At 41.4% G+C, this 240,000-nt stretch overlaps 5 protein-coding genes across 8 annotated transcripts in view; 2 read left to right on the top strand and 3 right to left on the bottom strand.

Moving 5' to 3' along the window:
- Nucleotides 1–27,383: 27,383 nt before the first annotated feature.
- c1h4orf33 (chromosome 1 C4orf33 homolog) lies at nt 27,384–30,750 on the bottom strand. 3 transcript variants are annotated; one of them, XM_030059964.1, is made up of 7 exons: nt 30,520–30,750; nt 30,258–30,322; nt 29,552–29,736; nt 28,833–28,893; nt 28,580–28,631; nt 28,119–28,318; nt 27,384–27,567 (listed from the first exon to the last, which is right to left on the bottom strand). In XM_030059964.1, the coding sequence occupies exons 3-7, from the start codon at nt 29,730–29,732 to the stop codon at nt 27,471–27,473; spliced, it is 591 nt and encodes a 196-aa protein (XP_029915824.1). In that variant the 5' UTR covers nt 29,733–29,736; nt 30,258–30,322; nt 30,520–30,750; the 3' UTR covers nt 27,384–27,470. The 3 variants fall into 3 exon arrangements, with proteins under 3 accessions (XP_029915824.1, XP_029915805.1, XP_029915815.1); XM_030059945.1 differs by having other exon boundaries at nt 30,258–30,750; XM_030059955.1 differs by lacking the exon at nt 30,520–30,750 and having other exon boundaries at nt 29,552–29,745; nt 30,118–30,259.
- An 86-nt stretch (nt 30,751–30,836) lies between these two features.
- Nucleotides 30,837–48,669, top strand: sclt1 (sodium channel and clathrin linker 1). 2 transcript variants are annotated; one of them, XM_030059933.1, is made up of 22 exons: nt 30,837–30,919; nt 31,330–31,377; nt 31,499–31,566; nt 31,776–31,828; nt 32,743–32,815; nt 36,064–36,119; nt 36,595–36,730; nt 37,599–37,721; nt 38,078–38,143; nt 38,896–38,966; nt 39,218–39,308; nt 39,434–39,525; nt 40,241–40,418; nt 40,627–40,725; nt 42,257–42,328; nt 42,469–42,543; nt 42,695–42,837; nt 44,948–45,140; nt 45,777–45,973; nt 46,787–46,865; nt 47,907–48,002; nt 48,260–48,669. In XM_030059933.1, the coding sequence occupies exons 2-22, from the start codon at nt 31,344–31,346 to the stop codon at nt 48,320–48,322; spliced, it is 2,058 nt and encodes a 685-aa protein (XP_029915793.1). In that variant the 5' UTR covers nt 30,837–30,919; nt 31,330–31,343; the 3' UTR covers nt 48,323–48,669. The 2 variants fall into 2 exon arrangements, with proteins under 2 accessions (XP_029915793.1, XP_029915784.1); XM_030059924.1 differs by lacking the exon at nt 30,837–30,919 and adding an exon at nt 30,968–30,985.
- A 787-nt stretch (nt 48,670–49,456) lies between these two features.
- On the top strand, nt 49,457–151,213 carry dnah6 (dynein, axonemal, heavy chain 6). The gene is made up of 82 exons (XM_030056308.1): nt 49,457–49,526; nt 51,626–51,687; nt 51,858–52,049; nt 52,374–52,651; nt 53,480–53,744; nt 53,943–54,077; nt 54,528–54,633; nt 54,743–54,809; nt 54,935–55,115; nt 58,075–58,188; nt 58,330–58,440; nt 59,911–60,000; nt 60,109–60,229; nt 60,881–61,032; nt 62,126–62,278; nt 63,180–63,431; nt 63,776–63,904; nt 64,291–64,404; nt 64,558–64,701; nt 64,899–65,054; nt 65,718–65,768; nt 67,613–67,705; nt 67,965–68,084; nt 68,853–69,033; nt 69,188–69,284; nt 69,685–69,913; nt 70,600–70,764; nt 71,646–71,756; nt 71,989–72,114; nt 72,792–72,947; nt 73,132–73,293; nt 77,901–78,038; nt 79,091–79,258; nt 79,517–79,665; nt 83,010–83,117; nt 83,282–83,408; nt 84,309–84,521; nt 84,627–84,848; nt 85,955–86,077; nt 86,967–87,149; nt 87,729–87,872; nt 89,689–89,910; nt 90,459–90,606; nt 90,959–91,116; nt 94,883–95,014; nt 96,349–96,520; nt 97,580–97,726; nt 97,914–97,987; nt 98,112–98,266; nt 99,065–99,296; nt 99,493–99,645; nt 100,368–100,508; nt 106,778–107,020; nt 107,716–107,883; nt 108,077–108,312; nt 121,928–122,072; nt 122,372–122,488; nt 122,723–122,846; nt 123,085–123,281; nt 124,768–124,971; nt 126,601–126,726; nt 126,856–127,020; nt 127,946–128,013; nt 128,145–128,325; nt 128,585–128,764; nt 129,041–129,274; nt 131,009–131,144; nt 131,391–131,563; nt 132,078–132,268; nt 133,496–133,656; nt 135,273–135,361; nt 136,675–136,821; nt 137,843–137,981; nt 144,408–144,527; nt 145,126–145,247; nt 145,933–146,062; nt 146,292–146,419; nt 147,316–147,501; nt 148,568–148,640; nt 148,953–149,104; nt 150,281–150,503; nt 150,923–151,213. The coding sequence occupies exons 1-82, from the start codon at nt 49,457–49,459 to the stop codon at nt 151,024–151,026; spliced, it is 12,354 nt and encodes a 4,117-aa protein (XP_029912168.1). The 3' UTR covers nt 151,027–151,213.
- Nucleotides 151,214–155,730: 4,517 nt separating this feature from the next.
- Nucleotides 155,731–221,833, bottom strand: LOC115362791 (neuronal acetylcholine receptor subunit alpha-7-like). Its single transcript, XM_030056856.1, has 10 exons — nt 221,680–221,833; nt 208,248–208,387; nt 188,775–188,819; nt 182,967–183,076; nt 171,907–171,986; nt 171,451–171,618; nt 164,041–164,235; nt 163,386–163,472; nt 161,600–161,709; nt 155,731–159,409 (listed from the first exon to the last, which is right to left on the bottom strand). Exons 1-10 carry the CDS (start codon nt 221,747–221,749, stop codon nt 158,819–158,821), a joined length of 1,596 nt encoding a protein of 531 aa, XP_029912716.1. The 5' UTR covers nt 221,750–221,833; the 3' UTR covers nt 155,731–158,818.
- An 8,278-nt stretch (nt 221,834–230,111) lies between these two features.
- Nucleotides 230,112–240,000, bottom strand: part of chrnb3a (cholinergic receptor nicotinic beta 3 subunit a) — a 13,448-nt gene continuing 3,559 nt past the window's right edge. The window contains exons 2-8 of the mRNA XM_030056857.1: nt 237,252–237,403; nt 234,274–234,318; nt 233,273–233,382; nt 232,522–233,035; nt 231,864–232,054; nt 231,119–231,335; nt 230,112–230,830 (exon numbers count right to left, since the gene is read on the bottom strand). Coding sequence (XP_029912717.1) covers nt 230,696–230,830; nt 231,119–231,335; nt 231,864–232,054; nt 232,522–233,035; nt 233,273–233,382; nt 234,274–234,318; nt 237,252–237,403 — 1,364 coding nt within the window. The 3' untranslated portion in view covers nt 230,112–230,695. The remainder of the gene's footprint in view (nt 230,831–231,118; nt 231,336–231,863; nt 232,055–232,521; nt 233,036–233,272; nt 233,383–234,273; nt 234,319–237,251; nt 237,404–240,000) is intronic.

The raw sequence follows: 240,000 nt of genomic DNA, 5'->3' as shown, positions 1-240,000 counted from the left end.
TCACACATGATGCAGTGCATGCTGCCATACCAGCACTGAGTTAATTAAATACCAATAACAGACAACATGAATGACAAGACAACCTGTGCCCCTCTGGATGGCAAATCTTCTATCAAGAAGCTTCCAGCAGGATCAGTCATATTGAAGCATTGACATGTCCTTCTATTGGAACACAATGAGTTTAAATTATCAGCTAAATGCCAAATATTTTTTTGCTAATGTTACTTCCGGTGATGGTGGTATGTGTGTTGAGCCACAATACTCATCTGTGCTGTCTGAGCACTCTTGTGGAGTGTGTGAGGGCCAGATCTGTCAACACAACAAAATTGAGTGATACAGTTACTAAATGGATTCCCATGGACTGTCAGCCTATCAGCACTGTTGAAGACAAATGGGCCGAAACCTTCATATAAACCCTGTAGAGCAATGGTTGTTTCCAAAATACACTATAGAGCAGTGATAGGGTAAGCAAGCAAGTAATTTTATACATTCTAAATATGTGATTAATCATGTTTAATCCATGATAAACTTGTGATTAACACAATTTTAAAAAAATAATCACTTGACAGCCCCAGATAAAATCCATCTTGGTGCAACTCAAAACAACCAATCATCTCAAGGAAACATCACTACCTCAGGCAAATCATGTCGCATGCACATGCACATGCATTACTGCACATGGTTACTGTCTTATTACTGTCCAAAATGACTGTGCACACTTTCTTCCGCTCCTCCAAAAGACTCCCACTGCCATGCACTAGTGTGTATGACAATGGAAGCAACTTGGACGAGGTGCTGAATCTCAGGTGGGTGCAATTTTTTGACAAAAGTCTGCCTCCTCTGAAATGTTACCTACCCTAGCTTTAAAATCATAATCAATAATAATATGTTGACACATCTATCCAGACCTTAGTCCTATTTTTTTCACTATAGAAACTATCTTGAGTAAAAGCCACATAGGTTTTGCTCAGGATGGACAGTTCTTGTTGCATTTTTGGATAGTAATGAGGTTTCCTTCTGCAATACCCTGACTGATAGGACCTACCCCGATTTGATTCTACTTGAAAAGTATGATAGCAAGCACTGCAAGATTGATGGGATATGCTGTGGCCTGACAAGGGAGTGGATGGGGCTGAGACTGGCTTTCTATTGAGGTACACTTTCAGCACATCACCTCTCTCCTTTTTATCATTACAGTGCCATTGCTTGTTGGCAACAATCATGCCCCCATGCAGTGTTACTGCCTTCATCCAAAATGTTGGGGCTGTCCCAGTCTGACAGCCCACATGAATTCAGCCATTTTAACCTTCTCCTGAGTGATGATGGAGCGAAGGGCTCTCCCTGCCACCTGGATCACTGAACTTGCAAAGTGGAGGCACTGGCATGTGATACATAGTTCCCACATCTCATCAGAGGTAGTTGCCACTTGCTTTTGTATCTCAGCTTCAGAGACCAAGAAAGAGGCATTCAGGACCCACATTGTGGTCGCCTACTCAGATGACTCAGACGCATGCAGACGGTCAGCCTTGGAGGACAGCATGGGTCCAGATGTCACCTTTGACTGTTTCTGTTTGGGATGAGAAGCCATCAGCAGCTCAACAATGGGCATGAGGTTGAGTCCTTTCTCTCTCATTGTCCACACAGTAACTCACCAACAGTCCCTGAATGCGGGTGGTAGAGGAGAATGTCTTCTCCCCATAGCTTTGAATTCACTTGGGGCTCTTGGGAAAGCTGGTTAAAAGCTGCTTAGTTGCATGCCTCACTCAATGAATAATTTCTCCTCTACAATTTTTGGCAGCCTATTTACCCATGTTATCTTAGTTCATGCCATGCAAGCATCACTTCCATCAGCTTTCATTTTTCAGAGGTTGACAGACTTTTTACCACCAGCAGATTAGCATCTGCCATGGTAGGAAGACTGTGGATGAGCTGTGGCTATTGCTGGTATCTGGATATATCATATATTGCCACCAACATGTAAGTGTGTTTCTATAGAGTAGCTTCGTGTAGCTACTGTACTACTTGCTGTGGTAAGCATAACTTTGGTTAACAAGATAGGAAAAGACAATACAAAGCAGATTTGGTGACACTTCTGACATGCTACAAAAGTGGAGTTCATGTCCAGAATTGATGCTGAGCTTGTTACCTGCTAGGTAAAGTGAATTAAAATGATTGTTCTTCAGTTATCTGCATAATGAGTGGATAGAAAAAAAAAGTCTAACATGACTCCATGCATGCCTGTACAACAGTCACTTGACCTCTCACAAGTCACCACCTCACATTGGCTAGAGTTTATCCAGGAGATAGGACAAAATGACAGAGCAGTCTACAACTTTTGAGGGGTGGAAACATGCACATTAGTTTGAATTTGTTGTGCCAAAGGAGGAGAATGTGACAGTAAAGTGCACAGGCCAGAAGCAGTTATCCACTGCCGTGAACACAACGTCAAATGGGCTCCTTTTCACCGGCTTTGCTTGGTTTTGTGATATTACTTTATTAAAGAGCATATAAGAAATATCTTGTGTACGTCCTTCATATTAGGATGGGGATTTGTGCCAATATGTTGGCATTTGTGGAGTTAAATCCTGTATTGTTAACTGGCAATGCATCTCAGGCAATGTTGAAGCATAACACATAGTAATGTAACAAGTTGTGTAACAAATTTCTTTCCACAGGGAGTAGCAAAGTAAAGTAATGCATTGCTTTTATAAAAATAATTAATATTTTTCTCATAGAGCATGGCTCATAATTTTTCCATTTCCAGCCTGCTCTGTTCCATTGTCTCATGGTGTATATAGTTAATTTGCAGTGCTGGATTTCACACATGCCTGCACCCAACTCCTTGCCTACTACAACCTACCTAAAGGCATACAATGAGGAATGTTTTTTTAACCCTTTTGGAGAGATATGTACAATCTTCTGTCCCTTACGTCTCCTTGTGCTGAATGTGAGTTCTTGTTGTCCCAGCGCTTTTATATTTGACAAAAGGGCAAGCTTTGTTGATGGTGCTGTGTGGGCGGGACATTTACTCAAGTAGAGTGGTGACAATGTCAACAAACAACACACTGAGCGAATGTTGGATCCTGCCTCACGCTCTAAGAGGTGAGAAAAAAAACAGAAGAAACAAGGAATGCGGGGAGGTGTAAATGAGAATAATTCAAACAGTTGTCGGGTGTGGGGGAGAGAGTGAAAGACAACAGGACACAGAGAGGGAAAGTGATGACAGCTGGTATTCAGACTGGTGTCTCAAACCTGACAGCAAGTGTGAGTGTGTGCATGCAACCATGGATGTGGGTATATGTGGATACATATTTATAGATGTGTATGGGTACACCCACATTTAATTTGCACTGCCCTCTTACACCAAGATCAAGATTCAAGATTCAAGATGCTTTATTGTCAATTCTGCGGTTATGTGCCAGACATACAGAGAATTGAAAAATCATGGCTCCTTAAAGAGTCATTTGGGCCATGGCAAATGTTAAACCCATTTTAAGAGTGTCCTTTCTGCCTTATGAAACACTTTTCCCCCTGTGTGTGTGTGTGTGTGTGTGTGTGTGTGTGTGTTTGTTGATCACTAAACGGTATTAAAAACTCATAAACTCATAGAGTCAGTCCTGCCAGGCAAGATGACACAGTGCTGCAGTGTACTGTGGGAAATTAATAGCTACTATTGGTATAGTTGGGATTATTATCCTGCTGGACAGTAACTGCAGACACTAGCTTGGAATACCATTTTAACCTCTGGACATCCACTGGTTCAGTTCCTATGAAACCGAACAGATCACTGCACTAGACAGGAGGATACATGTGTTCAGCAGTCATAGGTCTAACCAGATAACTTCTTCTAAAACAACTCTAAAACAATTCCAAAATGTGTATTTCACATACACGATACACTGTGTAAATAGTTGCTGTAAGTTTCATTTCTCGGTTTGACAGAGCAAGGCTAATGACTCCCATAGACTTCAAGTCTTTATGCTGAACTAACACAAAATGCTACCAAAATAGGAATCAAACTACTGAACATACAGATGTGAAAATGGTATTGAACATCTTGTCTCAGTCTGGGGAAGTCAGAAAAAAGGGTATTTTTTCCAAAAGGTTGGAGTATTCCTTTAAAGGTGTGCTGTCCAAAACTGAGGGTTGATTGAAGTGAAGGCCACTGAAAGAAAATGTCAAATAAGGACATACTTTAGCAGTGAGTGGAGTGGATGATGAGAACTATGCAGAGGTAAATATCACATATATTTCACGCTTATTCCAAGGTTGTTGTCAGTTGAGTCTAAAGGGTCCTCACTTCAATACAGTGTTACATATTGCGACTTTAAAAACAAATCCCCATCCAACAGAGAAGCTGAACCACATCACGCCAGTGACAAGAGCAGACAGTTCAATTTGAGCTGCCAGACGGTGGTGTGAAATGTCAAGAAAGAACTTCTCTTTTAAACTGTTTTAAATTCTCCCCTGTTTTTGATGACTGCTTGTCTGATAATAAAATTAAATTCACAGCAATTTTTAAAAGGGAAAGTGGACACGCTGATAAATGGGCTCAATATTCTTTCATGCTTTAAATCACCAATGCGCATCACCACTTTTTAACATCCAGTTCCTCCGGTCATTTGCACCACAACCTTTGCATCAATACTGCTTTCACATTATAGGCGTGACTGTGACTCTGCTGAGCACTACTTGATTTCTTCCCCCACAATATCTTCCAATATCCTTTTATGCGCGTTAAATGGCCGTGTAATCAAATTGATTCAGTCCAATATCGTGTGACCTGGTCATAAGAGCTGTTATGGTCCTCGGCAGCCATTCGGGTCAGGCTCAAAGACCTGAAAAGAAAGACACTTAACCCAGGGATCCTCTCTGAACATTAGCAGCAAGGGCTGAGATGTCCTGACACAAGCTGTGCACATTCAGACCTGTTGTTAGAGGCAATTATCTTGCATTGGAGGAACAAGAGAATGACAAGAGGTCCTTGTGACTTTGACAGAGGGCGACGAAGAAATGGGCTGCCACAAAGAGAGATGGAGGCAGCAAGAGATTGTGAGAAAGACAAGGACTGAAGAGGTAAAGAGCACAGAGATGAGATAAGGTAGAGCAAAATTAAGGCAAAAGAAAGTCAAAGAGAATCTCAAATAAACAAAGAAAAGCACAGATGGTAGCTGTCTGAAAGATGAAGTTAAGAGAGAAGGAGAGAAAGAGAGACATAAAGTATTCTACTTGCTACTTACCGCTGTGTTGCACAAGATTAGAGAGGAGCAGGGAGTTGAAATGTCAGGTTTAGGGGAGAACGTGCTCAGATTGAGATTCAGACCCATCCTTTTAATCACTGAGTCATGCAACGCAACATGGAAGACTGCCCAGGTGTGTGCGTGTGTATGAGAGAGAGAGAGTGTGTGTGTGTGTCTGTCAGGGAAAAGAGAGAGGTATAATGGAACCCCACATCCGTCTCATCCCCACTCCAAATTTAAATGAGACATTTTCTCTTCTTGCCTTTTAGCGATGAGGCATATTAATAAGCTGGGGAAACATGTTGAAAGGTTACACAACTTTTTTTTTCCACACTGAGGGAAAATGCGTGTGTATTACGAAAAGAGCTAGGAGGCTTCGGGTGTGTGATGTGTGTGTGCATACGTGCGTGTTTGGAGATGAGGCAGAGGGGCACCAGGGATTAAAAGAGAGGTGTGTGTATTGAGAAGAGCAGGGTTGATCAAACATTAGTTAGAAGTCCATTTTACCGGCGACAGTTTGAGCAGACAGCTTCGCCTCTGAATATTTTGACACGCTCGAACCCACAAAACGACACTTTGCCGTTCCACTCCGGTCACATCCTCCCTTCTCTGTGTCTCCTCTGCCATTCTTGTTCCTACCTCTTCTCATTTTCGGTTACCCTACATTGTTTCACTCCTTTCCCCCCTCTCCCTCTCTTGCTCCGTCTCCTCTCTGTCTCCGTCCCTTCGGTGCACTCAGGCCTTATCAGAAGGTGACAGAGTGGTTTGAAGGTGCAGCTCTGCGACGTACCATGAGCCACTCATTCTGTTTTTTTTTTTATTGTTGTTGTTGTTTTTTTCAGAGCGCTTGTCATGCCTTAATCTCTTTTTATTCTCCCATTCCCTCATTTGCAGGTGGAAGCGGCAGCAGTGCAAAGCAGCGGCATTCTCTGATGTTGTTGCCTGTTTAAAAACAAATCTTGTTATCATCCTGCCTCAATGTAAGGGTGCCTTACTTGGCATTTTCTCACAGATGAGCTTGAGCTTCTATGAGGAGCGCGCTCTCCAAGGTGATTTACAGGATATGCTGTCAAGGTGTGCATGCGTGTGAGTGTATATTTTTGAGTGGATATGCACAATTGTAAGGTCAAAGTCCTAAAACTAAAAATGTGACAGACTTAATCAGTAAAAAATAAATAAATAAATAAATACTACTACTACTATTACCAATAATAATAATAATAACAACAACACTCATAATAATAATACAACTTAAAAATGTGACAGACTTAATCAGTTTAAAAAACAAATGAATGTTTGTGTGTGTGTATTTCTAATTATGATGTCTACCTGTGTGTGCACTTGTTATCCTATCCGTTATATTAACTAATTTTTATTCTAGTTCAAAATGACATGAGACTTCATAAGTTGCCAGCCAACCATGACAGGCCTTCTTTTCATGCTGGTGCAGATCAAGTGGTAATTATCCTGGACCCAGGCAGGTTTTTCTTCACTATGACTGCAGCTGTTTGTGTTAAATTTGACAGTGATGGGACAGGAAACAAGAATGTTTTTTTTTTTTTTTTTTTTTTGTTTGTTTGTTTGTTTGTTTGTTTGTTTTGTGTGTGTAAGAAAATTCAAATTTCCACAGTTTTCTAAGTTACTGCAGTCAGGAGTATTCTCAGGAGTTGTCAATTTATACAATCATGCGCACAGCTTCAATAGACTACTGCTTACTCACATTTTGGAAATACCGTGTGCATTTACATGTAGCTAAATATAAGCAACTGAATGAATCACAGCAGCCATCCTACACAGTAATGGAAATTAGATTTATTATATTACAGTTTTTGTCATAACTGCACATGCTGTTATTGTGTGAATCATTGTCTTCTACAACATAACATCAATACCCACAGAGCCTACACAAAACTGTGAATTCAATGAATTAGCTGCCTGTAGACATTATTGGGGTGCAGTGAGTGTGTTAATATTTGGGGTACAGTGTATTCTACATTGAACACTTGAAAAAGAACAAAAGTAGCTTCATGGATCTCATTAAGTCTCATATTATGAATTGACTTTGGAAACACAAGCCTATAGGCTGCAGGAAAATTCAAAAACAATTGTTATGTTTGCGCCTAAATTAAAACATACTTCACTTGGCAGTAAATAGTGTGTGCAATCTGGGGTTAAATGAGCTTTTTTTTCCTTTAGGAAATCAGCCGCAAGGAGCTATTTTAATAAATAGAAGAAACCCCTCCTTCATTTTTGCACTTTGTGGCTGACACAACGTAAAATACATATTCATCAGCTAGAGCTCGGTTGGCTATAAGCAGAGTAGCTGAATGTCAACCGAGAGGTCTCTGTTTGAAATCCGTAGGCCTATGCCCATGTGTTGTCTCACAAAATTACTGGCAAGCTGGAGATGGTCTTGTTTGACCATAAGTAATATCTTCAACAAATCATCTCTAATTTTTATTGACTCAATGAGGCAGGAAGTACATGGGGCAATTGTGACAGTGTAGGCTCAACTAGCCGAAACCGTGTTGCTGAGTTTATCAACTTAACAGCTGATGAACCCTAATCTATATTGAATCAATGTGGCAAATATGGACCATGTAGATTCAACTACTCTCTCTCTCTCTCTCTCTCTCTCTCTCTCTCTCGCTCTCTCTCTCTCTCTCTCCCTCTCTCTCTCTTCCTTTCTCACTCCTCATTATTTCAGCACATGCATATATGGGAGTGTGGATCAGGCTGCATATTTTTGTTCAAACCTGGACGTGATGGGAGAATAGTAACCGAGCCTGACCTGAAACCAACAGGCATTCTTTTTTGATTTTGCATATCTTCCATCACTAGGTTACGTTTTCCACCTGAAACAGCCTACATGTTGCCTTCAGCGTTGTCACGTCAACTCCAGCACTATACAGGAAGTTGCCCGGAACAGACAGTAGGTCAGTCGTTTTTCACTAAAATAACACGTCGCCGATGTGACCGAATACGTCAGGTCCCAACAGGTGCCAATGGGGTCCGACAGGCCCGGGCCGGGTATCCACACTCTAATGCACATGCACACACACAGACATACACAAACAAGAACAAAACAAGAAGACCTACACCTGCTTTCAGCTTGTATATGAAAGCTGCAATGGACTGAACTATAGATTAGTGTCTTCCTCAAGGACACTGGGGCAGCTTAAGCTGGGTCAGGTGGGTCTTGAACCTCATTTACCATTTTACTTGCAAGCAATTTAGCTAACCACTTGACCACGTGCCCTCCATGCATTTGCATTTATGCAGTAGCCTATAAAACTTAGCTAGTAGGTTTCCTGCCCAGCTCAGTAATAGCTTGTTTTGTTCCATCGTCAAAAACGGAGTTCAAATGGACAGTTATCACTGACATCTTGGGTTTGCCTGAAAGCTGCACCTCATTAGCCATTCTATCAGTTAAAGTCCACTGAATGGGATTTCAGAATGGGTACTGCACTGCTTGTTTACATCAAGATAGGTGCATTGCATTGGAATAGGCAGGAGTTTTTTCCAGACATACATGTAACACATAATTAGTCCATGGCTCAGCTGAACAACGTTACCATGTTAGCATAAACAAACAGATAATTCCAATGAGCATCTTATTTTTAGTCACCATTGGAAACCCAGCAGAGCAAGAACTCTCCACATGTCAACATCACGCAGTATGCAGTGTGATTGTGCCTTTGTATGTGTGTGGATTCTTGTGGCTAATGTGCATCCATATGTGTTTCCTGCATAAAGGCGTATCTCATGTCAGGCACTCACAAGGTATTCTCCAAGTTAGCAACAATTAATGGCAAATGGCTTGAAAAGTGAGAGGGTGTAACAGCAAAGGCAATGGAAATAGTTGTAATTATATGCCATCCGCTGGAGAGCAAAGTGGCATTAAGGAGCAAATGAATACTGCAGGAAAAGGCATCAGAGAGAGTCAGAGGACTCAGACCTGCTGAGTGAAATACACCCAAGACATTTCTGTGAAGTTTCTGAAGCATGCGCCTCCGCTGCCTATCCTCTCCAATTATTTAAAAACTTCCAAGACAGATTTTTAAATCATTCATTCAACATGGCATTGTGAATAATTTCCACATCCTAGGTGCTTTAAGGGAATATTGAATATAAACATAGTATACGATATATGACGTTGAAGAGACTTTGGGCTTTTTCACTGCGATCATTACTAATATTGATTTTCTCTGTCTCATATGTCTGTTTTTTGAAAAATCACATAGACATTCCTGACAGGCCCAAAACAGCATGTGCCTGTCCTTTTTGTCTACAAAGCCATAACTTTCTAATCTGAACTGTCAGTTTCAGATCCAGTTCCTTTGACACACACCCACATGTACACACACAGTCGCACTGGGTAGCCAGTTAACAGAGTTAGCAGTGGCACGGAGGTTTGGGGAGGATTTGGTGGGGTGCTGCGCAAAAGCTTTCATGTGATCCTCATGAGATAATATGACTGAGATTCAGCCGTTAAGCCACTGACAACAAAGACTGAGAGACAGAGACAGACTGAGTGGAGAGGGAAGTTAACTGTGTGTTGAGAGAAAGTGATGTGAACTTGTGGGTCTTGAGATAGAGAGACTGAAAGAGAGAGAAATGTTAACTGTCTCTGTGAAGAGAGAGAAACTGACATATGTGTGGAGAGAGAATTAGAGAGATGAAGTGTTTGTGTCAAGAGAGAGAGAGAGGAAGAGAAACTGACAGAGAAACTCAATGCAGAGAGAAGGGTTTAATCACAGTCCCAGCGGTTAACCACTAACATCATCATCATCATCTTTTTTTTTTGGCTTGCTCTGTGTCTTGTTCCCTCCATCCTGCTCTGCAGTTATCCCTGGACACAGACCGTTGATTCCAGGCAGAATCCCCTCCCTGCACTGCTCTCCATTAATGGAAAACTAAAGGTATTCCGGCTCTTTCGGCGTTCATCCGAGGCTGGTGCAACGACCCTCCAAATGGAGCCTGTTATTCCATTATCAGTGATGTGTGCATGCACGCCTATGTGCGCATGTTTGCCTGAGCATCTCTAGAAGAGCTTTACATTTGATAACAGAGCCATCAGGTGTCACAGTGTGAGGTTTCCATCGTCTGAATCACAAAGGATGAGTTAGTCACCGCAGGAGAGCTGATTGGAAAGGCGCGTGTCAGACAGCACCTCTTGTGACCTATGAGTCAGCCCTTCATACACAGACCCTCAGGCAGCCCCCTAAACACATTGAAATAAGCTTTAGAGATTACCACATTTGGAGCAATTTTTCATGCTGGCAACAGAGGAGGTAAAAATGAGCTTCATATATATAAACAAATTTAATTGGAAGGAGAGAATGGCATTTTTGAAAACAAAAAAAATCCCTTAACAACTGCAACAGAACTATGCATGAGGGACTGTGGTTTGATTAAAGATCATGCCCACATGTTTCAGGGGGTTTCCCAACAAAATCTCATTACTGGAAACAAACTATGAGTATAGGCTTGCACCTTAATCTCAAATACTATTTGGAGGGGAAAGCTTTCAGATGGAATTTGCCAACGTCAGAAATATTTATTTGGGGTGTTACTGTTGATTGTAAAGACATTGAGTACAGTGTTCTGGGAAGCAACAAAAACAACAACAGCAACCATCAGCAATGTCGAAACAGTTGAGAGAGAATGTGTGAAGAGATTATACACAGTATGACAGCTAATGTAAGCCAGGACAAATAGTATTTCAAGGCCAAATGGAGTTGTGTTTGCACAGCTCCTATAGGATTATGTGAAAACATGTCTTTGTAATTTTATGGCTTTAGGTGCATGCAGCAAATATACATGGAACTAAATGTATTTGCAAGTGATAGATAGATAGATAGATAGATAGATAGATAGATAGATAGATACATACATACATACATACAGACAGACAAACATACAGACATACAGACATACATACATACATACATACATATGGAAAGGTGGATGGATGGACAGATGAGTGATGACATGTGTAGGTGCTGTCTCATTTTAATCTTTCTAAAGTAGTTTCTCATCTAGCTTTTCCAATTAAAAAAAAAAAAAGTAAATACAATACATTGTTTTAAAAAAACAAGAGAGACACTTGAAAGAAATAATGTTTGGTTCATGCCAGGAAAATAAACTTCAGGACTTAACATTTCTGACTAAATTACCTCTGGATAAAAGAACTCATGGTGCAAAAGCAAAGCGAAAGCAAACCCGAGGTGTATCTTAAGCTCAAGAGGAGTTTTGTTTCTATTTGCCCGTTGTGTAAATGCTGCTTGATTTTTCAAATTTAATAATAATATGGAGTGCTTGGGGTGAAATGATAATTTAGCCCAAAACACACTGGATTACCTCTCCTTACAAGAGAGAAAGTTTATATAATATTCCCACTGCTGAGTACAGTGGAGTTTATGGCCTGAGAGAGAGAAACCGAGTTCCTCTGTGTTCCTCTTCTCTTCTCTCTTTTTCCCTTCCACAGCCAGAGTCTGTTCATCTGGAGGAAGATGAAAGGATGACTTTTGCTCATTGATATAAATAAATGGAGAGAGAGAGGGATGTGGTGAGGCCGTGTAGGAGGGGAGATATCCTTGGGGCAAAGAAAGGAGTAGGAGAGAGGGATGAGCCGACCACAGGGAGGAGAGGAGGTGGAGGGTGAGGGTGAGAGGGAAGAGGAGAGTGTAGAGCAGAGATATGGAAAGAGAGAAGAGAGAAGAAATGGAAAGAGAGTGAAAGCGAGACAGAGAGAAGCAGGGGAGTAAGAGACTACAGGGGAAGGAGGAGCAGAAGGAGAGAGGAGGAAGAAAGAGAAGTGCGATGGAAAGAATGCACAACATTGTCAGCGCTGCTTACAATATGAAAAATGAGATTTTCCACCGCCTGTGATTATAGCTGTCATCACGGGGTGCAAGCTTTCCAGTGTTTATACATGTGCATGTGTGTGTGTGTGTGATTTGGTCAAGCATGTGCATATGCATGTGTATGTGTGCAGATGTAGGAACCAAATGTGTCATTTTTAGCTGATATTGAGATCACATGGCATTTTCCTGCACATGTGCACACTTTGCTTCCTATCTGCCTGCCTTCATGCATGTATATGTTACATGCATACATATGCATGCATTAAATACATGCCTGCATGCATGTGTGTATGTTTGCTTGAGTTTTGCGTAATTATGTCTGTATTTTTGTGCCCATTTGACTGCCTACTTGTATGCATGTACAGTATGTGTGTTTGTGCAAGCGCAGGCATGTGTTTGTCCGTATGTGTGTTCCAGTGGGCAGATTCTTTATCCCCTCCACCTGTGCTTGGCAAAGTACATTTATATGAAGCACCAGTTAACCTTTCTTTCCTGTCTAAAGCCACTGCGACGTGACATTTTATTAACTGTGGCATGTGATATATTACCACACTTCCCACAGTAAGATTACATTAAACTGTTATCAGGCTCCTTCTCTGCTCCCTCTCTACCTTTACCCATTTCTCCCCTTATTCCTCTTCCCTCTCCACCTTATCTGCCTCCCTGTACAACCTCTCCCCTCCTTCTTCTGTGTCTTTTTCCTCTCCCTCTGTTCCCTCCTCCCTTGCTTCTTCTCTTTACTCTTCTTCAATACATGTCCCTCCTCCTTCTTCTCTCCCTGGCTGTATCCACCACAGTAATTACACCCAAAGTGGGGAAAAGGGACAGCAATGAGAGAGAGAGAGAGAGAGAGAGAGAGAGAGAGAGAGAGAGAGAGAGAGAGAGAGACTTTTAGACTTTTAGAGATACAGAGACATAGGGAGAGGAGACAGTGAAGAGAAACAGAGAACAGAAACGGTACAGAGTGGGATTGAGAGTGACAGAGGGGAAAAAGGCAGAGAAAGAAAAAAGAAAGCGTGGTAGAGGTATGGTAAAAAAGCTCTTTACCATGGGGGACTCCTTGCCAAGTAGGCAATCCTGTCTAGCTGCCAGCAATGGCAGTGTCGCCTTGCTCTCCAAGAAACATGGAGTTCTTTAATAATAGTTGCCTCCAACTTGGAAAGAGAAAGAGAGAAAGAGAGAGAGATGGAGGGGAGGTGTGGCAGAGAGGTGAGGGATTGGTGAGAGATGTGAGAGACATAATAATAGAGCAAAAGAGAAGAGGGAAAGGTGGGCAGAGAGAGTAAAATGGAAGGAGGCATAGAAAAGAAGTGAGATTCACATTATTACCTGAGATAATTTGCTTTTCAAGAGAAGACAGCATGATATGGAGTAGGGCCTATCAACAGGGGCATTGTGAGTGATTAGTGGACAGCATGTTTTTTAAGCATGTTAGGCAAAACGGCACCCACTATGTGATTGATAGATAGACAGATGGAAGGATTGATAAATAGATGATAGATGCTTTATAGAAGGATGGGTGAATGGATGGATTAATGCAAGATGAAAAGCTGAAGAATGGACAGAGGAACTGAAGGGTTTAAAAGAGGCGGGAAAAAGTCTCTCAATTCCCAGCTTCCCCTCCACAATCTTTGAATGCTCCTCTGCAGCCCATTAAAATTTGAATATGAAACAAAACCGGAAGTTGTTAACTTCCAAGCTCTTCAGACCAGAACTTATTCCAAACAGCCACAACACACTTTCTATGAAAATGTTTTCCCCTAAGAAACAAAACCAAGGCAGAAGATTGTGATGTTAGCTGTGCATGCCTAAGTAATTAGAAACACCCCTCACCATGATGATTTGGATGTAACACTGCTGCTGACAATACTAGTCAAACAAGACATTGTTAGACCTAGACGATGTATCTGTGGTGAAGGCAGACATTTTGCATGACATGGACATCTTCCAAAGTAAATGAAGCTGACACAACACAGGAACTAGCATTTCAATAAGTGGTTTCAGGTAGAGCTAATGTAACTGAAAAGTGGATTCAGATATGAGGAAGTGACACTTTCACCTCCAGAGACCAGGTGTATGCTTAACAACAAGTATGTGGCTGCTGCATTACATTCTGGCACTAGCGGCGCCAGGATTTTGTGAATGGGTGGGCCTACAGAAAAATGGGTGGGCCAATAAAAAAAAAGGACAAACACAGCACTGCACTGCCACCTGCATTACAGCAGCAGTGTCTGCACATGAGTGGCTATTGTGTCGCTGTCCTCACCTCTTATCTAAGGCACGACGCGCAGCAGAGTTGTAAAATCACTGTAACTCACGGCTTCAAAGGGCTTATTGCTTTTATAAAATGGTTACCCTACATATAGCCCATAAAATAAACACACAAGAAAATGCAACAATAAAATTGAGAACTAGCTATTCGTTCTTCTACCAAGCAAGATAGAGTGGACAGAACGGTTGCCAAGCAACACAGACGCTAAGATAGCTTTTTCATCTAGCGTCATCGTCATGTCACATCAGGCTATTTGGGCTCATTAATGTTGAATTGGATATTTCCATTAATAGTGCAATTGTTAAAATAGTGTTCAATTATGTTTGGACTCCTCTTTGCAGGAACGGTGGCGTGCGTTTCACGACAGGTGCATTTTTGCGCAGACGTATGCCTAACGTTGGATGTAACAATAACAATAATAATAAAAGTATACTGTTAATTTACCATACATCGGCGCTGTCACACTGTGTCCGCTTTGGGTGGAGATAAAAGGCAGGTGGATCAGGAGGCAGCAGGGAGAGGTAGGCAGTGTTGGGTGTAACGCATTACAAAGTAACGCGTTATTGTAATAATATTACTTTTTTCAGTAACTAGTACTGTAAGGCATTACTGGTCTGAAAATGGTAATATTATTACAGTTTTCTCAAGCTAGTTACTTGCATTACTTGCGTTACATTTGCCAGTCATACACATCATTCATCACACACAACGCACACAACACACAGAACAGAGGGGAGGGGGAGGAGGGCGTGAACGGAACAGTGATTGGTCTGGGTTTGGCACGAGATATCATTTACCAGCACCGATTGGTCGACACCCGGCAGCTGGCAGCAGAGCGGCACCCACAAAGCAAATGGGAAAAAATGGAAGCGTCAACAACACCAGAACATGCTACGGCAAGCACTTTTTCAGAAGAAGTTTCCCAGCAGCAGAAAGCTAGTTTCGACGGGTGGAAATTCAGTCATTATTTTGAATATGTTCAACGGAAAGAAAATAACTTGACGGTGAAATACACACTTTGCCCGGGGGGGAAGCTGCTCTCCACCGCTTGTAACTCTACCTCCAATTTAAAGAAGCACCTGGAGCGACAGTACGGACACATACAGGTCGTTGCAAAGCGATGAAGTGACTTGAACGAGCAGCCCCGCAAGCAGCAAAAACTTTCATTTGAACATAAGGTGCTACCACCAATACCATACCTATACCAGTATTGGCGTGGCCAGTCTGTTGTTGGCGTAATAAAGACTCTAAAGAACACTCCTCCTTTGTCTGTTTTCCCTCCATCTGATGCATCTCAGGCAATTATAGAGTAAATAAGAAAAAAATGTAACTAGTAATATAACTAGTAATATAACTAGTTACTTTCTCCAGGGAGTAATAAAGTAAAGTAAGGCATTACTATTTTTGAGAGTAATATGTAATATTTAATGTATTACTTTTTTGAGAAACTAGCCCCAACACTGGAGGTAGGTTATTTCTCCAGGGAGGCCATCGGACACAGTGGGTTACCCGGCTAGCATCTTTGTGTGTTTTTTTTTTTTTTTTTTTTTTTTTTGTGCATTCGTTGAAAGACAGGGTGACATATTTTGGGGCATTTTCGTCGTGGCGAATGCTGAGTCGGGCTTTAATTTGCGGTTGCCCTCATTCGCCTTGTGTCCCATATGAAGCTGCACGTCAAACCAGATTTTAGAGACAAGTCCCCAAGGTGTGTCTGAACTTCGTGCCTGAAAATGCTTCATCTTCTGGCAGGCTGCCTCGGTTATGGCTTGGTGGTGGGAAGCTTTGTCACATCCTTCTTGGCGGAGTTTCTTTATCACACCGCCGAAAACATTGTTGCTGGTGGTGAATTCAGCATCCTTTGAAAGACAGGCACCAAGCACCTCCTCCAACCACTCATCCAGGCTCAGGCCACCCAGCAAATCAAAATTCACTACAAAGTCTGAGGAGGAGGAGGAGGAGGAGTACTAGCGTTGCTATGGGAGTGGGGCCAGACGGCTAAGCTCACCAGTAAACAAGCACTCGCACTCGTAACATTTAAATCAAGTGGTGGAATGGCCGCAGGAGTTTCCTCCTGCTCAACACGGTGTCGTTTGGTGAAAAAGCCAAGTAAGCTGCTCTGTTTCGCCATAATAAACTCTGTCTCTCTTTTTCTTTCTTCCTGAGCCTGGGTGGGACCGAACTCATTCATTTCATTGGGTCACATGCTGATGACGCAGCCTGGGGGTGGGCACTCATGTATGATAGAAAGCTGCTGTTTGACTGAGAAGCTAGCTTCACATGAGCTCTGCTAAGGCTGGAAATAGGATGAACATTTTAATCCCGAAAATATATTCTTCTGATTGGGTGGGCCTGGCTCAAAATGGGTGGGGTATTATTTTTACTCTTACTCAAGTACTGGGGTCGAGTACTCTGTCCATCTCTGGCTGTCAGTTGATTTATGCAGATTTGTTGGGCTTGGTTGTCTTACCTGAGCTGGTAGGATGACAACGCACTGATTTGACTGTGGGACAGCAGAGGGCATGGTTGTCCTCTGAGCTCTACTGGATGGTCTGCATAAGTCAGATAATACTTAGGGTCCTATCTGAAGTCAGTGGCACAGTTTGTACTGTTATTTTAAGGACACATTATTTTAAGGACCAAGATATTAATGCGCGCCTACATAGATGGCTGCCAACGCACGTACTCTCTGCCTGCTTCACCTCAGGGAGCTTTGGTGCAATCCTGCTGTTAATGTGGATGATCTGCTCATGCGCTTTCACTTCATGCATGAGCAGATCCATTTCCTCTGCAGGGAAGCGTTTCTTCTTACCTGGAAAATTTGCCATTATAACAGCAATCCACCAAGGTGCATGTGCACCTGGCATTTAAAGGGAATGGGAGATGGCACTCTGATTGGTTTATTTCATGTTATGCCCAAAACACATCTATGACTAATTAAGACACTAAGTACAACCCTTTTGAACTGTGCACCTGGTGCATTGACCCCCTTTCCACCATTAAAATAGCTAAAGTGAACTTAGACACACCCTAAATGCACTTGTGCCACAGACTAAAATTGTGCCCTTAATGTGACACTTGCGAGGAAGACTGCAGGACTCACAGCTGCCGAAACATGTTAACATATGATATCCAACACATGTCATCTGTATGTAAGAACGCCTTAAATTTTTCCTTTAAGATGCATGAAGAGTCAGACCGATGAATACAATTCCATCCACATGAGAAGGAACAACAGAGAAGGGCATGGATAGCCATTAGATGTATAGCATAATTAATAGATTGCAATTCACTTGCCCAGCTTAACTGTGGGGAGGGGCCTACCTATCACACTAATTTGATAGACAGGTTTTGGATGGGATTTGGTCCACTGAGAGTCCGCTGTTCATCGGACCAGTCAGTCACTTTCATAGAGTCTGACACCAGACTGCTTTCCTCTAATTCAAACTTCACATCCAATCACTTTTCATTTCCTCATAAATCTGGTTAGATCCCGCCCCCCTCCCTGTATTCCTATTAGGTGATTGTGTTTTAATTTGGAGCTGCGAATGAGCTATTAACTGTCGCTGCCACGTTACCCGTGTAATGCCGAAAATGAGCACAGCAGCTGTGACAGTTTATCCTCATTCACTCACTCAGTCCCTCACATACCACACAGCCACATACACACGCACTTTCTCACAAAATGAACAGCACCTACTTTTGGAAATGAGATTAGCCAAGCAATAGTGATGCCGCCAAGCCACCCAAGCCCAGCCTTGCACATACACAGACAGGAACATGGGGAGACACCAGACAGCACAGACAAAAGTGAAGCTGGCTCCTTCTGTGTCTGCGCTATTAGGTCAAGAAGTTGGAGACATGAATGTGCCGACACCCTGATCACACATTCACAAGGTGGTTCAGGGAGAGAAGAAAGGGACATGGGAGGAAAAAACAAAAGAAAATGCAGACAGATGTTTTTTTCCTCTTCTTCTGAGAGGAGTCACAGAGCCCGAGTTAATTGCGGTTGCGGGAGATGTCAGAGCGTTATCAGTGTCTCTCTCTCTTTCTGCTTGCCATCAGTGTTGACTGGCAGCTAGATAGAACCCTATCAGCAAGATAAAAAGTGAAAAGAGGGCGCAAAAACAGAAAGAAGGGAAGAGGAAGAGAAGTGATGAAAGAGAAGAGAAATAAAAAGGAGGAGAGGAAAGAGCGAGAAAGAGACAGACAAAGATGGAGATAGAGAGAAGGACCTCGAAGGGGGGAAAAAAGAAATGATATTCAAATTTTCTCTCATCCATAGCACTGGAGAAGGGAGCGTTATCTGCCACACTTATCACCATACTGCTTCTGATCACCAGAGCATTTTGATTGGCTTGCAGCCAGCAAACACTGACACATCGACAATGATCAAAAAAACACTCTCCATCTCCCTCTTCTCTATCCCTTTAGTCCCCCTTTGCAGCCCTCCCTTCCTCTGCACATTCCCTTGGAACAAGTGCAAAGCAGCCCCAATTGTGATTTTTTTTAGCATCTCTCTTTCCTTCTCCCTGCTCCCTCCCTCTCTCTCTCTCTCTCTCTCTCTCTCTCTCTCTCTCTCTCTCTGTATTTTCCCTCTTTCTCTCACATTTTCCTCTTCATCATAGCTTTGTGTTGCTTCCATCCCTCATTCCCATTCATCCCTCCCTCTCATGTCCATCCTTTCCCCTTTTTAAACTCTCACTTTTTACTACCTCTTTGTCTACCCTCTCCCCCCTCTCGCTTCACTTTTCTTGTACCACTACAATCACATGCTGATCACATCTTTCTATCGAAGATGCCAACGCTCCAGGAGGTTCTACTTTAATGTGATGAAACTTGCTTGTAATCCTTTGAAAGCCGTAAAGCTCAGGCTGAATATTAACAATACACATTATTGACCTTCGTCTTACACACCTATTCACCAGTTCTTGACACTGAACTTAGTTGCAGTTCTTTATGTTCCTGCTGCAAGCTTAGAACTCAGACGAGCCCTACTAATGCTTGCACTTCATGACCCAAGACAGGGTTATTAACATACAGATGACACAGCGGAAATTATTTTAAGTGAAAAGGAAATCCTATATTGGCATGATAGTCATGATGCATCACCAGCTCTTAATCTGTTTTTTTTTTTTTTTTTTTTTTTTTTTTAATTATTATAATTATTTCTTTGCCATTTCAGTGGCCCAGGTTTCTCAAGCTTGTCTTATATCCGACCTGCCTACAACAGTAAATTCTTAAAAGATAGACGTTTCTTTAAATCTATGAAACAAAGCATTAACACACAATACATGATATAGAAATAGATCCAGCCCTTGTGATTTGTTCCAGCGGCATATTCTGCCATCAGTTTTCATCCCTTGTTCTTTTATGACGGCCTGTGCCTTTCCTATAAGTGACATTTTCAGTATGTGAGTCGAGAGCCTGTATGCGGTTCCACCAATCAGAAGTAATTTAGGCTATAATGTGAGAGTCAGCCCTGCCTCGGCTTGTCTACATCCCAGATGGGAGCACAGCAGTGAATTACGGGGCGATGACTGATTTTAAATAATTGATCTACATTATGAAACATAAAAGTAAAATCACATTTATTAAGGCTAGGTTTTTTAAATTACAACATGGGTATTAAGTCCCTTATTGGGGCTTTTATTGGCATTAGTGCATGTGTTATGAAGAAGAAGGGGTAAAATGGGGGAAAAAAATGGGGTAATGAGTAATCTAACATATGGTAGACTGAAATCCCCAATCTATGATCACCATAAAGACTGAAAGTCACACTCCAATGTATATACAAAACAAAAATGGAGACAGATGGCCACAGTATCTGATGAAGGGGTCAGGAGTGGATGCATAGGAGCTTTAAAAACTGGCATGAACATGCTGTTTATGCCACTTACTTTTAGCTAACTAGGGCTGTCGATCCCTGAGGTTACTTCATGTAGCATCAGCTAATGATATATTTCCCTCTAAGATTAAAAATTAATTGCAGTACAGTCTGGTTATGATAATAACAATATACAGATCACCATGGTAACCAGTGCTGCATGGCTAAAGTGCTCCAGAGCAGGATACAGTATGTTGAGGCTATTGGATCAAAACATGAAAAGCCCGCCTCCTCACCAAACAGTTCTCTAGGAAAAACAAGTGTTCACTGTTCTTACAAAAACAATCCATTGTAAAGGAAAGTGACAACTGGTAAAAGAATTGTGCTAAAAAGTGCTGAATTTACTGACACCAAGAAGTGCTGTATGCCGGCAGGGAGTGGTGTGTCGAGACAGGCAGAACTACTCTGCCTTCCATGATGATTTATTATATCTGAGATAAAATATTTATTGCATAAGATATAATGCATGTTTGTAGAATTCCTATAGCAGATAGCTCACAGGAGCTGACCACAGCTATTAATAGTACATGAAATTTAGTTTTACTGCTGCATATTTACTGTGCTGAACTTCTTTCATAGGATTCCTGAGAGTGATTAATGCAATAGGTTGCACTCATATTCCATCACCGAGTCCTGGGGAACAAGAGGCAACTTTGTGAACAGAAAATTTTCACAGCCTCAGTGTGACAACACAATATTGTATCCATGAGAAGAATGCACTCTGGCTGATTTACAGATTTACACTATCTGCAATTTACTTCCAGAAATCTGCTCTAGCCTTGGTAGGAGAAACAGTGTTATTTTTCACTTTTTGTATTGCTCATATTTATTCACTATAATAGTTTCTTCATCCTGAGACAAGGACACAGATGTTATCCATTTCTTTCTCATATCCATTTTACAGCCTACTTAATGTGTTGAAATTGTCGCCCCCAGAGCAAACATCAAACCAAAACAATTGTGTTGTTATAAATTATTCCTTAGCCACGAGAGATTTGCTTTCAACAGTGATCACTGATTGGGGCTTTAAGAGAAAATCCACCTGAAAACACTAAACACTGTTTATAACAAACAGCTATTATTAATGTAGCTCGCATTTCTGACCCCCTTTTGCTGTTTAGAGTTATTTTTTCCTATTCTGGCAGATAACTGGGCAAACATAGAGGATACAATATCATGCAGAGATATTTCCAAGTACAGCTACAACCGCGTTGGCCCGCAGAAATTTTATCTAAAAGGGATCTAAAACATTAACAGTAAATGACAGGTTTTGGTTTCAGTCCCTTAGAGTCAGGAAACATGGGCTTCTTTCTTCACCTACAATTTTGCATTGTCATTCAGTGATCATACAATGGAAAACATCATCATAAAATAAGAAAAAATACCAATTTCTCCACTGACGGTAGCCTCAGTGGACCCGAATAGAAAGCCATAGGTTTCATTTTGCATATCTGCTTTAGTGCACTAAATATTATGCCTTATATGCATATATGTAATAATATATAATATAATATAATATAATATAATATAGAGCTTTTTGTAACTTGACATTTGACCTACTATGCACACCACTGTTCTCTTTCCACTTTTACAGACAAAAAAAAAAAAAAAAAACACAACATTGATATTATTTTTTCCAATTACATATATACAGCAGAGAAACCACCTCTCTGGGGGATGTTCAGAGTCATTCGGTGAAGTGTAGAAACCACTAACTGAACGAGAAGTATCCAAGGCAGGTTGAGAGAAAATGGCTGCACCAAAAAAGTAAATTGCACCACTTGATCACTCCAAATAACTCCTAGAAAACACCGAACATCACAAATTGATGATATCTGGCAAAGTAAGAGTGTCTAAGATTGGATTTTCCCTGTAAGAGCTATACATTTTTTTTGTTACGTTTAACCAAGTTCTGACCACTTCAGCTTTTGAGCGCCAGCCAACACTCTCGGCCAGAGCTTACCTTTAAAGCCTTGTACGATATGGTAGATGTGTGGGTACATTTTGTGGCTTGAGGCTGAAACATTTCTTATCTCAATGCAGTGTTCAGCAAAAAAAAATATCACATATTAGCACAGATTACTTCCTTGCTTTCTAGCCTCGGAAGACAGTTGTTCAGGTTCACAAATCCTATATGTTAATTCAGCAGTTGAATGGTATTCCTCTCTAATGGAACAATTAGGGCAGCCTTAGTTGCAGGAGTCTCTTAGAAATGCACTCTGCTGTGTTGATCTGGCTAAATGATAATGGTAGAATTAACTGAGTCAATAGAGGTAACTGGATTGAGTTTTAAACTATTGATTTGTATCTTATCCTGGCTAATAAGAAGTTGTTAGAGGAAAAGGTGGCAGTGGTTATTCAGAGCTAAGCCACATATCAATATTATGATATTATGACAATACTATGATTTCTCCACATGGGATGCAGTGTGAAATGTTGTTCTTACATGGTCTTGATTCAAAACTGATTCATTCAGTGTTCATTTTCATTTTTGGTAATGTTATCTTATAGTGCATATATTCATAGTGAAATCTAATAACTAAAACATCAGTTTCAGTGTGTTTTTTTTATATCAGTAAACTGTAGCTACCATATAACCTCAACAAACTCCTCACCCTACATTCTGTATTCATCTGCACAGTCAAATATTCCTTTGAAAAAGCGAGGAGCAGGTGTCGAATTGACAGAATATGTTTGAAGGCATTTCAGTCTCCTATCTGGTCATAATGCAGCACAGGCAGCCATGACACATAAACCCAGATAAATATTGTGATTACCAGTTCTGCCTTTCACAGCTCACCCGTCTGCCGCTCCTGTGTCATATCCATCATGCCCACACAATCACATGCACACATGCACACACACACACACACACACACTCACACACACACACACACACACACACAAACAAATAAACACACACGTACATTTCTGACCTGTCATATCTGAATCCATCATGGCCTGTGTGATGCAGTCAAAGTGAGATTTAGTGGAGCACCCTGCCCGGGTGACTGCGCTGTGGGCGAGTCCATATTGAGTTGTCTGTTGAAATGGGCCAGATCGGGTTAGGCCAGTCTATCCATTCATCTACGCTAATGCCCTTTCGGCCCCCATCCATTTCATGAGCTGAAGGGAAGTGGTGAGAGGAGAGCAGAGAAACAAGGGCTTATTTCTAGACTCACAAAATTTGCACTCACGTTCAACAGGCATACAGAGAGAAATCGATTGTAGAAAAGGAAGAAATATTAATTAGAGTGGAGAAGACTTGGAGGAGAGGTGAGAAGAGGAGGGGTGAGAAGAGGAGGATACATGGGGAGGGGGGCCGCAGACAGGAGAGAAGGGATAAACTTGAGAGGGATGAAGGGGAACAAGAGAGAAAGGAAATTATTTAAAATGGGAGAAAAGAAGGGAAAGGGTACTGATGAGAATAGAGATATGGGCAAAGGAATAACAGTGGCTAGAAAGGAATGAGAATGATTTGGGGGAATGGGAAAAAATGCTGAGGAAACGGCAGGGTATGACACCTAAAGATGTAATTATTTTTGTGCTCATCTAATGGGTTAAACAATGTTTTAATTTTAACATTTGCCATGGTTTTAAATGAGGGAGCTTTTTCTGTGAGGGCACCACAGACCAAACAAGCCCTAATGGAATGAAAAGGCATGCCATGTACATAGCAGTAGCTGTATTAACAAGGCTCTGTAGTGATGAGTTAAAAAACACACATCACATCCAATAACAAGCGTTTCATCTATCCAGCTCAAAATGATGAAAAACAAACGAGTGGATGGATGAGAGACGAGGCAGGCAGGCAGGCAGGTGGGGATATAATGGAATCAATTAGGCAAACACTTGTGATTTATATTCTGTGTTTATAGCTGAGAAAACACAATTTACTTATTTTTCTCTCTTATCCAATATCATTTGTTTCTAATGTTTATTCAGTGATAACGTATGAATCCCATTCCTTCTTGTGACAAACCGTGCAGCTGTGTGTGTTTATATATTTCTGTGTACATGCATGTGTGTGTACATAAGTGAAAGTAACCATTTATTATTGACTAGGACTGGAAAATGTCAATGCATATATTAGCTGTAAATTATAGACATGAATCATTTGATTGACTTGGCCCTGATCACTCTATGTATTTGGATGGAGTAGATTAGAATATTTTCTGTATGTATGTGTATGGGAGTATCCCTCCATATTGTGAATTTTTGCAGGCATAAATAAAATGACTCAAATGCCTTTGCGTTTGCACGTCTGCACATGCATGCATTTGCAGATGTGGGAACGGACCTTTGCTTGCATAAATTTGCAAATGGTTGTCTTGACATTCTTCTCTAATGAAACCCCTCTGTTCCCCTCTCCTCATTTTTCTATTCCTCTCATTCACTCACTCTTGTTCACTGCAGTGTTGTTGAGAAGTGGAACTCGTCTGGCCCTCATTAATGTCCCTGGCATTCACTTGGCTCTGCATCTCTCTCTTTTTCTCTCCCCAGCCTCTTACAGCTTAATCCCACATTCTACCCATGGCATCCTCGTACACACACTAGCCGCTTCAACTGCAATTAGCACCTGTGTCATCACACCCACCCACACGCACGGGCACGCACACACAGGCAGACGCACACACCATTAGCTCCAGATTTATTTTGTGCCCGGCACCACTCTTCCATCTTCCCCTCACCCCCACAGCCCTCTCAGTAATGATGGACTTGTTGGACAATAATTAGACAGAGTTAATAAGCATTCAGTCAGGCCAGGGAAAGACTGGGATGCCATGTTCCCTTCCATTAAGTCTTTATTATAGGCCTATCCACTTCAACCTTAGTGGAACCAACACAGTACTGGTGATATATTATAGTATTTTATGACTGGTTTGGACTTGGCTGTTGCATAAAGGTAGAATGGGGAAAAGGTTGCCGAGAGTTTAGGTCTAAATGGCATTCTGATGATTAGGTAGGTCATGGTCCCACAAGAACATTGATCAAAGTTTATTTTTGTCTTTGTGATGTTGTACAGTGGCAGCCAGCCAGACTGGCGGACTGCACAGTGTTGATAAGTCACTCCATCCCTTTGTACAATCTGATACTGTTTTTGGCGTTACAAAGCCTATGAAGTGTCACAGTGTCTTATTAGCTTCAATATGAATCTTTCATTTGGGTCTCTAACACAGATCCCCTCAAACTAGGAAGTCATTACCGTTTCCACTTGGCCAATCTCTTGCCTTTTTCATGTTACAAGATCACTCCTTTATCCCCTTTTGTTCTATTTTTCATCACAACTTTATCCCCACTCATACCCTCAAACACTCTTTAAACTTTAAGAAATGAGACCCCACTTCTTTTGAAAAAGAAATAGGGCTGGATGATCACCAGAAAGTTTCTGACATGCAGAATCACCCCTTAAGCTGCTGCTGAATGTTTTAGGGCAGGCTGGTCTCTTTTCTAGGGGAGATAAGACTGCTCTTTTGTCTGCATTTCTGTCAGGGCTTTGGAGGTAGAGGACAGGGGAGAGAGCTACCTGTTCTGCTGTCTCCTCTCGTCTATGCACACTAATTAGAGAAAGCCGGTTCTAAATCTTAGTGGGGACCCTCATCCTTGGTTTGTGCGGGCTCACTGGTAATACATGGGTTGCGCGTGCATTCATGCGTATTCATGAAACTGTTTTTTGAGGCTCCTGCTAGTGTGCATATGTGACCAGAGACACATTTTTGGGTAGATCTTTGTATTAGTAAGACACATGCTCTTGGCATACAATGCACAAACTTTGTGTATGTGTGTTTGTCTTTGAGTGTGTGTGTATGTGTGCGCATGTGCATGTGAATGATGCGCAGTGTGGTGGCTAGGCACCGCAGGCAATGATAAGGAGGGGGCTTAAGCAGTGGGCTCTCTAGGCCTAATCACTGCACACATTTCAAAGGCGAGAGCGCCAATTAAAACTGATAGGGCTCAATATGGGCTTAGGGGCTGCCACAGTGAAAAGCAACGCGCCCAACATGAAAATCAATCGGCCCCCTGTCTCCCGGTCAGGAGCAGCCAGCGATCCAAGAAGAGCCTCTGATAAATATACAGGGTCTCCAAGGGGCTACAGCAAGGGCAAAGGGGAGAGACTCAAAGGGCCATAGAATGAAGACTGAGATTTGTGAGTCTCTAGTGATCATGTGTGTATGTGAGGGAGTGTTAGCGTGCATGTGTCTGTGTATGTTGAGGATCAGAGTCTGTGATCTTCTCAACTTCCTAAAGTAGGTGGAAAAGTTAGTGAGGGACTTTGATATACATATGAAAGGGGATAAACTGAAAAAAATGTGACTCCATCAGACATATTACATGCTGCTTTCAAGCCACTTTATTTAATCTTAGTTTCATGAGGAATGGACTGAAAACCATGATATACAATCAGTTGACTTGATGTGTTGTGTTGTGGCCCCAGATCAAAAATGGAACAGAAGCATAATCACAAAACAGATATTGGGAGGAAAGCAAACAAACATCTTGAGCAATTCAAGTGCTGTTTATCAAGTGGTTACACAGAGGTAACTGACAATGAACCTCACATAAAATCTGCAGCTAATATGTAAACATCATCGATTGAAAACACACATCAAGAAAAGCTTGACTGATAAAAGGAGTCACTCAGAAATAAAGGCACTGGAATGATGCCAAAGTTTCTAATTAAAGTACAACACTGAATCAAACGCGCTGGCACATATTTCTACAGGGCACATTCTCGCTTCAGAACTAAGTGTGTATGTGTTTGTGTGTCTGTGTGTGTCAGTCTCAAAAGCCAGTGGAAGGAATCACACAAATACAAATCTTTGGTTCATTTGACTGAGGTGAAGAGCACTGGAGATACAGGAGCTGAAACTCAAAGTCAGCACTCCCTCCAGCCATCCACACTAACCGCTGTAGGTCACACTCCACCAAGACAATTTAAAGTGACATCCAATACCTTGTGACGCACCGTGTGTGCCTGTGAGCGCATATGTGTGTGTGGATGTGTGTGACGTCTAATACGCTCTGACAAGCAGATAACATATTTCATGTCATGCCGTTTGACATCATTAACTAATAAAGATCGATTGCACTTTGTTCCCTGTCAATGACTTTGTTCGTGCTGTCGCCCTGACACTGTGTTCTAGTGTGAGTGTGTGAGTGTGTGTGTGTGTGTCTGTATGAGACTATTTTTTTTTTTGCATTGCTCAGCACTTTCCCTTCCAGAGATCAGACTCTGGCTGAACCCAGTCTTCTCCCATGATGCTTTGCAGGCGGAAGTCTTGGAAATATTCCAGGAGGTGGCTGAGAGAAAGAGAGAAAGGGAGTGTAAGCAATGACTTACCAAATATGAGCACATGCACGGACGCACACTCTGAATGTAAACCACATATACACCATGTGTAACTGTTTTACATACTTTGACTAGGGATTGAATGATTTATTTTTTGAGGCAAATACCGATATCTGATATCTTCTCACTCAATACTGACCAATACCAATATGCATTTTTGGACGACTCATAATACCGATGCAGATGCAAAACAGGGTTAGCTTTTCAGACGGGGCTGTCTTAAGATAATTAAAGATTTTTTTTTTTTTTTTTTTTTAGAAACAATAGACTGTGTTAGTTTTACAAATTTAAAGTAATCTGCTGATGCCACTAGAAGCCTTGGTTCAGCTCAGTTGATAAGTTGGAGTGCTGCTCTCAAGGTGAAATCACAAGCATGTATAAAAAATAATCCACAACTCCCAACAAAGAGGTCTACCACTAATGTTAGTTTTACACTCAACAGTACAAATAAAATTTTGAACCAATATCCATCCCTACACTGAGTTCTATTCAGCATACTCACAAGTTGGGCTTTTGGCCCTCTACTATTTCCTCTCTTGGGACGGGGTAGAGGGCCTCATATGTACGGCCCAGTCCTGAGCCATGGATGGCATAGGAGTTCATCTTGTTGACGTTGGGAGGGAAGTACTCCCAGGGGAGGAGAGCCTCGCCTTTCCATTTGCCAAACGTGATTGTGGCATTGAACGACAGGGGCAGTTGTTGCTGGAGACCAAGACCGAGAGAAAGGTAAGAAACAGTATTAAGTTGTATAGGAGTACAGTATCTTATTGTATTCTGGCACAACAGTTTAAATGCTTTTATTTACAAATTTGCTAATCCCAGACTGCTATGCCTGCAGGCCGCATGTAAGTTTGGTCTTTGCAAACACTTGATCACATCTGGCAGTGTAAAATTTGCCTAATATCTGTCAGGTTTGCTATTTGTCTCTCAGCTTATCATTATTTGCAGTGTGTGTTTGCCCACCTGGAATGCCTGACCTCTTCCCGAGAGCAATAATACCAAGTGTTGTCCGTGTCTGCAATGAAATATATATTTCTCATTGGTATATTCTGTCCATTTGCTTAACATTAAACAGAGGAACTGCATCGGATTTTAATAGACTTTGATAACAAACTGCCTATAAATGGTCAAAGACATGAACGATACAAAGGCGTAGTTCTTGTCTGGTTCATTGCTTCATAATATTAATTGCTTCTTTGTATAATACACTACGTACGGGCAAACCTCCACCTCCAGGTAGTTTTCAGTGGTACTATCCAGGAAGAAGGACTCCACCACTGAGGAAGGAAGAAATAGGGTCAAAAGTAAGAAATCAAAGATGAATCCTTCAACCATACATCAATTAAGGATGCAAATTTAATATAAGCTATTTAGACCAGCCCACCCAGTAACACAGAAGCATGCTCATTATCTTCCTTGGTTATGGAAGAGTTGATTTCCAGTCTAATAAGTAATATTAATGAGGGCTAATAGGTGGGGCCCATTAACCAGAAATACAACTCGAGGTCACTTAAATAGGATTGTTATTACTCAACTTCATTAAAGGATCTAATTGCTGTGTCACCATAATGATGATAATGAAATTACTATTATGGCCTCATAAACAGAGCGAGTCCCTAGTCTTCCCAGCCTACTCATAATCTTATATCAGTGTGTAGAGTGCCCTAAAATTGCATCATCCAGATGTTACTAAATCACAACTGGAAACACAAAGCCACACTGTGTAGTTAAAGCTACATTCTCATGCAATGTGTGAAACTCTTGTGACACGAGCAGTATTTTTGTCCTATGTTGAGCTATTTTGTGAGTGATTTTGAATATGGATGGGCTTGAATAATGCACATATTAACTGCATGCTGAGGATAAATACAGTTCTTAATATAAATATTTGTATATGTACAGTACCACACAGCATCTCTAAACCTCCCTACACACCTTCGTAATCCCAGAGTCCCGGGAAGGGCTGGCCAGGGGGTCCTGCAGGGGCTTTGGGATCATCGAAGAAGGGAGCAAACACTTCCATATGCAGGCCCCCAGCCCCAGGAGAGAACTTGATGGTGACAGGCTCATGCATCACGGGGTAGCTGTCCCAGGTGTGCTTGATCTCAAATTCCATCTGACTAAAAGGACTGAATGTAAAATGCAATCAGAATCAGAAATCACTTGAACTGCCACGAACATTGCATGCGCAGAAATTTGCCTTTGTAATGGTGCAGGAACTTACAGAGATTCACAGTACAGCAGAAAGCAGATGAATGCCATGCACTGAAGTCCACGGGCTATCCCCATATTGGCAAAAGCTCCAGAGAGTCACTACTGGCTAGAACTATGTCTACTGTGATCCGCCAGAGCCTGTCTGCACATACTTACCGCTCTGCTATTTAAGCACTTGATTATCAAATTAGGTCAATGTCAGCTCGATTTGGTTATATGGTAACTTATTAAGATATTAAGATGGACTTCCTGGAAAAAGAAGTTGCCAAAACTCATAGTGTACTTACATAGGCAAAGCAGAGGTGAAGGTATGGGTTCAGGCCAGGAATGAAAACCAAAAACAAACAAAAAAAGAAGTCAGAAAAAAACAAAAAGCCCGATCAACACATCTTCATCTTGCAAATAGTTACGTTTACGTTTGGCTCACGTTTGTCTTCCGGGTTGGATTTTCCACGAAAATAACACGTGAATGCATGGCTGTACAGCAGCTGACTGGAAAATGGAAGTAACGCTATGACACTTGCACACCAGCATATGAACACAACATCATTGATCGCAGAAGTAGAAAATGGTGTGGTTTCTTAGGGTTATAGCTAAACATGAATCGTTAAGTGGCAGAAATAACTATCCGGATATCACCATAAATATCCGCGATAAGTTATCCGATCAGCCGAATTCAACTAACTGACCTTTGGAGAAAAGGGTTGTAAAACAATTTTAATTTAACGTCAACTTAAATCCGCTTGTTAAGTTTACACGCACATTTCCATTAAAAAATAATAATAATAATAATAATAATAAATAAATAAAAATAAACAGACAGCAGCTTTTTATGACTTTATCAAATAGTTTGCCACGCAGCCCTGCAGATAATCTGTTCAAGGGCGCAGATGTGAACGGGAACAGCAGCTGTTTCTGTTTGGGTCCAACTCCAGCTAAACCATTCAAAACAGCTAGGTGAGGAGGGGGCGGATACTTTGGGCTTGTCTCGTTGCAGGGGGACAACTTTAGAGGCGCACAGCTTCATTGCCATTGGCTGTCGTTTGTTTGCTTCAAAACAGACGGCGGAGTCGAGCCCAGTAACAGAAGGTTTAAGTATTGCCCTTACTAGTCTGTCTTTAAATAAAAAAATACACATGTGAATGAAGCCACATGGTGCTTAAAATTAACCCCTTTTGAATAATTTACACGCTTATCGCCTCCAATTTCATTGTGCTGCACTTTGGCTGTGGATTTAATCTGAAGGTTTAATGGTAGCAGAGATTGCTAAACGTCGCTAATGCTAGTTAGCCTGCTAATGTTTCTGTTTGAATAACGTTACCTTGTAGATTATTGCTGGCTGACGGAACCTTGCAAACACCCAACTTTGTGACATATTTTGGTTTGTTTTGGTTTTGGTTTGGTTTTAGGTACTACGTCTGTGTTAGCCGGATATGTTTAGCTAGTTAATATCGGTTATTGTAACTTTAGCTTGCTAACGAAACTGTTGTTGGGTCCAGACTGTCAATGCAGGATGCAGTCAGAAGTCGAGTTTTTACGTGACCAAGGTAAGCAGAAACAACGACACTATCCTGATTCTTGTAACGTGAAGCAGCCACACAGCAGGGAAACGTGAGTGCTCCATTATATGTTTGTGTGTACGTATGTGACTTTGTGTGTGTGTTTCAGTTCAGAGGTTAAACTCTGCTCTCAGCCAGTATCAGGATGGCCAGCGGACTCAAGCCACATCAGCTCAGGTACAACACTTTTCAACATAACCTAAACATCTAGCCTATAGGCTTGCTCGATAACAGATGCCAGTTACGTTTCTATGCCAACTATCTTAGTTGCACTTTTCTAAGAAAACTGGTGGCTTTTGAGGTTGTTACTATGGTTAAAAAAGTGCAAGAAGAGTCTGGATGAAGCTGCTGGATGTTTCATGATGCATCTCATGTCTGTGTTTCAGGTTGAGGAGACAAGACATGCAGATTCTCCTGCCCACTGGATTTCAGATAGAAGGTCAGATATGCTATAGCTGCACTGGTGTTTTTGGTTGTTGGACACATGTAATCAGAATGTTAAACTCTTTTGTAAAACATAATTTCGACATGGCGCCATTCTTCAGTAACAGTCATTGCATAGTTGTTGTAAGTCAGAGATTAACTGAGAACAACTTTCTGAAGTTGTGAATTTTAGAGCGTTTTATGTTTCACAAGTTGGAAGATCAACCAGAAATTGTAACAAAATCAGACCATATCCCACCCATACTGTCTCAGACATATATATACATGTAATCAGTCTTTCAATAATATCATACTGTCTCCCAGTTTGGTCCCTCACCACAAAGGAAACCATTTAACCAATAGCAAGACTATACAAAAGAACTTATAAGATCCAAAAGGCAAGCTTCCCCCTTGGACCACTGTATTGCACTCTCACGTACTAACACCTTGAATTTTCACAACTGCACCAATAATCTTGCCATTAAATTTTACTTGAAGATCTAAAATAATAACTTACTGCTCTTCTTTCAAGACACAACACAAGACAGGGATGCATCATTAGATCAATTTGTCATGCACTTGTCCCAATACCTGCTTACAAAAGCAACTATGGTCAGAGATAATTTTTTCACACATATGCAAACATCTGGATTAAGATCCCATACTACATTAGATCAACAACCTCTATTACACACTTCCAACAGGCCTATAAATATTTCCTGGTGGAAGGACATACTTGTCACCACTGATCTCAGCTCTCTCTCTCACAAACACACACACACACACACACACGCTCTTTCACCACCTGTTTAATGTAGCCAGTTTAATGACGCACATCTTAACATCTATAATCTCAATTTTAAACTTTACCTGTGTAATAATAATGAAATGAAATGAAATCCGACTCCCTGCTTTGTTTCTGTGTTACAGTGTTATGGCTCCTTTGATAGCTGAGTATGATCGGCATATGGATGAAATGACTGAACAGCTGCACAGATACCAGGTGAAAACGTGATGAGAGACTTAAGACCCATTAACACACACACAGATTCCACTTGTAATATTAAACATACTGTCAAAAAAAGATTAAATGTCTGAGTTCTTCTCCTGAAATATCAATATACAATCCACAGTATTGCACCATTGATTTGCAAATCCTTTAGTCAGTTTGTGTATGAAGTCCGTAGTTCTTGCAAACTACTAGTTAGTTTCAAAGCAGTGATTTACTAAATCAGGTTGGAAGTCTGAAAGTAAAGGATTGTCTTAGCTATCAAAGCCTAGTAATGTCTAAATCAGTCACAAAGAAACCTCTTCAGCTGTGTACAGTCAAAAAAAAGAATACCTCAGAAGTCACTCCAGCATCACCAGCTGTAACAGAACAGTGGAAAAAACACACCTCTTCATTAAGGGTATTGCTTTGAATTAGTTTAGCCTGTATGTACTTTCACTGGAGTTACCTTACCTATTTAACTCTGAAACAAGGAATATGACAGCCTGAATAATTTGATATAATTTTGGCTTGTCTGATGAGCTGTAGCTTATCTAAAAATGTCTTTGTGGGAGAGCCTTTATATTTAGTGCTACTTAACCCTTAGATGCATGGCTCACCAAACCCTACACTCTTCCATGAGTGGGGTCAAAAATGACCCCAATTGAAATGAATGGGTTTACGCTGTAAACTTCAGAAATGTCTTTCATTTTGGTTAAAGATGATTTTTATTGTATTTTAGTCAACAAAAGAATTATTTCATGTTTGACATGTCCATTTATCACTTTTAATAAACATTTGATCAAAAAACATATTTTAAAAAGGTCAAAAAAGTAAACATGCAAAAATTATCCCTATTAGAAACAATGTGTTTAATGCAATATTTTTTCATTTTGGTTTTAAAATAACGATTCTTATTATATTTTGGTACATTTTGGTTATAATTACACAAGAATAATTTCATATTTTACATGTTCATTAATCACAGGGCTACTCAACCCATGGCCCGAGCTGCATGTACGGGCCACATGCAGCCCGTACGTCATTTTTATGCGGCCCGCCACTATCATAAAATAAAAATATTATGATTCTATCTAATCTTTTTGGGAATAAAGCCTCATTTTGTTGTAACCTGCTCATTTCATCATTAATCATTGCATGACAATCTTTTATTCAGTGAGGTTTGGCCTTAGATGGAAATGTAGCTGTTTTCTGTATGTTTCATTCATTTTTAGACTAGTCATGTAGCCTGTGACAAAATTATTGTTTAAACGTCCAAAACAGCACAGACATGTTAAGCTTGCGGCCTTTGGACACAGCTGAATTTTGCTGAGTGGCCCCTGAGCCATCTTAAGTTGAGTAGCCCTGATTTATCACCTTCTTTCATTTGATCAAAATATTGCTGTCAATGCAGCTATCAAAATGTCAACATTCATTGTTTGTCTGTCCGTCTGTCTGTCTGTCTATGCACGTCCACACTTATGTACGCACACGCGTGTCTTCTCTCTTCTCACTGTGAGCAGCTCTTACAAACTACTTGTTTGTGGCTTTGAGCACTGCACACAGGGTCACTGCATTTCCAACGCTGGCTTTGCAATCTTTGTTTCTTGGACACATCTTACACCTCTTTCTCTTCTGCTGGCCCTGTCTGCTTCTCTCCTGTGGCTGGATTGCAGCTTTTGTCATTCCACACCTTCCCGTTGCTTCAGTGATGTAGGTTGATAGGCGTGGGTTACCTTCCAGTCATCATATATATATTCTGAGGTATAAAAATGATGATAATACTTACATGTATGTTGCTATATAAAAATAGCCTTCAGGGTGGTGAGACTTCTGGCATTAGATGTGTGGATCAACACTAGATGTATACCTGACATTCACAGTTGATAAAAATCAAAGGTTCCTAGGGTTAACCCTGGAAATTCCATAGAAAATGCTTGGGGTCATTTTTGACCGCACGTATGGAAGAGTGGGGTTGATATAAAAAATGCAATTACTTAAAAAATATAACAGTTAGATACAAATCCAAATGGCCTTGTGTCAAAGACAACCTATTTGAGGAATACATGGAAGATTAAATGATAAAAATTTAAAATGACAAAGATATTGCAAAAAAAAAAACACCTCCGGGGTCATGTATGCATCTAAGGGTTAAGTGATCTGTGTGGATCAGGTAAAAGTCTGTAATGTTTGGCTTGGCCTGTTTAATAAGATCTTGTTTCACAATTTGTTATGATACTGTTTTATTATTGTTAGGGTAATAATAGTGTATGGCTGTGCCCTCTCATCTGCATCTCTATCTCTGAAGCAGTTTGACAGTATAAGCTAGAGTCTTAGGTTGTTTTACATATCTGTCAGTGGTAGAGCTGAGTGATTAGTGGAATGATTTGTGTTGATATGACATTGTTTGGCTGTGTAACTTATTTTGTTGGCCTTTGCTAAGGAACCCTGCTTCTTTTCAATTTATATTTGAGCTAATTTGTTACAATTGTGGTCTGAGATTTGATTACAAGTAGCATTAAAAAGGTATTAACAAAGACCAGCCCCAGGCGCACTCCCTGCATATAAAAATAAATTCTTCATTGGAAACACTCTTTATTGTTCTCTTTAGAGGTAATTTGTTTTAAAACCTACACATACACAGAACAAATTAAGAAAAAATACAACAACATGGTGCCTAGCCACAGGAGACACACAAAACAATCACAGATTTAAGGGTCTAATTAAAGTGTCATAGTTGAAGGGTTATTTCAGGAAGTGATGGCAAAGAGCACAAAGCCTCTTGTGAGGCATGCACTTTTCCAAAATAATATTCTGTATCTGTGGCTGGATGGGAATAAAGTGCAACATGGGGGTTGTGCGCTACAGTGAGTTGTTTGTGTGTGATGGCTGAATGAGAGCTGCAAGGTTAGGGAGAAGGTAGACTGACAATCTTGTGTCAGTAGGTTTTCCTGCTTTTTCATCTTTTGTCCATCACATACCTCATTAATTAAACCTTTTAAACCTTCATTAGATGATACTTGCATTAGAATCTGAAGATTTAAAACCAAAATATTAATGTACAATAGCACAGTGTTCAGGATTCACACTTTTGAGCTCTGTGTTGGTGCTTTTGGTCTCCTACGCATATGCAGAATTATTCTGTTGGGGATAGAGAAGATTCTTATTGATTAGAAGCCTATTGGAAAGTTTCAACTAATTTTACTCAGCCTGCAGATACATACAATAACCCTGAATCTCTGTTTTCTTGCATAAATCTACAGGTGCAGATGACAGATGTCAAAATGAAGTTGGAAAAGGTTGTCAAGGAGAATGAAAAGTATGAAAATTCTTGTGCTATTATAAGTGGAGAGTGGTTAGAGAACAAGACTGAGACCTCACTGCATATCTGTCACATTAATCATCAACTGAGCTTTTTTTTTTCTTTTAACTCATTAAAATAATGAATAATAGGATAGAATAATGAGTGACTGCGTGGGTGTTTTGGCATGCATCAGTAAAACTAAGGGTAACAGTGAGTTACTGTGCTTCACTAGTTACTAGTCATGCATTGTAGATATGTCATCACAGTGATCGTAGCTGGATAGATACAGCATAAAGCAGTTTGCTTAGTCTTGCCAGAGATCATGGCTCCCTGCTTTCACAGCTAAATAACTGTGCTAGTGCTGGAATTTATTCTTGGGTGACACTTTTTTTTTTAATTTTAAAAAAGCTATTTTAACATGTCACCCTTTAAAAGTTGAGCAAGAAACTCAACTCTTCTTTTTGCCACTCTTAACCCTGACCTTCCCCAGGTTGCATGCAGAGCTGAGGGAATCAGTGGAGAAGCAGCTGCAGGCTCTACCAGTGGCGTCAGGAGCAGAGGGCAGCACGCTGGAGGAAGACGATGTCATCAGAAGTCTTCAGGAACAGATCCAGCTGTCTAAACAGGTCTCAATACTCTGGGTTGGGTGGGTCACTGGGTAATTTGCAATATGATACTGCCAACGATATGTTACCCATGATAACGATGGTATCACAGTACCTGTGACTCTGTGATATGCAATATATTCTAAGATAATCAGCTGTAGTACATTGTGATATCTGTAGCTGAAGAAGAAAAAAAATCCCTGGAAAAGGCAAAATGGTTTTTCAACTAGAAAATGAATATTTTTCTGCAGAAAAATTGAGTGTGCTTGCTTCAGCTGGAAGAAGGAGATAGTTGAAATATTTTTGAGCAGAAGATGAGATGAAGAAATAGTTTAGTACTTCAGTAATAGTGCCTCAAGTTGCAATAAGGAGGAATAATAAGTAGTAACAGTAAGCAGGAATCAATCAAGTTTTTCAGTTTTTTTATATGCACACTAAATACAACATGTACATGACAGAACAGTTGCAATTAAAATACCTAAAGCCAGGGAACAAATGTACCTTATCGCAACTCAAATGCACATCTATGCGTATTAAGTTGAAAACTCAAATATCGATACTTGGCACAAATGTGATGATAACATCTCACAAGAGGAAGGATCCCAGTATAATGTAATTATTGATTTATTGTTCCATCCCTACTCAACATAGCTTTTCATGTGTGGTGTCTCTGTTCAATAGGTGTATAATTACATGGGTGCACAGCAGACAATACTACAACCACTACCACTGCTACTACTATTGTTATCACTGCGATGACTAATAATATTTGCTGCACTTTTCAAAACAACAGCAACAAAAAATGGTTATTTATTTCACATTGTGTTTGTGGTACAACTCCACATACATAGATGCATGTGTGTGTGTGTGTGTGTGTGTGTGTGTGTAGGAGCGGGAGCAAGCCATGGAGCTATGGCAGTCAACAGCCCAGGAGCTGGACCGCCTCCAGCAGTTCTACCAGAGGACCATTTCTGACGGGCAGATCCACGATGCTCAGCGACAGCAGCTCAAGGTTCTGCCCACAACAGCATGCAGAGTCTGCTTGCAGCGCACAAGGCCCTCTCAAGTGTTTCTACAGCCTGCAGACCAGTACAAAACACGCAGCCACAGTCACAACACATGCCCACATCAGTACATGAAAAGCCCACCCCCTCAAGTTTAAAGTTGGCATTGGTGTGCCTAGTGCTTGTACTGCAGGCTGCAGACGGACGTCTCTCAACACTCTGACACACAGCTGTGTCTTTTAGACCACTAGATGGAGCCATTAATAAGGAAATGAAATTCTTGAGTGGAGTTTTCAGGTAATAGTCCACATAAGCATGCAGTAATTACAAGCAGGGTTTTTTGCCCATTTTTTTTCCTTGACAGGATCAGCTTATTCAGTTCCAGCAGCACATCCACAAACTCCAAGTGGCGAATCAGAAGCTGGAATCAGTAAGTGATGGTCAATTAAAAGCTTGTCAAATTAGTGCCCTCTAATTAGCTATGGGATCGTAACACTGTGCACTTCTGAGAAATTAATCCTGATATGATAATTAATTTGGAATCTAAGTGAAACACAGCCTTTAAATCACTCTACCAGCCAGCCAGAACTGTCCTTGTTTTACAATAGTCTGTTGGCCTGCTGGGTAATCCATGAACTACCTTAGTCTCGTTCCAATTATACACTCAGTATTATGCACTGTTTTTTCCCAAACACACACACAAACACACTCCCACTCAGACACTCTCACTGCTTCAGACTAAATCTGTTTTGAGAGATAGTTACCTGACAGACAGAGGTTCAACTCTACTTGAAGAAAAAGGCTTGAAGCGTGTTGGACATGTATCCGTGCACATGCAAACAGATACATATGCACCTGCTGCCTACTTACACCACGATACAGTGTGTGAGGCAAGAGTAATACTATATCCTTCTGATGCATTTTTAATGAGTGGGCATGCCTTGGGCTTTCCTCTCTCGGACTTTTCATACAAGCAGCTTTTCTCAGTCCCTGTATGTGAGAACAATAGGCTTTATATCTGTGTGAGAGGCAGCAGCTCCTAAGGGTTTGTCTAAAAGGACAGAAAAAAAGTTTGACCAGACAAAACTTTTTGAGGAAAAGTTATTTTTGAGATAAAGTTACATGTGTATGTTATTAATCATGCCTAACCAATGGCACTCTTGTGTGTCTTGCCACATGCAGACTAACCAACAGTTCCTGAAGACAGTGACGGAGCAGAGCACAGAGATGGAAGAGCTACGCAGCCAGCTCAGGTAGCATGTCAATCCAAAATGGTAGCCACCAAAGGTCTTGTTTGGATGGCAAATTAAAAATGGTCACCACTAAAGTTTGTTGAAGTACTCAGCGCTCTAGATATTGTGATTATGTTTTTAGAACATAAGTGTTTGTGTTCTTAAGTTGCTTCTATTAACCAAACAAAGCTACTAGAGATCCCTGATGTAAAGAGGGAAGTTTTAATACTTCTATATGCATTAACAGCTGTCTTCTCTTTCTCCTGGTGCAGGCAGGCCAAGGCTGAGCTGAGGACAGCCACAGCCAAAGTGGAAGAGATGACCAAACTGATGCAAAATGTCCAGGACCAGATGCAGAGACGGGTGGGAAGAGAAATAAAATTGGTTTTGAATTCACCATGTGTTGAAGAAAATGGGATCTTGGGATGGTGAATCCAATGCAGATACTCGACCAGGACACTGTCTGAAAGCCATGTGTGTGTATGTAGGAAGAAGATGCAGCAGAGGCTCAGGGACGAGAGGAGGCAGCAGACAGGAGGCTCCAGCAACTTCAGGCAGCCTTGAGTCAGCTAGAGGCCAGGTAAACACACACATTACTACTTCTTCACCTCCAGTTCTCCTATCCTCTGAATTTCTATAAGTTTGTCACTGGTCATGGAATTTGTGCAGCGTCTTGAAATTTTGAATTTTGTTTTCCAGACAGGGAAAGTTAGTGAGTTGAATTTATTTTCTTAGGAAGTCATGGAGTATTAAGGAATTGTACAAATGGGTCACTTCACAGGACTATGGCAGAATTTATTTTTCATCTTGTTGTGTACATTTATTGCATTAGCTGGTGGTTTACGGCTGCTTTTCTTCAAAGCACGGCTAACTGTAGAGGAAACCAGACTGTGCACCCCTTTTAGGATAATCAACTCTTGAGCATGATCATTTTTGCTGCTCTGGTGTTTTCGTGTTACTGCCTCTTAGCACCTCAAGATAAATTCAACTTAACTTTTTTTGACAGGCACTGCACTCAGCAGTGCTACTTCACAACTGACCAGTCACAATAGAAGAAGTGGGACTTTTAGACTGGGTGACAACATCACTGTCAATGGCAGAAAAAATGGCGAGAGCCTCTGAGCTGAGTTCTGAACAACTCGCTGTGCTTTTCTAGTCATCAAAGATGGCTTGGGGATACGGGCTCTTAGTCACTCATCTTTTTCTTGCTTGTCTCTCATATCTTCCCCATCTCTGTGAAATAACTTTGTTTTTTCCCCTTGTCCCTTCCTCCCGCTCCATCCTTCCATCACCAGGCTAAAAGCTGCATCTCAGGAGGCGGAGGCGGTGCGCAGGGAGCAGACGGTGTGGGAGAGACAGGTGGGGGAGCTCCAGGGCCGCTGTGCCTCCCTAGAGGAAGAGAAGTATGAGGCTCAGGCCAAAGTTCGTGAGAACCTTCAGCTGGCTGAGGAAGCTACGTTACAGAAAGAGCAGGTAAGAGAAGATGCTTTGTCTCTCTCTTCCATTCTCTTCCCCTGTCTCCCTCTCCCCTCCTTTAGCTTTTTTTTTTTCCACTGATGAGGTCTTCTCCTCTGTCTCATGGGAGCTATCTCCTTCTGACAAGTCTTGACATCCCTTTCCCATAGTAAATCTTTACCCACTGAAGTTTATATGTGTGTGTTTGTGTGTACTTTCCCTTCAGGCCCTGTTAAGAGAGAAGCAGAAGTCAGAGGAGTTGGAGAAGACGAAGGAGGCCATAAAGCAGCTGATCCAGGGTGCAGCTGTCCGCACTAGGAAAGAGGTAGAGAATGCTGAATGGCCCTCTGGGCCAGAGCAGTTCTGCTGCCTGTGCAGAGCTTGATACAGCAGCTTGATACCATAACATGGTGCCAGTTCACAACTGTCAGAACAGATTTTATCTAGGGGTGTGTACAGGGGCGCCTGCAGGAATTTTGGGCCCCATGAAAAAAAAAAAAAAAAAAAAAAATATGTATATATATATATATATATATATATATATATATATATATATATATATATATATATATATTTACTCGATGATGGTTTAATAATTTTATATTAGTTTTTACGTATTTTTTGGGGCCCCTGTCAGGCAAGGGCCCTCGGAATTGTCCTAATTTTTCCCCCATATACGGCGCCCCTGGGTGTGTATCAAAATAAGATCAAGGAATTGCAGCTTATTCTGCAGATGCATTTGGTAGGGCAGAATGGTATGGTTAAAAAATCATATGATAATTATTTTGACATAATGTGATTGCAATAATATTTTTGATCTTAGTGGGAGTGATCATTTTCACATTATAATTTTGATTTTAACTGAAAAATATAGTAAAATGAGGATGATGTGATTTTTGCTGGACTCTGCGCCACACTGTTATCTTTTTTATGTCTGGAGAATATGATTTGTAAGCCATTTTTGTAGCTCCACAATACTTCATTTATAATGGTATACTGTCACATTTAACCCTTATCAAAAATTGTAGCTGCTGCGATTTGGATATTGCACTTATTCATATTGCATGTTTGATAAAATTTCAATTAATTGTGCAATCGTAGCACCGTAGGTTGCTCTGCACTAGAAGGTTGGCTAATTGACCAACACATATGTGTAAAATCTGTAATTTTATGGTACCAAACAAATTGCTGGGAACTGAATAATATAAATGTACTGTGGACTCTGTTGCAATAAACACTGAAAATAACAGAAGGCTTTACAATGATAATCAAAGCTCAAGCTACAACTGTACCAGTTTTCTTTCTTTTTTTCCATATGTTACACGTAGTAAGCTGCAAGAAATGCATTGCACTTCCCCTCTGCCTAACCTCAGGCAGAAACACAGTGATTAATGCTCTATTAATGGATCTTCTTCATCAAGCCCTTCAACCGTTTAATCCTGTTAATGAAGCCTAGTATACAACTGAGTGCGGAGCTGCTTGTCACCCTGACTTAGTCTGCTTCCAAGGAGTAACTGTGGCTATTTTTTACTATCTACAAAATACAGACCTTTCCTTGCCTTTGGTGGACCTCATGAATTTTTCCCATAGAGATGGAGGTTATGGTAAAGTGAACACAGCCACACGAGGTCATTTCTTTACCATAATCTCCTCCCTCCACCATAATCACTGATCTGAAAACACAGCAGTACTCTAATGATGTGTGTTTATCAGTTTCAATGTACTGACCAAAGTACTTATTTTTGTCTGATGTAAGTTAGTGTCTGCATAAGGGAAAAGAAAAATACAGAGTAATTCGCCTCTCCAGATCATAGTTTGCTCATTGGAACTTGTCTACCTGTTTGTGTGTTTGTCAGGTAGAGAGTGTGCGCAAGCAATGTAATGTTCAAATTCACCGCATGGCCGAGGAACTCTCTGCCTTGCAGTTGGTAAGACCCTTCTCCACTGAGGATATATTCCTCCCGGCATCACATTAAATTCCTTTTCATTCTCTACCTATCTGCTCATCTGTTTTTCATTTTGCCGAGATCCCTCTGTAAACCTCCCTGCTCTCCCTCCACCTCTCTAGGAATGTGCAGATAAGGAGTCTCAGATTCAGAGATCCCTGCGAGAGAGGAAAGCCGTGGAGGAGGAACTGGAGAAGGTAAAGCGATCCATAAAAATATGAGATGAAAAGTAGCCACGGAAGCTTACTCCGGAACATTTGTGCTGGTAATATTTGCCAATATGGTTTTGTGAATGAACCAAGGCAGCACTATTGATTGCTGGAAATGCCTCTTTGGCGATTGTTTCAGGTATACAAGGAGGGCAGGGCAGAGCCAGAGTTTAGCAAGATGGATGCTCTCCACCAGAGATGTCTAGATGCAGAAAGGATGAAAGACGACATGGGCATCACTCTGCAGAGCACCCAGAACAAACTTAAAAAGATGGAGCTGGAGTAAGTGGGACATCAGATGCTTCTTTTCCACTGACACGGTGCTGGTGCTCAGCTTAACCCACCTGATCAAAGGCCTGCTTTTCCATAAGCAACAACATTATGATTATGAATGTGGATGTTGCACTGCCCAACACACCTTTTGTGTCCCTTTTTGTAGTCCCTGTGTTCCATTCTTATGTTTTTTCCGCTTCAGTTTTTTTTCCTTGTGACAAGCTAGCTTTGTGGTTACTGCTGCTAACTGCTGTGAGCGACATTACCCTGCTTTCTGGGCCCTTGCTTCACTGGTTCCTTTGTTTCATTGTAGACCAGTAAGCTTTTGTGATGGGCCAGAATCGACCATGTAGCTGATTTCCCCAGCTGAGCACCAGTGTTTTTGCTGTGGTAAAGCTCAAAACGGTTTGCAGTTTGGCAACAGCTCTGGCACTGGTCCCAGTGGAACAAGCGGTGAGGGAGATCGAGTGGAATAATGCCACTCATAGGCATAGGTTTGCACTTTACCAGTCTAGTCTCAGTGTCTTCTGGGCAGGAAGCTAACTTTGTGTCCCGAAATTCACCAGTTACTTTACCATTTTACTAGCCACATACACTATATTACCAAAAGTATTCGCTCACCTGCCTTTACTCATACTATGAACTGAAGTGCCATCCCATTCCTAACCCATAGAGTTCAATATGATGTCGGTCCACCTTTTGCAGCTATTACAGCTTCAACTCTTCTGGGAAGACTGTCCACAAGGTTGAGGAGAGTGTTTATAGGAATTTTTGACCATTCTTCCAAAAGCGCATTGGTGAGGTCACACACTGATGTTGGTCAAGAAGGTCTGGCTCTCAGTCTCCGCTCTAATTCATCCCAAAGGTGTTCTATCGGGTTCAGGTCAGGACTCTGTGCAAGCCAGTCAAGTTCATCCACACCAGACTCTGTCATCCATGACTTTATGGACCTTGCTTTGTGCACTGGTGCACAGTCATGTTGGAAGAGGAAGGGGCCCGCTCCAAACTGTTCCCACAAGGTTGGGAGCATGGAATTGTCCAAAATGTTTTGGTATCCTGAAGCATTCAAAGTTCCTTTCACTGGAACTAAGGGGCCAAGCCCAGCTCCTGAAAAACAACCCCACACCATAATTCCTCCTCCACCAAATTTCACAGTCAGCACAATGCAGTCTGAAATGTACCGTTCTCCTGGCAACCTCCAAACCCAGACTCGTCCATCAGATTGCCAGATGGAAAAGCGTGATTCATCACTCCAGAGAACGCGTCTCCACTGCTCTAGAGGCCAGTGGCGGCGTGCTTTACACCATTGCATCCGACACTTTGCATTGCACTTGGTGATGTGTGGCTTGGCTGCAGCTGCTCGGCCATGGAAACCCATTCCATGAAGCTCTCTGCGTACTGTACTTGGGCTAATCTGAAGGTCACATGAAGTTTGTAGCTCTGTAGCAATTGACTGTGCAGAAAGTCAGCGACCTCTTTGCACTATGCGCTTCAGCATCCGCTGACCCCTCTCCGTCACTTTACGTGGCCTATCACTTCGTGGCTGAGTTGCTGTTGTTCCCAAACGCTTCCATTTTGTTATAATAGAGCTGACAGTTGACTGTGGAATATTTAGGAGCGAGGAAATTTCACGACTGGATTTGTTGCACAGGTGGCATCCTATGACAGTTCCACGCTGGAATTCACTGAGCTCCTGAGAGCGGCCCATTCTTTCACAAATGTCTTGTTTCACAGTCTGCATGCCTGAGTGCTTGATTTTATACACCTGTGGCCAGGCCAAGTGATTAGGACACCTGATTCTGATCATTTGAATGGGTGAGCGAATACTTTTGGTAATATAGTGTAGATTTTACTATGAAGCAGGGACAGGTAGCATACACAGACTTTCCAACCACAGCTTTAATGAGCACTGTTTGATTTGTGACTTTCTTTAACTTTGTGCATGCTTTCGAGCCTTTGCTTCATTCTAACTTCCATCTTTACACTGTCACAATGCCCGGGGGAGGTGCCCATGGGGCTCCATCTGCTGCCAGCAGTAATAGAGGGCATCAAAGTAATCTTTTTCATCCCCACTATCCCTCTCTCTTCTCCCTCTCTTCATCCATCCGTCCATCTCCAGCTACAGCGAGGAGCTGTCACGGTGCCAGGAGGAGGTGCGACGACTGCAGGGCTCGCTGGCTGCGGCCCGGGACGACTGTGTCAGTGTCAGTGAGGAGCGGCTCCAGCTGCAACAAGAAAACCTTCAGCTTCGCAGGGAAATGGATGAGCTGCGCAAGGCTAGCCTGCTGGCACAGAAGAAGGCCAAACAACAGGTAACACATAAGAAAGATAGGAAAGAGGCGAAATGAAGAAAGAAGGAAGAACGGGTATCCTCTGCAAGAACTGCCCGCTGGCAACGACTGAGTTGAAACAAGAGAGGGAAGATGGAGCACCACAGGGAAAAGGCATAAATTATAGAAGGTTAGAGTGTTGACCCACTAGCTGAACAAGTAGGTTGGAATGACGAGTGGAGAAAAGCAGTGAGAGGGAACATGGGAAGTCATGGATGGATAACTGTTGCAAGAAGGGGAAAAGATGGAAGGAGAAGGGGAAGAAAAAAGTTCAGATGAATGGATGTGACCACACATGTCCTTTAATTGAAAGTAGGGCTAAACAAATGTTTGAATGAGATTTGAACAGCTATGAAACTGTTGAAAATATTTAAACATGCTTAGAACAAAGGTGATGGGATGGGGCAAAAACTGTTATTTGAGACAAGTAAAGAGTAATGACAAAGCACACATTATAATTATTTCACCCAAGGGTGAGATATGTAGTCCATGTCAAGCTTTTTGATGCTTTGAATTTTTTAAACACTATCCACCTCTGGAATTGCCCGAACCGAAAATGAAATTCTTCCTATCCTGATGCACACATACTCCATCTGCCACTGTCCTCAAATACTCCAGGTGTCGCAGATGGAGCATGAGTACAGCGTGAAGGAGCAGGGGCTTGAGGCACGGGTACAGGAGCTGGAGGAGAACAGCCGAAGCTGTAGCGCAGACCTGACACGCCTCCTTACAGCACAGCAGAGGAGCACCAACCGCTGGAAGGAGGAGGCCAAGAACCGTACCCAGGCCTTTGAAACTAAAATCACCAGCCTCAAGTAAGAGTCTTGTTGAAGTAGATTTAGGTTAAAATATGACAAGAAAACTAAAAATAAAGAAATATATAATGGAAGAAGAATAGTGAAAGAAGTTGCCTTGGGATCAGAATGTTGCTCGTTCAAATCCCTGAACTGGCAAGGCCACTAATCTCCATGTGCGCTAAGGGAGCTTATATGTGGCCAACAGCAGAACCTTGTGGCTGTACTGGATAATACCCAGGTTTGCTTTTTGTAATTGCATGAATGTGAAACAGTTCTGGAAAGAGCAAGGCGTACTCAGCAGTACAAAAAGACAGCATCATGATAGCTAGTGTGAAAGAGAATACATCACTAGTTCAGGTTTCTTACATAAGCGGTAATGCACAACATTTTGGAATTGTGAACCACTTGAAAAACCAAACCTCCCATCATCAAGGTAGCCAACCACTCCACTTGCATGCAAGTGAGAGACAGAAAACTCAAGTAAGGCAAAGCCCAGGTTTGCTAAACACACAAGTGTCAAATATGAAGGAAAGCCCACCTTCTCATATTCCACTGACTGATTTTTTTTTATGTATCAAATATCAATTTCCCTCTCAAACACTCAGTCAGAGGCCAATAGCAGAGGCCAATAGATGGAGTAACATAACGATTTCAATAGTAGTAGAAACAGAAATTGACTCTCCACTTGGAGCTATCTTGCCCTCAGCACTAGTTGTACTACACAGAGTGGTATTGGGAATATTGGACATGTTGAAACACAACAAGTACATCTTTGTGAACTGTTGTCTTTGTGTGTGAGCAATAATTTAGCTCACCTTTTTTTCTTTTCAGAGCAGAGCTAAATCGACAGAAACAGCGTTCACAAGAATTGGAGGTTCAACTGGAAACTGATCATAGTACTATTGCTGAGGTTTGTGTAGCACACACACACACAGACAGACAGACATATGAACCTGCTACTTAAATCACTGTACCAGAGGGTTTATAATGTGACAGTGGCAGATTCTAAAGAAATACTGGTCTTGTAAGAGGAGTGTAAGATGTGGTGAGCTTTACTGTCTCTGCAGGGAATTTTGTCTAAGATATTAAAGCCCCAGCACAAAGGATATAACAATAATACATAAACACAGCTTCACACAACAGCATAAGATATACAAATCATACACACAGCATCATGGGTTTAAAACAATAGTCTGTGTTAACAGACACATTGCATTGATTAAAGATATGAGCTAAATACAATTAGTCAGTACAAATATATCTGGGGAGGGAAGCAAGAAATTGTGGTGTAATGAAAATATATTTTTTTTGTTGCTTAGATTTGGCTGGATGACAATAGTCATGTTACTAGGGAACAGTTGCCATCTAAGATTTTGTCTTCATCAGGCCAAAGATGTCTATATTATAGATGTTTAGCACATTGCTTTCGCAGGAAATAATGAAGGATAATTTTTTGTTCTTTGCCCTTGATGATGTGCATTTTCAGTTGTTTTCTCCACATGCAGTTATCAAGAAACAGTGTATGCTGTAGTTCTGTTGTTGGAGGAAAAATGGTGATAATTTGTCCACCTTATTGGCACCTATTGCACTCCTGACTGGCCAGGAAGGGACCCCCTCTCTGTGTTTGTCAAAATTTCTTCTCTTTTTTCCTATTATATTTGGGCTTTTGAGGGAGTTTTTTTCTTGCTTGCTATTGCGGTTCAAGTCAGGGAGAATTAGCCTGTTTTGTTTTTTGTAAACTGTTGGCCTGTAAATCCCTTTCAACTGGTAAATATCGTTTTGCGACTCTAAATAAATGTAAACTTTGCGTCAAAGAAGCCGTACTACCTGTTAATGTGAAACTCACTTCCAGTTTTTGCAAACGGAGTAATGGGTGATTTTAATGGCTCAACTCAAGTAACTAAGTGTAACTAGTGACTTTTCCTTTTTTTTGGTCTGTGTGCGCATGCAGTATGAGAGACAGCTAGCAGAGTACCAAGAGAAGACCAGCCGTCTCCAGAGACGACTGACTCAAGCAGAACAGAGGGCAACCACTGCTACACAACAGGTAACAGGTTTATAATGTGTGGGAAGCAGGGACTGCAGTACAACCGAACATAGAACCAAAATCTCTTAATTGACACAGGACAGAGATAGATCTACATGCAGTGCAAAACAAGCATGGGGCCACTTTCTGATGGTAGCCTGTCTATAACAAGGGATTTTTCTTCCTTACTAGATTTGAAAATGTTTTTATCATTGAGTAGTGATTGTACTCATTCATCATGTTGTTATTTTTTGTTGTGTTTTGTTCTGTTTTTACAGCTCAGTATGTTGACATCACAGCGAAGGAAAACAGCTCTGGTGGATCCAGAGTGTGTATCATAATGACCGTCCCCGTGCTAACCATAGGAAGAAAAATATGCAGCCAGCTGTTCAGAGCTCTTCGCTCACTTTGTTTACATGAGTTCTGTCTGTGATACACTGGGCAGCATTTAGAGTAAATCTTTAAGTAAACAGTCAGTGCCTAAGGTACTCCCTCAGTGCTACTGTAGCGATTACATGGCAATTTGTGCCAGTAAATGTGCTGGCATGTTGCCCAAAAGGTTGTCAGGTGCATCACAGCTGTTAGGATGAAATGAAAATGGTCTATTGTACTGTATGTAATAACGCTTTTTTATGATGAAAAATAATAATAATAATAAAAAATTAACACTGTGGTCCTCAGTGTCCTTGAGAAGTGAAAAATGTGTGATTGATATAACTATTGTAAAGAAAGCCACTGTTTTTTACTGTTTTAGGAAAAGGGAAATTTTAATATATTTCAGCATAATATATTATATTGATAGCTTTTTGTCTTCAGTGTGTGACTATTTCTCAAATGGGTAAGACTCGCAAGGCACAAAACCCTTCGGACCCACTAAACACCTTGGATGACAGCCTCTGACTGGATGAAGGCCTCTGACTGGGTGACACAAACCTAGCCACATGCTTTTGTCTGGCTGCGCTGTATGCTGGGAGAGGATTCTGTTGCCTAGTAACCGTAAACTCCAGTGGAACAGTTAAGCGACGTGTCTAAGTGTTGTCTTCGTGTTGAAGGACTGAACATTTGATACGGTATGTAAAAAAAATACTGCGAAGCCAGTACCTGTTTGTAAGCAATAGGCACGAAGTAACTTAAACAGATATTAGCATTTTAAAAAGTTGGAAAGACCTTTAAGGGCGTCACTGACGACCACTGACTGTGTGAGCCAAGATAGCAGTTGACGTTGGCTAATTTTTCAGATTAACGTTAACACGCGAGGCTGAGTTAGCTAACATTAGCTATCTAGCTAGACAACAGCTGTTTGACTTATTTTAAATGACCATTTATGTAAGCAACAAGAAGAGGTTAATTTATTGCACCCAGTGCTGTGCCAAAATCTGTGTTTCTGTATGCTCCCGCCTCCTTGCTTTGCCTACACTTAACGGCCAAAAGTTCAAAGCTCCGTAGAACCTGCGTCGAGCTGGTGTCGGTTGACCATGGCCTCTACACCTGAGAGAGGCTCCCTGCTTGGGCGGCGCAGACAAAGCATGACAGATGAGAGCAGAGGTGGGTACGGTTCAACTAGCGCTAACATGTACACTATACAGACAAAAGAATTGGGCCACCCCCACATTACACCTACAGGAGCTTTTATGACGTCCCATTCTAAATCCATAGGCATTATTATGGAGTTGGTCTCCACTATGAAGCTATAAGAGCTTCCACTCTTCTTGGAAGGCTTTCTACAAGACTTTGGAGTGTGTGGGAGTTTTTGCCCATTCATCCAGAAGAGCATTTGTGAGGTCAGACACTGATGTTGGACTAGTGGGCCTGGCTCACAGTCTCTGTTCTAGTTCATTCCAAAGGTGTTTGAATGGTGTTGAGGTCAGGGCTCTGTGCGGGCCAGTCAAGTTCTTCCACACCAAACTCAGCCAGCCATGCCTTTATGGAGCTTGCTTTGTGCACTGGGGCACAGTCATGCTGCAATAGAGAAGGGCCTTCCCCAAACTGTTCCCACAAAGTTGGAAGCACAGAATTGTCCGAAATGCCTCGGTAAACTGAGGCATAAAGAGTTCCCTTAACTGGAACTAAGGGGCCCAGACTAACCCCAGAAAGACCAACCCATAGCATTATACCTCCTCCACCAAACTTACCAGTTGGCACAGTGCAATCAGGCAGGGAACGTTCTCCACCACACCCAGACACATTCATCAAACCACCAGATAGAGAATCATGATTCGGCACTCCACAGAACACGTTTCCAGTGCTCCAGAGTCCAGTGGCGGTGTGCTTTACACTGCTCCATCTAATTCAGCATAATTCAGCCTTAATGCTTGCATGCAGCCGCTTGGCCATGGAAACCCATGCTATGAGGTCTCAGTGCACAGTTTCTGTGCTGATGTTAATGCCAGAGGAGGTTTGGAGCTCTGCAGTTATTGAGTCTGCAGAGCAACTTTTACGCACTATGCACCTCAGCACTCAGTGACCTCAGCAGCTCCTAATCAATTCTACTTTGAAATAAAACCATTACTGTTGTTTTTGGAATATCTAGGAGGGAAGAAATTTCACAAATTGACTTGTTTCAGTGGTGGTACTGTGATAATAATGTAATAGGTGGCATCCTATGTTTGGATGTTTGCTATTCAGATTTGTATTTACACTCAGATTCGCATCTGTATCTTCATGCTTAACTTTTTTTGTTTTGTGGAAAAAAATGTTTAGTAATTTGTATTACACAATGGAATAATTGCCCATCACATTCAATAGTTTTGCAAGAATGTATCTCATAATTTCAAACCAACTCCATTGTGGACATAGTCCATTTCATCTTCACCTGTTTTCAGTTTTTCTACCTTTTTTCATTAATATTCATTATGTAATTGTTAAACATTATTTTCAAATGCTTTGCTATTGTGAGTTACAGTCCTAAACCTAGTTGGATTTGTTAGTTGACATCTTCCATGAATACCTTGAACCTTTTTCATGATTTTTTCTCACTTAATAAAAACTTGCATAAAATAACCAACTTTAATGCTTTCAGCCTTTACTTTATTTAATTTGTGCCAACATTTTTAAATGAGTTTTTAGTAATTATCTGTTAACTCTAATGTTTGTAGATATGTGTTAAGGGAGACGTCCACAAACATAGCGTTTGTGGACACAGAGTTTTTTTTTTTATCTGGGGCTTCTAAGATACACTGTGGATGTGAATGTATCAGGGGATGTCAGAGTTGGTTTGGGAATTATGCAATTCACAATGGCCAAGCTATTGAAAATATTGGTTAGTTATTATGTAATGGAAATTCATGAGTTTTTTTTTTTTTTTTTTTGTTACAAAATGAGTTCTAAGATACACACTGGCAAAGCTGGTGAAGTTATTATTTTTTTTTTTTTAAATATATACGTAATAAATATTTGTGGAAAAAGTAAATTATGGAAACATTATGGGGGATGTAAACATACTTGTCAGAGTTGCGTTTATTCTTCTGAGTTACACAGTAGTGAAGCTATTGAGATTTGAAGTGCGAATATAACTTTTATAGCAAACATCCAATATTAAAACCAACTTTACCGTAGTCAACAAAACAATGCTGATTCACCATACTAATTTCCTGTTAACTGTTTTAACTATATGCATTATTATTGTACCTAACTTACTCTTCTAGAACAACTGGACAAGCTCCCCCAACTACAGTGCACCTCCTTGGTCCATATTAAAGACAAACAGGTCAGAAAACAACTAACACAAAGTGAGCCAGCATCAATTCAGTACTATGCCAACTCAGTCGTAGACAATTATGATTTGTTATGTTAACCTTGGATCAGATTTAATTCAAGCCTATAAGAAGGTGGATCCTTTCTATGCCAGATACCCTCACATCCCCTTACTTGATTTAGGCTGTGCTAAACAAGCCCCTCTCACGGAAGGAGCCCAGCCTCCTCCACTTGAAAGCCCGCGAGAGGATGTTTGTTCCTGGCTGGTACTCTCCCTCAACCTCCTCTAAGTGGACACAGCAGCAGTTACAGAGGCCCATGGACCGGTCATTCTCTGTCCGTCTACCAACACTGCAAGCCCATGTCAAAGCTAAGGTCAGTGGATAAACAAAGAGCAGGACAGGTTTCTCAAAGTGTTCATTTTTTTCTTCCATTTTAAATTTATAATATCAAAGGCAGTTATGAAGCCCAGCCCAAGACTGCATCCCTAATGTAACTGCACATGAACATTCAAACTTCCAGTCTCATTCACTTGTCAGTGTAAGTCAGTGCTGACAAAAGGTAGTAATGGTAATATTAAGGTCCCACGAAACCCAGGTCAAGACTTTAGCATCTCTTTAGGCAGAATGGTCATCATCCCTAATTTGTAATTGACAGGCTGTGGAAGAGAATTCTTTTGTCTTCCCACCCCTCCTCTAGGACCACGTGGCCCAGGACACGGTGTTAGTCCCACGTCCTTCCAAATTGCCACGCTTCCCCAAGAAGAGTGCGCGACCATCCTCCTTCATACACTCGTCCTCCTCTCCCTCGTGTGATAGGCCACTGTACTTCAGTTGTGTTGAGGAAGTGTGCACTGCCAACATCCGCAGCCCCCCTGACATCGTCTTGACCATCCGCAACAACCCCCACCTGGGTGTCCTCTACATGACCCCAGCCGTGCCGAAGTCTTCAGTCGAGTACAACCGCTATAACCTAATGTAAGCTTTATGAACTAAGAGGAAACATACTGTATTATACACCAGAGAAGGGCCAATCGGATAGCTAGTGAACAGCTGAGTCTTTGATTATTAGACTTGCTTTCTTTTTTTCTACATTTCTATTTTTAAATGGCATTGTTGACATCGACCTATGGTTTGATTACCAGAGTATGTCAGGAAATGTCAGTATAGATTTCACATTATGTTATTAGTCTTTTCCTGTCTGCTAATTGAAAAATGCCAATAAAGCCTCTATTTTGAAACTGCATGGCTGCAAGTGGCACTGCATGCTCTAGTCTTAATTTCTTCTTTGATACAATGCCAAAATTGCCTCGGTCCTGCCAGTTTTATAAAGCTTGTGGAAATCTGTCTTATGGTTCATCATGTATCTACATTATTTATCTACAATATTTACACACACAGAAATTGTAAAGTAGACCAAGGCTGCAGGTTCATTTTCAACAGGAGCACACTGGAAGAAATACTCCAGGAAGATGATGTATATTTCTCTTTGCCCTTTTTTAAAAATTAATTTAAAAAGAACCTGAATGGCATCTTGCTTCAAAATGCACTGTTAATTCTTTTTTATTATTAAAAGTTCTTGTTATACCTATCCATAGTACAGCCTGAGACTGAAAAGGCGCCTAATTGTTTGGACATCTCACTGACCAGTAGACCTTATAATATTTTATTATACTAGTAAGGCTTATCATTAGTGTTTCCAAGCATGGTATATATTTAGCTTTTGCTTTATTTGACCATTCTGGTTATTCTGTGTTTGCTTGTTTATCTGCCCATTTGGACTGGCATGTGTGTCTTTTCCACCAGGACAGTAATGTTCAGGAACATCAACAAGGACTACCTCTCGATCAGCCCCACTGGCGTGATTTCGGTGTGGGAGGGAGAGCAGGACTTTGTGAACCTTGAGCGCTGGGAGCAGGAGTATCACTACCACTGCAGGCTGCTCCGCATCCCCACCTTTGCCTTGTTCAAGAAGTGGAAAACTTTCCGTGTCTGGCGCGCCAACGTTTGCTTCAAGAAGATTCACAAGCACAGGGAGTTCCTGCAGAAGAATTTGTTTATTGTCACTGAGGTCTGTCGTGGATTAAGGTCTGGTTTTTACCACATAATCAGTATTCATAGTCTGGAGGTTGGTTTTCACTAAACCTAATTTATTGTCAATGAGAGAAGCAGTCTTTTAGTTTTAAAACTATGTTAATGAAAGATGTAAGAGTAGTGTGTAGTGTTACTTGTCATAAACCTTTGCTGTTTGTGTGTGTGTATCATGCAGTATCTACGACCTGCGCTGATAGATATCAGGGAAATGTGCATCCAGATCAGTGACTTGGGCCTGTGTCACATGCAGAAGGACCATACCTACAAGCTGCAGGAGTTCCAGGAGGCCCAGTACAAACAAGTAGATGAGGTATTATACAAATAAACGTGGAAGGGCAGAGACTTTGGAGCAAACTGTGTGTATGTGCATATGTCCTAAGAAGCTGATGTGTGTTTATTAGGCTCAGAACTATGGGCGATTGTGCCTTTTGTGCAGCTGCTTCCAGTCTGTGGAACATACTCGCTGACCATCTGAGGGTACCGCAGACTGTGGACTCTTAAAAAAGGCTTTAAAAAGGCTTAGAAAAGCATTTGCATAGATTGCCTATTTTAACGTCCTTTTGGTCTATTGTGTTGTTTTAGTATGGCTTTTGTAATTTCCACTGTTTCCACTTATTTTAGTTGTTTTTACTGTGACATTGCTTTTACTTTTTATTCTTTTATTGCAATTGTTGCACTTTAAGATCATTTATTTGATGTAAAGTGCATTATAAATTAAATGTATCATTATTATTATTAATATTATTATTATTATTGTCAGATGTCAGCTCACCTGGCAGAGTTTCAGAATCTAGTGAAGGATGTGGTGATGCGTGCGTGTGACACCACCATGCTGGAGGCTGGATACCCACTGGATGACAGTTCAGGTATGGACATACAATACTTGCTATATGAACATGTGCACACACATCATATAAATAATACCATATTAAAAGTTGGCATCAGTCAGTGAGGGGTTGTGTATGTGTGTTATAGAGAATCAAGAACTGATGACCATTATTCAGATGATCAACAAGAAAAAACAATGCATACGCCTCACCAGGTGTGTAATTCCATGTCTTTCTCCTTTTCTCTCTCCACTTGCTGTCCACCATATATCCATTTTTTTTTAAACTGAGCACATCATAATAACTCCTTCCAAACCTTCTCTGTCTCCTATCTAACCAGCTTTGTTCGTCTGGTTGACTACATGGTGGACAACACTATGCATGTCCTGATGGTGAACTCGGTGTCCAGGCTGTTGGCTGTACTACAGGAACAGGTAGACAGCACGCCCAATCATGCCATGATCCAAACCTGGGGTCAACCTGAGACTATTGATGCTCCTACCGCTGGAGAGAGAAAAAAGGTTGGGCATCCTTTCAGTTCGTAAACCAGTGCAGTGTCCACTCTAATATTTTTTCCACACTGGCCCACTTGGCCAATAGATCAGAGTTTTCCCAGCCCCTGGTATATTTTCAGTGGCCCGACAGCCAAAAAATGAAAGTAGCTCTTTTTCCCATAATTTTGGTGATTTATTCATAATACGTACATTAATAAAGCTCCCTTTAGATTTGATTGTTTTCCTTTAGTTATGGATATAGTGTTGATACACTATATTGCCAAAAGTATTCGCTCGGCTGCCTTCACACACATATGAACATGAGTGACATCCCATTCTTAAACCATAGGATTTAATATGATGTGGGCCCATCCTTTGCAGCTATAACAGCTTCAACTCTTCTAGGAAGGCTTTCCACAAGGTTTAGGAGTGTGTTTATGGGAATTTTTGACCATTCTTCCAGAAGTGCATTTGTGAGGTCAAACACTGATGTTGGACAAGAAGGCCTGGCTCACAGTCTCCGCTCTAATTCATCCCAAAGGTGTTCTCTCGGGTTGAGGTCAGGACTCTGTGCAGGCCAGTCAAGTTCTTCCACACCAAACTTGCTTATCCATGTCTTTATGGACCTTGCTTTGTGCACTGGTGCACAGTCGTGTTGGAACAGGAAGGGCCATCTCCAAACTGTTCCCACAAAGCTGGGAGCATTAAATTGTCCAAAATGTCTTGGTATGCTGAAGCATTAAGAGTTCCTTTCACTGGAACTAAGGGGCCGAGCCCAACGTCCGAAAAACAACCCCACACCATAATCCCCCCTCCACCAAACTTTACACTTGGCACAAATGCAGTCAGACAAGTACCGTTCTCTTGGCAACCACCAAACCCAGACTCGTCCATCAGATTGCCAGACGGAGAAGCGTGACTCGTCACTGCAGAGAACACGTGTCCACTGCTCTAGAGGCCAGTGGCGGCGTGCTTTACACCGCTGCATCCGATGCTTTGCATTGCGCTTGGTGATGTAAGGCTTGGATGCAGCTGCTCGGCCATGGAAACCCATTCCATGAAGCTCTCTACGCACTGCTCTTGAGCTAATCTGAAGATCACATGAAGTTTAAAGGTCTCAAGCTATTGACTGTGCAGAAAGTTGCCGTCCTCTGCGCACTATGCGTCTCAGCATCCGCTGACCCCGCTCTGTGATTTTATGTGGCCTACCACTCCGTGGCTGAGTTGCTGTCGTTCCCAATCGCTTCTACTTTGTTATAGTACCACTAACAGTTGATTGTGGAATATTTAGTAGCGAGGAAGTTTCACAACTGGACTTACTGCACAGGTGGCATCCTATTACATTACTATTACAGCACCATGCTGGAATTCACTGAGCTCCTGAGAGCGACCCATTCTTTCACAAATGTTTGTAGAAGTAGTCTGCATGCCTAGGTGCTTGATTTTATACACCTGTGGTCATGGAAGTGATTGGAACACCTGAATTCAATGATTTGGATAGATGAGCGAATACTTTTGGCAATATAGTGTATATTACACAGCTAAGCAAAATAAGACATTAGGCACATATTTGATCTCTAAATGAACAGTGCATAAATGTAGATTTCTCCATATTTTGTGTAAAGCCACAGAGTATGGAATATATAGGGAGAAGAGGACAGAAATGTGCAAAAAATACCACAGTTGCTGTAAAAATAGAAAGCTGCTCTTTGTTTTTGTATCTTTGTATTGTATGTTCTTTTGCTGACATTTTTTTGAGTACCAGCAAGTAGCAATGAGTATGATGGATGAATAATGAAACAAACATCTATCTTTTTATAAACTCACCGGCAGATGTTTTATTTCAGCTGGGGTGTGTCACTCCAATTTAACGTCAGCTCCGATTAATGTGGCTAAGCAGCAAAAGTAACCACAGTAAGCAGTCACATTAAGGCTGAACAGAGTTATATAATCACCTTTTCAGACTGTTATCAATTTACCTCTGAAATAAAGACGACAATTTTCACAGATGTGTTGATTTATTAAATGTTCATTTCAATGTACAGACGCAAACAAATTGACAAATTAATTAAATATTTGGCCCAGGAAACTCATAAAGACTGAACAAATTAATAATGATTAATAGGCTAATTAATAATTGATAACAAACAAGAACAGAGTTATAGCCGCACATCTCCGTGGAAAATCTTACAGGTACTGTCCGTGGTGCTGACTCCGCTGAGGCACTTTATTATAGAAATTAAAGCTCCATAAAATTCACGGAGGATCTTGTTTAGCTCTTCTTTACTTACAGCTGAGAAATCAGCTGTTTGTCCGGTGTTTTTCAGGTAGTCTTGTAGACATTTGACGGCCCAAGACGTTGACCGACTGTACTGGCTTCATTTCCTGACCTCTCCAGCTGATCCAGCTCTTCACTCATCACTCTCGCGTATCGCGGCTTTATCTGTTCTGTCTCGTCTTCCTCGTTCAGCCATTTATCCAAACTTAGGTCGCAAAATAAATCAAAATTGACAACAAAACGGTCCATTATGCTGCCGAACAAAGTTGACAGCGGCTTTTGATGCGGGTTTCAGTGAAATGTTTCATGTTGCCATAGAAACCACACAGACTCGAACAATAAGATGTAGGCGGAGTAATATTTTCAGTGATTGATTCAGTATTTTTTTATTTGCGCACGGCTAGCCGTGCTGTCATGCTCATTTGAGCACATTTTATAACGTCTCATTGATCAATCAGATTGCTCGGTCGGATCTACGTGTTGTATAATTTTAAAAAATCTCAAATACCCCCTGGAGTTCCTCCAAGTACCCCCAGGGGTACGCGTACCCCCATTTAAGAAACACTACACTAATCTACTGGCCCTGGGCCATTGATTACCAATGGAAATGTTCTATCCATCAGAAATTGAAGTTCTGAAACATGTACAAACTAGATTTCATCCTTGAATTGATGTTGACATTTGTTTGTCTCTCTGTCCCTTCATCAGTCTGTGGTTTCGGACAGCAGTTCAGAAAAGCCTCCTATCCTGCCCATGTTCACCTCTGAGCTGATACTGGACACAAATGCTTTAATCTACCAACCCTCTGAGGAGAACTTCCAGGTTTATGACCTTTCACCTCTGTCATGATGTCATGAGATGTTAAATTAAAGTACTTTTAGGAGTTATTCAGCATCCATCCATATTCCTAAATAGAGTGCTTGTGTGTGCATGTACATGTGTACATTTTGTTCAACCTGACAGGAAACTGTGGCAGAGATCCTGAAGAGGTTCCAGGAGACATTGCTGTCAGTTGATAAACTCCTGCCAGACCCCTCTTTTAATTCATTCACAGAAATCGTGCTCAACAGCGGGGTACTGAAACCTTCACCACTCAACATTGCATGCCTTTGCTTACACACTGTAACAAATTACTGTTTTTTTACGGTGGATTTACAACAGTATCCTACTGTATTTTACAATAATTGAAAAATACTGTTAAATAGTCATCCCTCACATGTAAATTAACAGTAAAATCGGTCAGTTAACAATAACAGTAGATAACTGTAATTTAACAGCATAAAACAGTATTTGTAATGAATTGCTGTAAATTGCAACAGTATCTTACTGTATTTTATAATTATTGTAAAATACTGTTAAATATTCATGCTTACATGTAAATTAACATTTAATGCTCTGTTAACAATAACAAACTGTAATTTAACAGCATAAAACAGTATTTTCTGTCAAGCAGTGGAGACAGGCGCTACTGTATGATCCCTTCTCAAGTCCAGTCACTATCTTTCAGCATCTTACTGATGATTGTGGGCTTATGTTTCTTTTCTTTTTTTGATGATAGCACTTCTTTATTGATCAAACTCCTCATTTTTGCGTGACAAGATGTAGCCTAGCCTAACTGGCTATTCCTGCACTTGACTTTCTGGAAAACGGTGTTAGAGTGAGTGTTCTTCTTTGTCAGTTCTGGTTCTTGGTTCTTGAAAACAGCGTCAGAGTGAGTAATCACACTGTTCACTCCGTGCTAAGCTGCTTCTCCGTGTCCTCCGCTAGGTTAACACACTGCCATATACTGTAAAATTACCATGTTTCATAGCTATCCGGTGGCGTGGTTCAGGAGGTAGAGCGGTCGTCCGGTAACTAGAGGGTTCCCGGTTCAATCCCCAGCTCCTCCAGAGTGTGTCGAAGAGTCCTTGAGCAAGATACTGACTCTGTCCTGATGGACAGTTAGGTGCCTTGCATGGCAGCCTCTGCCATCAGTGTGTGAATGGGAGAATATAAGGCAAAACAGTGTAAAGCGCTTTGAGTGGTAAGTAGCCTAGAAAAGCGCTATAGAAATAGAGTCCATTTACCATTTTACTGTCATGTAGCCTACTGTTGTCCAAAAAACGGAATTATACTGTTTGATAAATTACGGTAGATGCGCTGTAAAATTACCATAACCCTGTAATCCTACTGTCATGTGCTGTACTCCAAAAAACGGTATTATACTGTTAGATAAATTATGGTAGATGCGCTGTAAAATTACCATAACACTCACCGTTATCCTACAATCATATACTGTAATCCAAAATACGGTAATATACTGTTAAAATAAATAACAGTAGATTGATTGTAAAATAACAGTAAAATACTGGCGTCCCTGCTGCCAGTATTTTACTGTTATTTTACAGTGAAATTCCTTACAGTGCAGTAAAAGTCAAAGTTGCTCAAATGTTCTGAATGTGTGCCTCATTAATGTGCTAAAAATGTAATGTAAATGTACAGGTCCTTATGCTGAAGTTTATCTGGGATCTGAATGTGTGTGTGTGTGTGTGTGTTAACTTCCAGGTATTGGAAGAGATATGGAGTGATGGCCCATGTCTGGAATCCGTATTAGAAGATGATAAACACCTTCAGTGCATCATCCAGAACATCAAGGTCATTAGATGTGTATCATTTTGGCATTTTTTCACATAGGATTTTGCACTTGTCTGCCAACTCTACCTTGAGAATGTGTTGCCCTAACCTGTTGTTTTTCCCATTCAGGAGTCACTTCAGTTTGCCTTTGACTCAGCTAATGTGTACTCCCGCACTTTTGAGCGCTTCAGACTGTTCTACCAGGAAAATGAGTGTCTGGATCTAGATGCACTTCGACAACAAGATCATGGTGACAAAGTCATCGTCATCACTATCATTACCATAATTATCACCGTTGTAATATACCTCCCAATTAACAGTTATGATGAACTCAGAGAACAATCTTATTTATTCTGTTTTTTTCTTAAATCTTAGAATAAGTTATTTGTATTGGAGAAAAAAATGAGGCAGTGATGAAATCATAAACATGGCCAATGGAAATTTTGCTCACCAGTAACACCTCTGAGCAACTTCAAGCTCAAGTTCAAGTGAACAAATTATTTTAACACTTATCACATGGTTGTGTGAATATGCCATGATGCCAGAGGTGATATAGGACACTATTTTGTGTACACTATTTTGTGTGGAGAGGCAGAGATTAGGTCTGTGCATGGTTCTTGGTTGGCTGGCACTGGATTGTTTTTCCACTCAGTAACTATGTCAGTAGAAGAAAGAGACATAAATGAGTTTCGGAGAGCAAAGAAATTAAAAATTATGGCATTCTTGACTGGAGAAAACTTAGGATTAATGAAACACACAATATTAATACCGTGCGTTATATGGTTGTTAAATCATTGCTCTAATAAATGTGATATTTTGGTATTCAAGTGAAGACAATGAGAGTGTTTTCCATCTTTTAGTTTTCTGTAGACTGAATCATGCTTACTGCTTCCTCCTGCAGGTGTGGCCTTCTTCAGTGACAGACTCAAGAAATACCACAGTCAGCATAGAGAGGCCCTGGCTATCCAGCAGAAGAGACATCTTGGCCTACTGCTGATCAACACCACACAGCTCAGAGACAAACTCATATCTTCCCCCCTCCGCTGCCTGGAGGTCAGGATAGCACACACACACACACACACACACACATACACGCACAAATGCACACATGCACACATGCAACAACACAAGGCTCACATTGAGTTCAAACTTACAGCGATACGCGAATTTTCAGTTAGTAAACTTTTTAAAGGGCATTCAGCAAAAGCAAAATCAAATATATTTTGTCGCACATATTCTAAAACCTTTTTTGTTTTACAAGTTGGCTTACATTTATAGAAATTTTAGAGAGATCTAGAGTGTAAAATTGCCCACCATTTGATATCACCCAAGCTGGAGCACACTGAAGCCTTGCTGTGTTACTTAGAGCTCACTGAAAGAACATATATTTGGTTGACCACTGGTTAATTATGGGCTATAATTAAAAGACACATGTTTCACCAGGAAAATTCTCAGTCCAGCACACTAATGCTGTTTTCCAAAGCATACCACATGGTTTTTGATGTTTGAATGTGTTCTTCCTTGAGATAGGTAATCCATCACACTGAACATCCTGAGTTCAGTGTGTAGAAATGTATTTATGTCTTCTGGTGTGTCCACGTGCTTTTGGAAAGCTCCGACATCCAGGACTTCAAAGTCAGCTGCTAAACTGCATCACAATTGTGAGCTACTTCAGAAAGTTAAAAGTTAGAACACATGGGCTTGCATGGTCTGCATGTTGACAGGGGTTTGACTTCATCCCGTTTTGAAAAAGATGCAAGAGTTAGTCTGGCTAATTGTTAAGTAGAACATTTTTTTGTCGTGTAAATGCACCATTCTGCTCTGTGGCTCTTAGAATCCCACCGAGCAGAATGTACATCACCACCAGAAAATAGTCTGAGGAAAATATTCTACACATCAGTCACTGCTGTAATTCTTGAATAAAAACACTCAAACAACAAACAAACTAGAGGTAAATTAAGTAAATACTCAAACAAGTAGAAAAGCTTGGTATGCTTTGAAAAATGGTTGGTAACAATGTGTGTGTAGTGCTGTAAATGGACCAAAATGCCAAACAGAAAACACTTGTATGGTCCTCAAACAAGCTAGTGCATGTACAGTATGTAAAGTAGCAACCTAGTTCTCCCGGTCATGTTCTCCAAACCAGGTCATCAACGAAATGCTCCCCCTGCTGGCTAAGAGGCAGCTGGATGCTATCGTCGCTGAGGCTCAGGATGCCCAGTTTAAACTGGAGTACATCCCCTCCACCACCACAGAGTTTGTCAACTCCCTCACTTTCCTAGATGAAATACAGAAAAGGGTAAGACACACATTTTACATTAAAGTTTAGATCTTCTGGTATCAGTCACAATGAGTCATCATTATGGAGCTCACACTCTCATAAGGAGGCAAAAATACAAATCATGTGCCACAGAACTATATGTTGGACACCATATGTTTAATGTAATGACTTGGTTTGGTATTTGAAAAAAAAATTAGCCTAAACTTACATGTAAATATGTCAAATCCTGATGATGTTTCCCCTCGTACTTATTTGAACTTTATTTAACCAGGAAATACCTCACTGAGACTAAAAATGTCTTTCACTGGAGTGTCCTCATCAAGATAGGCAGCAGCACATATAGCCAGTTATAAAAGCACAATACATAGAATTCCAACAAGTAAACAGACACAGAATACATAGAACTGGCAACAGTAAACACAACTGGACAGGAAGAGTCATTTAAAAATGGCCAAAATCGTTAGACACTTTCAATTTTATAACTACAGAGTACCTAAAACATTTAAAAGAAATACTTTTCCGTTTTCATTAATGCGTTCACAAATGCTTGATGTCTTACCCTGGCCAGAATGTCCAAGAATAAGGCTTTAGGTTTGACATCTTGTTTTTTAAAGAAAAGTGTGAAAGTTTTAGCATGTAAAAACATTGATTTAATCAAATTTATTTTTATTTAAACATCAATCCCAATGATGGAGAACCCAGATTGCTGTGGACTACAACTACAAATGCCATATATTTCTGTGTTGTGGCATTTTTTTGCATTGTTATGAGATTTTGATCTCCATGGATCATCATGATCATTATTGTGTTTCCATAATCCCAGAGGATTTGGGTACTGTGTTTCAAAGCCTAATCTGTTGTGCTCTTCTTCTCTTCTCCCCCCTATTTTACTTTCTTCCTTTTTCCTCTCTCTAACCAGTCTAACGTGTTGGAAGAACAGCAGGAGACAATATGTCAAATGTACAAGCTGATCAACATGTACTCAGTGCCCACACCACCTGAGGACTTTGCACTTTTCTCCACCCTGCTACCTTTAGTCAATTCACTCCACAAATCCATTGACAAGGCAGAGAGGGAGAGGGACTCCAACATGAAAAAATTCTGCACCTGCCTGCAGAAAGATATTGAGGAGCTGAACCGTGAAGTTAAAAGGCTGAAGCAAAAGGCACAGGTACATAAGAGTTTACCTGTGGGATAGAGGGTATTATGGAGACTAATAATTCATTGGAAATTATTATTTTGATAGGTCTCAATAAATGTGACATAACCTTTATCATGGAACACATATAACACAATATTGGATCTGTAGAGACAGTGACAGTTTTAGCCTGCTATGGCAATAGACCCACATGGTCATCCAGGTACTTTCAGAGTACTGCTAACACACTTGCCTCATTGTGAGTCCATATCATGCCTGTTCATATATACATATTAACATAATGAACCCTGTCCCTTTGTGTGATTTCCCATGTGTCCCTACTAAATTTTGACTTGTCTGTGGATTTCTGTATGTAGGATCATCAAATTCTGGACATCAATGCAGACTCCTCCAAAGTGCGTATGCTGATGGGGGAGATTGAGATTTCCATAAATGAGCTGCAGAGCCAGGCTTCCACCTACAGTTCATACCAGAAGAACTTCAAGGTACTATAATGCTAGAATGCACAACTGTCATTCCCTTACTATTTATTCGGAAGTAGAGGCCCATCAGAGAAATAACACGGCTAACCCTGATAGAGAAATAAATAAAAAATGAAAAAGAGAAAAAAATGGCCCATATCCTCTCAAAGAATGAACAAGCACAGAGCCAATGTGTAGAAAAGTTTTTTCACCATTAGACAGTGTCCTAAATTGATTTAGTTCATACTTAACTTAATTGACAAGTAATTAAAACATAGATTTAACTCAACTAAGACTGTAACCAAAACTATAATGCTGAACCACTGATGTAAACAGTCATTGTCATAGCAACCAGGTTTTCACCTGCCAGCTGCAAACTCATTTTCCCCTCTGCCCTGTGCTCAATGGAGGTGGAGGAGACCAAGTTTGAGGCTTTGGAAGAACTGTGTGTGGAGATGCGGCTAAAACAACTGCTGTGGGATTCTCTAGAGGAGTGGGATTCTTTACATAATGGATGGATGCAGGTTAGATACACACATGCACTCAAACATGCACACAGACACTTTACTGAAGTGCATTGTGCAGGCATAAATACCTGTCAGAACATACATGTGCACAGCTCTCATCCTTTCTTGTAAGCTTGTCAGTGGTGTCTTTCTATGTTCTTCCAACCCCAGAGCACTTTTGAGTTGCTGGACCTTGACCAGCTTAATTCAGAGGTCAATAAATATGGCAAGTACATAAACCAGCTGGAGAAAGGCTTGCCGCGCAATAGTGTGGTGCCCTGCCTAAAGCAGAAGGTGGAGGACATGAGACAGAAGGTGAGCAGGACAAGGCACTATGTAGACAGTAATGTATATAGAACATGATAAATTACCAATTTAAGACCATCATTAATGTCTTGAGACAAAATGCCACATGTGGACTACAGATATGGAGAGGTGGTTTTACTTGTGGGTTCCAACAGTGGGAGGTTGGCTTGCAATTGCTGGAAATCACAATGGTATGTTTCCTCCAGCTGCCTGTGATCACTGACCTGCGTAACCCGTGTCTGAAATCCCAACACTGGGGGGTCCTGGAGGCTGTTGTGGGAGCCAGTCTGACCATGGAGGAACTCAGTCTGGCTGTGTTGGAGGAGCTCAACATTTTCTCCTATGGCCAGGAGATACAGGAGGTAATGCTTAAGCATGCATGTTTGTCTTACTGTTCTTATGTCTCACTGCCTAACCGCTTAACTGTTTATCTTATTACACATGCCTAACATTAAGCCTTAGCATAGCCTAATCTTAAACGCTGATGCCCTATTCAGAAGGGCATTGTGCTACAGGGGGAGGAGGGAAATGTAATATTTACAAAGCATATGTGCTATTTTTGTCCCATTCGCATTCGCTTTGTCAGTAATTTTTACAGACTGTGTGCACCTGTGTCAGTAAAAATTTGAACGTCTTTTACCTACTGTGAGATGCTCTGTAAAAATAGCCCCAAATAATACTAATCATGCAAATTCAAATCCTCATTAAATATTGCGTCACGTCTGTGGGAAAAAAATCTTTGTTCCCAATTTTATTCTTTGTTTTGGGGCTTTTGATAATGGAGGAGGCACCAGTGGTGGGCCGTCAGGGCCAGCAAGGCCTTCTCTGCTAGCCTAAACATCATCAGAAAGTAAATTTAATTTTAATACTTTGATACATTATCCTGTCCGAATAGGCCAAATGCATTACAAAGGTCCTGCCATAATTATTGCACACACACGCACATACACACACAAACCGAACATGCTAAACATCCTCAAATCTGTGTCAGGATAAACTGGCCTGACATGACCTTTGACTTCTAGGTGTCAGGACGGGCTTCAGGAGAGGCTTCTCTGGAGATCATCATCAAAAAGGTGAGAGGAATGGGACTTTTTTATATACTGTGTATGCCTGTATATGTATGAACTCTACCTACCTCTCTGTGTTGTTAATGATTTGCTTTTACTCATGTGATTTTTGTGCCTGCCTATGAATTGTGTTGGGTTGCAAGTCCATTAAGTAAGATTTTATTGTCTCTTAGCTCAAAGTGACCATCATACAGCTGTAGGGGTTTGACCAGCTTGCAGACCTTGCACCAGGATGAAACGATATAGGGGGCAGAGAAGGACAGCCACAATCTGATATCCATTCAAATTTATGAATTGCTTACAAGCTACGGTGCTACAGCTAACTTAGCTTAGGTTTTAGCAGCTTTTTGTGGCGAGTCAGCAGGGTCAAACCTAACCAGCATGTGATACACTAAAGTGCTCCATGGCCAGTTTATTTATAGAGAACATAATACTTTAGTTGAGGGGGCAGAGAGTAAAACTTAGGGAGCAAAGCCCCCCTCAAGACCGCATGGCACTGGGCCCTTGTGCTTGTTGATCAATAACAGCAACCAATTACTCACCAAGTTGCTGTGCTTTCTGGCTTTCAAAGGTAACTTTACAGTCCCTACTCTCTGTTTTGGAAATACGCCCTCTCTCCAGTAGAGGTCGATAAAATCCATAAATTATTATATGCCTCTTTAAGTTGAAGTAAGATTACTTGGAGTAGCACAAAGTGGCTTCAGCAAAATTGGTGAATAGCACCACTGTGACTTCAAATGAAAGGAGTGTAAGTGTTGGGATTGTCGAGAAAGAGAAAAATCACCCATACAATACAGGCCTTGCTTACTGTATTTGAAAGATGTTGTCCTGAACATGTAGGGCCCTATAAAATCCGTTTTATTTTTTCCCAAATTCCGTTTTTTCTGTTTTAATTTTTGAGAATTCTGTTTTTTACCTTTTACTCTTATTTTACTACCAAAAAAGAGTGTGTTTTTAATGTTAATGACTAAAATGCACACAAATGGAATAGAAATTACCTTAAATTAATTGAGGTAACAAATAAACAACAATTTATTTATTTATTTAACAATTACGTTGTTATGGCAATAAAAGGTGAAAATGATATGTTATTAATGATTGAACAATATGTTAAATTATTATTTGTTTTAAAAATGTAAATTACTTATCAAATAGACCTAACAATTCAGCTACCAGTGAATGAGCAGTAGTATGCATGTGATAACATAGATTGAAAAATAAGCCGAAATGATACCTCTTCTCTGAATAGACAAGCATAGCCAGTGTGCTGCTGTTAGCCAGTGAAAATAGAGCGGAGTGGCAACTCTTCACTTTGTTACACAATCCATGTCCATGCTGTAGCCTGGAAAGTTTCTTTGCCTTTTGGACTCGTACAGTGCCGGTGCAGTTGTTGTAATGTTTTTTTCTTGGTGGTGCAGGTGCAGGTGAAACAACTGGAGGGGTTGTGCCACCCAGATTTGCTTCCCACCATGTAATTTTCCCCAGATATATATTCATATTCCACACAAAAACAGCATTTCATTCAAATTATGTCAAATTTCGCGATATTCCTTGTTAAAAATAGATTCCGTTTTATTTGGCTAATTCCGCGATTCCGTCCGCAGTTCCGTGATCACGGAAATTATAGGGCCCTAAACATGGAATGAAAAAACAGAACAAAACAAAACAGTGTACAGGTATATTTTGTGTTGAGTGCTGTCTCTGAGGGAGTAGCACTGTTGTTATGAAACTACATCTTGTCTAAATGAGCAGTTGATATGTGTGTAATTGTGTCTCTTGGTCCTCTGTAATTTTGACTTTGACAAATTGTGTTTGATGTCTAACCTCTGACCTTTTCCTGAGCCATGCAGGTGGAAGACTCATGGAAGGCCACAGAGTTTACTGTGCTGCCTCACCGTGACTCTAAAGATGTCTTCATTCTGGGAGGCACCGATGACATCCAGGTAATAACACACACATACACACACACATACAGTGTGTTTTAACACACCAGTAATGTTTGAGTGTTGCTGTATTGGCATAGGACTGAAGATAAGGCCTTTAATTATCCAACACACTGTCTGTGTCTGTGTGTGTGTGTGTGTGTGTGTGTGTGTGTGTGTGTGTGTGTGTGTGCGTGTGTGTGCGTGTGTGTGCGTGTGTGTGCGTGTGTGTGTGTGTGTGCACATATCTGTGTGTGTCTGTGTTTTTCTGTGTGTGCAGGTGCTCCTGGATGACAGCATTATTAATGTGGCCACAGTAGCATCCTCTCGCTACGTAGGTCCCATCAAGCCCAGGGTGCAGAAGTTGCAGAAACAGCTGTCCCTCTTCAACCAGACACTGGTAAATAGAATAGAATAAAGTAGAAAAGAATTAGGGCTGGGCAATATATCAGTATTATATTATATCAATCAATATTATATTGGTATCGTGATATATGACTAGATATCGTGATATTGTGATATGGTATGAGTGCCATCTTATCTGGTTTAAAAGGCTGCATTACAGTAAAGGGAGGCAGTTTTCTGAACTCAGATGTCTGTTCTGATGTTCAGTTTTTGTCTCTACCTACTTGATTATCATATCTGCATTACTAATAATTGTTTAGCACATTGTGTAAATTTTGAGAAGCACCAGTAGTCATCCTTACAATACTGTCACAACATCGATATTAGGTGTTTGGTTGAAATATTGTGATATTTGATTTTGTTGATATCACCCAGTTCTAAATAGAACTATCTTAAATAAGGCTGGCCAGACATCTTTTTCAGCATCAGATTCAGACTTCATCACAACTGAAATAATTGAAAGACAAAATGAAACTGAAACCTGTTTAATTTGGAAATAACTTTATCTAACCTTTCAGGTCATTGTGTGTGTGATGTGAGTCAAATACAGATTTTCATTGTGGATTTGGTCTCAAATGTTGAACATTGGCTCTACCTAGTGGCTGCTCAAAATAACAGGCCACACTATTTTATATCTTTGTTTTTTATCTGCTGTATGACTCATTTGTTTGCATTCTCCTCTTCTCTCTCCATCATTTTCTTCCTCCTTTCCTCTTTTTTGTTTCCCTTCTTTGTTTCCCTTCTCCTTCACCTTGTTCTCCAGGAGGAATGGTTAACTTGCCAAAGGAACTGGCTATACCTAGAGAGTATCTTTGTGGCCCCAGACATCAAGAGGCAGCTGCCTACTGAGGCCAATATGTTCCTGAAGGTGGATAAGTCCTGGAAGGAGAACATGCGGAAGGTCAATAGGGAGCCCAGTGCTCTCAGAGCAGCCACACAGCCAGGTAAGAGACCATGCAACACACAAGTGTTCATAGACATGTGTGCACATGCATAAGAACATGTATATAAGCGGGCAGACAGACAAATATATGAGGTGAGTGGCAGATGGACACAAGTAGGTGCACGCAACCCTCTCTTCCACTTTTTGCTACACAGGGCTGTTGGAAATCTTTCAGAACAACAATGCTCTATTGGACCAGATCCAGAAGTGTCTGGAAGCTTACCTTGAGTCCAAGAGAACCATCTTCCCCAGGTATATACACATTCCCAAGTTTTGTTGCATTACACATTAGGAGATCATCATACTTAATTTTCTTCTCTATTCTATGGCTAATCATTGTTTCAGGCACAACAAACAAAATAACATTTTAGTTAGTTTTTAGTAAAGATGACCATTTTATTTTACTTGTGTCTGTCTCATTTTCATACATTTCCTCACAGTTTCATGAGCACCTGTTTTTTATAACTTGTATTCGCTTTGTTTAGCTGAGTACACAGTATTTTGTTCTCATTCCTTTCAATCTTCCTGTTTTTTTTTCTGTTTTCCATTATATTCTCTGCATTCTCCCCTGTCTTCACTAGATGATTAACACACCATTGATGTCATGTAGTGTAGAGAACTTTGACATTTGTCCCTCTCCTCTCCCTCCCAGGTTCTACTTCTTATCCAACGATGAGCTGCTTGAGATCTTGGCCCAAACAAGAAACCCACAGGCTGTGCAGCCACACCTCAGGAAATGTTTTGATGCCATAGTACGCCTAGAGTTTGCTCTGCTGCCCCCACCATCTTCCACAGATGTCGGATCTGTGCTGGATGCTGTAGAGGAGGACACAATCTACAGCAACAACATCCTGGCTATGGTCTCCCCTGAGGGAGAGAAGGTCTACTTTGATTTGTACTACACATCTTCAGTTTCTTTCTCTTTCTCTAACAAGCTAGCTAACCTTGTTCTTCTCCATACAAAGTTAAAAGTTAGAAAAGGGTCCCTGATTAATGTGGAAAAAGGTAGGGAGCTAATAAGACCCACACACCTTCCTGTTATTGGTCTCTTGAGTTGTCCATCAGAATTTGAACAGAAAAGAGCAAGTTGTTGATCGACCCAATGATTTGTAAAAGTCTCTTCAATAGCGTGACTGAATATTGCCTCTGAGAGCTCCATATTTCACCGACCACTCATTTTTTGCCTTCACACTTCACAAGCAGAAACAGAATCCAAAAAACTCTCTCTATCTGTTAAAAATGAGCTTTGTCAAGGCTGTCTTGTCACAGTCAAGCTGAGAGAAAGAGAGAGAGAGAGAGAGAGAGAGAGAGAGAGAGAGCTTGAGAAAGTTCCCCCTTCCCCAGTTCTCTCTCCCTCTCTCATCCTATAGTCAGTATTGAAAAATCTACACACCAGCCCCATTTTTGTGGTCAGGATGAGTAGTTTTGTTTTACCGTGATACAGCTTCCTTTCAAAATTAAACTCAGAAAATGAATGTTTAATGGATGTTCATTTTGTGTATCTGGAAATAAACACTAGACAACTTGCATATAAATATAATAAGAATACATAATGGTGTCCATGCAGGTGGGTTTCGTGAAAGGTGTGATTGCACAAGGAAATGTAGAAGATTGGCTTGGCAAGGTGGAGGAGTCCATGTTTTCTTCACTGCGACACCTTAGCAAGGCTGCCATTGCAGACTACCAGGTGAAATCCAGGGAGGAGTGGGTGGTGGCTGGACACCCTTCACAGGTACATATAGTCATACACACATGCACACACCTTGGCATCAAGTGCACCTTTAAAAACACCTAATCACACTGATATAGCACAGCTGACATATGAAAACAAGTTGCATCATTGCACTAATTTACTATTAATAGGCTGAAAATCAAACATTTACTGAGACTATTACCTATTACCTAGACTATTACCTGTAGTTTTGCTTGCAATGTTTTTATCATAACACACTGTAATCAGCTTTTTTGAAAGTCAGAATTCCCTGTTAACTGTTTCACTTTGAAAGCAATATCAGTTTCCCAGGAAATGAAAAGAGACATGCACCTTTGGATTTAACCAAGACATTTAGAAATGGTGATACAGGCTACAGACCGAAGACCTTTTTGCAATAGATCAACTGTTGCTCAGAACAAAGTGCATCCGAGTTATGCATGCACTTTAAGTGGTCAACAATGACCACAATATATCATGACACATGCGAATTTCACAGTTTCCAAACAGCTGCACTTACATGATTACAATAATGTGACTATTGTCAGTACTGTAAATAAGACAATAGTCTACCTAAGCCAGTTCCATTATTGCATAAACAAACATCCCATAACAATCCGATTTACCTGAGTATATATCAGTATTTATTTTGAAAATCCAAGGATAATTGTGAAATGAGATTTTTTTCCATCCTCATACAGCAACACGACTTTTGTGTGTGTGTGCGTGTGTGTGTGTTTGTATGTATGCATGTGCGTGTGTGCAACATACCTGTGTGTGTCTGTGTCTGTGTCTGTGTGTGTGTGTGTGTGTGTGTGTGTGTGTGTGTGTGTGTGTGTGTGTGTGTGTGTGTGTGTGCGTGTGTGTGTGTGTGTGTGTGTGTGTGTGTGTGTGTCCACCAGGTGGTGCTGACCATCTCCCAGATGATGTGGTGTCGGGACCTGGATAGCTGCCTGGAGGGAGACCATGACCACTTTGCTGCCCTGCAGGAATTTGAGCTCACCAACTTTGATGTAAGTTACAGTAATTACTGCACTGTCTATTTTCCAAGTTGTGTGTGAAGTGTGGGTGTTAAGCAGTATAATGCTCACAACCCCCCATTGCTAAAATCTAAAAACACTATGTTAAAAAGACATTGTATTATGATGCTTGGTTGAGCTTCAAGTTTGAGGAAACAAGCATACACCTTGTTTCTTGCCCAAGTACTATTTGTGTGTGCGTGTGTGTGGTTTTTGTGTCTTCCAGCGGTTGAATGCCCTAGCAGCATTGGTGCGAGGGCACCTCCCCACTTTGCACCGCAACATCATCACTGCCCTCATTACCATCGATGTCCATGCTAGAGATATTGTCACCGATCTTGTCCGTCAGAAGGTACCGTGGTTGGGCAACAAGCACATTACATTACAGTATGTCTGAACCACCAGAGCACAGCACTGTAGAGTTTATCATCTCTGTTCACTAATTCTCCCTGATTAAGTCAACACATAATGCACAAGGATAAATTATTTGGCTGGATGCATCACAATACTTTTCCCATATGATGTCTTTATAAAGAAAACGTTCCACTTTCATCAGCTGAAATTTGACGTTCAAAGTGAAAACTCAAATAGCAAAAACCCAGCTGTCATTCAGTTTCACATTCTTCTGATAACAGTTTCTTTCAAAAGAACAATGTTCTGCTGAACCAAGGGTATAGGAATTGTGTAATTGAGCCTAAAAATTAATTTGGATTGGCAGTAATGAAAGTTTCTGCAAACTAATGGACCATTTGCCTTTGAACAGCCTGTACTTGCAAAACCTTATGTCTCATAGCAGTACCAGAAGGTCAGGGATGATCTGTACAGCAGCTGCATTGATATATGTTGCTGCTGCAAACTCATGTAGATTACTCTTTATCTGCAACATTGTGCATCAAAGATACATATCTTTGGCCATTTTTGGCATATTATAATAAGTGTAGGTGCTGATTGGGGATTTGTAAGAGTTTGTCAGTTGATCAGAGAAGAATAGCTCACAACCCTCAGATAACTCAGCTTTGTCCTCTTCAGGTGGACTCCAGCTCTAACTTCGAGTGGCAGAGACAGCTGCGTTACTATTGGGACCTCGACTTGGATAACTGTGTGGCCACCATGGCTCTGTCCACATATATCTATGGATATGAGTACCTGGGAGCCTGCCCCAGGCTGGTCATCACACCACTTACGGTAACAAAACTTAACACAACACAAATACTCAAAAGGTCAGAGATGAACATAGGACACATACAGATAGACAGACACATGGCGTATTTGTATTTATATCTTACATATTCTCTCAGTTGTCTTCAGCGTGATCCTTTGTGCACCTCTACCCCCTGTCTTGTATATTTCTCCCTGTTTGTATATCCAGGACCGTTGTTACCTGTGTCTCATGGGGGCTCTCCAGTTGGACCTGGGTGGAGCCCCAGCCGGGCCAGCAGGGACAGGCAAGACAGAGACCACTAAGGACCTTGCCAAAGCGCTGGCTATCCAGTGTGTGGTGTTCAACTGCTCTGATGGACTTGACTACAAGGTCTGCCTGGGACAACTACTCCTCTTGCCTCCTATCTGATAATTAGGGTCCGGGCAGCCTATGCTGCCAGGACACTATTGTATTCCTACGTGTTCTTTCTTCTTCTTTCTTTCTTCTTCCGAGGAAATCATACTTGCCATGGATGAAAAATCACCAAGCTTTGCACAAAGGTCCAGTCCCATGCCAGATTACGTCTGCTACAAACTCAAGCCAATAGTCCTGATGGTGGCGCTATAGCAAGCCTCTAAAGTTCAAAACTTTGAAAATTCTTAACAAATCAACCATATGTGCTACAGCTTCACAACTTTCATCAAACTGTAGCCCCAATACTGAAGAAACTTTTGTGCACTCAAACTATGAAGTCCATCACTCTGTTTTTTTTTTTCCAAAAACTGTAAAACTTATTAAACCTAACTCCTCCCACAATTTTTGCTCAATTGACACAAAAATCGATACAGAGCATCTTCAGACTGTCCTACACAAAGGTTGTTTCTCAGATTTTTGATTTATCAAAAATTGAGCCTACTAAGCATCAAAATGTTTGACTGTAAATGGTACTGTAAACGTATACCTGCAAATTCTCACTAAATAAATCTTCAATGTTCATGAAAAAATGGACAAAATTCTAGAGTCATGGTAGATGATGTGTGGCGAATTTCAAATGTGTATCTCAAAAACTGAATTTTTCACAGCATTTTGAATTTTGCTCTCATGTGAACAATTGGAGTCAATGCAAAAATGGCATTTTTAAACATCAGTTTTTCACTTATGGAGCAAATCAATCATTGTTAAAAACAAATGATCAACATCTCCATGCTGTCTAGATGAAATATGTGTATTTTCAGATTTTTGTCTTAATAACAAAATTTTTGACAGCTGTTTAAAATCTGCCTTTCCATGCATGGCTGCCTGCTGTCCTGCAGGTCAGTGATTGGCTCAGTCAGTTTGTGAAGCTACATGTACATGGAGTTCAAGCCTCAGCTTGTGCAAGATTCCCACGTGTGAAAATTCACCAAACTTTGCACAAAGGTCCAGTCCCATGCCAGATCATCATTGTCAGATTTTTGTCTTCATGACTTATTTATTTAATTTACAGTGATTTGAAATCAGCCTTTCCATACATAGGCGGCTGCTGTCATGTGACTGGCTTAGTCAATTTGTGAAGCCTCACATGAATTGACACTTGCCAATTAGCTCAGTGAGATAGAGCGTTGTCCTTCATGCCAGAAACTGTGAGTTCAAGTCTCAGCTGATACAAAATGCACATAAGAATGGCACCTTTCTTTTCATCTTCCTATTCTCTTTTGTTGCTCAGAACTGCCTAAACTTGCCTGGCCCTGACCATTGCTGCGCAGCAGCTATAATGTTTATTGTATTTTAGTCTGCTGTGTTCATTTTGTCCCTATTGTTCCTCCATAGTCTTGTCAGCTTGTTTGTCCTCACACCTGCCCTGCATTGTCTCATTAGCCCCGCCCCCCGTGTTGCATGTCTTTGTTGTGTCTTGGCCAATCATCTGTCCCCTCCAGGCCTGTGTCCTGCCCTTTTCTTACCAGTTGTGTCAATCAGTTCAGTTTAAGTTCATATTCTTCTGCTTGTTGCTGAGAATTGCTTAAAACTGCCCGGACCCGACCCATCGCTGCACAGCAGCTATAATTGTGTGTTTGATCCTGCCTTATTTTTATCTTTCTTTCTTTCTTTCTTTCTTTCTTTCTTTCTTTCTTTCTTTCTTTTTTTTTCCTTAATGTCATTTAGCACTTTTTCTCCAGCTTTCCATAGAATTCCCCTGTCATTGTGCTTTTCTCTCATTGCATGTGGAAAGGATTAGGATTTGTCCAGTGCCTGACCCTCACTGTGCCCACCACATGATGCCACTAGATGGTAGTGTAGCAAAAGCAGTAAAACTATATGGCCTGTGCCAGTTAAAGCACTGATAACACATAACACTGATTCTTGGGAATTTGGATAAATCATGTCCCACTAAGAAAAATGCTATTTCTGTTGGAAATTTACAACATTTTAATGAATAAAAAGAATCAAGGGCATAATCAGGGGGTCCTTTGCACATTTGTAAGGATCTTTTATAGGTTTATTTTTAATTTGTATTAATTTAATGATTATATGTTGGCCCATGGCCTACAAAACCAGTTGTCCTCGGATAGGATATAATCATTTCAACTTGATTAAAACAACAAAAAGTAAAAATTTCATTGAATAATATATTTACTACATGAAAGAGTACATCATAATATGTATTAAAAACTACAAATAATGAGTTTTGAACAATATTTACTATTATTTTGTAGTTGCTCAAAATGTGTCCCACATATTCGTCACCACCATCAGATATTTATTTAAAAAATAATAATAAAAAAAACTACAAGGTCAATTACATTCCTGAGGAGCCCTTTTCAAACCTTAAGCTCTACTGCATGCTTCAAGACCACTCAGGCTCCTGTAAGTTTTCTATTTTCTCTTAGATCTCTTCATATTTTTGGACACTGCTACTGTCACAACCATAACATGTCAACACCGTCACTTTTGTATAAAAAATAATAGATTAGATTATGGCATAAATGTATACTTTTTAAGAAGAGGTCTGATGCAGGTGGCAACAGGGGGGAAACAAGATGGCTAATGTGAACAACTCATGCTTATCATGTGAAAGAGTAGGTTTTTGTCACCACTGTCAGACGTCACCACCGTCAGGTTTTCTGACGGTGATGACTGAAGTCTGAAAAATGCTTATAACAGTGCTCAGGATTCTTATTTTTTGTACCAAATAGTTAAATAAAGTTGTTAAGCAAGAAGCCATTGACTTGAGTGGTATAAATTTTGGAATTGTATGTTGTAATGAGGCCACTGTCACCACCGTCAGATTAGTGTCACCACCGTCAGAGTTTCTTTGGTGCTGTTGAATTATTGAAGTATTAGTCTCTTTTAATACAAAAATATGTTTTTCAAATAAAAAAAAAAAAAAACATTACAGTGACGGTGTTGACAAAAACAAAGTAGCCTAATAACTGGAAAAACGCCTATTTTATGAAAAAAATGCAAAAGTTGCACCGGTACATTGCTGAACAGCTAAGACCTTGGCCTATAATGATATACCTTCAGATTTTGTAATTTAACTCACTTTTTTTTTTCAAAATTAACTCCTGAATCAGTGATAAGAGATATACAGAGCCTTTATTGAGTCTTCCCTAAAATGTGTCTTTAGCTATTTCTGTTTGTTCTTATGACATCTTAGTGTCATTAAAGTAGCATCAGGTGTGTTGTCACTTTCATGTTATGTATTAATGTGAGAGCCAGTCCTAGCTCTCTGACTTGGTCCAAGGCAGTGGCATGCCAGTGAATCATAGTATACTGCTTGATGTTGAATGAAGCATCAATCCAGGGATAGAATTTCATCCGATCGTAGCTGAATTTCAAATTTAAAATCACTTTATAAAAAAATATAACATAATCACCAGAATTACATTTGCATCATTGTGTGGTGGGATTGAGACATTAGCTTCAAAGACACACACCTTTAGCCCCCTGAGACTATATCATTGTCAGTAATTAAGATTTTCTATGGCATCTTTAATCTTACAGATTACCTCTCTCTCTTTTTCTCTCTCTTTTTTGTTTCTCTCTCTTTCTCTCTCCATCTTTACTTATATCTGCCCCTGCTTCTGTTTCTCTGTCTCACTAGTATAGTGGACACATCTCCTCAGTTATACAGCTAATGCAGGCTGATGAGTTTGCTTCAGTCAATTTAAATCAATCATCAGTTTTGTTGTTTACATACAGCCCTTGCATACTCATACTTTTCAATTCCTTTCTTTTTAATTGTTTCTACTTTTGTCATTTCTTGAATACTCATTTACTCAAACTTCCAAACCCTTTTCTGTCTGGCTAGAATTTTTTGCAATTAATTGCAGAGGCTATCTTACTCACTTTGTACTTCTCAGACTCAGCCTTGAAGCTTTCTAACTCTCTCCCTCTTTCTTAATTCTTTCAACTATGTACTTGTTTTACAATAATTTTGTAAAACAATACATACTTCTTTATTACTCACTGAAAAGACAAACAGTTTTTTTTCTTGATTACTTCCACTTTCTTTTTTATTTGTTTATTTATTTTTTGTCTTTTTTATGCTCAGCTTAGAACTCTCCATATACTTTTTCAACAATTTGTACTCTTTTTTCCATTTCTACTTGTACATGCCCGTGAGCAATAATATCATGCAGTCAGCAATCACACACATTTTCTCCAGAAAATGCACTTTTCTAGTTAGACCGTGTTGTTTTCACAACTTGCTCTACCAATAATGTGTATATAAATCATTGAAACATGGTTCAGTACCTTACACCACAGCCATGTCCATGATTCACAACAATTTCTTGCCATTCTGCCTCATTCTGCTGTGTTGCTTACTCCTTCTGCTGGACGCTCTAAGCTAAAACCTACTGCAGCATGTCTAAAACACACACACATACACACATTGAATGTAGACCGAATTTTTTATTGATTGTTCTGAATTTTGAATCTTATTTTGGTACTTTACTGTTCCCGTTAGGAGTGATATATCATTTTCTTATATTTAACCAATTATACTCTTCCAGATGATGGGGCGCTTCTTTAGTGGTCTTGCCCAATCAGGAGCATGGTGTTGTTTTGACGAGTTCAACCGTATTGACATCGAGGTGTTGTCTGTCATTGCACAGCAGCTCATCACCATACGAAATGCTAAGGCTGCTAAGGTATACCTGCTCGCTCACCCGCACACACACACACACACACACACACACACACAAACACACTCTCAAACACACACGCACCCCAGTCTCCATAGTATTTTACACTTTTTATGCATGCTCTGTGTGTTTTGCCATGCACGCATTGTGGCTTTCAAAAGTCAAATTCAGGTCAGTCAGTCAGTGGTCAGGCTTGGCTCCTCTATATCAGTTTGATGAATGTCAGCTATCAAACTTCATCACAGCTGACTGAAAATAATTTCCTACAAAGCATAGCAATATTTTATTGATCAGTATCAAATTATTTAAAGGAATCAAACACTGTATTGTGACATATAAGGCTTATAGCGTTCCTGCATTTTTTCTCATATACTGTATATGATAACTATCTTAGTGGCAATTAGCTTGCATTGACTTACCCAATACATAATTTATGGTGACATACTGTATACATGGCCATCAATATTCATACTATGGCATTTTGTAACAAAGTACATTGCTCTGTAAGCAGTTATAGAGTGTATGTAATATGTATAGCCGACATGAAGGCAGTTTTACAGGTGTAGGTTTGTTTCTCACTAACAATTGATTGTTCTCAATAATAATTCTGCTCATAATGTTAAAAAGTGTGTCTTATCCTGGCATTGCAACAGTATCCCTAAAGCCTGAAGCACATGTTACTTTTTGCTATTCAAAACATATCTAGCTGAATGTTAAATTTAGTTTAGAATGCCAGCCGAAAAAAGTAAATGACCAATTGCAAGGCTAGCTGTAGCAACATGGTACAATGATATTGCTGATGTTAACTAGCAAGCAGTTAGACTAGCCTTACTGCATTCTCCATACAGTACAAGACAATTAGCTATGGAGCCAGAGCATAGATCACGTTCAAATAAAATGGCAATCATTCAGTTATAACTCGTCACAGTGTATGTACCATTGCACAGTATGTTGTCTGAATTTGCTTGCATAAATTACTTGCATTTCTGAGCTATCACACAGACACAAAAACACCATAATTTATCATTTAACAATTTACCCTCTGTAACCCCACATAGCTGTCAAGGTTTAGCTTTGAAGGCCGGGAGATCAAGCTGGTGATGACGTGTGCTGCTTTCATCACCATGAACCCGGGCTACGCTGGCAGGACTGAGCTACCCGACAATCTCAAGGCTCTCTTCAGACCCATAGCCATGATGGTGCCAAACTATGCGCTCATTGCTGAGGTAGCAAGCTTTCTGTGTGTGCCTTTTGTTTGTGCTTACTGATTTTCTCTGCATTTTGCTCTGTTGTCTTTCATCTTTGCTGTTCTCTCTCCTCTCTTCTCCTCGTTTCCTTTCCTCTTTGTCTATCCCCCATCGCCTCTCTCTCCCTCTCTCTGTCTCTCTCTCTCTCCTCTCTCTCCTTCTTTCTGTTCTGCTCCCTCCTCTCTCTCTCTCTCTCTCTCTCTCTCTCTCTCTTTCTCACTCTCTTCCTGCCTCCAGGTGATTCTGTACTCAGAGGGTTTTGAGTCCAGTAAGACCCTGGCTAGAAAGATGACCCAGATGTACAAGCTGTGCTCCGAGCAGCTCTCCCAGCAGGACCACTACGACTTTGGCATGAGGGCTGTCAAATCTGTGCTGGTCATGGCTGGGTCAGAGACACACCCATACTTCTAAACACACATATACACAGACACACACCAACATGTATACTCAGCACACACATTTACATGTGTACATAATAGAAATGTAACTACAGAGACAAGCAAACATTCACTCATTCAGAAATGTCCCTGCGAGACAATTCTGAGTTTGTCATGAGGACCATCGAGTATTCTTTGATTATAGATTGGATAATACACACACACACACACACACACACACACACACACACACACACACACACTCATCAATGTACAGAATATGTTATGAGAGGCTACTAAGGTTTAGTGGAAATTATGTAAAATAAGCAGGTCTCATATTTGTGTCCAACAGAGCAACAAGTTATCATTAATCGGTTAGGCAATCTGGCTGGTTGCGTAGTTCTCTTACACCCAGCAAATATTTTATTGATGGCGTTGTAAGAAGTGTACGGGAAGCTGCAGACTCTGTACCAGTTATGACTCAGACTAAGATTAGAGGGTAAGTGCTTCTGAATGTTGAAATGACCTCATTCTTTCTCGCCGTGACTACGGCAGATAAAAGGAAATGAGCACTTTTCTGAAGAGTGCCATCTGCGTGAAATTCCTTCACTGAGCCAAAGACACACTGTTCCCCACATGGCTCTCCATTGCTTAGATCACTTTTAGGTTAACTGAGAGTCAATGGGTCTCTTATTATTGTTATCTTGTTTTATTACTCATTTTCTCTTTTTTCATGACAGATTGATTGATTGATTGTCTGCTAGTGGACTGATAGGGCTGACATCCTTATTTTAGTATGTGTGTCATAGCTGCTGCTTTGACTCTTTACTTTCACAAAAACAACTGAATTCACCTGAAGCTGAACAGAAGCACACATGACAGTTGCTCTCTAGCAATCAGTTGGATAGATTTTCATTTTGGAGTAGAGGCGTAAGAACTATGTTTTATATTAAAGGTGTGAGTGAGTGAGAGTGCATCTGCATACATATATGTCTGATTTCCTTTAAACCCATATATTTCTATTTATGATACAATATGATAAATTACGCTTAATTGTCTTGTCTCAACTCTCAGCACTGCTGTTCCACAGGAAATGTACATTCAGCACAATTACATAGATGCATGTAGGAGTAACAGATTATCACAGATTCTTCAGATTTGTCTCACATCTCCACATTAGATCACCACATTCATGTTGTGTGCTTGTGTGTACAATCTGTGCATCCGTGTATGTGGTTTTATCCTCTTCGGTTCTGTCTGCTTCCTTCTATTATTCATGAATTTGTTAGAGAACAGCCACTGGGACATTATCATTAAACCTGATTAACTGGGCTTTTAAAAGGAGAGCGATATGGATAAGTAAGTGTGGACAGTGTTTGAAGAGATAAAAGAGAGAGACAGAGGAGGTAGACAAAAGACAAGAAAGTTTTGAGAATGGATAACTTTGGATGCAGCAAAGCACAATATCATAACTGTTCCTGCTCTTGACCATATGTAGCAAAAGTCATGCTTTAGACTATTGTTGTAGAATGGCTTAAGCTGTGAGACCAGTGTAATTGGCCTGTGATTCATTGTCTGTCTTTCCTAGATATTGCACCTCTGAGTCTCCTTGTTGCACACTAAACACACATTCATTATTTCTCACTCTAATGACGCTACTTTTTTTTCTTTTTTTGGTTTTGTTTTGTTTTTTTAATAGATAAGCAAGCTTACTGTGAAGAGTTGGCTGCACAATATTGAATTCTCAACTCACACCAACTGCTTATTATCCTGATTACAATTGTTTTTGTAATGAGTCTATTTTGCAGCAGTGTACATTCATTAGCCTACCAGCTACATTTATAGAGTCGCCTGAATACTCACATCGCCACTTTTGACCATTGCAAAAATACATGCAGCCAGGCTTCATATATATTTTTGGTTAAAATCTGCATTATACAAATGCTGTGCTGATTGTTATGGAAATGTACACACATAGATAGATAGATAGATAGATAGATAGATAGATAGACAGATAGATAGATAGATAGATAGATAGACTTTATTGATCCCAACCAGGGAAATTCTGGAAATGGATGGATAATGGATTTGGGGGCAGTTTCCCAGATAGGGATTAAGCCTAGGCATAGACTAAAATGCCCTTTGAAACTGGAATAACTAATTCACTGTATCATGGATTAAAATAGTCCAAGATTTATCTTATTCTAGACAAGGAAGCAGATCTAACTTCAATTTACTGCTGTTTGACTGAGGATAAACAATATTCTTTTTCTCTAATTCCACACAAATCTGGGCTTTTTTAGATCCAGAATAGGTTTCATGAGCATCATTAAGTTTTGAAATCAAAGTTGTACTTAACAACCGTTTTATATAAATAAATGTACATTTTGATACTTTGATAATACTATCGCCAATAGCTAGTGATGTGCAGATTGCAGTTACATCTGCACCGGGGATCAGGTGGGTAGGATCATAACAATTAACATTCTGATTAATAGCAGATTGGTGAAATAATACATCCTTAATGAAGAAAATATTAATTCGATTCTCTAAAAAATATCCATGTGGGTGTAGGTCTCTAAATTAGAGAAAATAATTTATGAGGATGGATCATTTTTGCATACACGTGGATTTGGATGACATCCGAGCCAATCTACGTATCACAGCTGCTGAAAATACCAGGTGCCACAATACTGATTGGGTGTGTTGTACAACAAGTGCCTCAAAGTTTCAACCCCTAGAAGACAGTGCAGCAGACGATTTAAACCTTAGAGTATGTGATTTAGTGTTGTGTTATTCATTAAAATTTAATCACGGGCTGCACAGACTAGAAGCATCTAATTTCAGTTAAAGATATATTGTGGAGTTAATTTTTAGGCTGTGATTAACTATTACAGTTTAAGGCTTAGCCCTGTTTTAATTTAATCTCTTAACAGGAAGCTGCCTCTTGAAGTATTACTTTTATTAGATTTAGGTTTTTCTTTGTCATTTTTCTGGCATTGAAGATGATGCAGTGATGACAGTGATAAAGAAGAAGTAGCTATCAGGCACAACTTAGCTAATAACAGTGATGAACAACATATATACTGACTCAAAATATCTCTGCAAAATTGTATGACTATTCAAGAAAAAAAAAAAAAAAGAAACCAGTATAATGTGAGAATATTTCCCAGCTCACACTGTAGGTTCTACATACTTCAGCATTGTAAGTAATAAAGCACATATGTTCTCTCTTAATAATATTAGTTTGGGATGCATCTTTGACTAATCAATGGACTACCTGCTTGAAACTGCTTGGTACATAACACTGTGTATGTAAATCCTAAGATATGTAGTGATGTCTTTGTACTCAGGTCACTAAAGAGAGAAAGTCCTCACCTCAGTGAGGATGTGGTCCTTATCAGAGCACTGAGGGACTCCAACCTGCCCAAGTTCCTCACGGACGATGCCATGCTGTTTGGGTAAGCCTGTCAGCCACTTCCCCCGCCCCCTCCCCACATCACTCACTCATGTAATCTTCTAAATGTAAACATAATGAAAAATCATATATCATTGCATTGTAAGACTAAAGGAGTGTGTTTTGTGGTGGGGTGTGGGTGTGTGTGGCATGCCTTTTCCCGTCCAGTGGCATCCTGTCAGACCTGTTCCCTGGTGTATGTATCCCAGAACATGATTATGGCGTGTTACATTCAACCATCATGGAGTCTCTTGTCAAGCGCAACCTACAGCCTCTGGCTAACATGACTAACAAGGTACAAGTGAGGAGGAAATCCTCCTTTATTTTGTTGAATTATATCCTCAATATTTATCTGCTTATATATGTAAATCATTTATAATGCTTTACTTTATCATTGACTCATTCCAGTATATTAACCTGTGCATTACACTATAGAGAAGTATTGCAAGCACTCTAACACATAGGATGCAGTAATTCACTTGAGATATGTTCACATTATTTATTTATTTATTGCCTAAGTGACTAATGTGGCATAATCACACCAATCATGGCACACAGGAGCAGTTTGGTAGTGAAAATCACAGTCGCTCAATATTGTAATCAAACAGACTTAGACTTTTAATTGTTGGGGGCAAGGTCTGATGACAAAAGGCGATGTCTTGTGTCTTGATGTCTTGTCAACCACGTCAATCAATATTGTACAGCTGGATACATGTTACATGGTGACCCTTAAGGACATGTATGCATGTGTTCCTTGGGTTTGACAATGATCAGTACTTTTTGGATTCATTACTTTATATGAACAAAGATTGGTCCCATCTTTGGGTTCATCATTACAAATGCATAATGCACAGTTGAGCTGTGTTCAAATCCACAGAATTTTATTTTAAAACTAGTGGTGATCCCAGTATTTATATAGATACCAAACATATCCTGCTGAATTACAAGACATCATTTTATGGGAAATTTAAAGGAAAATCAGAGTTCAATTGGTTAAGCTACTTTCTCTGTTCTATCTTTGTGTGTGCGTGTGTGTGTGTGTGTTTTCTGTGTTTGGGTACAGTAGTCACCTGTACAAATTTGGTTAGTTGGGTAAACCATATCCCATTATTGTAATTTGTAATTATCATATTTCTCTCAGTGTGCCTTCTTTTCACTCTTTTTCTCTCCTTCACCCTACCTTCTCTCCCACCAGGTGATCCAACTATATGAGACCATGATAGTGCGTCATGGTGTGATGCTGGTTGGGCCAACAGGTGGAGGAAAGACCACAGTCTACACCATCCTTGCAGACACTCTGGAAACACTCCACCGCACAGGATACGGGGCCAACAATCCCTTCTATCAGCCTGTCAAATCCTATGTCCTCAACCCAAAATCTGTCACAATGGGCGAGCTCTACGGAGAGGTATATGGATGGGTGGCTAGATGATTGTTGATGATGGCTGAGATGGAGTCTTGTTCTGTCTTTTTCTGTTTACTCACTCATACTTGCCTAATTTTCACCATTCAGGTGAACACACTGACCCTTGAATGGCGGGACGGTCTGATGGCACTGAGTGTACGTGCAGCAGTCAATGACACCAGTGATGACCACAAGTGGATCATCAGCGACGGGCCAGTGGATGCCCTGTGGATCGAGAACATGAACACCGTATTGGATGACAACAAGATGCTCTGTTTGGCCAACAGTGAAAGAATCAAACTCACCCCTTCCATACACATGGTGTTTGAGGTTAGCGACTCTAAAGGAATTCATGTTCTATAAGTGTGTAGTTGCATATGCATTAAAAAAAAAAAAAAAAATTGCCCTTAACAGTAAGTCTATGCCACCTAGTAAACTGAACTAGGAACATATGGTTAACTGGATCTTCAGGTGTGGGTATGGCACACAAAGGAATAATATGGCACTTTTCCATTAGCACCTACTCGGCTCTACTTGGCTCAACTCTACTCGATTCAACTCGGTTTCGGTGGTTTTCCATTACAACTGAGTACCACCTCATCGTGGGTGGAGTCGTCATAGCAAGGCAACGCACCGTCCAGCTCCCTCTGGATTCTTTGGTCCGCCACCAAGAACAAAAAAGTCTCCACCTCTTCATTTGACCACGGTACCGGTTTGCTTGCCATCGTCCAACTTTGCCAACTTCAGCGTTGATCAATGTGCACGGTCGCTGTTGACAGTTTTTTTTTAAATCGCGGGTTTTGTTTTCATGAAGGAGTCCCTCTCATATGTTGTCGCTCCCTGTCCAATCAGTGGCCTGCACTCTGTTTACATCACAGAGTGCAGGCCGAGGTTCCAGCTCGCTTGGAATCCCAGCCGAGTAGGTACTAAAATAGTACCTGTTACCAGGTACCACCACCTAATGGAAAACCTTACAAACCAAGTAGAGGCTAGTGGAAAAGCGCCAATAGATAGATTGCCTTACATATTTATATAATGTTACTCCATTTTCTCCTAGATACCCTAAGCTATTCTATATGATACAGTAATACCTGAGTTACAGTTACTGTCCATGATTGTGGGTATAATGATGATACAACACAGTCATACAGCATAAAATAGAATCAAAGTACCTGTTATCACAGTAAAGGAATTCGTCAAAGGTTTTATTGCTTTTATAAACAGCAACCTTAAAAGACAGCAAATTGGTTCCTTGGTAATCAATAGAGTTGGCAGAATAACATCTAAAGCAATATTAGCACAGTAGAAATGTGTCCAATTACACTGCATAGATGAAACTTACTGGTGTATAATCTCCTTGGTTACCTTGTAGCTCTAGAAGCAGTTAGGCTCATAGAGGAAATGTTCATCAAAGGTCTGTAACTGTGTGTTTTCAGGCCCAGGACTTGGCTGTGGCTTCTCCAGCCACAGTCAGTCGCTGTGGGATGGTCTACATTGACCCTGATGAGCTCAAGTGGATGCCATATGTTCAAACATGGCTTAGTGGCCTTGGAGCTAAGGTGATGCACATCCCTATAACAGTTATTTATTATACTATCATTAATATAATGATTAATATTATTGTTAATCAAGCTTTCCATGGTCACATTCTCAGCTGTGGGCGAAGAGTTAAGCATCAAACACACTATCATTTAGATCACTGACTCTTACTGTGTCATCTGTGGGTGTGGGTTTGCGTGCATTGACACATGAATTGTAATGTGCTTAGGGCAGTCAAAGCAGCAGAACATCAGTGTCAGCACAAACACTGATAACAACATATCACATCAAAGTTAATAGATCGGAACATTAGCCCTGAGCCTTTTAGGGTGACCTTACATCACTGAACTCTCATTCTCACTCAGTCTCTCTCTTCATATCCAAATGGCTGAGGCTCTCTTGTTTATCAAGTCCTTTATAGTTATTTTAATCTTTGATGTGTGTTCTTTGGGCTCAGTTGTCTCCAGTTGTCTGTTTCTGCTTCGTCCTGTTTTCTCCCCACCTTTCTCCTCCCACCAGTATTTTTTAACCACTCTATTGTGCTACTTTGGGCAGGTTTTCTTCCATGACTTTATTTTTGAAAGAAATTCTGCTTTGTCTGTGGGAGGTTTGGTTTCACCAGTTGCAAAAACTTTGTTTAGAGTTTTCAATTATTATTTTTTTTAGTTACTTCTTTTTAGCTATTTTGGCTTTCTCCCTTATTTTGGCTTTCTCCCTGCCTTCCGAGGACTCTTTCTTATAATTGCTGTAGCTTTCTTTCTGTGTCCTTTGTCCAGCACACTCTCAAGCCAATTGTTTGAGGTTGCTTCAAAAATTATGTATGTAAAGGTCTTTAGTACTATAACCTCCCATCCATTCAACATCCATCTTTCTGTGCTCCTCCCTTCACCCATCTCCCTCTCTCCCTAGCTTCCAGACCCAGTGCGTACATCCCTGCTGGAGCTGTTTGAGCAGTATGTAGAAAAGGGTCTGCAGTTTGTGGTGAAGCACTGTGCCCAGGCCATTGGCCAGGTGGACATCAGTAAAGTCACTACTCTCTGCTGCCTGCTGGAGGCACTACTGCTGGGCAAGGGAGGGCTAGACCTCAAAATGGTACTTAAAATAATAACTAGAACAATAACCATTGTCCATTTCTAAAGCTTTCTTGGTACTAAGTGACTAATGTGGCATAATCACACCAATCATGGCACACATGAGCAGTTTGATAGTGAAAATCACGGTCGCTCAATATTGTAATCAAACAGACTTTTAATTGTTGGGGGCAAGGTCTGATGACAAAAGGTGACGGCAGCAATGTCTTGTCAACCACGTCAATCAATATTGTACAACTGGATACATGTTACATGGTGACCCTTAAGGACATGTATGCATGTGTTCCTTGGGTTTGACAATGATCAGTACTTTTTGGATTCATTACTTCACATGAACAAAGATTGGTCCCATCATTGCAAATGCATAATGCACAGTTGAGCTGTGTTCAAATCCACAATTTTATTTTAAAACTAGTGGTGATCCCAGTATTTATATAGATACCAAACATATCCTGCTGAATTACAAGACATCATTTTATGGGAAATTTAAAGGAAAATCAGAGTTCAATTGGTCAAGCTACTTCCTCTGCTCTCTCTTTGTGTGTGCATGTGTGTGTGTGTGTGTGTGTGTGCTGATCAGGATTCCAAGCATCTTAACAGTGTGGTGTGTCAGACCTTTATATTTTGCTACCTGTGGGCGGTAGGGGGCAACCTGCCCAACAGGCACTGGGATGCCTTTGACAGCTTCGTCAGAGAGCAGTTTGAAGAGAACAGTGACATAAAGGTACGCACACACACACACACACACACACACACACACTCCTTCACACATACACAGATACTCCTGCACACAATACTTTGACAACACACAGACATAAAAGTATGAATATGCACATAAAAGAGGAAACTTATAGCCACAGCATATTTTGATAACTCATAGACATTCTTAAAGAGGACACTTCACAGTTGTTCCACAAGGCTCTAACTGAACCCATAACACACCTTCATGCTGTATGCTTTGGCCTCAACACACTTCTACAGCATTCACAGGCTTAAAATCTCAAGCATGTCCAGAGTCACTATGTTCAAAGACTTCTCTGCCACCCGAGGCACGTTTCATCCCTCATCCATATTACTGAGGGTCAAATCCATTTACCAAGGTGTTCACTGGTATTAGCATGAGGTATGTGAAGTGCGCTGAAGGTTAGCTTATATGTTACATCAAAGTGCCCTGGGCATTGGATACATCCAGAAATTGGAGAACTGTTAATATAAAGGAGAATTCTTTCAGTTTTTTTTTTTTTTTTTTTTTTTTTAATGAAATCATCGTATGAAATTAAGACATTATGAAAGGGCATCCATATTTTTCATTTTATTAATACACTCAGTGGGATTCAAGGAATATATTGGAAAGGTAAATCAGATAAAAAAGGTAAGCCTTGAGTCAAGGTTATAAAAGCCCATTGCATATTATTATCATAGCTTGCTAGCTTTAGAGAGATATGAATATAGACATGAAGAATGGAGAATATAATTTATTTTTTTGTGAAAAATGAAGCACAGACAAAGAAACAGGGGATGATGGAGACTAATAGTAATATTATAAGTCCTCCAACCTAATGGGAAACATTTAAGTTAATTATTAGGAGGTTTGTCTTGGTTGGCAGTTGTAGTGGTGTATGATAAAAAGAATATGTTAATTACACAGACCAGCACCAGACATGGCTCATATATCTGGAGGTGGAGTGGGGGAGTAAGTGAAAGGAAGAAAGGAAAGAATGAGACTTTAAAAAAAAACTGAAACCTGACAAAGTGGCATACATATTGAACACTGGATTAACGAACATGCATGCATGCCACATGCAAGCAAAAACATATTTGATTCTGATTCTGCAAATATGAAACTTCAGAGTGTTGTCTTTAACATTGAGTGTCACCTGTGAGCTTTGTACCCGTTCTGTAGATTATACAACATCCAACTCACCAAGGGTTTATTCTGTGTTTGTGTATTCTTCCAAATCTGTTTATCTGGCTGTGTGTAAGTAGCTAATGTTGTTCTTGTTGCTAGGTGTGTGTGCTAAGTGTGCATGTGTGTGAGTGTGTTTACTGCGAGAGGAAGCCAGTGCCAGCTCCCAGCTGTGAAGCTTGAGGGAATACGAACTGACGCACAAAACTCATCACACACACACACACACACACACACACACACACACACACGCACACACACATGCACACACAAACACACACACACACTGGTAATGGCAGGACTTGGAATCTAGGGAACAAATGTGGCATACACATACTTATTCATATGCCATAGGGAGAACAAAACACAGACTTCCAAAGCACCACTGTAATAGAAACTACTATCAACAACAGAAAGGCTTTGGCTCTTTAATACCAGTAATAATTTCCCAGGGATGAACTGTATCATAGCTAATGAAAAGTAGGCATGTGTGTATGCATTTATATACATTTATATCACTAAAGTTTGGCTTCAAATGTGTGTGCACATGTATGCATATGTGCTTTGGCATGTGTACATGTGTTCTTGGATGGTTGCATGCATATCGGTTTTTGTTTGTGTGTGTCTTGCACAGCTGCCAAGTCATGGCACATTGTGGAGCGTGTACATGAACTTCAGCAAGAAGCGTCTGGAGCCATGGGAGAAGATAATCCCTTCGTTTAAATACAACCAGGAGCTGCCCTTCTTTGAGATGCTGGTTCCCACCACTGACACTGTCCGCTATGGCTACCTAATGGAAAAACTGCTGTCTGTGCGACACTCTGTGCTCTTCACTGGCACCACTGGAGTAGGGAAGGTAGGGATTTATTTATACAGTATGTAAATACACATTTACATTTTCACTGATGACAGGGTGAGCTAGTGGTTAGATAGACTGACCTTTAGAGGGAGGACATAGGAATAAGCCTGGTTTTGGCTTGCAACTCCGCTTGTGTGCTGTTAGAGAGACACTGAATCCCCACCAGTTCAAGGGGCAGTTTTCTGACTGACCTGGACAGTAATAAATATCACCAAGTGTCATTATGAATATGATATACTGGCTGTTGGTATTACATTATGTAAAGTCATTTGAGACACGCTTCATGTAAAGGGCTATTTTATAATAATATTAAAAGACAGACTAAATAACACTAGTACCTACAAGTGTTTAGAAATGGGTACTGATCTGAGGGTGGTCCATGTAACTGTCATTTTCTGTTGTGCTAACCTAGTCTAGATCATGTGAACTGTATTACCGAAACACAGGAATTATTGTAGAATATTGGGGACGATGAACATTTTTGTAATGAACTTTTGTATATTGTAGAGTTTAAAAACTCATTAATTTTTTGTCTGCATTTGCAGTCAGTGGTCGCTCGAGGCTTGCTAAACAGTATCCAGGAGCAGGCAGGTTATGTCCCAGTCTACATCAACTTCTCTGCTCAGACCTCCTCAGCACGCACACAGGAAATGATCGAGTCCAAACTTGAGAAAAGGAGAAAAAACATTCTTGGTAGGAACGAAAGATTGGAATACACACTATGAATCAAAACCCCCATTGAGCCAATAGCTCATCTAGCTATTCATCTTTCTGTCCTTACATTTGTCTTCTTCTTCCTTCTTCCTTGCCCAGTATTGGCTTTGCCCCCATCTTCTTTCTCTGTCTCCGCCCATCCATTCACCCTCTTTTGGCAGTCTTGTTCCTCCTCTCTCCATCCATATTTTCATTTATTCCCCTTTTCAATCATTTACATATCCTCTCTTCATTATTGTCTCCATTCTCTTCTTCTTCATCTCCTCCATCCATACATTTATCTGTCCTTATTTATTTAATCTCCCTTTATTTTTTCTCCTTCTCCCTGTAGGTGCCCCCAGTGGCAAGAAGATTGTGATCTTTGTGGATGATCTGAACATGCCCAAGCTGGACAGCTATGGCTCTCAGCCCCCTATAGAGCTCCTACGGCAGTTCCAGGATTTTTCTGGCTTCTATGACAGAGACAAGTTCTTCTGGAAGGAGATACAGGTACACACACCCACGAAAAAGCATTTGATTAATGATGGTAAAGTTTCCTTCAGGCATTCAAACAGGGCTTCTTACATACATTCACATGACATAAAAATTAATAAAGAAAAACAGCAAAAAGTCACACCGTATGTCATCAACAGGGCTGCACCACTACAAGTGCACAAATAAAATGAGCAAATACACTGACAAAAATAAATACATGCAAGTGAAGCGTAAAGATTTGTACATGATATGTGGACACACACACACACTCACACACTCACACACACATCACACTCTGTATAAGCAGATCAGTGTTTGCTACATAGCATTGTAGCATGTGTTTTTAACTCTTATGCATCTGCAAAACGGCAAGTAAACAATCAGTATTCAGTCAGAGCAGTTGAGAAAGAGCATTCAAGGCTAGATTGTTTTCTATTAAGTATAAAGTGTAGGTTTAAGTCTTTAGTTCCTTTGTTTCAGCAGCTCACAGGCAGCATCAACTTTTAATTGGTTTTCCAGTTGGATGTTTAACAAAGCTGTCTGTTCATATAAGAAACCCATTTATCTTGTGTGGCTTGTATGTATTTGTGTGTGTTTGTGTGTGTTAATATTATATACTTGTGTACAATGCACCGGCTCAGTGGTCCCACCCATATGCTACTGAACCACACACACACTCCTTTAATGGTGAGCTCTTTGATGGCTGAACTGGCCTATCCTGGACCCACCAGCTCAATTGCAGGTGGGGCATGTATATGTGGTGGTGGTATTGGTGGCATCCATGGATGTATTTTTCCTGGCTTTCTTCTCCTGTCTTGTGCTTATCCTATTCATCACCAGCATATGAACCTTATCCCTACAGTGTTCGCCAAGTTTTACTGTAAGCAGCAACATCCTCTAGGTCCTCAGTTCTAATATTGCACTTCTTCAAAGTGTTCTTCATCTGATTCTTGTAGTGCTTCAATGGCCATCCAGCTGAGCTTCAGCCATGATGAAGCTGGCCATATAACACTCTGCAGGGTAACCGACATCCTTGTCACGTGCCCCAGCTGGTGCTAGGTAATCATAGCCTTAATACTCCTGCAGTTGGTCTTTGCAAGTATTTCAATGTGAGGCACATATTCACACCAGATAATTCCCAGGATGTGCTGGAGGCAGCTTAGGAGAAAGTGCTTCGCTGTTGGTCTGAGCTCACAGTAAAGACTTCAGTTACCCAGGCTTCACAGCTATAGAAGAAGATGGTGACACAGACCATCTCGTATACACCAATGTGCAGTCTTTCTTGTTCTGAAAGTCTCTGTTCTAAAATTTTCCAAAGGCAGCTTATACCCGCTTAATGTGGCTCTGGATGTTTTTGTCAATGCCACTATCTTCAGAGAGAATGCTCCCCAGATATTTGATAATGGCACTACCAACAGCTGTTCATCACCAGCAGTGAAGGGAGGTAAAGTGGTTGGGATGCTGCTACTCCATTGGTAGACCACTTCTGTCTAGAGGTTTTCACAGTCAGCCCCATCCTGCTGTATGCTCACACCATCACAGCAAGAACAGTCTGAAGATCCTCTGCAGTGTGGGCCACAAGAACACAGTTGCCTGCATACTGCAGCTCCAGGATCTGCTCTCTACAGGAAAGAGGTTGCTATTTAGTCTGAAGACCACTGCCACACTGCTGCTATCTTCTGTCCCCTAGTGGAAAAGCTTGGTGACACACAGGAGGAAGATGTTAAAGAGTACTCACTAGCAGACACCCCTGCCTCACCCCTGTGCAAACAAGGAAGGGCTTGGATTCTTGTCCTCCTATGGTCACCTGAGCAGTCCCATTGTGGAACTGGCAGATGACGTTAACAAATTTGTTGGGACAGCCAAACCTGATAACCCTGGGACATTTCATAAGAGCTCTCTTTGCAGAATGTTGAATATTTTGGAGAGGTTGACAAAGGCCATAAATAGGTGCTGATGTTGCTCCTGGCATTTTTCCTGGAGCTGCCTTGCTGTGAAGATGACATCATGCTCCTGTTCTTTCTAAATCTGCACTGCAATTTGCAGCAGCAATGACTTGGTGATATTGCTGATGGGTATCTGAAGCTTCACCTTAACCAGGACATTGCCAACAACAGAGATGAGTGATATACTATATGGACAAAGGTATTGGGCCATCTACACATTACACCTACAGGAGCTTTTATGAGATCACATTTTAAATTCATTGGCATTAATATATATAACCCTTGAACTATCTAGAAGGGAAGGAACTCCACAAACTGACTTGTTGCAATGGTGGCATTCTATTACGGTACTATTACAAGGATACAAGGATACAAGGGTTAGGGTTAGGGTTTATTTGTCATTATACAACAGGTTGAATAATGAAATTAAAGTGTGGTTCCCTCTTGATTGATTAATTGATTGATTGTGTAGAAAATAGAATTCTTAAGCCTGGAGGAGTTCAGATGGTGCATTTAGTAGTCTCACAGCCTGTGGGAAGAAGCTGCTCTGTAGTCTGGTGGTATGGCAGCGAATACTTCTGTATCTTTTGCCTGACGGCAGCAGGGTGAACAGGCTGTGGCTGGGGTGGGTGTTGTCTTTTAGGATCCTTTTGGCTCTGCGCAGGCACCTCACCTCCCCAATATCACTGATGCTTGGTAGATGGGTGCCAATGATGTTTTGGGCAGTTTAAATCACTCGTTGCAGAGTCTTCCTGTCCTGGGCCGTGCACATCCCATGCCAGTTTGTGATGTTTCCAGTCAGGATGCTTTCAATTCAATTCATTACAGTACCACGCTTGAATTCAGTGAGCGTTTTAGAATGACACATTCTTCCACAAATGTTTTTAATGGCAGATTGCATGGCTAGGTGCTTGATTTTATACACGTGTGGCAATGGGACTGAATGAAGTGCCTGAATTCAATGACTAAGAGGTGTGTCCCAGTATTTTTGTCCAAATAGTGTATGCCTGTGCTATTGCCACAGATGGCCTTGTCACCCTTGAATTTGTAAATTACAGCAGTGTTTGCATTTCTCTACTGCTACATAATGTTCTTATCAGTCCAAGCCTCATTTATGTTCTGATGTTCTGAGAGTGCGCATGCATATTTGCCTTCCTCCTTCAGTAGCTCAGCAGGGATATTGTCAGCTCCAGGGGACTTGTTCTTCAGGGAACAGACAGGTCGACACTTGCATAAAGTTTGACTTGATGATGGTGAATTGTGTGTGTGTGTGTGTGTGTGTGTGTGTGTGTGTTTGTGTGTGTGTGTGTGTGTGTGTGTGTGTGTGTGTTTGTGACATAGAGTGACATGGAGTTGAACACAATGATGGTGAATTGTGTGTGTGTGTGTGTGTGTGTGACATGGAGTTGTTAGAGTTATACTGAGAGACAACATGATTAATCATGGCTCAGTACATGCTGCAACATACTTCCAGAACACAAACAGACAAGGTCACACACATACAAATGCGCACATGGAGTCATCAGTGTTTGGGTACTAAGTAGAGAAGAAAAGGGACAATATACTAGGGAGGACTGGATGTAATTTTTGATTTCAAATCAAATCAAAGCAACCAATGTATTATTTTATTTATTTATTTATTCATTTATTTTCTAATTTAGTAGTTTTACATTTAAATTAATGTACTAGATAAAGCTTAGATCAAGGTGCAGTCAGTGCAGCAGAAGATCGCAGGAGGTGTTCAAAAGGGTGTCTGTGGAGAGACAAATTTCTCCTTATTATCTTCCTAATTCTTTCCTCTGTACCTACTTTCTACTGTACCTCCCTCTGTCCAGGACATGATCATTGCAGCAGCCTGTGCTCCTCCAGGAGGTGGGCGTAACCCAGTGACCCCTCGATTCATCCGCCACTTCAGCATGCTGTGTCTGCCCACGCCCTCCGAGCACAGTCTCAAACAGATCTTCAAAGTCAGGAGGCACACTCTCTCACACACACAGTACCACAGTTATTACCCTTAATGAATCCCAACATTTGATTTTACAGCTACGAACCTAGCATATAATCTCTCAGAGAGAGGATATGCCAAAAACCAGGATTAACACATACATGCAAGCAATCGTTGACCTTTGACAAATCCATAAAAAACATTGTAATGTGGCACTCAAAAAAGCATACTCAAAAAAATAGGATAAGCCTTACCGTAATTGTATTTGTGGCCAAACTTAAGGCTAATGCATTACAGCACACAAACCTTCAGAAGCTGTATGATGTTTTTTGAAGTGATTGAGTTTTTTGGAGTGCAGCCATTCCCATCCCTTCCATTGTGTGTTTTGAAACCAGTTTATAGTTTCTCAGAAGAAAATAATGCAAGGAGAAGGGACTTTTATACTCATGTTTCTCTTTTTTCATATAATTTCGACTACCACAACTTCAACACTTTGATGCACACCTCCACCATCACAACTTCATACACAGTTTTGAATTCAGGATAGAGCATCTCTGCTAACACAACCTCAAAAAGTGTCATACAGTCTAAGCCTTGGTATTCATCCTGAATAACAAGTGAAAACAATCTTTGAAGGGTTTTTTTTTTTTTTTTGGGATAAATACTAGTCTCTTGTGTTTACCCCCCCAAAATGCTGCTCAAACTCTTGAGACTTCTACTACCTGCACCTGTACCTGCACAGCAGCATACACATGCCTGCACACATAAGCATACATACTCACACATACTTTCTGTACTGTATTTGGGATCTCCTGATCAACTTTTTTGTTCCAGTCATTTAGTATGTAGTATGTGCCAATAACACGTCCTGATCTCATTGCCCTCTTTCTCTCTATTTTACATACAGTATAATATAGCTAATAACTAATTTTCATTCCCACTCAAGCGGAATAGCTGCAAAAAATGTTCAGACTGGAATAATACAGAGATTTGTTATATTGCGTTCTGTTGTAAAAGGCTTTGTTGTTGTCAGCTCTAGAAATGCTTGTGTTGCACATATATTGCACATAGCTCCTTTCAGTTTGCAATGTGAAATAATTGCTCACAGCCAACAGTTGAACAGCAAGCTTCTTTCCTCACTTACTGCTACTGCTAAGTAGTGAATTGACTGAATTTGATTGCAGCTGATCCTGATCACAGAAAAATGAATGGGACATCTCTAGCTTCAATTTGTCTTTCTCTCTGTGTCTCTTCCCCTTCCCCTCTCCTCATATTTCCACATCAGCACTATTTAATCTCTCTCTCTCTCTCTCTCCTGTCTGTCTCTGTCTCTGTTCTTTCCATCCCTGTCTCCAGGCCATTCTGACTGGTTTCCTCAGTGAGTTTTCCCAGGAAGTGAAGCACTCTGCAGGGAAGATCGTGGATGCAGCTGTGGAAATTTACCACCGCATGAGCGTTGATCTGTTGCCCACTCCAGCCAAATCGCACTACGTCTTCAATCTCCGTGACCTCTCCAAGTGTGTCCAGGGTGAGACACTCTTACAGACTCACCCAGGCATGCGGTCTCTCTCTTTCTCCCTGAACAGCACAGACTAAGCTTTGGCTTTTCTGAGAGACACCAACAGAGACAGAGAGTCTCTGAATCCTTGAACCTCCATAGTTTGGTGCACAGCAATGTTTTATTTGTCAGAGTTTATCTCTTTAAGCCGCATTACCAACATGTGCAAGCTGTATCTCAGCTGCTAGTTTCCAAATTCTAAGTACCATCACCACTTTTTCACTCTTCCCCTCTCCTTCTCCACCCCTCTACCCACCAGGCATCTTCACAATGGGGGGGGGCCTGAGCTGAAGTGACCACTACGACTCCTTCACACACACTACATGTTCACCATCGTCAGAGTGCATTACCCAAACACACAGTGACCTTTAGCAATACATAGTGTTGGTGAAGGGGAATAAAACAACACTCCCTCTTCCCATCTTCTGGTATTGTTCAGCTCACATGATCCCTCCTTAAGCAAACTTTATCTCCATTCTACTTCCCTTCTCATGTATTCATAACCATTCTCTTTATGTGGCTCTAATCTAGGCGATTTGCATTGGGGACAGTGTAAGGAGTTAGCACTGAATAATGCATTCAAAATAAACACAAACTAGAAAAGCAGTTTTCTGAAGGTGAACACCAAAAACATTTCGCATTTTTGAAAACATAGATGGGAAAATACATTCATACCCCCATTCCCGCTCATTACCATACACACTTCCCCTGTAATATAATTTCTGGCACTGGGGCATTTATTGTTTTTGTCATTTTATGTATGTTGTTCTTATGTATGTTGTGCCACATAATTCTTGCTGTCACTGACATGATGTTCAACTAAAGTCTTTACTTAACATCTTGCTTGTGTTGTTGCTCCTTTCTGTTTTTTTTTTTGTTTGTTTTTTTGTTTTTTTGCTTTGATAACAATATTTCTGCACCTTGTTTTAGTTTTATATCCCTACTCATTTTTTTAACTTAGCAAAACTAACCCATCCATCTATCCATACATCCTCCCCCTCTCCATGTGCCCTCCCACTTATTGTTCAGGCATACTACAGTGTGAGCCACGCACAGTGAGGGACCAAACCCAGATCTTCCGTCTCTTCTGCCATGAGTGTCAGCGAGTGTTCCATGACCGACTCATCAACAATGACGATAAGACCTATTTCAACACCATGCTCTCTGAAATGGCCAGTAAGAATTGCAGTGGCTAGTGGCTCACTCAGCTAAATGCACTATTTGTTTAGTCATAGCATGTGCATGTGTTTGAATCTTGTTACTTGCTATGCTGTTAAGTTATTCTTTTCCCAACATCCCATATATCCTATCTTTACCTGTTTGAAAATGTCCCTCTCTTTGACCCTCTGGCTCTCTCTCACAGGCAAATATTTTGGCTTCAATTTGGAACCCACATACTTTGTGACTAAGCCTATTATATTTGGAGATTTCATCAAGGTCAGGTCCCATCTCCCCATCACAAATCTAGAGAAGAATGGAGAAATCTGATCTCTCCTGTTACACAGCAGTATCTCAGTCTCTCTCTTCATTCTTTCCTTCCTCCATCTTATTATCAATACAGGTAGGGGCAGAGAAAGCAGATCGTGTTTATGAGGATCTGACAGACATGGAGAAGATCAAGGCAGTTCTCCAGGATTACCTGGATGATTACAACATGACCTTCTCCAAGGAGACCAAGCTGGTCTTTTTCCAGGATGCCATAGAGCATGTCTCCAGGTGCTTACACCTGCAAATACACACTTACATCATTACATTGCCAGATTGTTGGTGGTGTGATGTCTCAGTCAGTGATAAATGACTTTTAGGCCTAGGTGGTTCAAACTGCAACGGTAGGCAATTTTGAATGTTAAAAGTGGCACTGGTGACAAACTTTCAATATCACAATAACATCTAAAATGTTTTTTTTTTTTTTTTTTTTTTAAACTGCAAGATTTGAAACATTAAAGCTGTGGCTTCTTTAATATTTTAATTTTGCCTCCCAGTGCAATTGCAATTTAGTGCTTATTAAAAAAGGACACACATGTCCCCAGTGATGTGGAAGTGTCTCTAAAATGTGTTTGTGAACGTGAGTGTGATATATTTAATTTTGTTGTGTTTTGCCCATCTGTTGTCAGCTTTTGTTGTGGTATCAAACTGTCTCACTCCATAGTCACAAAATAAAAAAGAAGAATGATAATTGGAAGAATGAGAACTATAACAGCTTCTGTTATATCAAACACTGGGTCTACTACTGAGACACACATTAGATTGAATATTACTCAGCATTCTACACAAATCCTAGAGTGCTGTTTTGGTTTAGACCTGCATTACTCTATGCTTCTCTGTTGAATGCCAAAATTAGTGCAAGGATGTATTGTCTCTCAAGTTCACACAAATTACAAACTGATAGATCCTCTGTAAAATAGGCATGTCAATAACAGTTAAGGAAATTTTAACCATTCTTGGCTACATATTCTTGGGACATGTTGATCTCTCCTTCCAGTGACTTTGATATCTGCCTATCTCATCCTTTAGGATTGTCCGTATGATCCGTCAGGAAAAAGGCAATGCCCTGCTGGTGGGGGTGGGAGGTACAGGCAAGCAGTCGCTCACACGGCTAGCAGCCCACATTTGTGGCTACCGCTGCTTCCAGATCGAGCTGAACCGGGGCTACAACTATGACAGTTTCCATGAAGACCTGAGGAGGCTCTACAAGATGGCCGGTGTGGAGGGGAAAGATATGGTGTTCCTCTTCACCGATACTCAGGTACAGAGGCAGGGTGATGCTGTGAGAGGAAATTCTTTGTGTTCAGTGGCAGGCCGGAGATTGAATTAAATTCAGTGTTACTCAAGTGAGAGCAAGCAACACAAGCTCTTGGGAGTTCTTTTTATTTATTTATTTATTTATTTATTATATTTTGACAGTAGTAAGCCTTTCTGTGATGCTTCCCACCTGCATGTAGATTGTGGTGGAGGAGTTTTTGGAGGATATCAACAATATGCTGAACTCTGGTGAGGTGCCAAACCTTTTTGAGAAGGATGAACTGGAGCAGGTACTGGCTGCCACCCGGCCCAAAGCCAAAGAGGCTGGCATCAACGAGGGTAACAGGGATGAGGTATGCACCGACACACACATGCACAACATGCCATCTGTCTTTCACTATCTTTCAATAAGTAAATGTGCACATATAGTACAAAAAACAAATGAACAAAACATATGAATGCACTTAAATTGTCCATGTAGAAGATCAAAGCAAATGACTGAGTTGTAAAGTTTCCAAATTTCTCAAAAGTTCCAAAGAATCTGACAAGAATAATTACAGTAGTAGTGCATAATGAACCTCAACCCTAGCACACAGAAACAAAAGGCCTACTCACACCCTCACTATGTAAACAAAAGTTGTTATGTAAACAGAATTTTACACATGGGAGCACACAAACATTATGGCCATTTCCCAATACCCAAATGGTACAGTAGCTCTGTCTAAATGTGTTACATAACATTTCAGAAACAAAACATGTGCACAAACAAAATGCACATACTCACACACATACACACAGTGAGAGAGAGAGAGGGAGAGAGAGAGAGAGAGAGGGAGAGAACAGTCCGCGAAAGGCCAAAACAGCCATAGACTGGGGCAAAAGCAGTCAATTAAAGTCAATGCCCCAAGCCAGCTGTAGGAAAGGATCAGCCTCTGATGTTAACTGCCTGCTGAGACCAAACCTCCACTAGCTCTAAAACAGCAAGTGAATCCCTGCTCTTGTCAAATTTTGCAGCGCTGTAAACCAAATTACAGTGTTTGTGTGTGTATGTGTTTGTGCATGTATATGCCTGCAGGTGTTCCAGTTCTTCATCTCTCGTGTGCGAGAGAAGCTTCACATTGTGCTGTGTATGAGTCCCGTGGGCGATGCCTTCAGGTCCCGCTGTCGCATGTTCCCCTCACTGGTCAACTGCTGCACCATTGATTGGTTTGTACAGGTCAGCTGAGACAGCTTTCCGTGTGTGTGTGTGTGTGTGTGTGTGTGTGTGGCTGTCTGTCTGTCTGTGTAGATACCTGGGCATGTATGTGTGCTTGTTTCTTTCTGTTAAATGCATTTGTTATTCTAGTAAAATATTTATATACTATTAATCAGTCTGCCTTACAGCTGTGAAATTATGATGTAATTATTATATAATTATCATTCATAACTAGTCATGGCATATAAACAGTCATAATTGGTACACCAAAGCACACACTATTATTATTAGAACAGATGCATTGTAGCTGTACATAGAATAAAACTTTTAAAATCTATGCATGAGGAAAAACACAAGAAATGCTTAATCAAATGCCACAAGACACAAGTTCTTATTTACTGTACAAACATAAATTAGAAGTTTATTAGCAAGTAGGAATATGATCTAGAAGTAAACAATACGATTTCACTTTTCTTTCTTCCCAGTTGATCAGCTGACCTTCTTCAATCCCTTAAGCGATATTACAGACATTTTTTGTGGTATCAGCTTCATTCAAAGCTTCTGTTAAACTACACAGTCCTCAATTACACGAGTGTCTCTCTCCCTGCAATCAGCTTTGCAGTCACAGAAAAAGTACATTCAAAGCTTACCTTGTCGCTGAAAGTCTGCAATTTCACCACATTTTTGAGCTGAAGCTCAGAGATAAAGTAATCCAAGAAATCCAACAGGAGCCTTGTGAGAGTAAAATTTGTCCGTCATTTCTGTCAAAAACACACATTATATCTTTACCTTAAGTTTCAAGTCATCTGCCATGGGGAATTGTGGCTTTGAGTATTTAAAGACAGAATTTGCACTCTCGACATGGTCTAATAGTCAGAAAATTGTTTAGTGCAGCTTTGTTGAAAAACACTAAATCACATATTGAAAACTATAGGCTCAGTGTTACAGCCCCCCAATTAGCCCATTCGGTGCTTAGTGTGGCTGCACCCGCAGAGGCTTAATTAGTTGTGGGGACAATTGGTCCCTTGGTAACATCTGCACAGCAATCCGGGAGTCAGTGTTTCCCAATGTGAGACACAAAACGAATGCTATGAAAGAGAACTTTAGGTTACTTGCGTAACCCCGGTTGCGTAACCCCGGAGTAGTATGAGTGAGTGTCTCACCAGACCACCCTCCTTGCTCATTCGTAGCGAGGAAGAGGTGATTGTTTTTTTTTTTTTAATGACCAACAGCGCAGTGGCAAGCCCTCTTATAGGGGGAGGGTCTCTGTCCCTCCTGACACTGACGCGTTTAGTCCCAGCCAATCCTGGCTGGCAGAGTGCTATAGGAGCCTTTGATGAGGTCACGCCAAGGGTGTTCCCAATGTGAGACACGAAACGAATGCTATGAAAGAGAACGTCTGCTGCACTGCCCTCTGTGGACTACTACTGGCCACACCCAAGCACTGACTTGGCAGCAGGTATTTTTTTTAGCAGCTCTCAATGGCAAAGTACCTGCAGCTACATTATTGATTAGGTGTGGCCAGAAGTACAACATGCCGTAAAGGTTTATACCCCTAGAGGGTGTCATACCAGAGATTTTCTGCTAGTATTGACTCTTTAAGGAGCAGTGACACATGATGTCACCATCCATAGAGTACAGCAGATGGTGACATCACCTGCCATTAAAGACCAGACATCCGGGGACCATGCTGGAAATAAGAGTTTTCTCATTTGCATGTTATGCCCTGAATTTTTGTTGGGGTTTAATTCCTCTCAGGGTGGGAATTACACAATTTTAGGGGCAAGGCCATTTTGCCTTTGGTGTTGTAGCTTTTTTAAGGGCATTAAGGCCACATGCCGGGGAACCAAGGCCATTGAGAAAATGTGTGGACTTTTAACCTATGAATAAACATCATGACTTCATACAATTAAATAAAAAAACATCACACAAAATACAATGCGACTATACAACTATTACCAACAAAATGTATAATCAAAATGTATTCATACTGTGGGCATTTCCCTCTCAAAATATAAAAGTTTTTGCTAGTATTGTCTCCGTTTCAGCGTAAATACATGAGATCTGACGTTAACTAGTCTTTGTCAGCCAGCCAACTTGGGCTTATCATGTTTTCTAGACATCGTGATTTCCCAAAACTGAATAAATACCGCACATAGCAACACAAAACTGCTTTGCTAGTTCAATCATGTTGTAACCAGAATATCCGCTGGAAAAAGTATTTTTTTCATGGACTGATAGTTATACTCCTGCCGACTTCTCAGTCATTTTTAATCTAATAGGTGCTGTGACAGCGACTCAGCAGCACAGCTGATTTTTATCTAAACCCACTTATATTAACAGTTATATTTAAATACAGGCTACTGCTTTCCAGTGTCGGTGCCAGAACAAAGATCTATCTTTTCATAAACTCAGCGGCATATGTTTTATTTCAGCTGGGGGAGTGTCACTCCAATTTAATGTCAGCTCTGATTAATGTGGCTAAGCAGCAAAAGTAACAAAAGCAAGTAGTAACGTTAAGGCTGAACTGAGTTATATAATATAATCACCTTTTCAGGCTACTGTCAATTTACCTCTGAAATAAACACGACAGTTTTCACAGATGTGTTGATTTATTAAATGTTCATTTCATTGTACAGATGCAAACAAATTCATGAATTAATTAAATCAATGGCCTAGGCTACTCATAAAGACTAAACAAATGAATAACGCTTAATAGGCAAATTAATAACTGCTAACATTAACACATTAATAACAAGAACAAAGTTACAGCCTGCACATCTCCGTAGAAAATCTTCCAGGTACTGTAAGAGGTGCTGAATCTGCCTCAGCAGGTGCTGTCCGTGGTGCTGAATCTGCTTCAGCAGGTACTGTCTGTGGAAAATCCTACAGGTACTGTCCGTGGTGCTGAATCTGATTCGGCAGGTACTGTCCGTGGAAAATCCCACAGGTACTGTCCGTGGTGCTGAATCTGCTTCAGCAGGTACTGTCTGTCGAAAATCCTACAGGTACTGTCCGTGGTGCTGAATCTGCTGAGGCATTTCATTCTCTTTGTTATAGAAATTAAAGCTCCATAAAATTCACGGAAGATCTTGTTTAGCCCTTCTTTATTTACAGCTGAGAAATCAGCTGTTTGCCTGGTGTTTTTCAGGTAGTAACCACACAGACCCAGGCAATAAGATATAGGCGGAGTAATATTTTCAGTGATGAGGTATTTTTCATATGAGCACAGCTAGCCGTGCTGTCATGCTCATTTGAGCACATTCTAGACGTCTGATTGACCAATGAGATTGCTTGTTCGGATCTATGTGTTGTATAATGGTTGTGCACGCATGCAAAACATTGCTTTGCTTCAAAGTCACCAACATGAGCGGAAATTCAGTTAATTTTGGGTCGGGATTCGCTTTTTTTCCCTCAGGATTTTCTTGCATCCATGATAACCTTGAGAGATTGACTGCTTTGGGCACACCAGCCAAATTGGCCGTGAGGGGTACAATTATTTTCAGGGCACTACGGCCAGAGAGAGGGGCAAGGACGGCCACGGCCATGCCCGTCCTTGCCCCTCTACTCTAAAAAATAATCAAGTTAAAATAAATATTTTTGAATTATTAGATACTGTGCAATAAAGAACAGACATAATTTGTCAGAAATTGGCTTTACAACACTATGATGAAGTTAGATAATACTCAGGAATGGAGGAGAAAAGTGTCTCATCCTTGAATAAGGATTGTTTGGCTCTTGTCACACATTTGAAACTTTTAAAAACAACTTCTGAGAGGGAAACAATAAAGATTCAGGTGAAGAATTACAAAAGGTAATGTCAGTTTTTGCGGTTTTGGGCAGTTCTGGCATTTAAGCATTTATGAAACCTTGCCTTGTCAGCTCTGATAGATAGCAGTGCCAGGAATCACCCAGCTGTGTGTTTGCACTTATCAGTCTGCTTGTCTTGAACCAGTCAGTTCAGATGGTTGCAGATAAATTGAGGTTGCGTTGTTTTTCTTTTATTCCTCACAACCTTCCTTTCTTGGCGTCCTTCTATAATCTGTCTACTTAAACACCATTGAGCACATTCTGTCAGCTGCAAACATAATTTTTTCTCCTCACTGACATCTTTTTCTACTCCCATAATATGTTCTTATTAATCACATTTACATACACATAAAAAAAATGTGGTTATAATATGTTTAGAGCAAAAATGTAAGTAAGTCCATGTAAAAAATGTACTTTGGTTATTGTAGTTATGCACTTAAATTAACTCAGAATAATAAGTTACATATTGAGTATTTTGTTTTTAATTGCATGAACAAACACCAGTTAGGATGTGTATATAGATTAGTGAAGAAAAGACAAGTCCTCACTGAGATGCTCCTGCGACCAACCAACACCTCAATGCAAATATCGGCTGTGCACGTGGAGTCCTGTTCAGTATATATAGATTAGGTCATGTCTTGAACTGTCACGTTGTGGCTCTGCCCAACTCATTGTGTTATACATGGGTAGACGGGAACTGTAGTCTATACTGAAAAACCCCCTCCATTCAAAAGTGTTTTTTCTTTTTTGGTTTCATATTCTTGGAAGCTTGACTTTGACTTTACATATTAGTATTGGTAGAAAATCTGCCACTGCATTGCCGATCTCACTTTCCTCCACTGGAGGGGAAAGGCTTGGCCTTACCTCCCTGAATTCTGGTTCTGCACATGAACGAGCTCAATGCAGGGTTTCCCCCAGTGCTTTATAGGCCTGGCGGGCCGCCAGGCTTTTCTTGCCCCCCCGCCAGGCTAAGCTTCACTTGTTCATTTATTTTAAATAGTTTTTTTATGCACCAGAAACAGTGATACCAAAGATGGTATATAGAGCTTTTAACCGCATCTGGTGATACGGTTGAAAGCGCAATGGCGACATCTTATGGTCGATATGTGAACACTTTCTTTTTCCGAAGTCGGATGAGCACTGGAGGAGACGATGAGCCCGCTCGTTCACCCCCAGGCCGAGGGGAGTGCATCCCCGGCGAGCCGACCGAGCCGTGGCTCGATGAGGCAGAGCCAGTGCGAGTTAGCACGGATGTTAGCACGTCGTCAGGGCAGAAATACCAGGATAACGCCCACCAAGTTGCGCCGCTACACGGAATATGGCGGGATTTTACATAAGTTGAATGAAATGTCGTTTTTGAGTGGAATATGAACGTATGTCTGGCAAAGGCACAGAAAATTTCCAGCTACCGCGGCGCACTGACATAGATTGTGTAACAAAGTGAGGAGTCGCCACTCTGCTCTATTTTCACTGGCTAACGGCAGTACACTGGCTTAGCTTGTCTATTCAGAGAAGAGGTATCATTCTGTCTTATTTTTTAATCTATGTTATCTGTGTTTGATAAGTAATTTACATTTTTAAAATAATATTAATAATTTAACATGTTGTTAAATTATTGGAGTCAAATGTGCAGAAACATCTGCACATTTGTGCGCACCAAATGGGTTGACTCTAATTCTACACAGCTTTCAAAGTTAGCTGAGCAGTTTCCACTCTCATTATCAGGACAACAGGAACCTGTACAGTGACTTTAGGGATGCATTGGGAGCAGCAGTTCACACTGCTCCATTCTGAAGTTTGTCTCCACTCTGCATCACTGAACTCCCTAAGGCTCACCCATTTCCACCAATTCTCACTCCATATCCTCATCCACATCCACTGTCTTGCCATAGGTGCATTAGTTGCATGAGTTATGCCTTTCTTTCCATCAGGTTTCCCAAAAGAAGCAACTGAGGGATTATGTTTTGTAATTTCAATAGGGATAGGGGAATGGCTGCGGCAAACAACATGACGCAGTAGTGCAGAATAATTGCTGTAACTGTGGCAAAACTTTGGGGTGGGACAGAAAATTAGATAATTTTGGAAAAAAATAAATCCAGTCATGCGAACATTTATGCAAGAAGATAAAACACTAAATTGGACTACTATATCACAATATTCACAGTAGTTGCATTATTGCATGTGACTGGACCCATTGTTTTTCCTTGTCTTCTTTCATCCACCATTCTCTTTACCTCTGTCACTTTCAGGTATTGTGCCAGTTAACGCTAACTATCTGTTTTGTTCGTTTGTTTTGCTCTTTGTGTGTTCTGAAGTGAGATGTTGCCCCTTTGTGTTTTATTTATTCTATTTTTTAAATGTATTTTAGCCCATATTAATTCATAATTTCTCTCATTTCTTCCAAAGTTGTTCTCTATATATTTCTTTTAGTCAAATACTTTTTTAAAAAACTTAAAGACTTATAAACGTTTTTCCTCCAGTGGCCATGTGAAGCCCTCCTCTCAGTCTCTCAGACATTTTTCATGGATGTGGACTTCGGCAGTGAGGAGCTCAAGCAGAGCTTCTCGGCTATGTGCGTGGACATACACATCAGCGTCACTGATATGGCTGAGCGCTTCTACTCGGAGCTGAGGCGCCGCTACTACACCACACCCACCTCCTACCTGGAACTCATCAACCTCTACCTTGCCATGCTAGGAGAAAAGAGACAGCAGCTAGTGGTTGTAAGGCTAACCATCCAAACTCATGATTATTATACTAGTGATGAGTTATCAATATTAGTGATTAACAATTAGCAATTAGCAAAAAGTGATCAATCTGTACCGGACATTGCTGGGAGAGAGGAGACAGGAGTTAGTGGTTCACACTGGTGGCTACATAGTAGTGATCTCTTATCAATAATACATTTTTGGTTTTATGAGTCACTTATCTTTATGTTACTTGTTACATTAGTTTTCCGTTATACCTCCAGAATTACCAATTAATTTGTCTCAGGATATTTTTTTTTCTTTCTCTCTTGCATGATTCTGTATAAATGATCTGGATAACTCAACAGGAACAGTTAGAGTCAGGAGTTTTAGTACCTAAATTATCAGATATGTGAAGGTTTTATTAATAATGAAACTGAGATAGCTGAGAGCAACTACTGGCTTCAAGGCTAAACATAAATACTAGAAATCGGTTACTAATTGTAATGAACAAGCTCTGTCTGTCTGGGTTAGAACAGATAACAAAAACCTGAATCAGGGTCAAATGTTGGCACTTGTCATTAATTATCAATACAGATAGTAGCCTCATGTCAACACAAGTGATCAACCTCTCCCTGGATGTAATTACAGTATGTGTGGATTTAAATACAGCTTTGTGGATTGTGTAAATTTGTACATGTCTGCAATACATAATGTGTTTGTGTGTGTAGGCCAGAGACCGTGTGAAGAACGGACTTACCAAGCTGTTGGAGACCAATGTTCTGGTTGATAAGATGAAAGCAGACCTGTCTGCTCTGGAACCAGTCCTCAAACAGAAGTCTATTGACGTCAGCGCCCTCATGGAAAAACTAGCAGTAGATCAGGAGAACGCTGACCAGGTTTGTGTTTGTGTGTGTGTGTGTGTGTGTGTGTGTGTGTGTGTGTGTGTGTGTGTGTGTGTGGTTATATGTAATTATGTAATATTAGTAAAGAACTGGCATCTTTAGGTCTTTAGGTGCCACAATTTCCTTCAAGGGTCCCATCTTGTACAAGGTAGTGAAGAAGGTCATTTCAACATGTTCTTTACCTTAGGTGCGCATTGTGGTGAAAGAAGATGAGGCTTTGGCCAAGGTGAAAGCAGAGGACACCCAAGCCATGGCAGATGATGCCCAGAAAGACCTGGACGAGGCTCTGCCAGCCCTGGACAGCGCCAACGAGGCCCTCAACGCCCTGGACAAGGCTGATATCTCTGAGATAAGAGTGTTCACCAAACCCCCAGACCTGGTCATGACTGTCATGGAGGCTGTCTGCATCTTGCTCAACTCCAAGTCAGTGTGATTCTAATATACTGTATGTCAAAATTTAATCAAAATCATTTTCATTATCATCACCATCATGCATTTCGCGGTGCAGTTGTGCCAAGTTTGGGAGATTATGGTGTATTTTTTTTTATCTAACTTGTGATCTGAGACTCAACATGTAAATCAGATCAGTTCATAAATCCAGATAGTGTATCATTTTCTTTTCTCAAATTCAAGTTTATTTAGAAGCCTCAATCACTATTTCCAGTCTCAAAGGGCTTAGAGAAAACAAAATGTCAGCCCCTGAGCTGAATCATCATGGTGGGCAAGATAAAACAACCAAAAAAAACAATCCAAAAGGTGAAAAAATGGATGAAATCTTGGGATGGATTACAGAGAGAGGGAATCCCCTTCCCAGCTGGCCGGGGGTGTAATGGGTGCCAAGTGGGCAATTATAAGCTCAAATCAAATCCTGCCAGTTACATCAAAACAAATCTAATTGATTTGAAACAAATTAAGGTAGATATGACAAACAAAAAAGAACAAACATCAAACAATCCGACAAAACACAAATGAAAGATCAAGCAGCAGGAGTGCAGCAGATGGCCTTTGCGCCGGCCGACGACACAGGAGCAGCACACAGATGATGATCAGTCACAGCAGCGACAGCCACGATGAGACAGGAGAGGGACACACGGAAGAAGGGATGAACCCATCTCACAGTGTCCAAGATGGAAGATTATAAGTCCACCGTATAGAACTCTATACGGTGGACTATGGAGCACACAGATGATAATAACTGTGACACAAACATCTGATTTGATTTCACAAGTTGCAAACTATGGTAGTGACCTTATCCACACTGCTGTTAGCTCATCATTATTAAGAGGTTGCATTGAGTTACATCATGATGCGTTCAAACTGTAGTAGTTTTGTGTGTGTAGTTTTTGGAGAGAAACTTGAATAAATACATAGATGTTTAAGGAGAAATTTATTTTTATTTTCACAGAAATATAAAATAGATATTAGAAGGGGACTTATGACCTGTTTAATTTCCTAAAATTAATGCTAACCAATATCTTATAATACATGAATGGCACCTTATGCATTAAATAGGTTTTATACCACCACCCACCACCCCAAAAAAAGAAAGAAAAAAAGAGGTATTAATTAAACCGTGGCTCAGACATTGAGGTCTGAACTGAATCATAAATTTGCAGAATCGTTACACCCCTAGTAAATGTAGATGTCATCTCACGGCATGCCTCCAGCTGTGTAGTCCTATGTGTTGCATTGAAATGCACTGCATTGTGTTGCTTCAAATTTTTGTGATATTTGTGTTGAGTTGGGTTGTATTACATTTCCTTTAAATCATTCCATGTGTCAAACCCATGCTGCAGCAGAGAATTGAGCTGAGACCACATTGCATTTATAACACCATCATCTTAGTCCAGTCATTTTATGACTCAAGGTCAAACAAATTGCAACAGAAGCAAACTCAACTGATTTTGTATCCTCAGTATGTCCTGAGTGAGGGAAAAAAAGCCCCGAAGAATCCCACTGGGGGAAAGTTTCGAAAAAGCCCAAAATATATCCCATTCAAATGCCTATTACCTTTTTTTCTCATGTGAATAGGGTAAAAATTTTAACCTTTAGGTATCACCATGAAAATTGCTGAGTTGATTACTTACATATAGACAAATAAAAAATGTATTGCAAGTTTTTTGAAATTGTTTACTGACATGAGCAAATGATGCATATTTGAATCATGTACACACAAATTTGCATAAATGCTACAACAGATATAAACCTTGGGTATAGCCAGGTGAAAATCTTGTAATCAATCCTGTTGACATATAGCAGTCAAATACTAAACATTAAGGTATGAATGGAACCCATTTAGGCTAGTGATTATCATTGTAGAGATGAGGTTTGGAGTTGGGTCCTTGAGGCTGTTTCTGGGAGATAAGTCTCTAGTGTCTCTAGACTCTAGTGGTGCAGCCACAGTACAGCATTAGCATTGTTCGACCAAGTGCTACCCACAGCAAAATGACTGTTTGATCAAAAAAGCTATATTGTGGCGCTCCCTGATCTCAGCAGCAGTCACCTCCTGAAGAAAGGAGCATGTCATAACTTCTCCACTAAGGTGGTAGCAATCTTGAAAAATGTCAGCCATTTTGAAATTTCTAAATGGTTACTTGTCAAGTGACTCATGGAGACAGCTCATCCCAATTTTCATGCTAGTATCATAAGAAGACCACTTTATATCAGCAATTTTCATGGTGATACCTAAAGGTTAAAATTTTTACCCTATTCACATGATAAAAAAAGTTAATAGGCGTTTGAATGGGCTATATTTTGGTCTTTTTTGAAACTTTCCCCCAGTGGGATTCTTCGGGGCTTTTTTCCCCTCACTCAGGACATACTGAGGATACAAAATCAGTTGAGTTTGCTTCTGTTGCAATTTGTTTGACGTTGACCCCTTATTTGGCTTAAAATTACTGGACTATCTATGAATCCTTACAGTTGTTATTTTTATTTACCTATGATAGATGATCATCTCTCAATATTGAGTCATTGGGCTCTAGTTTCCCGGCACAGCGCACGGTGGCGCAGTGAGGCGAACCCCGCGCAGAGCTAGTTTCGACCAGCGCAACCCGAGGGGCGCACAGTTTGCTAGTTTCGCAGAACGAGGTGTGCCGAGATGGGAGTGGCGGTGCAGCAAGGGGAGGTGTCGACAGATTCAGCTTGGCGCAGTGACAGTTTCGTGCCAAAAGGCTTCGCCGAGGTGCACCCAAAGCTCGCCATCTGAAACCACATCTACTTTCAGAGCAAGGCGGAGCGGAGCAGTGGAAGTTTGGCTGACTGGCGCACATCACCAAAACCCCACAATCAGCACAAACGGTGCCAATCTCCTTTGATCTGACATCAGTTGTGACGGGACAGTTGATATGGAGATATACACTACTCACAAAAAGTTAGGGATATTCGGCTTTCGGGTGTGTGACGGAGCGGCTCCGTCACTGACTGTGGGCAGTGCGCGCACGCATACGCACACACATACGCACACACACACTCCCATTCATAGCCGTGCTCACTTTCCCCATCTTCCCCGATGATAAGTAATTAAAATATCCGATAGCCATCCCCCTTTCCTTCTCCGTTTCTGTAGCGCGGCCAAGGGTGCACACTTGGTAGTTCTACCTTTGTTTAAGCATACATTCACACCGTCAAGTATCACTTACCATGTGGAAGTGTGTTGCATATTCATCCGGCTGTCTCCCGCTGTCTGAGTTTGGTTGGCCAAACAGAGGCGTAACCTACTGCTCCGTTAAATAGTCTGTTGTCCCGCGGTTTCATGATCATGTGACCTGCGTTATTATGTTTTCCGTTTGTAAAATTAGTTTTGTTGTGAATAATTGGTGATGGTTAAAGGGGGAACACTTATGAAAATACACAATATTTTTGTGCTATTTATATTTGGAGTTTTGGAAGCTATACATGTGTTTGTGGTTAAAAATATGCTGATTATGGGTTTTTTATGTGTATACCGAGCCTAGTGGGAGGGGCAACTGGTTTAAAGGGGGCTGCTTTGGCCCTGGATGAGTCAGTCTTGTCTTGGTTACAGAGAAGGTAACATCTGGTCAGCCTTCCAGACTGTGTGCTGGAATTTGTGTCTTTGGGAAAAAGTCATTGAGTTATTGAAGAACTCTTTTTGTGTCATTTCTGAATTTTGTAAGAAATATTTTTTTCCCCTTCTGCTTGTTTTTTTTTTTCCACCTTTTTTGTAAATATCACTGTTTGCACCTTGGGAGGCCAGCAAATAAACCACACCAACCAGATATTTTTCGACTATGCCTGTGTTTTCCCATTTTTTGTGAAGAAGTTGAAGTAGAACCCCGCGACATATGGTGTCAGAAGTGGGATGGCTAGTCGAAAGAAAATAACCCGCCTTCCAACGAGGCGCACAGGACTTCGTTCTCAGCGGCATGGGCAGTATGAGGGAACCGCGACCACCAGTGCGGACCAGGCCTGTGAGACAGTGCCTCCATCGTCATCATCAGAGGAGTATGAAGGGGAGGACATGCCCGGAGTGGCCCCAGCGGCTCCAGCACCAACAGCTACAGCCCCGGCATCGACAGGTGGGTCCGGGGGAGAGCTACTGACATTGATGAGAGACTTTTTGGCAGGACAGCAAAGGAGGGAGGAGGGACTGTTGGCAGAGCTCCGAGGTCTGAGGGCCTCTCTTCCACGGACTGACCAGCTGCCCCAGCCACATCAAATTAGGGTCCAAGCGCTACCTGTCCCAAATATGCCAGTTGCTGCTGCCACCCCAAGCACTGTAACAGCAAGTAGCCCCCGACTTGAACTGCCAACACCAGCACCTCAGCGTGTGCGACAGGAAACTCCATCAGAGGCACACATGGTCCAGATTCCAGATGCTAGCAGCAGGCCTGACCAGTCAAGGCCGGAGTGGAGGCCCTACGCTGAGCCGAAAATTCCACAATATCAGATGGGGGAGGACATTGAGAATTATCTGTTACGGTTTGAACGCATTGCTAAGACATGGAGGTGGCCAGAGAGTGAATGGGCATGTCGACTCGTTCCACTGCTGTCTGGGAAAGCCTTGGAGGCCTACACCGCAATGGATGAAGAGAGCGCTCACAGCTATCCAGACCTGAAGGAAGCCCTACTGGCCAAGTTCGACATCTCTCCCGAGACGTATCGGCAGCAGTTCCGATCCACCACTATACCACCTGGCGAGAGCCCCATAGAGACCTACCACCGCCAGAGATGGGGACTCGAGTTTGCGACTCGGACTACAGGCCCGGACTGTACATCGGGAGAACCGGGAGAACCGGGCGACTCGCGACTCGCTTGTGTGTGCCTGACTGTGGAGGAGAGGAGAGGAGGTGGAAGCAGTGGCGGTTCTGCGTATGTTGCCGCCCAAGGCGAAATTACTGGCTTGCGCCCTTCATGTTACTACTCCATGTTACTACTCGGCAAGAACAAAGTAAAAACAGCAGCGCACTGACATAGATTGTGTAACAAAACGAAGAGTTCCCACTCCGCGCTATTTTCACTGGCTAACAGCAGCACACTGGCTTAGCTTGTCTATTCAGAGAAGAGGTATCACTTCGGCTTATTTTTCAATCTATGTTATCACAGGCATACTAATGCTCATTCATTGGTAGCTGAATTGTTACGTCTGTTTGATAAGTAATTTACATTTTTAAAATAATAATAATAATAATTTAACATATTGTTAAATTAAAAAAAAGCCAACATGATCCAGGTCAAAAACTAATAAAAAAGACTATTGACTAAAACTAGACTAAAATACTTTGGATTTTCTTCGACTACAACTAGACTAAAATGCCAAGCCTTTTCGTCGGCTAAAATGTGACTAAACAAAAAAGAATACAAGTTGACTAAATATGACTAAAACTAATAAGGGCATTTGACCCACCAACAATTTGCTTGTCACAATTGTTTATATTGAGTGGCGTTGACATGACGTAAAAAATGGTTGGGTAGCCTAATGGTAATCATATACGTTCCGCTGCCACCATCTACTTGCGTTAAACTAAAACCACCAAGGAGTCATTTTTTACCCCCCTGATGTTTTTAAATAGGTATGTGTAACTCAGTTAAAGCAAAACCCCTTATTTCTTTCAGTTCATGGCTTTTCGTAAAATGTGTTCATTAATCTTCTAGTGAATTTTGAGGTCTGTGGGATAAAAACAAAAACAAATATCATCATTTAGCCTATACCTCAAACCGCCGAGGAGTCATTTTTACCCCTAATAGAAACTGCTGTTTAGTGCCGTGCTCAACGTTCGCGCCGCTGTCCGGTTGCTTAGCAACGGCTTGCCTATAATACGCTAGCTGTCATATCGTGAACAAAAGGGTTTTTTTGTTTGTTTGTTTTCTTCACATTGCATTGCAATAGCCTGTGTAAAGTGGTCATATAACAAACAACTACTCAGTACTGATACTGTATGCTAAAAGATAAAGGAGCGATGATAATACAGTAAACACTTTGAATTTATTAGATATAGCTGTGCATTATTCTTAGCAGACCGGACGGCAGCAAATGAAGGCTCATTCGAACCAGAAGAGACATGGGACTTTTATTTTTTAAAGACTTGAGACTTGACTTGGACTCGTGATCAAAGACTTGAGACTTGACCAAGTCTCACCCCACAAAGACTTGAGACTTGACTTGGACTCGTGACCAAAGACTTGACTTGGACTTGCAAAAAAGGACTTGTGAACATCTCTGACCACCGCCTTAAGGGCCTCTATCGACGTTGGATCCGACCAGAGCAGCACACCAAAGAGGAGGTCGGTGAGGCTTTCATTCTGGAACAGCTACTCCGCGTACTTCCCATGGAGGCGAGGACCTGGGTGAAGGAGCATGAGCCAACAGAGGGACTCGGCGCCGCTAAGCTGGCTGTCCAGTATCTCAACGCTCGCAAAGGAGGACCAGCTACGCGTTCCAACAGTGCAGCAAACCGACCGGGACTTCAGCCACCTCAGCCCCGGCCTGCAAGAAGAGACAATAACCAGGAGCTTCCAGGTACCTCCAGCACTGTCCCAAACCAACGAGCATCCGGTAAGGACCTTGTTTGTTATTATTGCCAGCAGCCAGGCCACAAAGCTTCTGTGTGTCCCATACGCAAAGCTAAGGTCACAGGCGCTTGCTATGCACCCCGGCCTGAGGTGGGCCCTACTGGTGATAGGGAAGTACGAGTTCAGCGCTATAAAACTGTGACCATCAACGGCCAGGAGGTTACCGCTCTGTTGGACACTGGTAGCTTCATGTCTCTAGTCAAGCAAAGCCTGGTGCCAGTAGGCAGTGTGGACTACAGCAGGCAGGCAGACATTTTGTGTGTTCATGGGGATAAGCATCCCTATCCTAAAGCTGACTTAACTGTTACCATTGATGAGCAGCAGTACCTGTTAACTGTTGGGGTGGTGGAAAACTTACCTGTAGATGCCATTCTGGGCTGGGACTTATCTGTACTCATGGACTTGCTGCAGGAAAAAGAACTGCCAGTGGGAACTGACTCTGGGGAAAATGGGGAAGTGAATGTTTCTTGTCCTGTGATTACACGAGCCCAGGCACAAGCCGGTGTCCAACCACTCCCAGACCTTGACAGTAGTCTGTGTGAGGGTGGCACCAAAGGGCCAAAAAAATCGCGTCGCCAGCGCCGCTTTGAGAAGCAGCTAAGGCTAACAGAACCTGAAAGTGTGTTGTCCAACAAAATGTGGGAAGTGCCTGAGAATATTTCTGTGCTACAGAGGGGAGATGAAACTTTGAAACCTTTGTTTGCTAAGGTGGTGGAGGAGAAAGAGGGGAATTGTGTGGGAAAGGAAAGATTTATTGTTGATAAAGATGTGCTGTATGCAGTTGATGAAACCCACAGACGCCTTGTAATCCCTGCAAACTGTAGAACACTCATCATGCACCTAGCACACACACTCCCCTGGGCTGGACACCTCGGCCGCCACAAAACCTATCTGCGCCTCAGTTCACGTTTTTACTGGCCCTCTATGTACACCGACGTTCAGAGATATTGCACCACATGCCCCACATGTCAGAAAACATGCACTGCCTGCAGGTCTGACCGCGCATTCTTGCAGCCACTCCCAGTCATCTCCACTCCATTTCGCAGGGTTGCTATGGACATTGTGGGCCCACTGGTGAAAAGCAGTGGTGGTCACCAGTACATCTTAGTTGTGTGTGACTATGCCACCCGTTTCCCAGAGGCTTTTCCCCTACGCACTGTTACTGCACCCGCAGTTCTACGTGTTTTGGTGCAACTGTTTTCCAGAGTGGGAATACCAGATGAAATCCTGACGGACCAGGGAACCAACTTCACGTCAAGGTTGATGCAGCTCTTCCACAAACAACTGGGCATCTCGGCAATCAAGACCACGCCATACCACCCACAGACTGATGGCCTTGTGGAGAGGTTCAACCAGACGCTGAAGAAGATGCTGCAGAAGTTTGTGGATGACACTGGCAAGGACTGGGACCGCTGGTTGCCATTCCTGCTCTTTGCCTACCGAGAAGTTCCCCAGGCCTCAACAGGTTTCTCCCCTTTCGAGCTGCTGTATGGCTGGGATGTTCAGGGACCATTGGATCTGCTCCGGAAGGGCTGGGAGGCTCCGTCTACCAATCCAAGCGATAGGGGGGTGGTGCAATTTGTGCTTGAGATGAGGGATCGGCTGGCAGCTACGTCATTACCCGCAAGATGGGCCCAGTCACCTACGAGGTCTTCCACCCAGAGAAGAAAAAAACAAAACAAACTTACCATGTGAACCTCCTGAAAGGGTGGAAAGACCGACCGACCCAGGTTCCAGGACAAGCACTGCTGGTGAGGGAGGTAGACAGTGAAGAGGAAGTGGAGATGGGACCAGAACCCATAAGAAGGCCTGCTACTCCTGTGCTCGCATATCTTGCACCAAAGCAAGCTGCCCAGCTCCTCCAGGTCTTCCAGGAGGCTTCCTCCCTCTTTGCAGCCAGCCCAGGGAAAACCACTCTTGTTGAGCATGTCATCCGTCTAAAGGATGGCCAACCCATCCGCCAGCGTCCCTATCGTGTCCCACAACAGCTGGTGGGAAAACTGCAGCAGGAGGTGGAGGAGATGCTCAAACTTGGAGTGATTGAGCCATCCACCTCGGAGTGGTGCAGTCCAGTGGTCATCGTCTTCAAGAAGGATGGTTCTCTCCGAATCTGCATTGATTTCAGAAAACTCAACTCGATCTCTGAGTTTGATGCCTACCCCATGCCAAGGATTGATGACCTGCTGGAGAAGATTGGAGCTGCCCGATTCATCACCACCCTTGATCTGTGTAAGGGATACTGGCAGGTGCCACTGGAGGAGTCCAGCCGTCCATACACGGCATTCCGCACACCAGCTGGTCTTTTCCAGTTTACTGTGATGCCATTTGGACTGCATGGAGCACCCGCCACCTTCCAGAGACTGATGGACAGAGTCCTCCAGGGCTGTGGCCACTGCAGCTCGGCTTACCTTGATGATGTTGTGATCTTCAGCCACACCTGGGAGGAGCATGTCCAACACCTCTCGCTAATCCTGGGAAGGATTCAGAAGGCTGGATTGACCCTCAACCCTGCCAAGTGTGAGTGGGCACGGCAGGAAGCACGGTACCTGGGTTACCAACTGGGACGAGGAGAGGTGCGACCGCAAGTGGATAAGGTTGAAGCTATCCAGAACTGCCCTCGACCTCGCACCAAAAAGGAGGTGCGGTCCTTTCTGGGATTGGCTGGTTGGTATCGACGGTTCGTGCCCCAGTTTGCTACCATAGCAAACCCACTCACAGCTCTGACCAGCAAGGACCAGAGGAACCCGGTGACCTGGACGGATGACTGTGAAACAGCTTTCAACACCCTGAAGGCCCATCTGTGTTCTTTGCCTGTCCTCAGGAGTCCAGACTTCAACAGAAGATTTCTGGTGCAGGTGGACGCCTCAGCAGTCGGCCTTGGAGCTGTCCTGGCCCAAGGTGACCCTGGAGAGGAGCGCCCAATCTTGTTCCTGAGCCGCAAGTTGAAGCCCCGTGAGACCAGGTATTCCACTGTGGAAAAGGAGGGCCTGGCCATCAAGTGGGCCCTGGAGAGCCTGCAATATTACTTGCTAGGACGGGAGTTTGATCTGGAGACGGACCACCGAGCTCTCACCTGGATCAACTCCATGAAGGACCACAACAGCCGCCTTACCCGATGGTACCTCTCACTCCAGCCCTTCAGGTTTACCATCCGACACCGATCAGGCAAAGTGAATGTGGTGGCAGATTACCTCTCCAGGTTGCCGCACATCGTCAACCTTCAGGAGGAGGGGGATGATGTGACGGAGCGGCTCCGTCACTGACTGTGGGCAGTGCGCGCACGCATACGCACACACATACGCACACACACACTCCCATTCATAGCCGTGCTCACTTTCCCCATCTTCCCCGATGATAAGTAATTAAAATATCCGATAGCCATCCCCCTTTCCTTCTCCGTTTCTGTAGCGCGGCCAAGGGTGCACACTTGGTAGTTCTACCTTTGTTTAAGCATACATTCACACCGTCAAGTATCACTTACCATGTGGAAGTGTGTTGCGTATTCATCCGGCTGTCTCCCGCTGTCTGAGTTTGGTTGGCCAAACAGAGGCGTAACCTACTGCTCCGTTAAATAGTCTGTTGTCCCGCGGTTTCATGATCATGTGACCTGCGTTATTATGTTTTCCGTTTGTAAAATTAGTTTTGTTGTGAATAATTGGTGATGGTTAAAGGGGGAACACTTATGAAAATACACAATATTTTTGTGCTATTTATATTTGGAGTTTTGGAAGCTATACATGTGTTTGTGGTTAAAAATATGCTGATTATGGGTTTTTTATGTGTATACCGAGCCTAGTGGGAGGGGCAACTGGTTTAAAGGGGGCTGCTTTGGCCCTGGATGAGTCAGTCTTGTCTTGGTTACAGAGAAGGTAACATCTGGTCAGCCTTCCAGACTGTGTGCTGGAATTTGTGTCTTTGGGAAAAAGTCATTGAGTTATTGAAGAACTCTTTTTGTGTCATTTCTGAATTTTGTAAGAAATATTTTTTTCCCCTTCTGCTTGTTTTTTTTTTTTCACCTTTTTTGTAAATATCACTGTTTGCACCTTGGGAGGCCAGCAAATAAACCACACCAACCAGATATTTTTTGACTATGCCTGTGTTTTCCCATTTTTTGTGAAGAAGTTGAAGTAGAACCCCGCGACAGGGTGAAATTTCAGGATGAACCTAAAATGCATTATAACCTTTACAGGTGAACTTAATGTGACCTTCTGTAAACTTTTGAATGAACATGTCCAACTGTTCAATGTTTCAGTACTTTTTGCACAAGTTGCTGTTCTCTAACAAGGAGTTTAACGGCAAAATTGACATCAGGTGTTTGATGCTCCAGCTCATCGAGGTCGTATCATTAGGGGAATGGCTGCTGGAGACTGGGGTACCTCAAATGGAGTGGCCTTCTCCAGACCTGCATCCCATAGAAAACCTATGGGATCAGCTGAGTCACCATGTAGAGGCTCGGAGCTCTGTACCCCAGAACCTCAATGTCCTGAGGGCCGCCCTTCAAGAAGAGTGGGATGCCATGCCTCAGCAGACAATAACTTGACTTGTGAACAGCATGAGATGTCGTTGTCAAGCTGTAATTGATGCTCAAGGGCACATGACAAGTTATTGACACTGACATTTTTTGTTGTGGTATATCCACTACTGTTGTTGGCTTTTGTTTCAAGAAATTGTTTGAGATGAGGAAATCACCAGTGTATGCTTCTACTTAAATGCCCTATTTTCATGATATAATATCACTGTATATTTTATATTTTCCATAAATTTCACCCAAAAGCCAAATATCCCTAACTTTTTGTGAGTAGTGTATGTATGTGCTGATTGTGATAGTAGCATTGAATAGTGTTTTTTGTCGGTATTTATTGCATTGTTAATCTGCCTGACATTCCGGAAGCCTACCTGTGAGGTATAGGTGACATGTCCGCACTGCGCGCTGGTCTCTGCTCCGCGCCGGTCTCCTTGGCTCCACTCTGCCTGCGGCAGTAGACCTCCATGTCAATTGTGTAAACTTTCATTACGCCTTCGTGCAGCGCATTTTAAAGGCGAGGACAGGGGCTCATTTGATTGGTTTAAAGTGAATCGGCTGTGTCAAACCCACTCCACGCCTTCTCTCCTCCCATGCGCCGGTAGGAGGAACGGCGGAGTACTTCCGCCACCACGCACGGCGTGCCAAACTTGCAAAATCCACCTGTCCACACCCTGTTGGTGAAGCACAGCTGCGCTGCGTCCCCGCCTCGCCAGGTCTGCAAAACTAGAGCCCATTGTGTCAATCAGGCTGAGGTTGCCAAAATGATCTCAAAAAGAACGCCAAAATAGCCTTGTTTGTGAGTAGTGCTAGTGCTAAAATATGTTTTGAAAAAGCATTGCAAATGTGTGTTATATTGTTCACTCAGGCAGTCAGTCACAGCAGAAGACATAAATCCCTTATGCTTGATGTCTGCTACCTAGGTTCATAATCCCATGTGTTAGCAATCAGAGCATTGTGACAGTACAAACTGTGACAGACAGAGGGAGCCTCAGGGGTCTCCTTTATGACAGGCCATAGATACTAGCTTTAGTCAGCACACTATGACTCTGCTACATGTATGCACACACACATACACAATTCCTCTCCATCGCTCTCCTCTCTTGTCATGCCTCTCTCCTGTCTCTCAGACAAACACATAGAGTATTTGACTCTAGGCGGTTGGCACAGTCTGTCAAATGGGATAAATCCCCACTCAGGCTGTATTCCAATGCAGTCATGTCACTGCCAAATCATCCTGACCTCAAACTATTTATGAGCTTACTTATTAGATCATCTACAACTTTAAATGCACCAAATGCTGAAAAACACTGCGTGAGTGGGACTGCTTCAATTTAAAAGCAAATAACACACATGCACTGCACACACACACATACACACAAGTTTCGAGACACATAAGTTGATTAGGGAGTCCTGCAAGTTGTGATACTTTATTGATGCCGATAGGGAAATTCTCTTTTTTGTAGCTTAAAAACTTTGCATCAGGATAGATGAAGGTAATTTACACCGAGACTCTCTGTTTAAAAACAGCCGTTGTTGAAAGGTTTCTGGTTCAACCACCAGTACTGGCAGTGCCTATATTACTATGACGAGCAATAATGATGGATTACGTATTTCCACTGCCCTCCACCCAGTGAGTGCTGGTGTAGGCTCCAGCAAAGCGGTTCGCATAAACAGTGAGCATAAGCGATTCGGAAGATGAATGAATGAATATATTTATGTAGTGCTTTATCTTGATACTCAAAGCGCTTCCCAGTGAAGGGGGAAACCTAACCACCACCAATTTGTAGAACGAGCCTGGATGACATCCATTTTGCGCCAGAACACTCACCACACATCAGCTTGAGATGAAGAGAGAGAGAATCATTGAGCCATTTACACTAGGGAATGATTAGGTTGCCAGATGGAGAGAGCCAGGTTTGGAATTTTGCCAGGACACCGGACAACCCCCTACTTTTTACATAAGCGCTACGGAATCTTTGATGACCACAGGACGTCAAATTAACATTGCATCCAAAGCACGGCATCTTCAACAGCACAGACTCTCCTCCAGCACAGTTTCCCCATTACTGCACTGGGGCATTGGGATTTATTAAGATCAGAGGGAAAACTGCCCTCTCTGGTCCTAATAATTAAGTTGCTAACTTAATTTTCCCAGTTGCTGCCCTTACAGCAGCCACTTAATTTTCCCAGGAGCTCTTCCAACTAAGTTGTAGCCAAGCCCACACCTGCTTAGCTTCATTCAGCAGAGCCAGGGTACATGTTGGTATGACTACTGGCTACTACCAGCACAACCCTAAGCACAGAAACTTAAGATATATATAAGTGTAACTGCCTACAAGGACTGGCACTGAAAATCAGCTAATGTCACAAAACATTTTTGACACATTTTATTTATCCTTGTACAAATCAAACCATGTTAACCATTTTTCTCAATATTTTCCCCCCTGCAACCCCTTCCCCTGTCTCCTTTCATCCCTCTAGACCAGACTGGCCCAGTGCCAAGCAGTTACTGGGAGATTCCTATTTTCTTAAACGTCTCACAGATTATGACAAGGACAATATCAAGCCTCAGATCCTACAGAAGCTGCAGAAATATGTCAACAACCCTGATTTCGTACCTGAGAAGGTCTGTTTGGGTTTCATTTCAAACTTGCAGATATTTATTAGGATTAGAGGCTTAGAGTAAACAGATTCTGTTTAGAATCCAAACACTTAAGGAAGTTCTGAAAAATGTCCTCTATTCTGTAGTTGGGATAGGAGCAACAAATAAGCTGTTTTTGATGTTTGGATTGTGATGTCATGACCTTGTATCACCTTAATCTCACCATGAAGTCATGTAGCCGTAACAAGTGGAATGTTATCCCTAGTTACCCGTTTAACTTCCTTATTTAAGTCATCTTCTCGTTCTGCTGCTGGCTGTTTTAGGTGGAGAAGGTATCTAAGGCTTGCAGATCTATGTGTATGTGGGTCAGAGCCATGAATCTCTACTCCAAAGTTCTTAAAGAGGTTGGCCCAAAGAGAGAGAAACTGGCCATGGCACAGGTCAGTCATGCATAATGTTGTATATAGATCCATGCATACTCCAACAAAAAGTGCAGTTCCATTCCATAATTACTCCACTCTTTTACTTATGCATACCACATCCTACAAATGTCCGTAAACCTTATCCATTGTGAATTTTCTCATTACTGTGTGAAGTCTTCTAATATCAAATGAAAAATAAATTAATAGTCAGGCAGGTCCACTCATCTTCTCCATGTGTTCCAACTGGTGCAGGCAGAGCTGGATGTGACCATGGCAACCTTGAGGGAGAAGCAGCAACAGCTTCAGGAAGTGGAGAATCAGATCAAGGTCCTCCAGGACCAGTTTGATAGTAGTGTGAAAGAGAAGGAGGGTCTAGGTGAGTCTAGGTGACCTTTGATATGTAGTGGTTATAGACTGTGGCTGGGCCTTAAACTGTCCAACTAAATGACATGTATAATTATGCAAAGTGATTAAAGATAACACAGATTTCTCCAGCAATTCCTCTCTTTTGTCTAAATACACAAGGAGGTTTTGCAATCCACTGGAGTGAAGAAAAGTTCAGCCAACACTTACTTTGCTAATATCATCTTTCCCTATCCCCACCCCTACAAAAGCTAACACCATGGCTCTGACAGAGGCACGGCTGGCCAGGGCAGGGAAGCTAACCTCAGCTCTAGGTGATGAACAGGTACGCTGGGAGGAGAGTGTCATGCTGTTTGAGCAGGAGATCAACAATGTTGTGGGGAATGTTTTCATCGCAGCTGCCTGTGTGGCTTACTATGGAGCGTTCACCTCTCACTACAGACAACTGGTAAGTGAAATGTGCTACATGTTATCAAGCTGGTAGGCAAAGGGCCAGTGTTGTTTGTCATGTAGACATCTAGTAGGCCAAGTATGAACCTACTTCAGAGACTTCACCCCTTTGTTCTTAGTTTGCAGTATAATTGTATGTGTTTAACCTTCCTTGATATATTCAGGGATGATAGCATTCCAGCGCCATGCCGGATCTCCAGCGTACTGGCGTGACTGCGAAAAAAATTTGAAAAACAGGGTTCGCCCAAATTTATCTAACAGACATTTCTCTGGATCCAATAGAAGTGCAGCTTTTGTTCTCAACCACACTAACAATAGGCCTACTAGCCAATCAGAAGTAGGGCTTGGGCAGGACTTGGGTGTTGACAATCAGGCGTTCCATGTGCCGTCGAAAGTGAGCCTTGTTAGCCTACAGTGACGCACTGCAACCCACAGGATGGACCGCAGGTTCATGAAGCCTGGGGAAGACAGCAAATATGTCGATAAGGGCATTAAGAATAAATGGCACTTGGATAAATGGGCTTGGATAGAGGAGAATGGGAGCAATGTGGCAATAGGTGGTTACAAGATATTTTCATGTCACATGGCTGACCACATTTAAGTTTTGTCTGTTTTTATTTTAAATGCTTCAAATTTTTTGTTTGTTTAATAAATTTAAACATTAAACACATACATGTGTGGGGTTGATTTAGGGAGTATTTCTTTTGCTGAGGTCATGCACCTTAGGCCACACCCACCACCTCACTCCCCTTTGGTCAGTAAGTGTCAAAGGTTAATCAGCTCTTGACCAAGCTCGACCATGACCAAGCTTTTCTGTAAAGTTTTGCCGTAATAGGTGAATCGTTTTGGAAGTTAGGCACCTTTCTGTGATAGGCCATATCCATTGTCATACTCCATTTTCACCAGTCGTAATGAAGCGTTAATCTGGCTCATGACCAGCCTTTCCACAAAATCTTGCAGTGTTATGTGAATCCATTCAGAAGTGATGCACCTTGTGATAGGCCAAACCCACTGTCATGCCCCATTTTGGCCAATTTGCATAACCAGCTCCTTTATTGCCCCATGACTAAGCTCTCCACAAACATTTTGCCATATTATGTGAAATTGGTCACATTTTGTGCAAATCTATTCAAATATTTTGAGATATCCTACTAATAAACAATCAGACATACAGTCAGAATTGGGCCATGACATTGTTGCTGGTAAAAATGATGCTTAGAAAATAATGGCTCAAAACAAACAAAAGATCTGTCAAATAAAGAACCTTCAACTGAATAGGTCAACAGATTCTAAATGGCAAAAGAAAGACAGCAGTGGAAAATGTTAACAACAGAGAAATTCATACAATGTGATGAATCTAGCTGAATTTAACTGAATTTAACTAAATTTAACCATTATTATTATTTTTTGCCCATTAGTTATGTCATTGTCTACTCACCTTCATGTCAGTTGAGACAGCAGTGAAGTCTGTGTCCTTTCCCCAGCTAATTGACCAGTGGATGGCACGGTGTCAAGAACTCAACATCCCCATCAGTGCCAGTTTCAGCCTGATCAACATCCTGGGCGACCCCTACATCATCCGCCAGTGGAACACTGAGGGTCTGCCTCGTGACACTGTCTCCACAGAGAATGGTATCCTAGTCACCCAGGGGCACCGCTGGCCCCTCATGATTGACCCCCAGGATCAGGTAAACAAGTAGATTGGGATTCAGGCAGCATTCATTTATTCATTCCTGCTATTTATCAGACAGCTCATGGCTCATTCAATTGATCCATTGTTTTGTTTTCACAACATAATTGTTTTCAACAGATTTCAGAAGCTGGTTTCAGTTGTAAATGGAGCGACATTGGGTGGAAACCCCCACTGACTAATATTTTATCCCTCAGATCTCTTATCTCTTATTTCAGCTAGATTTACTAAGAATTATATAACCACCTTATAAATAAAGATATAACAGGAAAAAGAATGACAACTTATCAAAATTGAATATCAACATTGAATTTTTTTGTCATTTTACTCACCTCTGTGTATTGCACTGGAATAAAACAATGAAAAATTGTTCACTTCATTGTTCACAAAACTATCTTTCATTTTCTTCCCAGGGACTTCTTCTTAGGGCCCAGGGCAGTCTCTGGGAAACTTTGATTTTGCATCAATTTAATTACTACTTCTGTCATTCAAGCCACCCAAAACTATTTTCTTTGAGCTCACAATTTTCTTTTCATTCATTCTCAGAACAATGCTTAAACCAGTTTTGCACATCCTCTCTGCATGCTGATATTACACTGCGCAGATAACAATTTCCTATTTGTAGTCTGCCATTGTCAGATGGCTTTGATGGCCACAGTCCAGTGCCACAGTATGTATCTGTTCGAAGAGATTAGGTTGCCCTCTGCACAAATACTTAGAAATTGCCGTGATTTTTAATGTGTGGTCTAATATATGCTAGTTAAAGCTTCCGACTTTCAATTTGAGTTTTGTTCTCAGGGCACTGTCTGAGACAAAGAGCGAAGAGCTCTGGCCCCTGCTATCTGCTCAGAGAGAAAGGCACAGACACACACAGAATTCCTTGCTGCCCTAAATGTGCTGTTGAGAGGACACATGCACATACACATACACAAATACAAAGAGATATGTGCCCATGCGTAGAGTAGACACACACTGATTTACATTTGAAGCATGCACACACATGCTTGTGAAGCCACGCTAATATGTACAGTACAGGTGTCTTGTCACTGCTTCAGTTTTGTAAGACTCCCTGCAGCTTAGTATTCTGTGTCATATCCACTGACAACTCTCATTTTCTCTCCTGTCATTTCTGAGATTATTTTTCCTATCTTACATCCATTGCTCTTCTTCTGAGTACAGCTGCTCCATGAAAAGGTCCTTCTTGTTGTGCACAGACATAGTGATGTAGATATGTGGAGGCATTTCCCTAAACAGACAGACAGGAATGCTGACAACTAAAATGGGGAGGCTTCCATGTCTGATTGTGTCAAGCAACTGCATGATTTAGATGCCTGATATGTACTGTATAGTACCCATTCTCACACACCAACACACAAACTCACCCATCCAGAAATAGTTCTCAGTCTCTGCTCTAGCACAAGGAGCAGACAGCAAACAACTTAGCCAAATAGTCTCATGTCTTTTCACACTGCATCTCCTTTCCTTTGGTCACCCTTTGCCTTTGAATGTGAATTACATCAAATATTGCATGTGCATTCACGCACATTATCTTATATGTAAAACAAAAAATGCCTTGATTAGTGATGGTTTTATCACAGTAGATAAAAACTATCTGTCTCTCCCTTAGGCAAACCGCTGGATCCGCTCTAAGGAGACCAAGCATGGACTGAAGGTGATCAAGCTGACAGACCCAGGCTTCCTTCGAACCCTAGAAAATGCCATCCGCATGGGCATGCCTGTACTACTGGAGGAGGTAGGCACACACTAGACTTGGTACACACACACAAGCTTTAACGTAGAACATGTCACATAGGATAACTCCTATCTCTGTCCTTAATTGTGTGTGTCCTGTTTGCGTGTGTGTGTGTGCATGTGTGCATAGTTGAAAGAAACCCTAGATCCAGCTCTGGAGCCCATCCTGTTGAAGCAGACATTTGTGGCAGGCGGGCGCACATTGATTAGACTGGGAGACTCAGATATTGATTATGACAAGAACTTTAGGTTCTATATGACCACCAAGATGGCCAACCCTCACTACCTGCCTGAGGTAAGGACAGCAGACACACCCATGAACACGTTTAGGTCTTTCAGACCTCTGTATTTTACTTTGATTGAGGTCCTGTTTATATTAAATCATCAGCACCTGTTTAATAGAACTCCAACACACCTGGCATTAAGTTCATCTATCATCTGCAGTAACAGCTGTTTGACAGAGACACCACGTAAATTCACCCTGGAGTCATTGATTACACAAACACTAAAACACCCCTCCGTTTGCTTCACACAATTATATATTTTGCAATAAAGCCAACAACCCCAAATTATATTTCATCCAAATAATTCTAGGCTTGAGATAAAAAGCACATTTGTTTTGTGAAATAACAACAAGTGTCAAACAAATAATAAGCAATGCCTGTGGCATAGTCACTTTCCCTTTTTTTCATGCCAGCATAGTGCCTGCTGGTACAATAAACAGTTGGCAACCACAAATGGCAATGACTATGGCTGATAAGTTGCCATTATCAAAAGATGCACCCACCTACCAGCCCACCCATTGTTTGACGCCCTCATATTCACCCCCAACGGCCTCTAATACACATCACAGTGCAAGCCTTTCCTGCAGCGCCAGTGCAAGCCAGTTGTGCATTCAGGCAGTGAGTAGGAACTCAGACAGCAGGAACCTGTCTGCCAGTGTTCTCCAAAACCTCTGTGTTGGACATCAGCTGTCAGTAACAGTGACTGATCCAATCTATTGGGCATTAGTGACATGGCAAAGCTAGAATGGTATCGAAGTGAATTTGCATTTAGGGGCATGTGTCAAAAGTGGGCTGTGTGAATGAGTGATGGTGGCTACCACTCATGAGGAAAATGTATTATGTTGATTTTCTGCAGTTTTACCCATCCTTTACACTTGGCAGTGAGTGTGATGCAATGTATGCATGTGCTGTTACTCTGTTCCTGTTGCCTTTCAGGTGTGCATCAAAGTGACCATCATAAACTTCACTGTGACCAAGTTGGGTTTGGAGGACCAGCTTCTTAGGTACACACACACACTCACACACGTTTTGATTGCTTACTTTCCTTTCACTTTAACCATAATCTCTGACATTATTTTTCTTCCTCCATAATCTTTCACACACAACTATCTCCATCCTGTCTCCCTCCACTAAGTGATGTGGTGCGTCTAGAGAGTCCACATCTAGAGGAACAGAGAAATCAGCTGATTGTGCGCATCAACTCTGACCGCAACCAGCTGAAGGCCATTGAAGATCGCATCCTTAAGCTTCTCTTCACCTCCGAAGGCAGTATACTGGACAATGAGGAGCTGGTTCAGACCCTACAGGAGTCAAAGGTCAGTCTGAGGTCACATAGAGGTCATGTGGAAAAGTATGATACTTGACTTGCTTTATGTTGTTAGGATGATGAATATGAAATCCTCTGTCATAACAGGCATGTCCAAGTATTTATTTCTATCTTTCTATTTTCTCCTTTTCTCCTTTTGACCTATCCTTTTCAACTCCCACCTCTTTCTTCATTTTTTTCTCTGTCTGTTATCACTCTCTCTGTCTATCCCCCTGTTCCTCTTCCCTCTGTTTTTTATCATTCCTAAGGTCACATCAGAGGCCATAAAGCATCGTCTGGAGGAGGCGGAGTCCACAGAGCTGAAGATCAACTCAGAAAGAGAGCGCTACAGGCCTGTGGCTACTCGCGGCTCTGTCTTGTACTTTGTTATCGCCAGCCTTTCTGAGATTGACCCCATGTACCAGTTTTCCCTCAAGTACTTCAAACAGGTGAAACATATCAGCCACGTTTTATTTTGGAACCCATAGACCAATCCCTGTCAAGGTATAAAGTTGTTAGCGTTCTGATGTGATCTTTACACAGTACTATGAACCATAAAGTTTATGAGAGGAGACATTGCATCACATCATGACTGAAATTACAGTGCACAACAGTGTAAAATATCAAGTTGGTATTGCTATTGTTTTTCTCTTCTAATATTTCTTTTTTTGCGGCCTGTCATTCCTGCTGCTGTCTTATTCCTTTCTTATTCCTCTCCCTCTCAGCTGTTTAACTCCACCATTGAGACATCAGAAAAGAGCAGTGTGCTGGAAGAACGCCTCCAAATCCTGCTGGATCAGACCCTGCTCACCTCCTACATCAATGTGTCTCGTGGCCTCTTTGAGCAGCACAAGACCATCTACAGCTTCATGCTATGTGCTGAGATCATGAGGCAGTGTGGCGAGGTCTCTGATGCAGAGTGGCAGCACTTCCTAAGAGGAGCAGCCCCATTGGATAAGGTGGGGCAACAAATCAATTTGGAGTTTTGCTGTTAGCAGAAAGTCTACTTTTTAAAAAGTCAGCTTTGTAGGAATTTAGAAAAAAAAAATGTTTCTGCATTTTTACAAATGCATAATTATCCAAGGTTTTTTCAGTGGTTTTCATGGATTATTGGGGTGCTATCAATCAACTGCTTAAGTCATAAGAAACCGTGCAAACTGACAATTTCAATAAAGACATGAAAAGAACAGGATCAGGTTTTCACATGATTGTGCAGTCATAGATTTTAGCCAATGAGGTGACACAGTTATTGAGATAAAGAATGACTGAGTAGTCAGTTCAACTAATCATCTCTCTAATATGCCAGAATAGCCAGCTGTGAGTTGGGAGGGTTGATCATTGAAGCAAGGCGAATCAGAAGTGCTGAAGCTGGACTGCCTGTAGCCTCCATATTGATAGCCATAGCATGAGGTGTAATTGAAAAACAAGGAGTTTTTTGTTTTGTTTACATCATTGTGAACTACCTGGTATTCTTGTAGTTAGAAGAAAATAGATCAATTTGTTACAGTTTGTTGTCTTGGCTTTTTCCTTGTCGATAGGCCAGGAGCTGTTGCATTTTCCCCTTCAAAAAAAATCTCTTCTGTTTATCCCATAGCCCACAAGGCAATGTCTTTATCTGCTGTCCCTCTCATCTTGGGATTTGTTTGATAATAAAAAAAAATACATTCTTTGTTATAGTCAGTCTCTCTCTTGGTCATTGGGCTGCTGAAGAACAGCTGAGACAGATCAAAACACAAAGAGAAAGTGACAGATACCTACAGTATGAAAGAACGAGAACGTCATTCTGTAGAGAGGTTGACAAATACTGAGAAATGGAGATGCTGGTAATTCACACAGCCTGTGTCAGGCATGTTAATGTTAATCGCCCCTCGTCTTTGTGATCAACACTGAAGCTTCACTCCCTGAAGTCAAACACAGATTTAGGATCAATTGCTCCTCCTAGAGTTCCAGCACTAACCTTTAGACATGAGGGGCATCAAATCTGACCTCAGATCAGTATCTACTGCCAACTTGCATACCCTTTCTGCTTTTATTCATGATTCCTGACAGCCAATGCAACCCAGAGGAGTTTTGTTAACTGCTGGACTTGAATTTCAATGGTTTCCTCTCAACTCTCTCCTCCATCTCTCTCCTTTTCAGTCTCTCTCTGTCATTAATTCTTCTTTTCCCTCTTAGAACATATTGCAGCTAAGGAACCACTGGTCTGCACAGTTGAGAGGGGAGAGGGATTGGACAAAACAATGAATAATGAAATTTAGCTTTGCTTTCATTGACGAGATGAGATAGATGTGCAACCACAACATAGATTAGTCAGTGCAGGTTTCTTTTCAGGTACCATGGTCTTCATTCTGTTGTTGTCTCTCCTTTCCTTCTCCTTCACCCTACATTCTCTTATCTTCCACCTTTTGCCTTGCATCCATATTCCATCCATCACTTCCACCCCCAATACTTAATATGCTTTACAGTTTTTTTCTGTCATGCCCTCATACCTTCTAACATCTTCATCCCTGTATCATCTCCAAGTATCCATCTTCTAATCCTGTGTTGTCTCTATCTTTTGTTCTTCTCACTTTCACGCACTTCCTTTTTTACATACTCATTCTTATTCTCTGCTTACAATCTTACCCATTCTTCGCCCTTCCTCCTCCTTTCTCCCTTCTAATCTTCTTGCCCTTCATTTCTCCATCTCCCAGGAGTATTCAGAACGGCCAGATGTGCCGTGGCTTAGCGACTTCTTCTGGCAGACATGTTGTGAGCTGGAGGACACGCTGCCATGCTTCAAGGGCATCTGCAAGGAGATCACCAGAACCCATATCCATGTCAAGCTAGGTATCCAAACCTTAATGTTATCACCCAAACTGGTCTAACCAGGATCCTTTGATGCAGCATATCACTTCTCTGCTAAGTATACAAATTAGGGCATTAATAGAGTGACTGACCTGGCTAGGATCACTGAGCAGCTAAGTATACTAGCTGTTCTACCGTGATTCCTACAAACACTTGTTTACGCATGAGGACAGCCTTATAGAGATTTGTAAAGCATCAAATGTGAGTCAGTTGTACCCTCTCCTTTAGGTCGTTTGCAAGCTTCCATAAACCCAGAGACCTGGGAGGGCTACGTGTTAGAGCTGTCTCCTCTATGGGACACCAAAGAGGTGGAGAAGGAGAATGAGATCAGAGGCCACTGGAATGAGAGGTTGGGGACCTTCCAGAAACTAATCCTCATCAAGAGCTTCTTGGAGGAGAAGGTGAGACAAGATGAAGGCTAAGCTATGGATGTTTATCTACCGATGGTTTAAGGAATGTATGTTTGTATCTGAAGGCTTAGTCGAAGAATGTCAGATTTAGTACCATGTTCAAAACCAGAGACAGATTTTTTTCTTTTTTTTCTTTTCATCATGGTGTTTTATATTGGATCTTTGAAAATAAAGCCCTCTAGGCTGTGCAGCGATGTGCGCAGTTGATAAAAAACATTCAGGTTGCCCATTCACCCATTTAATTTTATCTCTATTTATAACCCCCTCTTATTATCAGTCTCCATCCCATTGCTGCCTTGCTCACTCGCCCTTGCCTCTAATCTCTGTCTCTCAAATTCTTATTCTTTCTTTACTCCTCTTTCTTTTCCTCTTACTTTCTCATTCTCACTTTATCTAGTTCTGCCTTCCTTTTCTTTGTCACACATGCACTCTCCCCTTTATCTTTCTATTATCTGTTCTGTTTTCCCTAGTATTTCATTATTTACCTCCCCTCTCTCCTGCCCAGGTGGTGTCTGCAGCTACAGAGTTTGTGATTGTGAACCTGGGGAAGCAGTTTGTGGAAAACCCCCCAGTGGACCTGGTTACTCTTTATAATGGCATGTCCCCCTCCACCCCGCTGGTGTTCATCCTCAGCACAGGATCAGACCCCATGGGTGCCTTCCAGCGATTTGCTAAAGAGAGGGGTTGCCTTGACAGGTAAAGGAAGAAGAGGGTCATATAAGATGAAGGAGTGGCATTGGGATTTGGTAGATAAGAGGGAAGGAAATATGTAAAGAAGAATTCTCCTTTATATTGTTTCTATTTAAGGATGGTTGCACCTTCTTTAACAGAAACACACTGACTTTTGGTGAAATGTATTTATTATCGCTCTTAACCAGAGTGAGATGAAGCGAATAATACCAATCTCGTCCCTGTGCATCCAGTACAAAGATAGCAACAGGCTAGATGCTAACTGACGTAGCTCAATGAAATTATGCAGAGGGAAGCCGGTAGCCTAGCTCTCGTGAAGTGAGGGACATGCAGCATTTCCAAGCTGAGTTATTTAAGTGATACATCTTGTGTGCTAATGAGGAATTAAAAACATGAAAACAGTACGATACGATACGGTATAATATGATACGATACAACTTTATCACATGCAGCACATAAAGCAGACACGCATATACTATACATACAATTATAGACACATACAAGACAGAAGCATAGTCAACATTTTCTCTTGATCAGTGGTTCAGAGTTTGATTTAGTTTTAGGATTGACTGGTGTATAAGTGGCTTAGTTGTTGTAAGTACAGCTACTGTCTTTGACAAATAGCCATTTATTCATCCATTTGCATGGATGGTGTTTCTCCATGTGTCCTTTTGAACCCAAATGTGACTCTTAATGCCCATGCTCATCATGCTTCAAATGAAGCATTTTGAATAAATGTAGCATACAGAAATTTTGTCAAGAAGTGCAACCACCAATATTTTTTTATATATTTTTCTGTTTTTTTGTGCCCAGTATATCATCTAGGCTGTTTTTATTACCTAGATTGATTAATTGCCCATCTCTGCTGAAGGCAGCATGATCCATCACTACAGACTCAAAAGTCCATAATTGCTTGAGAAATTTTCCTTTCCAAAACCCTTTGAGTAAGGATTCTGTTAATCTTGCCCCTACCCACAAGCTGAAAGTTTGCTAATGCGAGGCCAAGGATTGGACAGGCCACACTAGAAAAAGAAAAAGAACTAAGCTCAATACTACCAAGAGGCTGAAATCGCTCTTCTGGCCACCATCCTGCAGCTTCATTGTCTGACATTAGCGCAAATGCTCCTGAGGATTAAATGAGCAAAAATAATTTGTACATGACAGTCAGAATGGCCAGAGGTGTGATCACAGGGAGAAAATCAGAAAACCCTTTAAGCCCTCATTGTCCCACAGGGTTATGTCCATCTCACTGGGCCAAGGCCAGGGGCCTATTGCAGAGAAAATGATCCTAGAAGCACTGAAGAACGGCAACTGGGTCTTCCTGCAGAACTGTCACCTGGCCGTCTCCTGGATGTTAACAATGGAGGAGCTCATTAAAACCTTGAGTGAACCTGGTATGTGACTTATGTGCACACAAAACCACATCTATGGTCACGAGTGCTTATGTAATGCAGCAACCATTACAATAATGCCATATTCCAGGAAAGAAATGGAAATGCATTTTCAATATATAAATGTGAGAAAATAAAATACAGGTGGAAGCCATATTATCAAGAAGCTCCAGATGAAATGTTGCAGCCACTGGATTGAAAGGGTACATGATACTGAAGCCTGCTCTCACTAGTGGTTCGTTGTCTACCATCAGCATTAGCAGTTAGCCTCTTTGTGTTAATGGCTTTCATTTATAATCATGTTGTGTATCTGAACTTAACTAGTTTCTAATTAGTTTTAACTCACTGAAACAATCACCCAGCATTAGCTAGCAGACACAAATAACCTAAAAGTTGAACAATTCCTCTGTTTTGTTCAGTTAAAAGTGTTCAGTCTAATGGATTGATTTAATTGAAATAATTGCTCCAATTTATCCTGATAGACTTCCATAGAATTATTTTGGCTTTGAGTGAACTGTAGAATGCTTTTTTGTATTGAATGAGAATTATAGATTTGTTTGTTGTTACTTATATTGAACAATATGTGGAACATTCCAAATGTTGATGCAAACCCAGTTCATGACTTTTACTGGATGGAACTCCAAAACTACTCAGATACATGGAAACAAGTTGCATGAAAAAGTTTCACATATAACGTCGGTTACAAGAAGCACCTCCTGTACCCTGCTAAGCTGCCTTTGGCAGCAGATACAGAGTAATGCCTTGCTAGCTGCCTGCCTTTTTGCTTTTGCAGGCGCGCAATTCGGAGGCCAGTTACAGTAAGCCTGTGTGCATGTCCAAGATTACCAGATATCAGAACTGATATAGATGGCAGGTAAATCCTAGGCTCCTAATAAGAGAAACCAAAGGCTACCATCGAACACTTGATCCTTGTATGGGTCAAATGGACAGCCTGCCTCAGCTACTTGAACTATCTCACAACCTTATACAAACACAACATTTAGGGTATTAGGTAGAAAACAGGTTGTTACCATTAAATCACCTTGGCATCACACCTATATGTTTTACATTTTAACACCTGTTGGGAATATGTTTTGAATTTTACCATTTACTATAGCTGCAATTCAGTCAAGATGGACAGTAGTATACTATGAACAATATCAGCAAATAATTCTAGATGTTGTTCAGAGTCATGTGGTAAGTTACAGTAAGGACGACTGAGTTATTAATTAATTAATTTATTTTATTTTCAGGGGCAATGCCCATTAATAAACATTTCTGTAAATGTGCCATAAATAGCCAGATTTTCAGAATGTTTCACCTATAGCTGCATTGTCATGATTAGAATACGCAACTCAGTGATCAACAAAATCAAGTGAAGCATGTTTTCCCTGTAGCCTGAGCCCAGTGCAGTTTTATCTCATCCTGTTGCCTTGATGTCACACAAAAACACTCACATGTTGACATAAACACATATCTCATTACAGAAAACTAGTGCTACACCTTCATGTGTCTACTGATGCATGTGAATTTATTGATGTATCACTAGTGTTTCTGTGTATACACACAAAGTTGGTTTTGTATAATAGTAAATAATGCTCCTTTATGTTTCTGTGAAGACACGGTAATCCATGAGGACTTCCGTCTATTTCTGAGCTCCATGCCTACCAAAGTCTTTCCCGTCACAGTTCTCCAGAACTCTGTCAAGGTAATCACACCTTTGTATACACAGTCACACACATACACACAGACACACACACTGAAACACTATCCTCACTTCAGTTCACTTCAATCGGAAATTGAATTTCAAAAACCCCACTGCAGGGCTAATGTTCCCTATATCAGGGGATTTGTTGCATTCACTTGAAACGTCAAAGAGCTCAGTCATGATTTTGCAGAATTCTGCATTTCTACCAGTCACACATGGCTGTTACGCATGCGTGTACTCTTCATTCTTCATGAAGAGGAATGTGAACATGCACACACACCCACATGTGCTGAAAGCAACTCCTCTAAATATTTATGCTGAGTACAACTTATTCTTAGACGGGGGTGGGGTCAGGGGAGACATACAGATTATACATATTGCATCTTTGCAGAAGAATGTTAATATTTTACCTCTGTGCTGCTCTGTATGCTAGAGCTGGTAGTTTCAGGAGAGTTCATTAATCACAAAGAGGACCTCGTTATAAGTTGTTATTTAACTGTCTACAGCAGATGCATACCTCAGCTGTATGCTGAGGTATTTCATAATGGTATTAGAGTTGTGTCTGTTTGGATGAGGGATTCTGTTTGATAATGGTGAATAAGTTAAAAGACTAAATGGATGCAATTTGTTTTGCTTTTACTGGGAGGTTACGACAGATGACATGGTTTGTAATCATAACCCAGTTGAACAAAAGGCCGAACACGTTCCTTTTTCTTTGAAAAGGCAGCGTTAAATCTTAAATACAAATCAGTATTTCAGGAATATCAAAGGAATTTGACTTTTTTTCTTTGTTCTTTATTTCTGACATGTGCATATTTATTTATGTAGTTATAGAATTATTTATTTGTGGTGAGGTAATCAGGCTTTTCTTGATGCTCACCCATCCTCTTATATTTCTACATTTTTTAGATGCAAATGTAAAATTCTTACATTATCAGCGCTGTCAGAACTTTAAGACATTATAAGCACCTGCCATGCTAAATACATTTATTTTGCCTTACATGACAGCACCAATGTTTTCACTTTGAACAATCACAGGGAGTCAGTGGAGGGAGTGTCGGAGGAGGGTACCAAAGGGTAATATTGGGATGGAAAAAAGATGTTGGAAGGTTTCGACAGAGGGAGTGTTTTTGGACACTGTAGGAGGAGTTGTAGTTGTAAATCAGGATCAGGTTGTGGCTGCAGTGTGGACCTGACAGAGTAGCTGGTTGTCTAGCATCACACCAAGGTTCTTGGCGGATTGAGCAAGAGTCACTTTGGTCTCGTCAATAGTAACCATCTAGAGCTGTGTGTCTCTGTGTTGTGGTTGCCAGGTGACTAATGAACCCCCCAAAGGCCTGCGAGCCAACATGCGGCGAGCCTTCACAGAGATCTCCAGCAACTTCTTTGAAGATCACATTCTGGGGCGCCAGTGGAGAAAGATCGTCTTCGGAATCTGCTTTTTCCATGCCATCATCCAGGTCACACCCTCATACACACACACACACACACACACACACACACACACACACACACACACACACACACACACACACTATGTGCATCTATTAAACCTCTCTCTTTCTTTCCACCTCTCTCTCTCAATTTCTTGTTGCATCATACAAAAGCTGCCATATTTATATATATATATATATATATACACACACTACTCACAAAAAGTTAGGGATATTCGGCTTTTGGGTGAAATTTCAGGATGAACCTAAAATGCATTATAACCTTTACAGGTGAACTTAATGTGACCTTCTGTAAACTTTTGAATGCACATGTCCAACTGTTCAGTGTTTCAGTACTTTTTGCACAAGTTGCTGTTCTCTAACAAGGAGTTTAACGGCAAAATTGACATCAGGTGTTTGATGCTCCAGCTCATCAAGGTCGTATCATTAGGGAGTGGCTGCTGGAGACTGGGGTACCTCAAATGGAGTGACCTGCACTTTCTCCAGACCTGCATCCCATAGAAAACCTATGGGATCAGCTGAGTCACCGTGTAGAGGCTCAGAGCTCTGTACCCCAGAACCTCAATGTCCTGAGGGCCGCCCTTCAAGAAGAGTGGCATGCCATGCCTCAGCAGACAATAACTCGACTTGTGAACAGAATGAGACATTGTTGTCAAACTGTAATTGATGCTCAAGGGCACATGACAAGTTATTGACACTGACATTTTTTGTTGTGGTATATCCACCACTGTTGTTGGCTTTTGTTTCAAGAAATTGTTTGAGATGAGGAAATCACCAGTGTATGCTTCTACTTAAATGCCCTACTTTCATGATGTAATATCACTGTAGCGTGAACTTTCTATATTTTCCATAAATTTCACCCAAAAGCCTATATATATATATATATATATATATATATATATATATATATATATACACACGTATATGTACAGCTCATACCTGTGTCTGTCTTATACGAATTTGAAGATTACTTTTTTGTGTGCTTGTCTGTATGTTGATGGTTGTGTGTTGTCTGCACCTGTCTCAGGAGCGGAAGAAATTTGGTCCTCTTGGCTGGAACATCCGCTATGAGTTCAATGACAGTGACAGGGAGTGTGCTCTTCTCAACCTCAACCTCTACTGCCGTGACGGTACCATTCCTTGGGATGCCCTCATCTACATCACTGGTAGGATAGCCTACACACAGGAGTGACTGAGTGCATGTATTTGAGTAGATCCAGCCTATGTGTGTTTGTATATGTGCAGGTGCTTCCATACCAATGTTTGGTATGGTGTCTGTGGGCTTGCATGTAGATGAGTGCAGGTATACCTATATACTTATATGAGCACATTATGTGTGTGTGTGTGTGTGTGTGTGTGTGTGTATTGTGTGTATATATATTGTGTGTATATCTATATCTATATCTTTATATATATATATATATATATATATATATATATATAGATAGATAGATAGATAGATAGATAGATCTGTACATATATATACATATATATATATATATATATTGTTGTTGTGTGTGTGTGTGTGTGTGTGTGTGTGTGTGTCCGTGCGTGCGTGCGTGTGCGTGTGCGTGTGCTTGTGCTTGTGCTTGTGTGTGTAGGTCTGTCAGCAGGGTGACATTATTCATCACAGTACTTGCAGCCAGTGTGAGAGTTTCACTCAAGGCAGACCCATAGGTCTTTACTATGTTATGGCTTGGCGATCCGAAAAATCAGCCAGTGCAGTTTTAGTGAACCTGGGGCTAGAGAAAAGAATTTTGTGAGTAAGTGCAGAGTAATACTTATATCCTTGTAGGGACCAAACATCCTCACAAGGATAGAAAGACCTCCAAAGTGAGCACATTTTGCTAGACTTTATTTTATTTTGTGGGCTACTTTTGAATTAGTTTCAGGTTAGGGTAAGGTTTAGTCATTTAATGATGAGGCTCATGGAATGGATTTAAAGAATATATTTATTTTAAATATTAAAAACATACATATGTGTCTATATGGTCATGTTTGTATTTGTGAAGTGTAAATTTGGTGGAGTGAAAGGATATCAAAGACATCTTCACACTTGTTATCACAATATCTTTGAAAGACACAAATTTTATGTAGGGAAGGGGAAACCCTTTCATTTTTTTCCCTTATTTGGTTTCCAATAATACCTTCAAATAATTAAGTGCAGCATTTAATCTAATTGGAGCACGCAACTTACGTGACAAATTAATGTCTCTTGTTGCTGTTATTCACACGTCTATGCCGCTGGTTTAATCCTTTTAATTCAGACAGCCCCTGTGTTTCAGAGCAAAATGCTGTTAGAGGGCTGTTTTCGAGGGAAATCATTTGGGTTCAAAGTGAGCACAATATTGCCTCTCCTCTTTTAGCAAGAGCATTTCCTCTCTTCTGGTGTGATGATTCCAAGTGTTGGGCAGGGTCGTTTTGCTGGCGTTCCCATCCCTGCAGCATACTAAAGGTCACAGCAGAGATTTGCTTGGTCATTCACTCCCTCATTCTCTGCTTCGCATAAAAAATTTCAACATTAAATTATGTTTATAGATTCACCCTTCTTTTTGCGGTTTTGCTAGGTTACACCTCCAGTTACGTATCTCTTTTCATATTTCCTAGTCCTTTTGCTTACCATTTTTTTCACATTCTCCCTCTTTTTATCGCTCTTCGTGATCCCTCTCTCCAACCTATTAATGCCTACCAGCCACAGGGGTGTTTCCTCCTCTGTGCCATGCGTCACTGCACAGGAGGTGTCAGCAAAGAGGATGAGATACATTACTGCTGAATTTGTAGGACTTTTTTGGCCTTTTGGAGGCACCTGAAATGTCCTAACCGTAGATGTACCTTCTCTCTCTTGCCCCCTTGTGTGTGTGTGTGTGTGTGTGTGTTTATGTATGTGTGTGTGCATTAATGGATTCACTCATCCCTCACTGATTCTTGGGAATTTGGATAAATCATGTCCTACTAAGAAAAATGCTATTTCTGTTGGAAATTTTAATGAATAAAAAGAATCAAGGGTAAAATCAGGGGGTTCTTTGCACATTTGTAAAGTTCTTTTATAGTTTTTTTTAAATTATTATTTTTATTAATTTAATGATTAAAACCAGTTGTCCTCCAATAGGAGATAATCATTTCAACTTGATTAAAAAAACAAAAAGTAATAATTTCATTGAATAATATATTTACCACATGCAAGAGTACATCATAATATGTGTTAAAAACTACAAACAATGAGTTTTGAACAATATTTACTATTATTTTGTGGTTGCTCAAAATGTGTCCCACATATTTGTCACCACCATCAGATATTTATTTAAAAAACAGCAACTCTACAACTACAAGGTCAACTACATTCCTGAGGACTCCTTTTCAAACCTTCAGCTCTACTGCATGCTTCAAGACCACTCAGGCTCCTGGAAGTTTTCTATTTTCTCTTAAATCTCTTCATATTTTTGGACACTGCTACTGTCACAACCATAACATGTCAACACCGTCTCTTTTGTATAAAAAATATTAGATTAGGTTATGGCATAAATGTATACTTTTAAGAAGAGGTCTGATGTAGGTAGCAACAGGGGGAAAACAAGATGGCTAATGTGAACAACTCATGCTTATTATGTGAAAGAGTAGGTTCTTGTCACCACTGTCAGGTTTTCTGTCTGACGGTGATGACTGAAGTCTGAAAAATGCTTATAACAGTGCTCAGGATTGTTATATTTTTTTGTACCAAATAGTTAAATAAAGTTGTTAAGCAAGAAGCCATTGACTTGAGTGGTATAAATTTTGGAATTGTATGTTGTAATGAGGCCACTGTCACCACCGTCATATTAGTGTCACCACCGTCAGAGGCAGTTATATTTGTTTTAAATGAATATGCTTACAATATGTTTCTTTGGTGCTGTTGAATTATTAAACTATTAGTCTCTTTTAATACAAAAATATGTTTTTCAAATAAAAAAAACATTATGGTAACGGTGTTGACAACAAAGTAATAACTGGAAAAACACCTATTTTATGAAAAAATGTAAAATGAGGAGGTTGCACCGGTACATTGCTGAACAGCCAAGACCTTGGCCTATAATGATATACCTTCAGATTTTGTAATTTAACTCACTTTTTTTTTATTTATTTATTTACTTTTTCAAAATTAAAACCTGTTTAATCCAAACTCCCAAGAATCAATGCCCTGTATGAGTGACGAAGAGAACAGCTAAAATCATCTCTTACGCCCTATTAGTTTTTCAGCATCGTGTGAGCTGACTAATCATTACAAGATAAAATGTTATGTTAATGACCAACTTTCACAGAATTAGAGCTTCCTGTAATCTTAAAAATCACTCAGACTGGAAAATCAGCTCAAATTATACATTGTGGTTGCACCAAAAATATACCCTGCATTATGCATAGCATATGTCCTCAAGCAATTGAAATGGCCACAAGAGTGAAGAAAGGTTGCAACTGGACCAGAGCTGAAACTTCTGGTCTGGTCTGCAATAATTACATTACCCAACCTTCGTGTGTAAAACTGATCCTGTATGAACATGCCTTTAGGCATGAAATATGCACATGTCATCCTATAGGACTGTGTTATCCTAATTCTGCTTTTTCAAGTCAGTGTCTCCTTTGTGGCATTTCCCACTGTATTGCTCTCTCTCTCTCTCTCTCTCTCTCTCTCTCTCTCTCTCTCTCTCTCTCTCTCTCTCTTTCTCTGTCCCCCACACCCCACACCCCCCCTCTGTCTGTCTCTCTCTTTCCCTGTATCATACCATGTAGCTTAGTATGTCAGTGTACAGCTGTATAGTCTGTATTTTTTGGCTGTGCTGTCTCTGTAATGCAGACATAACAGTTGTTGATCGATTTTATTATTATTACACACACACTCACACACACCTAACCCTAACCTTAACCTAACCCTAAAGTTATCTTACCTTTAAATCAAGTCTTCACCCTAAAATTTGATGATTTTCCTTATGGGGACTTGCTTTTTGTCCCCATAAGGGAGGCGTGTCCCCACAACATGACTGTGTAAACAGATTTATGTCCCCACAACATTAGCAATACCTAGTACACACGCACACACCAAAAAAAAAAAAAAAAAACAGTTGCCTTCAATTAGCTTTTCAGTTGTATTGATGACATTTTGAAGCATATTCCATTTTCTGTTGGCATGCATGAGAACAGCCGACATTAAACCTGGGTTGTGAGTGTCAAGGTGAAGCTGCAGTACAGGGAAGTTATAGCAACAGCCACAATGGTGAAAAGCAGTAAGAAAAGAAAGAACAATGAACCCAGACATTCAGCAAACAAGACGAATTTAAAAAAAAAAACAGTTTTTAAAGAGTTTTCTTTTTTTGTGCAACTGCTGCTTGTTTAATGCCTGTGGTCTCTTTATGGATAGTTGATACCTCAGCCCTTAGTCCAGTAATTTTAGGCCAAAATTGGGGTCAACCTAGGAAGAGAAGAGACATTTAAACAGTGAATTAAAAGGAACAGAATTTAAATATCTGTTCTGGCATTTATTCCTTATATTCCTTATTAGCACATATCAAATCAGATAATGTGTGATATGCATGTGTAAACAGAATAATTCAAAGAACTTGTAATTGACTTTTTTTTCTTGTCTTTGTGTGTGTAATCAACTTGTGAATTTTTATAGTGATATCTGAAAGTAAAATTTGAAACCCCTTTCCCCAGTGTGTTAAAAACAGTGTTTTTTGGTAATATGTGGTCATAAATAGGTGATTTTCAAAACTTTCCACCAATGGGATTTCTTGGGACTTTTTTTCCCTCACTCAGGACATACTGAGGATACAAAATCAGTTGAGTTTTTTTTCTCTTGCAATTTGTCCTAGGTTTTTTCATAAAATGACTGGACTACCTAGGCTATTGGCTGTTTAAGGTTATGTTATGCTGATGACAGTTGATAAGAATGAATGACAAAGGGTTGGGTTGTGAACTTTGTTGTGTCCACATACAGATAAAACACACCCCAAGTAATGTATTTGAAACCATACTTGGAGATACACTATATTACCAAAAGTATTCGCTCACCTGCCTTTACTCATACTATGAACTGAAGTGCCATCCCATTCCTAACCCATAGAGTTCAATATGATGTCGGTCCACCTTTTGCAGCTATTACAGCTTCAACTCTTCTGGGAAGACTGTCCACAAGGTTGAGGAGAGTGTTTATAGTAATTTTTGACCATTCTTCCAAAAGCGCATTGGTGAGGTCACACACTGATGTTGGTCGAGAAGGCCTGGCTCTCAGTCTCCGCTCTAATTCATCCCAAAGGTGTTCTATCGGGTTCAGGTCAGGACTCTGTGCAGGCCAGTCAAGTTCATCCACACCAGACTCTGTCATCCATGTCTTTATGGACCTTGCTTTGTGCACTGGTGCACAGTCATGTTGGAAGAGGAAGGGGCCCGCTCCAAACTGTTCCCACAAGGTTGGGAGCATGGCAATTGTCCAAAATGTTTTGGTATCCTGAAGCATTCAAAGTTCCTTTCACTGGAACTAAGGGGCCAAGCCCAGCTCCTGAAAAACAACCCCACACCATAATTCCTCCTCCACCAAATTTCACAGTCGGCACAATGCAGTCTGAAATGTACCGTTCTCCTGGCAACCTCCAAACCCAGACTCGTCCATCAGATTGCCAGATGGAAAAGCGTGATTCATCACTCCAGAGAACGCGTCTCCACTGCTCTAGAGGCCAGTGGCGGCGTGCTTTACACCATTGCATCCGACGCTTTGCATTGCACTTGGTGATGTGTGGCTTGGCTGCAGCTGCTCGGCCATGGAAACCCATTCCATGAAGCTCTCTGCGTACTGTACTTGGGCTAATCTGAAGGTCACATGAAGTTTGTAGCTCTGTAGCAATTGACTGTGCAGAAAGTCGGCGACCTCTTTGCACTATGCGCTTCAGCATCCGCTGACCCCTCTCCGTCACTTTACGTGGCCTACCACTTGGTGGCTGAGTTGCTGTTGTTCCCAAACGCTTCCATTTTGTTATAATAGAGCTGACAGTTGACTGTGGAATATTTAGGAGCGAGGAAATTTCACGACTGGATTTGTTGCACAGGTGGCATCCTATGACAGTTCCACGCTGGAATTCACTGAGCTCCTGAGAGCGGCCCATTCTTTCACAAATGTCTTGTTTCACAGTCTGCATGCCTGAGTGCTTGATTTTATACACCTGTGGCCAGGCCAAGTGATTAGGACACCTGATTCTGATCATTTGAATGGGTGAGCGAATACTTTTGGTAATATAGTGTACATTTGCCTGCAGGCATTGTTACTTGATATTCATCTAGTTATGGTGGGTCAACCCAGGAAGAAAAGTGCCACAAATACTAGAGGTTGAGGAGGATGAAGCTAACACACATTATTCACTCTGCTAATGTGTGGTGTATACAGATAAAGTTTTAAAACTACAGTTCCAAAAAAGTTTTATTGTGGCAGTCTGGAGCCAAAAAAAAAAACTGAGACTAAATTGGGATGGTCATGGAAACAAAATCCGATGTTCCTCCCAACCAACAAAGAGATATAACAGCAGCACTGCAGCTGACGGACAGCATTATCTGGTGTTTTGCTGTCTTTCCAGGTGATATCACGTATGGAGGCAGGGTGACAGATGTCTGGGACCAGCGTTGCCTCAGGACCATCCTCAAAAGTTTCTTCTCCCCTCAGACCTTGGAGTGTGGATATACCTACTCCACCTCAGGTACAGCTTAATATATGTCAATTTGTATATATTGTTGCTCAGTGCTGAATAAGGATTTTTAATTTCTGTCACAATCAGATTGACTCTGATATTTGGAATGTTCTTTACAGATGGACTTCATTCATAAGATAGTGAAACAGTCATATTATAAATATTATGATATACATAATATGTGATGTAATGTGATGTGATGTCAAACTGACTCAAAACAATCTAAATCAAAATTGCCATTCCAATTGAATTAAAACAGAATTAGCATAATGCAATTATTCAACACAGATGTAAAATGTGGCTGCCATAACATCATATGTAAATCAATAAACAATACATATTGATAGAGGAGCCTAAAAGATTGATACAATATTGTGAAAAACAATGTCTGATGTCCCTAATAATAAAACCCTAATACCCTAACCCTAATAATATATAGTATCAGTGTGTGTGCATTCATACTCGTATTCATCTTTGCACATGCTCATGCACAGTTAGATCTTAGGTAATACAAATTTCTTATGTGGGTTTCTGCAGTTATTGTGGATGAACCATTGTATTTTCCAAGAATTAAAATATGACTATTGCTTCCCTCTCTGTGTTTAAGGTATCTACTATGCCCCAGAGACAGACAGTCTTGAGCAATATAAGAAGTACATTGAGGCTCTGCCCATCATGGATGATCCTGAGGTCTTTGGCATGCATGAGAATGCCAACTTGGCCTTCCAGGTCAGGAAAAGTGAATATTCACTGAAATCATGTTTAGAAATGATATTGTACAGTAAGTGAAAGGTGTGTCACAAAATACCCATGAAACCACGCACAAGTCCGGACTTGACCTCTCTTAGGGTTGTTTTGTTGAAGTGTCCTGCTGAATCATCTTAACTTGTAGGTAACAATAAAAAGATGGTGTAATGAAGGGTCAAGTCCTCCTTTTATTTATTTATTTATTTATTTATTCATCTATTTTTTTTTTCTTGTATGCACTATTAATCCCTTTATTTCAATGGCTTTTTACTTTTAGTTCTTGTCAGAGCATCCTACTATAAATTATTGTAAACAAATGACTTTGGATATTTAATGTTCTGCTATGATTTTTACTTTCATGCCAACAGAGCAGATGGCGTTTTTGCATTTCTGTATTTATTGTTTAGGGGGATCATCCTGTAATGAAACTTTTCAAATAATAATATTTGTTTGGGTTGTATAAAAGAGTTTCACTGACTTCATAGAGTTTATGGTTGGTCATATAAGTAAAAATATTCAGAAGGCAGAGAGCACAACTGTGAAATATCAAGTATATAAATAGGAACATGTTTTTTGTGTGTGTGTGTGTGTGTGTGTGTGTGTGTGTGTGTGTGTGTGTGTGTGTGTGTGTGTGTGTGTGTGTTTGTGTGTGTGTTGTCCTCTACAGCGGCAAGAAACCATGAGTCTGATCAACACCATTTTAGAGGTTCATCCTCGCTCCTCTGCGTGTGATGGAGCAAAAAGCAATGATGAGATAGTCTGTGAGCTGGCTGATTCTGTCTTGTCTAAGATACCTGGTGCGTATGTACACACACACGCACACATACACACAGTCCATTTTGGTTAATGCTGAGAATGTCTAGCATCCTAAAAACAAAAACTTTTTGCAGTATTCTGTCTTAACTGTGTGTTTCCTTCCTTTCTGTTTGTTTGACCTCCTGTCTTTCCACCTGTGTACTGATCTGTGTCTGTGCCTAACTACCTGTCTATCTGCCTGCCCGTTAATCTGCCTGTTTGTCTTTGCAGAGTGTCTGGACATGGATGAGGCAGTGGAGACTCTGTTTCTCCAAGACGACAACGGACGCCTCAATTCCCTAACAACTGTGCTGGGCCAGGAAGTAGATCGCTTCAACAACCTGCTGAGAGTCCTCAGGGTGACACACAATGCTCATGTTCACAGAAGCTTAAATCACATACTGATACCCCGTGATACATATCCAGTGGCAGTAGACCTTTTTCACAGGAGCAATTTTGACATGAAATGGTAGGGTCTATATTAACATTCACATTGATGTTTACATTTTGGCCTAATGAGTCATAGCCCTGGTGTTGTCCATGCTGGCTCACTGGAAAAGCTCTGCTACACTTAAATGGGATTAATCAATGTCAATAGTAACACCAGTGTTTATTTCATGTCAAGACGGCTGCTGTGAAGTGGTCTGTTGTTTTACTATTAAAATTAAAGGAAGCTGAGTAGAAAGTTTGTTGAGCAACTTTGAACAACTACATACAATTTTAGAAATTCTAGTTGAGAATTTGGTCTCAAGACTCTCAAGAAAAAAAGATGGATTGTGCCGAATAACAGTGCAGCCAAAAATAAATCAGAAACAGCCAGTATATCAAATATTAGAATTTTTCTGCCCCAATTATCTGTATTGAATCTAGTGCACACAGTGTTTACATACACACAGTGTTTATATGTACATACCAGAATGCACTCAGGGGTAACCTGGGGCACTCCTGATAGTAAGCAGCAGTTATGTTTTTGAGGCTTTCCGTTATCTAAACTGTATCATAAGGGCAAACCACAACCCCATAAGCTCCTCGAGGTCATAAACTTATGGTTTTCTCTTTCCCCTCCCTTTTCATTTCTCCTCTTCTTCCCTCTATCTCTTCTTCACATGCATTCTCCCAACCTTGACATCATTTTGGGGTTATTAATTAGAACATTTCAGAACACCCAACTCTGATTGTTTAAATTATATTTATTAGATATTTATTTTCCTTTCCCCCACCATATTATTTCCCTAAATCCTCTTGTATTCTCCAGATGTCTCTGAACACGCTGCAGAAGGCCATAGCAGGTCTTGTGGTTATGTCAGAGGAGATGGAGCGAATCTACACTAGTTTCCTCAACAACCAGGTTCCAACCCACTGGGCAAATTCTGCCTACCCCTCTCTGAAGCCCCTGGCCTCCTGGGTCAGAGACCTGACCCTCAGAACTTCCTTCATACAGGTTAGCAAGTAGACATGCTTGTACATGCACATATAAACAGCGGGTGTTTGTGAGGTGTCGCCCTGCAATCTGTGAAAATGCTTTAGGCTTTCTGTTTAAACCAATTTGTCCTTTCAAAGTCTATTGAGAGGAACCAGAGTCCAATAAGATGAGTACAAATATGTGAAATAAATTGTGATTCTCACTTCCTGGATACTTCCCCACACAGGTATGTCTGTGTTTCTATATGTTTAAGACTTTTTGAGTGTGATCACATTAATTCAATTTGAAAAACACTATTAACACATGGAGGATTGTGGTATCTTTCATGACACAAAGACCATCTCTGTCTTGCTCTCTCCCTCACACGCACACACACACACGCACACACACATTATGTAGGGTAGTTTAATAAGGTCATGTGGTGGAAGGTTCATACCATAAAGAGATGGACAAGACTGCCCACAGCTGCTCTCTTCCTATTTTCTCTACTCTTCTTACACCCTCTTTTATCTCTTCTCTTGCATCTCTCTCTCTCTCTCTCTCTCTCTCTCTCTCTCTCTCTCTCTCTCTCTCTCTCTCTCTCTCCCTCACTCACTCACTCTTTCTCTGCATCTCTCCACCTCTCTTTCATTTGGTTCATCTCCACTGACTTAAGCTGTTCTTCCAGTAGACTGGTCTGGACATTGGTGTTGCAGAAAATTCACACACACACACACACACACACACACACACACACACACACACACACACACAGAGGAGAATCACATAGGCTCACAAAGTGATGAGTAAACACTGTGTCAGATTGCACATGCTCAGGACCTCATAAGGGAGAATGCACCTCACTGTGCCAGTAAAAGTTTGTCTATCCTCACTGCACGTCACATGTGCCACAATGCCTGTAACGCATGACGATCTGTTCAGTACTGCCCACAAACCATTAAAACATTTAGTTACTTAAAATACACCTTTAATCTCTCTCTCTCTCTCTCTCTCTCTCTCTCTCACTCTCTCTCTCTCTCTCTCTTGCTCTCTCTCTCTCTCTGTCTCTCTCTCTCCCCCTCTCTCTCTTTTTGTCTCTCACTAGAGCTGGATCACACGAGGGCAGCCCAAATCTTTCTGGATCTCAGGATTCTTCTTCCCGCAAGGCTTTCTTACTGGTATTGAATAGTGTCTAAAACTATGGTTCAGGACCTGTTTTAGTTATGCATGGTACCTGTCAGGACTAAATTTGCTCTATATGTGCCCTTGGATGAAAATGGTACACCCTTCCATTGTAGCAATTACACTGAACATTCTTTCAGGTGTACATGCAAATTAATAATCAATTCTTAGCTTCTGAAGATTATTCTTCACTCCAAAGGAGAACTTGAAACTGACAATAGTCTGCCTTCACTTATTAAGCGTTACATCTTGAAAAATAACACATTTAACTGTGTTTTGTGTGTTCCATTCCTCCTGTTTGTTTGCAGGGTTGCTGCAGAATCATGCCAGGCGTTACAATCTACCCATAGATGAGCTGAACTTCCGCTTCAACATGGTGCCAGCGTACAGGGACCAGGCTGTGGTCTGTGAAGCTCTGCGCATCTTGCCCAGTGATGCTAAGCTGGATATGGATGATGAGGTACTAGAAAGGATGTGATAAATGGGGATAGGAGTTTTCCCTGTGTTAATGAGGACAAGGTATAGGCAAGGACTACACAACATAATATGTATCACCGTACACAGGTGATGTGTATAGTGTGATTTGTTTCACAATACATTGCAATACTCCAAACTAAATGGATTTTCATTGTTCTGAGCACAATGAAAATTCTTATTCTTAAAAATGAAAAATGTGTAACATCTGGGTGGACTAATAAAATATACAACATATTATGTAACACAGAGGGTGGCAAACTGACTTAAAACAGTTTGATACAAAATCCCTGTTTCAATTTATCAAAATATAATTACGAGACATGTGCACTACAATCCAAATGTCATCATAAGATCATATCAAAATGAAGTGCATAATTTATATCAATACTAGAAAATTTACACAGTATTGCAAAAAATAATATTGTGATATTCAGCTGTGTTCATTTATTTTACACAGCTACAGTATTTATGCAGCAGTGGTGCACTGTCATTGTGTTTATTTGTATTTTTATGTGTTTCGTTCATCTGCCACGAGGGTTGTTCTGTTTTTGCTCTCTGGTTGGGACAGAGTCAGCTTATGCCCCCGGAGCAGGTAGGAGTTAAGTACATGGTTCAAGGACACTTCCACAGATAGGGCTGCACAGGGCATGAAACCCAGGCCCTCAGGTTCGGAAAATGAGGTCACTAACCTCACTAATCACAGCGCTATCCTGCCACCCCTTATCACTACTGCAGAAAATGTGAAATTAAATCATCTGTAAAGTTAACCAAAATAGCAGTATGACTGTCCCCTAACAGAAAAAGGTTATGTTTTTGCTGACAATGGAAATTACTGAAACTTGGACTGGAAATATAACAGGGACCAAAATAATGGTGGATGTCAAAAAATTAGGCTAGCATTCATAACAAAATATCATCAGGCACTGTTACAGTGGAAACCTGGAATAACCAAAGAATGATCTATATAATGATGTACAGTGTGCCATAATATCTGCCAGAGAGAAGGAATTTTTCCCTGTGATTCCATGATTATGTCTTTGGAATCTATGTGGTGCAAGAATTTGATAAAGTCTGTGAATGCAGATTTTTGTCACATGAATGTTGTAATCGTGAATGCATCTATGACTGACCATAAATCTTTCTTATTTTTTGTTTGCAGCTACCAGAGCCGGAGGACGGCGTACTGGTGCATGGCATGTTCATGGATGCCAGTCGCTGGGACGACGACAACATGGTTATTGAGGATGCATTGCCTCGGATGATGAACTCAATGCTGCCAGTGGTTCACTTTGAACCCCAGCAGAACTACGTGCCTGAGCCTGAGCTCTACCATGCTCCTCTGTACAAGACATCAGTCAGGGCAGGGACTCTGTCCACCACAGGTACACACTGACTGGAAACACACAGGAACATGCACACACATAGTAGTTTAATTTACATCTAAAAAATAGACTCAACATAGGGTCCGTGGACCCCCATGGGTCTTTGAGGGACTTTAAGGGGGTCCCCAGAACAATAGGGAAATATTTTAATTTCACTATTACTTCATTGACTAGAAGTTAGCCCAGTGACAGATTGTTGATAGGTTTGACACTCCTCACTGTTTATGTGTCAGTCTACAGTACAGATATGGGATAACTAAATTTTATCAGATGGAATCCCTTAGACTACATCTTATCAAATAATGGTCCACAGCCTGATGTGAATCAATTTGGGTGTCTTTGACTCCAAAAAGTTTGAGAGCCACTGCACTAGGCAATGTATTTAACATGATTTATATATATTTTCTGTCTCCTTCCAGGTCATTCTACTAACTTTGTTGTGACAGTCATGCTTCCGACCAAGCGGCCCAGTGACTATTGGATCTCCAAAGCCTCCGCTTTGCTGTGCCAGCTGAATGAGTAACCTTTCACTCACAGCTAGCTTTGCACACATGTTTAACACACACCTCTATGCACACCAGTGAATTAAAAGTTGACCAAAGGCTTAAGGGCTTAAGAAATTATTTATAAAGATTTTCCTGAAAATATTTAGTTTCTTTGTTCTCTTTTATTTTTATACAGTACAGTATTTATGCTGAAAGTGCTTTCAAATACAGTGTAATAAACACTTTTGAGCTAGCTCTCTGACTGATCTAGCCATTTTTTCATTCTCCTTCATCTGTATCAGGAGAGATTGATATTGATTATATTCAGCAAAAAAAAACCTTATCCTGTAGGAGATCCATGAAAGCAGCACAGTACATTCAGATCTTTGAAGCGAAGCATCAAGATAAAGCATTCCATCTCCACGGTGTAAACACCATATATTTAGACTCCCGTACTGGAGAGCTCTATTCACAATGTGTGGTAACTCACTGCAGTGACACATTAGAATGTGCTTACTGAAGTCTACAGTACGCATGTAGCCTCCGGGAGGGAGAGGATGGAGCGACGGATAGATGGATGAACAGGCAGATGAGTGGAAAGACACATAGATGTTAATGGTGCATAAAAAAAAGCTGAATAGCTAAGACCAATGAGTTGAGACAGAGGAAGGAGGGATGATCATCAGATGATGAAATGTTTCCGCCACAACCCCCACACATATCAGCAGCCTATCTGTGTCACTTAGGGCACGGAGCGCAAACACATAAAATATGTCTCTTCAGACACTGGCATTAAATTTACCCATTGCAAGACTAGGCCAGGGAACACACTCAGACACACTCCAGCTCTCTGGCTTTGTCACTTACAATTCCTCCTCTTTCTAGTTAGTGCTCCAGTAGCACTAAATGGAATGGACACATATAAACATTCATATTCACACTAACCTCAGTAAGAGCCACACAAATTGGGATGCACTAGAAAGAAACAGAGTTCACTGAATACTGAATACTCAGATAAGCATGCACTTGACTATCTATACAGTACAGCTACCAGTACAGTTAGAGTGGTTAAATAGCTGTGGGAAATGGAATTTGCTATCTTATATATCCATTTTATTTGTTAGTGTACTAGGGTATAATGGAAATTCAAATTGATTCATCTGAAATTAATAATGATGCTAATAATAAGAATAAAAATAATGATAAAATTACATTCAGGACTCCTTTTACTATTGTGCATTCTCTTTTCCATTCGAGACTACAATAATTACAAGTCAAACATAATATTTGGAGGAATTCTTTACTTGACTTCCCACTTTCCCTGCTGTCTCGCTCTCACACACACACACACACACACACACACACACACACACACAGTGCTGTTTTGGGAGCTGTACCGAGAGACAGACAGGAGTGGTGTGTGTCATGCAAAGGCTTCCCTAAAGCTATAAATGGTGATGAGTTGTCTCGCTTTGTTGGGGCTTGTACATACACTTCATCAGTTCATGTCCAGTCTGGGGTGAAACCCTTCCAGACAGATTAAATTTGGGTTGTATGAGTGAAAAGATAAACTACTTTAACCTGATGGGCTGTCTGCTGCATTAGATGCAGCTGCATCTTATAAACACCCTCACACTCCACTCTGCCATTACACACAAAAATGAATTTATTCATGAACAACACCTTTTTAAAGCTTTGACCTCATTGTTTCTCCTGGCACCTGAACAAGGATGAGAACAGGTGTCACTGTGCTAAAGGACTCGTTTCACATCTTTGGAATGTCTACAGTTGATTTGTTATCAGCAACGGCAGCATCCACTGACCTCTTAACCCCCTTTTTTAACCTCCTTTCCAAATCAATCCGTTTACAAGCTAAGATTGTACATCATGGATAACTGTGAATGTGCTGTAATTTGAATAGGATCTGTAATGAATAGAGAGGGGAGGGGGGCTCAAAGAAGGAAATGGGATTATATGCTCCAGTCACTCTGAAACCAGATTAACAATGTTCTATCAACCCACACACACCTTCATTGACATGGATTAAGTCAGGGGGAAGAGGACATGGTCGAGGTTTGAAACAGCTGGGCCCAAAGGAAAACAGAAGTTATTTTTTTCCCACATAGGAGGGGAGAATAGGTGGAGAGATAAAATTTGTCAACAGTTGAATAAAAGCATGTGTGATATTGGAGTATAAAACGGTAGACAGAAATTGCTCTATGACCAAGACTGAATAGATGGATGTTTGACGTTTGAACCATTGGATGGCACTTCCCAGAATATGTGTAGAGTGAGTTGAAGTATTAAAGTAGTATAGACAGTGGCTAGAATTTTCAAAGGAAGGCAGAGTGGAACAATCGGAGGACAAAAAAGTTGATAATATGGCCGTGTGCTCTGACTGGAGAGATGATTGGTTTGGGTAATGGTGTTCACAGCAATGAGATGGACATTAGTTTCAGCCAGAGATAAATGGAAAATGTGGCTTTATGACATGTGACTTTCTAGATCACAGAGGTGGTTACAGTGGTGGAAAAAGAACTCCTCTACTTCATTTAAGAAAAAATAACAATGCAATTATGGCAAAATATTCAACTTATGCACTGCATTTACAGTTTTACCTGGTATTGGCATACAAGTATTTGTTCAAGTATTTGTAAAATACACTCAAGTATCTAGTATTCCATCTGAAACATAGTGGGGTAAAAGTATCAAGTTGCACAAAATGGAAAAATTCAATACTGTATTCAAGTACAGTAGTGCGTAAATGTCAGTAGTAGCCACAGTAATTGTTAGTTTTCGTCTCAGGAGGTTTCACACTTAGCCTTGTGATGGACTGGCAATCTGTCAGGATGTTTTCCTGCTTTCCACCCAGTCCATGCTGGGATAGGCTCCTGTCCTGTGACCCCAGGTATAGAAAATGGATGAATGTCTGATGTGTTATACTTTTGGAATAAAACTAGCCTGAATTGTCAAACAATTATTTCCTAGACATGATGGTTCGTATGTTGATTTTGCTACTGTATGTGAAATTATGTTGCTGGGGAGCTATGTAAATAAACTGCTGTCCCTGAGGCTGAGCCAGTCAAATCTCAAATACAGTACAAAATTAATATGTTTGAATTAAGTCTCTCTGGCAGGTTGTGGCCATGTGGACCTAACATCAGTCAGGTCAGGTGCAGTAAGAAAAACAGCAAGGCTAATGCAGGGTCCCCAGCTGAACACCAGGAGGGTATGTGTGTGCGTGCAAGTACTCGTTCTAGAAAACGGATGGCCTTATGGGTCTGAGTGGAGGGGCAGGTGTGTGGTCTTTACATTACAGTAACTCCACTCCAATAAGCTCTGTTCCAGCTGACCTGGCACCAAGAGTGCCAACAAACAGAGCAAACATTATTCACCACGATTACATGAAACACCCACACCCCAGGTGGTCTGTTCCATCTCATAACTAGAAAGGGAAAACACCAACAGGACCGTCTACAGGGAGGGGTGGAGTAGGGACACGGTCTCTGTCATGTTGGCCTGCGGCTGGGATATGGAATTTTTGTGTGCATGTGTGTGTGCCTGTTAAATGGAATTTGTGCATGTGTATGTATGTATGTGTGTCCTACGTCTTTGTGTGCATGCGTGGTGTGATACAGTTTGATGCAATTCCACTCGCCAACAGCTGTCTGTCTGGGTGTAGTGAAGCCTGAGACCAATTTCAACATGTGCTGAGCACCATTCGGTGTGTGTTGGTGTAAGCTGCCAAAAGTCCTGACCAGTATTACAGGCGAGAGATTCCCCTCTCATTCGCGATTCAGTCTATCTCAGTCATTCATCTCTGCCGGGAAATGAGGATGCTGAGGATTGTTGCTCTGCCTGGCTGGCCATCGACTTGCTTTAACATACAATTTCTCAGCTCTGTCAGTCTATCAGCTCTGGGATCCTAACTGAGAGTAATTGCTGAGGAGTTTATTGCAGTGGATTGTAGTTCAGAACTAGTGTGAGTTATACTCATAAACCTTTACTCAGCCGCTGTATCTGGGCACATGGCTACTGGCTTTCTTGGAAACATACAACCACTTACAGCTGAAGAGCAGATTAATAAAAATGTGACATGCAGACAGATACATACATACACAGACCCTGCTGAGAGAAGAAGACTTGATGCATGAAGAAGTATTCTTTGGATGACAGGGAACCCCTGGATGAATGTATTCCAGTGTTTGACTTTGCAAGCATCTCATGAATAGTTGCCTTTCTTCATCAAATAGGCTAGAGACATGGTCCTTGTTAGTCAGCTGGAGTATCACTCATCAATAGCGTAGAGCCTGGTTCCATGAATCAGCTGGAGCCGGGCCCAGATGGTGACGTCTCCATCACAACTACTCTAATCTGCAAGCTAATCAGCCCACCCACACACACATCACATACACAACACAGGATTCACATTCTCATTGCTGCTGATTTTGAGACCATATGCAAAATCTGTCATTCTGTGTCATTCCACATATTTTACTTTTCTGTGAATTATAAATATTAAGGCTACTATGTACTATGACTTAGACAGGCAGAAGGAAGGACAAGCTGTCTTTATGCTGTCTGCCCAGTTCAATCAACATCAGCAGCACTGCATTACCCAGTCACAGTTAGTCCTCACAAAGACAACCAAGGAGGTCCAGTTCAGCGAGACATAGAGGCATTCTTTTTCAGCAAAGTACATTATTTAGTGAAATTGCTTGGCAAGCCAGACGCTCCTGCAATTGACACATTTCTCCTTTATTTTCCTCGAAATAATCATGTACATAGGCATTTATGTACATACTTAAAAGGAGAATAAATTATACTGAGCAGAGAGGCACAGAACACAAGAAAGACACCCAAGTTGACCAATAAAATAACAACACTGGTGATAAAATGTAGCCCACCTCTGTGCTAGCACGGCCATGGCAACCAGTCACACCATCACACTTCAACTGTAGCAACGTTCACTTTCCTTTACTGCTCTTTTCTTTATCTTTTACTTTTTAACAGTCAAGGCAATTACAACACAGTGCTATTTGAACCCATTACTTAGGTACGATGGAATAAAAATGAAATTGTGTTTATTTACAAATTGTGATAACTTCAATTTAGCGTTCAGTTTCACATTGCAGAAGATCTTGTTCCTTGAATCAGTTACTCTTTCCATATTTTAATTACACTGTATCATTGAGAACTTTCATTATTTTTGATTTTGGACACTGAGCATCAGGGTAAATGCTGTTCACAGGACAAACTAAAATATGCTGAATATTCATCAACATAAGCCCATAACACAGAAAAAATGGGTTGGGTTATCTCACAATGTATCTACATAATTGGCTGTCATTGTCAGTCCAAGTCTCTTGTAGAAGACTTCTGAAGACTTCTCATGTTGCGTCTCATCTGAGTCATTAAAGATCCATGTTTATGTCCTTCCAGCTGGATCAAGGTTTTGCATCATTTCTGGACAAATAACCAAGCTCGTTTGCAGCCGTATCCAAGCTTGTAATTCTTTGTCCAGACGAACTTTGACAAAGTGGCAGTCCCAGCATGAGTTAAAAAAAAAACAAAAAAAAAACACCTATCTGTCTTTCTCTCTCTTTCCATCCTTGAAACGCCCTTGCTGGTTCGCTCAGTCCAACAATATGCAGCCTTCATTTCCCAGCTGTGACATCTGTGCCCTATCCACAAATACAATTTGCTGTGACAAATTGATTGGTATTAGCATAATAGAAAATAGCATCTCTATTACCTAAAATGCTGTTCACAATGTTTAAACCATTAACAAATATAACACCACAGATTAGTCTTGGAATGTTCAAGATAATCAAACCTTGCCAAAATATTCAAAACTGGCTCATAAATGAAGAAACAAGGTGCCTAAAGAAGCCGGGTCCTTCCCACAGCGCAGTGTGTATCACACAGCCGGTATCTGCTTCATGTCCTCCCCTCTATCTGAAGAGAAGTCACCAGGCAGCAGCCATTTTTATGCACTTGGTCCATTGATCAACCATAACAGCATGGGTGCCATTTCAGTGGTTTAAGTGACTATTTGCGCAGATGGTGCAGTGCAGTCACACAGTGTAGGAGTGGTGTTTCATCTGCCTCTCTCAAACCACCTAGGTTCATCTTAATATTTTTTACCAAAATGGACGAGTACTAGTTCAGAGAAGATTGTGAGGTCAGCTGCGTTTGTAAGAGTGGGAATTCATGTGTCATGTTTCTACCACTGGGTAAGAGGATCAGGGATGAAGTTTGGGTGGAGTTTATGGTGAGAGGAGACAAGGTTGAAAACACACTGGTTACTCAAGGGCACCCCGTAAATCCTTGTTGCATGTTTTTTTTTTTTTTTTTTTGCTGGAGATTACAGAGGGAAATGTTTGCCTCTCATCGACTATTACAAAGCCACAACACAAAGCACTCACCAGAACAAAAGATCAATGCCAAGCACACCTCCACTGGGGTGGTGTCACTTCAGAATGTATGAAATATTTTTGCACAAGAATCCCCATTGCCTTTCAGTTCTCACTTCCTTCCTTCCTGCTTTCTTCATTTTGGATTTTTGACAAAATACAGCGATACTATTTCTATTTACTGTAGCTAGTCACAAGTCAGATACATTATGTAACTCTCCAAGGATAAACACTTGTATTCTGATCAATGTTACTGATTTACGAACAGCCAACGTGTATCATATGCTAAGCATACTAAATATATTGCATTTGTACAAGGAATCATGGCAGAGAGAGCTGTTGAGAGACCTGGGATTGCTGTGCAGCTTATTAAACTGGCTTGGGAATAATGTATCAGTGTGGGGAATACTCTCAACTCTTATCCAGAAATGAAAAGTCTTTGATGTCACAGTCAAGTATTCCTTTTACCGGTAACAGTAACACTCTCCGTGCTCACATTTATGGATATACAAGGAGGATCTGGGCTGTGTAAGAGGGAAATGAGGAAGCTAGTGGCACAAAAGGATGAAGTGAAGGCCAGTAGGAGAGGGGGAAATGAGGACAATGTTTTGAAAGAGGGAAAAGCAGAGTAAGGGATAGTGAGGATAAAACAGACTACAGAGTAAAATACAGTAATTTAAATGTAAAAAATGAAGACTGATACACAAGAGGAAGAGGGGAAATGCTGTAAAAGGTGTTAGATGCACAGCACATGGTGGCAGTATATTAACTGAATGAAAAATGAAATTTAAGACCGTCACCACACAAACAGCTTAAAAAGTAAATATTAGCTCTATTGGCTCTATGTAAGTGTTGCAGTATGGAGGCTTTGAATTCAGCTAAGTTAAGAGGTTTTAGGATGACTTCAGGACATGCAGACCCCTTGTATAAGAGGGAGGAAGAAATACCTGGAAAAGAAACAGAAGCCATTATCAAAAGGAGGAGTGGGTAAGGAAGGAGTGTGAAGAGCCTATGCTGATGAGATAGGGAGCACAAGCGGTGGCGTACAGATATGGGTGAAAGGTGCATTAGTGAGTTTCTGCACCATTAACTACTACATGTAGCCTCAACCTCCTACAGAGCACATGCTTGCTGTACTTAAGGTGTTATCAGCAACTACAGCTAAGGAAACCACCTTGAGAAGGAAAAGCCACATCACCACCATACAACCATGTAATACTGACAAATATAGCAAAACAGAAGGAAAGGTTTGGTTATGAAGTGCCTTCTAATGACAATTTCAAAATAACTGGACATTGTACAGCTTCAGAGTAATAGTGGGGAGGCTTGTGTGGCACAGTTTTCATTGTGTTAGGATTTTTAGTGTTAGCTTGGCCTCTCGCTTTCTCTCTCAGAAAGGGAAGAGCCCACGGCCTTATGTGAAATCTTTGGACACGGCCTCAATGAAATTGGGAGCCGACATGAGGATGGTGAAGGTGCAGATGATGGAGAAGAGAGAGAACGCCACCAGGCATAACCGATCCACCACCGCCGCTGCGAACTTCCACTCGCTGCAGATCGCCTCGCCCTCGTCCTGCTCCCGGAAGCGCCTGGCAATGTACTGCACTTCCTCCAAGATCCTGGAGATGTCTGGAGCCTGCTCCAGCAGAAAAGTCCGCGCCTGCTCTGAGTGGATGTCGTGTTGGGATGAACCGTTAGTGTGGCTGCCCCCGCGCACCAACACGCCTGAATCGGTGCTGGACGGGAAAGCGGGGTTGTCTGTGCCCATTGTATGATAGCCAAAGTACAGGTTCATGTTCCCGTTGGTTGTGGTTGTCTGGGTGGATGCCTGGCCTGGTATGGTGCTCATCTGAATGCTGCTGGTGCTGGTGTGGTGAGCGGGTGGGTGGGAGTACTTGTAGGCGTTGGTCGGGGGGCTGCTGCTACCCGTGGCTGTCTTGTTTTCCTCTCCGGGCTTCTTCATGCGGAGGAACCATGCACACCAGTTGAGGAGGATGACCCTGACCTGGAAGAAGCGATAGAAGGGAGCCAGGAGAGGGAGAAGTAGATAGGAAAGGGGATCAGGAGGAGGGATGGCAAGATAAAAAAAAAAAAGAGAGAGATCAGATCAAGATGCACATGTGGGGAGAGATACAACAAGAGAGAGGTGACAGGATAACAAAGAGTATGCAGGCTGTCAGAGAGAAATGAGCTCCAACTATCTCATTTGAAACAAGCTAGAATTCCCTAATGACTCACTGTGAGTCAGTTAGGAGTGAGTCACAGCCTTCAAAACAAACTAGATGGCCCAATCACTGCTAACACACACACACACAGTACCTCAGACAGAAACATTGTGGCAGTTCTGACAGATCGCCAGGCAAAAACACACTTTCAGCATGACATGGGGGTCTCCTAATGGGGCCAGAGATAGTCTATGTGTAAACCTGTCTGGAGTGTGTGTGTGTGTGTGTGTGTGTGTGTGTGTGTGTGTGTGTGTGTGTGTGTGTGTGTGTGTGTGTGTGTGTGTGTGTGTGTGTGTGAGCGTGTGGTTGGATGTAAGAGAGAGACAGACCTAGCTAGAGTTCATTCTGTTCCAGGACATCTCCATTTTATTGTAGACTACACTGACGAAAATACAGGATGTGCTGTAATAAATCCTTGTACCATAATCCAGGACAAGCATCCACACACAAACCAGCCTCAGTTATGAAAAGATTGATGTACTAATCCACAAATGGTGACCATGGCGGATCAGACTACACCTCATAAATTTACAGGATGATTATCCAGGCAACGTCATTTGTGAGCCACCTAGCCTAGATGTGACACCTTAAATAGGTCAAACAGTAATATTGGTGTCCCAAAGTGACTCCACCCCCTTCCACGCTAAACAATAAACTGAACTATGGTACAATATGACAGGGGTGTACTGTAGGGAAGCAAATACAGAATAGCATGTAAAACAAATAAGCGAGGGTTGAAATCCCAACACATTAGGTTCCCTTTTTTGGCATCCTTACATACATTAGGCTGTGGCACAAAAGAACCATAAGAATTTTTGACTTGACACACAACACAAGCACGACAAAATGCAGCATTCACAATCTTAACAACTTGTCTACCAGCAGTGCAGCAGGCAGTATAAACTGTGTGTTGAGGTTGTACTGCAAGAGAGGGGCTTGGCTGCCTCTTCTCCACCAAGGTTTTATAGCTGCTGTGATATTTGATCTAATTAAATTTTAGCATTAAAAAACTAGATTGGATTTGTATCTACAGTGTTAGGTATACTGTTATTTGAGGAGAGCAATGTTGTTGAACAAAGCCACTTTTTTTTTTTATTTTTATTTTTTTTTTTTTTGAAATAGTAAAAGCAGCCATGTGCTCACTCTTAATATTCTGCACTTTCTTTCCTTAACACTGGCAACATATTCAGCTTTATCTAGATGAAACTGTTTTTATGATTCATGCAGTTTTAAGACTGCAGAGTGAATTAGTAATTGGTTTTAGAAAGCAACTAGAAGAGTGTGCTCAGCAGAGTGCAGATCTCTGCCAGGTGTGTCTGGGTGCATGTGGGTCAGCATTAGAGGAGCGGCATGAAGACGAGACAATATGCAGTTTATGTTATCACGTTACCATGAGTGATAAGTTAACTGAAAAAGGCTTTTCAGCAGCTGCCTGGCATTGCTGAATGTTGTGCAATGCTGAAACACACAATCCTGCAGTGTTTGTTTGAATACAAGCCACTTTTGTCTTATCTTGTGTGGAAATTTGCACCGGAACATTTACAAAAGACCAGCAATGTAAAATGTCAATTTGAAAGTGAAAATTTCGACAACATGATTCCATCAACTAACATGCCCTGGCACGTGTGTTAACTTTTTGATCTCTGGCAAGAAGACATGATTTTAACTGCATATGAATCTGTGGCAGTGAGACGTGATTGGTTGTACCTTGTGGAAAGACATGAAAAGAAAAAAAAAAATCCAGACCCAAGCAATTGTTGATCACTTGAGTCCCCTACTCACTGGTTAAGAGGAGTGAGAAGTTAGCGCTCAGTTGTGGCACATGTTTTGAATCATCACAACCACGAGAGGGCCTTAATCATACAATCATGAGGAGCACCAAAAAATGTCTGGCTGATAGATCCAGCAGTATGCAAGATTAGCTAGCATGGTGCCTTCTAGGCTGCCACCTAGCAGAGATCATAACCTACCCATTTAGGCATCTTCCCTCCCTGCGGGTCGTGGTGGTGGAACTGTAGAACCAGGACTGTCACCACCACAGACAGGCCTACGATCATCATGGTGCTGGCAAAATACTGGGCTGCAAAGGACAAGAGACATCGTCATTATACATACGGCACAGTGTACCTCGGTATTTGTCATTTAGATTAGAAATCACAGTCCAGAGTCTGATATTTGCTAATGGATTTTGCATCTAAAAGCCCATATATCTACATACAATATAGAAATAATGAAGGGTGGGAGTGGTATTCCCTGTAAATGGTATTTGTGTTGTGATGAGCAGCAGAGAGCAGTCTGTCAGCCGGCTGCTTCATCACTGGGGAGTTCAATACTGTCAACAAACCTGAGGTCATAATACCAGAGGGGGAGGCAGAACGGTGACCGAAATATTACTTCCTGATTATACACAAACACACACACACTCGCAGGCACAAAAAGCCGCAGAGACATCAAAACACACACGTACACCATCCACACACACTCCGATTGTACCCAAAAGAGAAACTCCCATCTACAACTTTCTTCTATTTGTTCAAACAAAGTCAAAATAGTGGCATTAGCCTGTGCACTGACCGACATAGTCATCAGATTTCAGTTTATGTTCACATGTGAGGGTATGATTAAAGATGAATGAGTGACATCATGAACTCCATGAAGAGCGTTTAATTTTGCCTTTACTCTGCCAGCGCTGATCCATCTGTGATATGCTGATGTGTCTGTTCTAATAAAGCCAAGCTCACTAATGGTTTGTTTTTACATCAGCGAGCTGCCAAATGATCCTGACTTGCGTCTCTGTCCCACCTCCCTCCCTTTTCATTGCCTGTTGCTCTCTCTCTCTCTCTCTCTCTCTCTCTCTCTGTCTCTCTCTCTCTCTCACTGCAGAAATGAATACAGAATGTCCAGGTATTTCAACAGGTCAGCCGAAGGGCAAACTCTTTCACCATGAATAATCTTTGTCAGAGGACCTCCTGCCTCACCAATTCCGTCCCTCCCCACCACAACACACACACACACACACACACACACACACACATTCACTCACGGGTCACAGGTGATGTGGTGTATTTGCTGTGATTGCTTTGCCCCTTAGGAGAGACGGGGGAATTGTGTGTTTGTGTGCATCTACATTGCACAGGTCAGTTTATCTGACAACTGAAAATACTGGTACTGCTATCTGCCTGGGGTGTGCATATCTACCCAGTCAGTCATTCACTGAGCCAGCCAGCCAGGAAGACGCTTTTAGATCCCCAAACCACTACGGCCAGCCATCTGCTGGGTAATTGATTCTTTTCTCCCGTCGTCTTTTCCAGGTTATCTGTATATCTGACAAAATACTGGCGGGTAATAAGAAATAACCTCCATACTGACCCACCAACCTAAGCATTTTCTTCTCAAACACATTCCATCCAGTCCGACATGGACCTAATCATTGTTCCCTGACGGAAACCAGACTGCGATGCAATACGCTGGTTTGATTTTCTCAATTCCTTATCGCCATGTGAAATAATGGCATTTAATTCTTTGCAATCAGACCAGAGAGCCATGGATATATATAGTTGACTGACAGTCTTGAATTTATATATATAACAACTTATCATTCATTAATATTTATACCTGTCTATCATTAGTGATTGGTAGAAAATCCCTTCATGTTTAAAAGCTTTTCCCGTTCCAGAGACTTTTCAACCCAGTTTTAGGTGTCAGTCAACTAATCACCCAAGTGAGCTATCAACACACACCAGACTTGTGTCTTACCTATGAGAGGAACAGAGTCTGAGGTGGCAGGCATGATCTCTGCTACCAGTAACATAAAAACCGTTAGAGACAGAAGCACTGTTATGCCTGGAGAGAGAGATAGACAGACAAACGAGCAGAAAGACGGATAAAAAGGGGGAAATGTCTCACAATGTGATATGAAATTATACAAAATGAATGCAACTCACAGCTTCAAATGATTGCAATGAAAACAGCTGTGGAGGTTTTTTTTGTTTTTTTTTTTTTCTGAATATTCACTCTCCTTTCTGAAGTCACCTCCCCTCAAGGGAATATTCCGTGTTTTATATTCATACTGACCAATGTCCCGCACAGTGGCATTTGGAAACAAGCTGGCATTTTCAAGTCAAGGTGATTATCTTATCTTGTTTATACCAGGGCTTTTATTCATCTTGTAATGAATGGAATCTAGCACAAATGCTAATTCACCGCCATAATGTCAGTATTAGCATAGAGCAATTAAAAATAAATGGGTTAGCAATAGCATTGGGACTTATTGGGCTGAGAATACCAAGGCGGGTAAGAGAGATAAATTTGTGTCTACATGTAGACTGTAATCATGTTTTATTATTCCCTCTTTGTGTGTGTGCGCGTGTCTGTGTGTGCGTGTGTGTGTGTCTGTGTGTGTGTGCCATACCCAGAGAGATCTTCTCCCCAGAGTCTGCAGGCAGCAGAAACACCAGCAGGGCCAGACCAGAGATAAGCACGCAGGGGATGAGCAGGTTGAGTCCGTAGTAAAGTGTCCTGCGGCGCATGGTGACCGTGAACGTCACATCAGGGTAGGGCTCCTTGCAGCAGTCATAGTACAGCTCATTACGCTTGGCTGGTACACCTAGGGGAGAAATGGAGAAGTATGAAGCTGGGAGTCTTAGGTCTGAACAAAGCACTATAAAATGGATAGTTCCAGTGCTTACTTCTGACGGGCAGAGCCACTCTCAAAGCTGTTGTGAAATATGTGAGTTATAGAGATTCACACATAGCATACACAATAGAAACTAACAATGTAACCCTGTATTTAAATTTAAATTTAAATTTGGCACTGTTATGTGCACATTTTGGCTCAAAATTATAATTCAAATTCCACAATGTAATTTGTATTTGGCCTTTCATATACTACTATTGACATTTAATTTAAAGGAATACCCTTTTTCCGACTTACCCAGATGTTTAATACCATGCACAAGTTCATACACTGTGTAAATAAGACAGCTTCAGAGTTGCTGTAAGGTTTGTTTTTTCACTTTGACGGACCTTGGCTCACAGCTCCCACAGACTTCATGTCTAACACGAAATGCTACCCATAGGAACTGAAGCACTGGACCCACAGAGGTGAAAATGCTATAGAACATCTTGTCTCTCAGGCTGGATAAGTTGGAAAAAGGGTATTTTGCCCAAAACACTGGAGTATTCCTTTAAACAGTATATGGTTAGTTTTATCCAAATGACAATGCAAACTGGAAAAATAAAATGAATTGTGAATTAGTTTAGAGAAAGAACGGCATTTACCAAATGGGACTTTAATTTCATTATACAACCTGTTGTATAATGACCAATAAACTTCCTTGTATCCTTGTATCCTTGTATCCTTGTAGTGCAGTGTCGTCACACCAAGTTTGGGCAAACTGTTTTCTCAGTCAGAGCAAGCCACTATGGATTATATTCACCGTACTAACAGATTCTAATGGATAATTTATCCAATTTATTGATTTATCTGTGTCTCATCCCGTGGGTTTGCAGAAGATTGCTCTTGATGGCATTAACCGGAATTCTCTCCAGGGACAAGGCTCAGATGATTTGTTTACCACCCCTCTCAAATTTTCAGTAATTATTTTGAGCCAAGATTTGCATATACAAATCGATCATTAAAATTCAAATATAGAATTACATTGTTGTCTTTCATATTACATTTCCATTTCTATTGCACAAACAATGTGCTTCCATACACCTATGTTTGCATAATAGATTTATTGCTGCTCATGCGGGTAATTATGTGTAGCTTAGCAGAAACTTTGTTTGGTTACATTAATTATTAACTATAAAAACTATATTGCTTGATGGGATTATAACATTACTGACAGAAAACAAGTGAGAAGTGGACTTGTAAGTGCAATGCCTCCAGTTTAAATGAAGGAAAAGGAAAATTGTGTGTGAGGAAATGGGAAGAAAGGCTGTCATCTCTGACACCAACTACTGTTGAGGTGTCCCTGAGCAAGGCATTTGATCTCCATTGGAGTTACTCAGAAGCACCACATTCTCACTCCCGGGTGTCAAATACGACAGCTTGGTCAGCCCCTTTTGCTTCTGGTACCAACACCAAAGACACCCTTCAGCACCACGATGAGATGTAATGGGTTTTCTCGCTTTTATCACGTGTCAGTGTCATGAGGTTATAGACAACTAAATATCTTGGTTAAGGTTTGAGAAAGGTTAGGTTTAGGAAATAAAAACAGAAACTGGATAGAGTCTCAGTTACACACACATGAAAGGTCTCAAACTCGTGTGTGTCATGCATGAAGGTCCTGTGGCTTACACGACCACTATCCATCCCGTCTGCCCTCCTGGGCAGACTTTGTCGGTACCAGATGCCGAAAGGGTGTCTTTGGCATCTGTATCAGATGCAAAAGGAGCATGCCCAAGCTGCAGTATTTGACAACCCAGGAATGAGAATGGGCTGTCATTTGGCAACAGCTGAAAACTGGGGTTGTACTGGGCATCTCCCAAATGTGAGTGTGTGATAATGTACAGATATGAATCTAGGTGTGGCTACAAAAGAGCCCATGAAAAGTGTCCTTCATTGACTTTCCCTGGATGAATAATTGCATTACATCATTTTTCTTACATTTTTAATAACATGATACCCCATTTTATAAAAGCAGTAAGCCACTCAAAACTATTTGGAGCTGTGCCTAACAATGCATCTCAGCTGACCTAAACAGTGTGGGACAAAACAGAGAGCACAAGCCAGTTTTTTGAATGCTAGAAATCTCAGCACTTATAGAAAGTGTATTTTGAAATCTGAGATACTTTTTGAGTTGGATTGATATTTAGTACTAATAAGTAATGAAATACAATAATACTGACCATATTGTCAACATGTATGCATACATTTGCTGGTGTAGTAGTTTGCAGCAGGTTGTTATCATCTTTTCATTGCACCAATGACTCTTGACCACTCAAACATTAGCTTTCAACACTTTCATGAGTTTAGCTTTCATTAACTACTTGGTTAAGGTTAGGAAATGGACATGTTTAAGGTTAAGAAACTTAACGTAATGTTCACTCACTAGCGAGCATCACTAGTTAATGTTAGATAGCTAAAAATGAACACAGTGCTTGCTTGACATGGGACTCAGCCTCAGGTCTCCAGAGAGGTCTGTGTGATTGACCCAACCACCACCTCAGCCACCTCCTTCTGCTTGCAGTGACCTCAGTCACAGTGTGTCTGGCTCCAGGGTCCCTTCTGACTGGTTAAGACAGACTGACGATGAGAATAGATGATAACAGCTGTCTGACCTACCAGAAGATGCAGTAGGAACCTACTAACCCATACCCTGTGGGAGTGATTATGACTGATTATGCCCATTTAATGGTGTGATAACGGTCAAATCAGGTGATGGTACCAGCTGGTGTTCAGTTCAGGATGCAGCCAAGTTTAGGGACAATTTTCCTAAGATACATAGCTTGGTGGGGAAAACAAATTTTCGCTTCAAAACCTTCTAATTTCTTGTGAACTTAAAATCACCCCACCTATCAAAAGGATGCCATATGTACCACTGATTAAAAGAATAATGCTCATCGCTCTGGGCTCATCTGCTCTGTTTTGTTGACGAATCCACGTCTCGTGGACTAATCTGTCTAATACCACAGTGTGACCACAGAAATCAATATCACCTTCCACTGGTCAAAGTCAAATAAGGCCGTGTATGGTGTGTGTTTGTGTGCACCTATCCCTTAATCTCAGTATGACTAGATGATTGGTAAACGTGCCTTTGATAGGTTTCACACACATACACACACACACACACCCACCCACACATAATCACGTCAAAGTCAACTACTAGGATTATTATCTTTTCCCTTGATTAAAAATCAACAATCTGGGAACTGTGTGTGTGCGTGTGTGTGTGTGTGTGTGTGTGTGCGCGTGCGTGTGTGTGTGTGTGTGTGTGTGTGTGTGTGTGTGTGTGTGTGTGTGAAACTCACTTGTGGCTCAACAATCAGCTGTGACAAAATCTCAACCCAAATTACTGCTTAAGCGTCATTGTACAGCTGTTTCGGGCCGTGCATGGGTGTTTAATGATTCTGAACAAAGTCTCGGTTCACAGTCGACATTATATTCAAAATAATTCCAAATACACAACCTCATTCTTGTGTGAAGTGTTCCTGAGGAAAGACAAAAACTTTCTCATCCCCAGAGTGTGTATGCCAGCATGTGTGAAAACAGTGTTCATCAGCACAGAGATTCAATTTCATTTAATTTAAACTGTGTCATCTCAAAGCTTAAGAGAGATAGCTTTTGCTCACCGTCTATTAATTTGATAGATTGCAGTGCTGCAGATGCATCCCCCACATCTTCTGTGAATGTGTGTCTATGTCTGTGTGTGTGTGTGTGTGTGTGTGTGTGTGTGTGTGTGTGTGTGTGTGTGTGTGTGTGTGTGTGTGTGTGTGTGTGTGTGTGTGTGTGTGTGTGTGTGTGTGTGTGCGCGCGCGCGCGCGCGTGTGTGTGTGTTTGCTGGCACGGGCATGTTCTGAGGCACCAGGACAGTGTGTGTTCCTGGCCTGCTTGCCGCCCGGCTGTGCCCGAATTAAGTGAACCATTCTTGGGCCAGCTGTCACCACACACACCCATAGCCCCCTTCCATTCCTCCAGCCAGCTGGGTACATTCACTTTGTGTGTGAATATGCGCTGTGCATGTGTGTTTGTGTGTGTGTATGTGTGTGTGAATTATTAGCTCTGACTGACACCCAAATTTGGGTTAGAATTATTTGAGCTTCTCATTTCCGCATGGGAAGGAGAGCGAGAAACGAAGGAGCACAGAAACTTAAGGTGTACTTCTTAAGTTTTTTTTTTTTTTTTTATCTCTGTGGAGGGGGTGGGGGGGGGTGTATTACAGAAAACAGATTTTTACAAGTTTTGGCATGGATGCTGCACTCTGGGATGCCATTTAAATAATGTGAAAAAAAAAAAAAAAAGTGGTGGTGGTACATCTCACAAAACATACTTTTTGATAAAGATTCCCAGAATTCATCAGCCTGAGGAAAAGGTGTGCAATCTTGATTCCTGATCCTCATTATTGAGAAGTTATCAAGAAACATTTTCTTTACATTTAAACTAAAGTTTAAGGCTCATTCGCAGGCAATGTAGTGTGACACTCCAGTTTGCACATAAGAACTTAACAGTTCAAGGACATCTCATGTTGTAGATGTGAAGCACCACTCTATTCGCACCCAAGTTGAGGCACACATCCAGGCACCACTGGCTAGTGATGCATCTCCATCTGCGGAGATACTGGCACTGTCTGGCAGATTGATAAAGTTCTAGAGGAACTTTCAGTGTGTAAAATGCTGTCAGCAAAATGAGCAGAGGCACATGAAACTAGCTGAACAGATAACTAATAAGATTACCTGAACATCTGTGCATGTCGCCCACTTGATAGTGCAGTTTTAGCTGAATTTTAGATGCATGTCCGACTAAACTTTTTTCCCAAATGACTGGGACAGTTTTGCCAAGCTGACCCGATGGCACATATTCTAGCTAAGTCAGATGAAGATGATTTTTAAGTTTGGCTTTGATGCAGAGCCAATCATGGTTAATTTATTGTTTGTTTCCACACCTATAGTTACATGATCAGCCAGTAGCTACTACAGCTCCCTGCCCATGCTCCTGTTCAACAGTTTGCTCTGCCATTGCCGCATCAAACCAACAACATCCAAATGGAGCACACATGTAGTTAACCATGATCCCCCGGGTGGCTGAATGAGTGAGTGAGTTTCATAAAGGTGCGTGGCATCTAAAAACCAGCAGCACACCAGCAGCAGCAGCATATTCTCTATATCTCCAGCACCCACTGAACACAGTCGATACATAGGAAAATGTCAATAGGCACTACACATTATAAGGAAATGAAGACAGCCAAAGCACCTGCTCTCGTCAGAGTTACAGTACATGACACTGACTAGTTATTTGACTCCAGGGAATGTGACACGAAGAGGTCTTAGCTTATGTGGAAAATCTGGCTCTCGCTCTCTTTCTCTCACAGTCCTGCACAGTCTCTCTCCTTCACAGTCTGTGCAGTAATTCCTAATTTTATGCTCAGGCATATGCTACAAATATTTTATGTCACACCTCATCATGGGCAAAATCCAATAAGTATTTTTTGGTTGATTAGACGTTTAAAAGATGCCTAAAGATTTATGGCTGTCTAGGCTAAAATTAGACTACATGGGGATTAACAGTTGAATCGGTGTCTACAGTAGGTCTTTGCTTAGTAGTAATATAAATTATGGGCCTCTCTTTTGCATATTTTTGTTTATGCATTGTTTAAATTTCTGATAATATATTTACCACATAGTCTAAAACTGGGTCTGGCAAGTCTAAAAGCCAAAATCACCAAAATAGATCCGAGACTACATGAGAGCTAAAGAATAGACACAAAGTGGAAAAAAATGTCCAGTGCTCAGTGGGTAGGTATTACATTTTTGTTTTTGACTGAAGGAGATTATTGTTTGACATCAGCATTGAATTGCTCCTTAGCAAATAAAAGAACATAGCTGAAAATGTCCTGTTTTTTTCTTTGTTTTTTCCCCTCTCTCTTCTCGGCACCTGACAGTGTCATTTCAACATCTTGCGGCTGAATTACTTTATGATGACTGACAGGTTGAATGGGCCCTGTGATGGGCTCACTGTTATAAACCAGCATCTATTAAATAATAGAGATGTTAATGGGAGGCCAGGACCCTACCAAATCTGTTTGCTATGGGCTCAATTGTTTCATGGTCAGACCCTCGGGTCAGTCAACTGTGTTCCACAATTTTTACGCTGATTTTTCTGATTGATGGGGGGGGGGGCAGGGGGAGGCAGGGGCACAGTCCTGATCTGCCCATAGCATAAGCCTTTAAATGTTTTATTGTACTTTAATACTGTTTCTGATTACCTTGTACCACCACCTTAACATTCTTGTGAAAAACAAACAGGGTGGCGCTTAGTTGTTGCATTTTCATTGTAATAATTGCAATCCATGCCTTAATGCAAGTTCAGAAACAAAGACCATGCTTAATTCCTCTGTTGTTACTCATTCCCGCCTCTCTAAACTGGCCTTACTGTGGTATCCCTGTTTGTTTCAGTTCTCACATCCCCTCCCCCCAGCTCCTCGCATGTCTCCTCAGGGGACACGATGGAGCCTGAAGACTGAGCCGAGACAGCGCTCCCACATTGAATCTCTTCTTCATGACTTACACATCGCCTTAACCCATGACCTCAGTTCTCCACTCAACCTTTCTCACTATTCATTTCACAATCAATCTTTACACTGCATCCCAATGAGGTGTGGTCTTTGTTAGCTAAATCAATGTTTTTACAAGTACTGTCTGTGGACCCCAAGGGGTCCTTGAGCGGCCTCCAGGAGATCCTCAGCAAAATGAGAAACAGTTTAATTTCACTGTTATCTAATTCATTAGGAGTTGATGTGATACAAAAAATGAGTATGAATGATTATTTTAAAATTATGTTTTAATCACACATTGAATCTATTTGTCAGTGCTGTCGTATCCCATCTAATCATCAATCATACAAACCAAAATATTTTCATAGCAGAGTCACTAGGGCCAAATCACCTCAAAAAGGGCAACTGTGGCAAAAAGGAAAGTGAACTTGGAGATCTGGAACATGAAAAAGTTTGAAAACCTCTGAGTTAAATAGTTAAAGCACTAAATCTATGATGTCCTGAAGTACAATAATCAGATTGAAACAGAAGGACAGACCTCTGATTTCTGGTGGCCTTTTATTCCCATTTTATCACAAAGTATGTGTGCTTGCCTTTCTTCTTACCTACGAGATCCCACTCCCCGTTGGGTATGTAGGTAGAGATGTCCACGTCCATCATCTGGAGGTCCAGCAGCCAGCCGTTGTGGGTCCAGGAGCCAAACTTCAGGTCACACTTCTGCACATCAAAGGGGAACCACCGTACATCGATGTAGCAGGTGCTCTTCAAGATACCTGAGGTGTAACACAGTTAGAGGTATAAGGGTCAGTGAGGGACGATGATAGTGACAGTGATGATGATGTTGATGATGATGATGATGATATCATTAATGATGTTAATAATGAAGATGCTAAAGATACCAAAGATTAAAATGATGATGCGTGAAAGGTAGTGATGATGTTGAGGATGTTGTTACCAGGACAGTGCCAACAATCACAACTTGTAGTAATAAGTCAGATTTGGACCAGGTTATCAGTACAAAATAATGTGTAATAGAGTGGAGAACATCATGAATATCTTACCTGGTGGGATGTACTGGCAGGAACCTGAGGCATTGACCAGCACATTGGTGTGGAACGTGGCGTCAAACCTCTCATCTGCACTGTAAAGGAGAAGAGCAGTTGGGTGTAACATAAAAAAGTCACAGAGAATAAGTCACCTATCAGTGATAATTCAAGAATTTAAAAAAGATATATGAGAAGCAAAATAAAAACGGATACCCCGTTGGAAAGCAAATGAGAAAGAGGAAGCATCGGGATATGAGGCTGATTGAGAGGTAAGTGCAAAGGTAGAGAGATAAAAAGAAAAAGCAAGTGAATAATGGCGAGCGAGGGTAAAGGTGAAAGAGAGAGAGAGGAGAGGAAGGAGGCAAGGCGGATTATCGTAGATCCAGAGGGACAGTGTTTTATTTTATTGATCATCATCTTTCAAAAGGACTTAATCAAACATGGCTGTCTGCCATCGAGACAACCTTCAAAACAGACTGGAATTACCCACACACAGAAACCGAAATGCACATACACAGCGATATACACACACACACATCTGAATCAGCACACAAAAACACAAATTATCCTTGAACTACGACAGTGTTTTTTTTGGTTTTTTGTTTTTTTCCATCAGATTGAAACCAAAGAAAACTATATATTCGGTGTAATTACAGACGGTGTGACACTTTGTAAGTCTTCCTGACTGGACTCTAGTCTCTCCTTTGTTGCAGCATTTATATTCCTCACAGCCCGTCAGAAGAATATTTTATTCAGTCCTTTTAAAGTGATTGCTGTTAACAATGCTTTTCAAGTCCCTGAGAGCTTTAAGAAATATTAATTAATGGCTGTTTCCAAAATAAGAATGACTTGAAAGGAGTTGCCAAGGTTGAAAAAAAATTTTTTTTTTTAGCTTATTTACCATTTGGAGAGCCTATTAACTCCACTCCAGAGATGAATCCAAAGTTCAGTCCAACCTAAAGTAAACGCTTGTGAACAATACCACCCCTAATATACACTATATTACCAAAAGTATTCGCTCACCCATTCAAATGATCAGAATCAGGTGTCCTAATCACTTGGCCTGGCCACAGGTGTATAAAATCAAGCACTCAGGCATGCAGACTGTGAAACAAGACATTTGTGAAAGAATGGGCCGCTCTCAGGAGCTCAGTGAATTCCAGCGTGGAACTGTCATAGGATGCCACCTGTGCAACAAATCCAGTCGTGAAATTTCCTCGCTCCTAAATATTCCACAGTCAACTGTCAGCTCTATTATAACAAAATGGAAGCGTTTGGGAACAACAGCAACTCAGCCACCAAGTGGTAGGCCACGTAAAGTGACGGAGAGGGGTCAGCGGATGCTGAAGCGCATAGTGCAAAGAGGTCGCTGACTTTCTGCACAGTCAATTGCTACAGAGCTACAAACTTCATGTGACCTTCAGATTAGCCCAAGTACAGTACGCAGAGAGCTTCATGGAATGGGTTTCCATGGCCGAGCAGCTGCAGCCAAGCCACACATCACCAAGTGCAATGCAAAGCGTCGGATGCAATGGTGTAAAGCACGCCGCCACTGGCCTCTAGAGCAGTGGAGACGCGTTCTCTGGAGTGATGAATCACGCTTTTCCATCTGGCAATCTGATGGACGAGTCTGGGTTTGGAGGTTGCCAGGAGAACGGTACATTTCAGACTGCATTGTGCCGACTGTGAAATTTGGTGGAGGAGGAATTATGGTGTGGGGTTGTTTTTCAGGAGCTGGGCTTGGCCCCTTAGTTCCAGTGAAAGGAACTTTGAATGCTTCAGGATACCAAAACATTTTCGACAATACCATGCTCCCAACCTTGTGGGAACAGTTTGGAGCGGGCCCCTTCCTCTTCCAACATGACTGTGCACCAGTGCACAAAGCAAGGTCCATAAAGACATGGATGACAGAGTCTGGTGTGGATGAACTTGACTGGCCTGCACAGAGTCCTGACCTGAACCCGATAGAACACCTTTGGGATGAATTAGAGCGGAGACTGAGAGCCAGGCCTTCTCGACCAACATCAGTGTGTGACCTCACCAATGCGCTTTTGGAAGAATGGTCAAAAATTCCTATAAACACTCTCCTCAACCTTGTGGACAGTTTTCCCAGAAGAGTTGAAGCTGTAATAGCTGCAAAAGGTGGACCGACATCATATTGAACTCTATGGGTTAGGAATGGGATGGCACTTCAGTTCATAGTATGAGTAAAGGCAGGTGAGCGAATACTTTTGGTAATATAGTGTATGTCTTAATTCCTGATGGTGTGACCAAACGCGGGGTGAAGCTTCGCTTTGAGGACTCATGCAAATACAGTTGTGAATTTTTCGCTTGAGTTGACAAATTTCAACTCACGCGAATTTATGACACGGAAATTTGTGTCAATCATGTTTTGCCCAGCACAAATTTGCATCTTTGCAGAGACTTTGTATGTAATGATGCCACGTGAAAAACACACTTTCACCACATGACACCTCTTGAAATAAAATGTGAATGTTTAAATACTTTTCAAATATAACAATTGATTGAATTCAGTTCATATAGCAATTAATAGGCTTGGCGGCTACATCAAGTCTGACCTAACGTTGTGTTGTGGCCTCAAAAAGAATGGCTGTGAAAGAAAACACTTTTTTTTTTTTTTTTTTTTTTTTGCTTAAGTGCTCATCAGACAAATAGCCTGCCTCATATCCATCAACTATCATCATCTATGACTCAATTTCTATGGAGGTTAAAACCACTTGTGAGACTAATAGAGGAAGCAGAAAGAGTGAGTGAAGTGCATGCCTAACTCTTCTTGCACTTTATTGGGCAGGCACGGCATAAATTCCAGCAAAGTGCATTGGGACTGAGCCCAAGAGACATTTACTGTAGCAGAAGGAAGCCTGTCATGATTTACGCGATGCAGATTCATTGCCCCTGTGTCAATAATTAAGATCTAATCTGTATTCATTTGGTGGAGGGAAAAAACAAAGATAGGCTGTTATTAGGCAGAATTTTGGAACAGCTGTAATCACTCTTGTCCACTGCTGAGAAAGAATTAACAAAATAACATTTGGCCTTATAATTATATTTGGAATGCACATGAGTAATACAAAGTACATGACTAAGATGTGTTAGTATTTTAGGTCAGATGGTTTATTTTCTTAATGTGAAAATTACCAATCTAGACACTCATACAGGGTGTGCAAAAAAGTGTTGATCGTTTTAATTAAGGTCTAGTAATTGCCTGCATGAGTAAGTGATTTTTCAAAATGGTTTGGTGAACCTTATAGGGATGTGGAGATTTATGCCATGGCTTAACAATTAATTGGTAATCACGCAAGATGATTTCCAAAAGCATTATCACAGGAGAGGCCATGATGCATAAAATCTTAAATTAATCAGTTCACAAAGTACAACATGTTTCTAAAGGTCAGATCCCACGGGGAAATGATAAGGGCATGATGCAAGGGTTGAATCCCAATGGTGTTCCCCTGCCTCCGTTGTGGTTCTGGAATAACTTGAGCCTTTTTCATTTCCTTGTAAAAAGTTCCTTGACATCATAACCATTAAAAAGCTGAGTGTTGTGCTTAAGAGCCTTCTGTCTTTTTTTAAGAGTAGTCTTCAAGTGCGCTGTCATCGAAAACAGGCAAATTTGCAGAAAATCTTCCATCTTATTTGAATCCCCTATACAGAATATATGTATATGGCAAAGTGCTGTGTTTATCCACAAATCCACTTCATTCCTGTGAAAACAGTATTAACTCTTAACACTTCACCATCAAAATATGCCCCTAAGGGCTAGATGGATTTAGTAAACAGCATAGCATCTACATTCAGTCCTAGGTTATGGTTCAGCCTCAGAGGTTCATATCAAGCCAAGCCACATCTGCATGTCAAGAAAGCATCTCTACTTAGCTCTACATTATTTACATAAGAAACAGATCGAGAGCAGAAGCTCAGTCCCTTGGGCTCCCTGCTACCCCTGCATCTGTTTAGAGTATCAGATGGTGAAATATTTAAAGTCATGCCTGGGACATGACAAATGGTTCTTATGTTATTTATTTGGCCAAGCTGGGAGGGACTGTGGCTGGAGTCTGCACTGCACTGTCAGATTAAGATGACTCTCCCAGGCTGCAGACACTTTTACCTCTGCACACTGAACATGGGATGGCACATATGATACTTTTCTTGTTCCATGTTCTGCTAATGTTGTGATGATAGCGCACATTGCACAGTGCCATTTTTTTGAACATATGGTAGCATCCTGGGGCTTTTGTATGGGGACAACTGGTAAAGCACACATCTAAAAGACACATTGTTGTCTACATTTATTATATGAATATATTTGACAAAGTTATATAGCTTTTATGCTAGTCTACAAACCACAGCACTTACAGTAATGTGTGTATATATATGGTTTTCTGTAGACTTGTTAATTTGACTAGAATACACAGTATGTGCCGAAATTTGCATACTTGTTGAGGGTGTTGTGGTGGCTCATGTGGTAGAGCACGTACCACATATCAAGTTCAATTCCAGCCTGAGCCCTTTGCTGCAGCTCCCCTGCCTGTCCCATCTCTTTTTGCTGTCACTATAAAGTAAAGCAGAAATGCTAAAAAAAAAAAAAAAAAAAAAAAACTCTTTGCAACTTTGCAAATTCAATTTGCAAACTTTTCTGTTGTTCAATCTTTGATATATTCTTATATTTTGTACAGAACACATAACTGACACCAGTAACTGTTTGCTGGCATCACTGTTTATATTTATACATTGTCTTTTTTTTCTTGCTCTGTTAGACTTTATCCTTGCTTAATCCTATTAGTTTTGCAGCATTAATGACCTAATTACCCCAAGGGATCAATAAAGTTTCAGCTCGTCACATAATTTGATTCGTTCTCTGATGTCTTGCTTGCCTGCTTTCATTTAAATTTCAAAATGACTTGGCACTAACAGTCATAAAATAGCAATACATTATGGTGCCCATGATTCATAATATATGTACAAGGAGTGTCAGTTTCAATCTGGGCCTGTATCAGGACTATATTGTTATCATTAGTGATCACTGATCCCTGCCGTAAGCTGCTTAATGTCCTGTATCGTCCCTGTTAGCCAAACCTCTCCCTTTGCTTATGAATCCCTCTCTCTCTCTCACTCTCTCTCTGTACCGTACACACCTGTCACACACATAAGCTATGCTGGAAATCTGTCTCTATTTCTCCCACGCATAAAAGACTCCTCAATCACCTTGAAGGTAACACTGAAAAGCCTGCACATAAATCAACTTCAGCTCAGCTCCTCCTCATATGTTGTTGTCATTCCACCATTACAACTGCAGCTCTGTGAATGAGAGAGGGAGAGATAGATAGATAGAGAGTGAAAGTGAGAAAGAGAGAGATTCAACATGTAATTCTGAATGGGTGTGGGAAGGACTGATGCATTGAAAGCATGTTATTCCCTTGTTAAATGGCCTCTCTTAGGGACTGACACTTTAATAACAGTCCACAATCACACAACCTCTCCCCAGTCGATATTGCAGTCAGCGGTTTATGCAGCACAATAAAAAGCCTTTTTAGTCATACAGAGAGGGACATCTACGATAATGCTGTTCTCTACCTTCCACCCCAGCCCTGCTCCTGATCCATCGTCTTGCCACCCCTGGCAAACTTAAGCTTCCCATGTGGCGAGTAGCCTTGGCCAAAGCATGTGGCAACAAAATTGTTCTGCATGTGCTGCATATCTAGAGCTGCAATATGCACAGGCTGTAGCATCCCTAGCCACATGTGAGCATTGTGCACCTCTTTCTCTCAAGACTCACCAATGCAAGCTAGAGTGCCAAGCCAGCATGTCAGAAGCAGATGCTATGATGGTGGGGGCCAACCTCCCACCACAGGAGTTAGCAGATAGCCCCCAGAGACACCTCTACCAGACAGCAGTTTTTTCCCAAGTGTGTAGAGAAGGCTCAGGTCATGGAGTAATCTGCTGTACGCCAAGCACCCTGTCCAGGCAGGGTCAGTGTTGGATTGGGTCTACATTGACGAAAAAGTTTTTTCCCACCTCCCACTGCTTAAACCTCTGCTGGCATCCCATCTCCACCCCACACAGAAGTTCCCCATGACTTCAGCAGGCCTTGCCCTGCCTTCCAAAGCCAATTGTTTTCAGTCATCACTGACTGAAAAAAGCTACAAGGCAGTGGCAATGTTTGTGTAGGCACTGAATGCATCATTGCTGCTGCTGGCCTACCAGGCTGAATTAAAAGATGACATGTCAACCTCACCCACTCCAGCCCTGTGGGACACGTAGTGCATGGTGACACACCTCTGTCAGCATCTACGCAAGTATGACGACCAGTTTTCTGGAAGAGGCATGGCCCTGATGGTCACTCAAGAGAGACCGAAATGGCTAAACCTATCCAGTCTTGCTCAGAGGGAAAAGATTCAACTCCTGATGTTCCTGTGGACATGAAAGGCCCGTCTTTGAGGTAAGCTTGTCTAGTGATACTCTGAAGTCTCTATATCTCATAGTGAAAGACCGAAACAAATGTTGAAAAAGAGTTTTAGGTTAAGAATTAACCTCGGTTCCCTGATAACATGAGTGAGGTATCTCACCAGACTACTCTCCTTGATTGAACGGAGGAAGAGGTGTGCTTACCTAGACTGAGGGATGGATGCTATCGGACATCTACAGCAGGAGGAAGTCCCTCCTCTAGGAAGCAAACGTCTTGTCTGGCTGACAGTCAGGACTGGCGTAATGGTAAATGGCTTCTGGGGGACAATACGGGACGCGTTTCTCATAGTGAGATATCTCACTCAAGCACATTTTACTGGAGTGGACTGACAGGATTTCTGGGAAATGTGTTCAATTCTCCCAGTTCTCCAGTGTAGAGAGTGAAACAATTTACATTTTTAGGATTGTGTTTAATGAAAGAAATATATGGGGCGTACATATTCAGAAAATAAATGAACTACATGTAATGAGATGTGTTGTAGGAAGTGAATAGGAGGAGAGAAAACAGCATTGAAAACCATTCACAGAGGATTAATAAGATAAGTATTAGATCATGGGTTTGTAGCATTTGGCTCTGCAGCAAGTACATCTCAAAAAGCTACACAATACACAATATAAGGCTTGGAGACTATGTTCTGTTACAGCTAGCTTTAAATTCTTGGCTTATTTTAAAAAGACATAATTGAGCTCATCCAACACACATTAACATTAACATTAACATTTAGCCCAATGATACCACTCTCAGTAATACATTTTTGGATGTTTCCTGACCCCACTGTAGATCCCAAATTGCTTGATAAAGATGAAGATAAGGAATTTATCCTACATCCACAGACACTAAAAACCTATATGGAAAATAACAACTACAGCTATGTTCAAATTTATAAAGACGCATCAAAGAATTCAGCTAAGAAAATTGGCATTTTATTCATAGTCCCGGATTTCAACATTAAAATTCACACACATCAGTGATGGATTATCAGTGGGTACTGGGGACAAGCTGGCAATTTTGTTAGCTTTGCAATGGGCTGAAGATGTGAGACCTTTGAGAGCAGTAATGCTCCCTGATTCCAGCTCGTCATTAACTAGTTTGAAGCACAGCCATTCTGACAGTGGACCAGATGTTTTAATAGAGATACAGCAAACACTGCTTAGAATTCAAATGATGGGACTAAGTATGGCATTGGTATGGAGACCAGCACATAAAGGAATGAAAAGAAAGGAGATAGCTGGCAAATGTGCAAAAGAAGCCTCAAAAATGGATAATACTGACATCACAGTACCATTTAGTTAAACCGAAATGAGCACCACAATTAAGCATGTTGAAAGAAAGTTGAAAGGAAGGTAGCAAAAGCAGGGGGAAGAGGAGAGAACAGGACGGTGGATGTGCAGCATTCAAAGAAAAGGTATAGGTATGATGGGAAGAACAGTAATATCCAGGCTACATTTTGGCCATACTGAATTAAACAGTACATTATTCAAAATCAGAAAACATAATACAAGAAGGTATGAATTTTTTGAGCAAGAAGAAACTTTATTACATGTTATGATTTACAGTCCAAAATATGATGCTGAGAGAAGGAACCGATACTGAAGCTTAAAGAAATAAAGTTAATCTTTAATTTACATGATGTTTTACAAAGAAGTTCTGAGGAGAGGTGTAATAAATTTTTATTTCAGTATCTGTGAAGAGCCAACTTGATAGAAAGCCTTTATTTTCCTAATTTCATTTTTTCTTAATTTTCTCTTGTATTATTTATTATTAAAATAAGTGAATGTATAGTTAGGTTCCTGATCCATTCCATATCAGTTGGTGGCAGTGATGCTTCATAATGTTGTTTGTCAACTGCTATAAAAATCAAGAAGAAGCAGAAGAAGAATTCCACAGTGTCTCAGATCTGCGAAAAAGTAACAAAAATAGAGAAGACAATGCAAAAGCACAAAAATCACCGTTTGATAGGAACGGTATGCCTCATTAATGCACTCGGATGCACAAACAGACAAACACACCGCTCTCCAGTTACAGTTGTCAGATGAGATTTAGTTTCTACTGGGCCAACATTTGGGTTAGTATCTGGTACTGGGCACTTCTTTTGCACCCACCTCTGTTAATGTTGAAAAAGGTGTTGTGAAAACATTGCAAACCACTGATTGGTCAGAGAGAAATTGAACAGCAAAAGGCCACTGGTCGCTGCTTACATCCAGGAAATACCAATGTGAGACTCACAAAACTTGTATCATAGTTGATGATCTGTCTATGAAAAAAAATCTCTTAGTTACATTAATACTGCTCAGGAAAAAACTAGTTCAACACACCCTATAAGCGACGGACAGTGCTTTAAGTGTCTACATAGGAAAACAAGAAGAAATGTAAAGTGAGTAGAACTGAGGCAACTTAGTAAGGCCTATACTAAGTAATGGAAAAGCACCTTTAGATTCAATTCAGTTCAATTAAACGCCGTTCTATTCCATCCAACAACATTTTTAACCACAGAGCTGTTAAAATAGCATACATACAGATACAGCATATACAACACACACGGTACAGACAGCGGTGATGATCAGGTGATTGGGGGGTGGGGGGTCTATGTCAAGGAGAGGAGAGGGAATAAGGCTGCTGTTCACAAGCCAAGGTTGTGTGATTTCAATTCATAATACTGTAAACGGGATGGATAGGGAGCAGAGAATCGAATGAGTTTTTTACTGTCGGAGTTTGCTGTCGGAGAGAAGAGAGACTATTGGTTGCTGATGAAAAAGCATTTTCGAACAGATGTTAACTGAGTCATAAAGGCGCTTCCTGTTTCTGACAAAGTGGATTCAATCAGCAAATGAATGAGAAGGTTGTTATACAGTCATTTAATAAGTAGTAGAATTTGGTAATGATATCCACACTAAAGGAGCTGGGCATGCTCAGAATCAATTGCCTCTGTGGGCATTTCCTAAGCATGGCTTCCACATTCCCTTCAAACCTATTATAATAATCTAATACAAGGAAAACCAGCAAGAAACTGATAGTTAATATCTCTAACAATACGTAATGATGTGTTCTTCGAAATCTAAGCAACATAAGTGGTGCCAAGCCAGACACTACTATCAAAACAGAATCCTCCACAGTCAAAAAACACGAGCGAAGAAATGGCACACGTCCTTGCAAAGTAAACCCATCTCTGTGGTCTTTCAGATGCAAACTCTCACAGACAGTTTTCGCAGACTGTCTTGCTTCATTTGCATCATGTCCACCCTTCCACTCCTCCTTTTCTGCCAATCTTCCCCTCCTACTCTCCTCCCAGACGCAGCTTTCCACAGCTACAATCCTTTAATAGGCTTTCACTCACAGCAAGATAGAAGAGGAAGAAGACCTGCATCACTCGTGCGTGCCAGACAAATAAAATCATGTAATCCCATTGGATGTACCACATAGAGGCACTCTCGGTATTGTTGATGTTTTTTTAACATGCCACAGCTGTTAAGCTAGAGGGTAAGTGTTCTGGATGTTATTTTGATCACCATGAAGGCAGTTGGCTGTAATAAACTTCTAAATGCGGTTTGTGTTTTGGGCACAGTGAGGGGCTGCATTAAATGCTGGGAAAAAAAGAGCTTAATAGCTTAATGTGGATCAACAAGTCACTCGTTATCAAACCTGGAAAGTCCTACAAGTCATTTGCACTCAAAACCTGATCAAGTGCAGCCAAAATACCGAATATACTATCAAAAACATCAAGTCCAGTTGTGATCGCACCTCAAAGTCATTTCTTTGTATCTGCACTCAGTAATTAGCCAAACAGCAGAACTGGCAAAAGCGACTCATCCCCGTCCCAGTAGTCTAAGAGCCAGAATGGTTTAGCTGGTTGAATATGAAAGAGGTTCTGCTGCAGTGACCTAAGTATCAGAGCGAGCAGTGAGCTGTTCATGAACTAGATAATTTCTCTCTGCTCCCACGTGAGATCTTACCCCTAGACAAAGGTACGAGAAGAAATGAGCTCAGTCAGTTGAATGTTTCCACTCAGTTTCTTGCTGAGATCTTTAGGGTTAAATATGACAGTGAACAAAATCCTAAAAAGGATGCTGAAACTATATATTTATGCTTTACATGTGGGAGTAAATGTGTTATATTTAAAGGCATACAAGCTACATACATTTTATAATGATAAGATCCAGTTGTGCCTATTCTGCTCAATGCAATTGACATTTACAATAACTCTGGACATTTCTAGTCACTTGGCACATGTGTTTTCAGCAGGCTACTTCCTACTGCCTGTTATGGGCAACAGATGCAAAGCCCCCTGGGAACTGTGGCTTATTTCCTCTCAGAGGCAATCAGCTCAATCATCTCATTAGGTGCGGATGTGGCCAAGGGTGAAATCTCAGCCAGGGCTCATTTTTTATCTGTCTACCCATCGTGTTATTGGGTACACTGAATCCAGGCAATCTATATCTATCCATGTGTTACCCAAGAAATACTCTAAGTCAAGCAGCAAAGCCAATATAATGACTGTTTATTGGTTTAAATAGCCAAGCCAGAGGAGAGGAGAGGAGCGGAGAGGAGAGGGAAGGGAGAGTACAGGACAGGACAGGACAGTCTGGCCTACCTGTTGTAGAGGAGGATATCTGGGACCCATATCTGACTGGAAGGGAAGCGCAGGTTCTGCACCCCCGGGTAGTTCTCTGGGTTCCAAGACAGATAGATGTCTGTCCAGTACTAGAGGAAAGAACAGAGAAAAGGAAGAGGGAGAGTATGAAAAGCAGAGAAAAGGCTGAGGACAGACAAAAGGAGAAGACAGAGCACATGCTGATTAAAGTGTGAGATGACAGACTAGGTGAGGACCAGACAGAAAGGTATAAAAATTCATAAAAACAGAGAAGGAGCTGAGACGTAAACAGACAGCAGAGCAGGTCTAAACAGACGAAACTTGAGCTCCCTCCAACAACACACTGAGCAGAAACCAGATGAGTGCCAAATCAACTTAAGACTCTCCACTATTTTTCTCTTTGTGTCCCAGCCAACTCCAAACCTTGTTGTTGTTGACGCTGTTGTTGACGTCTTGTTTGGCAAGGAAGCACATTAGCAATGTTCAAAGCTTTGACAGCGTTTCACAACTTAAATAGTGCTGGTACAATGCCACACACATCACCTCTGAGTCACAGTATTTCACCTAACGTTTTGATTACCCTACCCTATAAAACATATCCACCCACAAAATGGCACGCATTACCAGAATGCATCAGAACATAACCAACAGACCAACTTTGAATAATCCTAAATAGAATTTCCCCCCATTACATGACTCATATCCCCCAACTCTTACTCCATATCTCCAGCTCTGATAATGAAGCCTGGCCATGAAAGCATGCCAGCAGTTGTTGGCGCTGACCCCTGCACTCTCATTTCAGCCTGAGCCCCTGAGCGCCAAGGCTAACCGAGCACAGTGTCAAAGCACTGAAAAGCACAGAGTGTGGGTGTGCTTTGTGTTGCCTCTGTGCATCCATCTCTTTTCATGACACACAATAAACTGCAAGCCCAGTTGATATGTGCTGTGTGAAATGTATGTGTCTTGGCATGTAAGCAAATTTATTTGTGTGTGTTTCTGTGTGCGTGCGTGCGTGTCTGTCTGTCTGCATCTGTGTACATGTGGATCTGTCTGAGAGTGTGTATGTCTCCTATAACTAAATATGTCTAGATCCAGGCACTCAGATGTTGTAGCCATAGGGCGTATTCCCTATAGAGAAAATGCAGTCCCATTACTGATGTGGCCACTGATTGTTTATTGCCACTACACTGGGCACATTGGTATGTATATGTGTGTGTGTGTGTGTGTGTGTGTGTGTGTGTGTGTATCTATATCTGTGTCTGCACATACATGTAATTGTTAGGTCTGATGTCTATATTTGTTGCTCATGCTTCTGTATGCGCATGTATGCACATGCAAGTCCATCTACTCATGTACGTGTGACCTTGTTATCAACCCAACGTCACGTAGGTTGCCGATTCCCTCTCATCAAAGAACTACCATCCATTTAAAGTGGGTCTGCTGACATATGTCTCCACTCATGCAGCTAATTGTTTAATCACTACACTTGTCATCTCTGGGCCTTGGCGGTTTGCTACAAGAGAGCCTCCTCTTTCATGATAGTTGGCTAAGAAAGCACAACTAACAGCCAGCTGAATAACAACACGGCTCGATAACTTTGTAGTCTGTCAGGAATAGATGAGGAGGACACTAGGCTGCATAAGGTAACAACTGACTAAGAATAGGTTCGGAGTTATATAATGTAAATTTAGGGAGGCACTAATTTGAGACAGCTAGATTCTGAAAAAAAGAGTGTGAATTTCATTTGCTGGAAGCAAGACTGCATTTGATTATTGAACTCTGAAAAACTTTGGTACAGAACGAATAAACATTCATACTTCAATCATTTAAGTACAAATGCATGTAAGGAAGAAAAAAAATAAAAAGCATGACCACAAAATACCTCTTCAAATGTGGCTTGAGTTTAACTATAATGCCCTTTCTACACTGCTATCTGCATTTTGCCTCATCCCATCAAATCTGACAAATTCACTGCAAAGTCTCCTCACCTGTCACACTGAAAAAACTCCACATGAGGAGTGCTGAGTGGTCAAGGAAGTCAAGGAAATATATACTTTTCCCTGTAGTTCAGCAGAACACATTAGGATCTTGACTAGAATTTACGGTAAACTTCTGTGGGTTTGAGCAAAGCTCGACTGTGCAGCGATGATGAAACCGCTCATGGGTGCGGCAGAGTTGAAGAAGTTAATCTATTACTGTGGGCCTATGTCATCACATGAAAAACTCCCTCTATATCTGGAAACTAGAATTAAAACTAGGCCACATGAATAGGTTGAAAGCTAAAAGGACATTTTTCTATACCTGTGTATCAATATACCTGCTGCGGTGCCTGATGTAATGTGCTGGCTCTGCAAAGTGCCATCAACCATGAGAGCCAGCTGTAGTGGAGGGCACTGAGGTAACACTCAGTTCTTAGACAGAAAACCGGAGCTCATTACAGTTCTCACAGTTAAAGACCACATCAAGCTGCACCCATTCCACAGTGCAAATTTCATTGCCTGCTAAACCTCTGTAATCCTAAAAATCCTCCGCCTCCCTGCAGACTCGGTGCAGAGCTTGCCCCTTGTCTGCCTATCTCTCAGCTAGCTAATGTACTTCTCAGGTCTGAGTCTGCATAGCCCCCTCAGCTATTTACACCAAAGTGGATACCAGTATTAAAGGTGGCTGTCTGAATAATTGATTCATTCACAACCTGTAAAAAGCTAGTCAGGGGCCAACTCCACCTGACTGGAAGTGTTATATTCAGCAGGGATGTGGAATGTGGGTCGTGACATCATTAATGGGCTGCCATGGTAATGAGCATGAGCACCATGGATTGCCTGATGTCATGTAACATAATATTTTGTTTGCTATTAGAACTGTGCAAAAAACATCGGTACTGATAATGATATACATGCACTTTGTATATGATGATATGACAATGACATTTTAGTGCACTGTGCTAATTCTGTTTTTTTAAACTGGAATTGGATTTTTGGATTCAATTGTTATGAGTCAGTGTGTCACCCTATTCATGATATATTGTATCTCTACTCAGGTGTTATGTGGTAGCTTGTATTTTAAGCTTTATTTATACATTTTCAGTCAACTCTATATTGACTGTTACAATTTATCTTGAAACAGATCATATCGTGACCCACATGTATCAGGATTGTATCTTGAGGTCCTTGCCAATACACAGCCCTACTGGCTACATTGTGATGCGTCTTCCCCATGCCTTCATATAAACTTTCTCATTATTTTATTATATGAGAGTACTATAGGACACCAACAGCTCATTGTGTTTCCATGTGTGCATATGGCAATAAAACACCAGCCAAACAGTGAGAAAAACCAACAGATGGTGCAGATGTCTAAGATATGACACTAAAACCCAGTTCACAATGTTTCCTTTTCTAGTGAATAAGGCTGTCAAGTATTTTTTTTTTTCTTTTTTTATTGCATTAATCACAAGGTAGTTAAAAGTTACTCATGTTTAATCACATGTTTAGAATGTACCCTTCTACTGTTGTAGTGTATTGTGGAAACAATGGCTGCTCTTCAACAGGGTATGGATTCCCTGATGTAATCTGTATGTTCTTCAGCCTGTTGTCTTCAACAGTGCTGATGGGCCGACAGTTCATGGAAATCCATTTAACCTTGTTGTGCTCCAACAGAACAGTGATTCGGTGTTGCATTTTCTCCAATTCAATTCAAACAACTTTATTAATCCCTCTAGGGGCAATTTGTATGGAGCAGCATGTACATAAAGTATATCGATAAAACACAGTGACATACAGACAACAATAAATAATGCATAAGAACTACCTATATGACTTTATTTCTGTCCAGAGATCCATCGAGAAGCTTCTTGAAGGAAAACTCGCCATGTGGCTTGGGCATGTTTTAATGCCAATTACAAACCCTTCATGATAGAAATGAATGAGTCAGTTGATAGATGTCACTACCAGTATCTATACTCATACAGACTAATATTTTAAAACTGAGTATACTACCAAAATTACTTACTAAAATATTTCTCTTTCAGCACCTTCAGATTTGTTCTCAAAAATCCAAAACATTTCTGTGGGATTTATATGGAACAATGGGAGGTGAAGACTTTGTTTGACTTTAGTGTGTTTACCATTTGATCGAGGAGGTTTAAAATATCCAAACCTAATGTGGTGCTACTGGGCTGCACAGCTGAGATCTGGTATTTTCTATTTTTCAACAAATCATTCTCCTCATTGGCCTGAAATGGAATCTCAGGGACTAAAATTACCTCTTCCCCTATACATAGATTCAGACAGTAAAAAAAAAAGAAAAAAGGAAAAAGGAAAAAAAAAAAAAAAACCTACAGAAACAGACTAAAATGCTATTTGTAAAATATATGATAAAGGTGTGACGTAAAGAAATACGTAAAGAACCACATTGTACCGTTTAGATTGTGGGACTCTAAGGGACTTGAAATGATCCAAGACCTTTATTTGCCAAACTCAGATAGTATGATGTCTTTGGATGAGCCGAGGTCTAATTTCAACCTTAATAGAAAACATTAAAGTACCTCCAGCTTAGCTTTGTTGAAGTAAATCAAAATAATGCCCTTATCATACCACTACACTCACCTTTGGGAAAGAAATGATAATAAAGGACAATCTGAGAAAGGGTATCATATCAGAGTGCTGCAATTTGTTCACATCTTACTCATCTGAAAATTCACAGTGTAGGCTGAATGCCTGGAAGGAGAACTTGGGGAAAAAAAGGATAATGCAGACATATGTTACACTGCTGGAATTAAATTAATACAACAAAAAATATACCAGACATGCCTGAGAAGATTATTTCAAAGCAAATCACCCTGGATTCTAAGCCTTTTCTGTAGAGTTTATAAATATGTAAATATGAGCATTTATAGACCTTTTTGATTAATGGCAGACAATGTATAGGACTATAATGGGAAAAGAATCACAAACCAAGCACGACTAAGTGGACAAAACAAATGTTACCAAGCCTTCCACTTGAAATGTAATCTGACATATTAAAGGCTAAACAGGCTAAAATACATTTAAGAATATATGCAAGCTCTTCGTTAATTAAATTAAGGACTTAACAAATGGTCAAGTGAATGAATCATTTTGTGGACACTCCAGTTTCCAAACTTGTAGAATTTTCTTTTTTCCTTTTTTTTCTGAACACTTGTCATATTACATGTGGCATATAACTATTGCAGTTTTTTGAGATTATGATTTGCTAAAAAGGAGGAGCATTCTTGTTTTGTTTTTCTTTTTTCTTTTTCTGTTTTATGTTAATGCAGCTATCTTATGTTGTATTATATATTATATGAATGTTAAAGGGCTATATTTCATACACACACACAAAAACTGTGGGAAAAACAAACGAAAAATCCTGACAGCCCTAATAGTGAAACAAAGATACTGTAAACAACAGCCATTCCAACCGTTTTGACATTAACTGTATAAACTTGTCTACACACACTACAGTATCAACTTCTTTTAGTCACTATGTCATCATGGGTCCCAAGAGACTCAGTGAAATGTATTAAGACATTTAATCACAAACACTGTTTCTGCTTCCTAACAAAAAGATATTGATTGCAATTTCAAATATATCTGCCTTTGTAAACACACAGATGCAAATAATGTTTGAAGGTGGAAATATAAAGGGCACACCACACAGGAAACCAACATCTTTCCCTTGTTCTCTCTCACACAGACCCGAACGCACACATTCAGAAATATACAATAATGACTACTAATGAGCACTGTTATGAAATGATCACACACAAAGTGCTTGGAAGAAGAGACATACCAGCTGTAGCCAGGCATTTGTGATCAAGACTTGGTTCTTTTCATCCTGCAGGGGAGAAGAAGACAGGGAGCGGAGAGAGACAATGAGGGCATTATCAGTACCAAATAGAAGAAGCTGTAGACACATAATGAAAGAAAATATTCCCCAGGGAGAGAGAGGGTGAAATAAATATAGATATGAGAATAGTCTTTATTATCCCACAGTAAATTTGCTTTCACAGCCCACAAGTACACAGAAACATATAGATAACCACACTGCAACATACAGATATACATGCAGATACATAAAGATATCACCCTCAGTGCCCACTCGTGTCCCAGCACATATACATGCATCACACACACACACACAGCTAAGTCTTTATGCTGGGTCAGCGAGGCAGTTTGTTTAGTGCTGCTATGCCAGGGACAAAACTCCTGCCAAAGCAAACACTTCTCGATTTTAGACAGCCCGGCGGCAGGAGTGTGACAGGCGGATTGAGCGGGTGATCGGTGTCATTCGCAGGGAGTGTGACGGGCCTGACGTTCACGTCTGAGAGGCCTGGTGGAGGTGAGCGGATGATTCTGGAGACAGCATGTGAGATTTTGGTAAGTTTGCTTGCCCCATGTCTGGTAAACATGAGGAGAGACTAAGAGACAGATTGGCCTTGAAATCACACTACAGCATGACGCTGGAACGTTTCCTGAATGACAACAGCACTGCAACTGTTGTTTCTTATCCATGTTTTTCCCAATGTAATGAAACAGAAGAGAGTGGAACAGAATGGTGTCTTTAATCAGAATCAGAGTCAGAAATATCTATTTGGTCCAAGAGGGAATATTGGGTAAAATGTGAAATTAGGAAATTGGGCTTTATTTACAGTATGAACCACTTTGCTAAACAAAATTACACTGCCTGTTTCTATTAAATAGGTATCTACTGAACAGATACAGTATGTAAGTAATCTTAAAAGGATAAGCAAATCAGACCAAAAAATTTAGTTGTTGAAAAAATAAAACATTGAAATGATTTAGAAATACAGAGACAGCACGATATAATAAATCTGATAAAAGTAACTGTATGCTCGGTATTGACAGCTCTATGTTACTTGAGTTTCAATCTTGCATAAGGTCCTTGCATGCCAGCAGTAACAATTTACAACTTTATCTCTTAGATCTATTCCACTAAATGATAAAATGGCTACATAATAAAAAAAAAACCCTGCTCCAGTGTCCTCAGTACATTCAGCAACTCTTGTTCATGTATCTGAAGCTATCTCAATCATTTTTTCATGTTTACTTTCCCTGAGGCAGACATATTATTGGTTAAGTCTTTTTCATAGTGTCCTCTGGGAAAAACAACCTTTTTTGCTCGTTTGTACAGACAGTTTATAGTTACATTTTTAAAGCAAAGTGACCTTGAAATGCCCTGTAAATAACACCAATCTAGTACAGTATAAAGACCAGCAACTTCAGCTGACGTTCTCTGACCTTAACCATGACCTTTTCCTAACCTCAACCAAGCTAATGTCTGTTATGTTCGTTAGTTAATGATGTAGCGTGCATACACTGCTAATTTAGGAGAATGCTCCCGTGGGTTGTGTTGGAAAGTAAGAACCAACAACCTATGTGGTCCTAAGGGTTGGAGCACTTTTTTGTTTTATCCCATTCTTTCTATGGGTGTTTTATTGTTATTATTATTATCTTCCTGTTCAATTTGTTTTTACCACCCCTACACAATTTGCCTTTAGCTAACACTAATTGCTCACATCCACTCTCTGACATATTTGCTTTTGTAGAATTTATTTTTACCAGCTTAAACACTAGCTCACAAGCAAGCACAAGCTCTTGCCTTAAATGCCAGGTCAGAATTGTTAATACTTATTTGAAAAACATTAGTAGTTAATTTATGGGGGATTTAACTTGCTGTTCAAAACACCTGTGTTGGGTACATGTGGGCCTTTCGGGTACACAGTAAGTTTTATATCTCTAGTAGCAGAAACAGCAGTTTGTATGAAATAAGCAGCATAAGCAGAGATGGCTACCATGACTGACAAAGACAAACAGACAAAGACAAGACGCACGCCTTCACAAAATTATCTGCGTCAACAGAAAATCCAGCTGTGGGAATCAGAGCTTAAACACCATAGCGATGGTGCTTCATTCAACTAACAACAAAGATTAAAAATAAAAAATAAATAAAAATAAAAATAAAATAAAATATTGGATTAGCATTTTCAACAACATTGGAATCAACATGATAAGACCAGACAAATGAAATAGGGCAAACACAGCAATTCATGAAGGATGTACAAGACAGAGCTGGAAAGATGGGACTGCCCTACAAACAAACAATGTCTATAACCATCATTAAATAAGTAAATAAATAAATAAGACACAGACTCAGTGGCTCCTGCTACAATTCAGTCTGATTCACTATTTTGGTGGCACAGGGTCAGTTCATGGTCAAATGGTCAGACAGGGAGAGAGAGGGAGACGACATATGAGGTGGGTAAGCAATAAAAAGATGGATGAGGGGAGAAAGAGGCTGAGACAGAAAGAGAAGGAGGCAGAGCAGACAGAAAGTGAGGCGGAGAGGGAGATAAAGGTAAGGAAAGACAATGATACAAGCGGCCAGAAATAAGCACAGGGAACAAGGGGACAAAATAGCACTTGTTTGCGACCTGTTTTGCAGAATCCGACATGACAGCGAGAAGCTACTGCCTGTGTAACACGCTGGTGCACACAGAGTGACTGTCTGTGTCGATGTGTCACCTCCCTCTTTCCTCGGAAAGCAATGTGCAACCTGCTTGTCAGCAGTGATAACGGCTGATAACAGCATCACATTACACTCTCTATGTCTCTTAGTGCCTTTGTGTATTCACAAAATCAATGACGTGAGTTATCCTTTCATCTTAAATCCCTGGCTAAACTTGGAATGACATGTAGTTCAACCCCTTTTTTTATCTTGTGGTAAAATCAAATTATTTCAAATTCTTCATGATCTCTAATCATGACAGAGACAGATCAAGACAATGACAGGGTTGAAACTTGAATTTTTTTTTCTTTTTTTTTTTCTTTATAAAAGAGGACCATCATAGATAATGATAAGGGAAAGCTCTTAGATTTGGCCTTGACCATGGACGAGACAGCTGAATTACTGATGCTGACAGCCTTAGTAATTCCCTTTACTTAGGAACAAGGGACCAAAAGAAAGAGGGAAAGAAAGAAAAAAGCTGCTGAATCTACAATATGGCAATCTGAGACCGAAAGCCTGCTGGATTCAATTTGACACCTGGAGAAAAACAAATCTGTGTATATATGAAATAAAGATACAATATCATCAGAAAAGACAAAAAAATGTCACCAAACATATGGTCTTGCTATTTTTGGGTAAGCTACTGGATGAACATTTTGCACATCTTATGCGTTGATTTATTATGCAAAAAGCTAGCATCGATTTAAGTTTTAAAGGACTCTGGAAAAGACTGCTTTCTTGTAGTTTTTGAGCATGAATCTGACACTCCTTATAATAATTTAAGCTTTGAATTTACAATATGCCATTAGCACAAACATGTGTATCATACTTCGTCACTGACAAAGTGATTGAACACTGCAAAAATATAGCCATTTTGACAAGTAATTTAGTCTCTTATTCAGTATGAGAATCTCTCTTCAAACAAGGGAAAGAATTGCTATTGGGATGAGATAATCCCACTTGTTTCCATTGCAGTTCCCTTTGTTTCGGGAATTTGTCTGGGAACAAACAGATGGTGGAATAAGGCAGATCAACCCACTAGGATGAAGACAATGCAACATTTGATTCAAGAAAATTTTTTTGGTTGAACTCCTTGGGCTTACTTTCCTCAGTGAAGTTTGCCGTGAAAATTGATTCTCAAACCTCCGCCCCTCCTCTCATCCTTTCCTCCTCCCCAGCTCCCTCCTCCAATCTTATCTCCACCTGTCCTCTCTGATCTGCCTCTCTTGTAAACAGCCTCCTCTCTCCTCTCCTGAAACGGAACAGCTTCCCATTGTGCTCTTCACAAAACAACACTTTTCTGCCCCTGTGGTGCGTGTAAGCCCAGAATTGGAGAGATTCTGTCTTGGTTTAAGGTTGTTGTCTTTTGTATTCTGTGCTTGACCTCCCTTTTGTGGTGTTTTGCGGGGCTTCACTCAGCTGCGGTGGGTGGTATCAGCGCCGTCACACCCAATATAAACACTCTAATCTCCTCATAAATCTGGTCCAATGGTTTTAGAAAGCCTGACAAGGGATTGACAGACATTTGCTCCTAAACAGTATATTATTGTAACGCCATCATAGGGTGAAGGGGGAAAAAATAAATATATATATATTTTCTTACCATCTCAAGTAATTTCTTATTGTAAATCTTCATGTATAGTGCTCCAAAAATAGCATTTTATCTGCAGGATTTGGGAAGTATTATGCCCAATAGGGAACAATGGGATAGCATCTTATCTCTCAATCCAGATCAGATGGCTCTTTCAAAGATACTGAATCAACAAACAATGAACGAGAATGAAATCTTAAAATCCTGAACTATATCTCAGAAACCTATATAGTGCTTGTTTACTCGACTTAGTGAAGTGGCACACTGCTGCATTTGTTGTAAGCCCTCACCTTTTGGATTTCAGCAAACTCCTACAAAAGGATTTTTTTTTAAACCAGGGCACTGCCACATGAAGGGTGAACACTGAGCCTTTATGCTCCAAAAGGGTTCAGCAGATATGGGTGAACTTCAAATGCAATGCGCTGAGTGGGTGCACACAGAAGGCATCACTGTCTGGCTGGCAACAGCACAATGAATGGCATTCCCCTAGTCTATATGCGTCCCCTGTTTCAGGTGCAGCGTCGTTAGAAGTCAAATGTGAACACAAGCGGGCAGCTGAAAACCATATGCTCCAAAACACCATTTTTAATACGGATGATTCTGCCCTAGTGCGCCTTCATCAGGTGAAGAGGGCCATACAGAGGGCTGTTACTTCCACATGACAAATCACTGGCTCTTTGTTCTTCTTTCTTTCTTTCTTTCTTTCTTTCTTTCTCTGACAAAACTAAACTTATCCTCTATGTGCAGTTTAAAGCATATGTTTGGTATTTTTACACCCAGGCCGTCTCTAAAGGTTGATACCCATCATTTATACCGTACCATACACAGCAGAGCCTTACTGCTCACTTTAGTGATGAGAAATCTACCACTCTGTTGCAGTTTTTTTACTAACCTTCCAAATAATCCACCAAGGCACTTGTTTGTGTCCTTAAAAGGCATTACAAATATGCTTTTTGAAACTGGGAAACTGACAGTACAATCAAATACGTCTTGAAAAATAGTTGCAAATGGCACTCTCTGTATTTGGCGTATATAAAGCATTATCTGCTGCTAAATTGGTTAATGCTGCATGCACAGGAGATCGGACCTTGGAATTTCCATCTTGTATTTCCAACCTGTGACAACATGGCATTCATGGTATCGGCTGGGGATAAATAAACACTCACAGCCTAAATTCTAAATAAAACTTGTTAGAAAGCACCATTTGCAACCATTTTTGTGAGGACAGTTTAAAGACATATTTGACTGTGCTGCAAGTTTCCAGTTTTCAGGGTTTCTGGGGCCGAAAACAAGTGCCCTGTTGGATTGCGGTGAAAGTTTAGTTTCTGATTTAATTTTAGTTTTTTTCCGTGGGCAAAGCAGCTGCAGTAGATTAGTAAGTTTCTTGTCACTGGAGCTCGCGGTGAGGTTGCTCAGTGTACGGTTATAAATGAGTCCTGCCTTGGAAAAATCCTGACCCTGTACTTAATATATTGAATCTTGCTGAGGCGTTTATTTGATGTTCTCAGTCTGTGTAAGTATGGCAGATGGCAGCCTCTTCTGTATTGGTTGATGACCGGACCTGTGATTTTGTCTGTCGGTCTGGCTGTCAGCCTTCATGGTGAGGAACCACAACTTGCCCTAGTTCCCTGGTCACAGAGTTACCCAGAAGCAGATGGAGGCTCAGGTCACACCGCGCTACCCAGATATATTATTCACCAGGAAGCAAAGGCCACATCACACACACACACACACACACACACACACACACACACAGAGCTTTACATTATTCACAACTGCCCAGTAAGCAGTAACACATATGGACTTGCACGCTCATCTATAATGGATCTAGACAGCAATGTGTGACTTTTGTGGCTTCATCGAGTGGAATCTTAAACAGCGAGTGAAACAGTGAACATAAAACATGAGTGACATGGTATTGCTTACTGTTTTGAAAGTGCAGAAACTGTCTGTCAGTCTGTACAACTCAGTGAGTCCTTATTACACTTCCTCTTTGCTAGTTAATTAGAGACTGAGGGTTTCACTGGATCCTCCTCTTGAAAACATCCCCACAGACAAAAACAAACTCCACACGCTCCTACATACACACACTAATAAGATAGGCTGGCATATGAGCAGGGAGCACGCAGCAGCTGGCTGGCTCAGGCTGTGACCTAATGCAGAGGAGGTCATGTGTGCAGTTTCACAGCTTCCCAGCTTCAGCCTATGAGCCCTCAGGCATCTGGAGCCACAGCCAGAGATGCACAGAGCTCAGGTTAGAGCCGCACGGAGGCAGCCATGACACCACGCTTGGCAAATCACAGTGACACTGAGTCTGACTTATAAGCCACCATTTATAAAACACTTAGCTTAGTGCTAATTATGGACGGGTACCAGTAGGAATAACAACTTATGATTATGGGTCACTGAGATTTGATTTATTATGACCTTATTATGATATTACAGTGTAAATTACTGTCAGTGAGTTTATCTTCTATACAACTTCATTCTAACCAGGGCCATTGAAAATGAAATGTGGATAAAACTGTTTTATTAAAAGTAGCCTAAATCAAACAACTTAACAAACTTTTGGTAAGGGCCTCATGTTTTGTTTGTTTTTACTGGCCTTTGTTTTATTTATTTACTTATTTATTTTTATTATTATTATTATTATTTTTTTACATCTATGGCTGAAATACAGTTGCTTTAAATATAAAACAACTAAATCCAGCTACCCACTTTACTTACATTTTAAATTTAATTATCATTTAACACTTCTGTGTGTCAGTTGGCAACAAGCATTTCTCAATATTAAGTTCCTTTTTTTCAAAACTCTTCACACAGTTGGCACAAGAGCTCTTTCTGTCAACCAAACTGAGTCGTTGCTGACTGAACACTTTCACACATTCAGTCATAATCATTTTCACAATACTTCTCGCTCAAACTCAAACAGGCCTCTATCCAGGCCTTGCAAATGGTACATTCTAGTTCAAAAACGAACAAAAAACAACAAAAAATTCAAGTGGCAGCAACCCAAATCACAAATAATATAGCCCTAACTAAAATAAAAACCTAAAAATGTAGAGGTCATACAGAATATGGTGGCAGTTTGAAACCTGTTGATTACAGTTTTTCTCAGTTGCTAAAACACTAAACCCTATTGTCTGAACCAAATGCTCCATTGCCTGAACCCACTGATTGAATCAGTCACTCTTTTGGCAAAACCATAAGCACGTTTCACCTGTTTAGACACAACTTACCAACACATTTTCATTGTGATGCACCTGTGCTGCATAATGGTGAGCACTGGTGGCAAAAGTCAAACACAAGTAAAGCACAGGTGTCACTGGTTGAACACAACAACTCAAAACTGATCACACTTGTGGCTAATGATGTGAGGGAACATATATAAGCCAGTTCAGAGAGCACTGCTGTGTGAGGCCCCACAATGGATAGAAATCTGAGAGGAGGAGTTTGTGTGAGAGGAGGTCGAGGAGGTCGAGGTGGTCGAGGTGGTCGAGGAGGTCGAGGAGGTCGAGGTGGTCGAGGAGGTCGACCCAGTACGGAGAAATGATGCTGTGGCTGAGTAATGCACTTCTCATTTGTATATTTTTGTACTTTATTTTTACGTAGGCTTACTGTATACGTATATGTACATATATACATATATACTGTATATGTTTGTTTTTGAACTGTGCAAGTGCTATGTGTAAATGCACACAATTTCTGTTTTTTTGTACTTTTTTTTTTTACTATATACAAGTGCTAAATGCACAGGTTTTTTGTTTTGCAACATGCATTTAGCCTACAGTGAACAATAAACATTTATTTCTACAGCTTCATGTCCTAAGCATTGTGTTTTCTATTTTTCTATGTAGTGTTTAGTGACTGCTCAGTAGTGTTTTTAATTTTGATTGACTCGGGGCACAATTTGACAACACAGTTCAGTTTTGAGCACAGATTGAACTGTTGTGAGGTGAAAGTTTGGTTTTGCAAGAGGAGTCTGAGGTTTTGTGAATGTAGCTTGAAAATTGGGTTTTGTGTTCAAAGTTTAGAGAACAGGAGAGCAACTTTTGAGAAATGTGTCTTAGCAATCGAGAAAAACTGTAAAGTTACCAAAATTAGACTGACCTCACAAGTCCATGCCCAGACAGCAGAGGACTGACAGGGACGGTTTAGTCATACAAACAGTAAACGAAAACAACACCAGTTTTACTGTCCTCCAGCGCTGAAATGTTTGCCTTAGTTACCTCAGTTACTGCAGCATTTTCTATGACTCATGCCCACAATACGTTCTATAAAGAGGTGCCATTCTGTTTTGTAATGGAAAATATATATCTGTATATCTATATCTATATCAGAGGAAATCACTGAGCAAGATAGGAACTCAGGTCTAATGGAGTTTGAAAATGGCATAAGGTGAGATTTGAACTATCAGTCTTTTGGTTCAGAGACATCGAACTGTCCCACTGCAGTGATGCTGCTGTTTTCTGACAGCCCAGACGTTTGGCTCTGAACACCATCTGACACATGTGATATTTAACTAAGAATCACTGTGTTCCTCTGGTAGCACCCCAGGAAGACAGTCTGATAATGAGGGCAGAGGAGGCCAAGGATCAAAAGGGGATGCCATATCTAAAACATTTTAAAAAAGTTATGATGAAGCCTGAACTGTGAATCTGGGGGTCCAGAGACGGCTGACTAACCCGCTGAGCTAACGCTGCCTTTCTCAGCACTTCCTGCTGTTTAAGTCAGCAAAATGGCATGGACCGAGCTGGGGCATTTAGGTTAGACCGGCATTTGTCCTGTATATGTTCATGTTATCAATACAATGGAAGTGAAGGAGGCTCCAAACACCTCAGTGGATTTTATTATTCAGAAACCACACATCAGACTGTGATCATGTGACTGTGATCAATATGTCATTCAGAAGGTTTTGCAGTTGGAGCTGCTGTTGTGCACAGTGACTGAGCTACACACACAATGCCTGTCTACAGCTTTTGATGGGTCACTACAGCACCCGCTATTGGCCAAATGCCATCAATTCTGGCATGGGAGTTGAACAGTTTAAACTACAGCTGATCGATATATCATTTATCAAAGTATTATCTTGACATGAACATGGCTGATATAAATATCTCGGAGGCAATGTTATGGATGATATCAAATTTCAGGTTAAGTTTAGCTTGAGAAAGTGATTGGTCAGTTTGATCAATGAAATAATTTGTGAAGTAACAGCATTTTCTATGTCCAGTTGGTATTATTATTATGCTGTTTTTAGAAGAATGCTCAATTTTCACTTCTGCTACACTTAAAATATTGTTGAGGGATTGTGTTGAGGGTTCAGCAAAATTCTTAAGACAGTCTGTTTTGATCAAAAATATTGGTTGGTATTATTGTTACTGTTTTTAAAAGAATGCATAATTTTCACTGTTGCTACACTTAAATATTGAAATATTTGGCATAAATATTGAGGTATGAAATTTTGTCAGCATAATGCAACACTAGTTTAAACTTCAAATATTAACAACAGTTCAAATGTTGGTGATAAAATTCTGACAAAAATCACAACATTGTGCTGATTTCAGGTGTTTTGTTAAGTATCTTTAAAAAACGGCATAGCAGGAAATGTTGTGCATACAGTACAAATTACAGTCAGACACTTAATATCGCTGCACACTCACCGTTTGACAGATCTGAACACCATTTGAAATATTTTATATTGTAGGACAGGCACAGTGACTATGTTTGACCCTTCTTTGTTCCCGTGCAGAATGTATTGTGTGTTGCTAGGTGCAGCGTTTCTATTGGTCAGCAGGCATGGCGTGCACGCGCATGGGATCCGTGGCGGGGTCTCCCCACCTGATTCCTCAGTTGGAAGTTGGTTGTTGAATGGTGCCCACGGCTCACTGCATGGACGGACAGGCTCGTCGTTCTGTGCCCGAGCTAGGGACCACGACCCAACTCAGCATCACTCACCAATATTATTGTATACAGCTGCATGTTCTGTACTTACCAAACAAACTTCAGTAAAGTTCCTAAACGGATCTTCCTTGTTGTGGGAAATATCTCCACCCACGCACATCCAGACGAAGGAGTAGAACTCCCGTAAAAGGTCCAAGCACAACAACTGGTGTCAGAAGTGGGATCTTTGCAAACTTTTCCAACCGTGAGTACATCCACCGGACAGAGAAGAAAGCTAATAGTCGCTAACTGAAGCTAACGGAAGCTAGCGGAGGCTAACGGGAGCTAGCGGAAGCTAACGGGAGCTAGCGGAGGCAAACGGGAGCTAGCGGAAGCTAGCGGGGGCTCGCACGAGCTGGAAAACAATAACGGGAGCCACTGCCATAACACCGCTGCTTGCTACCTGTGGTTTTTCATCGCGGAGGACTGTTTGTGTGCGCAGATCTCCAGCCGAGGCTGCGCAGTGCAACGAGAGCGGCCGCTGCCCTGCTGTCCTCACCTCATCAGCCGTGGAGCAGCGCATCACAGGGCACCTGGCAAAAGGTTGCTCTACATAACCCCAGTACTGTGAAAACAAAACTAATAGAGCCCCAGAGCAAAGACTGTGATACATAAGAGTAAAGACTGTGAAACACCAGAGCAAAGACTGTGACACATACGAGTAAAGACTGTGATACAGAAGAGACAAATAGAGACACTAAAAAAAATAAATAAATAAATAAAAAAAAATAAATAAATAAATAAATAAATAAAAGAAAATAAAAAAAGAAAAAAAAAAGAAAAAAAAATGACTGAAGAAGGTGCCACAGCAGGCCCCTCTGAGCCTGATCCAGCCCCAGCATGGTTGCAAGCTTTGTTGGATAACCAAAATCAACAGGCAAAAAGCCTGCAGATGATGCTTGCTCCAGTCCTTACACACGTAACAGGAGGAAATTCAGCTGCACAGCAAGCTACACCACCACTCGCTGTTTCCAGTGGGGCTGGGGGTGAGATGTTACAGCAGCCCACACTGGACAGGCATGCTGCTGCACCTTTGGCTTCTTGGGAGATGCCAGTAAGACCAAGGGATCGTGCTGGTGATCCCTTTGCAGCTGAACTGGATGTCATCAACAGGCGGGCCCGCAGCCCCGGACCTACCCGGAGGAGTGTCAATCCTGAACCTGATGTTAGAAGGAGGGGCACTAGAGAGACTGAGGGCGAAACCCAGCGCCCATTCCCCTACTATGATGAGCAGAGGCTGAATAGCTCCAGCTACAACAGTCAGCCCACACTGCAGGAGGCACATAGACCTAAGCTTGCCATATTTGACGGAAATGATGACTGGGACTCTTTCTTGTTGCCATTTGAGCGCCAAGCCAGGAAATATGGATGGACTGCTGCCGAAAGAGTGGACAGGCTGCATGAGTGTTTAAGAGGAGCTGCAATACGATACGTCTGCTCACTGCCAGAACGTACAAGGGAGGATTATGTTCTTCTAGTAGAGCAACTCACTCAGCGTTTTGGGAAAAAAGACCCCCCTACCACAGTAAGGAGAAAGCTGGGGGAGCTCCGACAAGGAAAAGAGACCTCGGCTGAGTTTGCAGAAGAGGTGCGGCGCCTCATTACGCTTGCCTACCCAGGCGTGGATCTCCAGCTGCAAGACCAGCTGGCAACCGATGCTTTCCTAAAGGGTCTGAGAAACCAAAAGGTGGCTTACGAAGTCATGAACAGAGATCCACACTCCCTTGCAGAGGCTCAACAGCGTGTCGAGGCTCACGAACATAACTTCAGAGCCACTATGGGGCGTGAAACTGAAATAAAGAACAGAACCAGGCGTGTTTCTTGGGCCAGTGATGTGAACGCCTGTGAGGATGTCACTGCTACTGTTTGCCGGGTGCAGACCCCCCAATATGTGACTGCAGATCAGTTCGCTGCACTGACAGACCAAGTCAAAACCCTTGTTCATACAGTGGGAAAGTTACAGCTGCAGTTTGAACACCTCCAATCCACATACATGGAGCACCAGCAAACTAGAGTAACGGCACAACTTCCTAAACCGCTGGAGAGGACGCAGAACCATCCTCAAGTGCAGCCCGGCCGGATGCGTTCCCAGTCCCCAAGCCCAACCCGTGGGACAACTGGCCCATGTTTCAAATGTGGAGAACCAGGGCATTTCAGGAGAGAATGCACCAGGTCACCAAGCCCAACAAATGCATGCAACTATAGTGACAAAGACCTAGGTCGACGGTCGCAGTCAGAGATGACACTAAGTCCAGGTCACCCGCCACAGGGACCACAGATCAGCTGCACCAAAAATGAGGGTGAGAGTCTGCAGATTCTTCTGACTGTGAATGGCATTCCCACACAGGCAGTGGTGGACACTGGCGCTCAGACAACAGTCATCTCTGAAGAGCTGTATCGGAGTGTCTCGGGGGATGACTCAGACAACCTACAGAACACCTACCTTCGTAATGCAGGAAAAGGAAATGGCATGACGGCAAAACGTGGACTGAAGGTCACCTTTAAAATTGCATCCAAAATGGTCGACTGGACTGTACATGTGGCCCCCATACGTGACTCTGTCCTTCTAGGATATGATCTGATGAAGGCTCACGATGTTGTTATCCACACCCGTGGCAAGGTCTTCATTGGTGATGAACTTGTGCCCTCCAGGGTGGTAACAGATGGAACAGACTACTGTGTAGCCAGAGTGATCCTAGAAGAGACCACCACCATACCACCTACATCTGAGTGTGTGGTGTGGGGCGAGGTGGAGGATCCTAGGCCAGGTGTTCCAGCTGTACTAGAGCCTTTGAGCATCACAGAAGCAGTAGCCTCTGGCAGTGTTGTCACCACCATGGAGAAGCGGGTGCCAGTCAGGCTATGCAACTTCTCTACTAGCAAAGCAGCACTGCCAAAAGGAGCATGTCTTGGTCTCTTAGTTGAAGCTTATCCTGAGGAGCCATCATGTTCACCTGATCAGAGTGCGGGGCCCAGCATAGGGAACGAGTCAGAGAGTGCGCCTTCACTGATGGTTGGAAGGGTAGCAACCATCTCTGATCTTCCTGAACATCTCCGAGAGCTGGTTGGCACTACTAGTGAGGCACTTAGTGAGGAGCAACAGCAGCGTTTTCTCCAGCTGATGTTAACCTACCAATCCCTCTTTGCCAAGAGTGACTCCGATCTGGGTTACATGTCTGCAGTCACACACAAGATTGACACAGGATCAGCCAGGCCTGCGCGCCAGCCCGTGAGAAGGACACCTCTGGGTTTTCAAGGTGAGGAAGAAAAGCATCTCCAAGCAATGCTCAAATCAGGTGTTATTATCCCATCCTCATCAGAGTGGGCTGCTCCAGTCGTCTTAGTCCGCAAGAAGGATGGAGGAGTGCGGTGGTGTGTGGATTACCGCTGCCTCAACAGCCTGACAGTCAAAGATGCATACCCCTTGCCTAAGATTGAGGAGTGTCTTGATGTTCTTGGGGGAGCCACTATGTTCTCAACACTTGACCTTCAGTCTGGCTATTGGCAGATAGCAGTGGATGACAAGGATCGTGAGAAGACGGCATTCATCACCAAATGGGGCCTCTATGAGTACACCCGCATGCCATTTGGACTCTGCAATGCCCCAAGCACATTCCAGAGGGCAATGGAGCTCGTACTCAGGGGACTTCAGTGGGAAATGTTGCTGATTTACCTGGACGATGTTATTGTCCTCGGCCGAGGAGTGGATGAAAGCCTGGATCGGCTCGCACAGGTCTTCAGCCGTCTCCACAGCTATGGGCTGAAGCTGAAGCCGTCTAAGTGCCACTTGCTTCAAGAGGAAGTCCTTTTTCTGGGCCACATTGTGAGTGGTGATGGGATTCGCCCAAACCCAGCTCTGATCAGAGATGTACAACTCTGGGCACCCCCTAGCAATGTGCAGGAGTTGCAAGCTTTCCTCGGGCTGTGTAACTACTACCGCAAGTTTGTCCCAGCATTTGCAGAACTGGCAAGCCCCCTCCACCGCCTTCTAAAGAAGGATGCCACATTCCTGTGGACAGATGAACACCAGGATGCATTCACACAGCTAAAGGAGAAGCTAACGACGACCCCAGTGCTGGGATACCCCACTGTTGGAGGCAAGTACATCCTTGACACCGATGCTTCGAGCCACAGTATTGGAGCTGTTCTGTCACAACTGCAGTGGGGTGAAGAGCGAGTCCTCACATATGCCAGCAGCCACCTTACACCAGCTCAACAGAGGTATTGTGTCACCAGACGTGAGCTACTGGCTGTCGTTCGTTTCACCCGCCAATTCCGTCACTACCTACTGGGCAGGAAGTTCTTGTTGAGGACGGATCATGGCAGCCTGACCTGGCTTTTCCGGTTCAAGTGCCCTGAAGGTCAGTTGGCTCGCTGGTTGGAGGAGTTGAGCCAATACGACTTTGACATCGAGCATCGAGCAGGGCGGCAACACTCGAACGCTGATGCCATGTCAAGGCAAACCAAAGAACGGTCCAATGAATGTGACTGCTACCAAGCTGGGAAGAACTTGTCTGACCTGCCATGTCGAGGATGCAAATTTTGCCAAAGACTTCATGAGCAGTGGGCCAGGTTTGAGGATGATGTGGATGATGTGGTGCCGCTAGCAGTGAGGTGTATTCAAACCGGCAGTGAGACCCATGGTGATGTAACTCAGCTGATGAAAACAGGCCAGCCACCTGCACCTGTGTCAGAGACCCCAGTGGTTAACTGGCTGCAATCAGCCAGCTCAGAGGAGCTAGCCAAACTGCAGAAAGCTGATCCCGTCCTCTCCATTCTTCACCTGTGGAGAGAATCTGGGACACTTCCTACTAAAGATCAGGTAACGCTCGAAGGCCCTGCAGTGAGGAAGTTCTGGCTCTGCTGGCCCCAGGTCGTGTTGCAACAAGGAGTTCTCTACTATTCCTGGGAGAGAGTAGGAGCCCAACGCCCAGCCTTGCTGCTATTAGTCCCTGCATCCATGCAGCAAGAGGTTCTTCGAGCTTGCCATGACCCTCCACACTCGGGTCATCTAGGAGAGGCAAAAACCCTCGAGCGCCTACGCCAGAGCTACCACTGGTATGGAATGGGTGAGGATGTCCGCCTGTTCATAAAGAGATGTCGACACTGCAATGCATGTAAATCTAAAGGACCAGTGAAAAGAGCAAAGCTGCAAAGTTACCAAGCTGGGGCACCTCTGGACCGCCTCCATCTAGACATCCTCGGTCCCTTCCCAGTATCCAGCTGTGGAAACAAGTACATCCTCATCATCATTGACCAGTTCACCAGATGGGTTGAGGCCTTCCCTGTTCCGGACCAAGGGGCAGAAACAACAGCAAGGAGGCTTGTGTATGACTTCATAGCCCGGTTTGGAGCCCCCCTCGAGCTGCACACCGACCAGGGTCGCAATTTTGAGAGCTCCCTGTTTCAGAGTGTATGCAAGCTCCTGCAGATCACCAAGACGAGGACCACCCCTTACCACCCTGCTTCCAACGGGCAGGTCGAGCGGTTCAACAGAACCTTGCTGCAGATGATTCGGTGCTATGTGGACCAGAACCAGAAGAACTGGGACGAACATCTGCCACTACTCACCTCAACCTATCGCAGCTCACAGCACGCAGTCACAGGGTTCACACCTAACAGGCTGATGCTCGGAAGGGAAGTTCATCAACCTCAGGATATCCAGAGCGGGGCGGCAGCACTAAAATCTGACCGGATGGAAGTCGCAGATTTCCTCTACAACCTGGAGGAGGGACTCAAAGAGACACAAAACACAGCGAGAGAGCATCTCCGCACTGCACAAGAACGTCAGAGGAAGACGTACGATGTTCGAGCACAAGAACATTCCTACGATGTTGGAGATTTGGTCTATGTGAAAGACGACACCAAAAAGAAGGGATGGAGCCCCAAGCTTCAAGCACCTTGGCAGGGTCCCCTAATTGTTTCTGCATGCCATGGCCCTGTCCTCTACGAGATCCAGGGGAGGAAACGCAGTAAGATAATGCATCATGACCGGCTTAAGCCATACGACAGTGACATGGTCCCTGCTTGGGCCAAGCGTCTAAGGAGCCAAGTGCTGCAGAGGAGCCAAGACCCAGCTACACAGCCACCTGAAGAGGATGCTTTGTTGGCACCAGAGCTGCCACTAGAAAAAGACACTGTCAAAGATCCAGCAGAGGATGGAGCTTTCCAGATGTCATGTGATCGAGAGGAGGCACCTCAGCCCAAAGCCCCAGGATGTGGGCAGGAGAAAGGACAAGAAGTCAGAAGCATTCCAGAAAACACTGTGAAAACCTCAAGTGGGCGAGTAGTTCATAAGCCAGAGAGATACGGGAACTAACTGTTAAAGAGAGACTGCTAAGTTAATCTGTTGATTTGCTAAGGCATAATTTTGAGTTGAAAATTTATATTAAAACATCTAGTTCTGACAGGGTAGTTCTAATAAAAGGAGGTTGTTTATTGTCATTAAACTGTTACCATTTTGATTGCTAATACTGTGATGTGAGCTAACAGTAATTTTAGTTTTCCTCTTTGTAGACATGTTTATTTAGTCACCTGTACTGAAGGGACTCAGTACTCCCGGAGGGGGGTAGTGTAGGACAGGCACAGTGACTATGTTTGACCCTTCTTTGTTCCCGTGCAGAATGTATTGTGTGTTGCTAGGTGCAGCGTTTCTATTGGTCAGCAGGCATGGCGTGCACGCGCATGGGATCCGTGGCGGGGTCTCCCCACCTGATTCCTCAGTTGGAAGTTGGTTGTTGAATGGTGCCCACGGCTCACTGCATGGACGGACAGGCTCGTCGTTCTGTGCCCGAGCTAGGGACCACGACCCAACTCAGCATCACTCACCAATATTATTGTATACAGCTGCATGTTCTGTACTTACCAAACAAACTTCAGTAAAGTTCCTAAACGGATCTTCCTTGTTGTGTGAAATATCTCCACCCACGCACATCCAGACGAAGGAGTAGAACTCCCGTAAAAGGTCCAAGCACAACAATATGGAGCATCTGTGTGTCAATTTTGGGAGCATTTGAAAGCACACTTTTGGAGATAGAAGGTAATTGATTTTGGATATTTTTCAAAAGCACAGAGTGACAGATGGATTGACCACAGGCTGCAGTGCAAACTTCTCTTATACATCAGTAAAGGTGCTGCAACATTTAGCTCTCTAGGACCTTCAGGGATTGGTTTATTAGTATTTTTGGTTGCAATTTTGTTGCTAATGTGTGTTTGTGATATAACCCAGACCTCTTTTTGCAAATCATAACTGAACTTTATTTGCTAAATTTGACATGACCTGAGAGCATGTGAGGACTCTGTACAGCTGATTCTGAGGTTCTCTATTACGGCACCACAGATTGCTGCAAGAGATTTTGCGCTAGAACATATGCTACAAAGTGTGTTTTGAGTTTTGCGTTTTTTCCACAAACAGTTGATGGGTTAAATGTTCATAACCAATTTTTAAAAAGTTTGTGCTACATGTTCTTTTTGATGCTATGTGTTGCACCTGACATACAAATTGGTTGAAACTGCCATGTCTTTTTAAAGAGTTTCATGTTATCTCTTGAGCATTCCCCACCTCTGAACTATATCTGTAATGCAAAACAGACACAATTCGTATTTCTTGCCTTCTTGATCTCATGAAAGTTGTGTTTCATATTTGCTGTAGGAGTGCAGACAAGATGAATAATGGAATGGGGAACCATATATAACAGTCAGCCATAAAGCTCTTAACACCGTGAGGAGGCATACACATCTTGTGACAGGAATGACAACCTTGGCTCAGAGATGTGATGGGGTGTCGGCTTGGGTTTTTTGGATGAGTGCTCTGGCTATGTGGTCAGGCTAATGGGCACGGGGTTGCATGCGGGTTTGTGGGAAGATAGGTGCACGAGAGCGGGGGACAGAGGAGATACCAAGTGAAGTGTAGGGCAAACATGTAAGAAACAAAATGAAAGATGAGACCTGACAGAAAATGCACCAAATGGACGGTTAGTGCTGGGGTTAGACATGAAAAAGAGTTAAGTCAGACAGTGAGCACAGTGGCTGCATAATGCCTTCATGGGGGTTTTTCTGTGCATTTCTGTGCCTGTGTACTGTATGTTTGTGAGTGTAAAATGTGGGGCACAGGGATAAGAACAGATGTTTTGAATGAGGCTTCTCTCCTCAGCAAGCACTTCAAATATTGCACACAACAATGAAAGAAAGGCGGATGGGAGGGGTTTAAGAAAAGAGTATAAAGGCAGCTGTCTGGAAACATGAACACTGCAAAAAGTCAAAATCTTACCAAAATTATTTGTCTTATTTCAAGTCAAAAATGTCTTATTTCTAGTCAAAATATCTCATTACACTTAAAATTAGACATGATCACCTCAGAAGTAACTTGTTTTTAGACAATTGTCTCTTGTTTCAAGTGAAAATTTGCTTGAAACAAGTGAAAATTTGCTTGTTTCATTGGCAAAATTTGTTTCTTGTTTCTAGCTAATTTTCACTTATTTCAAGTGAATTTTCACTTTTTCCACTGGCAAATTTTGCCAATGAAACAAGCAACTTTTCACTTGTTTCAAGTGAATTTTCACTTCAAACAAGTGAAAATTGTCTAAAAACAAGTTACTTCTGAGGTTATCATGTCTTATTTTAAGTGTAATGAGATATTTTGACTAGGAATAAGACATTTTGGACTTGAAATAAGACAAATAATCTTGGTAAGATTTTGTGTTTTTGCAGTGAAAATAAGTTGTGACTGGAATTGAAAACAAAAGAAGAGAAAGGAACACAAGCAAGGAGCAGCTAAGAAGTCAAAAACTGAGAAGGAGCATCGCCACTCTGAGATTGAATTTGCTCATCCAATGAGAAGGAGACAAAAATGTTGAGGAGAAACAGAGAAGTGATTTTCAAAGAAGAATAACATTATTTGGTTGGTTGCAGCCACCGGTGGGATAAACATGGTTCTGAATTCCCACTCAGAGGAAGAAGACCTGCTTTAACCACAAACTACGTGCATGAGCATGCACTGTAGTCACAGCAAATGACTCAGAAGAAATGTCTTTAAGAAAAAAAAAAATGAGAATAGAGATAAGCACAAGCTCCAAACAGACATACATACACTCAACCTCTCTTTCTCCTCTCCTCACAAACATCCTGTAGCTCAGCACACACACACACACACACACACACACACACACACACACACACACACACACACACAAGCTCACACTCACCACGTCAATGATTTGTAGCAGAGTGAGGCCCAGTTCCACCACTATGGGTGCTGAGTCATTTTGGACCGGTCTCTCCAGCCGATTATAGTTGATCATCAGGTCACTGTACAGCTTCCTCTGGTAAACACCACCATGGCAACCTGGAGGGAGGCAGAAAAGGGCAAAGAGAGATGGGGGGAGGGGGGTCGAGGATAGAGGGAGGGAGAGAAGAGAGGAGAGAGGAGGAGAGGAGGAACAGAAGGAAGTTTAGAGAATGAGAAGGGAGGATTACAAGAAGGGATTGGCGAGTTAGAGGAAATGTAAAGGGAGGGGAAAGAGCCGCAGATGAGAGGAAGAAAATGGGAGTTGTGCCAGAAAGGGAGAAAGAGAGGAAAGAGGGAGAGAAGGGAAGGGAGAAGGCGAGGTGATGAGAGGAGGGAATCAAGGAGACAGAGAAAGAGAAAAAAATTAGTCTTCAACTCCACATTTATTTTTAAAACAAGCAATTGAAACAGTAGTTTTATAAAACAAGTTTGGGACATATAATTGAGTTAATTTCATCACCACTATGATCATGAGAACAGTAATTATCACCACCAATGTTTGCACAGAGCCGAGTCCCCAAGGAAAACCGATTAAGAAACAATGTGCTGAACCCATTAAGAGCTTAATATTAACACAGTGAGTAGTAATTACATTGATTGTGCTTTTTTTTTCATTCTCCTGTATTCATTAGGCTTCATCATGTGATTTACAAATAACAAGGAGCCATCGGTCTTTAGCATGGATAAATATGACAATCCCCCTGATGCAAAAGTAAACCTAATCAGTCATGAAGGTAACATTTCTTCTCTGTCACAATGTGTTGTCTTTGCTCTCTCTCTCTCTCTCTCTTGAGACATTTTCACTTACACAAATTATTTCACCAAATGAAGCCTGGGATGCACTAATGTCTTTTGCTCTTGCATATTTTAACATAAAACATGATAAAATATGAGTGAAAACAAATATCACAAGAATGTAGTTGCTAGCATATGATTCTGACGTATACCTGGAAATCGCAATACTGCCATCGGTGTGTTCACAATGTAGGTCATGAGATCTAGGATTTACATTTATAAATCCTCCACTTAAACTTTATTTTCTTTGCTGTATGGTCATTGTATGTGAATTTGCCTCTTTTTATTGTAAACATTTTTGACTTTTGTCAAATTAAATATAGTCTTATTCTACCGCATGAACAAAGTGACAAGAGACAACTGCTACATATAATTCCTATAGTAGTTCTATAATATTGCTGTAGTTTTGTTATAATCACTATAGTCATCACTGAAAGAAAGAAATCGAGCAGAAACATTTACATGCACATGGTTGTTGTGTTAGTCAGATTACATAAAAAACCCAATTTATGTGGGTCAGTAATCACATTTCCCCTCACACCCAACATCCCAGACTGTTACCACTACCGACCGTTAGGCTGTAGTCTGCTCCGAGCCCCCACAATGCACTGGTTCATGCAGTGCCACCTTCACTCAGCTCGGCCACTGCACTTTGAAGTGGTAAAGCTTGGATAAAGCATGCTATTTCATTTGCACTTGCAAATGAATGCTTTTTTAACCAGTAGATGAGATCAGTAAACCAGAAAAGACTCTGTGTTTGTTGTCATTTAAATAACGTGTAATCCTCAGGAGGAGAAAGTTTGCCCTCTGCAAAACTATCACATCACCTTGCAACATCTCATCTCAACCGGAACTGAAAGGTCCACCCTGCATCTCCCCGATAACCCTTGTCCAAATTAGATGTTGTCTCAACACATTCCAGCAATTACCAAGTGACAGCCGATACCTGAGTGACTGAGTAGGTGGCTAATTAGCTAATGAGCTGAAAATAAACAAAGGCAGCTTGCTGTGTGTTTGCATTTGTGTGTGTGTGTGTGTGTGTGTGTGTGTGTGTGAGGTGAGGAACCCCTAAATCCTGGCATGACAGGAAATCTGCATAATGGGGCTGAGAATGACAGCCGGCAGAAGTGGCCACAGTTCATGGACTGAAATGAGCTGAGACAAAACATGCTGAGCAAAATTGAGATTAATAGTGAAGATGTCCATTGACCATCCACTATAAAGATGATCTTATCCATAAATGGAAGGGGTGAGGATGGAAATTAAGCTAAAAAAGAAAAAAATATGTATACATACATACATACATACATATATATATATTTGTGTGTGTGTGTGTGTGTGTGTGTGTGTGTGTGTGTGTTTAGGTCTTCTCCAGCCTCTCCTGTTGTGCTCTAGGATGGTAATAGTCCTCCACGGCAGGCGTTTTCTATTTTTTCGCCGGTGAGATTCCTCAGTCAACTACAGTGAGCTCCGAGCAATTAGTTCTCATTATCTGTGAGGTTCAAGCAAAGGTCAAAACACACAAAATACTTTCTACCCCTGGAAAGGAGACAAAGGTCTTTTAAAATTTCCTTTGACAGACTGAGCTGTTAACAGGTGCAGGATTGTGGAGTATACAGTCGTTAGTTAGTTGTAATGACTTATTCAAGTGCATCCCCAGGCAGTGTGTGTCTGTGTGCTGGGGAAGGCTGGCTTTCTGAGGACTGTATGTTTATCCTTACAATGTCCCATATGTGATGCTTTTGAGTTGTTGAGTTATATAACGTCTCTCTCAGTCCCCACTCTTTCTCTTTTCATTGCTCTCTGTTGAATGTGTGCTCCTCGCTTTCATTAATATATAAAGTTTGGACTAATATATTTGTGTCAACATATATCAGGATACTGATAGAAGGCTGATGTTGAACTTTCCTTAAATATAGGATATTGGATTTTGACTGGCAAATGCCATCTATCTTCGATATTATGGATTACATGCAGTTTGTTTACATTTGGAAAAAAAATGTTTGATTTGTGGACAATCAGCTAATTTAAAAATATTGGCTATGAACACAAAATGTCCTTAAGGCAGCCTCAGTCTAAAATATCGGTACTGGTACCCGCCCTACCTTCAAAACCCATGTTATCTGAACCTTCCATACACTGACCTCCTTTGCCTAAGGGAGCATGAATCAAGATCACTTACAGAGCATACATTCAAAAAGGCCGCTGTGCACAAAATACAGTGCTTAAGTAAATATTCATCCTCAAGCAACCACCACATACATCAGCTTGATCGTACAGCAGGGTCTCAGAGAACTAAATGGCTTTAATCAATGATGCCATCAACAGGCTAAACCTGGTAACACTCCATTCACTAGGAACTGGATGGGCAACTTTACACACTCAGAAAAGGTTTGTTCAAGCCTGTTACATGCAAATGAGCTTTATTTATTTAGTGGTGCTAACTCAAATATGTGCTTGCCATAAAATTACCCTGCACTGTACATGGCACCGTCATTGTGTATGCAAATTGTTGTTCAAGTCATTGTCAGTGAAGCAGCTACAGAAATTATCTCTTTATAACATCACACAGGGACTCATGTCTTTGTAAATCAGGGGTGGGTTTGCCCCCTAATCCAGCTGTCTCTCTCTCTCTCTCTCTCTCTCTCTCTCTCTCTCTCTCTAGCTTCTTATTAAGGACTGACAAATCATTTCTGTTTGGCTACCTTCTCTGATGTGATTTAGAAGGAAAATTTCCAAACCAATATAAACTCTTTGCAAACACTGACACTCAATAAGTGTAACAGCAACATAAGGCACAGATTTGATAGAATCCAGAATGTTCCATCATGTTGGTTTATATGCAGCATTAAAATGATGCCTCAAAGTCTCTGGTCTCATTAAAAGCTCCTATAAAAAAGCTGTTCATGTTTGCACTGCTATGGATTTGATTTGTGCTGATTGCTGCAGATTGGTGTGGATAATAAGAAGCAATATTTTATCTCTTGTTCAAAATTAAATCACTCAACATGATACACATTATGGGCATCTTGGTGTGTGTGCTTGGCTGATGAACTGCCCTGTCATGCTGAAGCAGGTCACATGGTTTTAAGGAAGCCCAGATTACTGGCTTGTAATGTTGTGTTTGCCCCACAGCCAACTACTGTAGAACCTAATGTGACAAATGTAAACAGTAAAATGCTTTTTTAAAAAATTATTCATTCTTGATTTCTCTCTCTTTTCACGCTTCCTCTCCCTTGTTGCATCTTTCGGTGTGTGAGTGTGTGCTCGTGTTTGGTTGTGTCAGATTGGGTGTGTACTGTGTGCATGCTTTTAGCTGAGAAACACCTAATTGCAAATGATAATAAAACAATCTCCCCATTTGTGTTACACTCTTCTACTGTATTCAGGATTTCCACACAGGGTCCAAAATTATCTTATTGGCTCATTTGCCAATGGCTGGTAAACTGAGAAAATTTACCAGCCAAAAGTATTTGGTACCAGTTATAAAACTGCATAACTCTAATAACATGTAATGCAGATGTTTCTTGTAGTAAACAGCTTTGATTTGATTGGCTGACATCATGATAGGTATAGTGAACAATGTGGGTCACATTAGAGAATATGTAAACTTGGTCCTATGCTGTAATTCCAGATTATTTACTTACCACCTGCCTGGTGACCCCAGTTTTTTACATTTACCCGCCAAACCAAGATGGACCCACATTTGGCTGGTAAATGGTGTGAATTTTGGACCCTGTTTCCACATGCACTGTCTTTTCACTGACTGCCTTCTTTGGTCATTTCAAGGACAAATTAGTCTCGGGGATAAACATTATATTAGTGCATTGATTAGCTGTGATTCGGGGAACTGGTTTGAATCTCGTACTAGGAAAATCTGAGAGGCAAAAGAATATGAATCTCTCTTCCCTGTCATCAAGGTGCCCTCAGGCAAATTCTTGACTCATATTTACAGCAGGAGATGTAGTGGTAAACAGTGGAAGACTATGGTTGTATAGGGCAGCTTGCAGATGTGTCGCAGGATGAATATGTAGCAGGTCGCTGCTGAGAATTACCATGCTGCTCAGGTAATCTGCAGTGGATAAATGAATGTTAGACACTGAACTTTCTGTGCTGCACAACCTTGTCAGCTCAAGCAAGTCAAAACATTAACTCTAACAGTCAACACTGACAGTTTTTCAAGGCAAGTGGATGTTAAGAGTTATCATGTCTCTAAGGATTTCCTTTGACAGACTGTAGGAGAAGTGACACATCCTGTTTTTGCCAAAATATTTTATGGCACCCAGAGCCCCCAGTTGATGCAGGTAATGTCAGTGCACCTAAAAGTCGATGAAGCAGTTTGAGTCTCATCAATAATTAGTAATCGCAGCGCTCAAACTTTCATCTTTTTTCTCATCTCTAATTTTTTTCAGTTTAACAAACTCTTAAGAGGCCTCATCCTTCCCCCTTTCCAGCCTGAGATCAGCTCCATGGCCCAACCATGGCTTATTCTCTCCTCTCTATCATGTCCTAAATTCTACTCTCACACTCAACCTCACCATATTTTCCAAAGAAAAACACTGTTTCCTGTGTAGGCAATAAACTCAGTGCTCAGTGATAGTTACCCACAACCCCAATGGATATACCAATGTAGCCCAAACATAGCCAAAGGCCATCAATCAAGTATGGACAAATAGCTCCAATATATCTCTCTCACTGCACTTGTGGCCCCTCATATTTTTAATTCTGAAGCCACTGGCGACATATTAACGTAATGTCTTAAATCAACAGAGCTGAGCCGTATTCTGCTAAAATGAAACTGGTTTCTTTTATGGGGATGTCCTTTGCCGAAATGCTGCAGTAGTATACACTCAGGCAATACAGTTTATGAGCGGTGCATTCTTGAACACACTACCATCAAACGCCCTCAGAATAAGTTTTACAGACAAATGCTCCGCGATGACTGATGATCAGGTAAACTTGGAGTCAGTGATGTCCCTATTCTTCCAGTTGCAGACAATGACTCTCATGGGTGCAACAAATCATTTAGCCCACATTCCTGCAGCCTGCCAAAGATTTTTCACAAACCATCAATCCCAGTTACACATACAAACAAAATCCAATCTCACTGAGCCATGTTTGAAATTCTTAAAAGGAGATGTTTTTCCCCCAGGCTCAATGTATGTTGACTGAAAGCGCATTGTGAATAGTCAAGATACTGTATATCTCAGTGCATTTCCTATATGACAGTTGTTTTCAGTTTTCGTAGTGAGCCGAGGGCAAAATGCATCTGAAACAGTTCTACAAAAAACACCTCTATGTCTCTCTTCTGGACTCTCTGACTCTCAAGTTTATAATGGTGTGTGATGGGAGTTTGCTCTGGCATGCTGCATACTCACACCATTTAGATACACAGAGACACATACATTCAGTTTCCACTTTATTTGGTAAACATAAACAGTACTTGGTAGGACCCAGCCTTCAAATTCAGAGAAGCCAAATTCCTTGAAATGTGTGATAATGAGCTGCCCAGGACATTTTTGGTCCATGCAGACTAATGGCCCTTCAACTACCAAGGGTAACCTAGAATATTCCATGACCTGGGACCCATGATGTTCCCACTGTTCGGCTGTGGACTCGATGCGCAGATCTCCCAAATATGGTGTAATACACTTCAGTACACTTAAATAACGTTGCCTTGCACACCTTTTTTTTTTGGTGGTGCACGCACTATGTGAATATCTCTTTATATCCTACTTGTGTAAAAGCGGCCCCAGATGTTCTCTGTCGGATAGGACAAGCAGTTAAAGTAAGGGTTAGAGGTGGGCTGCTGTCTGTCGGACAGCATCAGCGGCAGATTTTACACGTAAACTTCCACCCCAAACCCAAAGGAGCATTACTAGGTTGGGATCTGGGTGCAATGCGAGCCACTATAGTAGGGCTGGGCAATGAAGTAATATTATATCAATATTGTGATATGAGACTATATCGATATCGTCTCGGATTTTGCATATGGTAATATCATGATATGACATGTGTTGTCTTTTCCTGGTATTTACAACATTGCAGTAAAGAAATTGATCATCAAATTCACATCACTAATAACTTTTTTGCAATAATTTCATGGTGTAAATATTTTGTGAAAGCACCAGTAGTCATCCTTACAATATTGTCACAATATTGATGTCAAGCTATTCAGTCTAAAAGATTGTGATACTTGATTTTGTCAAAATTGCGCAGCCCTACATTGCAGTCAGTACGTTCAGTAAAGTCATATCCATGGAAGCATCAGATAAAACTTTCTTTGTTACATGGTACAATATCATCATCATCCTCGACTGCTACAGCAGCTAAAGCGTCCGTTTCAAAGTTCAACAACTTGTGTTTTTGAGATGCTGTTCTGCAACTGCCGTACTAGGCTGTTATTTACATATCATGACCAATACATACTGTGTTACCTTGAATGAATCTTGTCATTCACCCATGACTTTCTCACTGAAGAGGCATTTTCACCCACATAACTTCAGCTGGCTGGTATGTTTTGTTTTCAACACCATTCTCTGTCAAACAGGGACAAACTCCCAGACAGCCGGTTGCTTTGGAGAAGCTAGAACACGCATTCATGCTCAAATTAACTTAGGGCCTGCACCTTCCAAAGCTAATAAATAACCGTAACTGAACCTCTCAACCCTGCATGCATGCTTTAAACTTTTATTTTATTATTCTTTATTTATACATGACTCGTGAGCTGGTTGTGTAAATGCAGAGGTGTAACAAACAAAGTGGCTGCTGAGTGTAGGTTACCTAAGGGCTACAGGTAATTTATGTTTTGGCTAAGTGTAAATGTCAACGCAACACAAAGTCAGCAACATAAACCGCCATCAGTTTGGAACCAGCCAATCCTACAGCACTTAAACATGCAGGTACATTGCTAAAAGCAGCCAGCATGACGTTACAGCAAAAATGAGCTATTTACTGATGGCAGGCTGACAACTTATGACATACACGCACATTGCCAAGCATAATCTAAAGCCATACAGGGTAGCGTGATGGCCCATTAATGTTTCATGTCCAGTATTTCAGCCTTAAAGTACAGCTGCCTCTCTGCATTTCATAAAGAAAACGTTTCACTACATTTCCGAGCAGCTGTCGAAAACTATATACAATTAATGCCCCTGAGCCAAATATTAAGCTGGGTTTTTCCCGCCTTAATGGACACCATATTGGAGCTTTCAAGGGCCAGAAGGCAACTCCTGACAGCTTGCTGCTCATGGCAACATTAACAACACACTAAGAGGGAAATATGAGGACAGTAGGGCAAAGACAGGCTGTCCTAGAAAGCAAGGCACTGAGACAGTTTTCACTTTATACTTTTTTTTTTTTTAATTTTTGGTGTGTACTGTATTTTTTCTGCGTTGTGTTGTTTACTTTCACTTTTACTTTTCACATTAATTGGCTATAATAGTGTTTAACTCAAACAATTCTCCATTCAAGATACACAAACTGTGGAAAAGTGCTGGTAAGCATTTAAATCGAAAGGAAGAAGAGGGAAGTGCAGGAAATTTACGGAAATGAGATGCCATTCAACCAAGGGAAAGTAGCATGATTACGTCCCTACCAGAGAAACAGATTAGATATTGATCAGCTTCTGGCACGCCAAACATCTAGGAGACTTGGAAAAGTTTAAAATAGAATCAAATTAAAGCAGCTGGATCACAAATCTGTACAAGATCAATACATATCCAGAATCTGGGAGGCACAGAGGAACAGTGGACCAGAATCTGATTGGGTCTGCCTTTGTTCCTCAAGTATATCAGGCAAAGCCACTGCAAGTTGATGGAAATAAAGTTCAAGGCGACCCTTCCTCAGACCAAACTGCAGGCTAAACAAAGATGTGCCAAATAAATGTGGCAAATGAGTCATCTCATGCATTTTTCTTGACTTCAAATTTGCAGGATGTTTGCTACAAGATACATCAGAGAAGCACTGAGATGCAGTGTAAACTGTTTTTGACACTTTCTTAAATGTTCAGTCAATAGCATTATGTACACAATCTCAAAACAATGTTTCTAAGGAACCATATGCACCATTCACTTCTTCCTTAAATTTTGTTCATGATGAAAAACAGGTCAGTCTAAACCTTGTTGTGACCCTTTTGCTGAGTTCCCACAGGGAATTTGGCTACATCCTACAACCCTGACTGTATGAGCTTAATATGTTGAGGGTAATTTAAAAGGCTAAACCCAGGAATAAAGAGTCTTTCATCAGTCAGTCAACTTGCCTTCAACTGACTGTGGTAGAAAAACACACAGCATCCCAACTGATAGTGCACAGCGAACAGAAACTACTAATGATCCAGACAAAAAGGACAACTGTGTGAGGCGCCCTGGATGGAGACCCATGAATCACCAAATTTCATTTTCCTTAGATTTGCTTGATAACCATGTAACTGTGTGAATTCTGTGATTCATGCCACAGCAGTGACATATCTGTCCTTGGTACTTTCTTGAATTCCACGTTGCCTGTACTGGTGACATTTCAATTTTCAGCTGGGGGTGTAGCTGATCAAGCAAAGGTACAAATTCTCAAATAGGTAGATGTAAAAAAAAAAAAAAAAAAAAAAAAGAAAGAAAAAAAAAGAAAAAACAGGCTAGTGAAAAACGGTCCACACAGTGACAAGCATATAGGCGCTAGTGACAAGTGCCTATATGCTTAGAACTCCGCCTCATTGTGAACCACTGCCACCACAGAGGCTATTCATAGAATGTATGGAGATTTTTTCAGGTTATAAGGGAGGGAAACATGGGCATGTTGGAGAAGTGATAACAAGGAGCATTGTGAAGTTGACACCTCCCTCTCCCTTCATCGCTTTCCCTCCTTTTGAGAGGATATAGTTGCTTTAGGCATTTTCCATTTTGTTGGGAGGGAGGAGTTGATAATGTTACAATATTTCACTGGTAACTATTCTCCAAAAATTCAGTGACAAACGTCTATTGTAAAATTCAAGCAGCCGAGCGTTTAATGACAAATTGAACATAAACAATGACAGATTCATTGGTCTGGATTCGGGCCACGTTTCAGGACCTGCACCCACAGAAACCTAGCAATGTGAATATCAAGTAACTAATAAGGAGCAGAGCCACCCGTTGCCTTCAGAACAGTCCTCTTGGCAATGCTGCCATACGAGTCCTGAACTGTGTGTGATACTGTGCTATACATCAAGAATGAGAGAGTCCAGTTCTTTGAGGGATAATGGAGAAAGAAATCTGATTCGCACTCTGCGCTTCAAAACCGCCCATAAAGGCTCAATAATCTGGTTGTTAGGGAGACAGTGGAAGGTGTTTGATTTCATCTTGATGTCCCTGAGACCACTCTTGAAGGACCAAAACCAGTGATTTTTCATTTTAGCTTAATATCTATAAAATGCATACACTTCTCATCTCCAATACTATTTTTCCTGGCCTTTACCCAGCCATTGGTTTCCATTCATTCTACTACAGTATGAACATCAACTTTCAGAGACTTCAGCAATGTTGTGTTTTGATGACTTAACACTGGGAGAAAGAAAATATTCCACAGGGGAAACATTTGCTTTACACAGTAAATTATCAGTTCTGTGGTTTACTTTGTTAGCAGCAGAAGGAGAACATTATAAGGTAGGTGTTTCAACCAAAAAAAATCATATTTTAACATCGAGGGGTATTGATTATATGTTATGAAATCTTTAGTAGCCCCCGCATAATTTGCCAAATGGTTTGTTTCACTGTAAAATGCAGGTAAATTGTAGTAAACAGACCAAACATTCAGAATCACTGGTATGGTGCTTTAAATTTGTTTAGCAGTGTGTATGGGGCATGATAATCTTGGAATTTTGGAATGTGTTTTCTCCATACATTCAACTTGATCCAGTTTAACAGCCTCATATTCCAGCCCTTAGATGGCCATGCCAAGCAATCATCAGCCCACAGGATTACAGATTCACTAGCTTATTTGATACCTGGCAGCATACTGTGGGTTTAAGGCATTCTTTGGCTTTCTCCAAATGGAAACCTATTCAGTATAGCAGGAAAAAAGGGTAAAAGACAGCTCATCATACCATATAACTTCTACCCATTACTCAGGGACCCAGGCTTTGCATGTTGTTCTTAAATGTAAGCGGTTTCCAAAAGGCAGCTCTGCCACAAAAGTTTGTAGTTTTACCAAGTGTCCATCTTTCCTTGTCTGTGACCCTAATTTTGCAACCACTGCTCCTCTTTGCTGATACAGTTTTTCCATAAAGTGTTTGTCCATGATTTTTGAGAATATTCTCTGTAGCACACTGAATAATTTTGCAGTTTTTGTGACTCCACAGACGTCAACTTGTTTGGAAGTTTTGGCCTCTTTTGGACTTTTGATCCTCCCCTTATCCCGTTAACTGTCAGCCTCCATCTAACAATATATCCCTTAATCCCCTAACCCATGACCCTTGATCCCTCAACCCTCATCCTTTGACCCTTACCCAATGCTTCATCCCTCATCCTTACTTCTGGACTCTCAATACATCATCTCGCTTCACCACCATACAATGAACTGTCTCAAATTTGTATCCTACTTGGCATAGTCCTTTGTTAATGAAGTGAGGATGCCTCAACTGACATACAAAACGTTAAATAAGTAGAGTGTGTTATTATGTCTGCCGGGCAGTACCCTGGAAGGGATACTGCACTTGCTCATGCGTGACTGTCTGTGTGTCTGTCCATAGCTAATCTTACATGTTACTGGGCCTAACACTTTTTGTGCACAGTTATGACTGTATGATTAAGAACCTCTTATGGTTGTGATGATTCAAAACCTTTGATAACCGAGCACCAAGGAAGGGGACATATGCCTGCAGTGTCGCCATATTTTCCCTTCTCCCGGTAGGTGAATGGCTTTTCACCTAAGACGGAGTCTGCAGCTAATCTCACGTACTGCTGCGCCAGTCAGCCTAATAAAAATCTTTTTTTGCCAAAATTGACACCACGGAGAAGGGTGGACACACCTGGTGGAGATCTGTACTCTACTGAGTGCACTCCTCTAGTTTTATGGTTGAGTCTACGTGGTTCTCAATCATCTGCCAACTCTAACTCTTTTACTCTTTTACTAACCCATCCTCACTTAATTCAGCCCTTATCAATTTTGCATAGTGAACCTTTACACTGACACATTGTTGTTTTCCAGCTGAAACAACAATGTGTCAGTGCATAGCTGACTTTTTAGGCTATTTATGATTTACTCACTTTAAAGTCCTCTATTAGCTGGTGTTTTGTGGCTACCTTCTATATGTTATCCTACAATATTGCTCAACCTGTTGTGACCTCAGTAAATAGCAGATGGCTGGTAGTGTATGTAACTGATGATTTCCAGAGGACAACAATGATACATGAAGCTTCCTTACTTTTACAGTACTACAATCTTGGTGTATTCTGCAGTGTGGGAGAGGAGGGAACCTTAGTCCATTTAACAACACTAAACAGTGCTGAGTATAGGCTATTGGTCAATGTTACCTAGTCAGCATATCTTATTTATTTTCCTTCTCAAATCCTACATTCAAAGCAAGTGGACCTCTGACATTGCTTGCTCCTATGTTGTGTGACATGCCTTATGTTAATCTCTCTCTCTCTCTCTCTCTCTCTCTCTCTCTCTCTCTCTCTCTCTCTCTCTCAGCTGTATGACTTGTAGCCCAGTAAGTTCAATGATATCATACCGCTTTAACCTCTCCCTTAGGGTCCTCTCAATGTCCCAGTCCCACTATAGTCACGCACTTGCCAATCCCTTGGCTGCAGATTACACAGACGGGATGAACACATATCGCAATAGGTCTATCTATCTGTTTCAGCGCTTGCTCCAGCGGGTCGCCTCACCGCCGGGGCGCCCTTCTTGTAGGGGGGCAGATGTTGCCGGTTTATTAAAGAGGTAAGAGAGCTGGGGGCGCATGCACACGCACCAAAGCACACATGCACACGCGCGCACACACACGCTCTATCTCTCCTGTCAAACACACAAGCTTAAAAAAGAACTAATACTAACGGTATGGTGATATAGCAATTCTATAAAATTGATGAGTATACAATACAAACAGTAAAAGGCAACAAAAACTGTAGTGGTACCCAATGATATGTCATTATGGTTGCTTTAAACAAACTATTGGGTCGCTAAACTCCCCACAGAGCCACCATGCGCCCTTACATAATTATCATAGATTCACATTATAATATTTTTCGTTGAGGAGATACTCCTTCCACCTTGACTGGGATAAGATCTGCTGAGAGCTCGTGTGCCTTTTTCTATGTGGCAGATGTTTCTCTCACTTCCAGATGTGTACTGGCGAAAACTGGACCAAGTACGGATTAGCTCTGCAGTAAGGATTTGTTTAATCTTGGCGAGTTTTAATAACACTAACATCGCAAAAAGTAAAGCTAGAAAATAAAAATACGCAAAACATTTCCAGTCATTCGCATTAACCTTCCTTCTCGCGTCCTTCTGGTTTCCCCCACGTCCATCATTGGACAGATGTGCAGACACAGAGAGGGCTCAACGCTCGATCAGTGACCCACCTTGACAGAAGAGTGTCGTCCACAGGTAAATCCCAATCAATACAGATCCAGTGCACTTTCGAGGCTCCATCTTTAACTGCGGACAGAAATCCCCGTGAAGCCCGTTGGAGATGTCAAACTTAGATGTGCGCTGCGTAAAACTATGGGCTCTGTCAGTGCCAGGACCTCTCTCTCTCTCTCTCTCTCTCTCTCTCTCTCTCTCTCTCTCTCTCTCGCTCGCTCGCTCGCTCGCTCGCTCTCTTTCTTTCAACTCTGTCTCGTTGTTGGATGTTGCTGGAGCCTGGAGGCACAGACACCCGAAGCCTGTCGTCTTGTGTTTGAACCGAGCGTCGCTGTCACCTCAAGTCACAGTGGATTGCGCTCTGTTTCTCTCTCTCTGTCTGTTGTTCACCTGTAGGCTATTTTTCTTTAAATTTCAAATATCAACTGTCCTCTACGTGTTTCACGCCGTCAGGTTGTACGATGATGCCAACCACCTGTCCGCTTTCTCTTGCGCAAAGCCATCAAACTTACTCTCTAGTCACGCCAGTCTTTGCCCATCTGACTAGATGAGGAGGGAGATGAATGGCCCACCTTTATCGCCAGTGATCACAGGCACACACGCGGAAATACCAAAGGTGACAATCCAACAGAGGGCGCTGGGTCACTATTCCCGTCGACTTACACAGGGAAAAAAAAAATCAGAATTTACTAAAGAAAAAAGTTTTATTTATTCAGAGGTCTGTCATGTCTGTCTGTCAGCTTACAATAAAAAATGTTAATTAAAAATCCCTGGATATGTTTTTTCCTAAAGTCTCTCTACCCAGCTCCTGTGCTCAGTGCCCAAGGGCGCCGTCCTCTATCAGTAATTGGGCTCTATTGACGCTATGGCGCATGCTCAGTTGTGAACTTAATTAATGGTAAAGATGTTGGGTGGGATGGATGCCTCAGGGTTTGTTGAACTTCTGAGCACTGCGTCACCTCCGTCATTTGTAAAATAAGAAACACTGATGATAAGGCACAATAATTTCTGACTCTGTCAACCACACTGCTCAGTTTTGAGGGCATGTTCTCCGCCTCAATGGAGGCAGCACTGGGGAGTCCTGGTTTAGGTTTTAGTAGTTTTGGTAGTGGTAGTTGTAGTAGTAATACTATGATTTCTTCCAGAACCTCCCTTTCCTTTCCTCGTTGATCTCAGCTACAGTTTTTTCCAAGTGCAAAATTCTCTAAAAGGAAAACTACATGGCTGGCCCATTGTTTCACCTACCCTGTAAAGAAAATGTTGGGTGTTGTGGCTTGTTACACCCCCCTCTGTTTCATTTTTTCTTTATTTTTTGTATCACAACTACTGTGTGACCAGTCTAATAAAGCAGAAATCCCATAAAAATGATCTTCACGCATGTAACCCTAATACCCCCAAATGCTCGAGGAAGCCTGGGTGCATAACAAATGAGAATTTTTTTTGAAAGTCTGCTTTTTAAACTTGTTTCAGCTGAGGTTTGCACAGTGGCATGTACATTTCAAGACTGAAAATGCAATATGCTTAGACTTTCAGCCTCTCACAGAGATTAATACATAATCCAATCTAAAAATGAATAGCTTAAAATGAAACTGAGCAACTCTGAAACTTTATGTGGGACCCTATCAAAGTAGTTAATATGATAGTCTCCTTTTCCATTTCCAGCAACTAAATAAATAAATAAATTACTGTTTTCATGCAGGGTATGAAGACACTTAGCATTACTGTTTTATTATTATTATTATTATTATTATTATTATTATTATTATTATTATTATTATTATTATCACTTGTTTCATACAGAGTACTGTAGAGTGTTGGAATTCAGTGATTTAAATGTTCACTTCCATCCAGAAGTTATTAATAAACTTACATGCATTGTCTTAAAATAGGCAATGCATGTGCACAGGTTTTAATGACCTACACAATGTGGAAAACCCCTTCAGACTGTTTATCTGCCACTGTCAGCTTTTAGCTCCTGAGGTGAACTGTTTTAGTAATGCCTGTCTGTCTTGGTTTCAGTCTGAAAAGGGCACCCAGGACCGAAGGGCATGGGCTTCTCTGAGTTACTCAAAATCTTGCAGTTGTGTGACACTTGAACTTGCAGTTGCTTGCAAAAGTTCCTGCCAAAAACAAGAGGCAATTGATCTTTTGTTATCAGGATGTCTCAACTTTGGAATGACCTACTGTAGGAGGTTAGGCTAACTGCTATTTTTATGATTAGGATTATTGTTGTTTTAAATGAAGCATCTTTGGATTGGAGGGTGTCCAGTATTGTGACCTTAGGGTTTTATTTCTGTTTTTAGCAGATGAAGTGGTCCTGTTGGCGTCATCAATCTGTGACCTCCAGCATGCATTTGTGGTTTGCAGCCGAGTGTGAAGCAGCAGGATGAGGGTCAGCACCTCCAAGTACAAGGACCATCGCTCCCGCCAGGCTGGGAATAAGTTACTGCCCCAAGTGGAGGAGTTCAAATGTCTTGAGGTCTTGTTTATGAGTGAATGGAGTGCGAGATCGCCAGACAGATTGAAGCAACGTCTGCAGTCATGACATTGTCATGAAGAGGGACCTTAGTCAGATGGCACTGCTCTTGATTTGATGGTCGATCTTCATTCCAATTAACCTTCACTTGTAGGTCACAAACTTTGGGTAGTGACTGGAAGGATGACCTCGCAGATACAAGCGGCTGAGATGGGCCTCTTTCACAGGATGGCTTGGTTTACCCTTCGGGATAGGGTGACGAGCTCAGACATGTGTGAGGAGCTCAGAGGAGGGCTGCTGCTCCTCTATGTTGAAACAAACCAATTGAGGTCGTTCGGGCATCTAATTAGGATGCCTTCTGGGTGCCTGTGTTCTGGGCTCATCGGACTGGGAGGAGATCCTGCGGCAAGCCCATAACACGACGAGGGGACTACATTTCCCGGCTGGCCTGGGAACACTTCAAGATCCCCCAGGAGGAGCTGGTGGACATGACTGAGGACGTCTGGCCTGCCGTCCTCAGCCTGTTACTACGGCGACCCTGTCCCAGATAATGAATAAATAGTGAATAGATAGTGAATAAAGGATGGATGGATGGGTGAGTATTACAATTACTTTATGAAGCATTATTACAATTATTCATAGCTTTAAGGCAAGCTAGGGATATGTGTCATGAACAGTGGCAAGATATCAAATGTACTATTTTATTTTATTTAATCAAGATATTTATATTTTAATTTTAAAATGTGGGATATTGTAGATTTAAAAGCTTTGAAGGTCTTCACCTAGCTGAGAAATCTTTCAGTTATTGGCAATGACTGATAACCTTTTCATTCCATAATACACTATGGTCATTTTGACCTATTAGGGAGTAAAATCATACTGGCACTCCCTTTTTATAGAATAGAATGCCTTAATTCTCATCGCACAAACTGTACAGCAAAATTCAAAACTATGGGTCATTCACTTTTAACTTTTCATACTTCATTTTCCTGGTACATTTAGGCAATTTGAAGTAAATTCATGATTTTAAAAAGTGCCGACTTCATTGTAGCACCACATAAAAGATGACTGTAATTGGTCGGCCCAACACTGAGTACCAAAGACTATCCATGCACTTTGTTATTTTTAGATATGAGCATTTCTCCACAGCAGCTACACAGATGATGAATAAAGCTAGATGTGCACTATTTCATGTTATCTCGCATCACTGAATTTGTGTTTAATCAGCATGGCAGGCTTCCAGTGTGGTAAATTTTGGTCCATGTGGCCAGTTGTTACAGCATCTTGCATAATATAATTAGCTCTAATAAGCAAGTCTGTGCTGTTCAGTGTGGTTCCTGCATTCAGTGGCATTCAGGAAAAAACATCTGCAGCACACCTTAGACCTGCACAACAGAGTGGCAGTTTACTGTGTGTGTGTGCGTGTGTGTGTGTGTGTGTGTGTTCTGGTGGAGGTTGCCCTAGAACTGATTTGAAGATGGTGGGATGCATTTCTTGTTCTGTTCCCTGACACACACCATGTCTCTTCAATTTACTTTTTGAGTTATCTTTTTTCCATCACTCACTCAGTTCCTCTTGGTGCTCCCACTTTTCTCCTCTTTTGTACCCACCCACCTTTCTGCGTCTACCTACCATACTCATTTTCTGTGTTCTTCCCTCCTGTCCTCTTTTGGTCTCTTCCGCTCTTCAACCCTGTCTTATTTTTCTTTCCTCCTCCCTCTGTTCTTCCTCCCTTCCGCTCTGTTCCATTTTCTTCCAGTTTTCTTCACTGTACTTTTCTTTTTCTGTTCTGTACATCTGATGCTCACTGTCTGTTAGCATCAGATGCAGCAATGTTCTCTGACCATTATCAGAGAGCCTGCAGCTCATCTCTCTCTCTTTCTCTCTCTCTGTATCTGTCTCTTGCTCTTTCTTTCTCCCTCTCTCTCTCTCTGTCTCTCTGTATTCCTATGCATATCTGCCTCTCAATACAGTCTGTACCTGGGCTTGTACATGTAGACTGCAATCAGTTCACACTAACTAAATCCCCTTTGGCTAAGCCTGCAGGGAAAGGCATCGGAGTGTGTGCATGTTCAGGGTTGGGTTCATGTGTTCACGCAGCATGCATATGTGTGGCCACTTGTGTCTGTGTGTGTTCTTTTGCTCGTATGGATATGTGTGTATTTGTCACTGTGTGTGACCCTCCAGTTGAGGTGTTTCCAGCAGACGTGGTGTATCTGAGTGCCGTTGAGGAGAGCGAGTGATAAGCCCGGCTGTGCTCGCTGGCCCTACTAGCTGGAGGAGCCTGCCCCACCCCCACCTCACCCCAACACATCAGTATGTAACACAATAGCCTCAAGCCCGTGCCATAAATATTATGTACACATACACACATCATTTCTGCTTATGGAGATTTGCAGATGCATTCTATAGGCGCTTGCACTATATCCTGTATTGCATCACGTTTGTTTAGCTATACACCTCAACACGCTTCTTTTGAAAATCATGGTGTTTCAGCTCTAAATGCCAAAGGTATGTTCACAGGGTAGTTCACAACAAATATATTCAGTGACAGGAAGAACAGTGAGATGCCTGTATTTAAATAAACAAACAATTTTCAACACCTTGTGTGGAAAAATTGCATCATGGAATTAAATACCTTACAGGTGCTGCGCCAAATGTGATGGTTGAGTGTACATGGTTCTCACCACCAGTCTGACTCGCTGACAAATTACATGTTTATTCCACTTTTTCTTTTTAACTTTATGGAATATTACTGTGTATACATATTTGTTGGGTTCCTCTTAGATTTAGCGTATTTCCAGTTGATGTGACTCACTTACTGTTACGTTTTATTGTATTGTGCAATTATGTATGTATGGGGCCATACTATTGATTTAGCGCCCTCTTGTGGTTATGTGCCTCCCAATTGTTGAGCGCAACGCCACCCATGGCTGGGAAATAACTCAGGTTGATTATGTGTTTGTCTGTTTAGTTAATTCAAAGGTGAAGTGTCTCAGGTTTTTTTCATGGCTGTCTGCACTGCATCACTAAAAACTAACACTGAACAAGACTCCCATTATTTTATCTCCTCCACTTTTTTTTTTTTTTTTTTTTTTTTTTTTTTGTCAAAAAGATCTAAACTGTCCTCACCTCAATCAACACTAAATTTTGCATAGTGCATCTTTAAGGTCATAGTCATAAGATGGAATATAATTAAATGTCGTACTTATTCTATCTGGGTAAAAACTATTAAACTGAAAAGACCAAAGGCAAATAAAATTGAAAATTGAAATCACTTCCTGTGTAGCCACATTTTAGTCTTTGTTTTGGCACTTTGGAGAAAGTTTGGTTGAAAAATTTCAATGAGTGTAAAAGAAAAATCTGTAGTCTTCTTATCACTGATAATGTGCTCAAGTTTTCTTTTCTTCTTGATATATTGCTCATTAGTTTCACTCTGATTCTCAGCATATCCAGCACAAATGCAGTGATTTCTGTAATGATTTTGCACGTGCAAAAGTTTCAGTTAGCAGTTAACGGTGATGGATTTGAACACAAAGCTATAGATGTGTCAGTGTGTCATTCATTTCTCTTGTATGAATGTGCTGTAAATGTACTGAAAAGGCACTACTGACACATTTCACTCATTTTTCACCCTGCGTACACTGAGAGAAAACATGAAAGGGAAAAGGTCATGTTCAAACCAGTTTTTTTTCTTTAGAAAAGGATTATCACACCCTTAGAAATGGAGAGAGAGAAAGTAGGAGAACAACAAAGTATATTTTTCAGGACCTGTGGTGACCTTTTCATATCGCCACAGGTAGCTAGCCTGAAACATGTTGTCTGAAAGGGACACACAAACACACACACACACACACACTGATTCACAGGGCACAGAATGTAAAGTTGATATTTATCTTGATGCTTTGGCAGTACTGTTTGTGGGCTTCTGTGCCAACAACACATTAAATTTGAAATAAATATTCAGAAAGAGAGATAATCTCATTGTTCTGGTCCAAGGCAGCTCAGCCAGTGTTTAGTATGTTCAGCTCTCTGCTAAAGCTCACAGCCACAGAACCATGAATCTACCCTGTGAGATCACCAAGATGTACAACCTGGAGTTTCTTCATTAACAATGAATGGGAAACTGCCCTCCTGGAGAATGTTTTTTTTTTTTTTCCTCCAACGCTTCCATCCAAATGAGCTTCATTTCACAGATGACAGATGTGAACCAGAAAATCAGGTCTTCCCATGTACCCATAAATCCCACTGCGACTTCCTACAATCATCTTTTCCATCTCTTCTGGCTCACTGCTGATGAAGTTTTGCACTGGTGTCACCGAAAACAGACGATGCACTTCCCAAGTCAATAATAAACAAGAGGAAAAACAGTATTGACTCAAAGTATATTCACTTGCTCATGATTGAGTTTTACGTTTCCATTGTGGGTCTTTGTCAGGTGATGTCAAGCTTCCACATAAGGCTACTGGTTAGATTTACAGCCTAAACAGGCTGTGTAGTATGCAGCACAATAGTGAATGTCCACTGTAAAGCAAAATTAATTTATTTGTGACCCAAGAAAAGTGTTGCAATCCAGTGGAATTCCTTTGTAACTGTAAAAATACTTGAGCTATGTGTTCTGTACAGAGTACTGCTGGCTTGTGACTGTTGCTATAGGTACCTATGATGATATGAAATTTAAACAAAGTATAAAATACCAAACCTATTTACATTAGCCTGGGGTGTGCCACAGCAATAAAGAAACCAAGCACATGAAATATAGATGAATATTGCTGGAAAGAATGGCCACGGTGCCAAGCGTGTAGGTCCGCACACATGATCAGGGGTTTTCCTGTACCTAAAGACCTGAAAACTCCTTTATTTTGTTAGAACCTTTTCAAGGATATTGGACAGCGACACATGCATGTGCACACATCTGTGCCTCTCTCACCTTCTCTCTCGTTCACACCCTATGCATGCACTATTCCTTTGTTTCTCTCTCTCTCTCTCTCTCTCTCTCTCTCTCTGTCTGTCTCTCCCTCTCTCTCGCACTCAATGACATCACATACTTACATACACAGAAAGACATTTTGCTCCTCTTGCTTTCACTCTCAGTCACACTTGCACGCATAAACATGCACACACATGAATACACACACATACACACACCTGTGTGTGTGAGCCTGTGTGAGTCAGATCTGCTGTGAATAATAGAGGAGTGCGGTGAGGTCAGACTGGTAAAGTGAAGGGGAAGCAGCGGGGAGGTTGCCAGCCATTTCAATAACTTAGAGAACAAATTCATGTCCCACCAAAGTAGGCCAAAGTAGAACACACCATCAGGGAGTGACAATTTTAGGTGGGTGACAAAAGCCTTAAAGAGGAGACAAGCAAGATAATGACAGGAAGGTTGGCAGCTCAAATACACAGAGGCAACCAGCTGGGAAAATGTGGAAGAAGTGAATGTGTCATAAACTGCTGCCGATGTGTCCTTCAGCTTGAAAGATGCTGCTTTGTGACCATCAGTACATTCCTCTCCATTCTCCCAAATGTGAATGAATGTAACTTCAAATGCAGCTTAGGCATTTTCTGAGAATAAGGATGTATGCTTACTGATTTTGCCCAGCTAACAGTCAGATAACAGTAATTTTGTCTAAATGTGTACATAAACCATTAATTTAAAAAAAAAAAATATCCATTCAGAATTTTTATTTGTTCCACATGTAGGGAGGATATGATGTATATTTTTATTTGTTTGTTTGTTGCTTCATTATTTCTGTGACGAATTTCAAGCAAAACAAGGTGTTTCAAGAAAGTCCTCAGCAAACAGAAGATGTTTTCTGCCACCTAGTGGTGCTACTGTAACATTACAGCCAATGTAATTGGTCCCCTCTAGTCCAGACTAGTCAACAAGTGACTGCTTAATGAAAAATTATTGAATTGATCTACTGACAAAACAATCAAGCACAAAACCAGCAGAATGATTTGATGGCTTTTTATTATCATCGTCACTACAGCATAAACCACAAATACAGCCGGCTGGACGAATATGGTGCACGTGGAATAATAACTACTGAATATTTTTGGATGGATATTGTGCATATGCTGGGTTGCTCCCGTGGATACATTGACTTTAAATCTATGTATCATTGCAAATGTTCATAAAGCATCACAAATATCAATATATGGACATTCAAGTCATACACAGACATACCACAAGCTGCTTATTGCTTCAAGACCTTTGCACTCCTGTGAAAGTATCCTACAATGAGTGACATGTTTCAACCAAAACAGCTTTCAGTAGCAAATGTATGTTATAAAGTAGGTAAGTGAGACTTTGTATTTTGAGCTTGTATCTATGATAGAAACATTTGATATAAATGTTTGATTGAGCTATATCAATAAATCACAGTAAAAGACAAAACTAGACTTGAGAAAGAACTGCTGGAGAGCAACAGTTTGTCTATGTGTGTGTCTGTGCACTTGTCTGTGTGTGTGTGTGTGTGTGTGTGCACGCGTCTCTGTGTGTGTGTGTGTGTGTGTGTGTGTGTGTGTGTCTATGTTCACGGTGGTGTGCTGAGGTACATCTGTAGGGCAGGGGTGAAGATGAGGATGGTTCCCAATACTGACACTGTGAGGAAAGCCCAGAGAAAGATCCTGTCCAACACCTGAGCCACAAACTTCCAGTCCTGAACCACCTGAGGGAGGGAGAGAGAGAGAGAGGGAGAGAGAGAGAGAGAAAGAGAAAGTGTTTTTGCTCCATGGTGAAAAATAAAAACATAAAAACATTTCTCATTTATGAGACATGCGGGCAAGTATTTTCTGACATTTTAATAAGGGCTCATAGAAAGAATGGGAGAAAAAATGGGCATGAAAATTCAACTATTGAGAAAATAATATAATACAGATACACAAAAAGAAAGCTACAGACATGCAAACGCCCTCATTACTCCCACTTCCTCATCACCCTAAGCCGTTCTCCTGACCTCTCGGATGAAGTGCTCCTTCTTGATGTGTCTGCTGATGTAGCGCACTGAACTGGTGGCTTTCTCCAGCATGGCCAGCCAGGCATGGTTCTCATCTTCCATCCCCCCGGTGGGTCCTCTCTGCTGGCCAGTGCCGTGGCCAGGCATTCCCCTCCTCCCTGGCCCTCCACGGGGTTTTAGCTCTGGGCTGCGCATCTCAATGTCTGGGTAGTGGTATCTATAAATGATAGATATTCTGCTTGTTTTAGACACTGAAACATTTTAATATCATGTGCCTACATACACCATCTGCTCATGGTAAGGTGCTAACTAATACTAATGTGAAGAGTAATTTTGTTGATCCCCACAGGGAAATTCTGTCTCCACTTGCGCTTTACCATAAGGATGTTGGAGGCCGTGGCTTTGAGCTGTTTGGGATATAATATCTTGCTCTAGGACCCTTTAGCAAGGAAGATGCTGGTTACATGAGGGGCTCAAACTTGCTCATCTAGCTGAACGGTTTATTTCCCTACTCACTTCTCCAGCTTACTTCAAAACTTCACTCTTCTACCAAACTAATCATCACCACTGTTAACTAATGTCTCTCAGTAACCCTCACTGAACATGAAGTGACTGAATGTTGCACTTATGACTTGACACACCACATAGTTCAGTAAACTGAAAAATATGACTGAAATTCTAATTTATAATTTCTACACTCAGTCAGTAAGGTGTATGTATGTATGCATTGTCTCTATTTACCAACCTGTCAGTGTGCCCCCTCATACACAGCAATCTGGGCAGTCTCTGCAGGAAGAGACTCTTTACCCATGGGGCCATGGGGTGGTACGTGGCCGAGGACCGGTGATGGACGTTGATAACGAAGACGGTGACAATGATGGAGAAGGTGACGAAGATCATGATGAAGAGCAAGTACTCTCCGATTAGAGGGATCACCTGGAAGGGAAAAATGAAATCAGATAAGGAACAGTTCACTCAAATGTTTGTAGTTTTCCTTCACATAACTTTATGTGAATGAAACGCTAACATCCCAAATTATAAAATCAATATGATAATTATGATATTTTAAACACATTTCTGGCATTTATAATAATCTACAGAATGTAAAGTGTAACTCTTGAAGCATGTTTTTGATTTTAATAGAGTTTAATGTTGAGTGCAACTCTTGAAGCATGTTTTTGATTTTAATAGAGTTTAATGTTGAACTGAACTGTTTCTGAAGTCAGTACTGGGTAGTGCATAAGCTGCATATAAAATATACAGATCATTGGCAGAGCATTGTAAATGATCTGTGATAGTTAAAGCCTCTGCAAGATTGGAGTTGAGGTGAAAGGACACAGGACAAAGTAGGGTACATAAACATTTCATAGATGATTAGGTGATTTCTCTAAAAGGTAATTCACCTTGGAGGACGAGGGGATGATCTCCTCTATGACCAGAAGGAACACAGTGAGTGACACCAGCACAGACGTGGAAAGTGACAGCTTCTCCCCTTCATCCGATGGCAAATAGAACACCAGCACGGTGAGAAACGACAGGCCCAGGCACGGGATGATGAGGAAGAGGGTGTAGAACAAGGGCAACCTCTTGAGTATGAAGGAGTATGTCACAAATGGGTACCAGTACACCCCATCCCTTCTGCTCCCCTTCACTCCTGTGGCGTTGAGGATCTCCCATTCACCATTGTCAAAGAAGTCCTTGCGGTCCACATGGTGATCCACCAACACCAGGTCTACCATATTTCCGTCGTAGGTCCAGGAGCCAAACTTCATGGAGCAGTTCTGCCGGTCAAAAGGGAAGAAGGTAACGTCCATGGTGCAGGAGGACTTGTAGCTGGCAGGGGGCGTCCATGTTATGGTGCCATCCCAACGCACAATGGCTTTGGTCATCAGGGAACCTTCAAAGCGGCCATCCGCACTGGGAAAAGAAATTAAGGGGAGGAAGAGAAAAGGAGGAGATGATAATGAAAAAGGCAATCCAGAACAAGACAAGGTTCGGAGGAAATACAAAGTAACAAAGTAGGAGACGAATGAAGTGGAAGAACAGCTAATGGGAAAGGATGGTTTTTCAGGAGGATAAATTTCATTTTACAAATGAGCAAGTCAAGAAAAAGAGTTACTAAACCCTATTTTATGTATGTGATGTAAAACTCACTTTTCATAGAGAACAATGTCGGGCAGCCATATAGTCTCTGAAGGCACTCTGATGGAGGTGATACCACCGTAGTCATCTGGGTTCCACTTGAGCTTCACATCAACCCACTCCTTTAGAAAAAACAAAAAAATTAGATTGTTAAAAGACTGTTACCAAATCCTCTAAAACAAATCAGACTTAGATTAATCTCTGTAGCTCCTTGAATTACCATTGCAATATATTCATACACAACAGCATCACTGTGAAAAACTGTCCAACTAGAAAGTCTAATAACACTGAAGCACCAGCACATATACATCTATTTCAGAACCATGGATAGCGACTGTCTGTGAAAATCAACTGCAACTGTGTTTCCCTTCTCCCTTCTGTGGTAGCTGCCTTCTTCATGTCTATATGGATGCATCTTTAACTCAGTCTCAAAGTGAGTAAAAATCATTTCATTCATTTTTTTTCTTAATTGGGCAATTTACTTTAATGGTTCGCAGAATTATAGTTGTATAGTTGAGAATCTGTGTAAAATGACTGATTTATTTATTTGGATGCCACGGTGACATCTGATTTTTAACACACTTTTATATCTTACTAGGCTAGCTACTGTCTGATTGTGGTAAGGGCATGCTTTAAAATGTCTGAATATTAGAAACATTGTCACCAACTCTGAATTTGCATATTATAAATTTGTTGACAGTTTACTATTCATTTCTTCACCATGCACACCTTTATATGTTGGAACATGGCCAAATAAACACAATTAATCTGGAACTGAGGCCAAGACTCTTTGTGGGTTTGTGAGCTCTATTTGAATATCTGTCATATGATTTACCGTGTATCATATTGCACATAAAGTATCACATTGTATCTCATTACATCATATTGTATCTTTTCATGTTAGAACATACTTCATCTTAGCATATCACAATGAATCCACTCACAGAGCAACAAAATGGGACACAATTTATGGATTCACAATTCAGAAAATAGATGGTGGTGTTCATCTTTACCTGCCATAGCCAGACATTAGTAGTCATCAACTGGTTCTTTTCATCCTGTAGGAGAAAAGGAAAAAAAAATGATATTCACTATTTACTCTATTTTCTTTCCTGGTGCTTCTTGTCAAAAGATGATAGTAGAGGCTAATGAGGAGGAGGGAACGAAGAGGCCTGAGACAAAGAAATGATGCGTAGTTGAAAGGAAATTTAAGCACCCTTAGAAAGAAAGATATTTTTCAGGGTAGGTTAATTGCTTCTCTTACTCGGCACTGCGAAAGAACACAAGAACAGCTTAGGGGTTAAGTGCCTTGCTTGAGGGCACATCTACAGTGCTTAATGAGAGCTGGCAGCATAAGTAACTCTTCAGTGACCAATTGCATTAGTGAAACTAATTTCCCTATCAGTTCCTAACCACATGAGCACTGTTGCCTTATTTCCCAGTGGTATTCACATAAAATAGTGGTATGAAAAAAAATGAGAGGGGCATAGAAAGGGCTGGGTGGAGAAGAATAAAAGAAGAAGAGGAAGAGAGGGAGTAGAGGGCAGAAGCACCAAAGGGAGTACATCTATTCACAGAGATCAAAAAAAGTTTGAACATGTACTAAAAGCTGGTTCCAGGTTTAAGCACAGTAAAAGCCTAGCAGAGATGTAAAACTGGAGTGTAGGGAAAATCTATAGGATAGATTTTGTGCTTTGCCTCTCCTGGAAAGACATTAGGACAAATCTAATTGCAAACACCTCAGTCTAAATACTGTAGGTGGTTTTGGAAAATACAGCTGTAGTGTGGTAACATGACCACAAGATGGCACACTCCGGTCCCTAACTTCTGTAATGGAAAGACTGAACATTGAATGCTGATGTAGTCACTGTCTCTCTCTCTCTCTCTCTCTCTCTCTCTCTCTCTCTCTCTCTCTCTCTCTCTCTCTCTCTCTTTCTCTCTCTACCTCCCTCGCTCTCTCTCTCTGTGTATGTGTGTGTGTGTGTGCATGTGTGTGTGTGTGTGTGTGTGTGTGTGTGTGTGTGTGTACGTGCATGCGTATCCTGATGTAAATAATGAATGCTAGCAGGCTCCTCTTGGCCTGATGGCCTCATTACTTCCTCTGCTGCTGAGAAAGACCTTTGGACCTTTCTCTTTACCTCCCCCCATTCCTTTTCTCTTCCTGTCTTTGCCTCTTTAAATCCCCACAGCTCCTTACACTCCTCTTTCTCTTCTGTCTTCACACTTCAGTCCTCCCTGTATCCTCTTTACCATACATCCTCTGCTAACCTCCCTTGACAACCACCTCTCTATTTCTTAAGCTCCCTCCCTCACTGTCCCTCTCTTTGTATTTCCCTTGCTCTTATCCTGCCCTGGTTACCTTTCTTCATAATTTCTCCAACAAGCTCATGCCCAAATCTTAAATGTTCTTTCTACATACTGACCTCTTTATAGCTCCTCAATACCTATTTCAAGTTTTTTTTTTTTTTTTTCAAAATAACCTCTATAAATGATTTCTGACAAATTCTCTCTCAGTTCTCTCCTCATTGTACCCCAAACCCCTGTATAAGACCATTTTTCTCAGCACCCTCAGACCCTCCCATAAGCATCTATACCTATTCTACCCCCCTCCCTCTCTCTCTCTAAATAACCACTAATCCTTGCTGTATACTTTCTCTTCCATCTCAACCATCTTGGGATACTCTTCGCTCTTGCATTTCTAAAAATAACTCCCAATCCTCAGCAGAATCTAACAGAATTTTGTTAGCCATGTTACCAAGAGCAATTGTAATGTTTTGCCGAGAGCCTCCTAAACATGTACAGCTCAACATCGTATGCAGAGAAGGGCCTCCTGGAGCCACTACAGTTTCTATGCTTTGCTGTTCCAACTTTGCTCAAGGGTGCTTTGAATCTGGTCACTGTTGGGACACTATCAGGCATCCTCATGCATTTTTATTGGTAGTAACTCAGACTGAACCATAAACCTTCCAGTTTCTGATTAACTTCTCAAATGTCAAGGCCAGGCATGATTTCATACAGCTGTCTCCCTTCCCTGCCTTCAACAATGCAACTTGCAAAGACAGCCTACAAATTTCATGTGAATAACTTGGAAGATCCTTCGGCTACTTGCCGACTTAAAGGAACACTGGCAGTGATCTTCTGAGGATTACAAAAAAAGTGGGCATCTCTTTGTTATCCTTTTAATGCTGCTTTTCCTCACCTAACTTTTGATCAATTTTTCATTCATCCATCTCTAACCTTCGTCCTCTCACTCCTCAATTGTCTTCCCTCTCGCGTGAAAGATGACAACAACCATCAGTCTAATGAGAGAGAGAGAGCAGGATGTTCAGCACCACTGGCAGCACTTGCCTGTCAGTCACATTCTTTCCTCTCGACTCTCTCTGGCTCACCCTGGGAGACACGTCAGGGTTGCCTCTCTCAAGACCCAAGCAACTTCCCAGATACAGCTCATGAATCAGTTTTCTAAAATGATAACAAATAACATCTGCTATCACATAATGCGGCACCAGGCCTTGCCTCGCCTATTTGGAACCATCATATCATGCGTGAATGCCTTCTGCACAGAAATCTTTCGGATAGTAGTAATGAGAACAGAGGAGACCAAGAGCACTGCTGAAAAGGCTAACATTGCAATCTGACAGGTTCTACGATAGAAAGTTGGCGCTGTTGGATTTTTCCCTCTCCTGCTTCTCTCTGGTCCTTGCCCTTTCTCGTTCACTCTAGCAAGGTTTCTCAAGCCCGTGTTCACTTTTTTAGCTGTACACCTCATGATCTCTGGGTGTTAAGTGTAATTCTAGGAGTTATGTATCTATCATGTGACATTAGCCACAGGAGAGGCACACACAGGAATGAAATCACAAGGCAAGACCCATTTATTCTCAGAAGATTAATTTAAGAGGTATATTGAAAAAAAAAAACCTAACATGAGCTGACATTTGTGCAGACCTGTGTTTCTTTTGTGTGTTTGTCTGTGCTGTGTCTTGTGCCTCACCACATCAACCAGCTGTGAGATCTTGAGTCCAAAGCGAACAGTAATAGTGTCGTTGGCATGCTGAACAGGCCGCACCCACTTCTGGTAGCCCCTGAAAAGGTTCCTCAACAAGGCATCCTCCATTTCCGCCAGGGAGACAAACTCCTCTGGAGCTGGAGGGCGAGGGAGGAAACAAAGTTTAGGACAGACAGTTAAGAAGCGAGCTCTATGAAGAATGAGATCACACGTATAGATCAGAGGTTTAGCAGGGCAAGCACCCATTCACGCAAGCACATGGCCACACACACAGATGCACCCACAAACTTCATCACAAGCCTCCAAGTGTTACATGTGTAAAGGTGCACTACGTAAAATTGCAGTGAAGTGAGGACTCTTTAGACTCAACTGACAAAAAAGTGGTATAAGCATGAAATGTGAATGGTTGAGTCTGCATTGTTCCCATCACCAGGCTCACGATGAGGACCTTTCAGACTCAACAGACATGAAAAACAGAATAGGGAATATGGAAATTTGAGCATTGGCTCTACGTGGTTCTCACTGTCTTCCTGACTCATTGATAAATTATGTGGTTAGTCTACATTTTTTCCAGTTAGGTCTAAATGGTATTCACTTCACTCAACCATTTTTTTCATATAGTGCACCTTTAGGCACATACAAAAACACAACACACACACACACACACACACACACACACACACACACACACACACACACACTGTAAACTTCACCACTGTCCCACAGTCTCCTCAAGCAGGTGGAAGGAAGAACGAACTCAGTGTCTAAGTGTAGGATGCATAAAGATACAGACACCACACACACACACACACACACACACACACACACACATGCACACACACACACACACAGACATGCACACACATATACACAAACACACACAAACACACACACACACACACACACACACACACACACACACTGAGCTCCGGACTGACAGCTGGCAGTGGCCCAGAGAACGCATCTGGGCTCGCCAGGCTGACAAAATGATCATGCTGACATGATCACCTTAGACAGAACAATTGCCAGGGGAGATGAGATGAGCTCAGAGTGGTGTGTGCAGTCAGGCAGGAGACATAATAGTCAGTTAAAGAGTGACGCTCACACTGAGCAGCAGACAGTACCGCGAAAGCACTGAAGCTTTCATTTCACCAGCCAGTGTTCAAGTGCAGACAGCTGGGTGATATCCACTCCCTTAGGTCGACAATTACGCAAAACACAATCTGATCTTATCCACACTTACGGAGCAAAAATACTGTAAAGTGGATTTCAATCCAATTAGGCTTCTCTTCTCGTTGAAAAACAGAACATTTCAATAAAATGCAGTGTTATGATAAAAGATATTCAATGTGAGACGATAGGATTAAGCCCCAAAACAGGCAGCGTATCAGAGACCATTCAGTGCCTGAGAGGTCACAGGCTCGATCCCCACAACCTTAAGTGTGTTCACTGTGTTTGGGAGTCACTAGTTACATGTAACTAAATTACAAAATAAATGTAACTGTAATCCATTATAGTTACTAAGAAAAAAAATGTAATTGAATTACAGTTACAAATCAAAATGTTTCTTTCTCCATGCAGAATACCTTCTTTTGGCAGACATCCAGGCAACGGGGGCCAGCGAAGTTGTTGGGACAAATTTAAGCAACTCCATCAAGGACAGGAGCTGTCTCTGTGTCTACACAGGTTCCATTTATTCAGCGGTATGAGCTCAGATTTTGAGCTTTGTTCTGATTGGTTCTTTTGCTTTAATTTTCTCCTCCTCTCATCTGTCAGTCAAATCAATGCCTTTGCTCTAAGCAACCAGTCTGTTACACTTGCAACCAGCCGACTGAGGTGGGTGGCATGTCATCGGACAAAAACACCTTTCAATACTGGAAATTCAACAATATTTTCCCTCTGAATTAGAAAAGGGCTCTAGCAGCTTGTTTACCAACAAAAAATGTGTAGAAGAGTAATCAAAAAGTAATCAAATGGAATTTGTTATATTACTTTTATGACATAATTCAAATAGTTACATTACTTATTACATTTTTAACAGGGTAACTAGTAATCTGTAACCTATTACATTACCAAAGTAACCTTCCCAGCACTGTGTGTTCGTCAACAGTGATGTGTTTTTGTTGAACTGTCCTTGAGCAGGACACTGAACCCCTACCCTCTTACTCATTGTAAGGCGCTCTGTGAGACGCAGAAACAGCACTAAAAGGGGTATTTGCTGGATGCTGAGAGCGTTATGTGGTATTTGTATTTCAGCCATACACACGAGAGCTGCCCCTAATGACTGTACGACTATATCAGCTCAGTGCCCTGAGCATCCAGCGGCATTAGAGGGTGATATTTGGCATTGGCACTGCCTGTGGTGGCATCGCAAAGGCTAAAATACAAAAAAGAGGTTAAAATCAAAAATCAACAGCCTCTCAAATAAACAATGAAAAGCAAATGGGACTAGAGGAGAGGAATGGAGAGGGTTGATAAGGGGTGGAGTGAGACAGAGTGACCCAGAGCAATTCCCTCTAGTGTCTGAGAGAGAGAGAGAAATAGAGGGCAGGGTAGAGGTTGGTAGGGGAAGAGAGAGAAACTGGGGCAAGAGAGAAAAAGAGAGACAAAGACAGAGAATGAAAACAGAGAGTAAGAGCCTGAGATCCTGAACATGCTGAAGGGGTCTATGGGGAGGCAGCAGAAGAGATGCAATGGCACAATTATTATTAATTATTGTGTGTGTGTGTGTGTG

Source organism: Myripristis murdjan, chromosome 1 (assembly GCF_902150065.1).
Source record: "Myripristis murdjan chromosome 1, fMyrMur1.1, whole genome shotgun sequence".
NCBI classification, from domain to species: domain Eukaryota; kingdom Metazoa; phylum Chordata; class Actinopteri; order Holocentriformes; family Holocentridae; genus Myripristis; species Myripristis murdjan.
Note: the sequence above shows the minus strand (reverse complement) of the source record. Positions and strands in the feature narration are given on the sequence as shown.

What these genes read in the sequence shown, in the direction of transcription:
- c1h4orf33 (XM_030059945.1), bottom strand. Translation starts at nt 30,364, where the DNA reads ATGCTGGTGTGCAAGTGTCATAGCGTTACTTCCATTTTCCAGTCAGCT. An exon ending in GGGACTCTGGGATTACGAAG is followed by an intron (nt 28,894 to 29,551) that starts GTGTGTAGGGAG and finishes TTCCTTCCTCAG; the next exon opens with TGGTGGAGTCCTTCTTCCTG. An exon ending in CTGGAGGTGGAGGTTTGCCC is followed by an intron (nt 28,632 to 28,832) that starts GTACGTAGTGTA and finishes ATTTCATTGCAG; the next exon opens with ACACGGACAACACTTGGTAT.
- sclt1 (XM_030059924.1), top strand. An exon ending in CACTGGATTTCAGATAGAAG is followed by an intron (nt 31,829 to 32,742) that starts GTCAGATATGCT and finishes TCTGTGTTACAG; the next exon opens with TGTTATGGCTCCTTTGATAG. An exon ending in CAACCACTGCTACACAACAG is followed by an intron (nt 48,003 to 48,259) that starts GTAACAGGTTTA and finishes CTGTTTTTACAG; the next exon opens with CTCAGTATGTTGACATCACA.
- dnah6 (XM_030056308.1), top strand. Translation starts at nt 49,457, where the DNA reads ATGGCCTCTACACCTGAGAGAGGCTCCCTGCTTGGGCGGCGCAGACAA. An exon ending in GGCTGAAGCAAAAGGCACAG is followed by an intron (nt 63,432 to 63,775) that starts GTACATAAGAGT and finishes TTCTGTATGTAG; the next exon opens with GATCATCAAATTCTGGACAT. An exon ending in TTGAGCTCACCAACTTTGAT is followed by an intron (nt 71,757 to 71,988) that starts GTAAGTTACAGT and finishes TGTGTCTTCCAG; the next exon opens with CGGTTGAATGCCCTAGCAGC.
- LOC115362791 (XM_030056856.1), bottom strand. Translation starts at nt 221,749, where the DNA reads ATGGAGCCTCGAAAGTGCACTGGATCTGTATTGATTGGGATTTACCTG. An exon ending in TGCTACAAATCATTGACGTG is followed by an intron (nt 188,820 to 208,247) that starts GTGAGTGTGAGC and finishes TCTCCCCTGCAG; the next exon opens with GATGAAAAGAACCAAGTCTT. An exon ending in CTGCCAGTACATCCCACCAG is followed by an intron (nt 171,619 to 171,906) that starts GTAAGATATTCA and finishes GTTACACCTCAG; the next exon opens with GTATCTTGAAGAGCACCTGC.